Source organism: Carassius auratus, chromosome 4 (genome assembly GCF_003368295.1).
Source record: "Carassius auratus strain Wakin chromosome 4, ASM336829v1, whole genome shotgun sequence".
Classification (NCBI taxonomy): domain Eukaryota; kingdom Metazoa; phylum Chordata; class Actinopteri; order Cypriniformes; family Cyprinidae; genus Carassius; species Carassius auratus.
This window is the reverse complement of record NC_039246.1, coordinates 20,546,843-20,754,555: the sequence shown is the minus strand read 5'-3', so window position 1 is coordinate 20,754,555 and position 207,713 is coordinate 20,546,843. Positions and strand designations below refer to the sequence as shown.

General features: G+C 38.0%; 1 protein-coding gene across 6 annotated transcripts; it reads left to right on the top strand.

Annotated features, from left to right (window-relative positions):
- Nucleotides 1-2,630: 2,630 nt before the first annotated feature.
- On the top strand, nucleotides 2,631-193,041 carry LOC113062133 (synaptotagmin-1). 6 transcript variants are annotated; one of them, XM_026231785.1, is made up of 11 exons: nucleotides 2,631-2,918; nucleotides 65,637-65,688; nucleotides 98,777-98,859; nucleotides 153,983-154,171; nucleotides 170,780-170,952; nucleotides 174,635-174,760; nucleotides 179,425-179,592; nucleotides 180,439-180,606; nucleotides 182,373-182,490; nucleotides 188,371-188,504; nucleotides 190,559-193,041. In XM_026231785.1, exons 4-11 carry the CDS (start codon nucleotides 154,009-154,011, stop codon nucleotides 190,766-190,768), a joined length of 1,260 nt encoding a protein of 419 aa, XP_026087570.1. In that variant the 5' UTR covers nucleotides 2,631-2,918; nucleotides 65,637-65,688; nucleotides 98,777-98,859; nucleotides 153,983-154,008; the 3' UTR covers nucleotides 190,769-193,041. The 6 variants fall into 6 exon arrangements, with proteins under 6 accessions (XP_026087570.1, XP_026087562.1, XP_026087555.1 ...); XM_026231777.1 differs by having other exon boundaries at nucleotides 65,637-65,692; XM_026231770.1 differs by having other exon boundaries at nucleotides 2,632-2,918; nucleotides 98,777-98,853.
- The last annotated feature ends 14,672 nt before the right edge of the window (nucleotides 193,042-207,713 follow it).

Below are 207,713 nucleotides of genomic sequence, written 5' to 3'. Positions count from 1 at the left end.
ATTGAAAGAGGGTTAAATTCAAGAAGGTTTCCATGGTGATTCACCAGGACACATAGGAGACCAACATGTGTTATGTCACTTTGCAGCCATTCATTTTCTAGCTTCGATTTCCAGAAGGAAAGAAATGAGGCAGGGAATTGCATTGGTGTGAAATGGCAGGAAAAAAATCATGACTTGGTGCTATTTTTTGTTTTATAGATAGTAAGAGAAAGAGAATGATCATTAGGAAAAAAAAAAAAAAACATCATGGCAATGGTGAATGTCAGCATTAAGTTAGACTGATATAATAACAGCAGATCTGGGAATTGCACTGAACATTGTTTAGAAGCACTGTCCATGAGGCTGTTATGAGTCGACATTGAATCGATGGCACTTAACCACAGATTTGTGCACATTAATGTATGCTTTAAAAATATCAAATGCACCCATATAAAATCAGTGCAGTACTTTAATTGTTTATTGTAGTAGTTAAGTCTGTAATTTTTTTAAAGAGTGTCTTCTAAAATAGAATGTCGTGCACTGTTTGCCTTTTTTTATAATTAAGGTATCATTAATTACGTTAAACACCTCATCAAATCAAACAGTAATTTAATTTTCAAACACAGATGCCATACATTCTAGCCTTACATTCACTTTTTTTCTTTCTTTCTTTCTTTCTAGTCATGGACCGATTACATATTTCAATGTATACCGCGATACAGAAAAATTTCAAGGTTTCCAAACCACTAATATTTTCCATTATACCATTCCTGCGGTATACGTTGTTTTCCATGTCTCCTCAATGACTGAAAGAGTAGGAATCACTCAGGCTGAGTGCAGTGCAGAGAGTAACACTGACCTCTCCTCCTCCTGTTGGTGCAAGCGAGCCGTCAGTCACATGTCACGTTGTAGGATGACTGAACTTAACACACGTGTACACTTCACGTTCAGCGTTTCGTTCCGTCTCATGCACAGCTGCATCCGCACAGCTTTCAAAAGTATGCTTAATTACAGATGACCGCAGACAGATGAGCTCGACACATGTGCAGTACCATAGGGTGCACGGCTGTCTGCAAGCACTCTTGATGACGAAAATAATATAATGCTGACGGTGCACGGATGGCAGAAATTTACTTTGGTCTTTACGCGATCAGCAACTGGACGTTTTTGCCTTATTGCAACGCTCTGTTCTAGACTGCGTTGCAATGTAATCATTTTCCAAAATGTCATTTCAGTGAAAATATAAAGTCTGTTAAAGCCCGTTGACACAGGCCAGGGACGTTGAAGATGCACACACAGAGAAAAGTACTGTAGCAGGCAGATCACTCACTGTTCATGATGCACAAACTATTGGAAGAAAATCCTCAGTATTGATTTTGGGTTTTAATGAATTTGTTTCTGAGGGGAGCTGACTGTCTTCTGGAAAGTTTATGTGGTATAATTTCACAAAGCCTATCAAAACATTCTGTTTTTGCTTCAAATTGGGTTATTATTACTACATCAAATGATGTGTATGGTTATTATTATATAACTAAAATATATGAAATTAAATAAATTATATGTATATGAATTATATAACTAAAATTGAATAACTGTAATTACAGATTTCGGTTAAATAAAGATGTCAGTCTTTATTTTTTTATTTTTAGGAAACAAATCAAAGTAAAAAAGCCGTTACAACAATACTGTGACACTGTGAAATTTTTGCTTAAGGTTATCATACCTTCAAAATTTCATACCGACCCATGCCTTTTTCTTTCTTTCTTTCTTTCTTTCTTTCTTTCTTTCTTTCTTTCTTTCTGTTTAAAACCTCTTTAATAGTTTGTCAGTCTTTATTACAGTTATATTTTAATTGCAGAATTTTACGATTTAGGATTTCACAACCATTACTTGCATGCATAAACAGTCTGACATTTAATTTTCAACAAAAGAGATGAGTCATTTACCCTTCTTTTTATATCTTTGTTCTTATACAACAAGCTGGCCTTCTGAAGTGGAGGCATTTCACTGTGAAATTGTCAAGCTTTTAGCACAGCAACTGTGGGGTCCACATAAGGCACATCAAGCGACCTGTGGGGAACCGGTATTAGCTATATCTGCAGTCCAGATCCAGGCCATTTCGAAATTAATGAACATCAGAACGAATAATAGCCACTCTACATGCATCCTCCTTTAAGATGGGAGGTCACAAAACCCAGAATTCATCCCATTAATTAGCACCTGCCCTTCCCTGACAGTGAGCTACCCTTGCTATTGATGGAGCCCTCTCTGGGGAAATCACAACCTCTACACCTAGACGTTCTTCTGAGACTTCTTTGTCTCAATGCATCCACAAACGTCTACAAGGCACCATGCCGGGACTTGCCACACACACCATCCAGCTTCCTACTGGAGTGTGCATGAACACGCTCTCAGGAGGGTTTCGGAAATGTCCTTGCTCGTCCTTGCCCTGCCTCCACCCTTTGCTTAGGATGTTTGAGGATGCTAATACTAGCTGAGAGGGTCATCTTAGTTGACTGCTGCCAGAAACATCGCCAGCTGACTGCATCATCATCCACAGTAGCCAATCGCAGTCAAGGACTTAGTGATGCTGTGCCACTCTCACTGGAGGGATTCCGTAGGAAGTACCTCGTGACAGTGCATGGTTAAACAATCAAGAGTCCCTTTCTCTCTCCCTCTCTCTCTCTAATTTAGGACTGGATGCATGCACGATCTGGTTTTTAACAGGGATAGTACATTACCATGCACACTACTCCCTGCAGGCTCACCAGAGAATAGCGACAACAGCAGCTCTCTCGCTCTCTCTCCCGCTCTCTCCAACTCTACCAGACAAGACTCCTCCTCTCCATCTCTCTGTGACTCCCTCTCTCTCTCTTGCATATGATATGTACTTCACTTCCTCCCAGCCGAAGCAGGCGATAACAGCACGCCACACAGAGGTAGGCACTCATATTTCCCTCTCTGAAGTTGCAGGTGTTCAGCCTTTCCTGGTTTGTTTCGTATTGGTTGTGATTCTGAAAGAGACCTATACTGGGTCAGAGTAGAGTGTGCCATCATAAATGCCCGCCCCTGCAGCGTGGTGTTTGTTTTCTCACCGACACTGCTTTTAGCACATTTCATTCCTCTTTCTGGCCAGCTGGGGAAGGTGGTAGTTTACCGGTTGGATGGTTCCTGTGAGAAACCCATCATCTACTGCCACGCTTAGCTTAGATCTGCTTATCCAAGTAGGGGAAAATTATTCACATGTCTGTAGCTGGAGATTGGAGATGTGTTTTCTTACGTGTTTGTGTGTGGGAGTGTGTGTGCGGGTGGACGGCTGATGGTTGGACAGGAGGAGAGATGATGCTGTATTCATCCTAGAGAAACTAATCCCACCACAGTTCTCTGTATCTGATAAACACTCTCTTCGTCTTTTCTTCCTCTACGTTTCATGTGTGATGGGTTTATCTGTGGTGCTGGATAGTGGAGAATTATTCTAGTGGAGGAAATTATTTCAGAATGGAAGATAATTCCCACGGTAAAGAGCTTCTTTCTTACCTAGAAACCATTATTTGTTCTGCTTTGGGAATCAGGACCACCAGTATATATTTGGAGACAGATGCTGTCTCCATCATCCTAGAGTGGCAGCCAAAGAGAAAGTAGGTTTGCCTTGCGTCGTCCCTCAAGATTATCAAACCACACTTGACTTTCCTTCTCAACTCAATCTCTTCTTTTGTTTGCACTTGTTGGATTGAGTATGGATTGCATAACAAGCTGAAATCTCTTATAGTCTTTATGTTATTATGAAGAACTTGGTCAGTTGTTGCTAGCTCCTGCCCACATCAACAAATGCGCCTGTCATTACCTCATATCTCTGTTGGGCAGATCAGCCGTTGCTATTCACGCCTAGTGAGAGCGAGGAGCAGGGATTGCTTGACTATAGCCTCGGGCTTATCCAATTCAGTTGTGAAGATCCTCCTCTGGAATACATTAGTGCTTGAGGAGCTGCGGTAAAAGTGTTGCTAAGTGATACCATAGAAATAGATTCAAAACCTCATCAGAATAGACCAACATTTCAGATGGAGTTAGTGCATATGCTGTAGTAAACTGTGGTTCTTATGAACTTAACACTGTCTTATTTACATTTTACTATCAAAATGTTCTGTAGCAGAATTATTCAGCATTTATCAATGCTGCATTGATTTAAAACAATCAAGTCATTTAATGAATCGGTACACAAAATCTAAAAACACAAACAAGTAAACAGCACAAAAAAAAACAACCTTTGTACACTTGTTGATTTTGTCACCAATTTTTATTTTAATTTATTTATTTTTAATAAAAAATTATAACCATGAATGACAGTTATTATATTATTTTATTATAACAATTATAATTTTTTATGAAAATAGCATTTAATATATTTATGTATTATTATAATAGCGTATATTTATACTAGTTCTCACTACTAATTAGTTGATTATTAGTATGTCTATTATTAACATGTTGGCTGTATATTAGTACTAATGAAGCACATTTGTTAGGATAAGGCAATATTTGGCCAAAATACAAATATTTGAAATTCTGGAATCTGAGGGTGCAAAAAAATCTAAATATTGAGAAAATTGTCTTTAAAGTTGTCCAAATGAAGTGCTTAGCAATGCATATTACTAATCAAAAATGAAATTTTCATTTATTTACTGGAGGAAACTTCAAAATATCTTCATGGAACTTGATTTTTATTTAATATCCTAATGATTTTTGGCATTAAATAAAAATCTATAATTTTGACCCATACAATGTATTTGTGGCCATTGCTACAAATATTCCCCAGCGACAAATATGAAAATGAAATTTCAAAAATGAAAATTCATCCATCTTCTACTCACCCTTGAAACATCCTAGGTGTTTGTGACTTTCTTCTTTCAGAATAATCCAATCGAAGTTATATTAAAAATTGTCCTTGGTCTTCGAAATAAGCCAAGAGGAGACTGGTTTTGCTTTACTAAACTTTACAAAACTTTGTTTCCTTTGCTCCTACATTTCCCAGAAGCATGTGCGCGACGCATATGTCTTACATCTTCTGCCTGAACGTCTTCCGGTTCAATAATTCATCAATGTGAAGTAAAATTGCTCTTCAAAAAAAGTCAGTTGTTCAGGGCTCCAAACTGCGACTAAAATGGTTGCATTTGCGACCAAATATATTAAATTACGAGTGAGGTTTTTGCTGAGATCGCCACTGGTGGTTAAGCCTATGTATTTACATGTTATAACTTTTTCCTGATTGTTTTGCAACAGGTTAAGCTGCAGCTGTGTGGATATTGGCAATATCATTAACAATTCTAGTTTATAATCATTAATAATATGGCTTTCATTTTTTATTTAACCTGTTGTCTATGATTCAACTCCTTTAAAATCGCATTTTACTTATAAAAAAAAAACTGACGGAAAGTGTGAAAGAAATACACTCTTAAAAAAAGGTGCTAAAAAGGTTCTTCACAGAACCATTCAGTCAAAGGTTCTTTAAAGAACCTCTCAGCTATTTATGTTCTGAAGAAACTTCTTTTGCTACAAAGAACCTTTTGTGAAATGTAACGTTTCTTCAGATGTTAAAGGTTCTTTATGAAACCGATTAAACAAAAAAGGTTGTTCTATGGCATTGTGAAGTACCTTTATTTTTAAATGACATCATTTCCAGGATTCATTGAGGAGGTGCCCAAACTACACTCAGAGGCCAAGTGATTCTTGTGGTCCATCCATCCATATATACATACATAATACACACGCACACACACACACATATATATATTTATAAATTATAATAAAAATTAATACAACACATTTATTCTGTGGCACCTAATAAAATATTTGGCGCCTTAGTCTTTTCTTCCAGGAGCCAATGGCTCCTTAATTTATTTATTTTTTGTTTGGAGCCCTGTTGTTTCTTTAAGTCTCATCCCATCTCATAATATTCTTCACCTGAAAGAAACTGTCGGCTTGAGAAGTTCCATTTTGCCAACGGTCTAAAATGTAATATTGCCCCATGAGAGGTTTCCTAAAAAACCACAGCAACACTGTACATGATTTTTACCTTTCAGGGCAATATGGGATGGCAGGTGGTGGCCCAAATATGTCACGCCTCCTGCAGTTGCCAAGGGCAACATCGTGCATTACCAGCCTTGTTAAATATCCATTAATGAGGTGAAATACAAGTCTGGTACTGCCGAAAAGGTGGAGTTAACCATCCCTTCTACTTTCGCTTACGCTCAGCGGGCTATCTCTGGAAGTCTTTAATGTCAGCCTGTGAGATTAGGATCAGTCACCTGGATGATTTTATTTATTTATTTATTTATTTTGTCATTTGCTACGCAGTTCCCTTGTGGTTGAAAAGGTGGTGAAATAAATGGGAGCGTGTGTGTACATATATGTGCGTGTCTGCAGAGGCCAACACGCTGTTGTTAGGAGTAATAGCAGACAGAAGATAAAAATAGCGGCTCTATTATGATTTGACCTTGGACAGCTGGCTGGTTGGCTGCAGATACCTGGGCGAGGGAAGTGTACGGATCACTGACAAGCTCTGTGAAGAGTCTGGGGCAGCCATGATAAATGTGTGCAATAATGGAGCGGTATGTTCTCGTTGCATTACACCACAGCAGGTACAGGCACCATCTAAACGACACTCACTGTGGGCTTGAGTAAATGGGACAGATTCAAAACCAATAATATATTACAAACATGGAAAATTGAAGGTGATCTCATCTTTTTTCATGCAATCGAACTTCCAATGACAAGATGAGAAAGTCTAAGCCATAAGCGGATGTTAACATTTGTATCCATTAGATGGTATTCATTTATATCCATTGGATTGAGTATTAAAACCTAGCAGTGTCTTTTTGGGACCCACACCAACTGTAAGGAAGTAATTCTTCACCCAGTGACTGAGATGGATAACCGAAAAACAAGCCTCTGTTTGTACAGGCTAGCAGCAGGGGTCATACATATCACAAGCAGCAAGGACTTGTGGGAAATATGGGTGAATAAATATTGTTTGATCTATCAGAGAACAGGAACACTCTCAAGGTCAGTAGGAGAGACATCAAACATTATGTTTGACAAAGTGCTTTGACCTAATACAATAGAGACCCATCTATCTATCCATCCATCTATCTATCTATCTATCTATCTATCTATCTATCTATCTATCTATCTATCTATCTATCTATCTATCTATCTATCTATCTATCTATCTATCTATCTATCTATCTATCTATCTATCTATCTATCTATCTATCTAACTGAATTGTATGCCAAGTACAATTAATGGATTATTGCATATGAATATGTGGTGCTTATTCTTAAATGTGGCATGGCTAGTCTACCACTAGAGTAAATTAACTTGCTAAAATTAGCCTAAAATATTTTTTTATATATATTACAAAATATAGAAAACATACTATATATTAATCATGTGAATGCTAAATTGCTCAATTCTGTTTTATCTCTACATATCTGCTAGGAAATACAGTAGATGCAGTTGCCTTATTGGGGCTCCTCACTGTTCCACATATTGCTAAGCAACGGAGGAGAGGTCCTTAGAGAATGCAGCCAGCCTTCTGACTCCATAGCACAGCCTCGGCACATGCACACATACACACACAGATGGTGGGGAGCAGATCTCGTTCCATGGCGTTTGCTACGCCTGTGTTACCATGGAGGATACATATGCACATAGTTAGCGGAAGTGATGTAATGGTCTTCTTTTTAATCAGTGCACAAGGGGGCGATCAAGTGGTGATGCCTCAACTTGACAATGCACAGACAATTATTGGAATTAACCATGGTACCTTCCTAGTCCTCGTTAAAGTTCAGTACTTCTATATATTTTTATTAGGGCTGTGAATTGATTAAAAAGTGACAACAAATTGATTACATTGAACTGTATGCTTATTAATTAATCAAATTAATCACATAAAGAAAAGCCCCAAATGGCAATAATGAGAGTTGTTAGAGAGTTTGACTCCTAACCCTAGGGTTGTGGGTTCGAGTCTCGGGCCGGCAATACCACGACTTATGTGCCCTTGAGCAAGGCACCAAACCCCAAACTGCCCTGGGTGCCACAGCATTAATGACTCCGGGTGTGTGTTCACTGCTGTGTGTGTGCACTTTGGATGGGTTAAATGCAGAGGACGAATTCTGAGTATGGGTCACCATACTGGGCTATATGTTACGTCACTTTTTTTTCACACATCTTAATGAAACTGCTGCACCATCTCTTACAGTTTTTGTAGTGTCACCATCTTTTTAAGACACCATGTCATGTCTGTTTCATTTGGATGTCAATTAAACAAAAGAACACATCTTGTGAGAACAACTCTGCTGATTGTATGCTGTCTGTAGCTATGTCATGAATTAATTACATAATTATTTAATATATTTGCTATCTACTTTTTAAAATAGTTATAAATAATTTATCTAAACCAGCACATTAAATTCACAGTCCAATTTTGTTTACTTTTATGCCTTTATTCAAGCAACACCTTGTCTTTGCCTGATTTTAGAGGGCTGTGGCCTTCTTGATCGCAGTGGACATACACTAATAATTTTAGGATTATGAGATCAATACAGACTTGATTAAAACAGAGAGGAAAAGCATTTTGGTTTACAGAAATCCTACTTAAGGTATAGAGTGTAGCTCAGCCACTAATATGGAAGTAATCCAAATACTTATTGTATTCAGTATTGTATTCAAACAAGGTTTTTTTAATTTTTTTTTTTTGTCTATAATATGTATTTACTATAAAATGGTGAGTTTATATAAAAGCTAGTTAGTTACTTAAATGCTATTTAATAAAAATACGAAGTACTGTAACAGAAATAATAATACTCCTACATTTAAAAACACTAAGCTTGGTTTACTCTAATGCATTGCAAACATTTGATGCAACCAACCAAAAAGCAGAGCAGTCGCACTGCATGTAAAATTAGGTCACCTCCATTACCAAAATTGAACAAGATGAATTCATGAAGATTGTTATTGAAGAATGTTAAAACCAATGACAGACAGCAATTTAAGAAGGGCTTAGTAAATTCTCTTTCTGCATGACTTGTCTCACTTAAATTTTAGCCACAACAATTCAGCATGAATATGCTCTAGTGACAATTAAGAATAATTGAATGCTTTCACAGAAGTCACAGCTAATAAGCATCAGCATTTCATTTGGGTGAAAACAGGGCTATGAGGCATCAATTTGTCTTTCAGGTGTCACCACCCACAAACGGAGGGAAAATCCCCAAATCCCTTGAAATTCCACGTCACCACACCTTCATTTATTAAATATACAATATTGTTCACAGTCTGCTTTCTCATCCCAAGATCTAAGAAGTGTTTGGGAAATTTGGGGGGTGTGATTGTTGAAAGGAGAATTGTTTTATTTTTCCTTGTGAGAAGGTTAAGAAGGAGATTGCCTCCAGCATTTTAAGGTCTTGGTATCCCTGCTACAAAATGACATCATTCACACAGTAACTGATTTTAGCACTCTACATGTCACATGTCAAAGATTACTACAGATAAACCCATGCCCATATAGACGCCCAGCTGTGTGCTCTAGCACCCCACTGACGCCCCCTACTCCCACACCACTGCTTGAAGGTGAGTGTGTCAGATTCAGGGGGGATTAATTATTACTAAAGGGCAGACTCTGCCACAAAGGTGGACTGGAGGACATTTTAAATGTTTTATGAATCTAATAAGGGAGGAAAGAAGAGTGCAAGATAAAATTCTGCTGTGCTACAGTTTACTCGCCGCTCATGTGCCATTACAGGAAAATTACAGTGTCGCAGGATGCATCAATGCATTTCACAATGAGCATGTTACAATAGCTAAGGGTCTTATAGCACTGTTTAATTTAATGATCTTTAGAGAACGGTCATTATGTTTTATGGGTTCTTTTAAGTGTGACAGTCCCTTACCACAACTGGAAAGCAGAAATACATACATAATACAGAAATAAATAGAAGCAGGTGTAAATATGAAGAGTATAGATGTCTTAGTCAAGATTGAACGTAAATAAATAGTTTTTAAAAATGTTGAATTCAAAATTCAATACACTAAAAAACATATGTTTTGTGACTGTTTTGACTGAATTGTTAAAAGAAATGGCTCATTTATTTGTGAAATGGGCTGTACTGGTAGCACTGCATGATCATTTTTGAGTTCAGCCAGTGAAGACAATGCAATAGAAAGACGTGTTGTCTTGACATTATTTCACAGTATGCAGTCTTTTTATCTCATCAGATTTGATTCAGAAGAGCACAACTCTGGTAAAATATAATTTATTTTGCTGTGGCATTGGAGATTTAGAAAAGTAGTGCAGGAAACACTATGTGCAAACTCTCTTCTGTAATCAGAAACACAAGTCAAACAAAAACGTGTGTGTGTGGGTGCATGTGATTGAAGGAGCCGTAGTTTCCCTCTAGTGTGGACTAGTTATTGCTTTTGCCCTTATATTGAACAGATCCCACTCTCTTTTATTGCAGCGGTGAATCCCCCCTACTAGGCTCCACTGAGTCCACATGGGCACACAGATTGAGTTTGAACACCTTGTGATGGGGAGAGTGAAATATATCTGATCTCTATTTTTAATTTGTCTGTCAATAACAGAAATATCTTTTTTGTGCTCTTTGACAATTTTTTGTCCTTTTTTATTTTAAAGTGGATTATTGATTCTTAAAAATGCTGCTATATTATATATGCAGTATAGTCTTATTTTTATTAAAGGAGACCTATTATGCCCCCTTTTTACAATATGTAATATAAGTCTCAGGTATCCCCAGAATGTGTCTGTAAAGGTTCTGCTCAAAATACCTTACAGAAAATGTATGAAATCATTTTGAAATTGCCCATTTTGAGTGGAAGCAGAAACACGATGTTTTTGTGCATGTCTCTTTAAATGCAAATGAGCGGCGGCTCCCCTCCTCCTTTTCCAGAATAGTTTTCTGTTGCTAGAGGCACCGGGAACCCAATTATAACACTTAAGCATGAAAAAAGCCAGATTTTCATGATATGTCACCTTTAATAGTATTAGCATTTCACTAATGTTCTGAAATAGTTTGCATCATAACAGGAGCAAGGTGCACACACTTGACCGCCTCTTTCTAAAAGCCTGCCATGATCTTTCTCTCATGCAAACAGACTTGCTGTCGCTATGGCGACCAAGTCTCCAGCCCGCCATAGCTCGTCTCCATGAAGATTTACCATGCTCGTTCCCTCTGAGTGCTGTTGGGCTTCTAGTGTAAAATACTGCAAATGACTATCCACATTTAACTCAAGCAAACATTAAAAAGGGTTTGTATTCTGCATCCCTTGCAGTGCCGCACGCCACTGTCCCCCTTTTAATCTTCCATCTGGTTTTGCTTCATGTGGTCAGTTGTGAAGTCAAGTCAGTGCTTTTTTGACACAAAACTAAATAGTTTGTGAGCTCAGTGCAACCCAGTTGCTGGAATAATAATACGGTACAAGACCCACGGCACAGCTCTCACTGTGAAAATGTCACATCAGCCGGCCTAATGCTCCGCTTCTCTCCTTTCCGTCTCCTCTTTGTTTGTCTCTTGTTCATTTTAGCTCCTGACAAATGTGGGGCTCCCCTGAAGACGTAACGTTTGAAGAACTCGCGGTACTGTCTGCGCATGCTGTGCCACGCCGAGACTAAAATGAGGCTTCCCCTGAAACATGTCCACCCAGCCCCATGTAAAAACACTCATTATCCACTCGCCTAACGGGCTGCTCTCTCCAGCGGGGAGCCAGGCCAGTCCTATTATTGGCTAATGTAATGATTTATAAAAGAGAGGCAGGCACAAAGATTATCTAATGAAGAAAATACAAGACTGCAAGAGATTAATGCCATGCTGAACTCCACGCTACCCTTCCGTGATTGAATCACACTCAACAATCTTAATTGAGTCTTCTCTATTTTCTGAATTGCAATGACAATTTTGTAAATGAACTGTCATGATGGAGAGAGCTAAGCTTGTTTTGGAACTGTGAAACAAGGTTTTGTGTTATTTTCTTGCAAGTAGGCATCTTGAGGGACTTTTTTTTTTGGGGGGGGGGGGATTAAATGCAACCTTAGATCTATCAATAACATCTTTGTCTTGTTGGTGATTGCCTTAAAATAATTTTGAATCATCACCCTGTTTGTGTAAATGGATGAATACTTGTTTCCAACACTTAATCAGGCAAGTATCTTTCAAACATTAAAGTTTTAGATGAAGATATGCAATGCTTCAGTAAAAAAATGCTTAATGTTTGTCCTCGAAAGTAGTCTTTTGTCACTGTCCATTATTGTAAAAAATCTGGTGAAGTTTATCCCATATAATAGGTGCTTTACTTTTGTGTCCCTTTCTAGAATCCCGAGCTAAAAAGCATCTTGGATTACTTTTCTTACATGGTTATGACTTGAGTTAAAAGATTGTGTTGATGCAATCCCTCAAACCCTTTCTGTGCAAAGTAAAAGCCAGTTTTACGTGGTACACATGCACATGTAAGTGTTAATTGTTGAACGGCTGAAACCAGGGTTATTGCTGCTTTTTTAAATGTTTATTTGTGGGTGCACATTTGCCTGCTGGGATTTCATTTGTTAGTACATTACTGTGAAGCATTTTTATTTTTTAATGACACGAGGAATGGTTCAAAAATTGTTCTTGAAAGCATACTGCTTATCAATAGTGTTAAGGGCTGGTGAGGTAACAAAGCACAAGGCGGAAGGAGATCAACAAAAAATGTTTTTTAATTAAAATATCCAGGAGACAGGTCAATAAGTCCACATGAGCTCAACGAATAAACATCAATGAGAATAGACAAAATATCAAACAGTTAGAAGACTTTAAATAAGGCAGCTGGCGAAGTGAAAACAGGTGCAGGGCGTTAACTAATAATGATTAATGAGCAAATTAATCAAAAACCATAATAAAACAAGGCAAAAGAAAGGAAATTACAGAAGACTAAACCAAAATAGATCATGACCATAATAGATGGAGCTAAAATCATATTTAACTGAGGTATTGTCTTTAAAGCTGATGTTCAAGTCAGCATGAAAAAATGTTATTGATCTAATTGTGAACAATTCATCTATGGACGTTTTTTGACCTCTTAATTTATTAACAATTATAATTTGATCTTCTCCCCTAGATTTTTCCCGATAATCCATTTCATAGATGTACATCACAATACAGAATAAATGAACTGTTGCTACTCCGGTTACAATGAGACTTTAAATAGCACCAGGGTGAAATAGGGGTGTAGGTGTTTTTCTCATATTACGGTGCATAAAAAACTAAAAAGATAAATTATTTATCACAGCAAAGTCAATGAATGTTTGTAGGTTGTCAGACATTCTTGAGTTGGAACAAATGTGTGACCTTCAATACAGATGGTGTAAACGGAACACTCTTGAGACCTGTCAGCCAATGCCTTTCTGGAGACATGTGAATCCTCCCTGAAGTTTCTGTATCAGTGAGTAAATCACTTCTGTGTTGACAAAGCAAAAAAAAAAAAATCAGAGGAAGTCAAAGTAGACATGCCAGGTAGATATGGGTTTGTTCCAAAGACTTGTGTGCGTTTGTTGGATAGATGCATCATGAGATGCCAAAATGAGAGTAGATGGTCCTGCAATTTTTCTCACTTTACTCGAGTTCACTGAGGCATATGGCAAGAAAATTGAGAGTGGAAGAGAAAGGTTGATGGAGACAGCGAGAATGAGAGGTCAGGTTGTGATCTCAGCAGGACCAACTGCTTTCTGTTCCTTGCTCTCTTGTGTCCCAGCATGGGGTACATAGTCACACATAAACACAAAATCACACACAGTGTCTAGTTTCTCAGTGAATTGAGCACAACAGTCCCTCGTACACTTTTCTTTAATGGCATCCACACGATAAATCACTTTTGGAAACCTTAATTAGTGCAGATTAGACCGTGATATACTTGCCAACTGAGTTACTGTTGTGCTGAACTTAATGAAAAAAACATGTTAATTACAAATGCATGCATCCTAAACCTGAGATCATTAATGACAATTATGCTCGTCATATATTCAAATGAATACAAGCCCAGCAGCCAGAGACGATGAACATGGATCTAACAGATGTTTCATGTAATCCATGTGAGGGGTGATAAATGGCATGATGAATTTGCGTTTGTCTGTAATGAAGGAACTTGCGTACGAGACGTGACGATGTGAAGATAAATTGGGAGGATGCTGGGAGATTTGTCAAGAAGAACGGGGTAAGTGGTTGCTTATTTAACCTTAGTGTTGTAAATGGCATCCCAACAACAAAACACTCGTGAACTTTCTTGAAGAACTTCATTAACACAAGTTGTGCATTCATCAGGACAGTCACTAACTTGATGCTCATGGGAAATATCGTCTGTCATTGCAGTGCTTGTTCATTTAAATTCATATTGATGTGGTTTAATTTGTGGCAGTACAGTACTTGCCTAATGCTGATCTAGTCCTGCCATCAACCTCTGAGAATATATAAAACCAAGATCAGTCTTCTGCAGCATAAACCAAGGATAGACAATCCAACAAATATGATTATACTATATCAGTTTGTATTTGCCAAAACTAGATCAATAACTCCAACTCATTCCTGAGAACAGGTTATTGGCATAAGGAGGAGTAATAGGTATGTGAACGTGAGAAAAGGTAGAGGGAGAGAAACTGCATGTGTGATAAATGTAGGGTGAGCTGTAAACATCAGGGCATGGTGTCCCTTGGTCTCTGGCGATAAGCAGCGTGTTAAAGGGCCCACTCGTGTGTGGAGAAGGGATTTCAATATGTTTCCATTTAGCAGACTCGTCAAGGACAGCTTCAATGTCATGAGATACCCAACAAACTGAGTCCCGCTCAAAGATTACCAGGCTCTTCAATCAATAACCTTGTGTCTCCTGTCTGTCGTTGTACACACACATCCCCACATGTAAACACATAGCATAAAGCTTTCAAAAATACAGCTGATCTCAGTTTAACAGAATCTTTTACTATTATCAAACCGATAAGAAATATGTAAGACTAAACATTTAGAAGCAGTCACCTTGAGCTGTCCATGCTGAGGTTATTATATTCACTATCAGAAAATATATGCAAAAATAATACCTTTAGGGGTGTTATAGCTTTTTACTGGGACAGTACCCTTAATGGAAAAACTTTGTACCTTATCTAAAAGGTACATATTATTACCTTGAAGTAGTACTGCTAGTGTAAATAACCATTTTTGTGTATAGTATAGTATACGGAATGCTCCTTTTTCAGTTAATCAATTACTGGAAAGACTCGATGTAGGCAGGATGCTGCAGTGAAGGACTACTGCCACTAGATACTGCTCCTACCTGACAACTGAAACCTTCCTCTCTCATGACACACCGGTTGCCACCCAACAGTCAAGCGACTCGGCACACATGCACTGTGTTTTGAGGGGCTTAGTAGGTGGTACTTTAAATGGGTTTTCTGGGCAAATTAATAAATCTGCAAAAATGCCAACAATTTTGTGTTTTTTCTGTCAATATGGGGTGCTGTGTGTACATTAATGAGGAAAAAAAATTAACTTAAATTATTTTAGCAAATGGCTGCAATATAACAAAGAGTGAAAAATGTAAGGGGGTCTGAATACTTTCCGTACCCACTGTATATGACACTAACAGAACATCAATGTATTTCTAATCAAATCTAAGAGAACAATAATAATAAAAAAAGATCATGTATGTTTATAACACATCTGTGAGTTTCAGCACTTTCTCAAAATCGCACTGTAAATTCTCTCTTAAGACAGAAAATGCATCTTTTAGGCCATTGACAAGGTGAATACAGTCCGAAACACACAAAGTCTGGCTTTGCAGTCCTTTTGTGGCAAAGTCACAGCACTCAAACAGTTTCCCAAATGTGACTAGCAAAAAAAGAAATTTTGGATCTGTTGTAGAAGACCCTGTGCTTCGATTTTGGTATGGCTGTGGCTACTTCCAGTACATTCAGCAAGTACTTCTAAAATACAATCAGGAAAAATAATCACCTTGCTTATGGATCCTGATTTAGAGCTCCATTGAATGTCAATGGATCATTCAAGCTCAAGACACTGTCGACTTGGAAGTTGTTTCTGTATTTCCATAAACCTGGCATGTTGGATGCTTCCCATCATGAGTGCATGTAAAGAGTTCAGTGTATCAAAAAATGTGCTTACTTGAATGTAAAACTTTTGATGCTGATGCCAGAACCATATTAAGGTGATGAGAAATACAGTGCATGTAAACTGCGCGGGGGAAAGTCTGTTTCAAAAGAACATGTACTCCTCCCTCATTTCCTGACATAACGGAGGCTCCATCAAAGCTGAATCCTACACACAGAGACGGGTCAAGCTGTAGTGGCTCAATGACTTCGATGAAATCTTTTTTGAGATGCCAGCTGCAGTTATGTCTGCGGTGGCCACAAAACCAACAGCTCTTTCCATTATCATTCCCCGGTGAATATACCGGATTCACACTGCAATCAGTTATTGTTTTGATTCATCTTTGTACCCGTCAGCAATCAGTGCAAAATAAGTGCCTGGCGTTTCATTTAATTCTTCTTTAATTTTACGCAGTAGTAAAGCAGTGGCCGCCTCCAGCAAATCATTCTGCGTATCAGAGCTAATTAAAGTGGCGTTTTTAGGCATCTCCTCAAGACGTGTGGGGATCATATTTGGAAATGAACTTGAACAGTTCTAAAAAGTTGCCCTGGTTCAAGGCATCTTCACTCTCTTTGTGACCACGAAGTGGTATGTTTTGTTTGGTGCAAAACAACACAGTTTCCAAAATTACCTTTAAATGTTCCCGATTTCATTGTACGAATGACAGTTTCATTGCATTGTGACTCAACAGGTTCACTACTGTGCCACGGCCAGATTTCTGACAGGCTTTATAGGCGTTATACTATTCGAGAGCGATCAGATGTTGCTTACTCATTTGGTACCGCTCAAAAGCCTGCGTGATGTGTTTCAATTCACGGTACCCATCTTTAAACACTCCCTCAAACATAGTCTCATTAAAATGACGACACATCTTGCAGAACATGGCATCGTCTTTTATGCTGTACTCTAGAAATGGGAACTTTGTGTACCACTTAGCAGCAAAATTTCTAGACTTGCCGTTTATTGTTGTGCGCGGAAACTCGCGTAAATGGGGCTGAGCAGGTGGTTCATGAAGTGTGGATAAATCTGGCGCTGGTGGATGGAAGAGATGATGTGGTGGACTGCTGGTCAGTTGAGGTGACTGTTCTGTCATCGTCATCAAATGTTTTCGGTTCTGTTTTTGTCTTTAAATATATTTAATTAAAGATGTCTGTTTCGACATGCTCGTCTCATGTCAGTTTATTTCACTAGCAGACGTAAACTCATCATCCCATCCCACAACAATACACGATTGGCTAAACAGTACTACTAAGCTTATTGATTGGCTTTTTACAGTAGTTTTGTATGAAACTTGTTGTACGTGTTTGAGTGATTAGTATTGTCAGATATGCATGATTCCCACATTTTCTGTTCTGATTGAGTGGGCCAGCCGTCAATCTGAGTGGGCCAGTGCCACCCTGGCCTTTATATAGCCTTGCCCCTGGTGCATTTGATACTAGGATAGGGTAGAGTGCGAATTGTCCTCTGTAGTATCAAGTCGATGATTTTGATGGAAATTATTGTATTGTTGATCAAAGCCTTGGTGAACACAAAAGCTTTAAAAAAAATAGTGTAACTCGGAAAACAAAAACTTAATCTATTTTCCATCAGCCAGTCAGATTAAAGCTTGCAAGGGGGAGGAATTACTTTTAAATTTGTGATTAATATGCATCGTGCGGACTGTGAGCAGCAGTTCTCACAGCAAGAGCTCTGAGTATGAGCAGTCTCTCTTCAGTTTGTGCTTCATCTCCTCAGTATGACAGTGGGGCTCAGGTTTGACCTCACTCTCACTGAGTTGTCTGTCTATCGCATCTGTCTCACTCTCCTTCCTTTCTCCATTTCTCTGTATCTCACTGTCTTCAGTTGCCGTATAATCAGTTTTACTTCAAAATGCCTCACTCTGATCTTTATGTAGGCCCTGCTTGCACATAACCATCAGCATGTTATGCAGCCTTTGTCTTTCATCTAATTTACAGGGACATCCACAAAACAAATGGATGAGCCAAGGGAAGGGGATGTTGTCAGAACGGAGACATTGTTCCACTCATTTATCGTCTCTCTTTTTTGCTGTTGGTTGCAATAGTATCGTGGGTAATGCCAGACTGCTTCGGCAAACATCCTTTGACGTTTATTTGATAAAGTGTGTTTGTTCCAGCTGCTGTTAGATCGGAGCCCGGGGACAGAGTGGAGACAAACGTTTGGTAACTGCCATCCATGCAGCGAATGTCTCTAAGCCTCGAGCTGTGGCTTGAGACAGGTGGAGTCATCTGGAGGAAAAACATTTTCAGAATTATAATTTGATGTTGCCTTTAAAAAATATTACATTTGTATTGTTCTAAAATTGATTATTATTTCTAATCTAACGAGCCACCAAGTTGCTTAGCATGTTGCATGCTTGAATGTTTATTATTGATTATTATATAATAATAACAAACAATTTCATAATACAGTATTTATGTTAAATTAAAATTTTCTGCAACAAATTAATGGAGTACAAAATATCAATATTTTTTCCCTGTGAAATGGCAATGATCGGAGAACAGCATAAAGCCAAAAAAAAAAAAAAAACATCTATTGCTGCAGAATCCTTCCCAGACATATGATAAAGCCTCAACTATGAAATGGTTGAAAGTTAAGACCTATAACAAGTCACTTTTTTTTCCACTTTTAGTTTCAGCATTACAGTACATGTGGTTGTGCTATGTGTCATTTTGACAGTTTCAAAATGTGCTGTGTAAATGGTGTCAGGGATGGAGGTGGCACTAGGAGGTGTCTGTTCTTAATCATGGAGGTTTGACGTCAGTCTGGGGGTAATGAACACTTAGATAGTGCTAGTTACACCATCATCTTATTCATACCCTCTGAAATACCCTGACTCATAGTAGATCTGTGTGGGTAAGGCTGTGAATGAAAGGGTGGCTGTTTGTGGCCACAGGGGCTGATGTGCAACAGCACATTTTTTTTTTTTTGATAAGATTTTTTCTGATTAATTCAACTTAATAAGTCTGGATCTAATTAATTTGTGTGCACAATCAAACAACATTTTAATATTTAACTGAAATATAATTATCTGGTTACTAATTAGACATAAATTTTGCATTTAGAGAGTTCCCTTTTTAAATTTGTTTTCGTAATTCCATTTCATACAGTTATAAAGCTACTCATAAATTTTGGTCTGTGGTTTAGTGGTTTGTTTTTAAAGAGTGCTCATTTGGGAAAAAATAATTTAAAGTCTTTCTTTTTGTAATTTCCCAATCCTCTCTTAAAGAAAAAGAAAAGAAGAAGAAGATATTATCCGCTCAATATAAAGTTGACTTTAGTTGCTTTCAATTATTTGGGTTTTTAGTGGGTTGCAGGATGACTAGACCTGCTGATAGGGCTGAATATGGAGTTGTACTTTCTTTGTGGTTATATTTACCATAGTGAGGTGAAGAATTTAAGAATGCAGAAATAATGTGTTTGAAAAAAAATAAATAAAATGTCTGCATACTTGACCATAAAGACATATAGAGGGCTTAAAATCACTCCCAATGCTGAGCTCTACTGCTACTTAAGAAGCTCCGACAGCTGTCTGTAGATCTACAGTATTATTGTCATAGAGGTCAAACTCAAGCTGTGAAATTCAGCACCTGCCTTGTGGACAGCTCCCTTTGAAACATACAGCCAGATTATGTTACAAACCAGTGAGCGGGAACATATTCAAGTCTGGTTATTCATTCAACTAATAAAATAAAATAAATGACTAAAAATAAAAATTAAAATTTTCAGTAGCAAGAGTATTATAGTGTAATTTTCTAATCAGATGATCTGATAGCATGAGCATATGTTTATTTTTGTGTGCTTGTGTCTGTGCCGTTTTTTTCTGTGTGAATCATCACAACGCTTGTTGTGGTCACGTCAAAGCAGTCATGCAAACGGCCCACACGCCAGCATATGTATAGATCAAACACAGACACACCTGTTCCAACAAGCTGTCGGTTTACACTTCTTCTTTATGCTTTGTGATACAAACCTGGGAAACCATGTTGTGACATCAGCAGTGTTGAATATCATGGGGCAATTGTTGACTTTAGGTCATAAGGTCACTGCATGCTAACAGGTCAGTGCAGTACTGGATCAGTAACACTCAATTAGATTTACCACTGAGTTTTTGTTGTGTTCAAACTTGCGCATTCCTTCTTGACTGTGCTAAAGCAAGTGCCCGAGGGTAGACAGTTCCATTAGAGCAGATGGCAAATCACTTGCCTGCTCTTGTATTGCCGGCTATCTGTCTCTTATGTCACTGACACAAAGAAAGAGGCAGTTAACTGTGGTGCAACTTGATGACTGTTCAGTCAATAATGGCTCTTTCAGCTTTTCATCCACTAAGCAAGGAAAAGCTCTCTGTTTCACACCATCATCCTTTTTTAATGCCGGCAACCATTCAAAGCATCTCTAGCTCGGACTTTACTTGACTTAATGGGATTTGACCGTGGATGGGGGTGTTTTGTGGTGTTGCCTGTTCTGTTCTTCCATTTAAATGAAGTGCCTGATGGATATAAAATCTGGTTTTATTTTAACAACTTCTGAGATTTTTGCATGTCTTTGATCCTTGCCCTATTGTGATTGCCGTATTCTAATAAGCAGTCACACAGAAGCTAAAATCGAGAGAGGCGAATTTAAATGTGATAAGGTTCAAAAGGAATGGAAACCACTCATACCCATTATTAACCATAGCATTGTGATTGCACTTTGACTGAGCTATATTTCTCCACTTTTTTTGACCTCAGTAAAAGGCAGTGCCATCACTCACAGAATACAGAGCTGCCAAAAATGTCAGAATTTACATCAAAGAGACATGGAGTCAACAAATGTGACTGTGTGTGTGTGTGTGTATAGAGTGATACCTCAGGGACCTTCCCCCCCCCTTCCTCCACTTCCTCATGTGTAAAGGCAGGATGTGCATATTTATGCCACCAATGTCATGGCTGATGGGTTAATGGATGTTTTTGTAATTTATATTAAACTGTTCCAAATCTCGTGAGCTGCCCTACTGCACATAGCCAGCTACCTTCAAATTATGTCTTCCAACTGAAATTAAACCATAAAGTTTGAAATGCTCAAGGCATGAATCAAAGTAGCATGGAAATTGGGAACTTGTTGCAGAGTGTTCTGGGATTGCATTATTTGCAAAGGATTAATGTTATGCTGCTATAGAATTTGCTATATTGGAACGTACTGCTATAGAATTTGCTGTAAAAGACAGAATTATTTGGTGGTGTTTCAGAACTTTTTGTACATTTGAAGTTGTTTCTTAAGATACCAGCTGCACATTGATTGTACGCAGCTCATAAAGTTTTGGAATTAAACTGTGTGCTAGAATTAACAGTACCCAAATATCCTTTTTATGTAATGCTAAAACAGATATTTTTTTGCACTTAATCATTCTGCATAACTTCACAGACGCCATTGGGCAAACCATTGAATTCTATTGAATAGGTGTCCATATTTTTGTATTGTCTAAGTGTGTTTGTGCATATCCGTTGTGTCAAGCTTATCAATTTGGAGTGAGCTTTGTCTGTTGAGCTGGAGGGAATGACCTTTCACAAAGTGCTACATGCAGATTAGCATGCTTTGCTCTGCCACTGAGAATCATTTGCACATTGTAATAAACCTCAGGCTTGCCTTTGAAAATTAATTAAACCTACAAATATGAAAGCCCTAAAGTGAACAGAGACCAAAGATGAAACTGTCCACCCAAAATCTCTTTGTTCTCCCAAATAAAACACAGAGGTAAATTTGCATAACAGTTGTTGTTGGTGAGCTGCCAGAGAGCAGTCACATTGGCCTGAACATGCTCGTTCAAAACGGCGAACAGTGGCGTTAGCAGAGAAACAAAAGGCGATATGGCGTGAAATGCGGACAGGGCTTTGGTTTTGGACAGCATATGAGGTGAGGCGATTGTGTACCTTTAACATGCCGTAAAATGATGTCTTCGCCTTGAGTCAGCAGCTAGTCTTCAGGTGAGAGAAGAAGTCTGCAATATATTAATTAAACCCTAAAATATGAAATCACAGCCGTTTAATGGCACTCTGCACCTTTAGCCCTCCTGATTTGAATGTGTGCTGCATAAATCATTCATAATTTCTCTGTAATGGCAATGCGCCAGAGTTGTATTAACCCCTGATAGTGTAATAGACTGAGGTTTCTTTTAATACTGTGGCTTTACAGCCAGTCACCTTAATGACTTACCCCAGTCTTCACTGAACATCCTGGAGTTCCTATTTTCAAGGCAGGATGGCATTTAAGTCCCAGTAATGAGTCTCCTCTGAACATGAAAGAAAACCAGCCTTTGCATTCACTTGCTTAAGTGTCTGGAATATGTGGAGAACGCTATCTGCTAACCTTGCTATTTATCTCAATGGTTCCTGCTCAGCTGACACAGGACTCCTCTGAAGTATGGAGTTTGAAAACTGTCATCTTTGCTCATGCGTGCTCAATTCTGCAGCCAGGTATTTATTTGTTTATGAGGCAATCACAGTAGATGCCATTTGATTAATGAAACATTATGGAAACGCTGATTGTTTGATGGCACCACATTATTGTGGACAATCCGTCAAGTTCTATAGTAATATATATGTTGCTTGATTTGAATGGCTATCAATAGAGAAAGATGCTTTGTGCATCCAGATGGTGGACCGTGCTAACAAGCCAAACCTTGACCCCTTTTGACCACCCAGATGTTGTTGTCAAATTGTCCCTCTTTGGGCCTCTATTTAGCCTGTGTAGCACAGAGGAACAGAGATACACTGTAAAAATGGAATACGTCCTGAAAATTACTTTCCAGTGATTGTAGAATAATTGACAAAGACAAGTGCTGCCAAATTGGAAAAGATGATCGAAAGTGCATTAGCAGCGGACAATCAAATTTAATTTAATCTAATCCTCTATTTTGTGACGATCCATAGTTAAAAGCATGTTTTTGTTTCCATTTGCTATTGATGAGACAATGTCGGAGAAGCCACTGAGTGTCCCATATTGTCCTTTCATCTTTTTTTCAGACACGTCTGAGTGCACTAACAGTGCTCACTGATCACAGGCCCTATCATGGTCTCCCCCCAAAAACAGTGTAAAATATCCTGTTAATATCAAATTCCAGTGGGCTCTCTGTTAAACTTCAAAAGGTTTCCCTTTGATATACAAAAATCACGTAGACCCAAGCTGCCTACTCAAAGAAACCAAATTTAGCAAACATACTTTTAATAATATATATATATATTTTTTTTTTCATTACAATCATCATGTTACATTCAGTATTGCATTTAAGTGCCCATTTTAATTGGAAACACTGGATAACTCAAATATTATTTCAGCGCATAATTAAATGTGGCACGCCACAAACCAATTCTATTGTGATCCAATTGTACAATTATCGTTCACTTAAGCTGTAAAAATAAATGCATTACATTGTTGGAATGCTTTATTCATTTTGTTATGGGAGCCTCAACAGATTGTGTGTTTTTCCTTCTCAAATTGTCAATAAAATATTGATAACTGGCTACATTGATTCAACTGACCAAAACTGGCCTAGACTATACTTATTGTTCATCCCTTGGCAATTAGTGTTGATGCAGAAAGTGAATTAATGGAATTTTGTTACGATAAATTGTCCAGCAGATGGTTTGATGAACAGTTTTATGTGCTCTGAATGGCTCCAGGAAGGCTTCTAATTGATGATATGTTTAAAGACTGGTGTGTTGTTTATGGGGACGATGTGCTCCAGTGTGTGATGGGTTCACAGACAGGAAAGATTTAAGCTCTTCATGATTTGCCGGACTGTCTCCTTGATCCTAAACAAACCAATCCTTTGTACTTTGAAGATACCCTGCACTATATCAGGTAGCAAGAGAAAAGAACCAATGTAAATGTTCCAGTTTGGCACATTCTGTTCTCTATTTCCCTTTTGTTCTCTTTTTTTATGTCTTTGCTGGTGTAAGGTGTTATAAGTGTTTCAAAGTATATCAACTACAAATCCCTCTTCAAGGAGGTTAAGACATTATTGATTTTGGTGCAAAACAGCCACCTTCAGATCTTGTGAATTATATGCCCTCTGAAAGGTCCCAGCCACTGTTTATACTATGAAGTGCCATAGGACTTTATATCTGCTTCTGAATGGTCTTGAGGACATTAAGATCCATTTCAGATGGATTTCATAACTGATCGGAACCAACACCAACTTCTATTTCCTGCACATTTATTAAAACATTAGATGTATTTAGGATTAATGTCAAATGCCTCCCACAAACTAATCCACTGGCATATGATGAAAGGAAATTAAAGGATTAACTAAGTTGTTTAAATGACACATGATATTGGCGTACAACCTTTGCGCTTATAAGAGGATGACATCTTTCTTAACAAAAAAAAATTATAGGTTGCACTAAAATTGTGCTTTCCAAGCTTGATCATGGTCAAATGTAGTGAAGTAATAATAATGAATGACATTGGATTTCTACATTAAAATTTCAGTGGTGACATTCTCCTTCAAATATCTCTCTGGTTTGTAAATAAATAAACTTAATTCAGTTACTGGCAATCACAGTGCAAATCAGCTCAAGCCAAATAAATAGTAAATAGCTACAAAGATGAAATGGAAAGAAACCAGGCATTTAATGTTGTTGTGCGAGATTAAGATATTTGTGTGTATTTATGGTTTTATATTATTTCGCCAAAACCCATTACCATCACTTTATTCTAAGGCACAGTCTTAGTCAACAATACTACACATACAGTACTACTAAATGCAGAACATTACAACATTAGGGTGGCTAATATCTCCTAGTGTTTCCAATGAAGCCACTATGGAATCTCCCGACCTTTGGCTAAATAGGTTGATGCACAGTTTTTATGCAAGGGAGGCAAATATTGACTAATAAAACCAGGTCCAATGTGGGGATATCTGATGGGGAAGTATTAATGTCTGACTGCTTCCATAGGAGGCTATTTGTGGCATAGGAATCTATTTGTAGAATGTGGAAAGAAATCAATCCAAGAGGCTTGGAATTGGCGCTGGTGCCTCATGTTAGTTTCTGTGATTCCTTGAACCTGGGTGGACTTGCTTTAAAATCATACCTCCATTAGCTTCATCTGCTCAAGAAAACCACAAATCTTGCTTCAGATCATATGAGAGAATCTGGCTTCTATGTTGTTTTTACAGTGGGTTTTACTGCAAGGTTGCATTTGAATAGGAAAAATACTCATGTCAGGATTAGCTTGTGATGACTGCGGCCCAGTGAAACCAAAACTGGAGTCGGCACATTTACTTTCAGCCAGTTTTACAAAGAAGACAATTTATTGTGGTTTTAGCAAGATTTATAGCTGTTAAGTTCCAAAAGTACTTTGAATGTTCAGATATAACTTTACCAAAGGTTTAACACAAAGACGAAACATTGTCATTTATAAATAAGAACACATGGGTATTTGAATCGAGATCCTTTAACAATTAATCGTGCTGCTCTAGATGTGGGTGTTATACTCAAAAAGAAATGCAAGCATGCATGTTGAAGTGGGTTAAATGATTGAAGAAATGTGGCATAAATCACCAGAGAGAAGTCGTTTTCACCAGATCACATTGTGACATTTCGATTAAACAATAAATGACAAAGATACAAACAAAACATAGATGATGAATTGTGCATGAATGTATGTGAATTTTCCTTTCATGCTGACTTTAAATTCTTTCATCCAGCTCTATGTAGCTTTTAGCAGTTGTTGTTCTGAGAAATGCTTTCTTTTTGTTGATTTAATTGAAGACTGAAGACCATTGTTTAATGCAGTTAGTAGTCATAGTAACTGTTTTGAGGCACAAGATGGGGCCAATTAGCTTGATTCAAACTTGAGAGGATGCAAAATGAAATGAAAGAGATTTAAGTAGCCACAGGTATGTTGTTCAACAGTAAAATATCCAGATTAGCATTCTTTAGACATTATACTGTATATACTTGATGTGCATATGCTCATCAATGCTAACACATCTTTTCTGACTGCTTCGTCATGCCTTCTGTTCACTCTCAGAGGACAAAATGGCTGGAAACACCATCTGACCGACTGCAGGTGTTCAGGACTGTCCATTTGCATCTTAGCAAGGTGAGGTGGCGTCCCCACCTGCCCTGAACAATTGCACTGTGATACCCAAATAAGCATAGGCTGAGTAAATGAACAATGTTGTCTGGACCCTAACAACATCTCCACTGATGGTAACTGATTCAGTGTATTGCAGTTGTGCAATGCTATAATGGCCCATTACAGCAAGGTGACTGGTTTGCGTCTGAAAGAAGGCCTTGTTTTTGGCAGGCACAAAGCAGGGTACCTTTCATGTATCTCAGGGACAGTGGTTTTTAATTTTAAGATGCTTTAAAGAGTGCAGGTGTCGCACTTGACGTTTTACAGGTAAATCATGTGGCTGTGGCTCTGAAAAGTGCTTGTAACAATAAATGTGCTCCGGGTCATGTTAGGATCTGCCCTTTTCTGTCGTCTGTGTTGGCTCAAACTGCTCTGGGAAGGTGAGGGATAAAGTAGCCAGTGTACAGGCGCACACTTCAACACAAACACAAGCCCATATGCTCATCCTTTGTGAAACCACTATAAACACACTGCTCCGTTTGATTTGCCCTGTGAAATACAACACTTTTGAAGCAAACTCTAGGTAACTTAATTAAAAGAATTGTCATTAATAAGCTGCTAAAAACACACCTAACACATTTTTGAACAAATAAAGCACAGGTGCAAGTAAAGCATTTCTTAAATATCTACTTGCGTTAGCATCATCCATGTTATTCAAACAACATAAGAGAGAAAATCTATCACTACTCTGGACTAAATCACATTCGTAACTTTAATATATATTAATTTTACACAGAAAAGAGTATGCAGTGTTTTTAAAAATTGTATTACTTTTACAGTGTATGTAGCATGTCTTTTTTTGTGCTATTTCTTGTCATTAGTTTCTTATTCTTTTTCCAATCACTGACTGTTTACTTGTCTTCAGTGAGCTTAAGATTTTATTGTTGTTATTAATATTATTACATTGTCAACAGTCAGGTAACAGACAATTATCAACATTATTGGGAAGAAATGACAAATGATAAACCTAATAAATAGTCATCATACAGATCTTTTTGCACGCAAGAATTAAATAATTTAGTGGGAGGGATGGGAGTTGAAAAGCTATTCCAATTTTGGAAATCATATCAGATGCGTAAGGTCAGGAATCTAATTTATGGTTATAAAAATACATTTTGATTGTGCTTCTTGATTCCTGTAAGTGCATTTATTGTGATTTTCAAAAGACACATACACAAAAAGCACAAAAGCCACCTCTTTATAGCCTATTTGGTGAACACTGGAATAAGATCTCGCTCTCGTATTCTTGCATTTTCTAATTGACAAATACACACAGAATTATATCAAAATATCCCATAAAAACAATTGGTTTTATCTTACTGTAAGTGAGCATAAAAAGTTGAGAAAGAAAACAAGGGTGTATTGGATCTATGCATTGATAGCAGCCGCTGCCGCCAGGCATTAATGTCAATCAAAGAACAAAAGAAAAGAAAATACCTCAATGATCTTGAGTGAATCACTTTTGTGACCTTGTGAGCTTATTTTATTCGCCTGATGTTCGGCGCTGACTGCTGTTATGGCAACGTGCATCTGTGTATGCGATTATTTTGGAGATGCGTTCCAATATAATTTATCCTTATTTAGGATATAGGCCTATTCTATTCTGATCTGCAGTTTAATAAAAGTTAAAACAAGACAATTAGTAGCACTGCATAGGTTTATGAATATTTATTTATAGGACTGTAAATTATATTTAATTTATTAGCAATACCAAAATAACAGCAAAGCTATTTTATTTTTGTTAGTTTAAGCACAAAACGAGAAGAGTAAAACCAAACTTTAATGTGGCAATAGTTAAGACCAGTCGTGTGTGTTTATGTTCTCGATGGGGGCAGGGCGTGGTGGAGGTTGGGTAGATGATATTATTGGATATCGTAATATATTTTATGTTATCAATACAATATTTTTGACATCGCCCATCCCTATACTGCACATGCTCAAAGGATGGCTGATCCATCCTGTCATCCTGTATAAATGTCCTACTATTCTAGCGTGGGCTGACCACCCATGAGTCCAGCACTTTTGACTCTAAACTATCAAGTCTTTCTCTCTGTGAATCTGGTGCTGGCTGTGCTGTGAGTAGGGAAAGGTCATAGCATCCTCCTTTCAGACCTCCCCCAAGTACGGTTCTGTAATCTCTGTCCTTGTGCCAAACCTCCCACTGCCCTCCAGTCTGTCCCCACAACACACACACACACACCTCTCATCCTCTGTTAGGCCTCTACTTTGTCCCTTCCCTTCTGTTTCAGCTCAATTCTTCCCACCTTTCTATCACATCCAGTTTGCCCTTTATTAATTTCACACTTTAAACTAATCCTAACAGCCCTTCAAATTACAATGGAGCATGACTGGCCGCATTGGACCAAATCAAGTTGATTATTTATTCCCTGGGTGGTGCATGAGAAATGACCCTCTAGGTTTTTTTCTTTTTTTCACTTTTGTTCTTTAATTATTTTTCTCTGTCTAAAATTTGTGAAGAACAGAAGCTTTATTATCATTTTAACAAGCAAATTATTTGTGCCAAAATCCAGCTAAAACCAGCTTCTGATGTTTGCTGGTTTACTGGTGTTCTAGCAGGTTTAAGATAGGTCCAATCTAGTTAATTAGCAGTATTGCAGGCTAGAAGAAATGGTTCATCATTCTATGACCGTCTGATGCTTATTGCTTGCAGAAATGGAAAGCACCTGCCAAAATCACAAGCTACATTCAGATTTGCATATGAAGTGGGCAGTTCATGTCTGGAATAAGATGCAAAGCGGATCAGATGCTATCCATGGTCAAAAGTTCAAGAATAAAAGTGAATCAGCTTGTTTCAAAAGTGTTTCAAAGCCTACTTGACTACTGTAGGCTGTGGATTCTGAAGTTTTACAAAAATTGTTAGTTATCTTAATATATATCAATTGTTTTTTGATGGTTTTATATAATAAAATACCAACCCCTGGGATTGTAACTCTGAAAATTCACTGCAGGCATTCCAAACCGACTCTAAACTCTAACGTTTTCAGGCTTCGACCCGTCATTAGACATGTAAGTAGCACAAAGTTATTTATATTTAGGTGTGTCTGCACTCCTGCATTTCTCCGTCGTGCCGGGGCTGTTTTTCTGGGTCAGAGAGAGACGGAGTGAAAGTGAGAGACGCAGGCAGGCGGATCTTACAGGATGCATCTCTTGCACAGAGGGGAAGCTGGCTTATTCAGTTGGCACCTCTTCCTCCTCCTCTTCCTCTCTGGCTAAATATAAATGTGACTGGCTGTCAGCAGGGGCTGTGGCTGTCGCTGTTGGTGGAGATGTTGGTCGACCTTGGGGAGTTACCAGTTCAAATAGCTCACTACAGGAACAGTAGGGCATGAGTAGTGCTGGTAATGAGAGAGCATGTGTGATAGAGACAGGACAGAAGACAATGTGCAATCTTACTTTCTCCTGTCACTCACAGGCATATAATTGCAGGGTGCTTTGAATAATGCAGACAGAAACTTGCAGGTAACATTGCAACTTTAGAAAGGGTTATTATATTCTATTGTTCAAGATTGCATCTGCATTGTCTTTTCCACATTTACGGTTTCTGTATGGATAAAGCTTCAGTTCTATATTTTCATGGTTATTATTTTCCTAAATCTTAACATTTATTTATTACATTTTTATATATATATATATATATATATATATATATATATATATATACATATATATATATATATATATATATATATATATATATATATTTCCTTTTTTTTTTTTTTTTTACTTTTCATATTTTAAGCATTTTATTTATTATTAATATATTCTCTTTGCTTTTTTTTTACATTTTATATATTCTTTTCCCTACATTAACCTTTTCTGATTGTGTAAGGCTGAAATCATTGAAAATGGTTTAAAAAAAATGTGTTGTTATGTTACTGTTTATTAAATGTGATACGTTTATACTTTTAATATTTTATACGTTTAATATGTTCATCTAATAAGGGATAGTTCACCCCTTAAAAGTTTTTCATAATTTAATCACCCTCATATCATTCCAAACCTGTATGAGTTTCTTTCTTATGATGAACATAAAAGAATATATTTAGAAGAATGCTGATAATCAAACAAATGGTGGCCCCCATTGCCTTTTATAGTATTTATCTCCTTACTATGGAAGTCAATAGGTACTAACAACTGTTTGGTTCTTTAAAACTATTCAGAATATCTTCTTTTGTGCTAAACATTAGAAAGCAACTTCTACAGGTTTGGAAAGACAAGAGGGTGAGTAAATAATGGGTAAACTATTCATTTAAATATTTTATTTATTGTATATTTTATTTGCCTGTGATTTTTTTTTTTTTTTTTATCTGTTTATTTATTCATGCATTTATCAGTTTGCTTAATTTTTCCTACATGTACAGCTTCAGAGTTGATAAGACTAAGCATTTCTACGTTTTCGGGATTCGTATTAAGTGGTATAATTTATGAAATGCTATACTTATATGTGTATATATGTATATATGTGTTCATGTTTTGTTTTGTTTCTTCTTTAAAACCCTGGCACAGTAAAGCTAAGGCTAAAGGCAACTTTCTATAAAAACCCACAACAATACAGCTGTATCTAATGAACAGTAGAACTGACAACACGAGAGACCGCTCCTCACCCCTCATTTTCACCAGTCTTGCAAAGCTGTAAGAGGTCCAGTGCTGAGTTCCTGTCTTTCCCCAGGTGAGCAGAAGTAGTAGACACAGAATACTGAAGTCCCATCTGGGCTGCAGCCCTGGGTCTTCACTTTGTCACCCATATCAATCATTTCAACTCCTCTGCCGATGCCTCATTGGTCATTGTTTTAACCTTGAGCATTTTTTCCCACATTGTCTTCATCGCTGCGATCAATCAACCACTGCACTTTCTCACTTTTTGACACGTTCAGAAAAACAAAAGAGGAAATTCCTTTTTTTTCTTCCTCATACCCTCTAGTTGTCATTTCATTACATAGTCACTTTAAATAATTTCTGTTTTTGAGCATTTGGCCACCGCTGCTCAAATTGTGCTCCAGTTGAGAGGATGGTGGTGTACTAAACACACTGTGTTTAAAGTACTGTGTTCTTATTGTTCCAAATTTGAGGCAATGACTTTCAAGAGCTCGGTGAAGAGAGCTGCGGGTGGCAGAGGTGGGCGGCTGCAAACATCATGGTGCAACTTTTCTTTGTTTTGTTCCTGCCCTCTGCTGTGCCTGGGTTACATCCTGTCCCAGGGAAAAAGACAGATCCCCAAAGGGGACATAAAGGTCAGGGGGAGATGAACCCAGCAGCGGCGACCCTCTGTCACTCCCTATTTTCCTGAGAAGTGCAGCAGCGGGCAGCATTAGCAGAAACCCTCAGGACAGCACTTCAATGAGGTATTGATCTCAAGCCTTGATGAAAACAAAAACTTTTCTTTAGCCTGAAAAATTACAAAGGGGACTTGAGCCACAATATTAGGGTTTTTTTAGATTAAAAAACAGTGAATCAACATGAACTATGACAACCTGCTGACCTTGATATTTAAAGGTCTTTTTCATCTCCTACTGGGGCAATCAGTTCGAGTATCTTCTGTAATTGACGGTTTATTTGTCTTCAGCTGCAAAGCCTTGACCTGGATTAGATGAGAGCATCAAGCAGTGGCCAATTGGGTAGCGATGATCGTAATGATGCTAGATGACAAACTCGAAGGTTTTATCCACGAATGCTGCAAACCCTTCACCATTTAGGCTTGATGAGGCAATCATGGCTCCTTATTGGCCTTGCTATCGAGTGCCCGTCTCAAGGGGGAAACTGTCAGAGAGTTGTCTCCAGACCTTTTTAAGCTGAATGCGCCTCAAAAGGACACTCCCATTGGCCATCCAAGTTAAGACTAAGCTAATCAAACTGAAGCTCAATGAAAAACATTTTAAAATGAATGGGAGTGAGACTGAGCAAATGCTCATGAAATACTGATGTTTCTCATGAATAATTAATAAAGAGGTTTAGCTGGGATGCAGACATGAGCGTTTACTTAACGCCTTGATGAGCAGTCGAGCTTGAGGTACAGGAACTGAATACGCTTTTCAGATGCTTTGTTTTCTAAGCTCTGCAGACTTCAAATCCAATTGCTGTGCTGTGTCAATCAAATGACTGAAAAAGCAACATGTTCTGACAAAATGCTTCGTAACATGTCTGTGGGTAAATATACATTGCATTGCAGAAAAGCAGGGTTTTTAATAACCATCTGCTTTTTATAGCAGTGTTTATGTTATGTGAAGTTGTTTGATTATAGCGTAGAACGTAATTTTTTTAAATGGTGAAACAAAACTGAATTAAATATGGTGCAATTATCTTCTAATTTCACGTGTTATTAAAATACTTAAGTGTAAAAAGTTAAGTTAGGAGACATCAGAATTGGAATTGGAATTAGCGGCAGTTCGGCATCAAATGCTTGAATGCAACAACAAATTACAATGTCAAACTCCTTTAGCCTACATGTAAAACAAATAACTTTTATTAACAAAACAAATAAAAATACACCATGCTACAGGGCAGGCTATGCCTGATATAAATTAACAAATAACTTACATAAAGTTTAAATTATTTCCAGTTTTGTATACCTAAGTAAACGTATACTATATAACCAAATAAATAATGTAATGTGAAATGTAGAATGTTTAATAGCAAAACGAGTAAGAAAGCTTGGAGGCACGGCATACACCTTAATGTCAAGTAAAATAAATAAATTACAAAGTTTAAAATAAAGTAAAAATCTGCAAACAAATGTTTTAAAAAACTTCCAAAATCACCTTAGATAAACGGCAAAAGTTAACAGGCTTTTCAAAATCCTAAATATTGACAAACTGGTGCTTTTGCATTTCGTTTTGAAATTAAATCATCCTCCATCGTCTTGTCTGTCTCACCTCACTCTTCTTGTCAATGATCTCGACTCACTCTCCTCACTGATAAATGAAATCTGATCTGTGATGCATCTATCTTTCGGCACGCTGCATTGAGCAGTTTTTAATTGCTGTGTCTGTTCTTTTACTGAGCTAAATTATTTTTATTACTGTAAAAAATCTAAAGCAAGTGACGTAAATCGGTGTTGCGGTATCACCATCTATTTCGGCAAGCCTAATTTGAATAATATGTTATTGTCATGTTCCATTACATTATTATTTGTATGGGCTTGAAAATGTTGTAGCAAATATTTGGGACCATTACGCCTTTGCAATATATGTATAGAATAGTTACTTAAATTCATTATAATACTTTGTCTGGTTCTGCCTAATATCCATATTGAAGAGAGTGCCTGATGTGGCGGCTTGTTTCATACACATCTCTTTCTGCGGATAGACAAACACACACTTCAACACCCACATATTCCCAGCACAGGAGTGAGCCGTACTGACATGGAAGGCCCAGACTAGTTTACACAACATAAAAAGAAAGCTTACATAACCAACATCCCTGTTGCGACTAGAGCACCGATCCATGCGATGAGAAATTGAGAGAGCCTTAATGCGTTGTGGTCGAGATACCGACTGTGCAACATTCACACAATCTAAATGTCATAATGAAATCAGTCTTCTAGACATCCACAGATGGTACTGCCTATGGAGTGTGAAATTCTCTAGCAGCTTAGGAAAGCGATCGAATCACACAAACATATTTGATACCTTCTGATCAAAAGATTAGACAAAACTTTACAGTAGAAACCCCACGTCGGCTCACGGACAGTGATAAAAATATCGAAATGCTTTTCATTTATGGCTGATTATATTTTCATTAGGCTGTAATGAGCAATCAGTATGTGATTTTCCTGAAGAGGGCTCCATCGCACAACACTAATTACAACATCCAAACTCCAGACGTGCAAATAGGATACGACTGGTTCAGACTTGCTTAGCTTTGCCTGAGCTCAGTAGAAACCCAGGATCCTTTGTTTACCAAGCATTTATAATGAATGTAATGTGGCATTCGGAAATTACAGTGTTCATTTTGCTTTTGCCAATAGACATTAAATCCAAATTACAGCTGGAAATTGAGCGTTGTCAAATGAAAGGATTGTCGAAAATACATGATTGTGCACTGCATAATATGTTAAATAATAGAGCAAATATGGAAAGAAATAGCTGTAGTTGTACTTATACAGAAATGAAGAAGAAACATCAAATGATCTGTCAGTGCTTTGTCACTTTTGATCAGCTTAATGCATCCTTTTTATTTTTTTTACTCTTATATTACTGCGTGCCTGTGTGAATTTTGATTAAATAAACTGTAAGCATAGACAAGTACAGTATAACAAAGTAAAAAATATAATAAGGTCTAACATCTAAGAACAGAAATGTAATAATTATGCCTACAAACAACTCTATAAATTTAATATGGCTGGGTAAAAATATAGATTTTTCAATTTTAACTGATTCGCGTTCCCTATAATTAAGTAGTCTAGCCTGTTTTCAGGTAATGAACGGAACATTGTGGCGCCTCACATCCATTAAATCACAATAAGCTTTTTGCTTTGTTACTTCTGATATGAAACAGTCTCAGATTTCAAATTCTGTCAGTTTTATTACAGTTATATACAAATCTATACAAATCAGTTAATTTTAACCTTCAATATTATAATAATGTAGTACCAACTGGCAACTTTTTTTGTACTGTACCTGATCGATTTCCAAAATAATCCTATCGACTCTAATTGAATTGCAAGCTCATGCATAATCATAATCACATCAAACTGAAATTTGTGTCAAAAGCCCTAGTGTCCACTGTATAAAGCGAATACAGATTCATCTTTGCTAATGCCGTGTTTTGTTTTTGGATAACATACTGTAAATGACATTGACAGCATCAGGTATTTATAGGCTGCTGTCACTTTAAGACTTGATGCACGGATCCAATATAATCATACACATTCCTTTTCTTTCTCAACTCTTTACTTTACTTAAGATGACTTAAGTATTGCAGAGACAAGTATTTTGATGTGTGTGTGTGTCTGTTCAAGAACAAAGACATGTGGAAGAGAAATTAACCCTTGTTTTAGTGTGGACTTATTTAGTGCAGTTGTCTTCAATAGCAGTCTGCTAATTTTTGTTTGATCTCAAACTTTTTATTAGTTTATATATTTATCTGAACATCAGCAATAGTTATTTTCTAATTATTTTAAAAAAATGTATTGGCAGTGTGTAATCGTGTATGTAATTGTGTTCCTGCTCTGGCTCTTTCCACCAAGGGGTCCCTGGTTTCAGAAGAACTGTATGAACATCCCAGTAATCGGAGGTCTGAAATAAACAGCCTACTTGTGTTCCTGTGATTCACTGAAACATGATCCCTTTTGAATCGTTAAACAAAAGCTTATTTACAACAGATGTGAGGAAGCCAATCAAATGCTGCCTCTTTTCCTTATTAAGTCCAAATGAGGTCTGACCAGGAGCACTCCATTACCTGAGGTATCTTTGTAACACACTGCCAACCCCCAGCTGGGAGGCAGCAAGCACTTCCATTAAAACCACTATCTCATGAAAGCAGCGATGGCTGGGGACCTGGGGACGAGGAATGGAGATCTACTTCCTCTTCTCTCAAACACCACTTGTTTTTGGGGAATTAAAGGCACATCCGCCCCTCCTCATGCTCGTTTACGTTACTCTCTGGAGAAATCCTGTCTGAACGTCCAAGGATGACGATAACAAATGCTCTTGCTGAGGCAAAACAATATAATGTGTTCTGGGTATTTATCTCATTAGTCAACTCACACAAGAGTGACAGCGCACCCAAATGAAATGGCCAAACGGCAGGCGACACTGTGATATTGAGTTAGCATGCTAATGCTAATTCCTTCACAATGTTTGCGCTGGTGAGTACTGTAGTGTGAGCTGCGTAAGTGCTGGAGGGTACTGCAGTACAGACCCTGCTGAGGACCGTCTGCGTAATGAAAAGCATCCATGTGCTAAGGTCAATCTGGTGTAATGAGTGTATACATGGCCTTTAAGTTGTCCATGTTTCAATGAGCTAATACTCACTAAAATGAAAAAATAAAAATAAAAAAAATAATCAGCACTTAAGAGTATTACCTGACATTTACACATGCTGCAAGCGCATGCAGCAACGATATAGCAAATACATTCATTGACCTCAAAAGCAGGCTACATAAACCTGTCATTATATGCAACAATGTTTAGTTTCAGTAATGTAAACTCAAGCATAGATGCTCATTCTTCTAGGCCACTGAAGTGCATCATGTGAAATTCAGGTGTTAACTGAGACTGGGCCTAGTTGTCACATCAGGAATATGTCACAAGGGCTGTATCTAAGTAGCCAAATCGTAACATTTTTAAATAGAAATCCAAATTTGAAAATGCTTGTTTTCTGAAGCAGAGATATTGTATTTGTATCATTAAAATGGAATAATTTAACTTTAAATTTTATTGAAACAATTAATGATTATTACAGTTAATCAACATTATGTTGCCCAAATACAAATTCAATATTTTTGAATATTCAATTAGCTATTTTTGGTTGTTAAAATTGGTTGTTAAATGGATGTTTTAGCAAAGACTTAAAGGTGTATGCTAGGAGTGGGCAATGTGACCAATATCTTATATTACAATATGAGTAATTTTATTTCACAGTAATTTTATATATACAAAATTATGATATAAAAACCATTGAAATGTCATAATTCTCGTCACCACTGTCAATATCACAAAAAATAAATCAATAAAACTAGCCTTTTTATTCAGCCATTATTAGCCTTTATTCTGGCATTACAAGGTTTACCGATCCACATCGCTTTGATCCCAGTAGACATTTACCCGCCAATTATCTAAAGTCTTAAAGAATTCAAATACAACAAAACATTATATTGTGACCTTATGTGAATTATTATGAAAGAATACATTATGAAGTAGGACTGTAGCTGTCCTTTTTTTTAAGGCCTCTAAATTGGCAAAAATAAAAGTTCAATACTCCTGTGCTCTGTGAGCAACGTTTCCATGTACACGTACCTGTGTGACAGCTGTGACAGCTCCCAGACAGTGTGCATATAGCAAAATGAGTTTTCTTTCACTGCTGATTGCATTTCAACAGCTGAAAATTTATTTTAAAACACAGGACAATGTTCTTGCACAGCACTACCAGTTGACATATTTCTACTTAATCGTGTCTACTAGTAAACCCTCAGAAACATCCACTATAGTAAAAAGAAAAACGTATTTTCGTCTGCTCTACAGTTGGACTAATTTCATATCGTTTGATGACACATTGGGGGGGACAAGATGTCTGCAAATAATAAAAATGTATCCAATTGTAATGACAAAATTTCACATTCTGAACATAGGTACCTTATTATTTGGGAATAAAAGTAAAAGATACGTTTTTGAAGCTATTAACTTTCCCCAAGGTTAGCAAGGCTTCAGATTGTCCTACCTCACGTTTGCACCACATGATATTGCAGATTTGATTACAGGCAAATAGGGGTTGGAGGGGAAATCATTATTTCTTTTTTCACCATCCAAAAGTTGGCTTTTTTGTCAGCTACCCGAGTGGTCTCAAAAACTCTAGCCGCTGCTGTACTTCTGAATAGACGCTTGATTAAAATGTCAGAAGTAATAACCAGGAATGAGAGACAACACTTGTTTAAGTGGTTGATCATTAGACCACCTTTAAGGGCTTGATTGCCTTTATTATTGTAAGGAAATAGGAAATTAAGCTGTGAGCCCGGATACATGCAGAGTTCAGTGTTACTGTAGATACCCTAATCAGCCAGAAACTCAATTTTGAGGTGTATTTTACTGAAAATGATCACAGATTTTTTCATGTAATGAAATTGGCTTTGCATTTCTAAACCTTTAATTAGAAACCAGGTTTTGTTGAAGAAAACCGAGCAAAAAGCTTTGCAATATTTTTTTTTTTTTTGGTGGACTGCAGAGTAGCTTGCACAAAATAGACCACGAGAGGAAGGTGAAAGATCTTTCCCTCAGAAGCTTTCACTCATCTTCTGAAGAAGAGTGCTGAGATCAGATGATGACACTGTGATAGCTAAATATAAATAAATATCATATTTATATGATATTTACATTGTAACTCAGTACTATGTCCATGTGTCAGACCTGAATTGTCTTTTTTGCTTCGCAATATGTAAATGTTTTCTAAATGCGTTCTTTTCACCATCGTCCACTTGTCTGAACAATTTGTTGGGATGACAAATGCAGTTATCTGCGTGTCATATCTTTGCACCATGCAGTATTCAACTTCATAATTATACTCCAGCATTTTTGATTAAAAAAAAATGAGCAGGATAATAACCCTTTTAGATACTGCTCTGGAAAGACATTGTTATCCTACCCAGTATTTTGAAGGAAATTGAAAATAATCTCAACCCTAATTTCACCTGCAAACAAATATCCTCCCTGAAATGAAATTGTAATGGCTATGATTACATCATTTTGCAGTAAGCCTTTGGTGAGCGTGTCTTCTATTGTACTTTCACCTTCAGATGTTGACTCTGTGTGGAGTGAGTTGGGATAGATAAATGTAGATGTTTGTCTTGACCCTTTGTGGGCTCTTGTTTGACTGATGTGTTCCTGTGCTTGACCTCATTCTTCATCGTATGTCTTGTATGATCGGTTACTCTATCACCAGAAATGGTGTGTCCTTCAAACTATCTCATCGTCAACAAAACAGTTTTTGTACTTGTACCAGTAATGGCTGTTATGCAGAATGCCATTATTATGCAGTACGTAACAGTTTAATCAACCTACAATAAGATGACCTTACCCAAAGCATTGAGTTGAAACTGATTTTTGAGAGACATTAATATTTTATTAGACATGACTCATAGGTGGCAAGTCATTAGTTTGCATCGTTTTGTAATAATAGAGCTAATGACGTACATTGGCGGCCAATTCTTGGCAACTTCTTACAAATGAACACATGCAGATTCATATACAGGTAAAACACCTGTATAAAATCATTTTATACAGTAAATTCCTTTGTATAAATGTAGTACACACACTAACACATTTTTCTTAGAGTGCTGAACAGATGACCCAGCAAATGATAACACAGCCAAAAGTTTGGACACAATTTAATAAGTTTCTCGTTATCTTAAACCTCAATATAAGAGGGCTTATAATTACGCTTCATATAAAAAATAACAACTTTTATAGGGTTTTATATTTGTCTACAAAATGTGTGGGAAGTATTTAATTATAAACCTGTCAATCAGAATGTTCGAGATGAATAGAAAGTCTAGTCTAGATTGTCAAGATGAAGGAAAAGCTGCCAACATGTGACTAACTCCTTTAAAAAGCATCTTAGCATGCACTTCAGAATATTGAGACAGTGTGCATGGTGTCTTGCCTTGGAGGCAGATTTTGACTTTTTGACCACTCATTGATTCCCAAACTTCCACTTATATAGTTTCATAGTTTTGATAAACAATAAAGAAGGAATGAAGAAGGAAGTCCAGATGGAAAAATAGCACTGATAAACACATCTCCACCCAGTTCCTCTGCTGCCTGCTGGCTCTAATTTAATCCCCCAGACCTCTGGTGCCAGCTGCAGTCCTGAGTCTAGCCAGACCACTGTCACCCAAACCAGATTAACGGCTCTAATCTACAAGGCTTTCAGATGCTTCCTTACTAAACCCACGTACGCATTAAACATCCAGCTAATCATTCGGCCCAGGCCAAAGATAGACTTAGAAATTAATAAGATTGAGCGCCTAATCCAGTGATGGATGTTTAGATCTGGCTGGTGTAAGTCAAATCACATTTGATGGAAAATCTTGCGTAAGTGGAAAGCATTTTCGGATTTTGAAGCTAGATGTAGGCCTGCGGTTTACGACTCAACATAAAATTGTTGAAATGACAGTGACTTATTCATTATGTGCTATTAAGATTAAGTAACTTGCTTTGTCTGTGAAACAACTTTTATTTTCATGTTGTTTATTTCATCGTTACCCTCTGAGTGAATATTAGAGAACTTCCTTTTGGCGTGTCGTTAGACTCATTTTCCAAAGAGAGATGGTATGTGTATGTGACAGGGTTTAAGTCAGCAGGAGACACATACACACACAAAACGAGTCAGAGAAACAGATGGACAAACATTTTGAAGAGCACAAACAAAGAATCCGACTAGAAATCTCAAATGGCGCAAGAGTGAATTTTCAGGGGATCTCATTAAAGGGATAGTTCACCCAGAAATGAACATCCTCAATATGTAACCTCATGTCATTTTAAACCTGTATGGCTTTCTGCAGTTCTACTCAAAGGCCAAGTATTAACAGGTCATAGCACACTGGAGGAGAATTTTGTCTGCTCTTCGCACAATGCTGTTTATGCCTTCTATAAAGTAATATAGATCAAATTCTTAAAATGTTCTATTTTTGTGTTAAAGTTAGGTCACGTTTCAGTAGGAATTAATATGGTCATAATAACATACTATAATCAAACTGCAACACAAAGCTGCTTGGTTTGAAAGATACATTGCTACACTATTGGACTTTTTTTGCGTGTGAAGTTGTGGCAAAGTTTTGCTAATTTGATATTCGTAACAACAGGGTGAGTAAATAATGGCAGCAATTTGATTTTTGAGTGAATTATTCCTTAGACCTACAAGCCTCTTGCGTGTTCCAGACTGGTTTCTGTTGTACACTTGTAGACTTATATTGAAGATCAGGTCTGTTCTGAATACTTTATGCTTGTTCACAACATTCTCAATGTCTAATTCTGCTACTTACAAAGCTCATTGCACTCCTCTAGACTACTTGTTCTGCACTTTTCCTCTGATATCTCTCTGTATTCATGAGCGCACACAGGGTAAACCACATGCTAAATAGCAGGGTTGGGTGCGTATTACAGAAATTTCATGCGCTTCAGCGGGGGGCAGCCTTTGCATTGAAAGTGATGTGCTTCTCCATTTCAAACACATTGTAGTTCTTTCACAATTACTTCTGCGAAGCATACCTCTCATTCCCGTTGCATCTATCAGGCCATCTCTTATATATCCCACCCTCTTGATTTAGAGAGAGGCAATCTGGGCTAGATCAACTGTAAAAATGCATTTCTTTCCATGCTGAAATGGCAGGAACTGTGCGGATTACCAAACAGTAGTGGATGGAATCACAATACAGAAGTGTTTCATGTATTTCAATGCAAAATCTAGCAATCACTCATAGTTGTTGTTAAGGGAATACATTTTTTTCAATCATGAGGTTCCTCGTGGTGTTCTGCCAGGTGCACTTAAACCAAGACAGCCATGCACATCTCATGATGAAAGTAGAAATATGCTTATCCTCTAATATCCAATTCAGATTCTGTTGAGCAGTTGTATAACAGTGTGGATATTGTATAGCAGGCTTCCTCAAATCATACCTTGAAGGGCCAATTCACTGCCTGTGATTTTCTAATGATCCTGAAGACATTGATTAACAAACTCAGGTGTGTTTGATTAGGGTTAGAGCCAGGGCTGGACTGGGACAAGAAAGGCCTCTGGCATTCAGACCGGCCCACCACAATCGGTCCGACATAACCAACCAGTACACCATCCTTGTTGTCCCTGTATGTATTCATATCTACCGTTCCATTCCCAAAATATCCTACAAAGCTGAGAACTAAGTGCCATGGACCAGTGTCCCAGAGCAAGTGGACCAGTGTACTCATTCTCTCTTGACTGACTCCCTGGTGATCAAAGGTGCCCTTCTCCACTGCTAACTCAACCTGGCTTGACTATACATAAGGACAAAGAGAGAGATGATTACAATTATTTGGAAAAGTTATTAAAAGTAGACTTAGTAAGGATCCATTTTGGTTATATAGTCTTTGGTTATATTCTTGAAGAGCAGGATTTCTAGATGGACAATGTGCTCCATGTTATAAAAGCTAGTTAATCCTTTAGAACACAATAGAATGTGGATGTAGAATACTGCTAATTCTAAAAATATATTTTTTTTTCAATGAACCAGACAGCAGAAAAACTAGTTTACAATTGCAAGTATAGGCTACTTTGTTTTAAAGAGCACAAACCCCTCTTTAATATGACACCAAACAACATTTACCTCTCATTATTGAGATACTTCCCATAAAAAAAGAAAAACAAACTATACTACCAAATTACTCACACAAAACATCCTAATAATATATATGATATTCAAATTACTCACTCACCATTAATATTGCATATAAATGATATTGGAAATTCATTAGAAACATGAGAAAATATATACTTTGTTGAATATACAGCTTTCAAAATGCAAGGCGGGTTTTAATCCCCAAATATCATGCGTTAGCTACTTCTCTCCCGACGTGTAACTCGTCGTGGGCGCTTTGACGCAGCCATTTTGAGTAATAATTAAAAATAATCAAATGGCATCATTTAAGTTTTTAGAGAAGGGCCGTATGTCCATTATGGGTTTTAAAGGGTTAACATTAAAATAGTCAGTCGAAGTTGCAATTGAATAAGTTAACTCTGCTAACCTAGCTACAAAAACAATGCAAAATAGCTTATGCTGTGTTATTTGACTTTAGCTGACTGAGTAGCTAGTGTAATAGTAGGTAAAAATCTGACAGACTTTATAATAGCGACAACGATTATGTTATCTTATTATAATATTCATTAATTTATGTAACGTTAAATCATCACACTATCCTCCTGCACCCGCCCTGATTAACACTCCCTTCCTGTTAATCATGTAACTACAGTACCATGCTTACCATTTCTATTCTACATTTCTATTCATTTCCATTCTACACTCTCCTGCTCAGTCTGTCCCTCCTTGACATCACTATCAGACACCTGCACCTCTGTATGGGTGCCGCCAGCACTGCCGTGGCTTGTCACCTCCATGTGCTATGTTAACCTGTTCTTGCAAAATGTTTTCAGGTACTGTAGACTTGGAAACTGAAGCTACAGCACTAAACATGTTGGTTATTTTTGCCAATGTTGAGGCAAACATTTTTTTTTGGCCCGCAACTTCTCCGCACCCCCCATTGCGCTTTTGGGCCAGTCCAGTGTCAGTATGGAAAATTAACCAATGGGCCGCTGTCCCTGCTTTATGGGCCAGTCGTTGTCCAATAAAAACAAAAAAACAACAACAAAAATATTATATCGACCGGCCCCCAAGTGCGTCGGCCCACCGGGTATTTGCCCGGTATGCCAGATTACCAGTCCAGCCCTGGTTAGAGCTAAACTCTGCAGGAAAGTGGATCTCGTGGGCCAGATTTGAGGACCCCTGCTCTAAAGTAACAATGGATAAGAAAAAAGTAGGATAAAACCTACAAAAGCGTCATTAAATTACATTTAGGTGCCACATTTGACGGATCTAGGAAGGTATGTTTGGTTGAAAGGTTGTATGCATCTGATTCATCAAATACCACACTGAATTAGACACTTTAATGAGGGTTGCCAAGCAACCGCTGAAGCATCTCTCACACAAAGTTAGCTGCTCAAGGCTTTTCAGAAACGAGTCGTGCCCGGTATATTTTTTCTCCTTCTCTCTTACCTTTTCATGTGCCATCTGTCACCATTCAGAAATAATCCTCTCCAAAAGGCAGCGATCACTCTGTAAACACGAGTGTATTGCATTTTTAATCATGATTTGCATGCTAACTGTAATCATACATCACATTCAACTCTAGGAATCTGTCCAGTTTATATATATGGAGGTCCAAATCTGCAGAAATTATAGAAAGATGGTTAGATGGATGGATGGATGGATGGATGGACGGACGGATGGATAAGACAAATATAGTTCCTTTGTAATACAATTTTATCCTGAATTTATTTTTTAAATGATACTTTTATAATGCTTTTTTCCCCTATATGTATGATTTTCTGTAGTTGTTTTATTTATTTATTTTTATTTGAACTTCTATAAATATAAAAATAAATGAAAGAATAAGTAAATTAAATGTAAATAAAAAAAGTATCAAGCTAAACATAAAATAAATATGAAACATAATACATAAAGGAAAAAAAGTAATACAAAATTCAATATTAAATTTTATTATATATTAACTATATTTGCTTCTATCAAGTCATTTATTTCTTTATTTATTTTCCTTTAATTTTCACAGTTTTGGTCCTTCGTAGCTGAAACCCCAAACATATACAATGTCACATTTTTTATGAAGGACATTTAAAAAACTTCCAATTTATTTCATAATCAGGCCTCATGTCTTTAGGAAACAACTTGATACTTCAATGTGTAACGTTTTTATCTATCAGAGAGGCATTGGGATATTTAAAAAAAAAAAATCATATTCAGTTTTAACCTACTCATCATGGTTACACTCAGAATAAACTAATTATACAGGTTAGAATGAGCAACCACAGATTTAGTATCTGAGGTTAGCAGTTAAACAAAACGCATTTTCATGGCTGTAATTATGCATATTCCTGCTTTATCCCTTCATTCTGCTTCTCTTATGATAATGTCCATCTGAATGATGATTTCCACAGAGACACACAAGGACAGAATGAGCTCAATTGGTTTCAATTGAGTACAGTGTGAGAGGGGGCCGTACTCATTGCCGTGCACCTGAAGAAGCCAAATAATGCATTTTGATTGTGTGATTATAGCTATGGCAGATTCTGAGTGCTGTTATTCTGTCTTAATAGGCTTGCCATGAGGACTGTGCTCAAATTCATATCTATAACGGGCATAGTGCTCATCAGGGGGATGGCAGCGTTAGTGTTAATGGTACTCTAGGAGAAAGAGAGGCTGTGGTGTAGATATCTGGGGCTTGCTGACGAACAGCAGAAGAACTGGCAACCACTTTGTGTATGTGGCTCAAGCGAAGATCTTACTAGAGCTTGAAAGCAGATTACGCAACAAAGATTAGCGAGTGCCACTAGATAGGGATAAGGTGCACCAGTTTAACCAGATTAGGAGAAGTATGGATGTATGTTGAAGAGTGTAACTAGAGCCGATGTGGTGCATTTCAGCAAGCAGATGAAAGTAGGTTAGGAGGTAATAAATAATGTGCAAAATGCAAATTAGTTTGCTTACTAAACCAGGACACCAGAAGGAAAAACTCTATCACGCTCTGCACATTTATTCAAAAGGATTGCCAATGTGTGGCCTTTTTCCAGTCACTCTAATACCACATTTCTTAATGTTCAACAGTTTTATGTGTTACTCCCCAAAGCTTTTACAATACGATCTTCCCCTCCTAGCCAGGTAGCTAACATATTTCCACACAGATGTTTTCCCTCCTTAATTATAGTGATCTATATTTATTTTCAGCCATTGGATGACAGCAGTCTGGGCTATAAATTAATGCATGGTTTGTAATTGCAGGTGGGCACAGTGATTTTTCTGTGCGGTGGACTGTGTGCCATCTTCTATGATTGCTACCTGCAGGAAGAACAGCTGTGCTTCTGCTGTTTCGCTGCTAGATTGTCACCCAGGTTTAGGATGAGCTGATCAATCCGACCAAACCCCACACGCCCTATTCCTCAGGTTTTACAGTCTCAAAAGCAACATGATCCATTGAGACATTTAAGATGAAGGTGGAATTAAGTAGGCAGTTTAGAGTTAACAGTTTTTATATTGTGGACAGGGGGCCGACTGTTATTTTTGCCTTGACATATTTCTTCTTGGTTATGGGATATAATGGCTTTTTTTAATAATAAATATTTATATTTATATTTATTTATATATAGATCCACGTCACATTCAGCAGAGGCAGCTCTTTAAAGTAATAGCAACCAAATAACTTAATAACCTGACTGCTGTGATGTCTGTTTTTTATTTTATCAGTATGGTGTGGGGGTTTTCTGCTTGAGAAACCAGCAGTAAACCAGCATATACTGTAGATTAACCTTGAAGCTAACAAACAAATGGGCTAAAAAAGACTACATGACATAGAATTTGACCCCTTTTTATTTTCTTAAAAATGAAGAATGTAATTTCTGCTTTTATTTTTTATTTTTTGCATTTCTGTTTGCTGTTTTTTGTGCAGAAATCGCACCCGTCACCTTTAATAAATGTTGGTAGTCTTACTGAGGACAATCAACCAGCATTCCCCCATTATTCTTAACAAGAAAAAAGAGTCCCATTATCTATAATCTACTTGGAGTAGCTTTGTCCACCTCTTTCACTCTGCTGACAAAAACAACACTGCATTGGTTTGGAAAATAGTAACCAATATTTCATAGCCTAATATGTTTCACCACCTTCCATTCAAGTCAAATCAAATCCCCATGAATAAAGGCATGCTCTATTATTTTCATCTGAATGTTATTTTTCATTTGGAGCTGTCACATTACAATTTTGGAAAAGTTGAATGTGTGGTCCATGCCATTTCATATTGTTTTTTTTAGGATAGCTCACCCAAAAATAAAAATTCCATCATCATTTACTCAACAACAGTTTTAGTGACAATTGACTCCCATTGTATAGACAACAACCCCCCACCCCCTCCTTAGACATGACGCCCACGGGCAGTTGACTAAATGTCTGATGCATATGGGACACAAAAGTGGAAATACTTCAGAAGTATCTAAGTCGACATCGGATTGATTGAATTCTACATGATTTCTGTGTGTGTCGCGTTCTTTAACGTTCCGCCTCGAAACAAAAATCGCTATTTACATGGTGGAATTTGTTGGCAGAAAAGCTGAATGCTTCTCATGTGAAGAAAATTATCTGCTCATGCACAAAGTTAAAGCACACGAACAGATCATCTAAAGGACAAGCAGGCATCCACCAAAGCTCTGTGCGATGAGTGAGTTAATATATATCTGAGTGTGTTTTGGCATAATTGTTCAATTAATTTGCCAATTTCATTTATCATTATAAGTAGTAATAGGCTGAATTGCAAATAGGTAGCCTAATTCTAATACATGCAATGACTATCCATCATTACATTTTTATATTTATGTAGCCTACACAATAATATTCTTTTACACTGTAATCCTTTTGTTTTTAACATTTGGCATGTTTGTGTGATGTGCATCCCTGTGTGTAATAAGCAAAGTCAACGCGCGCTGTGGACCTGCCCAGAGGCGCATTTTCTACCAACGTGTTTTTTAAATAACAAAAAAGTATCATGCTATTGACTTTAGACTTTAGACCAGGTTTCAGTTTGTCTATGGCGCAGTCTATTTTCAGCTCCTTAAAATAGCAATGTGCCTGAACACACTTCTTTTTTAGACCAGCACGCCCATGGGTGCACAAATGCATTTGCTAATTAAACGACGTGGTGCTGGACGGGAAAATGCGAATGGCGCCGGACTGAAGCTAGCAAACACACTTGCGCTGTGCCTTGCGTCGCATTGCGCCGGGTGTATGATAAGGCCCATAGATTGTGTGTGTGAGAACAGTGTTATTCAGCTGAAAGTATTTTCTCCTACCTTTGCCTGTATATCAATGTGAGAGAAAGGGATTTAATACTGTCGCTCAAATGAGCTGAATTTTATTTTTTGTTCTTTGTATGCTGACCTAAACATAGCTGATAAGCTGATTGTCTTTAATCATTATTATTTTCTCTTCTATGCTGTGTATAACACGGTCAGGTTCAGATGTGTGTCAGAACATTGCTGTATCGCCTTCTTTGCTGGTTTAGGTTTATTGATTTGATTGATGAAAAAACAGAGAAACTCACATCTACACACAATTGTTAGCTGAATTTTCTTTCCTGATATTACACCTTAATGTAAGTTGTGCATTCACTTTGTTTTAGAGTATACGGTGTGTTTAACACAGTCAGGTTCAAATGTGGGTGCAAAAAATCCAGTAAAACTCTGGCAGAGGTTTTTCAGAGCGTTGCTATTGTGCTATTGCCTTGTGGGCAAGTGAGAAATGTTAAATAAAGCAACATGGTAAAAAGATGAGAAAGACTTGATTTTACTTTCAATTCCTTTTAAATTCTCCGAGGTATTAACATTTTTCATAACTAAAAATGTCCGAGAGTTTTACACACCGGTCTGTTATTGTGGCGACATTTCCACACCTCGAAACGGGAAGATGAACAAAATGAACTGTTGACTGTTTTTTTTTTTACATGTTGGTCAAACGGACTCATGGGCTGGTCTCGGCCAATGAAAGCTGCGATGAATTCCAGAGCTTCAGTCTTAAGGTCTGGCTACACGAGACCCCCCCCCACCCCCTACACACACAGCCCTGACAAATTTGCAAAAATATATTATTTTGTGTTTTGCGTGATAAATTATGACAGAATTACATTTTTTGGGTAAACCATCCCTAGTGAATCTAGTATAAAATCTAGTTCGAGATTTTAGATCTAAAACAAGGTAGTGTGTTGATCTACCAAAATTCAATCTGCTTTAAAACAATCATGAACGTTCCTGCTGGGAAATGGCAGACACTTTTTCAGTGTGATTTGCATGTATTCACTGATGCTAGAATCTGCAGGTAGGCGTCTGAGCCAGGCGGTTTTTGCTGTGAAATGTCACGCAATTGATATGTATGACAAAGCGAGCGTTCCAGACGGCGTGCCTTGCCATCAGAGCAGACCACTGGCTTGTTTTTCTCCTTCATCTGTAGCTGCATGATTATCACTGCATTTTGATAACGTGCGAGCGTGATACTGAGTGACGGCTCTGGCTCCTCATCCACAACCAGATCAAAACCGACAGCTAGCTTAGCTTCTGTGGGACGGTCCCTTCCTCTTTCATGTATCTGAGGACACACAGCCTGGGAAAAATGAAGGAAGGGTGACACAGAAAAAAGAGTGCATTTAATTATGCCACCGGCTTCAATAGACTGTAAACTATAATTGATGTGTTGAATTTAATCTTCCCCAAAGTGTTCGTGGCTTATTGTGATGTTTAATAAATGTGACTTTTCATGTTAGCACCTTTCAGGTTTTTTCCAAAAATGACATTTGCAAGAGCTAAATTAATTATGGTGTTTATGAACTGACCAGTAATCTCAGAGGGAATAAAAAACAAAATTTTGTGCAGAAATGTCATGTTCAAGTGAAGCGAAAATTATTATATATTACTTTTTAGGCTGTTCATTTGCATGTTTAGTCATAGGCCGTCTTACATGTTCCTAAGACTCAAAGTACAATTTGCTACCTTTCGATTTAAAATCTCTCTCACTTTTGATTCATAATGCCAGATTTTTCCTGTTGTTCTCTTTTGGTCAGTCGATCAAACAAAACGAAAATTTTACTTTTTCCATTCTTGGCAATGGTTTTATTTGTACCTTATAAAATCATGTAATTTGATGTTGTAATCTAATCAAACTTGGCATCTTCAGATCCACCAGTATCTGTTCCCACCTTTAAACTCAGTTTGAATAGTCCCAAGCTCCAGGCATCATAATTGGATGTTAACTTTCAGGCTGGTGGTGTGAACAAACTGCGATCGTGAGATGAAATTCAAAAGATGAGGCCTGAGATTTTCACATTAATAAAAGCCACACAGGCTGTTTTCTAGGTTATCATCAGAACGCCGGATATTATGCCGGTGTTCCTGGTTCCAAGCGCTCCAGCAATCCATTGTCCAGCCCATTACTCCTATTTACCACTTTTATTGAAAAGATTGTGATCACATCTTATTTAGAAATGCATTTACGGTTTGCTCATTTACATTGTTTGTGTTGCATAACATGCACAGCAAAGTAGCTTTTAATGGAAATGAGGCTGGCTATCTCCACAAAATGGGTTGCTTGAGAGATGTAAGATACGGAAGTCTCCATTTTGTTTTTAGGTAGACTTTCCTGGGCAATATACTATTCACGATGTGGGCACTAAGTACCTGCATAATTAACTAATTCAGCTAATATATTTCAATGGATAATTCATTTGGCATCCTCTGTTCCACAGAGTAGAGCTTTCTTTGTAAGATTCATGTTAATATAGGCAATTTTACCCAAAAAGCTGCAAGCTTTGAACATCTCAATGCCCTCTCAACTGCAAGGCCCCTTGTTGTGCTTTCTTTAACCAAATGAAGTCAAACCAGTCAGGTCTCCCACTGTGGCTCCGTCTCCTCCCAGCCTGTGCCACTTTGAAGTCTGGAGTAATTAGCCGCTGCCTGTGAAGTAGCATCGCTAACTATGATGTGCAGACTCCATTTTCACTGATAATGGTCTAGGAAATGTTCCAGCACATTTGTTATCAAATGCATTGAAACTCATGACTTGAGTCTTTGCAAAAAAGGCATCCTGAATGACACCAGAAGGTCACTGCAGTGGATTCCACTTTGACAGTTTACACTGGCAATTACTGTATTTACACTACCATTCAAAAGTACTTAATACTTATTTAGCAAGTAAAGACATTGAAAATGTTACAAAAGATTTCTATTTCAGAAAAATGCTGTTCTTTTGCACTTTCTATTCATCAAAGAATCCTAAAAGAAATTTAGCATGGCTTTCTCAAAATATTAGGCAGCACAACTGTTTTCAACATTTATCAAATTAATAGGTTTCTTGAGCAGCAAACCATCATATTAGAATGATTTCTGAAGGAACATGCGACACTGGAATAATGATGCTGAAAATTCAGCTTTGACATCACAGGAATACATTTTATTTTAAAACATATTACTGTAGAAGATAGTTATTTTACATTTAAATAATATTTTAAATAAAAATGAGGATATACTTTTTTTCTATAGTTTGTGTTTGCATGTTCCTTATTTATTTTAAGCAAATAATAAATTTTATTAGCTCAAATATATGAATGCAATATTATTGTCATTTTATTTTGTTTCTTTGTAATAAACATTAACCTAATTAGAACTTGACTTTGCTTACGTCTAGGATTTACGTTGTCAAGCAACTTGATATATGAAACCATGATTGGCACTCGAAAAAAAAAAAAAAAAAAAAAAAAAATTATATATATATATATATATATATATATATATATATATATATATATATATATATATATATATATATATATATATATATATAATACATTTATCACCCATAAAAAAAGGTAAAAATCAAGCGTCTGTCATGGAAGTAGTTATGTTAATAGAGTTAATGGACAGAATCAGGGGTGTGGCCTACATTTTCTTAGCCAATCAAAAAAGCAAATGATCAAGCAATGTGTTTGATGACATAAGGCTGGCTGACATGTTGTTGAAGTCTACCAGAAATCGCTTACAATTCCTTGACCTCTAAATTGGCACTAAACACTCACCTCTACATTTCTTCTTTGCTCACTGCCAGTGAGTCATTCATGAAGGTCATATTCTGATTGATTTCAAGGTCAATGTATCTTTATTTCATACCCGCAGGTAAATGTGTTTTGCAGATAAAAGAAGAAGAAGAATTTCTGAGAGGTGTGTGGCAACATGCCAGAAAAACAGTACATTTCCATTCCCACCCTTTTTTTGGCTGTATTATATATATATATATATATATATATATATATATATATATATATATATATATATATATATATATATATATATATATATATATATATATATGTGTGTGTATTTTGTATATATTTTTTTGGACTGCTGGAGATTTCTGCAGGCCTGTGTCCTAAATTACTTTAACTTGAACATCAACTGGTGACCGTCGTTTGAATCGGTAGTTGTCCAATATTTCAAAAAATGTTCCTTAGGAGGATTCAAGACAATCACAATCTTCCATCACTGTTTGAAACAATGAACTTGTTGATATCCACTGATCATTAGGCTTTTGATGTCTAATAAAGAAAGGCCATGTTTACTCTCTCAAGAAACACTGGATCATTAATCAGGGTCCTTAATTGAGCCTTTTTCAACCATCTTGAAAAGAGGCCTTGATTATTACAGCACACAAGCAAGGACATCTCAGTTGATCTATCTATCTATCTATTTCTCTATCTCTCCATCTATCTATCTATCTATCTGTTTGTCTGTTTGTTTGAACTGTGTGTGCATAAAAAAATATTTCTAACTTAATTGTTAGATACATATATCCTTTGAGATACATACAGTACATATATTTTCCACTATTCTCAATGGAAAATCTTACTAGACACGTATAGTTATATTAACCATTTGCAATAACCGATTACTAATTACTATTACTAATACTCTGAAAACGTTTGTACACATATTGAAGTGAAATTGAAGTGAAAGTGAGTGAAAGTGACATACATCCAAGTACGGTGACCCATACTCAGAATTCGTGCTCTGCATTTAACCCATCCAAAGTGCACGCACACAGCAGTGAACACACACACACCGTGAACACACACCCGGAGCAGTGGGCAGCCATTTATGCTGCAGCGCATACACAGTAATAATAACTGTTTGCTTAAATGCCAAAATATTATGACCTGGAAATGGTTGTTGACTGTTAACCCCCCTCAAATGAAAGTGCACAGATGAAATCTGTTTCTTCAACAATACCATTTGTCAGAGTATTGCTAAAAGTGCGTTTTTAGTATGATTTATGAAGAGTAGACAGCCCCTGCTGTCTTTCTAAAGGTACGTGTTATTGTCTCAAAGCCACAAATGAATCCCACCACTCTTAACAGACAGCACCTGATTGTGTTGGCCCATCTAACCGTCCGACCAGCTCCCCTGATACTTATTTCAAAATCATGTTGAAGCCAGACTCATTTTAGCTATTTTCCAGAGAGACTCGAGCATGTGAGCTCAAATTGCAGCTTGTTACGTTTAGGCAGTGTTGACTCTTCTAATTGCTGTCTGTCTGGCTCTCCTCTCTCTGTTGGCCTGTACCAGAAAGTTCTCTTCAGCCGAAGCTGCCCCTCTGAGTCATGTGCATTATCCGAGATGCAATGGCTCCCGTGTTTAACATTAACTCGTCTTGGAGGCGGTCACGATCAGTGGTTCTGCTGCATCGCTACAATGATGTACATCACACCTCTGCCTAGATTATGTTGTAGTTTTTGGCCTCGGCAGTCAGCTGGGAGGTACCGGCCAGTGGGACCACAATTATATTGCTGTATCTGGTGTTCACTCTTTCCCTGTGGCTCCACAGCTCTTTGCGTGACAACTCAGAGCTTTTGGGAATTTAATTAGGCTTTGTGCAAAAGCTGTGCAGTTGCTCACTGTGCCCTGAAGAGTTGTTTCATAATGAACAGTTTGCTTTGAATGTTCAAAACTGCATTATTTGCATTGTATCAGGGGTCATATTTGATTTTGGAGAAGTGCATGTAGCTGTTCCAGGGTTTTCGCTCCTCCGGGATTTATATTACTGTAGTAAATAACTGTAGTAGATTTTTGTGGAGTGATTTTAAGTTTTTTTATTTTTTTTATTTTTTTACAAACTGACACAAAATCATTTGGAATTGGTAAAGTTTTCTGCATGTGGATATTTTATTCATTTATTTTTTGTCTTGTACTGTATCTTCTGTTCTGCCTTTCATGTTCCCACGAGAGTATTTCTTACCTTTTTTAAAAGTGGCCAATTACACGGCCACAGTAGCTGGCCTGTGCTGTCAGTGCTGCAGGAAGCAGAGGTATATGGCCTATCAAAACCTGCAATTAGCTCTGTGGCCTTTTACTGAAGACCACTCTTACTGGAGGAAAAGAAATGATAGAAAAAAAATCCCAAAGCCAATAACTGCATTAACCTTCATTTTCAACCTTTGTACCAGTCAAAATGATGCCCTTATAAGTTCACTCATGTCATTTTATATCATGTACACTTACTGAAGTTTCTAGTATTTTTTATGACAGTAAAATAAAACTTTTAGTAACTTTTAGTAAGTTTTTCAAACTTTTAGGCCTGTACATATATTGGGTCGCCCTGTGTCTCTTTCACAGAGAGCTTTCAGGGAATGCTGTGTTTTTTTCTTCCAGTCTCTGAAAAATTAAACTGAAGATGATAGAAAGAAAAAAATCTAAAATACACAAGCCTTCTAATTATCCATGTGCATCATTATTCTCTCATAAATTTCCCACAGCCATCCAGTCCCAAACCAGCTTGTCTGCATAGCTATGAACAGACATGGCTGCTGGGTTATTATGTGGTTTTAAGGCAAAGATGAGAAGTGTTTATGGATTATGCATGGAGCACAGTCTGTGTGTAAGCGAAAGCAATTGGCAGCGAGAATCACATAGAGCTTTGGTTAGTTCTTAAAACCATTTTAATTGCAGCAGTGTTTTTTTCTTCTTTTTCTTTTTTCTTTTGTTTATTTATTAATTAATTTTAATCTGGGCCTGTCTATGAGTCAGTTATGTGTTGCACATATAGCCTATTTTTTTCCTATTTTTTCCCTGTCTGTTCATTTATAAATGTTTCTCTTTGTTAACAAACCTGATTCAGATAATTAGCTCATTAGAAGTGAGCACCATGCATTAACTGTTTACCCGGTGATGTCCACTTCGCAGGGCACTTACATTCAAATAGAACAAATGTCTGAAGCGATAAGAGAAACATACAAAATGTGCAAGGCATGAGGATGTGATTAATATATATATATATATATATATATATATATATATATATATATATATATATATATATATATATACACACACACACACACTAACTGGCCACTTTATTAGGGACACCTTGCTAGTACCGGGTTGGACCCTCCTTTGCCTTCAGAACTGCCTTAATTGTTCAAGGCATAGATACATCAAGGTGTTGGAAACATTCCTCAGAGATTTTGGTCCATATTGACATGATAGCATCAGGCAGTTGCTGCAGATTTGTCGGCTGCACATCCATGATGTGAATCTTCCTTTTCACCACATCCCATAGTTGCTCTATTGGATTGAGATCTGGAGGCTGAGGAGGCCATTTGAGTAAAGTGAACACATTGTCATGTTCAAGAAACCAGTCTGAGATGATTTGAGCTTTGTGACATGTTGCCTCATCCTGCTGGAAGTAGCCATCAGAAGATGGATACACTCTAGTCATAAAGGGATGGACATAGTCAGCAACAATACTATGCTCAATTGGACTAAAAGGCCCAAAGTGTGTCAAGTAAATATCCCCCACACCATTACACCACCACCAGCCTGAACCTTTGAGATGGAGCAGGATGGATCCAGGCTTTCATGCTCTTTACTCCAAATTCTGACCCTACCATCTGAATGTCGCAGCATAAATCAAGACTCATCAGACCAGACAACATTTTTCCAACCTTCTATTGTCCAATCTTGGTGAGCCTGTGAAAATTGTAGCCTCCGTTTCCTGTTCTTAGCTGACAGGAGTGACACCCTGTGTGGTCTTCTGCAGCTGTAGCCCGTCTGCTTCAGGGTTCGACGTTCAGTGCATTCAGAGATGGTATTCTGCATACCTTGGTTGTAACAAGTGGTTATTTGAGTTACTGTTGCCTTTCTATCATCTCTAACCAGTCTGCCCATTCTCCTCTGACCTCCTACATCAACAAGGCATTTTTGTCCACACAGCTGCCGCTCACTGGAAATTTTCTCTTTTTCTGACTGTTCTCTGTAAACCCTAGTGATGGTTGTGCGTGAAAATCCCAGTAGATAAGCAATTTTTTAAATAATCAGACCAGCCCATCTGGCACCAACAACCATTCCACATTCAAAGCAAATAAATCATAAATCAATCCCCTTTCTTCCCCATTCTGATGCTCAGTTTGAACTTCAGCAAGTCATCTTTACCACATCTAGATGGCTAAATGCATTGAGTTGTGATTAGCTGATTAGTAATTTATGCTGCAAGAAGCAACTGAACTGAACAGGTGTACCTAATAAAGTGGCTGGTGAGTGTGTGTGTGTGTGTATATATATATATATATATATATATATATATATATATATATATATATATATATATATATATCTTGTTGTCGGGCGGTATCCTCGTATTTCCAAAATCATTATTTTTCAGGAAATTATAAAAACAGCATATTTTTTTAGTTATTCAACATTGTATTGTTAAAGTTGGTATTATACCTTATATTGCTATAATATAATATAATATAATGTGAACCAACATTAACACAACATTTCCCCAAAATCATGTTTTATCAGAGATACAAGTTTTATGACTTGGGAGCATGGAGATAAGAGTTTACGGCGTCATTGGGGTGTTTTACATGCACAGTGTCAACAGTGCCAAGTTGAACTTAAAGTCAGTAAAATAAAATTAAAAACAATAATTTAATGTTGGTATCCAAAACATCCAATTTAATTCAAGTATTATATTGGATACACTTTAAAACTTCAATGCACATGCATAATAAACCTACTGTAGTATTAAGTAGATATTTGAAATACATCAATAACTGATATCATAGTGTAACACAGATAACATTGCCATCATATTGACTGTGTTAACACTGCGTCATATATGCTAGCGAAGCAAACTGTCGTAAAATATTTTGGGATGAATTCCTTCAGGTCTCGGAGTTGTTTGAATTTTATCTCTTTTTATCTTCAGGTGGTCTGAATAGAGGCCACATCTGACACAGACAAGGTTGCTGCAAAAAAATTAAAATTAAATCCCTAAATTATACGGCATGTTTACATATGATAGCAAGGCAAGAAGCCAGTCAAGTGTCAAGATTTTTTTTAAGCCCTACGAAAATGACGTTAACTATCTCACCAAACATGACGACAAAACCAATGAAAAGTGGCTAACGAAGTCAACAGCATGCTATTTTTCTACATTAAATTCATTATCCTCGTCAGAAACAAAACCATGGAAGTTTTCAGTCACCAAGATAGTTATCGTCCAATGCTAGATCTAGCAGAAAGAAAAATCTAGCCTCCTCAGAAACGGCACATGACAGCACTACCATTACTTCGAGATAAAACTGTTATATATAACATATATAAACTGTTATATATATATAATTAATATAACTGAATCATAAATAACGTCTCAGGTTACAAATGTAACCTTGGTTCCCTGAAAACATGGGAACGAGACAATACGTCAACGACGCTATGGGGAACGCCTCAGGTGTGACAGGTTTCTGAAATCAAATATCAACTCACAGCAATCATGCTGACCGGCAACAGCCGTGAATCATCAGCTTGAATGATGAGCGTGCGACCTGGATATAAAAAGGGCGCCTTGAAACCATGACAATATCCTTTAGTTTGAAGGGACTGTTTGGCAGGCAGACCCTGAGGCATGGCTGGGAGACGTATTGTCTCGTTCCCTGTTCTCAGGGAACCAAGGTTACATTTGTAACCAGAGACGTTCCCTTTCAAAGGGAACTTCGACAATACGTCAACGACGCTATGGGGAACGAAATACCCACGCCGCCATGCTAAAGGGAGTGCATGCCCAATGGCAGTGACAACTGTCAGAACCAGCAATTCAATTAATGCTAGAACCACTCACCCTCAGGTCACACAGGGCTGTCAGTGACAGCACTCCCTACGGTCATAGCCCAAGCTATATGATACCACAGAAAACCTCCATAAACATAGTTTAGTGAAAGGTCTACCTGGGCCTGCTCAAGGGCCTAGGACCACAACTTCAACTTCTTAGGATCTAACCAGTGTTTGTGTTTCAAAAAACACTGAGGAGGCCTGTGAGGGCCTAAGGACTGATCTAACTGGGAGGCCTCATGAGAGGCCTACGACCGACTGACCAGACTCAGGAGACCACATACTCACATTGACTCTCAGTGAGGGGAGCATAAGATCTACCTGGTAGGCAACCAGGCTGTAGCAGGATAAAAAGGTTCCAGGAGGGAACCCGTAGCAGAGAATAAAAACTTGAGCCGAGCCAGGGCGCAAACTCACCTCCAGTAGCTGACTGATAAGTATTGCTAAACTGAAAGTAAGTGGCCACTAGCTTACAAAACCCAGCATCACCGTGAAACTACTCCCAGGGAGACCTGGAGAGGCCTACTACCTGACAACCACAGTATGTGGGAGCTCACAGTATGTGGGAGCTCACCTTCAGAGAGGCCTGGTGAAGCCTACTATCTGATAACCACAATATGTGGGAGTTCACCTACAGAGAGGCCTAGAGAGGCCTACTACCTGTTACCAGATAACCACATTAAGTGGAAACTGAAAGTCATTTGGAACTCAACTCCAGGGAGGCCTGGTGAGGCCTACTACCTGACAACCACAGTATGTGGGAGCTCAACTTCAGGGAGGCCTAGTGAGGCCTACTACCTGATAAACACAGTGCAGGAAAGCTTACTTTAAGGAAAGCCTGGAGAGGCCTACTACCTGAAAACCATAGCTGATAGTGAGCCAGACTGGCAGTCCAGTTGACTGTCTTTGGGGCTTTGCCTTCAGGGAGGCCTTATGAGGCCTACTACCTGACAGTTCAAAGAAGCGGGAATTCAACTCCAGGGAGGCCTGTGGGGCCTGCCACCTAGTAACCACAGTATGTGGGATTCAACCCTCAGGGAGGCCTAGTAAAGCCTACTACCTGACCACCACAAAATGTGGGAGCCCACCTTCAGGGAGGCCTGAAGAGGCCTACTACCTGAAACAGTCTAATCAGCTGGATGTAACTGCTGCTGGGAACTTGCCTAACAGGGAGGCCTGGTCGAGCCTGCTAGCTGATAGCGAGTCTATTCTGCTACTTTAACGAACACTGCTGGAACCATACTATTAAAAACTTTTCCTATAGTTTTGTCCAAGTGTATGTTCCACTATGTTGCGACCCACCTCAGAGGAGGCCTGTTAAGGCCTACTAATCAGCAGTGAGCCTTCTGCCCGAACTACCAGGGCCAACCACCGAAGGTGAGCTGGCTTAGGAGCCCTATTGGGGGCTATTCCGTCAAGGAGGCCTGCTGGGGCCTACTACCCAATTGTGCAGCCTTCGCGGCAGAAATCTGTTGCTACAGCATCCTGGTACCTAATCACATTGCCAGAGGCAGTGTGCTCAGCAAATAGCAATACCCTTATAGCAGGGGAGTACAACATACGCCATTCTGCCTAGTGGAGAAAACACTCAACCTACTGAAACCCAACAGAGCTCAGGGGAGCGAGTACTCAGGATACCAATGTCACAAACCGATAGGCAGGACATCTATCTGAAGATCTATCTGCCGATCATAGCTATCACTATCAGCTATCTATCGGCCGATCGATGGCGGCGATGGTGGCCACAGAGAGGCATCTGTGGCCACCATCGCCGCCATCGATCGGCCGATCGCGGCAGCCGTCTGTTTAGTGGCCCGGAGGGACAAATCTGTGGTCCGGCGCAACTCAGCGACTGCCTCAGGGGACAGCCCTGCCCCCTGGTCAAGATCCTGCAGCAGGTCAGCTTGGTAGGCTTGGAGCACTGCCATGGTATGAAGGGCAGCACCAGCCTGACCTGCTGCCGTGTACGCTCTGCCATTCAAGCGAGCCGTGGCTTTAAGGGGCTTGGATGGCAGAGTCAGAGCTTTCAGTGTCGACACCCGCCCAGAAACGAGATACATAACCGTACTCACCGATCCCCTCAACATCAGCGAAGTTGCCCCGCTGATGTCGATGAATACGGGCAGAGTACGGTTTCTTCCATGCCCTCTCGATCTCTGAATGGAGATCAGGAAGGAATGGAAGGCTCTGCTGAGCTGGTGGTCTATGTTCAGGGAGAAACCGATCATCCAAACGACCGCGAATGATCTCTCCCTGTTCGCGCCGCCATGGCAACTGAAGTTTGTCAGTGGCGCGCTCCATAACTTCCACCAGCTCTGCGTACACGGGGCAGGATGGCTGACGAGGTTGAGGATCTAAATCATCCTCCTCAGCCATCTCTTGCCCGGCCTGAAGAGCACTCGCTGCAGTATTAGTAGGAGAAAAGTCTCCGTCATCCACCTGCAGCTCACTCTCGTCAGCCGATGACGCGTCCGAGAGGTTAACGCCCCTCTCGAGACTGTCAGCGAGCTCCATCTGGGAGCCCCATGAAGCGCGTCGCCGCTCTGCCTCGGCACGAGCGGGACCCGATCCGCGAGGACCAGACGCTGAACTCTCTTCCCTCGAGAAGAGAGCCCGACGAGACCGGAGCGTTCTCATAGGAAAACGCTCAAAATTTGCACAGGATGCTCCCTCAAGAGCATCCTGTGCGTGCTCTTCACCCAAACAGTATACACACATCTCGTGAGTGTCACCCGGCGACAAATATCTTGGGCACGGGTCAGCACATTTCACAAAACTTTTAGGACTTGCCTTAGATGTGCGTTTCAGTCCCTGAAGACGAAAAGGATATTGTCATGGTTTCAAGGCGCCCTTTTTATATCCAGGTCGCACGCTCATCATTCAAGCTGATGATTCACGGCTGTCGCCGGTCAGCATGATTGCTGTGAGTTGATATTTGATTTCAGACACCTGTCACACCTGAGGCGTTCCCCATAATAGCGTCGTTGACATATTGTCGAAGTTCCCTTCGAAAGGGAATCATTGTTTTGAGGATATTTACCTCAGAGGATGTTTTGCTTGACGAGGATTCATTGCCACTCTGTCTTGATTATGCTGCGAAGCTCCCTGGGTGTGAAGAAGAGGTGGAGTTACGAGAATTCTCAGAAAGCTGAAGTGTCCAGTGGTGTTAGGATATTTGCTCTCAAGCTATTTTTAAGACTTTAGATTGGTTAATAATTTGTAAAATTAACATAACCACGTGGGGACTGACCAATAGCATGGATTTGTGAAAAAGGCGTTCTGTGAAAAAGGCGTTTTGTGAAAAAGGCGTTTTTTAAAGGCGTTTATGGCATTTATGGCAACCAAACTCTTCATATATATATGCCCTCCTATGTCCAAATTTTGTACATTTCATATTTTTGAAACATATATATATATATATATATATATGAAGAGTTTGGTTCCCATAAATGCCATAAACGCCTTTAAAAAACAGAATAATAGTTTGTTTCCACCAAAATCAGTATTGTATGTCCATAAGTCCATCTCAAGTTTTACGGAAAATGTGATATTCACTGATTTATTAGTTCATGTTTTCTCCTTTTTTTTCCAAACCGCTACAAACACTAGTCACCTTTTTTGCAGAATGCGATATATCCTCTCAACTAATCACAGCGCACCATTCCACGCACTCTAGACAGTAATTTGAATACACCCGCATCCTAGTTTTCCTCATCTACTTTTGTGCTTTGTGATCAACAACCAAGGGCTGCACGATAAATCGCACATGATTGTCATGCACATCTTGTCAGTAAAGCCGGTTATGTGATTAATAGTACCGGTAAATCTCCATCACGTGCTTTCAGATGGAAATTATTTAGATGCATTTAATACACAGAGCTGTAGATCACTGACGAGCTACGCTATATTGCATTCATTCGATGAATCGCATTTGATTATGAATGTGATATTGCGTAGCTTGTCAGTGTTACTGTTTTTATTAATCTCATTTATGTTTTTGTTTATACAGCACATAGCACTAGTCAACTAAATGAATGTAACATGGCAAAGATGAATGTAATTTTGGAAGTTGAATGTAAGGGAAATTTCATTTTGGAATTTTTTGTGGTGTAATGTGATATTGTTGTTCATGTTCTTGTTTTATTGTATTGCTGTAATTTATAGCATTAACAAGAGGAATCATTGAATTCATTTTAGGAGAATGACTGATTAATGTATTTAAGATTAGTATTGACCAAGTTTCAATATGAAAATATGAAAATTTTTATAATAAATATTTGAAAATCAAAACCTGTATTTTTTTTTTAAAGTTATTATAACCTAAAGATGCTTTGTGAAAGTTTGAAACAGAAGATAGTGGTTTTTATTTTGCCACTTTCTCGGTAAAGAAAACACATTTATTTTCACTCAATTTAATCAAAATGAATTTATTGCGGTTTTGAACAAAACTCTTCATATATATATATATATATATATATATATATATATATATATATATATATATATATATATATATATATATATATAAATGAGTGTGCAAAGCAGTAATCAAAGCAAAAGGTTGCTACTTTGAAGAACCTAGAATATGACATATTTTCAGTTATTTCACACTTTTTTGTTATGTATATAATTCCATATATAATTCCACATGTGTTAATTCATAGTTTTGATGCCTTCAGTGTGAATCTACAATTTTCATAGTCATGAAAATAAAGAAAACTCTTTGAATGAGAAGGTGTGTCCAAACTTTTGGTCTGTACTATATATATATATATATATATATATATATATATATATATATATATATATATATTATTTCATTTTATTTTATTGAGTGACACTAACATGTATACAAAAAGTACTTTCATAAGACACGTTTTAAACTAGTTTTTATCTTTATATGATCTTTATCCATTGTCTCTATATATGAAGGCCATCTGCATCTGAAACCATGTTCCATCCAAACCCATGCCATATATCTGCTGTGATGATAGAGGCTTCATTGTGTAATGGTCATTAGATTTAAAAAAGTGGGCCTCTTATGCTGAAGGACCATTTGGAAAAGCCTGAACTTTTAGAGAGTGATCCTGTATCATGCATTTAAATGATGTGGTGGGCTGACAGTAATGCAGAATAAAATTGTGGTCATTTGAAACTGCTTTTTAACAGGTGGCCTCCCATCTGTCCAATGTGCTTTTAACCACTCTCTCTAATGAGCACTAGGTCACCTTGGCGTACTGATCCTCCATAAATTAGAAACTTTTTCTCCAGCAATAGGTGGAATATGTTACTCCAGTCTGAGCCTCCACAATTTGGCCTGGTGTTCTTGTTCTTCAGTTTATGCACTACGGTTTGAGAAAAACCAACAGTGGCTGTAATGCGTGGTGAATGGCGTGATGGCGTGGTGAAGTCATTAGTCTTTACTTACTGTAGCTGCCTTCACCATGCAGGATGAGCTTTAAAAGCAATGGCTTTTGGCCTTTGTGAGGCAATTTGATGTTGAGTCATGAGAGCGGATCATGCAGTGTATCAGCGAGGGGCACTGAATGCAAAATGTCAAAGAAAGAATGGATCCCAGAAAGTCCTTGACACAAAAAGTGTGGTATTGTCACCATTCTCTCTAGCAAATTAGACACTTCATCACAATGAGGTTTTTTTCTTTCGGAAGGAATCTTCAGCCCAAATAATAACTTGATATCCACAGATGTTAGAAGAATGTGTTATTAAAACTCATTTGTTTCACAGTTGCACAGTGCAGGAAATATGTCTGTGATTATTTTTGCACATCTGAGTCACAAGTTTGAGACATTTTGCTGAAAAGTGCCATTGCCCTTTTTTCTCTAATGAAAGACCTATGTCTAGGTTTAGATACGTTTTACTTTAATTTAAATTCAGTATTAGCCTCTGGTAATGTATTTAATTTGTACTTTAGAGACATCCGGTTTTACTGGATTATATAGATTATAATCTTATAAATAGTCTTAAAACAATTTTTTTTAGTTGAAATACATGCATGCAGGTCATAAACAATAGGTGTTTCTCAATGTCAAGGAAGGATCCTCAGAAGCCAGTATTTCGAGGATGCTACGTAATCGACATCCGTCGAAATCTTTTGCAATGTCGAGGATCCTCTGAATTTCAACCAAGGACTGAGTCCTTTGTTCGAAGAATATCCCATACACAGGAAAGGATGCATATGTGTATCCTTCGCGCGTTTTGCGCTCTCAAATCACCCACAATCCTATGCGCGCAGCTTTGCTATCTAAAGTTAGTTCAAAAATTCAAAAATGTCGAACGTTAACGTAGTCGGAGAGTTAACGGTTTTTATTTACGTTACCAAACATTTGTTATAACTGTAGTAAATATAAGTAAAGTTTGAAGTTTAAATGCCAGTACAAATTACTACCATATTGATATTGTAAATTATAAAAATACAAATGGTTAACTGAACCGGACCTGTCATTTAACAATTGGTTGCTTCATCTGCATTTCTTTTATAAATAACTAGTTAAGTTGTCCGAAGTAATTTAATGATACCATTCACAGCGTTATTCAAACGGACCTTTTCACTGACGTAATGATGCAATTACGTGCACTTGCTAGCTTGTTCCATTTATGTGTTCTCCGTATGCTAAAGAGGAGTCTCACCTAGCCTCTGAAGGAAGTGTCTTGGAAGGATCAGTCCTACCAAGGAAGTATCCTTGACATTGAGAAACGCCTAATGCCTTGAACTTCCTTATATAGTGTTCAGAGTGGTTAATTAAGGTGAGGTGAAAGGTTAAGGTGAAAATTGTCTATTCGAGATGGCATTGACAGACTTTCCAAGTGTGCAACTCAGCTTTATTAATTAAATAGCCCGGTATGTGGTCAGCGGTGTATAATTAATCATACTAAACACGGGTAAATTGTCTAGAATTAGTGTCTGCTATTTATCACTCAAGTCTCAAAATGCTTTCTGGAAGTTAGATAATGAAGACCGGCATCCGCTGCAACTTGGGGCATCGGGGCAAATAAAAAGTAATCATATTAGAGAAAGAGGGAGAAGGGAAAAGACAGAAAATGAATGTTGAGTGTATGAGAGAGAGATTGAGTACGGGAATTATTTAATACAGTGCAAGCACTGCAGCCATGTAAATTCTGCAATTATTGTAAAATATTATGTGGTGAATGTCCTATTCTTCCACATTTATATCAATATTTTTTGTGCATATCTGCTCCTGTACAAGCAAGAAGGATAATTTTATACAAACAGATTGTACAAATTATATAAATACACAAATGCCTGTGTTATCATTATTTGTAAACAGATTTAGATAAAACTGCTTTGTTTGTGCATTTATTTAATAATACATTTATAATCTTATACACTTGTAAATATAAATAATATATTATACATAAAATGAATAATGAAATCTGTGTATGTGACCTGATTTGGTTGGCTTTAATAAAGCTTTACTTTTGCCTTTTCCTTGAATAATTTCGATTTTGGAACACCAGGCTGTGCACTTTATAATTAACAGAATATTAAACTGCCATTAATTCTCCAGAGCTCAAACCTACTTCTCCTTTATATTTAATTTAGAGTGACTTCCTCAGCACAGGTCTTCATATGGACATTCAGACATTGTAAGTCAATTCTACAATGAGCAGTCTGTTTTATTTAGAGCTGTGCTAATTAATGAACATCAGACTGGCACACTGTACAGCTCTGCCTTCAGGCTACTTTAAAGCTGTTATTCAAAACATCTTTAATTGAATATTCAGAGTAAAGTATGTGAACCTCAGTTCTATTGGGAATTATATGTCACTGAATAGGAAACGTCTTATATACTAATGCTAATATTCATGTACTTACTTCAACTGACTTGAGAGCCAACAACTAGCCCATTTTACCTGAATTCCCCATGTATAGTTTGATAAATCTCTGGGTTCATAGTTGTGCCTTGGCCTGCTTTGCAACCTGGTCATTTCCTGTTTTTATATACACTTTAAAACAGATGGCATCATCCTTTGAGTCCATAGCTGGACAACCTCAAGACGTTATGCTCTGCCCTGAGGCTGAGATGGTAATGTGTGGTGGAGATGGCAATCTCTGAGCTAGTGTTGTGCTAATGTGATCTTTTCTCCTCTCCTTCCAGTGAGCACATAAGAAGAACCGGAGAAGAAAAGGAAGAGACGGCTGTGCTTTCTGTAGGTACTTTGCTTTTTGTTCTTGTGAATCTTATCAGTATAGTATAGTGTTGTTCATGTCACACTACAACCCTGAAGATAAACAGTGCAATTGTATTGTATATCTTTTAAGAGACTGCATAGAGAAACCACTTTTCTAAAAATTTAAGATAAAGCTGTACCTTGAACTAACTCTATATAATATTTCAACTGATATCATCAGTTCATCAATCACAGGGCAGGGTTTGTTCTCATTGAATGATATCACTCTCACTTTCTTTCATCTATATACACTGTAAATAGTTTAATTTAAAGCATATTACCAGCTATGAATTACAATAAAAGAGAAGGTTTTTTAACAGTAGTATTAGCTTTTTTAACAGACAGTACCGGTGACGCGACCAGCTTACTTTTTAAGATAAGTGCAAACAAAACAAAAAAAAATCTCTGTCTCCACGAACTGCTTTTAGAAATGTGTCACTAAAATGAAATGAAACTCTGCAAATACATGACACACAGACATGAGAAATATGGTAAGGTGTCTACTTTTAAATTAAGTAAGTTATGTTGAAAAAAATATTCTTAGATAAAGTAACCCGTATGGAACAAATGCTATGCATATATGGAGGAAGTTCTACACCAGAATTGAGGTGTTCTTTTGAGTCACTATCATGCTGAAAAAAAAAAAAAAAAAAAAAACCCAAACCATATTTTGTTGCAGATTGCCTGAGGTTGTATTTCAAAATCTTCTCGTAGTATTACATTTTCATTATTCCTTTGACCCTGATGAGATTCCTTGTTCCGAACACACTGAAACATCCCCACAGCATTATACTTTCACCTCTGTGTTTCACTCTGGAGGCAATGTTCTTTGGGTTGAGCACCTGTCCCTTCTTACTCCAAACATCTCTGTGGCCAAAGAGCTCTACTTTTGTTTCATCTGACCAAATAACACATTTCTAGAATTCATAGTTTTTCTCCTTCAAACTTTAGACTAGCTTTGAGGTGTCTCTTCTTCAGAAGAGGAGTTTTTCTTGGTCGGCAACCTCGCAGTCCATTCCTGTCTGGGCCTCTAGTTTCCGTTTTGAGTTATCAATCCCAGACTGGACTAAATCATTAACTAGTATCTTGGCAGTTGTTCTTTGGTCTTTAGAAATCTCTTTCAGTAGTTTTCTTTACAAAGTTTTTGATAGGGATGCATCAATCCGATACTCAGGATCGGTATTGGCTCCGATACTGACAATTTCTGTGGATCGGGTATCGGTCAGACAAGTCCGATCCAAATTTTAGATTGTGCGTATACTATTCTGTGTTATTGTTGAGCTCCACGAAAGGCACAAACACATTTTAAAGCACCAAAATGTTGTCATGGACATATTTCAAGTGTTCTGAAGCTGTTCCATAGTTCCATGTGGCGTACATATTATTATTGAAGTCATTAAATTCAAGTTTACATAAACTCTTCTCTCAGCTGCGGCTGTTTGTCATCCTCCATTCAGCAATCAAACATGGTGTCACGTTCAGTTACAGTCAAAATGATGAAACTCTCTTCAAGAGCGTGCAGTAACTGAGGTTTCAAACTGTTCAAAAGAAAAGGCTCATAAAAACTAACACAGAGGTTTAATACACTACGTATCAATATCTCTTCCCTTTGTACTACTGAGGTCTGCTTCGCGAACGAATCATTCGATTTAACTGGTTCTTTTTAGTGAACCGGTTGAACCAGTTCACCAAATCTGACTGAATAGTTAAAACCGGTTCACGTCTCCAGTAAGCATTAATCCACAAATTACTTAAGTAATTTACTTTTTTAACATGACTAACACTCCCTCAATTTTACTATATTTTACTGTTAAAGTTACAATACATTTTTACAGTGCATGCCAGTATTAGTATTTGCTATGGTATTAAAATTGGTATTGAGAATTCTGAAATGTAAAACTGTGGTATTAATTTTGGGGGAATTTTAATGACATTATTTAACTAAAATAAATAAATAAATTCATGAATGCAAATAATTAAAATAGTACACAGAATACAGGAAATGGATTTATAGAACAATAAATTTCTTCTCATATGAGTTTTTCTAGTTTAATGACTGACATTTATGACAGTAAAGTACCCAGAATGCATTTATGTACAGTAAAAGTCTGACTTCAGCATTTTATTATGAGAAGTTCCTCTTAAACCCTGGCAGTCTCTCTAATGCCATTATCTTGATTCCCGGCTGATTCATCCAAGTTGGACCCAACTCAGTTTACAACAGTTTACAATTTGATGTGTCAGGGATGTTTGAAGCAACTAGTAATTAATGCTTCCTCTGCTACTTTTCTGAGCTGTGTGTATCCCCCTCTCTCTGATGATAAATGGAGCTCCTGGACCCTGTCCCAGCTGTCATCTGTGATTGATGCACTGTGCTTGTCTTCGTCCGGGTTTCTTGCGTTCGGTACCTCCCTTCCCCCATCCGATCTTCAGCCTCATCTTATTAGCCACAGTATTAATCATCACCAGTGCTGCTAATTGCTTTATAATCCCACCCCTGAGCCGTACAATGTGTTGAAAGAAGTCACCTCTGAATCCCATCACTTTCTCTGTTGTCTCCGTATCTCTGGCTCTGCCATGCTTGTTTTTGATAGCAGTGTATTACCCATGATTCCTTTCCTACCCTAATCCACTTCTGATTTCCTAAACAGATAATTTAACCAAGTCAATCACCATAAAAACTGCAATGCTGATGTAAGAAACAAAGGGCCTGGTCGGATTTGTCAGGAAGGCCATCCAGAGGATAGGATGCAAGTGGAGGTCGACCACTAAGCCTAAGCCCTTTTGCTCATTGTGAGAGTGAAATCTCAATCGGATTTCACTCCTGATTAGTCTAGGTCAGGATTTCTCAGTACATTCCTACCAAATATTTTAGAGATCTGACTAATTGAACACACCCAGTTTAGTTCTTAGACTCAAGAGGGTCTTCATAGAGTGACCGATGAACTGAATCAGGTGGGCTAAAATTTGGGAGATATCCGAAATGCATCTGTTGGGGCTTAAGAAACCCTGGTGTAGGTCATTCAAGCATTTTCACAGAACCTAAGGGGGTAGTTGACGTTCACGCTTCATTCCAGATGTGGCTGTACCGTCATAAGAGAAGACACAGTGCATTGAGCATGGAAATTGAGGATTATGGGGAATAAACTCAAGCTTGAGTGAATGGCTCAACCAGGCAACCCTGCAGTCACGCTTTGATATTTTTATTTATTGCCTCCCTCACCGATAGATGACATCTTTTCTCTTTCTGGGAGTCAGTGAGCATAAATTCTCCAGAAAGCGAAGGCACCTTGTTGGGCGCTCCTCTTCGACGGGATAGATTGACAAGCCACTCAACCGGCCCTCGCTAAGCAGAGCTCCCATGTGGAGAGCAAAGCCCTGGGAAACTCATTTAAATTTGCTGGACATATTGTTATGCAAAGCACATCAACGTCAATAGAGAACAATCAGGAGAAATATGAGAAAAATCCATCCATCTGTGAAAATAATCAACACGCCGGCCTTCTTGGCTTGTCTTTCATCTGTCTATATCCAGGCATCCGATTATGGATCGAAATAATTTAGAGATGTGAGGTCCAGTAATGGAGGTGAAGATGTTCTGGAGATGTTTGGATATTTGGAGCTTTTACAGTGCTGTGAGTACGCTACGTCTCGCCCCCGGTGCTATAACAAGGCTTACATCATCTCTCTCTGGAGTGCATTAGGGGCACTTTGTCCAGGCTTTTAGTACCCCCATTCCGCAAGCAACTCTCTTTCCTCTCTTTACTTGCGCTCCCTCTATTTTGCCACACTTTAAACAGCGTATTACCATCGCTAGCCCGTCTCCCTCATTTTCTCGACAGATAAGTCTGCTTTTTTTCCAGGCCTGTGCCTAACAGCACAGGCTATGCCAAATGTTCCTCTTTTAATCCATCACATTATACTATTTCATTTCTTCTCTAATTCGTTAATCAGCAAAGCGCCCAAGCTGATATGACCACAGTCATACCAGAAGCAATTTCACATCTCCGGTTCGTCTCTCGATTTCTGCCTGGCGAATTCTCAGATTGTTCCTTTAATAACCTTGTCATGGATGTATCACAGCTTTTGGCACATGACTCACATTAATGCGTCGGTCCATTAAGAGGAAATTAAGGGACAGACTTTTGCATAGGACTGTCTTATCAACAGCTGACAGATGGACATGTCAGCGAGACATGCCATGGGGGTATTTGAATGCAGCGTCGCATGCTACAGAGTTAATCCTGTTGTGTGACCTCTAATAAGAAATTAGACATGAAATGCTGTAACAATAAGTGGGATTATTAACAAGAAAAAGTGTTATGTTTTCGGAAACATTGCATATGATGTCTCAACTAGCAGAAACATGAACTTTGAGGATGAATTAGCATATCTTGCTCTGAGCAATGTTTTGTGCAGGACTAGTAATCGTGTACTATGAAGCATGGTTTATACCCATTGAGTTTAAAGGGGACTTTGGTAGGTCTTCCACAAATGGCAGATTGCCTGATTGTTTTACACACCATCTGTGGTTTCTTGCATGTCACATTCTATATCAAAGATGACATCACTTACTAAAAGTGCTCAGACTATTGACAGAATGCTTTTTAGGGAATCCATTAGACATTTGCAGACATATCCTCACTATATAATTAATATAATATTAATTTATAATAATATAGATAATACAATATATAATAATATAATACAATATAATACTACACTAAATGGGGTTAAGTGAGGTTAACTAAAGTTCGGGAGCAGGGCCACGCCTCAAACAATCACCTGACTTCCAAACCTCCATATATACCGGGCCACCTCACACTGCTCTGCTAGTCTCGTTCTCTCGAACCCACCCTTCCCTCCCTTTCTCCTCCATTAAGCCAACCTTATCCCACATTATATTTCTATCAGGTTGTATCAGGGGGTCCTCATTGTCTGGCCTAAATATACGCTAGAGACGGTACCCCCACCCTGAGTCTCCCTGAGCCATCAATTCAAGATGCCCTTATCAACCAGACCATCATCCCTTTCCCTCGACCCCTTCATCCTCTTTCTACTCTTCCCCAGTTGCATACCTGGTTTGTGGCGTGGTCCTAGCTAGTGAATACTAATATTATGCTACATTACTGTTCAATTTTTTTTTTATTGCACACCAAGGTTGTATTTATTTTATATATTTGATTTCCCTGTTCTATTTTAAATTCTTCTGTGATCTGTTTTAATTTATTGTATATATATATATATATATATATATATATATATATATATATATATATATATATATATATATATATATATATTTATATATATATATATATATTCCTGTGATTCCGTTGCTCCAGTCTTTAATATCAGTTGAATGAATGGAGTTGATCAGTCTGGCACTGCTCAGGTGTTATGAGAGCCCAGGTTGCTCTGATAGTGCCCTTCAGCTCTTCTGCATTGTTGGGTCTGGCATATCACATCTTCCTCTTCACAATACCTCATAGATTTTCTATGGGATTAAGGTCAGGCAAGTTTGCTGGCCAATTGAGAACAGGGATACCATGTTCCTTAAACCAGGTACTGAAAACTTTGGCACTGTGTGCAGGTGCCAAGTCTTGTAGGAAAATTAAATCTGCATCTCCATAAAGTTTGTCAGCAGCAGGAAGCATGAAGTGCTCTAAAACTTCCTGGTATACAGCTGTGATGACCTTGGACCTCAGAAAACACAGTGGACCAACACCAGCAGAGCACATGACATCGCAAACCATCACTGATTGTGGAAGCTTTACACTGTACCTCAAGCAACGTGGATTGTGTGCCTCTCCTCTCTTCCTCCAGACTCTGGGACCCTGACATCCAAAGGAAATGCAAAATTTACTTTCATCAGAGAACATAACTCTGGACCACTCAGCAGCAGTCCAGTCCTTTTTGTCTTAAGACACTTCTGACACTGTCTGTTGTTCAAGAGTGGATTGACAAGGAATGCGACAGCTGAAACCCATGTCTTGCATACGTCTGTGTGTAGTGGTTCTTGAAGCACTGACTCCAGCTGCAGTCCACTCTTTGTGAATCTCCCCCACATTTTTGAATGGGTTTTGTTTCACAATCCTCTCCAGGGTTCGGTTATCACTATTGCTGTTATACACTTTTTTTCTACCACATCTTTTCCTTCCCTTCACCTCTCTATTAATGTGCTTGGACACAGAGCTCTGTGAATGGGCTAGGTGCACAAGATGGCGCCGGTGAGCTTCATCGACGCGAGTGTGTGCATACTTATTTCCGGTCTTGCGACGCTCGCATTGACAGTAAGGGAAACTTACATACGAAACTTGGCTAGATGTATATAATTAATGATTTTCAAATTTAACAGCCGATAGTGGTATATTAAAAACATGGGGAAACATCCTCCCTATATTTTGCGTGCTTCTGGTGGAAATTCATCAAGATACAACGCGGAGATTGCTTTATTCTTCTGTTGATTATGCGGATCAGCGTCAGGTCAGGTCCACAGGGATTTCTTTTTTCAAACACAGACCTCTCAAATATGCAATACTTTTCATTTTCGAAGAGCTGTTTTTTTTCTGTTATGTAAGATAAATGTCTCTGACTGTCAAACAAGACGCACAGAGATTTCTGAAAAAGCATGTTTTATTAACTTTATTTGATAACATAATTTATAACTAACTGTACAATTAAACGTAATATAATTATGGTAGGTTTGCCTTAAATAAAAGATCGCTATTTGCATTCATGTGTGTTTTTATCTGTTTATTTGTTTTGTGAAAGATCTGCAGCATAAATCATTATCTGAGCAGCCATGTATATTGTTATTGTTTTGCATTAATTATCAGATTAAACAGATAAAATTAGTCTGGCATAGCCAGCCTCTTTTGCAATGACCTTTTGTGTCTTGTCCTCCTTGTGCAAGGTGTCAATTGTCGTCTTTTGGACAACTGTCAATTCAGCAGTCTTCCCCATGATTGTGTAGTTTACAGAACTAGACTGAGAGACCTTTTAAAGGCCTTTGCAGGTGTTTTGCGTTAATTAGCTGATTAGAGTGTGGCACCAGGTGTCTTCAATATTGAACTTTTTCACAATATTCAAATTTTCTGAGATACTGAATTTGGGATTTTCCCTAGTTGTCAGTTATAATCATCAAAATTAAAAGAAATAATGAATATAATATACAAGTTTCACTTTTTGAATGGAATTAGTGAAATACACTTTTTGATGATATTCTAATTATATGACCAGCACCTGTATTATATTATACTATAAGAATTAAAAGTAACATTTCATGTACAGTAACCAACATTTATGACAAGTAAATGTTCTCAGTTCTCCCACTATTGTTCTGTCTGGCACACAGTTACTTGTAGAACCTGCTTGCACAGAGATTGAGAGGTCTACTTCCGTGGTTTAATTATTCTCATCCTATTTTCTGATCTCATGTTATTGTACAATGGAGTAGTGATGGTGTTAGTGTCAGGGACACATTTTACATCCATTTATAATTAGAACAGAAACCTAACATGCGCTGTTCAGACAGATGCTAACAGTATCACTTTCATGCCAATTTCTCCATGGTAACAGAGCCATGTGACACAATTATTCCGCCGGCTGTCAGTGAAGCGGAGCCAGCGGGTGGGCTTAGAGAATGTCCAAAGGTCCTATGTTCAATCAGTCATGACACTGACTTCAGGTCAGGTGATCTCCTGCCTTTACATGGTCTTTTTTCCCCAGTTCTATTGGGTTAAAGATTAAAGCCAATGGCGTAGTGGACTTTTTTAGATCCAGCCTATGAAATGCTAGGCTGGTTCATCTCTTCTGTATTATGATATTTATCCCAAGAGAGACCGACTGAGGCTTTGGAGAAACTTTGCATTAGATGACACACACATACACACCCATCACTCTTAGACAATACCTGATTCAGAGGCTGGGATTTCCCATGATTCTCTGTCAGTGCTGTTTAAAGGATGCAAAGGAAAGCAATGGTCACACAATTGCCAGACCTCTGCAAAGAGAAAAACAAACACTGCAAATTACCCATGGGAAAGCAAAAGTCCACTACAATCTGCTAGACATTGAAGACAATATACTCTGCTGAATGCCCGCAAATAAGTATTCTCATGCCAAATAAAGTTGAGTGACACATTGACTATCGGCATATGAAAGCTTCTCTGTTCAGAAACAAGACAGGATGAAATTTATCCTGAGACACACACGCAATGGCATTTTGCCACTTAAACCGAATGAAGACTAATAGAGCAGGCTATTCGCATCCCTTCAGCAATTATAGAATGCTTGCTAGTGCTGATTATTTAGACAGGGTGGATAAATCAAAAAAGCACATATACTTTGATTCCAATTAGGTTTGGCGAGCTTGAGTTGGCAGTATTGGTAATTTAAGGAGCTTAAAGACCGACCTAACTCTGCCTCTAAGCTTCATGTGACTTGCAAAGTTGTTTTCATCCCCTCGGTGTTTGCTTTGCTGTGAGTTGGTCACGATGAATGCCAACTAGCCCCCAGGGGCTTTGAAGTCAGATGCTTGCATTGATTTCCAGAGCTGCCCATCATCTCAGAGGCGTTGTGGAGTGCTGTCCATCACAAGCATACCTGAATCTCCTCAGGTTCAATTTGTTTTGTTGATGAAATTGAAGCCTTATAGAAAGGACAATGCATACTAACACAGGACATATTTATGCAAGCTGTCTCTGTCAATGATTGTCTCTGCTGTGTGTCAACACAGCTTGCATTTTGATGCATATAGAAATATTTTGCTCTGAATATGTTTTGCATGGAGCTCATCACAAGTAAATGTGCTTGGGTAGCAGCTAGTGTCAATGAACTGGCAAATTACAGATGGCTTATTCATTTATTACCAAGAGTATACAGCTTTTTGAGAAATGGCCATCAGTTGTACAGAATTTCGTTCCTAAATTTTTAGCGCGATTTCTCTACAATCTAACCCTGGAACAATGCTGCAAAAATGTCAAATAAAAATTAGAAATTTTGTCTTGTGGTATTAACCAATTTGCCCAAAACATAAAATAGTTGATTTGCCATTTTAAATGTTGGATATGAAGTTTCTTAAAGGGGGGGTGAAATGCTATTTCATGCATACTGAGTTTTTTATACTGTTAAAGAGTTGGATTCCCATGCTAAACATGGTCAAAGTTTCAAAAATTAAGTTGTACGTTTGACGGAGTATTTTTGTTCCAAAAATACTCCTTCCGGTTTGTCACAAGTTTCGGAAAGTTTTTTTTGAGTATGGGTCTGTGTGACGTTAGATGGAGCGGAATTTCCTTATATGGATCCTAAGGGCACGTCTGCCGGAAGAGCGCACGCTCCAGTATAGCAGAGCAGAGACGGGACATACACTGACCAGAGCGATAGTGAAATGTCACGAAAGAAGTGTGTTTTTGGTTGCGAGGGCAAGACAACCCTGCACAGATTACCAAAAAAAAAAAAAAAAAAAACATTAAGGGACCAGTGGACGGAGTTTATTTTTAAAGAGCATCGACGGAGTTGTGCAAGTGTTTTTAGTTTGTTCCCTGCATTTCGAAGATGCTTGTTTTACAAACAAGGCCCAGTTTGACGACGGATTTGCGTATCGTTTATTTCTTAAGGATGATGCAATCCCAACGAAAAAGGGTCATGACTGTGTGTTGGAACCGCAGGCGGTGAGTAAAACTGCTTCAAATATCTCTGCCTCCTTGTTAGTGCGTCCGCCTCCCATGCCGGAGACCCGGGTTCGAGCCCCGCTCGGAGTGAGTCGTTGCTGCTGCTGCTCTCATTCAGTTTCAGCCTCTGGATCTGATTCTGGATCATAAATAAACGGCTGAATCTGACTGTTAGCCATGGTTTGTTTTGGATGATGTTTTTTTTTTTTTTTCTCACGGTAATGTCACAGCTCCCAGACGCGCTCAACGCAAAAGCCTACTGGCGCTCGTGATTCTTTAGCCCCGCCCACACGTCACACCTCCAGCGGCTCGTATTTTTCCGAAAAATATCGGCACAGACTATTTTTCTCTTATAAATATAATAAAACTAAAGACTTTTTGGAGATATGAAGGATGCAGTACTACTCTATAGGTACTCAAGATTAACAGGATATTGAGTGAAAATTAGCATTTCACCCCCATTTCACCCCCCCCCCCCCTTTAAGTTAATACAGACATTTCCAAACATTTTGCATACAATTTCAGTTTTAGAATATAAAATCACAATTACACAAAGTATTTTATTTATTTACAGTAGCTGGAAATGGGTTTAAATAAATTGCACTCATTCTAGACTTATATTGAAAACACTGTCTTTATTATGTTAGTTAATTTACTTCCTAAAATAAATTTATGTTGTTTTAAGGATGTTTAGATATTTTACTGATAAACAGGATAAAGATACTAATTATTTTTTGCATCTAAAATAGTCTGTCATGACTTAGATTGGTCTATGTACTGGTTCTCTCTCTTACGTAACTAACATGATCTCTCTGACCTTTACAGTTTCAAAGAGGCTTATCATTTTTCTTTACTTCTGTCACACCTGCAAAGTCAAAGCTCTCATCTGCTTTAAGGCAAAAGTCGAATAAAAAAGATAAAAAGAAGGGAGGAGTAGGGAAAAGAACCAACCCACGCAGTGAGCTGACCTATGCCCATCGCAACCTAATCATGTTATCCACGGTAGCACAGCAGAAATGTTTCAGGATGTTGCATTAGAGGGATCAAAGCGAGAGCATCTTAAGCTGTTCTTGAACTGTATGTAATATCTAGGGCAGATTTTTTTTTTCTTCTTCAAATTGTACTGCCGTCCATGAGTCATAAACATCATCGCAGGCTCTAGGCGATTCCAAAGCTGTGCCACATTAATGCATTAAAGTAACATTTGGTTAGTGTAAAATATTCTAAATCACATAAGAGAGACACAAAAATAAGTGGGTTTGTGCAGATGGAAGCATTGCTGTATGCATTGCTGAGAGTATGTGTGAAAAAGCAGCACATGAGCATTTTAGGTAGTAACCGTCATCTAAATCCTTTTCCCGCCATTTAACATGCAGTGTAGGTGGTGTGCTCTGGGATTAGGTCTTGCCTTTAATATGTATTCTGCAAGTGCACAAGCTATAGACTTCCAATTGTGTACTGTATTGAGATTGAACCAATTAAACCAGTGCAGCTGTAGAAACCTTCTAAAAGAATCAAACTTTACCTGCTGTAAACATGTTTTATTTTTTTTAACTGCCATATGGCATTTAGAAATGAACAGTCCTATTGTGATATGCAGGAAACAACTCTTGACATTATTTTAACAACTCACTCATAACATTATAAGTGGACCTCAGAGAACAGTACAAAATGATAGAAAAGGCAGTTCATGACCCCTTTAAGCAAAACAAGCTAATGCTCTTTATATATAATTTTTAAGCATTAGACAAGGTTGAAAGGAGATATCAGGTAGAAATATTCCAGATATTCCACATACAAAATCAAATGCTGTATGAGATAACATCTGTTCAGTTCAGGGGTTAGCAAACTTTTTTGTAGCTTTTTTTAAATGTTTTCAGCAAACTTAAATATTGGATGGGGGGAACTCAATCACACGGTAATAACTCTTAAACCCACTCTTTGCAATCAGAGCTGGGCAATTCCAGGAGAAAAAAACATGGATTCTGTATTGATGTTGAAGGAATGCTGCTATTAACAGCTTCTCAACATGGTTCTTTAAATGTTATACAATACAATAATTAATTTCTTGTGCTACATGTGCATGTACACATTTATCCAATACTAATTCACAGTTTAGCATAATAATGACCATAGCTGTAATTTAGAGTAAGCATTAAATCACAATTGCCCCTATTTAGTTTCTGAATGTGTGTACTTTGTCCTATTGTTTGTGATTCATTAGTGCATGCTATTCTAGAAGAAGAAGAAAAATGCCTTGTGTAACTTGCTCAGCATCTGAATTAACTGTTTTTTTTTTTTTGTTGTTTTTTTAGATCATCTAGTCCTTGTGGCCTATTGGTATGCTAATTAATAATCAAGAAGTGATTATTTGAAGCTACTATTATTAGTGCCAATGTTTTAATTCTGTTATTGATTATTTCTTGGATGCAAAATGATTGTGTGTTCTATGAACACTTTGTAAACATGAAACATTTATGAAATGTGGTTATAGCAGCAAATAGGGTCTCAATGGAAAGGGAGAAGGGATTCTTCTCAGGTTGGTCTACAGGAGCCTCAGCCAAAATGCCCAGATGCTTATTAAATGCTGCTTTGGCTGACAGGCGGCTGTAAATTGAACATGTGACTGTAATTCTGAAAGTCTGTTTGTTGTGTTCAAACACAGACAGTCCTTCTGCCACCCTTCCTTATCTGTACACATTCCTTAGATCAGCCCTTTATAGCCGCCCACCTGTCCCATTCAGTTATGACTATCCCTTTGGTGAAGAGTTCAGAATATTTCTGTTGAAGTGTCAGGTAAAATAAAGTTTTAGAACAGAAGTAGACCATGTTCTATTTTCTGTTAGTGTATCAGCAAGTGAAATTAACTACAACTACCATGTCTTCTACTTCTTGCCTGTAAGGGGAGAGTAAACTTTAAAGTAATATTCTGGGTTTCAATGCAAGTGATGTTCAGTTGACAGTACTTACAATGGAAACACTGTAAATGGGACCAATTTTTGTCCTTTACTGATTTGCCCCATTCACTTCTATTGTAAGTACTTTTATTGTAACCAGGATTTCACTTTTTTATTTTTTTAAATAGTCAAGTAGAAATTAAGTGCCGTCAATTGAGGTTAACTTGTATTGAACCTGCAATACTCCTTTAGATGGGCCTGAAGTCATTCCAAGGGCAGCCACACAAAAAGCTAACTTACAAAGAAAGATAATAATACCTACAAAGAAGCAGCAGTCAGGTCACAGTCAGTAAATTTTTTACAGTTCTGGATGTGTCTCAAAAGATTTCTCATTTGAAACAGCTGTCAATGTTATCAAAAATTGGAGGCCCCATGTGTGTTGTCTTGTCTTTTGTTCTTTGTGTTTTCACTCCTTGTACCCAATATATGCCTTGTTTCCTAAATGACCTTAAAATAACCTCACCATGTCCCTTGGGATCCTACAGCTTAAGAGTCGCAAGACTGCGTGCCTGAAGCTATGCCAATTATGTCTCCAGTGGTTGTTTGCACCATTTTTATTTTATTTTTTATCACAGTTTTTCTTCAAATCAATACCACGATTTAGCCAGCATCAAAAAAAAAGCATACACATGAAGACTACATTTCATCATTTTGGCAACAAAAATGGCTTTTAGAAGAGTATGTCAGGGTGAATCAAGATGAATCAAGTTGCAGAGGAAGAAATAACTAATGTAAGAGTTTCTCCCGGAGTTATGTAAGTACCCACAACCTGTCAAAGCCAAAGAAATCCCTTGAGAAGTATTATAGTCTGTGCAGGAGATGAGAAGGGAGGACTGAAACACCTTCAAATTGGGCAGGAAACTTCCCAAGAAAGCTGAAAATCAGTACAGATGTTCTACACGTGCTTCAGGCCTCTTAAGCCTAAGCTGTAGCTGCCTTGAAGGAAGGAAATAGACATTGATAAGTGATTAAAACAGTGAAGCAATCCAAGAATATTACGTGGACATATGGAAACCAAGATCTCTCAACATCTTTCTTGATAAGCAGACTCGCCCCTTCCGATGGCTCCATAAACCTGTGAAGAACTAATTTGGCCTTTTACATACATTGATTTGCTAAGTGTATTGGAGCATAGCTGTAGGTGACAGCCATATTGTACACTCCCTACATATTTAGAGATAAACATCATCATTAGCACATAGTTACGAGAGTGGGCCTAAAGGAGGTTGCTAAGGAACAAAAAAGCTAATTCAGAACGTGCGGTTATTTCTGATTTCCACGTCACAGCTTTTCACACCTCTGAAGAACAATGGCTGAGAATTTGGAGAGGAGACAAGAAGGACATAATGTGTGATGTTGCCATGGAGTCTTGAATGGAATCGCAGTATACTACCATCGCCAATGTGAGATGGACGCCATATAAACAAACACTCAACGCTGGGTTTTAAACGTGAGAATGGAAAGCTTTAAAAGCTGACACCGTATGATGCCCTACACAATCTCATCATCTGCTATATCTTGTGCCCTATGTTGCTTCCCTTCTATTTCTCATTCCCCTCTCTATCTCTCCAGCTTTCTCTATGTCTTATCTCCTTTGCTCTGTTCTTCTTCCTCTCCCAAAGCAAGTAGCATATTGGAAATGTCAACCCCTTTCTGCATCGGCCTTTTGCCTTGGGGCACATTACAGTGTCCAGGTCACACCATTTCCCCAGAGAGGCTGAAGAAAGCATTCTAGCATGATTTTATTCTTAGTGAAAGCCAGCTGGAAGAGAGAGGGAGGGAGAGAGGGTGATAATGTTCTAGAGATTGACATTATGTTGATGACGGCCAGAAATACAGCTGCTGTGGATAGGGTAGATACTACATTTGGCAGATATTTTTATACAAAGTGACTTTCAGTGCATTCTTATATTGCATCTGAACCCATGATATTTCTGTTGCTAGCACATTTATCTAATGGTTGAGCTAAGGGGTTACTATACAGTAATACAGTAAATACTAGTCTCAGACTCAAAGACACACTTGTCTGGCATGTAAACCTGAATTCAAGACTGTTTCAAACTTTCAAACAAGCCAGCATTCAAAAATTATTTAGAAAATTTAAAACGTACACAAACACACACACACACACACACACACACACACACACACACACACACACACACACACACACACACACACATATATATATATATATATATATATATATATATATATATATATATAATTTTTTTTTTTTGAAAGTCATATATATATATTTGAATTTGAATTCTTTGTCATCTTGTATCAAATTCAATTGAGAAAGTGGGATTTATAATTTTTTTTGGTCAGCTTGTAGAAGATTTTTTATTTTATTTATTATTTTATTTTTGTTTAATGGTTTATGTTTTTTTAAATTGCTTATATGAATTAGTTGGTAGCACAGTAATAGACAAAATAAAATAAAAGAAACAAAAGTATAGTTGTAGTTTATGTTACTCGCGTGAATAAAAAGATAGCCCTTCGTAGATTGGGCAACAGCAAATTTTCCGTTAGACATTTTTCAACTTGTGTGGAAGATGCGATTGAGGAGAATATCACGTGTTCGCAGCAAACGGGTTGCCCAATTTGTGTAATCTGCATTGCAAGGCATGAATTTGTGTTATTTTGCATCTTTGTATTGACTTGGTATAGAATCTACTCACGCAAATAATTTAATTAACTTTTAGTGTAAAACATATTCACCTTGGATACAGTAACATTACAGATAATGTGTTAATAATACAGATATCTACAGTTGCTTGTTTAGTATTTAGCAAAAAAGGCGTTCCAGGCATCTCACATCATAAGAGCTTGCCTCAGTCTATAAGCAATGTGTGGTTGGGCTGAATGCTCCTCCCCATAGGGCATGCTACCAGCAGGAAATAAAAAAGCCAACGTAAACCTTTTCACAGGCTTTCTCTGGATATATATGGTCATACCGTTCGGAGGGGGACAAGAGACTTGACCACTTCCCCCCAGTAACTGGGTTTTACTACACTCTGCACTGTGCACAGTGTTTTATGTTCACCTTAGCTGCCTCACAGTGTGTGATGGGCCCCTGTGTCTTTTCTACTCAAAGCACACCATGCAATCAACACAAACTGCCATCCCCAAGCACCAATTGCTAAGACAGCATGCAGGCCCACCTGTAAAGGCCTGCATTTAGAGATGAAAAGGGGACAGGTATCTGCAGGGCATCCACTCTCTATAATGACCACCAGCATAAGGGTGTACATGAAAGTCTGAGTCACTCGCCCAGGCCCCTGAGTGAAGCTTTTACTGGGCCTAGGCTTGCTTTGATCCCTCCCTTGGAGAACCCAGGGGGAAAATCGCATTAAATAGGCGAGGGTGGAAATCTGATTGGCTTTGTGTAAAAATCTGTAATGCCAAGCTTCCATTTTGTTGCTGTCATGCATTGTGTAGGCTTAATGAAGCCCAATGCTGCTGGTGGTAAGAGAGTGCCAGCACACAATGCCCATATAGTGGAGTGCAGAATATTCAAAAGCCAGCTTGACCTTGTTACAAATGGATTTCATGTCATTTGTGTCAAGGTGCTCATTGACTAAAAAATAAAATAAAATAAAAATCACTTCTAAAAGAAAATTGTGTCACTTCTGTTTTAAAAGAAAATGAAGGACAGATTTGTTTTCTCTGTAAATGAGAAGAAAATGAGCATATTCACCACTTTGTGATTGAATTTAAAGGCCTATTTTATGTGGCACGTTGAATCTGTGGCCTAAACACGCACATTGATCTATGGTAAGATCAAATAAATTATATGGGTTTGAGAGACATTGTGTTGTTTATACTGCAAATCTTACAAATTGACTACTGTATGACTACTGTATTATGGGGATAGTTCACCCAAAACACTTACATAACACTTACTTTGCGAACTAGTCCTAGGTTTTTCGCTCAAACTCAAGCGAAGGAAGGAAACGCTGCAGAAGGAAACACGATGCATTAAGAGCCGGGTAGTGAAAACTTTTTGAATTGAAGACCAAGGTAAATTGTACATATTTTGTTTTGCACAGTCATGGATCATCTAGGTAACCACACACAGAATTAAGATCCAAGGGTTCCCAAACTTTTGAATGGGGTTGTTCAAAATGGGGTTATTTCAGCTATTTTTTTTTTTTTTACTAAATATAAACATCTTTTTTGTAAAATATCTTACTCAGGACAGTACTAAATAAAAAAGAACATTTTCACAGAAACTGCAAGCGGTTCCCAAACTTTCGCATGCCACTGTATAAGTAATACTGTAAATACTTGTTCATACTTGTGCACTGTAAGTCATACAGTAGCCAAAATGTATCATTAGTTGCTGGTAATTTTTTTTTTCTTTCCAGTAAACGGTTAATCATTGAGCCAGTGAGATTTGGCTCACTTTGATTTGTAACCAGAATATTCAGAATGGCTTCTTTTTAAATCCTCAAATAGCCAGGATATTTAATATACCTTCACCTTTTGTGTTTGACAAAAGAAAGTCATGTATTTTAGAATAAAGTGATAGTGAATAAATAATGACATAATTGTATTTTTTATTGGGTAAACAATTCCTTTAATAATGTAGAGAGGCACTGTCCACCCTATGATGTTGCCATTTCTTGGGAATTACCATGGGTTTAACCGGATCAGTAAGATTTGTTAGTATAGTCATGGCTATTGTTCTGATCTTGCAGGTCAAAGGCGCTAATGAACAGGTGATAAAGATCAAAGTGGCGTGATCAGCTCTTGTCTTCCTTGTATAGCATTTGATGGTGCGTTTGCTGACACTCCTTGTACTTCCTCACAAGGTTATAAGAGGAGGAACAGATGCATGTATGAATAACACACTAAATCAATGTATTATTTCCTTCTTCCGGTGAGTCATATTCAAGACCTCCCCACTGCTGTTCTCCTCCAATCAGGCAGCGAGGTGGAAAAATGGCACTGCTAGCTCCCAGCTAAGACATGCCACTCATGCTATACTTGGGGAGTATTTGTCCATCCTCATCGTCGCCATGGATACCTCGTTACTGCCCCAGTTGGAAAAGCTTGCCTACACACATGCACAAATGAAATATAGTAGAAACACTTTTTGCTGACGAGTTTGCATGCATAACCAGTCATTATGCGCACTCACACACATGTGTTTGGTGTATGTGCTGAACCAAGAAGACCCATTATTATCAGTGGACCACTTTACAGTTGTCTCTGAGACCTTTTCAGATTAAAACCTAACCAATCCTCTAACTTTTTCTACTTCTACACTCTATGAAAACCACTTTATTACTCATTTGCATATGCAATTCTACACATTTCAGGGCATTTTCTTGTTAATTTATTATAGATTTTAGATGAACCCCCATAATCACTGCAGAGAGATATACAGATAACAATATAGAACTGGTGCAGCAGGAGCTGAAATTCAGATCTGTCTGGGATTAACCATGCACTCCGTTCTTTCCATAATTATGTTCAGACAACTGTACCATATAGGTACATGGATATACAAATCTACATACTTGAAAATATTGAAATAAAACTAATCTTAGGGTGTTTTCACACATTGTTTGAAGCATTTGTTTTGGAAACTTATATTTTAACCATATCGATGTTATGTATTAATATATTTTCCCATATTTACTTATGCATGCTCATTTCCTTTAAAATGTATACAGATTATGTATTTTTATTTAGGGTTCTTTTAAAGATTCTTAGGATCTTACTCATTAGTTAATATCATTTAAATCTTTTGATTTAAATTTTTTGTGTTATCCTTTTAATTTATTTAGGTAAAACATTATATAATTTTAATATTAGCCATTCATCTGGAAGTAAAAATTGAAGTACGTTAACTAGAAAAGAAAAGTTTGTAGACAAACCTTAAATAAGCTTGAAATAGATTAAAAAAGGCTAATAACCAGCCAAAGCTAGTTGAAAGTTGCTGATATAGCAATAAATAAATCTAATCTAATAAATCAAATATGAATACCATACCTCAGCTAATTATATGTAAGCGTGAACTCATGAAAGTACTGTAATTACTGATATTGGACAGAATTTTAATATTGGTGCTTCGATAGTAGTCATATGTGGACAGTAGTACACTTTCACTCAAATCCTCACCAACACAATTGGACAGGGACCACAATGATATGTGACGTTCAACTGCAGATTCTGGTCCATTTTGAAACATTATTTGAAACAAGTAGAAAATAAAACATAACATATATAGACACTATTTTGAAACAATCTTTGCAGGTACACTTTGTGAGGATCTGTCTTGCAGTATGGTTAACATTCAGCATGAGAATAAGAATGCTACTTTGTCCTTTCCAGACATAAAATCTAAATGCAGACTCCAAAAAGATTCAAAAATGCACTGGAAAAAATACAAGGTTGTGACTTCTTTGCTAATCTGAAGTGATCTGTAGTGCTCTGAACCTGACTGAATTTCAAATTTCAAAGGTTGGTTGTGTTTTTTTTTGTGTGTGTGTGTTTTTTTGATGGTGCTCCATTTGGTGCCAAATTGATCTCAGTTCGCTATTTATGCTCCAAGACTCAGTGATGCCATCAGATTTCATAAAACGTTAATATGGCGTACCGCTCCTCATTTTTGTAAACGAGGGGAGCTTGTGAATTGGCTGTGAAATTGGCCATGCAGCTGAGCCCTTTTCTCCCCAAACCCATGGATAATGATCGCTTAAGATGAAACGAGCGAGAAAAACATTGTTGGCTGCCGACTCCTACTGCACTTCATTTACATATCTTTTATAAAAGGACACAACTGTAGATGAGTTGGTAATCTTGAACTTAAAAACTCTGCAATTCAGAAGCTGCATTTCAGTGCTGCTCTCTGATGGCCATTCTCTCATTTTCTGACTCATTTTTCCTTTGTTTATCTAGTCTGTCTCCGAAAATGGAGTTCGGAGACCACAGTTCTGTCACAGTTGATCAGCATTCAAGCTTTATTTTCCAGCTATCGACATCAATATTCATACTCATCAGCCGTTGGACGAGTGCTGTCGGAAAGTTAATGTATATAGTTGAATAACAATCATTTTACTTCACATCACCACTACAATGGGGTAAGTAGGCAATGAAAATCTTCCAAAGTCCAAAGTCTGAACCTACTGAAGCATAAAGCTTGTCTCCTGAAACAACAACACCCCTCGTATTCCTTGCCATGTCTGCTGACGCCCTTTGCCAGGCACCCAATCCACCAGAGATTATTCGACACATCCTGTTTAATCGCCTTTGTACTGCCTGGCATGTCCCAGGATGAATGTGATTTAGGTACAATGGCACCGTTCCACTGACAAAATGGTGACCTGGTGGAGCCAGGCTGAGCATGGGAGGTAGATATGGTGATTCCAGGCATTCGAACAGGGAATGCAGGCACCCAACTCGAATGGATTTGTTCCTGCGCATCTTTTGGCAATAACAATGGGAGTCGTGCAGAGGGTTGGAGCAAATAGCTCCCTGATGCGCTTCATGCCAGGTTGTTTGGAGATGGCTGTTACCCAGTCCTCCTCCAACGTGCCTTCCTTCCCACCCAGGCTGGTTTCTCAATTATGAGACCCCATCTACACTAAGTCTTTGTATTTAAAGTGAAGTATCTCACCGCAAAACCACTAGTGGCACCAAATGGGATTGCAAAAATAATGACAGGCTCCTTAATGCTTTTAGCCATATTAAAGTTAGATCTTATATTGTTGTTGTTGTTGTGTAACTTCATGATACATGTAGGTCTTGTCACCCCAATTTGTCTTTAAGTAAATAATCAAATTGGATTTTTTACATTTGCTCCAAGGATCCAATCATATTTTATTGTCACTAGATAATGGTATTTTGCTGTCTTGATCAACTCCCCGGTTGAAGTTGAAATCTCTTTGCCCTTTACAATTTGTCAATTGTTGTTCTTTTTCACTTCTGCCCTTCAATTCATGTTTAATCTTCTTTCGAAAGTCTTGATTTAAAATAGATTTTCAGATTTTTTTTTTCCATGAAGGATTGTATCAAAACTTACATTAGTTTGTTTACTCCCAAAAACCCTTTTCTTAATGTATTTATGGATTTTCCAGTTAAAATCCATGAAGCGAAATACATTTCTATGAAAAGCAACACCGCACAACACATTGAGATTTGTTTTCAGAGATGTATCTTTAATACAATGTGTTTTGTTTTACTTCACTGGCATATTTTCCCCTTCTTTTAGTACAAACATGTTCAAGTAAAAACCATTTTAAAAAGCAGTAAGAACAAATGCACTTATTTTCCAAACATAATCTATGAAAATAAGTCTTAATGTGTTGTTCATTGTTGTTTCTCAAGTAAATGTATCTTATTTTAAGGATTTTTAGATGTTTTATTGGAAAACAAATAAAAAAAAGACCCATTCAAAGCTCATTAAGAAAAATTCGTTTTCTTGTGATGTTTCTCTGAATTCACATCATCGCTTTGATATATTTGTTTTTATTTTTCAGTTTTGCCTTAGGTTTTGGGTGTTTTACCCAGTTTCCAGTTTGTTTGCACTCTTGTTCCTTATTAAGTAATATTGAACTTTGTTGAGGGCAAATGACAAAGATTAGAACCAAACTGTGATTAATGCAAGGTATTTCTCGCTTATGTTATGCCTTTCTAGTCTTGTATTTTTGTGAGAGTTTCCTAAAAATCAGTCATTCGTTTGGATGTTATTTATTTATTAGCCTTTACCAGTGCTCTCTTTCATAATTCATTTGTCCTTAATGGATGTGGCTGAGTACTAAATTAGTGACACGTTTCAGCTGGTCATGTGACCCTTGGAGAAATGTACCCAGCACTCCATTTTCTATGCACATTTTTCTCTCCAAAATGTCTCTTTCCTCCCACATATATACGAGTAGCCTGTCCTCTCAGACCCATTATTTAGAGAGAGAGAACTGTTTACCACTTTCTCCATGATCAGGCTGTTGGTTGAATCGCTGTTGATATCCACTGAACGTATTGTCTGAGGTTTTATAAATCCCATACATTTAAGAAGGAGTCATCACTAAAGAACCTTGAATAAGGAGAAAACATCGTTTGTCTTTATCAAGGTAAATCCTGTTTACTCAGGTGGCATTAACAGTAGAGGACAGACCCCTTCTCGAGAATAAAAGGCTGCCTCTGAGCCACTGCATTGCCAGAGGTATTGCTTTAAAATAGAGAGCTTGAATGGATGGCCTCAGGTCCACTATCATGGAGCTGTTGAAGCGCATGGCACAAGTCCACTTGAAAAGTATTTATATAGTTCAGCTTCTGGGAAAGGTTTTGATGCACAAGGACAAAGCTATTGAAGGGACGGATGGATGAGAATAACATCGACAGGAATAATGAGTCACTTTCAATTTATTAATATTTTTGTGATGTTTTTCAAAAGGTTTTTCATGAAGTTTTAACAATACCAGTTATATGAACTTAAAGCACTGGTTTGTTTTTCATTCATAAAAACGCAAATCAGAAATCAATCAATCAATAAAATATTTGACAATTATTTAAAATGTATATACTCCATGTAAATGTTACAATTTTTTTTTTTTTTTGAATAGACATAAAGTATCACCCATGCTTAAGTAACTGTATTTAATAAAATATAGACATTTAAATACAGTTATTAAAATAAACAATACAGTTGCTTACACACACACGTGCTAATTGTTTTTGTCCGTTTTTTTTTCAAAACTTTGCTAATTTGTATCAGGGCACTACAATACATACTACATATGCTGTTTATTCCTCCTTAGCAGGCACACTTACTGAGTATGTAAGTAAATATTTGAGAATATTTGTCTTCTTACGAGGCAGGGCATATTTTAGTTGATTACCAAAGACAATCCTGTCTTATTAGTCGTAAACATGGAACGGATTCTGGAGCCGTGCCACAAGGTCGCGATTTAACACAAACGTTTGAGTTTATAATTACTCACTCCAGGAGCTGCCATTACAGTAGAGAGGCAGAGGATGGCAAATGTGTCATGTTGGGATAAGTAATCCAGGCACGCCGCAGAAATCACTTCTTAACTGGGTGCGGCGTGTCTTTCCTTCAGACTTATGATTCTAGCGCAGCGGCACATCAAAGAAGGAAGGGTGGGGGGTGGCCTTGAGGAGAAAACAGATTTAAAAAGTCATAGAAAGAGAAGAGAAATGGATAGACTCAACTGGCGACAATAAAAGGCATCTCACTGTTCTTATTTGTCATCCATTCCACCATCAAACCACTCACTAGGTTTCCCCTCAGTCGATTTATATTGCGCTGTGGCCCTGATGTTCACACACACACACACACACACACACATTCCATTTGAAATGAAAGGCCACAGTGAGCACAGTGTATGACTTGTGAATGGCAGAAGGGGAAAGATGGGAAGGGTTGGGAAGAGTTGTTGTTGTTTGGTTTAATTAAGTCTGGCGATCCCTGCTTATAAATAAAACAATTATTAAAACGAACAATACAGTTTATTAAATATATCTAGTATTAAAAGCCAACTTTTTGGAGTAATGCTAGAACTAAAAAAAAAAAGTCTAACTGATTTTGTTTCAAAAGTATGCTAATTTGTATCAGGGCTGGGAAGGATTGTTGTTGGCTGACAGTGCCTGAAGAGTAACTTAAATCGGTGACTGAAAGCGGCTCAGTGGAAATCAGCAGGGTGGAGTGACAGATCTCTCAAATGAGCTGCTTTTGTCTTCCAATATCAGACTATCAAATAGCTGGAGATGAATGTTGGGGATAAAGTAAGAAAAAAGAAAAAAGAAGATAAGTCACCAAATCATTTATAGCTGTCGGTCATGCTGTGCTCTGCCCAAATTACCCACAGCAATGCATCCCTGACGGTGCATTTTTACATATGGTGACATCACTGTGGAGGTCACCTCAGTATAATGAGTCAGCCGAACGAAGTCGAGGCAGATGGCCGAATCTGGTCTCCTTCCAGCTGAGGAGGTCTTGTGCTTTGGACACAGGCTTTGGAGATCTAGAGGGAGGGATGGTTCCCAATCATTTCGGAGGCTGTTAGCCAGCTATTCTGCAGTGATTGTGGTAGGACGTGCCAGAGCTAGTGCACCCTGCTCATCTGACAGTCACACCCTCATCATTGCTCTGACAACCTGCTCTGCTTCACTCCAGGGTGAAAGCTGCCCCAGTCATTTCTAAACATAATGATCTGTTTCTTTTAGCAGATATCGCCAGCTGTATTTCAGCATTTTATTATGAGATTTCACATAATGACTACAAACTCTGAGGCAAATTATCCCTGTAGGTTTTGAATACCATTATTAACAGAGAAATTGGTCAGAGTTATTTGTTGGTTGGGATGTCAGAAATTGAGAAGGCTTGAACATTAGTCCACTCTAAGAGATCAGGGCCCGTGGAAATCTGCCTCGGAACATAAACATTTTAGAAATATTTAACAATAATGAGCTTTTATAAAGGTATCACCTTTGGTTTTGAAGGTAATCCCAATTCCAAATTTTCCTTTGATTTATGTCTTTGTTTTCATTGACCAGTTGGGCAAGAAGTAACAGCTGTGCTTGTGTCAGGTCGGTTTTCTTTTACGTTTCCATGCCTTCCTATCAGCCATGATTATTCTGTTTATTAAAAGGCTGTTTCTATTCATATTCACTATTTATGAGAAGCATAGATGTAAGAGGCTGAAAATTAGCTGAACACATACTTGTTTAAATAGTGACACTTAGCCTGCATTTTAAAATCTTTATTTGTATGTGGCAACATTTTTTATTTTTAAACCTTTATCTTTGCTCTAAAATAATTCTATGAATAAATCTCTGACAGAGACTATCACCCAATCACTGTGAGCATAGTTAGTAAGCACGCTGACATCATCCATGGCAAAGAGGTCAACTCCGCCCTTACTCTAAGCTTACTCTTTAGCCTTTATTTGATAAAGTTTTTATTTGGATAAATGTGTGGGTAAGCAGTCCAAATGAAGTTGGGTCTTGTGTTGGGGTAGTGCTAATGATTTCCTTTAGAGTACGAGGGATTTGTGGGTTTTAATGTGGCATAAAATAACTTATTATTTGTGTCAATGGATCTACAGTATATAAGCATCAGAAACATATTTGTTTGCATTTTATCTAGTGGTTTCACTAGAATGGTAAGGCAGCCGTGGAAAATCGATAGACTGCAGTGTGAGGAGAGAACATTGCTACTGTCACTTTCCACCACTGATGGCAACATTAAAAATAAATTCAGATCTCCTCTCGTTATAACAAGGATGCAGTGAAACTTCTGCTAGCTACTTGTATGTGCTGCTTCTTTTTTAGTCACATCTCAGTGAGCCATTTCACAGGGTGGTGGGGACAAAATTGGCCATGGCTAAAAGTGGTGGGGCCAATCTAAATGACACCTATGACTGTAACATTATAACCCCTTCAAAAACAAAATCTGAATTCCATGTCTCATTTTGGGGTGTCTGTCTTGGAAAATAGTTAAGGATGTGTCTTTGTACTACATAGGCCTACATGCACCCCAGTAGACATAACTGGGTCTCGGGTGTCCTCCTGGATAATCATCAAATGGATGCCTGTCACAATTGGCAGTGGCAAGTCACATGGGTCAGCAGGCTCTACAGCTCAATGCTCAAACTGCATTACAATCGCAATATCTCTGCTGTCATACACACTACTGCTCCTACACAGCTTTTAATCAAAGGCCACCGAGTTGTTGTCTCCATGTCCTGTGCTTGTTGTTACATATCGGGCCGTAAAAGCAATTAATAGACATGGATTGAATTTAATCCCCTTTCCGCTGTTCTGAAACACATGGATATGAAATATGTCACAGTGCCATCTGCAGCGGTTGCGCTGGGTGGCCTCATGATAGCAAGTAAACGCATTCTGGCTGCTTGTAGGTTAACATCATTCAACGCAGGCTGTGGTTCTATTACAATCATTGACCTTTTAAGGGGTGCTGTGCACAGGCATGTAATGAGAAATGCTAAACTGGGGTAAGCATAGATGACTGAACAAAAACGGCATGGAAATCACGCTGTTACTTTCCAAATTCTACAATAATTAAAAAAAAAAAAAAAGGAAGAAGAAAAAGAAAAGAACATGTGATGTGATGCTATGTGTTTTCTGGGTGGTTGCTAAGTGGTTACTTATAAGCCAATTATACAAAGTACAAAGGGCTCAACCATATGGGTTTCAGGTTATTTTTCAAGATCACAAAAGGCACAGTATTTGAGGCTTTTGAATTAAATGAAGAACCTATTTTTTTCTTATCCATTCTCATCTATAACTAGGGTACCGATACCTTGACTTCAATACCGGTTCCTTAACGATACTTTTCTCAATACCAATTTTATGAAACCCATTTTAACAAGATTACATTGCACATCAAGAGCACGAAGGAACAGAATATAACCAACATAATAAATCAGTACAAATAGTTTTAATATGTTCGAATAGTTTTCAGTTTCCACTTCTTTAGGCTATGTTTACACTGGTGCATTTTCCATTTTAAACGCATAGCGTTCAGAATCATCATTTCTTTAATTTTCCAATAGTTTGCTGATTCCAGTGCTGTCTGCCTGAGTTGCCTCATTTTGTTTAAAGGAGAAATGCTAATCGGGTGTAGTGATTAGCTTGAAATAAAAGTGTACAAATAGTATATTTCAGCAACATTATATGGCCAAAACACACATAAGATCGCAATCAGAAGTAATTACAAACACACAGTGGTGGTTTAAAGTCAGTCTTGTGTAAAAGTTTAATATAAATCTTATTAATTGCTTTATGTAGCTTGATTGTACAGTGTGCATGAATGGTCACATTTTCTGAATGCAGTGGAAACGCAAGTATGCACTAAGATGTTTTCAGTTTGAAATGCCGTTTTAATATGAAAGTGCATTATAGTATAAGCGTGATGAAAAAATTAAATTAAAATTAAATGGAGTTATCACTCTGTATTACTTGCGGGGTGTGCTTTGTGTCACTCACAAACATTGTGTAATGCTCTCCTCCGTTTGTTGATACAGCTGGACTGTCAGACCTGATGTGTCAATAAGTTCTTCATTGATTGGCTTGCATGAAAATGTGTCATGTGAGTTTTTCAACTTGCAAAGAAGACACAAATGAGGCATATATCGCTTGTTCAAATGAGGCAATTCATATCGAACTCGATACCCAGTGAGACATTAAATTATTTGATGATAAAACTGCTGAATAATTTAAACTTTGAAGATCAATGTGATTGTTTTTTAAATGGGATCTTGAAAATACCTAACTGTGAGTAGAAGTAAACAAAAGGCTGACTAAGACCACTTGGCAATATGATGTCAAAGTTAACATTGGTAATTCATTCTCATTTTAATGCGACCCCATTTTCGTCAAGAACTGCAAAGAACGTAAACAAGGACATGGCAGCTTCCCAAACAGAAACAATGATGTAGAGCAGAATTGAAGGAGTGAAAGGAATGAGGGATGAAGAGTGAAGCCAGTCATGAAAGGAAACTGTAAGAGACAGGGATGTTGAATGACAAGTCATTCTTTCACAGCCACAAATATAAAAAAAAAACATCTGAAACTAATTAACTGGTGAGGTAGACGGCAGACAAACGGGCATCAGGGACCATCATTGTGCCACTCGTGTCGTTTGTTTCGAGAGCTTGTCGGTAGGAACTGTCAGATTGCTGGCGCTTTATTGATTGGTGGGTAGGGATGCTGGGCATTCTCATGCTTACAGCCTCTGCATTATACAGGATGATTTACACGCTGAAGCAGCTGTTCATTCTGGCAACAGTTCAGACCTCACATAAGTAGTTTCAAAGCAACTCTAATGGACTCAAAGCTGGAACACGACCACAGCAAGGCAACATGGAGCTGATGTTGACCCACACTTTGCAGCGTGCTTTCGGTAAAACATACCGCAAAGTGTGGGACAACATCAGCGACATTCAGAAACACATCTTCTACTTATTATATATTAGATTTTTTTTTAAAGCAGTTTATATCTATTTTTTATATTATTGTAAGAGCATTTACATAAAGGATGTGTAACCTATTGGCAAATTTCCAAAATGCAAATTTCTAAGTGTTTGCTTTAACAGTTTATGAGCTTTCCCGAAATAAAACACTCTTTAAGGCATTTACATGACCTTTCTGGGTTATTAAGCAGAGATTATGTAAGACTGACACTCATTGTCAGTCTTTTCATGGCAAACAAGCTGCCTTTCTGTGCAAATTATATTTTAATTGTGTTATTTATTGAAAACAGTGTATTTAATTTTAAATATTAATTCTAGCATCCACACGTTTGTGATAAGTGCTTTGTTTTTTTGTTTGTTGTTGTTTTTTAAATCTCAACAATTTAGCAAGGATGTATCACAATTAATGAAAACTGACATTAAATAAATTTCTAATGTTACAAAAGAATTATATTTCAAATAAATGCTCTTTTGAACATTCTATTCATAATGGGTTTGCACAAAAATATTAAGCAATCATAAGAAATGTCACTGAAGACTGGAATTTTAGCTGAATAAATAACGTATTTATAAATAATGATATTATATATGTGTGTGTGTGTGTGTGTGTGTGTGTGTGTGTGTGTGTACAGTATGTATATATGTATACATATGCATATGTATATATGTGTGTATATATTTATATATATAGCCATAGATGTTCTATAAATGTAAAAATGTAAAAGAAAAAAAAAAGTTGTTTTAAAGGATAATATTTCATAGTATTTCAGTTTTTTTTTCTGTTGATCAATTAAAATGCAACGTGAGCATAAAATACTATGAAAAAAAACATTTGAATGGTAGTTTATGCCTTTTATTTTCTATTTAAAATATATGTTTGCGTATATTTCCTCTTGATCATGTTCATGTTGAGTGATAGAGTGTCAATGGTCCATTTGAGTCCGAAACTTGTGACAAACCGGAAGGAGTATTTTTGTTCCAAAAATACTCCTTCAAACGTACAACTTAATTTTTGAAACTTTGTCCATGTTTAGCATGGGAATCCAACTCTTTAACAGTGTAAAAAACTCAGTATGCATGAAATAGCATTTCACCCCCCTTTAAATGCCTTTAAAGTCTGTAAAGAGATGGACCAATGAAACAGAGCGGGCATTACAAGCCTGTTTCGACTGCACTTATTGGAGTGTTTTTGAAGTTGCAACCAATGATCTGGATGAGCTCACGGAATCTGTAACATCATATATCAGTTTCTGTGAAGACATGTGCATCCCTACTAGGACTCATTTAACATTCAACAATGAAAAGCCATGGTTTACAGCAAAAACTCGTCATCTTCATCAGGCCAAAGAGGACGTCTACAAAAGGGAGGACAGAGTCTTGTACAATAAGGCCAGAAACACTGAATAAGGATATTGGAATGGTCAACAGAGAAACTATGCTAAAAATCTAGAACGCCAATTTTCTGCCAACCCTGCATCTGTGTGGAAAGGCCTGAAAGACATCACCACCTACAAGACACCATCCTCCAGCATTGAGGCCAATCAACAACTTGCTGAAGACCTGAATGAGTTGTGATCCCCTGCCTGCCCTCCAAGAACTGTATACATCCAGAGTGAGGAAAAGGGCTCAGAAAAACACTCTGGATCCCTCACATCCATGCCATCTCCTTTTTGAACATTTCCTATCTGATCGGCGTTACAGAGCACCAAATACCAGGACAGCCAGGCACAAGAACAGTTTCTTCCCCATGCAATCTCCCTCATGAACAATTAATGTTCTCCCATTGTGCAATTAAAGTATGTACAAAAACCTTATACTTATTAATCACTCTAAATCCAAGTACATCCCTACAACTTATTTTTTATTTTATTCTATTCCTATTCTATCTATAGCATCTATATAAATATATTTTTTGTGGTTTATTTATATTTATGCATGATTATTTTATTCACATCTTATTTTTTATATATCTGTGTTGCTGTTGGCTCTGTGTACTGGAAGCTTGTGACACTAAAACTAATTCCTTGTATGTGCAAACATACTTGACAATAAAGCTCTTTCCGACTTTTGACTTCTGACTTCTGACTTCTTCATGAATTCCCTCATTTATGTTAATACAAAATAAATAATTCAGTAGATCTTGGCATTCTTGTCCAGGTGCCAACAAAGGTGTTATTTATTCAACTGATAAAAGGTTGGGATTTTGTTTTCTTTTTTCCATATGAGATTGTCTATCCATGCATTGCATTTCCACACCTGCCAGTCTGAAGTAATAGCTTTTAATCTGTGCATCAAAGCCTGGATAAAGAGCCTCTGAGGAGAGAGAGGATATGGATGAGAAGCTCTGTTTGTTCTCCCTTCCTCCATGGCTTTCTCTTTCTCATAGCTGTTGCTGCTGTGTGTACGCTGTGTTATCAATAACTTGGGCTTCACCGCTGACAAAGACAAATCACTTTTTTCATTTTCACATTAAAAACACAAAAACAATCTATTCTCTGTGAGCTTGTCCATATGATTACTTTAAATAGTCACCTCAACAATCTGCTCTGCTTGGCAGACACATGCTGCCCATTGAATAGCACAATCCGTCCTAGTATTCAATTAGCCAAATGTGTGCGCTCTGAAAAGAGTTTTCTGTTTGCTTTCAGGAGAATTCTGTGCGTCATTTTTAAAGGAATAGTTCATCCAAAAATGAAAAGACTGTTGTTGTTAAAATTCTCATGTTGTTCCATTTTTTATTTATTTTTCCTGTGGAGCACAAAGGGACAATTTTAAAGGAATTAATACATCAAGATCAGAAGGTTCATAAGTCATGTGACACCAAATGACAATAGTTTTCACAAATATATAAGAAAACAGGTTGTACAAGCTGTAATACACGATTCACATTGATTTTGGAGAACTACAGGGAAGAGGAAGATTTACAGTCATTGCATCCTAATATTCTGACTATATGTAGTATTAAAAAAAACAGGTTTTTAAAAGAGTAGTTCATCTGAATTCATTGTATTCAAAAAAGAGGTGAAAAATGTCATACCATTATAACTTCTTTTCATACTGTATGTTTCACTTCAGAAAACAAAAAAAATATATAATAATAATAATAATATATATTTCTATATATATATATATATATATATATATATATATATATATATATATATATATATATATATATATATATATATATATATATATATATATTGTGACGAGTCAGCTGCCTCCTCCCTGATTGTCACCGGCACCCCGTCCTAAATCGCCGCCCTTCACCAGGCTCCCGACTGGAGTGGGTGTGTGAGGAGGGGCGCTGAACGAGTCAGGGCTGGCGGCGTGTGATGGGGCACACCTGATGTGAATGGAGCCTCATCCCTGCCGCTGTTTTAAAGCGCGTGCGGCAGCCGGACTCCGCCCCTTGCCTGGACCCTTCCTCGATGAACACTGCCCGACCTACACAAACCCCGCTGCACGACGAGGACACCAGATTCCCTGTTATTTTGGACACTTTCCCCCTTTGGCCACTTTTATTCCCTGTTATTTTATGATTTCTGTTAATAAAAGCCTCTCCGAGGCCTGACGCCACGCCCACTGTGTCTGTCTTGTGCCCCTCCCGTGACACTGGTGGAGAATGCGGGCAAGACGGAGTCTAGACAGCGCAGTTGGGAAACATCTTGTGACGTCACTCCCTCTCGCTTGCAAATGTTCGTGAGAACCCGGACTGGGACGGAGGAAAACCGGGGACAGCCTCCCAACCACAAAAGGGTAAGTGACTTCTGTTATCGTCATTTTGCCCTGTGGTTGGTTGAGGCTGTGACTAAAACCCGGTTTCTCTGTCCCTGTTCCGGCGCGCTGCGAGAGGGAGGACCGCCCAGAGAGGAATCCCCGCCCACTCCGACCGTTTGGAGTCTGGTTGAGGATGGTAGCACTCCCGTGTGGGTGGCGCCCTGGGGACGGGGATGTCGCTTGGGAGGGGGAATGTGACGAGTCAGCTGCCTCCTCCCTGATTGTCACCGGCACCCCGTCCTAAATCGCCGCCCTTCACCAGGCTCCCGACTGGAGTGGGTGTGTGAGGAGGGGCGCTGGACGAGTCAGGGCTGGCGGCGTGTGATGGGGCACACCTGATGTGAATGGAGCCTCATCCCCGCCGCTGTTTAAAAGCCCAACGCGCCTCTCCTCGGGAGACCGGTCTCTTCCCCATGCATGCACACTGGTGTCCTCTTGGGTCCAGGAAGGGTGCGTTGAGGGAATCCCGCGCCACCAAGACGTGAGCTGCCGGACCCGCGATCCGGATGGGAACCGCACCCGTATACACTGCCGACGGGCCAGGATGCCGGGCCATCCATCCCCTACCAGCGCCGCGGCCAACGAGAGAGACGCGGCCGCTAGGAGAAGCCGCCGCCCCTCGCGCCCCGGACCAAGGAGGGGAGCGCGTGCGGCTGCCGGACTCCACCCCTTGCCTGGACCCTTCCTCGATGAACACTGCCCGACCTACACAAACCCCGCAGCACGACGAGGACACCAGATTCCCTGTTATTTTGGACACTTTCCTCCTTTGGCCACTTTTATTCCCTGTGTTATTTTATGAATTCTGTTAATAAAAGCCTCTCCGAGGCCTGACGCCACGCCCACTGTGTCTGTCTTGTGCACGTGCGGTGACAATATACTTTCTTTATGATCAACTTATAGTGCTTTTTTGTCTTGTCTTGTTTGGAACAACATGAGGGTTAGTAAATAATGATATACTCGGATTTTATTTATTTTATTTTATTGATTTAATTTTTTTGGGGTGTGTACTATCCAGCGCTCTTGTCAAGCCCTTGCTCTACGGGCAGCATTTTTAGCCCATGCCCGAGACAGGGAGCACCTGTGGTGTGAAGATGTCTGACTGCTCTGTATCCCAGTTCCACAGCACATTATGCAATTTAAGTAGCCTGCAAATGAACACGTAGGACGTCAGCTGTGAAACCAACCTGTCAATACCAAACTCGTCTTCCCCACTGAGAGAATGAGATTACCCAGCTGATCGTAAAATCAACCGGAGGAAATGACACTGGCTTTATGGGTTATTTCTTAATGCTTGCTGTTGAATCTATTGATTGTGCCATAAGAACATCTATGGTTTCCTCTCAGCTGTTTCTGCACATTATATTTATCAGGTTAAGCAGGCCATATCGTGTGACTTTTTTCACAAATTATTATTATTTATTAATGTTTTTACATTTTATTCTCAAAACAAAAAAAATATTTTAGCATTTGCCTTTAACAGTAATTTTTATTTATTGGATATTTGACACATTATACTAAAACTTCAGCTTTTCTGGGTATGTTACCAAGATGGCGACTGAGTGAATCGACTTTCTTTTCAATATATATATTTTTATTGTTGTTTAGTTTTTTTTAAGTCCAGGAATGTGTAGATAAAAAATTATATATTCGTTTTTGTTGACCTCTGCTCTTTCATTTTCAGGTCTGAAGAACGCTGCTCCCTGTGACTTCAGTAAGAGAGAGAGTCTGAGGCCAGCTTCAGCAGCAAGCTACCTTGAGGTAAAGGTTAGTCTTTGTCCTGTGGCTTCAAAGACCAGACGTGAACACACACACAGACACGCATGCATCCGTTTGGTTTCATTAGAAATGCCAGGGGGCTGGAGAGGTTCCCTGTCCATTCACAGCCAAACACCTGCACGGCTTTCATCCCCTATCTGTCCACTCGGCCTTTATCAACTGCCACCCAGCCAACCACAGCACACACACACACGGCATCTAAACAAACCATAGACACCAGAGATGCCTCATGCACTGCTAATTCACACAACCGCAGGACACACAAGTCAAAATACCACACAAAACTTCTGTGCACACCAAGTGCTCACTCTCACACATCTTGCTGAAAAGACCATATTAAGCCCTATTCGGAAGGTAATTGCTTCTCATGGGGATGTAAGTGATTTTCACCATTTACAGGGGGTAGTCTGTGATTTAGATGCAGTCTGAATCAAGAATGCCGGTGTTTATCTCTCACCACCTCTGTAAAAACCCCCGGCTGATTTACTTACTTGTTTTTGTCAAACACCAAGGTCATGTGGTAATTTAACTGCCATCTAAATCCACATCTTTGAGTTTATGAGAAGAAATTGATTCAAAATGCAGTGTTTAAACCCTTTTTGAGTACTCCCGAACACCGAAAGGCAACTGTTGTACTTCAGTGTTCATACAGTACTTCATTTGCATACATATTTATTTCTGAAACATTGGAAAGTATTTAACAGAACAATACTTCGTAACTGCTCCACCACAGCGACTGGGAGCAGAAAAAGAAGAAACGCACGTAAACATTCAAAACGGATATTTATTATGGCAGCAGCAGGTATTTAGTACAATTTTAAACTGTGTATTATAAACGGATATATACATAACTATATCGCACATAATTATACAACCATAGCACATCTATTTTCTTATTTCTAAACAGGAGATTTAAATAATCCAATAATAATTAGGATTCTATATATTATTAAATGTGCTTGTAATAATAATAATAATACATTTTACATAATAATAAGTATTGAAAAAATTTACACAATAAGAAAATAAAATACATTTTATTTACAGCAGATAATCATGTGACTGACCATGTGAGCAACGTGCTCCCGGTTCATAGGATGACAGAAATCACCCCTCCACTGTGTATAAATGGCTATCCGTGTCCATGAGTTTTATCACTGAGGTGATGTGAAATTAATTTGACCATTTTACCATTATTTTAATCCATATGATTACCGTCTGAATCTGGCTTTAGACCAGAATTAACTTTAACAGGGCCCTAACCAAGCATGATCTGACGTGGCTGCAAACAAAATTTATTTTATATTTACCTACACCAAAAAATTCTGAACATGTTGAGATAAAACACTACAAATGCTATTTTTGTAACTTTTCAATTGTTATTTTGACAAATGTAACTGAAAAGTAAGCTTGACAAGCAGTTTTTGGAGCCTTTCCTGGGAATTTTATGAAAATGGTGACAGAATTGACAAGGTTTTTTTTTTTTTTAGTTTAGTTTATGTGAAGAATCTATCAGTTTATAAAATGATATTTTCTAACAAATACTGTATCACTATTAGTCTTCATATATTTTCCATGTTAAAGGGGTCATATGATGTTACTGAAAGAACAGTATTTTGTGTATTTGGTGTAATGAATGTGTTTTTGTGGTTTAAGGTAAAAAACAAAACAAAACAAAAAACATAATTTTTCAAATACTGTACATTATTGTTTCTCCTCCATGCCCTGCCTTTATGAAATGCTTTGATTTTTTCAAAGCTTATCGATCTAAAAATGTGAGGTGTGCTCTGGCCAGTTTTCCAGTGCATTGTGATTGGCCGAATGCCTTAAGCGTGTGATGGAAATGTAATGCCCTTCACCATACTGTTGTGCCGTATCCCGGTCAGAACACCGATGCGTCAAGACAAAAACAATAAAAACTATTACAAATGAGACATTTATTGCATCCAGTGGGGACATAATTACTGATTATAATGAATTATACAAGTTGCATTGCATATTGCTCAGTGTAAACATAAAATCATGTCCAGCGATCCACAGTGCGAAGTAGATTTATTTCCTCAGCAACCAGCACGGATCAGCTCTAGGCATGACAAAGAGGATATTGTCCTCTTTTTTTTCTTTTTTTTTTTTGCATCATATGACCCCTTTAAACGTTCTTCTAAATGTTCTTGAAGTATCACCTAAGTCATTAAAGCATACTATCATGACACATAACCATGCTCTTGACCAGCAGAACTCAACTGACCAAGTTATTCTTGGTGGTTAAGATAGTCAACCTGTGTCCCCTAAACATATTCTGTTGACTGGTGTTTTCAACAGTGCACACATCAAGAGATCCACCTGGTTCAAATACCTCATTTTGAGTCACTGAGGAAATCAATACATGCTCCAAATAGTATAAAAACAGTGCTCTGCCTCTGTCAATCTGTCATTCACAATCAATATGTCAAATGCTAAGGCTGCAACCCAATTTCTAAGCAGCCTATTTCACTCATGTGGGAGGTGTCGGAGTGATAAGGTTTGTGTGACTTAGCTATCCATTTCCCCTTCATGGGTTAAAGAGTTTGACTAATGCATTATTGATTTCGCTCTCTGGATGGAGAAGACACAAACACACCTTATTGAAATATGGATAGTCAAGCCGTCAAGAAAATATTAAAGTCCTCAGGGGGAGGGGGAAGTCAACATTAAGCTGGATTTGACCCTACTGCATCAACAAATGAAAAAAAAACACTTTGTATTGATAAAGGAAGGGATTTCAGCAGTTTTTAAAGCCGTTTAATGTCAACATTTGTGCGGTTTTCTGTTCTTTTCATTTCTGTACACAGCGTGTTGTCCTTCAAAGTTTCAAATTGAGTAGGTAGAAAAGCCCACACAGTCTGCAAGGACACTGTGAGGTCAAACTATATAGATGTTCAAAAAAGGTCAGAAGAGCTGCAAAAACACACACAGATTTTAACTGTGCATATATTTAGTTAACACTGTCATACTTATGTACACCAGTAGGGTTTGGTTGTGATTAGTCACACTGTACGCCGTGTACAGCTGGCCTGGTTAAGGAAGCTGGGTAGCCATTTGAGGGAGGCATTGTGTTTGATTCAGTCCTTGTTAAAATGCTATTTTGTTTTGAGCGCAAGGGGCTCTGCACCTCCAGGCAAGTGCGGAAGGACTCGGAGCGTGGTCTCAGAGCCGGATTGGCGCGAACAGTCCAATTTTTCATCATTAATGGTCATGACATATCTAAAGTGGCAGAGCGTGGGCTTGAAGGAGAACAGTGGATGCTTCAACTGGGCAGGGAACTCTCATGCCGCCACATTTGTCCCTGCAGGGTCTTCTGCACAGCCGTGATGACAACATAATTCTCTGCTGGCTATTACAGCTGATGAGAAGTGCTCATGGTTGATCTTACACATATCTCTTACTTTCCTTTAACATTCTAGATCTAAATAAATATTGGTAGCAGTATAGCATTAAACTAGCTGCCAGGGTATTGCAAGATTCAACCAAATGCCTTTTATCCCTTGTGGAAAAAGATGTACACTTCTTTAGTATACAAATCTCTTACAAAGCTTAATAATGGCATTGAATGGTGGTCGAGATTATGAAGCTCAATAAAGTGCATGCATCGATCCTAAAAAGGCTCTGGAGGTTAATAAAGGCTTTCTGAATTGAATCAATGCGTTTGTGTAAAATAAAAATAAAAAACAATCTATATTTAAACCTATAAACCATAATTTATAGCTTCCCCTAGATGTTGATGTGTGTTGTTAGTACTGCCGAAGAACTAATTGAAACCATGAAAAGTTTCACCTTGAGTCAAGGTTTTTGCCACTGCCATTAGATAGATGCATCTACATACGCACTCAGCTCTGCTGTATCTGCTTAGTGAACTCACATCTCATTGTTTGTCTGTGGTTATAGTAAATCTAGGGCAGGCAGAACACCTCCCAGACTCTCAGCACATGATGTTAGCACAATTCATCTGTCATCCCCCAACCCTAAAAACCATCTGCCTTAGAGGCAGCAACAGCCTCACAAACACCTCTCAACCTTCCTGCCTCCATACATGTGAATATCACACTCTATAAAAAACAGCTGTCGCTTGCAGTATAGGGGAACAATCACTTAATTTAAATGTTGGGTGCTTTGTGTACTATAGGGCCTCTACTTTATCAAATATCTTGGGCACCTATTTTGCAGAGTATGCAGTAGGTAATAGCTTAACTGTAAGATGGTTACGTCAACAAAAATTTACATGAAGCATTTGCAACCCATTTTGCTTCGGTAATGTGAAAAAAAAAAAACTGTTCACGCCAAGATTGTATTTGGTTTGAATACTCAGTGTAATAATCATTTCAATTTATAATAAATGGGGTCAATTTTGATTTCATGTGGACTTCAGCAAAAATCTAGTGTTATTGATCCTTTCAGCAATAACCTACTTACATGTTTAAGCACGTTTTTCCATTATGAAGGTTTCCGCACACGACTGTTGTGTTTTACAAGGAATCTATCGATGTCCCGTTGCTGTGGGAAAAGGCAATTTGTTTAGGCATTGTGATGTATTACCAAGGCCTGACTGTGTTGTTGGGTCATTAGTTTACTTAATACTGGATCCCGGGGAGTGCTAAAATACTGTAGTCTCTCACACATGCATCACCTACTGCATGCATGTGTGTGCTACCGGCCACTATTTTGCCCTTTCTTGTACAAAAGCCTTTGGGAAAGCGGAAAACCAATATATGCTTTGTAGACTTACAAAGCATATATTGGACTTTAACCTGGTAGCTTTAATCATCTCGGACTGACAGGCAATTAAAGACATGGCATGCATTTTATTATTACTGTCAGGTAAAGAGAACAGAGGTTATTCCATTCCAACACCTAGTTCACTGCTGTGGAAAGGCAATTTTTTTAGCAATTTTGTAAGTTCATATGAAGATGAATGAATATTGGTAGTGTTAAAAGTCCAAACTTAAATTTTCAAAGTTTCAGCACTTATTTATAATAATAACTATTATTGTTTTGTTTGAAGCTTCTTTATTCACTCATTCAAAAATGAACATTCTTTTTGCATTTACTAAACATTTGCACTTGTTATTTCAAATTTTTACCTCTTTTTACTCAAACTATCATAATTTCTAGTTGGCTAGAAGAAAATTTGTAGACTATTTTGATGGTACATCTACGATCCTTTGTACATTTGATCATTTTTGGTCATTGAATATTGGTCCGGTCATTCTTCAGAACGTCTCCTTTTGTTTTCCATGGAAGAAAAAAAAGTCATAAATAATATATGACAGTCAGCTGCATAAATTGTTCTCTTTGTGGGAAAGAATCAATAGTGATTACTGATTCAAGTAAACTTCTGACAGATCTAGTTAAAGTTAGATTATATTACACTATCAATGAAAAGTTTGGGGTTCATCTTTTCCCCCCAATCTTCCTATGTTACATTAATGGATGCATTATTGTGTGGGTTGCTCTCTCTCTCGTCCATTGCTCCAGGTTCCATCAGTTTTCTGTCTTTTTCAGGCCCTCTCTTTCTTCTCATAACTCTCTCTTTGTGTTTCATCACAGTGCAGCACTTTGAATTTAAAAATGTTTTTTTTTTTGCTTTGACGCAACTATATGCGCATTTCATTCCTAGAGGCCTTCAGTCCTCCAACACTCAAATGGACGTCACTCTTGAGGAATGTTTTCAGATCAATCGACTTCAAGGCTACAGTTGAAGTATCTCCAGAATTCAGAGGGCTGATTCTTATCCACCGCTTCATTACTTTGACCAGATTTAACCGGATGATGCAGCAGTTTTATACATGATAATTCAATTATCAGAGTCTTAACAAACACATTTAATGAGTGCTCTCCAAAGCTGACCTGATCCTCGGCCCAATCCACAGTGCTGATCCTGCTGTACAGACCCACACACAAATATAGCCTCATCTGTCCAGACTGAGTATTTTATGCCAGTTTGTGCTTAATAATTGAATCAGTGACATGACACCTTTTTTTTAATTCCCAGATCTTTTTACTTATTCAAAAGTACATAAAAATGCAATTCAGAGCTACAATGAGTTGTGTAACCCCTCGTCTAGAATTAGCTTTTCTTATTTCTGATTTATGTTCACTTTGTTCTTTTTGGGGAGAACGTAAGTACTGCGGTTCAACGAACATGAAATGACCCCTGCAGTCTCTCATAAAAGTGTGTGATTTTGTTAAGTTTCTTAAAATTTGTTTTTATGACAGGGCTAGGTCAAATGTCATCTGGTGTGACTCCCTAATAAAGAATAATAATTCATGATATGTAAGAGAAATTAACTTAAACATGAAGTTGTATCATTAAATGTAAACATTTCAAAACCATTTGAGACCAACATGAATAAAATGTGTTTTATCTATTTATTTATTTAGTTTATTGTGATGGTTTATTTGTCATTAAGCTATATATAATTTAAAATGTGTAGAACATATACGAAGGGCCACTATGTATGATTGGATATAAACAAGAGCCATTGTTTGCAGTACGATTGTGGAGTTCCCCTTTGAGGTCGTCGGGGTCAATCTGGGGCTATGAAAAAGTCTTAATTGCTCACCCTGAGTGGAATGGTCGATGAGGTGGCTCTTGTAGATGATAAATCACAGCAGCTCACATCAACTCTCTGATGCCTTCATTAAATTACTCCCAGTGGGACATCTCCATCAGACATCCTCGCCAACGTGGGGAGCACAGGTGCTTACTAGATGCAAAATGCAAAACCAGGATGGACAACTGCAAAATGGCAGCATCTGGGTTTACACATCTCCAGCCTACCCAGACTAGATCGACATTAATTAAGTAAGAGAGCCAAGGACTGGAAGTGCGAAGTATGATTACAATGGACGTCCAGGACGTCTCCTCTCTCACACTTCATTACCATCCCAGCATCTGCAGCGTGTCCTCCTCTTCTGTCAGAAACAATGGCCTCCACAGGTGTCAGGAGGAGAAGAGAGGGGGTGTGCGCACATGTTTGTGTGTTTGCATCTAGTTTGCTAGTGTTCATCAGCGACGACTCTGAAATGAACACCTGTGTTCACCGAAGAAAACATGGAGGATGCCCAGGCATCCACAGAAAGATAGAAAGAGACAGTGAGGAGATGATGAAAATAAAGCTGTTTCGCTTGAGTCTGTCAGGTTGATGCTCCTGGCAAACTGGAAGCATAATTAAACTATCAGAGGTAATTAAGAGAGGTTTCTCTGCCTAAAATGCGTTTAAAATCTCCTGCATTTTATCTGCTCCAGATCCGCACGCAAACACACTCAGCTCAGCTCAGCTATCAATTCAGCTCATTTAAAACTTATTATAATTGTGTTCGATTTGCCAGTTTTAAAATAATGTCTACAAAATCATGTAAAGCCGCCTTGGAACAAACTTATGAATGTATTTCGTGTGACACCCAACTGTTTTAAGAAACAAACGAAGGGGTGAGGATCAATTTTATTCTCGTAATTAAACCTACACTTGCGACAAAATGTAAAAGCACATCTCTCAGAGGCTTCCATTCATTAGCAGTGGCCTAATGGGTGTATTGTTCAACCAAGAGTGGGTATACTGTATGGAAGTTGAGAACAGGCAAGCACTCACATTAATTGATGCTCAGTGGGTGCATCCAGTTCTCACAGCTTAAAGTACCCTTGACCTTTTGTTGGGCTGAGAGTCCTTGCTCAGGAGACATGCTTTGATCAAGGCCTTCCCTCCATTTGCACTCCATTTTTCTGTGCAGTCTTCGTCTTGGTCTTTCTCCAGTTGTAGACATACTATTATTTTATTTTTCAAGGAGAGATTAATTTTGTTGTTGTATATTCAAGGAGGGGTAAAATCCTTTCAGCATCTGGGGTCTCATTTATAAAACTTTCCATAGATTTCATACTAAAAGTGTATGTAGGCACAAAAGCTACATTTTGCGTACGCACAAAAGTGTTCAGATTTATAAATTCCGACGCCAGAACCTGCGCAAAAATCCCTTATAAATCCAAGTCAGGGGAAGATTGTGCATACATATATCTCCACCCCAACTCTTCCCCGAGACCACCATATGGATTTTACAATGTCTAGTTTTACTATGCATAACCTCATCTGCATATCATTTCTATGCATTTTCCAATCCACGTCAAAGGTGTAAGACATTAAAGGTGCCATATGTAAAAATTGAGGTAAAAATGTCCATAACATGACCTATACGCATCAAAAGAATGAGAAGAAATAAGGGTGATGATGTCATTAAAAAAATTTCAATTTATAGTGCTGCAGAGATATCAACTTTAATTACCATAAGCATTACTAGCCCCGGCCCGACAGGTGTCGTAATACCAGTTTCGGCCATGGGAGGCGGTATGCGGCAACATAACCACCAGCCAACCTGCAATACACGAATAACTCGCACGGCTTGTGGAATCATGTGGAAAGTACAGCCCAGTACTACTTCATTTCAGTTCAGGGAAGAGAGAGAAAGGATGGCTCAAGCCCTTGGCAAGAGACCACCACCCGCTACAGGGAAACAACCGCTCTCGGAATCACAAATCAAATCCGATAAGAAAAGGAGCCGAACCAGAGTAAACATCGGCACTGCTTTTAATTGCTGGTGACAACTGATGGACCTGAAAGAATGAGGTTCGACTCCGAACTTGCAACATTTCTTTTGGATTGGTAAGTTAGATGCTGTTAGTATTTTGCTAGAAGTTTGTTTTATATGTTTGTGTATTTGTTTTCGGGAAGTTATAACATAGAAATGTATCGAAGGCTGTTAGATAAACGTGCTAATGTTAGCGATGGCTAACCGTAGCTGCGTTTGTTGGTCTCCGTGTCCTCTTTGCTTCGTGGTTTTTCTGTGCGTGAAAAAATTGATGTGTGGCGTGAAAGCATGTGAAAAGAGTCAATTGCGTGTGTCTCACGGTGAATGCTTGAGAGTTGGCAGCTCTGGTTACGTTGGTTGGCCCTAGCTTGGTCAACATCAGCTGTCTGATGTTGACCAATGATGTTGACAGAATGCTGTCTGTCAAATTAATTTAATTCAAATAATGTGTATATACAACTCAAAATGTAATATGAACAAAACGAATAGGAACATATTGACTGGTAAAGGTGAAGGGGAGTAGCTTGAAGATGTCATGTTTCAAAATCACTTGATATCACCCAACGTTCCTCTGGAGGCTTCGGCTATGGCTGTAGTGTTGTTGTGAAGGTAGGGGCGGAGCAAAGAAACTATGCCGTTTCTCGTTTGTTACTCTAGAGTAGACCAATTCACTTTATACCATCTGGTATGGAATGTGGAGTATGACTTGATTTTTTTTGCCAAACATTACAGATGGCACCTTTAAGGAAATATAAGATACGGACAGTAAAGGCTTTTTTTTTGCCATACACATAAATTTTTATTCGCAAAAATCATCCAGTATCCTTGTTATGTTTTAGAATAAATATATAAAAATAGTTCTAAGAAAAATAATTTAGAATAGAGTCTCATTCATTTCCACTGGCCAAATAATATTCCAGTTGTTTAAAAAAAAATGTAAATTAAATTAAATTAATGCAGTTTTGATGATAAGGTGATCATATTTTAGCTTAGTTTTAGTGGAAAAATATAGACCTATATTTATTGCATTGTAAATACAATTATCTGACTTTGTGCATCATTGACAAAAAGCTTTTTTTTTTCAAGTTGTATCCTTAAAATAACATCCACATCAACACCTCCTTGCAGGTGTGGATGTACAGTAAACTATTTTCATTGGTCCTGTTCAAACCAGACAGTAGATCGTTCCACCAAATCCAGCAGTGTCAACCACACTATTGAAGTAAGTGTGCATCATTGATCATTGTTCTCACTAAAAATATTTTCTGGTTTTCTCTAGATGTGCAATTTAGTTTATAGATAATTATTGCACCCCATAGTACTCCTCGCTGTCATTAAAGCTTAACATTCCACAGGAAAAGTAATCAAGTGCATCCCCTACAAATAGGCTGTCTAAATTCATATAATTTTGGTGACTTCTTTGTAATGACTTTATGTAATTTCAGTGCTTATCTCCATTAATGAGAGCTGAATATTTAATGTAAATGTTATGATGAAATAAAAACTGTTTAAAATTGTTTACTTCATTACTTTTCTCTCTCCATGGAAAAAAAAGGCTGTACGCATAGGTCAGAGTTTGCTTGAAGGCGCGCAAATTTTCCATTAAATTTGTAAAAAAAAAAAAATCATTTTTTATTTATTTTTTATTATAAATCCCACCTTTTGCGTAGTAAGTGGAAGATTTCAGGGCAGCACATATGTTTTGTGCATACATAACGGTTATAAATGAGGCCCCTGGAGGATATTGTAGGGGCTTGGGTTGAGGAAATGAGTGGCATTTCAATGTTAATGGCACTCTGGAAGTGAGCTGTGACCTTCATAATGTTGAGAAACTTGAAAGTCAGTGTGGAACCCACTTTTTAGGACGTAATAATTTTGCTTGGCCAATGTGCAAACAAAAATGTTCTAGCCTGATGCATATGATGTCAAGACCAAACTGAAGCTTCTTTCTTGTTGCAGTGGCAGTATATTTAATGTATAAAAAAAGAATATTTAGCGAATCAGTTAGGAGTACTTCTTTACTTTAATGTTTTTTTTAATTATATACATTATATATATATGTGTGTGTGTGTGTATATATTTGTTTTCATTTATATATATATATATATATATATATATATATATATATATATATATATATATATATATATATAATTTATAGTTTTTTTTTATTTAAATGCATTTTATTGATTATCTGTTCTTTTTAGCCTATGTAAAACATTTCAAAGTTGGTACTATAAAATTTTATAAATTATATAAATGTACTATATAAATACCTAATTTACATATTTACTGGACTTGTATATGACCTAATTAATATTCATTAGCTAAACTGATAAGATTTAGAATATGCCCTGCCATTCTTGGATTATGAAAATGATTTTTTGCTGACAAAAACTTTTGTAGGAAATGAGATTGGTTGGAATGGAACACTGACTGAAAGCCTTTGTACTTGTTTGCAATGAGCATGCAGACTCAATAATGTCTTGTTTAAAAATAAGCAGTGTTTGTTTTCCCTGGCACATTCTCATTTTTTCTTCCTTCTTACTTTCTTTTTCTCACTTTCTAATATAAGAAGAGTCAGTGAGTTGGCACTCAATTGTGGTTAGCAGGTGTAAGTGAGCTCTGTGTTCCTGGTTTACCTCATTAATGTGGCAGCTGAGAGCTCCATTCTTAATTTATTTTTCTGTGCTAAAGCAGACCTTCCTCTATCACCAGCACATCTGAGATTAATGTATTAAGCACTCTTCTCTAGACCTTTTATTTATTTTTTTTAATCTTTCTGCCTTGTTGAATCCTAGCAACTGACTTCGGGAATGAGCTGATGCCCTAGTAGCTCTCCATATTACTGTAAGAAATTAGATTAATGGCACACTTTTGAACAAACAACCTTTATAAATGGTATCTGTATGGTTGGGCGATATGGCCAACCATATGGCCATTTTTTTTTTTTTTTTTTTTTGCTGAATGGAGATATACTGTATATTTCTCAGCATTTTAAATTCTTTATATGTGTGTGTGTGTGTGCGTGTGCGTGTGTGTGTATTTCACAATGCTGTCCAACAAACACTGTACATATAAAGAGGTTTGAAAACAAATAAAGTAAACATAACCATGTATTACAAGCTATATGCTATACTATATATTATGTATATAGCTATATAAAGCTATATGCTATACAGGTGCTGGTCATATGATTAGAATATCATCAAAATGTTGATTTATTTCACTAATTCCATTCAAAAAGTGAAACTTGTATATTATATTTATTCATTATACACAGCCTGATATATTTCAAATGTTTATTTCTATTAATTTTGATGTTTATAACTGACAATTAAGGAAAATCCCAAATTCAGTATCTCAGAAAATTTGAATATTGTGAAAAGGTTCAATATTGAAGACACCTGGTGCCACACTCTAATCAGCTAATTAACTCAAAACACCTACAAAGTCCTTTAAATGGTTTCTCAGTCTAGTTCTGACTACACAATCATGAGGAAGACTGCTGACTTGACAGTTGTCCAAAAGATGACAATTGACACCTTGCACAAGGAGGGCAAGACACAAGGTCATTGCAAAAGAGGCTGGCTGTTCACAGAGTTCTGTGTCCAAGCACATTAATAGAGAGGCAAAGGGAAGGAAAAGATGTGGGAAAAAAAAAGTGTACAAGCAATAGAAATAACCACACCCTGGAGAGAATTGTGAAACAAAACCCATTCAAAAATGTGGGGGAGATTAACAAAGAGTGGACTGCAGCTGGAGTCAGTGCTTCAAGAACCACTATGCACAGACGTGCGCAAGACATGGGTTTCAGCTGAACACATTCCTTGTCAATCCACTCTTGAACAACAGACAGCGTCAGAAGCGTCTCGCTTCAAAAAGGACTGGAGTGCTCCAAAGTTATGTTCTCTGTTGAAAGTCAATTTTGCATTTCCTTTGGAAATCAGGGTCTGGAGGAAGAGAGGAGAGGCACACAATCCACGTTGCTTGAGGTCCAGTGTAAAGTTTCCAAAGGTTTGGTTTGGGGTGCCATGTCATCTGCTGGTGTTGGTCCACTGTGTTTTCTGAGGACCAAGGTCAACGCAGCCGTATACCAGGAAGTTTTAGAGCACTTCATGCTTCCTTCTGCTGACCAACTTTATGGAGTTTAAGTTTCAAGTTTCACTTTTTGAATGGAATTAATGAAATAAATGATATTCTAATTATATTACCAGCACCTATATATTATGTATATACCAGTATATATTATGCCACATAAAGAGTCAAAATAACATTACATTATAGCATTGTAAATATTTATTTTTAAATCGCAGATTAATTGTTTGATTACCCCCATTAAAGTCACTTCATAGTTGGTTAGTAAAAAAAAAAAAAAAAAAAAAAACATGTACTTGTAGGTTTAAACTTCTACAAATGCCACGTTTGTCCAGACTTTAAATCATCTTGGCGACACTCATTTTAAAGGTATAGTTCACACAAAAAATGACAATTCTGTCATTAATTACTCGCCCCCATTTCGTTCCACACCCGTAAGATCTTCCTTCATCTTTAGTACACAAATTAAGATATTTTTGATGAAATCTGAGAGCTTTCTGAAAACAAAAAAAAAAAATATTAATGTATAAGCTAGGATGTAGATAGATTGTGGAAATGAAAATGTTATTGAAGGATAACTAAGAAAACCTCATTTGTCCTTTCCATGTAGCCTCAGTTAAGCTATTATTTAATTGTATTTATTCAGTTCAAATTATGACTACTCACTGTGCATATAGGACCTTCACCACAGATGAAGTCTTTGCTTTGTAAAATAAATAGACTATACAAAAATATCTGGTCCAGTTTAAAAGCTCCATTGTGCTTGCATAACCTAATAGCAATGGCTGGTGTATATTGTGTATACAGACATTACCATGGTAACAGATGTGTCCATGGGATTTGAACTATTATGGTTTAAAAGAGAAGAGAGGAATTAGTCGCCCAAGAACCATCTGACCGGAGATCAAACAGATTAGGATACTGTTGGACACTGGTGGTGTTTTAAGTCTGGATCAAAGGTCATATACAACAGTCTGTTCATTTTGAGCGAGCGTCCCCAAGAGGGCAGTATTATGCTCTATGTAAACTGCATAGTGATCAGCTGTCACTGATTACACAATGGGATCCATCCTGATTCTTAGCAGCAACTGATATGTGAGATTTGATAATGTTGCTCTATTGTTTTACTCCTTGAGCAATCCATCATCTTCAGTGGCAGATCTCTGTGGATGCTGCGAGAGAAGCCTGTGCGCTTGCCGTGCACATTCAAGCAACACGGGGAGTACACATGCATGTAGTATGCTGTGAGCTAGAGAGATATGGCATATAACCCAATGTGGCATGAGATAATAACAGCTTTAGCAAAACACAGAGGTGAAAATGTGGAAAAATCCCCCACTCCCCCCACCTTGGATCAATAAGCTTACATTTATGTGGTGAGCATACGCACAGGTCGCTGTCATTCTCACCTCTCCTCTAGCGCCAGTTGGCTGACTCTCAATTTTCTCTGTCAAGGAGCTGAATATAAACCATCTACCTGCATTGCACTGTGAGATCCAATACACATCTGTTTAAATAAAAAAAGACAGCAAGAGACACGTCCCCTTCTAAAGGTTTGCTGTTTGGAGCAGACGGCTTAACAAGGGTAATCATTAAGCTTTGAGTCTGTTTGCGCTGGGCTTGATTTCCTGCCTGGCTGCCTGTGTAAGCACACATGCTTTCTGTTCCATCAGTGCCATCTCAAACACTGCATCTTGCACATTTAGGGAGATGTTTGGAGATGGCTGTCCCAAAAGGATGCCGCATTAGCATCTTATTGTGTGATGTTGAAATGTCGTTCTACGCTACTGAATCTTGGATTATCATTGTTTTCTTTAAACTGAAGTGTGTAATTGCAGATTATATGTAAGCGCCAAGCGGAGTTGTAAAAATAATGTTTAAACAGGTATGGTTTACTTAGCAACACAGTGCAAATAAGTGGTTTACAGTATATTTATATGGTTTGTGGTTTTATATTTTTAATCAAAATCAAAACAAAATGCAAATTCTTGCACTTTCTGGACATGACTTTCCTTTTTCTGTTGACATAATTTATGCCACTAGCCATTAGATAATGTTAACTAGTAGCTAAATAGCATAATTTAGGCACTATTTTATCAAAATGTCAAGTTCTATCATTAAACTCTAAATGGTGCAGGCTGTTGGGTCCTTAACACAAACATTAAACTACTTGGCACAAGCTGATTGGTTCATGATACATACGCAGCCAATTAGCTTGAAGCTTTAGATTTAAATGGCTTGCTAGCATTCACTACTTATTTGCAGTACTGCCCTCCACCTTCCCCAGATCCACCTGTGTAGATCTGCTACAAGGTTATTATACATTTTAATTTTTGCAGCAATAGTATGTCTTAAAGTTCCCGTACTTGCTTTGCAGTGGCAATTATCTACAGCAACAGAAATAACCAACTGCAAATGCAATTCAGCAGTGTAGCAGAACTAGTCCGATAACATTGTACATTAATACATTATCATTGTAATATGCATAACCAAGCTAAAATCTTCAGAGTTGTAATGGCAGAATTTACAGTACTTTCTGTCTGGCATTGTGCTGGTATGTAACAACCACTTATTACATTCCAATCCTAATGGACAAAATAAGTCCCACCGATTACATTTCTCATTGACTTCAACATAGAAAAAAGAGGTTAAAGAATGGTGTTTAAGGTGTTAAGAATGTACACGAAAAGCAAAACCTGAACTGTATCTGTGTGCGTTCAGAAAGCTGAGTGGATGTCATTAATGGCCAACAGCTTATTCTATTGCTGAGAGGCTTTGCTAATGTAAACTGTCAGAAAGAACATATTGCTGCCTGAAGCGCACGCGTACAACGGAAAAATGAACCATCACAGCATGAGAGCGGGATTAGACGGAGTGTGAAAAAGAGAAGGGAAGAGAATGAGGTCAATAGGGAGAGAGAAACAGAGAGAGAGAGACTAATATAGCACAAAGGGAGTGATCCTGGTATTCCATGCATCAGACCTGAGTGCTCTGAAGTGTGTAGCGGAAGTGTGTTAAACTCCACCCCCCTTTACCTTTTCGCTGTTTTGCAGACTCAGGCAGTGATGAGTGTTTCTCACTGAAGGGCATGACCTTGATGACATTTCAAACCATTCTCATTCCAACCCCTCCATTTGGTAATGCCAAAAATCACAATGCCCAGACTCGACACAACAAATATACAAATCAGCTGATTTAGAAAATGCCTGTTTTGAAACTCGTCATTAGCATTAATGTTGTTCTAAATTGGTTTGTCGGCAAGCTGAGCTCAAGCTGTGTTTATTGCAGTGGCTTTTTGTAGCCCCTTTAGGCCACCGCTCCGCCCCCCACTCCCCTCCCAGACCGAGCATCTGGACCAGGGGAGGGGCCTGGCAGCTGCTCCGGGCTCACTGAGCATTTGCATACAGTTTCTTTGGGAATGCCCTTGACTGACTCCTTAAGGGGAAATGTGCTGCATCTACACTACAATAGAGAGAGTGGGGTAGGAGCAGGAAGAAATGGCAGCCTTAAGAGGGGATGTGTGCTTCTGTTCTGATTGGTCAGTTGCATTTAATCTGACATTTTATGTATCTGATGCACTGCATGTTAAACAGCAAATTGTTCTATTCACTGCATCTTTATGAATAAAAAGTAGTGGGATGTGTCTTATGACCCAAGACGTTCATCCAGTGTATGTTTATGTATATTAACAATTATATTATTAGACTATTTGTAGTCTCATTGCTATCAGCTATCATCTGTGAACTGGTGAGTCAACCCCTGTAGTGTAGAGCAGCGGTAGCATGTGTATGTGTGTAAAAACATACACACAAAACGTATATATAGTTCTAGATTTTATAGATACAATGGTTCAGGAGGTAGATTTTAGCATTTTACGTCACGTTGCTTTCTGCGATCGTATTGCAACTGACCTGTGATGCATTTTAGGTCGCATCCCATTGGTCGAGAACCTTTTAGTATGCGCACAGTTAATAACAAACTGGTATTCCTTTACAAATATAGCCTTAGTTATGTAAAAAAAAAAAAAGGGAGAGATGTTCATCCCTGTTCGTGAGAGACAAAAGCAGAGGAAGAGATTGTTTGTCGAGTAAAGAAACCGAATGTATTTACAAAAGAGTGCTTGTGTCACAGCAAATGAGTGAGTGTCTGGAGAGAGACAGAGAGAGAGAGAGAGTGCGCATGTGTGACGAGAGAGAATGACAGTGTGTGTGAAAGAAAGAGATAGGGAAAGGGAGGGTGTCGGGGGTAGGTGGGCGGGAAGACGAGTAGGAAGGTTGCGAGAGAGAGAAATTCAGTGCTGCGTGACAGAGCTGTGTGTAAGAGAGAGAGAGAGAACGTGTGTGCACAGGGCATCCATATTTCTACAGGACAAACGGAGGTGTTTTCACTCAATTCTATTTCAGCCTCCACCTCCTGCTCTTCCTGCCTTCCGGCTCTGAACAAAAACCCAGGAGTGACTACTGACCGCCAGGTAGGGACACTTGACTTTACTGAGAACAGTGTTTCCCTCTCTTTGTGTGTGTTTGTGTTAGTTATGTATAACTTTTGTACTGAACTGTTTTAGAAGATCCTTCTTCAAATTAGACGCTGCTTTGGGATTTAAAGTCTTGAAATGGCTTAGATAGCAATATCTGACTTCGCTCATATGATGAGAATAATACACTACAGCACGTAAACTATGTGCATGGATATGTGTTGTGATTACATGCTCAGCCATGTGAAAGGCTTTTGCATTTTATTACTGAGTGAAAAACAGTCCCTAATAGCACTCACTAGAGCGTGAGACACACGGCTTCCAGTGCCTCGTGACGGCTGATTCCAGGAGGAATAACTTCACGAGCTTCCTGCCGTCTACTGCCGCTGTCGCTTACTCTGACACTGGTGATGAGGAGGTCCTCTCCATGTGTCCCTCGCCCTGCCTGGACGTTTTCTTTGAAAACTGTCAGTTTGAGGGCAATGAGAGGGTTTATTGTTTACACAGCACATTTAAGTGTATAAGATATAAGTGGAGGCAGGCAGAGAAATAAGGATTGTCTGTCATTGCAGTGGTGAAATTGTTATTTATGTGCTTTGTGATTGTAGCCTACATACCCCTTCCCCCACAAGCCCACACTTAGCTCTCATCTCATACCCCTTTTTCCCAGTGGAGTTTGCAGCCCCTGACGTATGGAGTGATCAGACCGCAAGGCGCTATCACCTTCCGTACAATCATTTTTCCCCACCTTTCACACTCTCAGTGATGTCAAACCACACCTAATTGACGGATCTCTTCCGGTTTCACCATTTTTCAGCCCCTTCCTTCATTAGCTTGTGATCTAAAGAAGGAACAAAGGGGCTGCTGGATTGTGGTTAACGCACAGTTGTTCCCTCATTTCAAAACATGAAAGAGAGTAAGAGTGGCTTATTGCGGAGCTTCAAACAACTTCACTCCATTTGGTTCCATTCTCCTGCCTGGCATAATCCTCAAAAGCCACTGCATGCCATCCGTCTCTTTAATTTTTTATTTTTTATGTAATGGCTCTTTTCTTAATCAAAGCAAACTGCACTCTGATTCCTTTTCTTTTTCCCTGAAAGGCTGTTTTTACATCAATTTATTTTATAGTCCTTGATTTTTTATATTAATTTGTACTTTTAAGGTGGTAAAGAAGGCATCACAGAAGTCCATTTTTGTATGGCTGAAAGCACAACAGTACAATTGACCACCTTGGTGTTGTTAGAGTTTAAACTGCCACCCCTCTTGTTTGGTTCAGTACCATGGAGACTGTTTTGAATTGAGTCCATTGTCAATGAGTGCAGAAATAAACAATCTGTGAGTGTGCGTGTGTGTGTGTGTGTGTGTGTGTGTGTGTGTGTGTGTGTGTGTATCCAGCTGTGGCGCCAGATCTCACACAGCATCAATAGTTAATGAGTGATGCTGGCAGGAGCTCTATTGATATGTCTGTTTTTGTTTTCCTAACGGCTGTGTAATTTATATGAGCTTTATATTTGACAGAAGGTAGAACAAAACATGACCATAACAGAGCTGTAAAACCACCATAGACATGGATGTGGACAGGGGTTGACTTGTAGGAGTCAGTGAAGGGTTATACATATGCCGTTACATCCTTGATTGAACAAATCAATGACATGCGGTGAGAAAACCCACATGCTTTTTTGAGAAAGAAACACCAAAGTGAAACAAAACTAGGTGTAAACGGCATGATAGAGGTTGCTTGTTTGTGTGCATATGCATTGCAGTGACAAATGTGAGTCTGTATGAGTGCTTCCCCCTTTTTGGACTGTAGCTGAGCTTCACTTGCGGTTAGCGGGATGTTGTTGTTTTTTTTCTCCGACTCCTCACGAGCTCATGAACTGTGCCTCGTGATTGGTCATCTCTCTCATACTCCGCGGGAAGAAATGACAGAGTGGAATTAAGGTCACATGATCAGCGATGTGGGATTCGGCACTCACAATCTCCTCTTTTTAATCTCCCTTATAGACTCTCTCTCTTTCTGTATCTCTCTCTTGCTGTGGATTTGGATTATCTGCCGGATTTATCCTGCTGTCAAAAATTAGCTTTATGATTGTCTGCTTAGTGTATACGTTTACCAAGCATCTGGTTCAAGCCATAAATCCTAATAAAAATAAATAAATAGAAAGAAAAAAATACATAATCTGCAGATGGCTATATTGGAGCACAGCACTGTGTGTATGTAGTCTTAACCATGTGTATACTGCACAGCTATGAGGTTGCTCTTGCATTCAAAGAAGCAAGCGTGCATAGAATCCTAGTCAAAAATAAATGAGTAAATAAATAAATGAGTATAATTATAGTATTCCAACATTATTGGAATGTTTGTTAATATGAAACCGATCCAAACGGATGCTGCTAACAAGAATTGTGTTTAAATTAAATAAGATCTAGTAGCTGAAAACTAAACTCTGAAGATTTAAAGGGTTTGTTGTTTTTGACTTGTCTTAGCAGTGCTCATGGTAAAAAGACAATAGACACAGACATCAGTCTGAAGCTTACCAAAATTTAAAAAATGCAGCAGATGAAATGCAAGAAACTACCTCTTAGGTGCTGAGGAGACTGTTGACAGCTCTGAACAAACAAGCCTCATAGCCGCCCACAGAGTGTGCGCTCTAAAACACGACATGCAGCTTTCAGCACCTCTTGCTTTTGGACAGCGCCACCTGCCTCAACGCTTTCAGCACCGGACAGCGACATGCTACCAGGCTTTAAGTGAGTGGGCTGCTTTCAAAACCACTGTTCAGAGGACAGCAACAATGTCAGCATCTGTTCTATCACTATACAAGTTCCTCTACATTTACCTATTGCTCTTTCCATACCAAAAAGGTCCAAAAATGGCATCCCAAATTTTAAATGTGGTTGCAAAATAATTTTCAGATGTTTGAAGCTATAATTTACTTTTCATTCTTATTACTTTGCTGTTGTAAATGATTGGCCCTTCGAGCATTACATAACCCAGTGACGACTGATGTTGACTCATTCTGCTATTCTATAGACTCTAAGCAGGATGAAAATCACTGTGGCAACTATGTAGTGCATATGTGTTTAGCATGTTAGCTATATCATGTTGGTCACGCATATGTTTGGGACATGCTAAATAATAAAAAGCTCTCATGTAAGTTCAAATTGCTGCACACAGAGCTGAAGCTGTTAGTTTTAAGCCAGCATGGTGTATTTCAGGGTCAGAATCGATGTAATTAATCTGGCCTTGGTCATACTGAATATGATGTATTACTCACCAAGCTTCTGACAATTCAGCCTATTGATTTTAATACCTAATTTATTTTATTTTTTTATGGTACATTGTGAATACGTGCTAGACATGAAAGCCAAGCAATAATGTAGACCAGTGATTTAGATTTATTGTGCAGTTAAAAGTTCCCACTGATTCAGAAATGACGACTGGAGTAATTTAATGCATGTTGAGCTTCAATCATTTGATAATTTAATGTTGTGGCGCTTGACTCATGTTTTCCAGAATTGTTCAATTTGATCTGTATAATAAGAAAAATAAAAGCTTGTGACATAAGCTGACCTTAAATATCTCTAACTCTTCAAAAGCTGGACTAAAAACGCCAGTGCCGAAGTAAACCAGTAAATATAACATGTGAAGACGCACGTCCACAATCTCCCACATGTGCAGGCACACGCAAACAGAATGTCTCCTCTCAGTCTGCGAGTCAACCCACCCTGCTGATGTCTCATGATGATAATCACAGGGCAAAAGCTGTTTGCTTGTAGACAGATAGCAGGACAGTAATCCGGTCGCTCTCTCTAAAGCCAACCCTTGTAAGCCTGTCACCTAATTGAGACAGCATGGTGTGGACTGTGGTCATTTGCATGTGTACATTAGCATAATTGAATAGGCATAAGTTAAGTGCATTTCAGCATACTGTTAATAACATGGCCTCCAAACCGCCAGATAAATTAATTCGTTTTTTTCTCCTCCATAATGCCATGAAGAGACGTTTTCAGTCTCCCTCGACTGTCTTTTCCTTCCTTTTCTCCTTCTCTCGGTGTCCTTCACTGTCAGTGAGCAGACTAAAGCTGAGGTTGGTTTCATCTACCCCTGAGGGTGTCGAATGCCGTATATGCTGTCCACAATCTACCAGATCATTCTGACCACTCTTACTCAAGGAGCTCTGCAGGTCTTGACCAGTGCAGTCGACTGTGAAGATTCAATGCCAAAAAAAGACAATGGATTATATCTGAAATAATCGGCTTACTGATTTTTCAGCAGCTGCACTTGAGAACATCTCTCAAAAGGTCCAGGTGCATGTTCCCTGGGTTTGTTGCACAGGTGGAGCAACCAATGCATCTAACAGATGAGACCGATAAAAAAAGAACAGCAAAATGTTGGATGGAGATTCTTTATATAAATATTTCAGTTTTTTCTTTTGCTCCAGCTGTTGTTTTTTTGCAGCGGAGCGTGTAAACAGCGTACTGACGGATTCTGAGCATCAACAAAAAATGATTCTTTTTTAAATTTCCTGTTCAATGCCAATTAACTGACCTCTGTTCCTGTAACAGCCAGTAACATGTATTCTTTGTGTCTTCAGCCAGTTATATGTGATTTCACTACTGCTTGTCCTCTTGCAGTCACCTAGAATGTTACATAATATTTTTGGAGTGGGGTACAACATGCTATTACACATTACACATTTTACTCTTTTTTTGGTGAAATAGTTCCATAAAGAACCTTTAACATCATTATTCATTTTTAACATACACTTGTGTAAACAAATATCTGTACTTTTGGAAGTCCAAGTCAAAAAAGGAAGTGGAAATTGCGTTGCATTGTGGGATTCATAATCTCGATCAATGTGCTCTGTTTACATCACCCAGTCATCCATGCATGAAAATCACAGTCTCTGAACATTAAATATATGTACTACATACTGTGGCAGTAATGGTAGTCTGTTATCAATCTATTACAAACATAACCATGTTCCACTTAATTAGTTTGATTAAAAATATGCAATGAATGCAATCCATGTTGTCATATGTCTCCAGAGTAATTTTTTGCTATACATTCTTATTGAACTCCTGCACACATTAATTAGATTTAAAAAGCAGTGGCTTATGCATGCAAGACATATTGTCATGTCTCAGGAGTAATTATTTTTATAAGGAATCTTATTTATACATATAGTATATAAATATATGATGCCTATACATAAGCCACATGCTTAAAAGATGTTAACTTTGAAGAAGGGAACCTTGCGTGTGATTAATTCAATGTTTAACATAGGTGTGCATCAACCTCTGAGATGAATCATATGTTGACTACCTTGTGGATCATTGAGCTAAATCACTTTATTCTACACGGTTGACATGTACTTCCTGACCTCCAAATAACACTAATGACCTTGCAGTTGTAAGATCTCTGATCTCCGACACCCTCCAGTCTCCAGTAGCTTTTATAGCTGTGCATTTACAATGGTTCAGAGCTGCATGTCAAATAAGTCAAGATCCTTCAGTCACTGTGCCCTAATTAAAGGCAAGGGAGTGCTTTCTTAAGAGCCCAGTGATGGATTGAAATCTTAAGGGTCATGACTGTATCGATGAGAGGAAAGGAGCCCTTCTTATCTCTGAATGTTCTACCTTTTCTTCCTCTCTTTGCGAGCACACTTCTGCTTGCCAGCATTGACATGTTCGCTGGGGAGAAAGATTATGCGGGAGTGGAGAGTAATTACGGCTCTAAGCCAGCCATTTGTGAAGCCTTATCAGTCAAATGATCACGGTGTGGATCACATTAAAACACAATGTCCAAGTTATGTCCTAAATGCAGTTTTCCATGACGCATTACTCCATCTTATCTTCTGATGGCAGAATGTTTTCTTCAGTATCTCCCTTGACCAATTTCCAAATTAATATTTTGAGTATGGGTAAGTTTATATGAAAATATAGCTATTTTTGACCCAGAAATATTGTCTATATGCATACTTGTGGATCATTAACTGAATTTTCTGGCGTAGGCATGTTTTTTGGTGTAGTCATATCCTTGTACTTAAATGCCCTAAAGTCATCTGAAGAAGCTTGTGTTCTGATGTATGTGTAGAAGTTGTAATCTTGTCAGATCTGCAGGAGCTGGGTGATAGTTCAAGTTCAACCAAAGATGGAAATTATGACATCATTTCCTCACCCTCGTGTTGCTACAGATGACGTAATGACACGCGGTGAGTAAATGATGGAAATGTCTTCTTTTTTTTTTTTTTGCCTGCACTGTGCCTTTAAATTGAATAGCAATGGAAGCTTTGTACCTCTCTAAAGACATTGACTCTGGATCCAGTGACTTGAGCTGAGCAGAGAAATGAGTAAATGAGAAAAAAAAAACACATCCTGAGGCCACATCACATCTCGCTCTCTCTCTTTCTCTCACCATCTCATCATGATTAACGGTAGCAGATAAATTTCATGCATAATTCATCCACTCTGCCACCTTCACCTGCAGAGTGGAGGCTGATTTTCAGGTGCTGCTTTGTTCCTAAAAAACTTTAGCCACAATGACAGTTTGATAAAATCAGCTCCCTCGGGGCCAGTGTTCTCACTCATTTAGCTCTTACTGGCAGGCCAAGTCACTCCTAAAGCTTGTGGATCTGACAGCGAGCTCTTTTCCATCTGGAGAGATAACCAAAAAAGATCAAAATCAAAACCATGCATTCATCAGCTTCAACACAGAATGCTACAGTCCATGTTGTTTTCAGATTATACCAACATCAATCCAGATTCACAAATAAATTGATGTCACATTAGTGGCACACATCATTTGTCATTTTACTTAGCTTCTTTTTGTGTGTGTGTAAAATAAAAGATATAATTTTTCATAACATACTAGTTTGAAATCAGCTTGTGTATTACATTACATCATGTAATGTAGCTCTTGAGTTGAAGGTTAAATGTGTCATGTCTGTGTCAATCGTGCCACCAAAAGGAATTGCGACATTTTAAGAGTTTTATTAATGTTTATTTTTGCCTTTGGTCAGACAAAATATACAGCTACATATAGTCCTGGAAAGTGTATAATAAGCCATGCTGCCCAGATGTCTTTCTTTCTTGTTTTTGACCCAATTTATTATGCACAAATCTATTAATCAGTTGTGGTAGATTTAATTAGATTAACTTTTTCTCTTGTTAATCTAACACTCACTCAACAGTTCATGCTCAGAACAGTTTTGTTTAAACTAGAGCCATGGCTCATAGCACTGGGTTTTGCGTGGTTTGGCTGTCAGTGTAAATCATTCACTAGCCCACTGTGACGATAAAGCCCTGGGAGAAATGAATTACCCAGGATGCACAGGGTGTGCCAGGCACAGACATGATGAGATAGTGGCTAGTGTTGCCCACCTACCCGTTCCACCATCTCTGAATTCGGCCAGAGCGAAAGGATCCAATCACTGTTAGTTGTGCGGTCAATAAGGAAATGAAAATGCGAGGGGTGTGTATGGCATGACTATAATAAATGCAATGAAAAACCTTGAGCTGAAGCGACACAGATGAGGGCCCAGCCTTACCTTTTAATGGAGCCCTTGACAGAAATTTGCATTAGTGCTGCAGGCGACCCATTCTGTGTACTATGCATAATGCAGTCTATTGGGGACTTGCACACACACATACACACGCATGGCTGCACTCATAACAGTCACGGAATTCAGACATTTAGCTAAGCATACTGCAGATGCATTATTGATATGGTCAAGCTTTTTGTTTGCCAAAATGCACTATAATATAGAGATAAAATAGTCAGTTTCTGAAGTACAACTACTATACATTTGTTCACATGCCTTGCATGCCTGATTGCCGTGTCACCTTGCCCAAACTTTGTTTTAAATAGGACCTTTTTTTTAGGGCCAGTCCATTCATCTGACACCGTCATGTTAAGTCTAAGGATGTGAAAGACATTCCTATTGGGCTTAGTGAGAGAATAACCAGACTGAGGGTACAAGCAGGGTGAGACGTAGCCTGCGCCACATGGCCATTTCTGCTGTCATTCCACCATTGCCATTGGCTGCAGTGCCATGCCAGGATACTGAACACAGTAGCAAATCAGAGGTAATCTGGAGGTTGAGGACAATGGCCGCCCAGGCATATAGTGTGTGCTGGAGCTTTTATCAAATTCCTGGCAGGATTTTTTATTTTTATGTTATGTTTTATTTTTTGGATACAAAACACCAGTCAGCATGAACAAGCAAAAAATCTGACATGGATAATTCCTTTTTGAAAGAAAAATACATTATAAAATACTTGTAATAATAAATCTGAATAATTAAAATAAATAATTTCTTTATAAAAAATAAAAGGGTTGTGTCGGTTGTGTTCAATGAATATCAACTGTTCATTGAATGCTTATCTTAAACTTATTGGTATACAATATATTGGTAACAATTTGCAGTATTGCAGTAAGATTATCGAATGTTGATTTGTATAATCTGAAATGTAAAAAATGTATTAATGAATGTAGAAATGCTTTCTAGCTCATGAAACCTAATGAACAGTAACAAATTCAACCTTATTGTAAAGTGTTACATTTATAAATTCCCCCCTTAGCTTGTAGGTTGTACAGAAACACAAAACAAAAACGCTGAAAATAAAATCCCTCTGAGCTTGTATTTACTTCTGTAGCAGAATCTCTGTTTGGCCACATGTGTGTTTATGACCACTGAAGCATGCTGGGAGACATGAGGCTGCAGGCAGCACAGTTGAGTTGGCAGCCGGGGATGGAAGGGGGAAGTGACCCGGCATCACGTTTCACTGCACACGACGCAGGGTGGACTGGGAGTATTGGAACACCCAATCAGCAGAGAGGAACTAATAAACATGAGTCACTCCCAGGGTCTTGTGTGCGCTCCAGCAGTCCAGACCGAACAAACCCAGGGTTATTTTGTGGAAAAACACATTAAGGTCATTTTATTTATTTGGTTATGGTTGTCATTGGATATAGATCTATTCAACAAATATAATTTCTGTTTACTAATGTAAATGGTACTTTCTGACCTGACAAGCCCTGCATCACGGCTTGTATGTGGGTGTAGGTAAAAGGCCTCTGCTAGCTGCAAACCCCTAGAAATTGATAAAAGCATCTATCAAAGAGGAAATTGACAGAAAATGGTAGGCAAAGCAATTTTTCTCAAATAATATTACTACAAAACATCTGAATGTCTGGCATTGGTTTTAGCCTCACTACAACATTCATGCCAAATTATCAGACAGACAGAAAGATAGATAGATAGATAGATAGATAGACAGATAGACAGATAGACAGACAGATAGAAACTAAAATATAAGTGTTTATATTTTAAGTGTTTATGCTTCCTATGCCGTTCTTCTCCTCTCTGTTTGGGGTGGGTAGGACTGTCAGACAGCTCTGCCACTGGCTTATCTCCTCTCGCAATGTTTACAGATCTTGTTTTTCTGTGTGAACGATTCGTCACTTTAGAAGCACAACTTTGAGTTTCTCTTTAGCAAAGTGTCACTCTTTTATCTGCTTCTATCTGAGCCATGCCTGGGGAGCCCATAAAAAAAATGTGTTTACTTGAATACGTCACAAACAGAATTATGGCTGTGCATACATTTTCTTATGGTCTTTACACCAAGATATGTTGTTGCCATGGAAACAACAATCTTTCGTACAAGGTTGTGGTAATTAGTTACTAGTTCTTGGAATTATGTATCGATTCACCTAAAGAAATTTCAATTTGTACACACGAGAGAAAAAAATATGCACTTTGTAGTTCAGCTGACCTATAAAGGCAGAGCTGCTTCAGGTCTATTTATAGAATCAGAATCAGAATCAGCTTTATTGCCAGGTATGTTTACACATACGAGGAATTTGTTTTCGTGACAGAAGCTCCGCAGTACAACAGAATGACAGCGACAGAACATAAAACACATAATAAAAGAATAAAAATACAAATATGTAGACAGTGAATGACAATATACAAATGACAATTGTAGGCAGGTATATTACAAAGTGAAGTTATGTATGTACATATATATTGTGTGCAAAATTAAGTGTATACTAAGTATGTGTGTTAGATAAATAAAGTGTGTGTGCATATAAATATAAAGTGTAGTGTGTTCGCCATTATTATCAGCTGTTCAGAAGATGGATTGCCTGAGGGAAGAAACTGGTCCTGTGTCTGGTCGTTCTAGTGCTCAGTGCTCTGTAGCGTCGACCAGATGGCAACAGTTCAAAGAGGGAGTGTGCTGGATGTGAGGGGTAGTGGGAGGGGTGGATGTGTGTGTGGGTTGAGGGGGGTGTCATTCAGATATACGCGACTGCAGTGATGTAAAAAAAAAAATCTATAAAAAGAGTCAGATTCATCTTCCAATTCTCCACTTAGATTGTTAAAAAGATTATTTCAAAGACAAGCTCAATTTCCAGCATGTACATCTTGAAGGAAGAAGGATGTACTCTCAGAACGAATTAGATCATGTCTTGTTTGAGGAAACGCATGAGCTACATAATCTAATCTAATGTTGCTGCAGTTTCCTCCACAGAATGATTTGATGGCAGCAAACATGCCCTCTAAAATACAACTTCATTGAAGTGTTTGGCTTGAAATGTGCCATTACACAGCAGGGGGGCAGTGTCCTTGCCATATTGTGAGCACTGAAACAATCATTTTTCCAGCAACATTCTGTGTTTTCTTTGTAGAATTATGCCAACCATGCTGGAGTTGCACCCTTCTGGCTATAATCAGAGAATTTTCTCCTGATTCATTCTGTCCACCTGACTTGAAATATGACATTCTTGGTATTTAGAAGCTCTTTAGGCTACAAATCCAAGCTGATTTGGTGCAGAGAGGGGAAAGGCACTCAATGCCTGGCAAGACGTTTTCAGCAAAGTGTAGCCTGTATCTGTCACATCCATCTTATGACAACTAACGATCCCCACATTCAGCATAAGTCAGATGGTCTTATCATTGGAAGGAGTCATTCAAAATATGATCATGTCAAGCATAGCAAATACCTGCTCAAAAGAATACAAACCTGTGGCTTGAAGTACAAAGAGTACACAATATATTACACACACCTGAGAAATTGTCAAGTGACACTGGGCACATAGAAGTAAACATTTGTGGATTCAGGATTAAAACTGCTCCATCTCATGCGAAAGGTTGAAATATCCCATATTATTGAAAATCTACGTTTAAATGTATAGTGGGAATATTAATGATTTGTCAGTGTTCCAAATCCTAATGTCCTGCAGTTCAGAAGGTATCATGCTGCTTAATTTATTTGCAGCCTTCAAATTGGAAGTATACCTATATTGCCTAAAATGCCCCCTGCATTGGTCTTAGAGATCCATATTTATTCCCTGATGTATCACAGCTTATAGAAGTGCTGTGGCACTCCCTCAAATATTTTCTGCACTGCTATAGCTAGTACACATGTAAAACAAGCTTGAGGCTATATCATCTAGTTTGTTTGCTTAACATTCAGTGTGATTGTTCTAGTGTAGTAAATAAACAGTAAGAGAACAGAAAGGGAAAGAGAGAGATGAGCCAGGCACACAGTGTTCTCCCTGCTGGGAAATTAGTGTCCATGTGCATAATTATGGGATTAACTAGATGAGGAGTGATTACTTTCTATTTTGTGTATGAGAGTCAAACAGCATTGTGTGCACTAGAAAACATCCCTTCCCTCACTGACCATCTGCAACAACCTCCATTTCAAATTCGATTACACCAATAAACACACTGGTTTGTCTCCCAAGAGCAAATAGAGGATGTAACTGATGAAAATTCACAGAGGTCACACCTCAGGCTGACCTAAATGGCAGAAGGTTAGGGATATCAATATGCTTTTTGTTTAAATGGTGTATTCCTTTGAGTCATTTCAAGAGATTCACGATATATATACTTGTAAGACTGTTTTAAAGGAAGTAGTAACCCCAAACAAAATTTGTGTCACTGTAAATCCATTAAACTTTCTTTGAACTGTGGAAAACAAACTAAAAGTTATACTTTATTAATAATATATCAATAATATGAATATATTCCAAGTATTCTGAAAATATATATGATTGCTATGTCAAAAAAAATGCTTACGTGGGTTTGTACAAATTGTCCATATTAGTGTTGTCAAAAGACCCGGTACTGCGGTACCAAGTCGGTACAAAAAAAAATGAAAGTGTCACGGTGTCAGGTTTCTTTAAGTACCGGTGGTACCGAGTACCAGGTCAACCCGGTTCAGAAAACGCAGACGGAATCTCAAAATCCAGTCAGGAAAATGAAACTTACATTTTAATATGGACAGTCAAGGAATTTGTCAAAGTTAGCATACATTAATCAAATCAAATCTCCATATGGACCAGTATCTGTAAATGTTAAGCCACAAAAGTTATTTTATAAAAGTTATGTATTAAAAGTTATTATTTAGTAGAATGTATACGGCTACTACTGTTGAAAAATTTAATAAAACTTTTTAAAGAACTAAATCACACAATATTTATGTGGATTTTCACTGGTATCGCTACCGAATACTGAAAATTTGCTACCTTGACAACACTAGTTCATAACATTCAATATTGATCATTATGAAAAATTCAAGCAGGTCACACACAGCTATTGTTTAGCTTTGAAATTGTGTTTTTTTTTTTTTTTGGTCATGATATGCTTTCATTTTATTGAATACAAAAATGTTCCTTTTGTGTTCCACAGAAGAAAAACTTGTACAGGTTTGAAATAACATGAGGGTTAGTAAATGATTACTTTTTTGTTTATTTTTTTGGATGAACTACTCCTCCATATGTGCAGTATGTGGTATGGATTGGGGCATTTTGTAATACAATGTTTTCTCTTTGATGGTTATTTAGTGAGCCAGATGCCATTTAAGTCACTTTAAGAAACTCAAATGTACAGTTTCCCTTTGACCTCCCAAAGTGTCTCTCTCATTTAGGTGCTGCTGCATGCTGGCACATACTGTAGGTTGCCTGCCCTTGGTAACAGTTGTGAAATATACAGCTCATATTCGCTATGCTGTTGTTTCCATTTTCTTTTTCGCTGAGCTTGTCTGTGGCCTTCAGGGCAGGCAGCTTTTCGCAGTGTGTTTATGCAGCCTGTCAGCACCTGAGATCCGCTGAGCTGGCTGCTCCGGGCTCTTGCTCCACACAACCCAGCAACAGTCAATCTCAGCCAGCTGGACTAGAAAGCTGCCACAAGGTCATGAAGGTCCAGAAGTTCCCAGCATGGGCTTCTGAAATTAGATTTCTATTTACATAGACTACAGATTAGCAATGGTGACATATACAGCAGGATTGACAGAACAGCGCATGGAATCTGAATGACATGGCCAAGCCACGGGTTGCCAGATCGGCATGGCTGGTGGACTTTACAGTGGCATGAGAGAAAGATGCAACGTGTCACAGTGTGACACAGATGCACGATGATGGAAGTGAGACTGACAAGCTTGCAGGCGCACACGGACTTGAAATGGCAGATTGCTCCTTGTTGAGAAAGGTCTATTTTTGGGGCTACGCCGACACCCACTCTGTGGGTGACGAATGCAGCTGACTACATTCACACCTTATGGAATTCATTTTATTATACAAAGCTTTGAACGTCATTAAATCATAGAGAATATACACTGATCTCAAGTGCTCAAGAAAAATATAAAATCTGTCCACCCATTTTATTTTTCTTGAACATTTATGTGCCAATCAACAAGGCTATTGTCTGCACAGTCAAAGTCTATTCAAAGCAGGCAGCACCGTTCTAGCCTTCTGCACCCTGTTCCTCAGAAACGACTCTGAAAAAGCTTCTTCCGCTCAGTGGTCTTCAAAGAGCCCCAGACAGCACAGGGCTTAAAAATACCCCTGCACCAAGTGTGTTTTGAGAGATACTTATTTCTGGTCCCATGTTTTCTACTCTCGTGGCGATCCACTGGAAATGATACCCTCCTGGCAATACTTGCTTATTAGCATGCAGATTTAGGCCAGCATCTCCTGATAACACTTCTGAAGCTATTGAGTTGATTTTTCTAATTTGCACTGCTTTTCCCTTTTTCCCCGGCCCTAACCCATAATGAAAATTTCCATCTTGACTATCACCAAGAGTGTGTGTGAGCTGTGTCACTAATAACTACCTTTCTCTGAGCTACACCCTCTCTGACAAAGGTATGCAATCACTTCTTGTTCTTGTCTAGCATTGATTGCGAGACATCGCTCGAGCTCTATCATACCGTGTATTTACTGTCATAAAGTAAATTGTACCTTCAGTAAAGTGAAAGCAGGTTTCTTGAGCAGCAAATCTCCTCTCTAAACATGTTTTAAAAGACCACATAGACTTGTTTGAGGTTTGTCTAGGTTTAAAAAAATTTGTTCATAAAGGCAAATGTTCTTTAAAAGGCTTCTCAGTCCTTTTTAAGTTTTGTTAAAGGAACAGTTCACCCAAAAATGAAAAGTTTGTAATTGATTACTTTTGTCGTTCCAAACCTGTAAGACCATTGTTCCTCTTTTTTTAAGATATTATTGATATTAAGATACAAGATATAAATTACTAACGGCAGTAAGGACAGTGTTAAAGTAGTCCATGTGACATCAGTGGTTCAACCATATTTTTATATATAGCAACAGGAATACATTTTGTGTGCGAAGAAAATAAAGAAAAAAATGACTTCATTCAACCAACTTTTTTATCTCTATTTGTATTTCGAAGATGAATGAAGGCCTTACAGGTTTTGAAAGACATGAGGGTGAGTATTTAAGGACATAATTTGAAGTGAACTATCCCTTTTTAAAGGGTTAGTTCACCCAAAAATAAACATTCTTAAACATTAGTCATTAATACTCAACCTCATGTTGTTCCATACCCCTAAGACCTTTGTTCATCTTCAGAACACAAATTAGTATATTTTTGATCAAATCCGATGGCTCAGAGAGACCTCCATTGACAGCAACGCCACTCAAACTCTCAAGATCCTTAAAGGTACTAAAGACATCAGTAACGTTTATATTATAAAGTGAAGAGAATACTTTTGTGCGCAAAAACAAAACAAAAATAAAGACTTTATTCAACAACCTCTTTTCTTTTGTGTTATTCTCATCTGTTGTTTATTTCCAGTGATTTCAGGTTGTACATCAGAATGCCAGCTCTTTATTGGATGGCTCCTGCATCAGCATCACACCCATGCGTCGCACTGCTCACATGTGCAGCTTTGCTCAGTAATGAGACGGCATTCTGATGTAGAACACAGAAGCCTTCACTGTGCTTACTGCGATAAACGCGTAAGGATAATGACAGGGAAGAGAAGAGATTACTGAATAAAGTTATTATTTTTGTTTAACGTTAAATGTGTGCACAGAAGGTATTCTCGTCGCTTCAGAAAGTTATTGTAGAACCACTGAAGTCAAGTTGACTGTTTTAATGATGTCTTTAGTACCTTTATGGATCTTGAAAGTTTGAGTGGCATTGCTGTCTAAATCTGTTGTTCTGAAGATGAAGGAAGGTCTTAGGGATGTGGAACGACATAAGGGTGAGTAATTAATGACAGAATTTTATTTTTGGGTGAACTAACCCTTTAAGAAAATGTTCTTCAGGTCTTTTTCTTATAGGATGGTCCCCAGTTCTAGATAATGGTGTTTCCATCAAGACTTTCTTAGTAAACCAGCTTCTCAAAAAAAACACTTGCTGGTCAACTAGTGTAACCATTAGAAAACTAGCTTAAACAAGCTAGGCTCAAGCTGGTCCAATCAGAACTTTACAGAAAGAATATGCAGTGTATGGATACTTTTTTTGTTGTTGTTTATCAATTTCATTGGGCATGAAGAAAAAGAGCAAAATAATATGATGTTATAACATGAGGCTGTGCATTTATTTATTTATTTTAAATGTAATTTTTTTTAAAGCAGTCATTTGCAATTAGTGTGATCTGTGGAGGAAGCATATACTGACTGAAGGAGCCATTTTATAGCATGGCTGATTTCTCTCTCAACTCCCTCTCGGGCTGACTAACAGCTTGTTCAGTCAAGGGTTATCAGCTGCAGATGGTTTCAGACAATAAACATGATCAAATATGGGGGCGGTTTCACCGAGGCACCCTGGCTGAAACATGGTTTTGACGATCTCTGGTCTCTATACATCCCTTTTCATTCAGTTTATTCAATCTTTCTGTCCTTCTCCTTAATCAACCCATTTTCTGTCTGCTTTTTCTATCCTCTGGATTACCATTATATAATTTGTTCAGGACATCAAGATCTTGGACAGATAAAACACATCAGAACTTAAATAATGAACTCTGAATCTGCAGTGTTTCAGTCTATTACCTGCTTTTCCACTCAATGTATCTTCTAAAGCAAAGACCTTTCAGTGCAAATCACAATGTTCCAATGTCACAATGCAGTAAAGAAGCAATGAAGAGACCTTCAATGTAAGGGAACGGATTCTGTTTCTCATTATTCATCATCTTTGAAAATAACTGATAAAAACCGTATGTGTGTCTGGGTACTGTACTGAGTCTACTAATTATGGACAGATACAAGGACTACTTTAACCAAATCTAATACATCGGTTGCATCTTGGTATAGTTAAACAATTTAGGTGTCATGCTGTTTGATGTCAGGGATTCCAACTTGCATTGGTTCTCAAATGTTTTTGAGTAAATAACAACTTTTAACTTCCTTTCCTTTCTTCAGAAGATTTGCACTATGGCATAAAATGATTCTTTTATGATAAATCTTTATGATACATTTGTGGTTGATTCATTTTGGGAGATCCACAGTGTCATTTACCATTCAATTTCTTTTTATGGAAAAGTGTACCTTAGACATTTTCTTACTTCTTACTTCACCATCTTACTTCTTTGCTGAATAAAGTCTTAAATCCAAAGTTCTGTCATAAAAAATCTAGATGGCACAGTCAGATTTCAGGTTCTTACACAGTCTTACATAATGACATCATTATTCATTCAGTGCAGCTGTTCTTTTTGTATCAGCAGCCAGTGAGCAGCAACTCAAATACTCGGCTAGCTGTAGTATAGTCTCAGCCTCAGACGTCACGCCCACTGACTGTTTGCTGAACGTCTGATGTATATGGTACACAAAACTAAAAACACTTCAGGAGTTTCAAAGTCGTCACTGGATTGATTAAATTATACAGGATTTCCAGTAGATGTGTGTTACCATTCCACATTAAAACATAGATGCAAGGATTGCCAAACCCACTAATGGAAGAAGAAAGTAATCGTGTTTACAACTATAATGAAGATCGCTTATTAAGCTGGAGTTTTATAAACTGGTCTGTTATTGTGGGGACATTTCCACGCCTCCAAAACGGCACAAACCAAAATGTGATTGGTTGCTTTTCCTGTCTGTCATATGGTTGATTGGGCAGGTCTTGACCATTCAATACGGTCAGGGTGCCCAGACCTTTTGCCGTCAGTCTGAAAGTCTGGCTACAAGAGATTACATGTAGCAGTGCTTGCTGTAGCAGTTGCAGAACACTTCAGAAACCCTTCACCTTCTACAGCTCCACCTGTATAAGATCAGCTACATGGTGGTTTCATGTATGTTATATAGGTGTTTATTAATAAATTAGAATGTCGAGGAAAAGTTCATTTATTTCAGTAATTCAACTCAAATTGTGAAACTCATGTATTAAATAAATTAAATGCACACATACTGAAGTAGTCTTTGTTACTTTTTATTCTGATGATTTTTGGCTCACATTTAACAAAAACCCACCAGTTCACCAATTCTCAACAAATATGAATATTTCATAAAACCAATAAAAAAAACATTTAGTGAATTGTTGGAAAGTATGTTCAATTACTGTACATGTACTCAATACTTGGTAGGGGCTCTTTTTGCTTTAATTACTGCCTCATTTCGGCGTGGCATATAGGTGATCAGTTTGTGGCACTGCTGAGGCAGTAAGGAAGCCCAGGTTTCTTTAACAGTGGCCTTCAGCTCATCTGCATTGTTTGGTCTCTTGTTTCTCATCTTCCTTTTGACAATTGCCCATACATTCCCTATGGGGTTCAGGTCTGTTGAGTTTGCTGGCCATTCAAGCACACCAAATTTCTTGGTAAATGGGTGCAGTGACTTTGGTTTTCAATGGCAACAGTCCATTTCTTCTTCTCCTTAGCCGAGGTAAGTGATGTTGTGTGTAGTACAGGAGCGGCTTAACAAGAGGAATATGACAACTGTAGCCAAATTCCTTGACACTTCTGTGTGTGGTGTCTCTTGATGCCTTGACCCCAGCCTCAGTGTATTCTTTGTGAAGTTCTCTAATGGCACTTTTCCATTACACAATACAAGCTCACCTCGACTCGACTCACCTTTGTTTGGTTTTCCACTGTGTAAAAGCGAGCATAGGCAATACTAAAAATGTTATGTAAAAACATGGTAGACTGCTGACTGGCCCTCAGCCTCTCCAGAAACAACGTTTGCCTTCTTGCTGTGAGAACCAGCCACATCCCAAATTTCCTCCATTGTCCTGTGTGTGTGGGTAGCGGGTGTGTGTTGCGTAGAAGATTAGGTCACGGCAGTTTCCTGCAGTGTTGCTATGACGACCAGGTACTATTGTGTAGGTAAATGGAAAACAGAGCAAAAAGTGAGCCGAGCCGAGACAAGGCGAGTCGAGGCGAGTCAAGTTGAGCTGGTAATGGAAAAGCACCATAAAATTCTTGAATCCAGTTTGCTTGAATCTCTCAGTTGTTTGTGCATCTTTTTCTCTGTGAACAGAGCGAATCTTAATACCCCAACTATATTCCATAATCAGCATATGTTGAATTAGATTAGTCTCTGCGAGAGAATGCAGCATCAGATGCCAAAAGCTCCATCATTACTCCGTCAGTCCACTTTTACTTTCACTTTCTGCATATAATGAATTTACTGAGATTGGGATGTTCGCCGGCATAACTCTTGAGCAAAGTTTGCACGTTGCCCGTGTGATACGGATTGGCTCGCCTTCATAAAACAGAAATATTTTGTTTCTATTTCATTGCGGCATAACCAATTAGCCCCGTACTGAACATACCAAACTGAACCCTGACACCACTATGTCATATCGATCTGAACCGTTACAATACTACTATTTATTCATCTACTAAAAATACCGCCATTTAATTCAGCCATTTAACATTGGATTAATCAGTTATTCCAGGAGTTTGTGGATCAAACCCTAGCAAGTGATTCAAGTGGGTATCCACTAATTTCCTCATCTTTTACCCATTGTACACATTTACAGTGATTAATTGTGTTTACCCCAACCAATCAGCACAGAGAATGGCTTGACTAATTGTGGTGGACTTTGGCTTGATTCTCTCAAAGGCTGCAGTTCTCCAAACCTCAGTGGCCTCTTGACTGATTAAGCCGTTTTGGCTCTACTGAGAGAGTTTGCTGATTCTTTACAAATACAAATACACATCACCCAGTTAGTCAGTGCTAATCATGGTATTCAATATGCATGAATTCATGTAATTCAGTATAAAACATGCTTTGTCAGCTCACCACAAAGCAGAGTGGGGCAATCCATCATTGTTTGAATATTGTCTACCAAATTGTGTTCAGTTTTTTTTTTTGTGAAATTGGTTCTTGATTATCCAGCTTTGTAAAAGAATGTGTTGATTCATGTTATGCATCAGCACTAGAATACTTTAACGCTGGTTGCAGATGCATTGTAAAGCAAGAGAAGCGTCTCATTTCATCCCATTTGGCTAATGATCATACAGAATCAGTGGTCTACTTCAACAACGATACTTTCTGATTGAAAACCACTCGGGAATGAAAAGGCATCTGATGAGGTCAATTGCAAACCTTTTCATGCAGCAATTTTTGCAACACAAGGTTGAAACATGAACCCATTCAACCCCCTTGACTGACTTCCATTCCACCTACTTCATCTTCATTTTTCTCTTTGTTTCATTTCGAACTACCCTCAGGATTTATTTCAGACAGGAACAAAACTCATTCACCCTACCTAAGCAAGACTGATGCGCAGCATTTACAGTTGTTGGCCAAATTTACCAGTTCTTTATCCATTAGTCAAAACAGGCCATGTTTATTTGACATGTATTGCTCCATATAGATTGTGTAAAGAACGTTTGGCATGAAATTACAGGCATCCTCAGTCAGAGGCTGCAACCATGCATGGCTGTAGTCTTGAGATCTTATTACCAGTTTTATAATCTGAACATGAAAATAAAATGCAGCGCCACAAGATTCAACTTTTCAAGTAAGAAAATGAATAGAATTTAGTTCACCTTTGACTGCCGAAGAGAGAGAGTACATTTTGTGATAGCTTGTCCAAACAAGGTGGATCTCTTTCCTCTGAAGATGACAAGATTATTACTTCATGAAAAAAAATGATTCTGCTGCTTCAAAAGTCTCACGCTCAATGCTGACCCATTTTCAAGGAGTACATCTTCAGTTTAATAAAATCACATTGTGCCTTTCTACTACTGCAGTAATTATGCTATGGGATGAATAACCGGGATTTCAACTGATATCTTAATAAATCCATTGAACTTTTTTGGCTTCTTTTTGCATTTATAATGACTTTCATTGAAATGGAATCATACAGGAATTGGAAAGGACTGAGCGAGATGCTACTTATAACTCAGTCCTTCTGAAAGGAAGTATAAAGAAGCCTTGATGAGTTCACCATCCAAACTGCTCTCTTGTAATAAATGTTAGCGACTAGGTCACTTAATTTTTCATGCTTCTTGCATTTCAAAACAAGATCCAAAATGGTCAAGCCGCATCAGAGGAAGTCACGATGCAGGAGCAATGTCAGTTATGATGTCCTAAAAAAAACCATCAGAGAAATCTTTTGGGATAAAGATACAGAGGCTGTGGCATAAGCCTATATATCTATCATCCCCCTGTTGCATTCATCCAGCTCAAAGAGAGTTTCCTAATGGAGCAATTTCAGCTGTGCCTCTGGCAAACCCTCTTTTTCGTTCTCATCACCCTTTCCTCCCTCCCTTTCATACTCTCTCTATGCAGTCCTTGGACAGGGCAGAAAGGAGGCCCCCTTGTGAGCATGGTCCAGTGGCTTGATGGGAAGCGCCGGCCTCATGGTGCTACTGATGCTAATGGCCTGTTTAGAATAGCTGGCACGAAGGAAAAGAACAAGTAAAAGAGAAACTGAAAATAATTCTGCAGAAACTTCCAAGACACATTGTAATTTTACAGGTAAACTTTTCTGTTTGTTAGAAGAGATTAACATAAGATGACGAGTGTTAAGCCTGAACATGGCTTGTAAGCTAGAACCTGTGACATTATCCAATCCATCCAGACTTTTTTCACTTCCACAGATGAGTAAAAACAAAACGTTTGATTGTATTTTATTGTACATTTATTATTTATTATTTTTGTATAATTTAGAACACATAGTATAATTCACTACATTTCAAAAGTATGGAGTTTGTAAGATATTATGTCTCTTGTGCTACAAAAATTTACATTTTATTCATGTGATCCCATAGCTGATGAATTTGGATCCAATTTTATTGGGTCTCACTGGGCTTAGTCCTGGTAGCAGACCTCTTTTCTGCATATATCACTAGAAGGAAAGATATCTCAGTGTTCTGGGAAAAGCACTAATAGCCACTTCTGGAAATGGCTTACTTTGAACAAAGCGAAAGTACATTAACGTTTTCAATGGCTAGTTTAATACCAGACTTGCACACAATGCTGGTGTTTACTCAAATGGATGTGTCCAAAGGTAAAATTAGGTCAGATTGAATGTGTAGGACATAATGACATGATGGCTTAGTAAATATTTTCTTCGTGCTGCAGCACAAAGACTCTAGGATTTGGTAACAGCGATATCTTTCCTCTAAAGCAAACACACCCTAACAGAGGTCAGAACATACTCATCTTGGCTTAGTCACTCTTATTCAGTTACTCCCATTTCCAAAATACCACTCAGCCATGCTTAATTAATTAACAGGCTCGCTTAAATTTCCCCTGTTTAGAGAAATCAGTGCAGAAGAGAGGCCTTGCCGACGGAGCTTATAAAGGAACGGCTAAGCCTGCCGCCTTGTGATTCATTTGTTGGGAATTAGCAGATGGCTTTATTTGACGGACCAGCCATCTGAAACGTTTAGCACTGGTTTTGTTCAGTGACAACGCTGCTGTGGGGAACTGTTTGGAGTTTTCACACCTGAGTGTGGTGCTGGATTTAACTATTTTGCACTGTTAAAGGTAACACTGTGACTGTGCATGTGATCCTATGGCGGTAACTGTCAGATTCACCCGTGTCGACACTCAGGTCTGATTGCAGGTGGCGCTCTCGCGTCCTCATTCTCTCTTTACTTGTGCCTCCTCTTCACTGGGGCAATGTCCCAGTCATTGAGCTGTTAGATGGGGATCGATAGGAATTACATTTCTCTTGCCATTTTTGGCACTGTAATTGGAGACGAGCCAGACGAGGTTATTTTTGTGGAGTCGATTGACAGGATCTTTTAGACACTAAAACATCAAGACACCCTCCGCTTTTGACAATCCAGTTGCCACTATTACCAGTACCATCTCAACAAACCTGTTAAGAAAGAGAGTAAGATAAAAAGAGAGGAAGGGAGTAGGAGATCTTTCTAATGTTTTGCACAAACAAAAATCCTTTACAAAAACGCTTCAACAAGATCAATATCCCCACCCCCAGCATTAGTCAAACAGCATCTAAAATAGCATTTGAACGGAGGCTAGATATGAGCACACACAAACTCTTTTAGTGCAGATCAATGTTTTAAAATCCAATGCAATGCAAATCTTTTAGTATGCTGTTGGTACATCTTTGAATATTTATGTGTGACTCAGTAGTTTTGGAGTGTTTGTATGGATTATTTTTGTATTGGCCATGTAAGTGTGAGGTGTGAATATGCACTTTATTTTACCTACTATTTGTTTGTTAACTAACATGGAAATTGGTCACCAAGTCTTGTTGCTCACCAAAGTATTAATTTCCCTTCTTAAATGAATTCAATCATTTGTCACCTGTGCATAAGTGCAGTTATATTATTGAAAACACTTCCAAATTATTAATTGTAGGTTTTCCCAATTTCCAGGAAAAAAATGGTGTATCTAGGAAAAACCAAATATATCTAGGAAATAACAAAGAGGAAATTTACATTGAGACTTCTCTGACAGGTTTGTTAGTGTCAGTCGTGGCTTTGCCTGCGCAGTTGTAAATGATTGTAATGATTCTTGACTTGAGCAATGAAAACAGTCTCACTTGATGAGCTTGACAGCTCTTGCTCTCTCTCTCTCTCTGTCTCTCTCTATTTCCTCAATCTACTTATAATCGTAATACTAATTAGCTTTGATGAGTAAAACGTCAAAGAAGGAGAGATTCTGCTGCCTCAAGATCTACACAACCCTCAAGTCCTCTGCCTTCAGCTTTGAGCATCTTACAGTTGTGATCACAAGTTTACATACTGCTTCTGGAATTTTTACAATAACATTAAACATTAAAAATCCACTTCATTTTATCAAAGTACAGTTTTATTCTTTTTATTTGTATGAATTTATTTTTGAAATACAGGTTCTGAAGAAGTGTGAAAACCTAAGTACAACTGTACAGTACACTGGCTTCAGCATTGTTTATTTCATCTTCTTTTTCCCACTCTCCACTAGCACAGTTTGTCCTTCATGGAAAATGAGATGTTACAGCTTGTTGAGACATGCAGGGAGTGAGAAGTGGAAACATCAGTCAGACTGTCCTGTGACTGTCAGTTCACATCAGAGAGGAGAATGCTGAACACTAGAACCCCTGCACTTTAGATTACCTGTCAGAATCCAACCATCACACACGCATACACACCATCACCGGAACCCTTTCCATCACACTTCCTCTTCTTTCATCCTCACCTATCTCTATCTTCGTCTATCACTTTTTCGTTCTGCCAGCGTGTGAAGAAACATGGCAGAATTTACTTTATTTGTAAATTTTTAGAAAGCCACACTAATGTGCTTGTGCCTACAGGATCAATTTAGGCTGATCGCTACTGGTTTGGTGTTGATCCATGCTGTTCATAATCAAACCATTTTACTTTATTATTATTATTATATTTATATATGTGTGTCTGTGTGTGTGTTTGTGTGTGTGTGTATGTATGTATGTATATATATATATATATATATATATATATATATATATATATATATATATATATATATATATATATATATATGAATTGGGAATTATTTAATTATTATTTATTTTAATTAATAATAATTAAATATCAAATATAATATTCAATTATTATATTATTAATTTTGAATTTAATAAAGAAGTAAGGACGGAACAAGTTATTACCATTTGAAAGATCAGAAACTTGCATGCAGTGTTGAAATATGCACAATAAGATTTATAATTTGTATTGAGAATGCAGAGAGTATAAATTGTTGCTTAAGAGTTTGATTTTAACATGCAACTTGCATGCATGGTTCACTGTCTGCTGCTGTTTTTTTTTCCTCACTCTGTGATTGAAAATGATTATTTCATAATTTTATTATTTGAGAAATTTTGGAGCCTTTTTCTTCCCCAATTATATATAATTTCTTAATATAAGTACCTAAAAATCAAGTACAAAACCAAATTGTCGCATATGTGCTGTAAATGTAATACTGAATGAAAAGGGACAGGTTAGCAGTCTGGATTGAACCTTTCTGCTATTCTTCTAAATTAATCAAGGAAAAAACCCTAAGAGCTTTGGATTGGGCTGAAGCCTTCTGAGATTAGAAGAGACTTTCAGACTGCCTGTGGAAGTATGTAAATCACAAAACCTGTGTATTCAGTTTGTAGCCAACAGCGGTGGATTCATCTCTTTCATAAAGCCACTCCGTAGGATAAAATCCTAAAATGTAGAGTGTTATGCAATGCTGAAATATATTCAAATTCACACTCTCAGGACAAACAGCCCTTGCAAGTACATACTGACTGCTTGCGTGAGTGTGTGTGTGAAGTGCCAGCTGCAAAATGCCCTCTTTATCTACAAAAAATGAAAGACTCGCCGACGTGGGAGTCGTGGAGAGAGCAGAATGAGGTGTTAGGAGTTACATCTGTGGAGAAGCTCAGAGCAAATTAATAGATAGAGTACCAAAACTCTTGGAGTGCCCCAATGCATCATGAGTCAGGCCCCGCCCACAAGTAATGATGTCATTTATGAGTGTTTGTATCAATTTTGAGCCGCTCATTTTATGGTCAAATTTGACAATTTAATGTGTTTCTTTCTTAAACCGTTGTCTTGTATGTCAGTGTAGAGGGAGCGTCAAGTGTCCTGTGCACTGACAGTTTAGCCTTTCCCATTCTTTCCTTTTCAATTAGAGAGGTGTACAGGGCTCTTACAGGCACTGTAAATCACAGGTGAGAAGGGCAGAGAGAGAGAGAGAAAGAGAAAGGCCGAGCCCTTGGTCCAAAAGCAATCTACTAGCACACACTGCATCACACCTGACATCCTCCTATAAAGAATAAAAAGAGAAGTAATAGGGCATACCAATCAATTCTTTTCTCTCTCTCTTTCACTCACAAACACAACCGTAACCTGGCTACACTGGCTAAACGTATTCAGATTGCTGCTAATGTTTAATCACCCTTCTGCCCTTGTATGACATTATGAGCTGTTTAGCACTTTCTCGAACATGCATTAAAGCTTTATACAGGCGTATTTATCAAACTGTTGTGTACGTCAGGGCTGTGCACAGTGGAATTGAAAACATATATTAAAAACACTCACTCGCTTTATAGATTAATTCATTGTAAAAGAATGCTCCTAAGTAAAGGACTGTTTTGACAGTTGAACTATGAAAAATCATAATTATAGTTCACTTGTATTTAAAGGCATTTTTAGTAGGAAGGTTTTTTCTGAAAACTAGTGTTGTAACACCGGATATCCTGTGTTGAATGTATTTAATTCAGTAAGTTCAGATTCCAGTTAAACACTGTTTGTTTTGTAGTCAGTTCAGGTCAAATTGCAATGAATTAAAAGGGTTCAATGGGAGATTTTGAAATAGAAGTAGAATAAAAATAGACTGAATATCAGTACAGCACTGCCTTTACAATCTTTGGAATTTTCCTGTGAAGTACCAAGCTCATTCAGTGCAAAATAAGATAAAACATGGTCTTTTTTATTTATATTTAATTTTTTTACAAAGTAAATTCAAATTCTAAATATTTTGCCTTTGTTATTAGGAAATGTACCTTTACGGTTGTTGCTTTACTTTGCCTTTAATGTAGATTTATATGTATCTGTTTGCTGTATTCATAACTCTTATATACTCATACTTATATAAGCCTCTTCTCAAAAATACCAAACAGGCAGAGTGGAATCCCATCATGCTCTGCTTCACCTTGTCACTTCTGATCTTTCTGAGCGAGCTTTTTTCCCTCTAGCCCCAAGGGTTCTGCCCTCTCCAGTCCCTTTTCCCCCCTTCACTGTCTGCTGTCGTTTTTTTCCCTCACTCTGTCTCTTTATCTGTCCTCCCTCCTGTTTTTTTGAAAGATATCCTTTTTTAACCCACATATGTGTCTGTTCACCTCAGTGTCGTAAAATGGCAGCAGGCATAATACAAAATGGAGAGTTGTGTGAAACGAGTTTCACATGGCGGATAGACAAGGCAATGATTATTGTTATTTTTGGAAGTTTGTAGAATATTCTCTTGCTTTTTGGTCATTAATTCATGGTATTGTATGTGGGGGGGTTTTGTCATTACTGACCTGTTAATTACTGAACATTCTGAAACATTTGAAGGATAAATTGAAGTTGATCCATTAGAGCTTTCTCACATGATATAACAAATGTGATCTCTTAAATATCTCAATTGTTTCACCTACAGTGGTGAAATTAAATAGAATGGAGACTCTCTGGCTTCTCTCATAAGTCTCATATAGAATTTCAGATAACATCTTAATATCACACACTCAGATTTGACAGCTTATACTTACATACTGAGGGTGCTGATCAATTTGAAATAGCCTTGCCCTACAGATTTTATTTTTTATTTTATTTTTTAAGGGAAAATTTATTTAGTGGTTGTGTATGCTTTCAAACCTGACCGTGTCTTCATTGTGAATGTTTGTTTATTCAGTTGTTGCCTGTACAAATCTATTCTTTGACCTGCTGACTCACCTGCCCTCCTATATAGTACATATATACTGTATGTGCATACACCCAGCTTGATGCCAGTGCCCATGACACCGAGCTCCCAAAGGATCTCCATTTGAGACGTCACTCTCTGTCACTTTGTACCACTAAATGTGTGTGTGGGTGTACATGAGAAAGGCTCAGGGCTCCTACAAGCCCAATTACTCCAAAACAAGAAAAAAACATGATGAAATAAACAACAGACATCCTGGCCTGGGGCCATTGCCTACACTGGATGACTAATAGCATTTAATGACGAAGTGTTTGACTGGTGTCATGCTAATGAACAAATGATTGGTGCTTTTTGTTCACAAACAAGTCGGGGTGTTAAAAAAAACACAGTTGGCTTTAACTTAAGCCTCCATGCAGATGAAAGTTGTGTGAGGAAGCAACAACTGGCTTCCTACTCTTAAGAATACACTCATTTGCCAAAAAAACCTATCTGTATTACTCCCATCGCTTCTTGCTTCCCAAACGTACCCTCTTTCCCCAGCAGATCTGCCCTGCCTCAGCCAAACGTCCATTATTTACACTTGTTCAGGATGTAAATGAGAGCAGCTGTGAGCCGATGAGTGAGCGATGCCCTGAGGGTTCGGGTTTTACGCCCAAGCTGATGCGATACTGCTTTCACTGTCTCAAGTCCTTTTTTCAAGGTAGTTTATAAACAACAAAGAGTAGTTTAGGAGTTTTTCATCATCCTCCGCGGTAGGTAATTGAAAAGGGGGGGATTTTGTGCATGGGCTAAATAGAGAGGCAGTGGCCCTGCAGCAAAGCGAGGTTAATAACTTTTCCTCTTTCATTAGCCTAGAGATGGACTGCAGGGGACTTAAGCACAGCCCCTGGACACTGGAGGACTCTACTGCTCTTATCTTTCTTCAATTCTCTCTATTTCACTCTCTTGTTTACATATAAATGCCGACACACACAGCTTATTATCAATGATCAGTCTCATTTCTTTCTTCGCTGGCCTGATGGAGTGATTGTACAACAGGGATGCCCAGAAATTTTTTGCAAGAATGTAATTTTATTGTCTGAAATGTAGAGGGGTGATTTTGCCTTGATATTTGTTAAAGTATCATATTGTACATTTTGCCCTTGACATTCCAGTTTGTTCCTTATGGCCTAATTAGTCAGCTGACCACTAGTTCCTGAAAACATACTGATTATAGTATAGAAACAATCCCTTTATAGTGTTCCCACAAGTAACTGAAAATGGCTTAAACCAAACACATAAGGCTGGAACACAGTACACAGTATTTGCCCAATGATAGTTACCGAAAAACAAGCCAGGCTGCAAATAGTATATAGATTTAATAGAAGTTACCTTGTATTATCAGAACTTTCTTAGATAAATACACTGCAAGTATACTATAAGTACATGTAAGTACACGTACTGTAAAATAAAGTGCAACCAAAAATTTTATATTCAAATTGCATATAACACGTTTGTTTCTGTGTGAGTTTGTTGTGTTCAGAACAACTTTGAAGTCATGGTAGTGTATGCTCCCTAATTTTTCTTCTGTATTTACAAAGTCAAGAAATTTATAATGCCTAGTGTTTTAAAATCTGTTCAGATTTTAAAAGGTTCTGTACTGCATTCCAGCCTTTAAAGTGTAGTAGAAAAGTACTGAAATGTTCTAATGCTAACCATCTATCAAACTGCAGCATGTACTGAAATACATTAGTATGCACTTTGCATACTCATATAGTTCCTGTACTGTTCCTTTATAGAAAGCACTTGTTTTGATCATAAAATGAAATGGCATTTACTTTAGAGGCTTTAATTACTATTTTTCTGATAAGCGTCACGTAATTCAATAAAGTGCTCTTAATTGTTTGACGCAACACCAGTGAACTATTTATTTGCTTTCATGCAGCCTTTAATTGTGTTTGGTTTTCTTTTTTTTATTATTATTTCATTTTAATATAATTGCATTGTTGGTTCTCCTTCAGATCAAAAGATTTCCATTGCTATGATTATTGCTTTATCCCCACGGGAAAGCAATTTGAACGTCTTGGTGAACATTATCTTTAAATGAAACACAACATTATGAATGCCAGCGTTAAAACTAGATTAAAACTAACCTTACAAGTTAGACATTAAAATACTCATGTATCCCTCATTTGAAGATAAACAATAAACCTGTTTGAAAGCATCATTTTTTTTTAATTATATTTGTTGATGCTGGTGGTGCTGAAATTACACACTTTATCTATAAAGCTACAGACAGTTATTTTGTTTTGTTGGTCCTTTTCTTCCTGGGGAAATCTTTTGTAAGGAAAAGGTGCTGCAAAGGAAAAGTTTGAGTATGAGTTATGTTTGATTGAATGCAAAACGAAATCTATCGGAGAGCTGAATAAGCTAAATGTCAATATGTATTTACAATGGGTCATTATATAATCAAATATAACTACTAAAAACATGATTGTTGTTGCCGATGAGAGGTTGAAGTGTTCACGCTAGTTCATTGTCTGTAGCATCCAGTTTATTTTACCAGTGTTTTTCATCTCTCCTCCTCTTTCTCTCTCTTTCTCATCGCATTGATTGTATTATTGATCCAAACCATAGCATTCATCCAGACGTTTTGTGTGTGTGTGTGTGTGTGTGTGTGTTTATTCAACTAAATGTGTCCTTTTTTTGTTGTTTTCTACTTCCTGTGCTTCTGAACCGTTTTTTGACAAAACGATTACAAACCATTAGCCCCTTCCCACTCCAGCTTTTTCCAGAGAGTCATTACAGCTGAGATATGCACCTTACTGCTAGCTCAAATAATGATTTGGTTTGAACGTTTCTTTTGTAGTTCACTCCCTTTGTACAGTCAACTATTTACAACCACATATATTATTCATGCAAACACAACTTTATAAAGAGACATGATCATGTTAAGTTGCAGATTTAAGCATATTTATAAACGTGGGGGAAATATAGTTGCATGTTAAACTGTTGAAAAAGTACTTTTGGACATGTCTCATGGTAATATTATGATATTATTTGAGAAACCATGCTATATTATTATGGTTTCAATGTACTGTGCTATTATCTACATTTAGCCAGTTTCAGTTCAATTCAGTTTACAATACATATTTTTCAATCACTGTACTATGGACCTCTGAGAAAAATAGCTTCATACTGTCACATCAAAGCCAAAGCCATTAAATGGAGATCAGACTGTTTTCACCTCACTTGCTTCCTTTTCTATACACATACACATTCACACAAACATACAGAACAGAAAGCAGTCACCCTCCACTTAGAATTTTTTCTTATTTTGTTTGTTATATTTAACACTTAGGTTTTTTTTTCTCCTTTCAATAGCACAATAAATTGAACACATTTATAAATAAAACAATATGTGTTCAAGAACATTCATTCCCCCACAATACCAATTTACTTTTTCCCAACACCCTCATTGAGATTAAATTTTCACCTGTTTTCCAATGCAAATTTGCTCTGCCAAATTAAATAGAGTGACACTACAGTTTTAAGCGTTTTTTTCCACTTTCTTGCTAACAAGTTTGTCTCACATAGTTTGTTACTTCTTTATCTTCAAAACTTGCCATTTAAAAAAGGAAAACAAAATAATTTGATGGTGTATTACACTGATTTTAGTATTGGTAAATCATGTTCCTAAGGTTTAATAAGGCAATGTTGCTATTATCAAATGGTAAATGAGGTATATCCATTTAATATTAATAATTTTATATAATTTTCAGAACCTAATACAGCCTATTGTAGAGTTGCCAAGCAATAAAGCAATATTTCACAATAATACATTTAACTCAAATTACTGTATATGCAGTCCCGGGTGTGTCTATATTGACGATTTACAGCTTTGAATGTAGCTCATCCAATTAGAGTCATAATTATCCATTTTAAAAGGCTTTTGAACTTTAATTGGGCTTTGCATGACAGCAGAACAATACGTAATCAAGCAGATGAATACTTTTACTGTGTATATACACATGCAAAAGCACCTAAATATAATTGTAGACCTTTTCATGACAAACCCATGAAATGAAGTCACTACCACACTATTTCATACCCAGTGCTGAGAGATTAGTACATCTGCAAGTATTTCACAGAAATTACTCAAACATATAATCGAACTTGTGAAGACGCGTTATGCACATGTTGATTCGTCATTGAGATTCAGTGCATCAGTGAATATGAAATGTCTTCTCTCGGTTGCAAATACACACTACCATTCCTTGATTGCATTATGCATGTACTTTTTTTTATATGCAATAAACATGTTGCAAGACTATCGCTGGTAACAAATGGAAGTCAACTCCAGTTAAGTGGAAGTAATTGATGATTACATGCTTGATTAGGCCCTGAATTTCAACCAGAACATATAGACGACTAAGATCAAAGTCTGAAGCAAAAGGAATTAATTGTGATTCAAGGCATGTGCTTGTGCCACTATTTGAATTTCTGCATGATTAAAGAAAGTGCAATGGCATGGGCCCAAGCATCCTCACCTGCCCTGCCCTACTGCATGATAACATGACTAACGTTTATCGCTGGGGTGGTTATGGGCCGAGACATCAATCTGACGCAGTTTTAAGTGCCACAGTTCAGAATACACTCTGGGGCCTTCAAAAGTCCAACCAAAGTAGAAGCAACTCAAGGAACAAATGACAATGTCTTACTGCATGGCACAGAGCCGTAGTTTTGCTCTGGCAGCAGTGGAAGTTTCGGTGGAGTAGCGTAACCCAGTTGGCAAAATGGGGGGATGAAGCAGGAAGCCAGGAGAGGAGGGAGAGAAGCGCGGTTTGATGCGCAGAGCACCGGAGCGAGTGCAATGAAAGCCACGCTGTGCCATCTGGCAGAGTGGTAATTGGGTAAGGATTTTTCACCTGCTCAGTGCCATGGCCCACACTGGGCTGGGTAAAGAGAGTATGGTGCATCCTGGAAGCACATTATGCAGTCAGTGTGGGTTTTATAGTTTACTTGCAATTAAATGGTTTTAGTTTAGGGACCAATTCAAACTATTAACTTGTTGCTTATTAGTTTGCATATTACTAGCATATTGGCAGTTTATAAGTACTTACAAAGCATATTTTAGAGCCTTATTCGGCATGAGTATATTTAGATCCCTTAATACTACCCCAAGTCTGAACTAAACTACTACCTTACTAAATATTTATTAGCAGCAAATTAGGAGTTAATAGGGGGGAGTCATAGTTAGGTAGTTATTTAATAATGAGAACTGGTCCCCAAATTCAAATGTGACATGTAACTCAATCAGTAACTCAGTATCACGTTATGCTACTGTGTGGAGCACAGAGATGAAGAAGCGAGGAGATGAGGTGTTGAATTCAAACAAACAAGCTTTAATGCCATCTGAGGAACAAGGAAATCACACGTAAAATGGGAAGACATGTACAATACCAGACAAAGGAACTCAAAACAGAGAACACTATTTAAACACATGACAGGATGTGGGGATGACAAGACACACCTGGGATCAATAGATATACACGGAAACACCTGGAGTCAAACCGAACGAGGACAGGAACAGGAAGGACAAAATTTTGGCATGAAAACACATGGGGACCAAAACACATACTAAAACAGGGAACCGAGTCTGACATTACTCCCCGCCTCCTAGAAAGTGCTCTGGAGGTTCCCCAGGACAGACATGGCACAGTGGATCAGGAGACTCTGGAGGCCCTCCCTGTGCTTAACGGGGGATCAGGCAGCCATCCATGGGCCTAACAGGGGATCAGGAGCCCTCCCTGGGCTAAATGGGGAATCGGGAGCCCTTCCTGTGCTAAACTTGGGATCTAGGAAGTGCTTAGGAGGTGTTGGCACTGGAGGACTCTCTGGACAAGCAGTCACAGCAAGGCGCTTTCGAGGTGCTTCGAGGTTCCTTGACTGAGGAACTGCCGGCAGGCTTGCCACAGGAGCGACTGGTGAACTTGACTCTGGAATGGCCAGTGGGCTTGCCACAGGAACCGGCGCCGGGCTTGCCACATGAACGGTCAGAGGGCTTACCACATGACCGATGGGTGGGCCTGCCATAGGAGCGGCCGGCAGCAAGAGTGCTGAACAGCCAGCGGGCTTGTGGGAGCCACATCCAGTGGGCTTGGGACTCGGGAACGGCTGGCGGACTTGCCACATGAACGACTGGCTGACTGGAGGATGCCGCGGCTGGTGGGCCAGTACTTGCTCGGGGCCAGACACTCTCCACCGGAGGATTTCTTCCCTCCAGCTTTGTCCCATGAGAAATACTCAGTGAAGGGGAAATCCAGGCAAGCTAAGATGGTGAACTGTGGAGGTAACTTTCATGCCGCAGGGTGGAACGAAGAGAAACAAAAATACTTTAAAAAAATGGAAAACAAACACGGGGAAAGTACCACTTATGGTTCTGTGATATCTGGGAGGTCCACGGGGCGATGGAAATTGACCCTGTGCCAGAAAAACAAGTTTAAGGTGGAGTCATCCAGGGCCATTGCCGAGGTGAGCCTGCAGAACTCCCAGGAATACTCAATGAAGGGGAAATCCAGGAAAGCTAAGGTGGTGAATCGTGCAGAAACTTCCATGCCATTGGGGGGGGGGGGGGGGGGGGTCAAAAGAGAAACAAAAAGACTCTCAAAAAATTTAAAACAAACACGGGTGAGTACTGCTTACAGTTCTGTTTTTCGGTGTGGTATTCTGTCACGTTATGCTACTGTGAGGAGATGAGGAGTCAAATTCAAACAAACAAGCTTTAATAGCTTCCAGGGAACAAGGAAATCAGACGTAAGATGGGTAGATATGTACAATACCAGGTAAATGACCTCAAAACAGGAAAAAATATTTAAACACATGACAGGACGATGGGATGACGAGACATTACAAATTGTGTAATGTTTTACAGTGAAAAGTCTGGCAATGCGAGGCTATGGTTAGTTGTATCAGCCCTTCAAAGGTCTGAATTGTTCACTGAATGGCATCTGGAAATGTACATGCACCCATTGTGTTCTCAAAGACAGACTAGAGAAAATCTCCAAATTCAAGAACTGCTCCTGCTATTAGAGCTCTTTTTATGTTATATTATATTAAATTTTATAAAGACCTGCAGAGACATTGTTACCATTTCAAGGAGATTGTATTTTTAAAGTCTGGATGATTAGCGCCTTTTGCAGTTTTGCTTTAAATGTCTGCTCTGCTGTTTGGATGGAGGGGGCAGCAGTCCTTGTGAAGTCTGTTCACTGGGCAAGTGCCTCCTACAAGCATGTCTCTCACATCCTGCTGTTTTAGCTCTTAAATGTGCAACTTGGTTTTGTCTGTGTGATACAAATAGTAATGGCCTAATGGACATTCTTGCACAGCCTCAACCCATTTGAGAGTAATTATGGCTTTTTGTGTAGGTCTATAATGGACTTTTATGACTCACCATGTGAAGCAGTTTAGCTTCGTAGGTGTGCGGCAGTGCCATTCACATGTGCGGCATACACACACACACACAACCAATCCCCCCCCAAAAAAAAAATGGATCATCCACCTTCCCAAAGTTCAGCTTGGCTACCAGCTCAACTGCCACCTACTTCATATCATGAGAGTGACATGCTGCTCCAAAAAACACACAACACCTTTTGACTGTCAGCAGAAGCTCCTGTCTAGCTTTGTGACCCAGAAACCTTGCTCTGCAAGTAATTGATCCACCCAACCAACCTTCTCAAAAAAAATTTCTCTTTTATGCTACAAGGACAAATTTTGCAATGTGAACCTGAGAAATGCTAGTTATTGTAGCATACCTTCAGACCAGCCCAGACTTGACATGTATTTTTTATAGACCTGTGCCTGATCAGTTGTCTGTCTTAGACCAATGGCAACTAGATACCAACTACAAAAATCCTATAAAAACTGATTTTGAACTGAATTGAGATGTGTAACCAAAACTAGTCATGCCTAGTGAGTGCCACAGCTGTTGAATCCTGTGCCCTTCACACCCTATTGTGTCAGCAGACCACACAGCTGCTTCTGCTGTGTACATATGTAAACACTTCCCCATAGAGTCTGCAGCCTGGTTAGGGTGTGGATAAGTCATTAGCGTCAGTTTGCAGCCAGCAGCACACAGGCTTGACCAGCTGTTGGTCAATATCTTTATTCCTTAGAAGAAGAAAAAATTACTGGGGATATAAAACTCTACACTGATGGTGCCTACTATTAGTGCTGTCGTACTTTTTTTTAAACTGAAGTGGAGGATATCCTTGTGATTGTGTGTGTGTGTGTGTGTGTGTGAGAGATAGAGAGAGATTTTTTTTTTTTTTACCTACACTACCTTCATTATAGTACATAGATTTTTTTTAATGTTTTTAACAGAAGTCTCTTCTGCTCATCAATACTGCATTCATTTTATCCAAAATATAGCAAAACAGTAATGTTGTGAAAGATTTTTACACTTTAATTCATGTTACAAAAGTATTCTATTTGAGCTAAAAGCTGATTTTACCTGTTTAATTTATCAAAGAGTCCTGAAAAAAAGATGTGTATACAACTGTTTTATAACTGTTTTATTCCACACCAGCTTTGGTTACACATCCCAGTTGTTCAAAATCCATAGGACTTTTGTAGTTGGTTATATAGTTCTAATTTCTAAGATCAGGCACTTCCAGCAAGAGAATAAGCATTTCTTAAAGCATCTTTGAACCAGCTAAACTTTTAATTTACACCTAATTTGTCAGACGAAACACCAAGCACCCCATTTTCTGAAATATTCTCTAGTTTGCCCTTCAGAGTCTCTCAAACTACTCTCTCAATCTACAGGAAACCTGCCACACACTCCATATAACCTGTAGGCCATCAGTCCTGCTGTCACCATATTGACATGAGCACAGCAATGACAACCTGTCCAACAAAACAACTCCAACAGTTCCATAGTCTTTCCACCCAGTCACCTGCAGAGAAAGGAGGAGAGCCATCCCACCCAATAGAAAGTCTAATTAAACTTACTGCAAGTTTATTCTGACTTCTCTAAACTTTGAGGTTTCATAGCTGCTGCATTCATTCCATCTATTAGTATTCCATCTGAATGATTGACAATGGCAGTAATTACAGAGTAGGTACAATGGCAGTGAAACAGACTGTGCAGGAGTAGGCGGATCTTACTTGTCCTCTGGATAGAAGAGAACAAGACTCACAGTCTGCTTGCTGTTCATCAGCACATACTATGACCTACTGTGGTCCTTCAGGTCCTCCTGGGGTCATGCCGGTGCTGGTGAGAGAGATATGACACTGACTGCACATTAACTGGGGAAGCATAGACTGTCTGCAGGCAAGCGAGTGAGTAAATGAACAGAGGACTGAGTAAACGCGAGCGAGAGATTAGGAAGGATGGATGGGAGGATGTTTAAACAGCTAAACACACCTCACAGTGTGTTCATTCAGTGCATGCTGCAGTCGAGGCTTCCCGTTGAAATCACACCTCATTCTCCACCTTCCTCTCACACACTGGAGTTTTCATCTTTCTCATTCTCACTCCATCTCTCACTTCCTGACCTGTTATCTGCTTCTATCTATATCCCCCATTAATAATGCTGTGAACATCTCTTTTAAGTGAACGACTTAAACTTTCATGCACTGATTTACCTTTGTAAAGTGTATGACTGCTTTGGTGACTTCAGAGGACTTTTGAAACTTTGAAGAAATGTCCTGTGTGGCCCATAAAACGTATTTTATTATTTGAACAAGCTAATTGAATGAATATGCCTCTTCATTGAAAAAGGTCATCATCTGAACTAGACTTTTGTTCATTAACGAACAGAATGAGCTGGAACATGTTGTTTGTGAACAAGAATCTTCCGACCAATAATGACTAAACAAAATAGTTCATGATGTCCATTCAGTTCCACATATGAGTCTCTGTATCAAGGATTGGCTTCAGTAGTGAAATGTGAAATTAGTTGAGTGAATAATTCAGTGACTGACTAACAACACTCATCGGTGCCACCAACATGTGTATTGATGTAACCTACAAAAACTTTTCGCATGAATCTGAATTAGCTGTTGTTTAACAGAATCAAAAGATGGAATGAATCAAAATTTCCCAAAATTTTTCTGTAGTTGTGCAACATAAATTAAGCCATATTTGTAAGCAACTACAAATTCTTGTTATATACATTAAAGGGGTGATATGACGGGTTTTTAAAGAGCATTATTTTGTGTATTTGGTGTAACAGAACATGTTGACGTTAATAATAATGTTCAAAAAACACATTATTTAAAAAATATTGTACAGTTGGTCCTCTATTCCCTGCCTCTCTCGAACACGTCATTTTCTACAAATTCCCTCCTTCCAAAAAGCGCAGTCTGCTCTGATTGGCCAACTGGCTCAGTCAATTGTGATTGGCCAAACACCGCAAGCAATCGTGTGCAGGCACAAACGCACAAACACACACACGACACATAAAACTCTGGATTTAAACATTCAATAGCAAATACTTAATCTAATAACAAAACATACTTACAGTAGCTGATTCATTTGGGTGGCATTATGCAAATATTTCCACATAGTGACATAGACGTGTTTGAATGAGACATTTTTAGGAGGGCGTTGCAGAATCTTAACTTCGATAAAGAATATTTCTTTGTATTTGAGACTTTAGTCTTTGCAAATTTACAGATCTTCATTATGCACAAAGAGCTTGTAACACTCCAAAAAGAAAGGAAAAATTTTAATCGCATCATATGACTCCTTTAACAAACCGACAAAGATATTGGAAGAATTGTGAATTTGCACCTGACATTTCCTTAATAATATTCCAGATAATAAGACTAACCCTCTTTTGTCTTTCCTTTGTTAGCTTCTGCCTGGCTGACACTTCCAGCGATGAGTCGAAGGGAGGCTCTGGTGGGGAACCCTGCACCTAGTGCAGCACCTGGGGTATCGGGTAACAGCACAGAGGCAGCAGGACCCGGTCCCCGTGACACCAAAGATGAGATGTTCTCCAAAGTCAAAGACAAGTTCATGAATGAACTGCACAAAATCCCACGTGAGTGAATTTTTTTAACAGGACACTTAATGGTCTTCACATTATTACATTTGCAGTTTGCATAATTTTGAAACCCTGAATGGCATTGATTGAGCTCCAGCATTGGCAGTTTATGCCAAGGTCTGTCAGATCCATTTTTGATTATTTTATTTCCATTTTTTTACTTCCATTGTTCACTCAGTGCTGAAAAATAATGACCTTGAGAAACAGGTGACAACCAAACATGCTCCTTCTCATTCTAATTGTAAATAAGCGAGTAAATGAGTTTTGTTATTTGCGTGCTTTCGTTTGTCTAAGTGCCCTGTGCTTCGGTCCGCAACAAACTGCAACTCACTGTGAAGCATGGAGCTAAATGCATGCATCTAACCACTATCCAATTCACTGTACACTCATTCATATTTTCAAGTTAAAACTGAAACATCTGCAGCTGTTTGTGTGTGGGTGTTAAGTGCTTTTATGTCCAAGGAATTGTTTTTTATTAGTAGTAGCAGTAGTAGTAGTATTAGATACTGGTGCAACAGTCTCTTTTAAACTCTGCATTTAAAAGAAACTCCATGAAGTCTGGCAATCTAATTAACAAATTTTGTTAATATCCAGCTTACTTCTAATGCAGCATTATAACCAAAATGAAGCCTCATAAATAGCTGATTTCAGATGTTCTTTTCTAAGCTGTAACGAATGAGAAGCACTCAATGAGCTCAAGAAGTTCAACATTGAAATCTTACTAAACTAATTTCTCAATACCTTTATAAGCATGTTTTTTTCCACAACTGATTTCAGTATTGAGCTAAAGTTTACTCATGTATGTACCAGAGGTGAAGGCCGGATTACATTTAGGATGCCATGCCTGACGTGACACCATTGGCAAAACCTGAGAAAGATCTGAGTCCTCTTCTATACCTACGGTATCTTACTATAGGTGTCTGGTCATTTTGCCTATCTCTCTATCTCTCATACTCAATTTCACACATGCAACTTCGCTCTCACACTCTCTCACACACATACACTTTCACTTCCAACCTTGCTTTCACACTTGGAGACACATTCACCACATTAATTATCACTTTGCTTTCCTGCAGACAACTGTAAAATAAAGGGTTGCCGAATTTGACTCAGACAGATATGCCCCTTTCTGAGATCCAGCCAGAAAAAGACACTCCATTACAGTGGCTTAAATTACTGTTTTAGCAGCCTCCCTCCATCACACAGACGTCTCTGTGCCAACCGGTGCCTTGGCTGATGAATGCCTGGGGAGAAGGGTAGTGTATTGACCGGGGCATCCAGGAACCCTGACGGACCTGCATTAGTGATGAATGGGCGAGTCCAGATGCAGAATACTTGAGCTTTTTTCCGCCAAATATAATCCAGTGCGTTGAATGTGTGCAGGTGCCGCCTGTAAAAGTAAGACGCATGGACCTGTCATGATCTGCCGTCTAGTGCGACAAAAACAGAGGAACACAGACAGATGCTGCGTAGTGATGATAAAGATTTACTTCACTCTAGCCCTTCTGCCTTTCTGTCAGAGCGCTATGTAGGCAAAATATGAAGATGAAACTGTTTGACATCTATTTCCTTGCCAGAACTGAGTGCTTCTCTAACACTTTTGACTCTTTAAAAAGACTTTCTGAAAACATACTTTTTTACTCTGTAGTTTAATTTGTTTACTAACAGTTTACTTTGCTGGACATGCATGCATCGTAAAAATAATTTTTGTAACTTTTTTTCCGCAGTGAATGAACATGTCCACCACTGTGTCATTTCTACCATGTCAAATAATGAATTGAGTGTATATATATATATCATTTGTGAGACAAATTTTTTTGATAAAAATCAGTTTCATCTTCAGACTTTATGGAGAGATAAAGTCAGAATTAATTTATTTAATTCATTCATTCATTATAGTTAGGACTGCAGACTGGTTTACTCTGTTCAGATAAGTAGAATAAAAATGCATATAAATTCAATAAAAAATGTAAATGAACAGGAAATTTGTGTTCATAGCAATTTGCACAGTCTCAGATGGTGACACGTATTCAAAAGGGTTTATTAATAACCTGTGATTATTAACATTCCCTCAACTCTTATGGTCACACAACATCACATCCGTTCTACGGTGCCTGTCACAAACGGTCCTGCGTGTAGAATCACTCCGACAGGTAGCTCTCAGGACACCACACTTGCTTTGTCACGGCTCTCTTCGAAAGCCTTACCCTCAACCCTTGAGGCCAGTTGACAGGTTCAGCAGTTTGAACCCGACCAATTTGGCTCAGAAAGGTTTTTGCACTGCTGTGGTTACATATCTTGGTTGACTCGGAGCAACAAAAGAAAATGACTGTTACACAACAGCTCTGGTTATTCTCCCAATGCTCTGCTGCTCAAGCTCAAGGCATCTGTTTTCGATGATAATTAACCTCACCACTCAGAGACATTTTGAGACATTATTCAGCTTTGCCACAATTACTATGAATAATGAACACACTCTGTCCAGCTTCTGAAACCCTCTTGTACACTTGGTATCCTGATCCCCGGCACAATGCCCCTTGATCTCTGCAAATTTCTGATGTTCTATCAAACACCACAATCAATGTTCATTTCATTTTTGTTAAAATGCAAACTTAACTGGGACTATGCTTTGAACGTTAACTACAAATTAATGGGGTCAGATTTAATAAATTGCCAATATGGCAAGACATCTACATTCATTTGCATTTTAATTGGATGACAACTATGAAAAAATTGAGATTTGTCACATTGTTGTACACTCATTGGCTCGGTTTCAAACCCTAGTGAGCTGCCTGGATGTCTACCATCTGCATAGGTAGCTATATTGTTAATCTTATTAGTGTCTGAATTAAAATACTCTTTTAGACAGCAGCTCATGAGGGACTCATGAAAAAAATGTCTGACATGAACATGTTGCTAAGCTGCAACTTGCACGTGTATATTTTCCACAAATATTGGGCAAAAGTTCATTTGAATTAAATTAAACTGATTTCTGCAGTTACTTTTCTGTCTTTAAAAATAACTAGTAAATAGTTTCAATAATGCACATCAAATATTTGTATTTATATACATAATGTATATATTTTGTAAGCTTCTTTTGTCTTTATTTTTGATAAGAAAATAGAAATTGTGAAAGGACTCAAAGTCAGGTCTCATGGTGTAGCATGGAGTCAGAGACGTTCGGATCCAAATGCAGTAGTTTATTAGGAATGGTCAGACAGGCAGAATTCAGGTAACAGCGTCAAGTATGCAGGGGATATACCTGGGTATATATACACCCCCCCCCCTCACCCACCCCCAAGGAGCGGCAGTGGAGCGTAGGTGGAAGAGGTGGAGGGACGGAGGGACAGGTCCTTGTGGAAGTAGAGCCAGCAGAGCAGGAAGCCAGGGTGGATCAGGCGGAACTGGAGCCCTTATTGGGCTTAACTGGGGAACAGGAGCCTTTCCTGGGCTTAACATGGGGAACAGGCGCCCTTCCTGGGCCTAACATGGGGAACAGGAGCCCTTCCTGGTCTTAACATGAGGAGAGCTGAAGCCCACCAGGGCAGAGCAGGTGGAGCTGGAACCCACCAGGGCAGAACAGGTGGAGCTGGAGCCCACCAGGGCAGAGCAGGTGGAGCTGGAGCCTACCAGGGTGGAGCAAGGGGAGCTGGATCCCACCAGGGTGAGGCAAGGGGAGCTGGAGCAAACCAGGGTAGAGTAAAGGGAGTTATAGCCCACCAGGGCGGAGCAGGTGGCGTTGGAGCCCCCACAGCTGACCAGATGGGATAGAAGCCCACCAGGGTGGAGCAGGCAGAGCTGGAGCCCTCCAGGGCGGATCAGAAGACCACCACAGACGAGCAGATAAGAGAGAAGCCCACCATGACGGAGCAGAGGACCACCACAGACGAGCAGACGAGACAGAAGCCCACCATGACGGAGCAGAGGACCACCACAGCAGAGTCGATGGCACAGGAGAGCAAGTCTGGTTAGGTGGGATTGGGACAGATAACAAACAGATTAATGGTGGCCTCTGGGGCCATGATATGGCAGATAGAAAGTTCACACATGGCATCCATAGCAATGACAGGAATGAACGAGAGTTCATAGACAGCCTCCATAGCCGTGACAGGACAGGCGGGGATTTCATGGATGGCCTCCGTGGCCATGACAGGACAGGCAATGAGTTCATAGATGGATACTACTGAAATCTCAAAAGGGTTTTCCAGCAGTTGCCACCACCTCTGGAGGCTCCACAGAAGTAACAGTCTCCTTGACAGCAACACAACAGGCTGAGAGAACATTGCTGGGTTCAACAGACAGGATGTGACAAGGCTCTGGAAGTTCAGCTGAGTTGTGACAAGGCTCTGGATGATCTGTTGTGGAATGATGAAGCTCTGGAAGATCTTTTAAGACGTAAAGAAGTTCTGGAAGATCAGTAGTGGTTTGACTGGGCTCATAAAGATCAACTGTGGCTTGACCTTGTTCACGAATATCAACTGTGTCTTGACTTCGTTCACGGAGATCAGTGGTGACTTTACTTTGTTCACGAAGATTAAGGGTGACTTGACTTGACTCCTGAAGTTTAATTGTGGTTTTACTTGACTCATGGGTGTTAATGGTGACTTGACCTGACTCTGGACGGTCAGCGGTGACTTGAATGGACCTTGATTCTGGAAGATCGACAGGGACCTGACATGACTCTGGAAGATCAATGGGGGCTTGACATGACCCTGGAAGGTCAACGGGGGCCTGACTTGACCCTGGAAGATCAACGGGTACCTGACTTGACCCTGGAAGACCAACGGGGAACTGACTTTACCCTTGAAGATCAAAGGGGACCTGACTTGACTGAAAATCAACTGTGGCTGCCATCTTGTACAGTGGCTCTGGGTTGGCGGCCATCTTGTGCAGTGGCGCTGGGCTGGCGGCTATCTTGTGCAGTGGCTCCGGTGGATCAAGCTCAGCTGCCATCTGTGCTTTACAATGTTGACATGTGAGTTATTGATTTTATCTGTGAGACATATCGGCATAATTGTTTTTATATTTGGCAGATATTGATATTTACATTTAAAGCTATTAATGGCCAATTCCATTATGAGCCCAATTATGTGGTGCATCCCTAGATGGGTTTTGGTACTAAATGAAAATTTAATTTTTTTAATAAACATTTGCCTCAATTCACTATGAATCCATGAAACTGATTGTACAGAACGTCAAGAGTTAAATCTCTACATCAAGACATTTACATTGCATGAATTCATTTTGCTATTACTTTAAATGTAGAAATTTTATCATTGTATTTCCGGGGAACGTATGACCTTGGCTGCTCTGTTGTCATGTTTTACTAGTCCAGTTACAGAAATGCCAAGACATGACAAGTTGTGAGTCCTCTATGTATGTTTGTGAAGTGTGATGTGTATGAGATGTTTAGCAGGTTTGTGTTGTTTGCCAGTGTATAGAAAGCCTCTGTCATAGTCAGCAACAGAAGGCGATCTGGAGCAGAGTGCCAAACACATCATCAGCCAAAAGCTTGACAGATGGAATAGCTAGCCCCCTTCCATTCTGATGACCTTTGACCTAATCCTATCTCCCTCTCTTCCCCTTCCCCTGCTGCCCCAAGACTGCCCCAGAGGACGTCTGAAGGTTACCAGGCCTGTCAACCCTTTTCCCTTGAAATTAAATTATGCAAACAAACAAAAATAAAACCCCAGCCTCTCCGTCTGCCTGCTTCGCATTATAAAGCCGTTTGGAGAAAGAGATAATCTAATTTAAAAGGAGTTAAAACTGCATTACAGTAGTAAACAAACATATGAGAAAAGACACATTTTTTCCTGCAGTATAGAAGCTGCTTCTTTAAAAAAAACATTCAAATAAAAAAGCTACAAGGCATTAACAACATTCATAATATTACAAAAGATTTATATTTCAAATAAACGAGTTCTTTTTAACTTTATATTCAAAGAATCCTGACATTAATAATCCAACATTAATAATAAGAAATGTTTCTTGAGCAGAAAATCAAAATATTAGAATGATGTCTGAAGGACTATGACAAATATAAAAATGTAAACTAATTATTTATATTTGTGTGTGTGTGTGTGTGTGTATATATGTGTGTATGTATATATATATATATATATATATATATATATATATATATATATATATATATATATATAGTATCTTACAGAAGTGAGTACACCCCTCACATTTTTATCAATATTTTATTGTGTATTTTCATGTCACAACACTGAAGAAATGTCACTTTGCTACAATGTAATGTAGTGAGTGTACAGCTTGTATAACAGTGTAAATTTGCTGTCCCCTCAAAATAATTAAACACACAGCCATTAATGTCTAAACCGGTGGCCACAAAAGTGAGTACACCCCAAAGTGAAAATGTCCAAATTGGGCCCAAAGTGTCAATATTTTGTGTGGCCACCATTATTTCCAGCCCTGCCTTAACCCTCTTGGAAATGGAGTTCACTCAATGAACTGTAGCTCCCCAGTGCCAGCAGCACTCATGCAGCCCCAGACCATCACACTCCCAAGACAAAGTTGTCTTTGTACTCCTCACCTGTTTGCCGCCACACACGCTTGACACCATCTGAATCAAATAAGTTTATCTTTGTCTTATCAGACCACAGGACATGGTTCCAGTAATCCATGTCCTTAGTCTGCTTGTTTTCAGCAAACTGTTTTTGATCTGGCTTTCTTGTGCATCATCTTTAGAAGAGGCTTTCTTCTGGGATGACAGCCATGCATACTAATTTGATGCAGTCTGAGCACTGACAGGCTGACCCACCCCTTCAACCTCTGCAGCAATGCTGGCATCACTCATACGTCTATTTCCCAAACACAACCTCTGGATATGACGCTGAGCACGTGCACTCAACTTGGTCTATCTTTGGTCGACCATGGCGAGGCCTGTTCTGAGTCGAACCTGTCCTGTTAAACCGCTGTATGGTCTTGGCAACCATGCCGTAGCTCAGTTTCAGGGTCTTGGCAATCTTCTTATATTCTACGCCATCTTTATGTAGAGCAACAATTCTTTTTTTCAGATCGTCAGAGAGTTCTTTGCCATGAGGTGCCATGTTGAACTTCCAGTGACCAGTATGAGAGAATGAGAGCGACAACACCAAATTTAACACACCTGCTCCCCATTCACACCTGAGACCTTGTAACACTAATAAGTCACATGACAACAGGGGAGAGAAAATGGCTTATAGGGCCCAATTTGGACATTTTCACTTAGGGGTGTACTCACTTTTGTTGCCAACGGTTTAGACATTAATGGCTGTGTGTTGAATTATTTTGAGGGGACAGCAAATTTACACTGTTATACAAGCTGTACACTCACGATTTTACATTGTAGCAATGTGTTATGGCTTCAGTGTTGCCACATGAAAATATATAATAAAATATTGACAAAAATGTGAGGGGTATACTCACTTCTGTGTGTGTGTGTGCTCTTGTTTTTGTGACGTATCAGGACACAACTTTGTATAATGACATGGGTATGACACAGGTATTACAAGGATAGGGTGACTTATGAGGACATAACCCATGTCCCCATTTTTCAGAACACTTAAAAATCATACAGAATGAGTTTTTTTGAGAAAGTAAAAAGTTTCCTGTGAGGGTTAGGGTTAGGTGAAGGGTTGGTGAAGGGTGATAGAATATACAGTTTGTACAGTATAAAAACCATTACGCCTATGGGATGTCCCCATTTTTCACATAAACAAACGTGTGTGTTTGTGTGTATATATATATATATATATATATATATATATATATATATATATATTAGGGGTGTAACGATACGCGTATTCGTATTGAACCGTTCGGTACGAGGCTTTCGGTTCGGTACGCGGTACGCATTATGTACCGAACGGTTCGTTGGACTAATTAATTATATTTGGAAAATAAATTAAAAATTGTGAAATATAATGATATGTGTTCAACAAGGTAGCCCAATAACCCAAACGACGTAACAGGCAACGCCCCTGACACCCCCGAACAAGAAAAAAAAAAACACCAGCTTATATGTTTATGTTAGGCTACTCAGTCAGGCGCTCGCTCACTCAGTACGCGCTGAAGGCTCATTGCAAAATGGCCAATGCGTTTAACAGACAACAAATAGAAGATCCTCCAATAACCAACAGGTCTGGTGTTTGGGTGCACTTTACCAATCGATCGGGGCATCCAAACAAGTACGGTAATCAAAATGGACTAGTACTGTACTGTGTCGGAATTTCCTGAGCAGTACGATTCAATTAACAGGCCTGCACGTTATTAGATAGAAGAACTGTTATAAATAGAACGTATGCACGGGCAGTTTTAAAAACTCCACCTACTTTGCTCTTGGCATAGTGCAGCGCAAATCGCGTGGTATCTGAAGGGCAACGCTGAGCCCAGGGTCCAGCGCCGTGCATATCGCGTCCTGTGTGAAAGACCCTTTAGCCATTTTGCAACGAGCCTTCAGCGCGTACTGAGTGAGCGAGCGCCTTACTCTGTAGTGGAAAACGCAGGTTTTAAGAACATTCTTAATGTAATTTAGCCCCGTTACAATATTCCTTCACGAGCCCATTTCAGCCAGACCGTAATTCCTGCTTTGTTCTAAAAAACATAAGCCCTATAGAGAACCAATTGAGTAAAAACACACTCAATATAAAGAGTTATAGAGTTCCATATAAAAAGTTACATCTTTGTATTTGTTCATAACTACTACAATAATATAACATTTTCATTTTTTTTTTATAAGGAGCTGTTTTTGTTTTATACAGTATGCTGCTAAGAAAACACCATAGAAGATGGGTAAAGAATAGCTCCATCATTGTTCAATGTAAAAAAAACAAAAAACATACTTTGTAGCCAATTTTTTTCTTTTTGCTGTATCTAAAACGTACCGAACCGTACCGAACCGAACCGTGACATCAGTGAATCGTATCGAACCGAACCGTGAATTTTGTGAACCATTACACCCCTAATATATATATATATATATATATATATATATATATATATATATATATATATATATACTGTAATAATATTTCACTATTATACTATATTTTTATCAAATAATTGAAGCTTCATAAACTTTTGAATGGTAGTGTGCAATTGTGACATAATCTCTGCACCGTGTAGTTTGTTCTTTTCCAAGAGTTGAACTGCTATTGCTACTGAAATATGCATTGAAGTTTGTTTCTTTCATTTAATTGTTCCGCGTCTCACAAAACACATTATCTTGACAAATGGGATGACAGACGCCCAATTAGCAGTCAACAGAATAGATCGGACAAATGAGGGTTTTGGTTGGTTTGTTGTGCCTCATAGCTGTCGTCCCTGATATTTTCAGAGCCATAATCAATGATATTATCAGTTTTCAGTCAAGAGTCTCATCATTGGTGTCACTCACCATCCAAGCGCTTCGTACATCACAGACCAAACAACAGCACCGTCTGTAATAACAAAAGATATGATCTGATCTAGATGCTGTTGACAGAGGATATGAGAGGGTGGATATTAATCTGCTTGCAATATCACGTGAGCTGTTATCACACGTCTTTCTTTTCCACTTCTAATATTTTCTTATACGAGTCTTGTGGTTTGTTTGGGAAGGACAATAAGCGATATGTTATTACTGGGTTCAATGATACAAAAGCTTTAGTTTCTCTTTAATGCAACATTCAGGTTTTCAAACATTTTCTCCTACTTTTAAGAAAAAATTTGCTCTGTCTCCACCACTTTTTTGGACTTTGTTTTGGAAAGACAAAAAGCCTCTGCCAACTCTGCCAGTAAACAAAATAATAATAATAGTACATTGCAGTCTGTTATCCTAATATGGTTAGCAGCCACTGGTTTTTAGAATCAGAATCTCATACTCTCGAATACTAGGTGAATATTACATCACAGTTAATATTCATGAGCCAGGCTCTGTTGTTCCTTTGCCCCTGAAACTTTACTAAATTGATATTGAAATTACCACCCATCTGCTGGACTGTAACATAACCACATGGCAAGATAAATCACTTCCAAGTAATTTTCCTTAACGCAGAGAGTATCTTTGGAAGTGCAAAAGGGTTGTCTTTCTCTCGTGCTGTATAACATGCTCTAGTACCAGGGTTAATTGACCAACAGTGTGCTGTCAAAACACATTAGTTTGGGTTGCCAGTGTGTGGTGTATTACACCGATGGATCATTTTCCCCAGTTTGGCTCGTGCGCTCACTAGTGCTCACAATCACGACACACTCTCAATCAAATCATGCCTGTTAAGACATTGAGTTTCTGATCCCGTTTTGGCGTGTTAACAAGTGTGAGAGTGGGTAACTCGGTCCTGCGACATGCCGCCCGGGGATAGATCATGTTACTGTTAGCTTCGCGTTAGCAGGCAACACACCCTCGCTGGTCAGAGACACTCACATTACATTCTGATCAGACAAACAGTTGGATAATAAGCTGAAGAGAAGAGAATCCCAGCACAGTGCCACTAACGTGTGTAGGTTACACCAATTTCACCTTACAGTCAGAAATGGAAAAAAAACAATAATGTAAAAAATTGAATAATATATGTACAGTAGAAATTATATTTTACATAGAGAAAATTAAGCTTTTTGTGGACCTGTTGTTTTTTTTATCATTAATTGTTTCAAATTTGAAATGTCTTTCAAATATGTCACTGATATTTTTTGTTTTAATATTAATTCTGATTAAATTAAAGGCTTTGCAAAAACATGGTGTAAAAATACTTCAGCATTTAAATAATATAGTGATAATGAAAATTGTGTGATAATTTAGTAAACATTTTTTGCATTGCAATGAGAAATGTGAATTGGGTTTGAGGGAAAGGTGCTTAAGTTTCATAAAAATTGTGGCACAGTGCAGAAAAAATACATTTAATTAAATAGGCTTCCATTTTTTGTCCATTTTAATTTTTTTCTTTCAGTCGAAATATGAGGTGGAATTGTTCTTGACAGGTTTCGTGAGATTCACCCTGTTGCTTTGCAAAAGTGTTTTTTTTTTCTTATGTGGGTGTTTTGAAAATTAATTTGCATATTTAAAAATCTTAATATCCTTCATTACAGATTAGATACTTAAAATGTGAAATAATTGTGTTCATTAAAAGTTTTGAATGAGTCAAACTCATTGTGAGAATTCTGTCACATAATGATTAAAGTACAATCATGCACATCCAAAGCCAATGTCATTTCTTTTAATGTGGTGCGCTGTCGTCCTTTCTACATAAAAATCTGTCAAATCATGTAATGTGAATGTCATACAGTGTCATACAAAAAAAAATAATAGTTGAAAGTGTACCGAGACGCAGAAGAGACACTTTTCTCAAGCGCTTTCCGTGAATGCGATTCGAGACGGACAAAGGCATTTCATTCATTCATAACTCGTCACCCTCCTGTTGCCGACACTGTTTGCCATAAGACCCCAGAAGTCCAGGATCGGCACTGTGCATATTTATGCTGTTTTCATGAGTCATAGTTATAAAAATGTGGTACCCAAACTATTGCAGTCCTGCACTGCAAGCAAATGATAAGATTCTTTTGTAAATGTAAGATGCCAATCTCAGAGTCATTATTGTCTTGATTCCCTGGCATAGCTTCCTAAAGCAGCTTGGTGAGATTTTTGTGTGAGCCCAGTCTGACAAGTCTGATGCTGTATTCTTTTGTCAAGGAAAAGGTGGAGAGCGAATGAGTGCGCTCAAGATCTTATTCACACACTCGATTGGAGGGGGTCGAGCCAGAAGGACTCTCACGTCCTTGAAAGCAGTTGCAAGATGACAGACTTTCTTTGGCATCCACCTCCAGTTGTGGCATTCTTCTAAGCTGTGTTTGGCTTTGAATTGTGCACCACAGCAGTGCTTGATTTAAATAATGTTCCTCTCTGATTGGTTGTGCAGTCACACGGTCCAGCTACAAAACCTCATTTTGTGCTCCCTGTTGAGAATTTGTGTGTGCATGTGCATGGTGGAACGAGAGATAGCTGCTTGAAGTTGAAGAGCACATGCTTGCTCCACAATCCCAAAGGACAATAGACACTTACACAATTGAGTTAATTAGAAAATGTTTCTATTGCTTTCTGGGTCTCGGGTTCTTTTAATTAAGAAACACAAAAGTGTCTTTCAGAATAAGACGTTTGCTCGATGAAGAAGATAAGCACTCTGCTTTATTGCATTGGACGGTGTAACACATTAGACTTATTTGCATCTATTAGTGCACAATGCAGTTTCACTTCTAAACAACAAAGCTTGATATAAGGAGTATTGTTTTCTCTCTACCATGATAAAAGTAATCTAATTGCTACCACTGACTGTGTGATTAAAATATAGTTAATGTACTCATACTAGTCAATTTACTCAGACTCAAGCTGTGCTTGTTGTATTAAGCATCATTTTTTCATTAGCTTTCATTATAAAAGTGTCAGAATTGCTCAGTGTCCACAGTAGCACTAAATGGTTCTCATCATCGACCTTTACAGAACTTTAATATGAGCTCGCCCTTGTCATGCGAGATTGTGGCTCATCACAGAATCCCGTACCTCTTGGACCCAAGAGGTTTTTAATCTGCGTCTCGTTATGACAGTATTCTAGAGAATCACAATATCCAGTTACATGTTAGACATGTTTAATTTGATGGTTAATAGCTTCAGTTAAAGTATATAATGCTTTAATATTGTCGTATTTACAGAGCTAAGAGGACATTCATCTTAAAATTTCGGTAGCACTTTAGTACCGGGACCAATTCCAACAATTAATTAGTTGCTTATTAGCATTCCTATTATTAACATTTTAGCTTTGGTTAGCACTTATAAAGCACATATTTAGCATTACCATATCCTACATCCTTAATCCAGCCCAATACCTAAACTTAACAACTACCTTACTATTAATAGGCAGCAAATTAGGAGTTTAATGGTTCAGAAGTCATTGTTAATGGTTAAGACCTTAAAGTGTAACTAGAATTTCTTAAAACATTAAATTTCAACTTTAAATGGAGAACTGCATTACTGTGCCCATTCCCTTACTGTTTTAAAGTCAGATTCAGTTAATTTATTTTATGAATTTGATGATTTTTAATCATCTTAAAAGAGATAGTTTATCATTAATTCACTATATCACAATGTCACCATGGTCGTGCAACATTATACTCACTCATTTCATCAATAAATCTGACTTGTGGACTGACAAATTTCCCAAGCTTGAGGTCTGAATTCACATGGCATTCAATTGCACAATTCAGAGTACAACGTTGAATGAATCCTAGCAGCATAATCTTGCATGACACAGCTGTCAAGGCACGTCTAAAAATGATAGTAGAAAACTGATGGAGCACTTGCTGGCCTAAGCTCAGGACGGCTCAATGCTTTGTGCAGTTTGAGTCCCATGTGGCAGGGTTTGCTTTAGTGGAGGCATAGAGATGAAAGGGGCTCTTTATTCGTCCAGCAAGCTGATATTCAGGCCAGTTGTGGAGAAAAAAGTGTTGTCCAGAGAGCAGGTTTTACCGGTATGAATCGAGGTCTGATGCTAGACAAGCTTCAGGAGCAATTATGGTCTAAGCTACAAGCTTTCAAAGAAGACGCAGGGCAACTGACCAATAAGAGTGGACTTTAAGATGGCTGACAGATTCTCCTCTTTTTGAAAAGAGTTGAAATGACAGGGTTTTGGAAAAAGCTTTTTGAAAGCCTGGTGAGAGGTTTTTGTTTTTTGTTTTCATATCCATTTTTCCTTTTTTCCACATCTAATACCATGCTAAAATGTTATGCTAAATGAGCAAAACACATTTAGTCAGCTATTCAAGATATTCAACCAATCAAATTTTAATGTCAACAGGAAACGATAATCACAAACCATTTTCTTGGATAATCTGGTGTAAACAGGATTTGAAAATTATAAATGTTTTGTATTTGTAATAGTTTTTTTTTTAAAGCATTTAAGAGAAACACACTGGGGATCCCTGTTAATTGCTCTTAATTTTGAATGAACCATCTGGGAACATACTGTAGGTCTAAATAAGCTAAAACTATTTGATTATTGTATTTAATTATTATTATTATTTTATAAATGGTTGTAGTCCAGTGAAGGGTGTGCTAAAGAAGGAAAAAACAAGGGGAAAAAGTGAAGGATTGTCACCTCCATTACCACACAGCCAAGTCGAGGCCGTGGGCTGATGATCCCAAAGTTACTTTAGACTATCACTCACTGTTTTTCCTCAGAGGAGAGTGCTTATCGATTTTGTCAACAGCCAATTGATTTTTCTTTCTCTCTTTTTCTCTCGCTCTCTATCTTCCCCTTTTGCTCTCCCTTTGGATCTTGCTGTGGGTAACGTGTCCTGTGGTAGCGAGTCTAACCCTCCTGAGAGACAAAGATGCTAGCATTTATTTTAATTTTTCTCCACTGCCAATTCAAATATAAAGGCCTCACACCATGAGAAGAGAAACAAAATATGTTTCAAATTGAGGATGTTTAGGGGAAAATAGGCTGTGAGGATATATTGGATATGGTCTACATTTCTTTTTAAATATATAATGGATATATCTCACAGAAAATGTGACCAGATCATTTTTTACTGGAATTTCAAAGAAAAACGCAGAGTACAAGATGTCTTTCGTGCACTGGAACCTGAAATTATTTATAGAGTCATTGACTCTGCATTGTCCCAGAGCAAATCAAGCACATTCAAATCTGGAGTGGAAAAATCGTCGTCTTTTGTGGAGAAATCTGCTTCCCTGAAAGTTGCCATTCGGTTGCCAGGTGTTTGTTGTGTTGTGTGCAAAAGCCGTAATTACTGTATGAGTGTCTGAATGCAGAATTCTTCCACCACATCTGTCTACCAATTATTCCCAGCAAATGTTGGTTCGGGGAGGAAGCTTCTCTCGCGTCTCGGAAACTGACATTTTCGTATCTGGTGCTTGTGCTCTGTTGACGCATGCAGTTTTAGTCCTGCTGTATAAAGGCGTTGCTCTTTCTCTTGGCAGGAGGCTGTTAATCTTGTCGAAAAGCTGAGGAGCTCGATTGTCCTCCCCTGACAGCGCTCGCTGGAGTTTGGAGCTGTATTTATAAAGTCATGACCAGAAGAGGAAATACTATTTTCAGTTATTCTGGCACAAAGTCCATCACTATGCTGCATGGATGTAAATTGCTTACAATATTTTGAAAACAAGTTTATGGAGGCCAAGCAATTTAGTGTGCATAAAATCTTGTTTGTTAAGTTCAAACCTCATTAATTAACATACTTTATGGAGTATTTTTGTTCCGTTTATTTAGTTCCACGCTGTCCTTGACAATCAAACAAATCCAGCACTGAACGTGATAGCTTTAACAATGTCAAGCTCAAAATGTCTCCCAAGAGTGATCAAATGGCAAGTTGTGGATGCCAACAGCTCCGGTTTTCAACTAAATTGGCTGATTACTCTCACTAGAGCATTGCAACATCTCTCTGAGCAAAGATCGTTAATCCTGTGCGACCGGCAGACATGAAGGTCTCCGGCAATTGATCAAAGTGTGTCAACCAACAGACTGAAACTTTTCGTCATTTTCACTTCTCGCCTGTTGCGTTTCCTCATTGCTCTGGGAGTATATAGAACATGGACCATAAAGAACATGGCTAGTTGAAATCATGAAAGCTTGTTTGGTGGCCATCTTGAAAACAGCTATTTGAATACCAATTTTGCTTGCTTAAATGGAGAAAGTTTAATAAATTAATAGTAATCTCAAGATTAAAATTCTCTTTAAGAATTTTTTTATATATCTAGACTACTTTTCTTGGTTCTGTGAAACTAAAAAGTAAAAACTTAACAGAATGTTCAGACTACTCTTTTCCAGTGAAAGTACTGTTTTAAAGGCAGATTTTATCACATAGCCTCAAAAAATGTGAAATGTAATATGCAAAATGACAATGCAATATGTAAAATGGCAATTTAAATTCACATTTTCCCATAACATATGTTCAACATTTAGTGCAAAATTAAATCATATAATTTACATTTGACATTTTCTACACTAGTTTTAATATGTAAAAATATATATTTATAAATGCTTTATAAGTTGCTAAATTAAACGGAAATTGTATTACCCAAATTGATTAGATATGTTTAACATGTCCGGGCAAAAAAAAAAATTTGAATTATCATATAAATGGCATTTTTCCTAAATGTATTTAGTCTTACGGGTAGGACACTTGAGATTGCATTCTCATCACCATATAGCGTGATCATTTAAGCAAAATGCAGTGTGAACTTCGAAATGCATTCTTAGCCAAATGTGCAGAAAAATGGTTGCAAAAATGTTGATTTAAATGTCTTTTATTTTTCTTAAATGCACTGACACTTACACTTAAGATGTTTCAATTGCATTTTCATTAAATACCCTGCATCAGTGTAGACTAGTTAATGTGGATTTAAATAATAATAATAATAATATAAAAGCAATCATTCAAACACATCAGCCAAACAGGAAAAACTTATCGGCCGATGCCAATATTTAAAAAATGTAAAATATCGGCCAATATATCGGCCCTGGAAATGTATTGGTCTACCACGAATGTAGTGCATGATTTACAAATGTAGCATATAAGTGCATCGAGTTTTCTTGTTTGTTTTTGTCTGCACAGTGCCATCATGGGCCATCGTCGCCATTGCGTTTGTTGCTATTGTACTAGTTGTTTCCTGCTGCTTCTGCATTTGCAAAAAGTGGATATTCAAGAAGAAGAACAAGAAAAAGGGCAAAGACAAGGGCAAGAATGCCATCAACATGAAGGACGTAACTGACGGTATCAAAACCGAGGTAAAAACTTTTTTTTTTTACTGCTGTTAGATTGGCCTTGTTCTTTAGTCTTCAGAAGTTGCATGAAATATTTATTTACTCAAGTATTATTGTATTAATGCACGATGCCAATTAAGTATGTCCATAAGACAACCCTAGATGAAGTCATCTGTTGATGATGTTGTTTCACGGCTGACTTTAATTGCAGGACTGCAAGCCTGGGCATGTTAACGGTTCATTAAAGTATTGAGTTTTTCAGTTTTTCTTGCATTTAGCTTAATTCACTTTGTAGTGCTGCATATGGTTAACTGTGCTATGAAGTGGTATCAACCCAGAGAAATGACAGTAGATAATGAAAACAATAGGAGAAAGAACATTAATGCGGCTCGCTTTTTCCCCACACACCCACAAATTATATGGAACACTGGCACTTTAACCCTAGTTAGCATGCTAATTGTGTTAACATGCTCGCAATAGTACACTTCTAACAGAATAATTGACAAAGTCAGCTTAATTCACGGTGTAAGGACACTGGCTTTGAGACCATGCCAAGACCACTCAGATCCCAAATTAGAGACATTGATTTTCGAGCACAAAGCACAGTAGAGAGGAACAGACACAGACAATTAGCATCATTCTTAAAAAAAAAAAAAAAAACTGTGTGCATTTCTAGAATGTCACAGTTTATCACCATCAAACCAAATCCGAACGCATAGACAATAGCTGCTATATAATGTTTACCCACCAGCATTGTGAATTAGTCATTTTAAAATAAAAATAAGAAATGTCTACAGCCATTGAAATCCATATAATCAATATTTTGCAACACAACTCTTCTGAATAAAACAAACCAGACTGAGTTGTTTAACTGCTCTCCCAACTGGACGAATCTGGTTAGTCTGGCCTTATTTAAAGTTTTAAAGACCATCTTGGCCAGGTTAGGAGACCAGCAAAACCACCTAAAGCTAACATAACAACTTAGGCTAATTTAACCTGATGTTAAAGCAGGGAAACACCCATATATAGATCGTAATACCTGTGCTAATTGGCTAAATATGAGAGATTAATGAATCATCACTCTTATTTAGCAAATTAACACAGACATTAATAACGATACACAACAATCAGAGCCATATGCCATAGTAAAATGTCCTGCACAACATACATCTTTGTTTTATTGTCAGCAGAAGGAGCTTTGAGCTACTCAGCAGTCATTTCTCCTGGTGTGCCCAAACTCATGTGGTCGCCTTTGTGTGTGGTTGTTTTAATTTGTGTCTCTTCCTTCCATGTCCTCCTTATCTATGTTTTGTCTGATGACTTTGCGGGATTGCCACTGGCGGTAGGTTCCCAATTGCTGTTGGATCTTCTATAGCCTGCTGAAATGACTTTTAATAGCCTCTTGACAACAGGTTTACTTTAGTAGAGTAAAATATATGTAACTATGCATACAGTACATGTATATCTACAATATATATGTGTGTAAGTCTATATATACACATATATATATGAAGAGAGAAAATGCATTTGGGTACGCTTTAGCAAGGTTGAACCACATTGATTTCTCCGTGTCATTTGAAGTAGAAAACAGACAATGATAATTTCTCCAGTAAACAGGAGACTGCCAAAGTATGCACTGCTTAACTACTAGTGATACGTTCGGCTTGTTTGACTGCCCTTGGCCAAATTATCCGTACTAATCTGGTCCACTAGAACTTAAAATTGAAAAATGTCCTGGAGGAGAACAGCACCCACCTCATTAGCAGGACAAATTTGTTCAAGAAGCAATTTTCAGACACGATGACCAGACTGATCTTTAATTGGCCGACATGTTTTTGAAACTTCATCTTTTCCAGTCAGATGGAAAGGGTATCAATAAAGGACACTCACAGCTGCATATGGGAGTTATCAACTACCTTTAATCAATTTACACTTCCAAATTCCTCATTTATAGAAATAGCTCAGCCAAAACAGAAAATCCTGTCTTCATTTAATCAACCCCATGTTGTTCAAAAGCTGTGTGACTCTTCTATAAAAGGAGAAGTTTAGCAGAATGTCCACGCTGCTCTTTCCCACACATTTCAAGTTAATGTTGAATACATCTGTTAAGCAATATTTAAAAGCATGATTTTTAGTGATCAATGACTTAATATTTTATCACAATGCTATCATATGACTCGAACTATAGTGCCCGAGTTATATTGACAACTATTATGGTGTTCAGTTTTTGGGCTTATACAAGACTTAAATTCCTACACATTTTCATTATGTGGAAAAGAGCAGCTCACATATCGAGCTAAACATTTTATTTTGCATTCTGCTGGACAAATAAAGTAATACGGGTTTGGAACAATGACAACATGAGGGTGAATAAATTATCTCTGGGTGAACAATGGCTTTTTAAATGCACCACAGGACTTAACAAGCACCCCAAAGAGATTGTTGAATTAAAGCGCACAAGTGTTTCTGAAAATAGTCTGGTCCTCATAAGAGGACAAGACAGCCAAGAAATCAGTTTTGTTCAGCCTTTTATTTTCACACTAGTAACCCAACTACTAATAAAAGAGGCCCTGTACACGTTACGATCCCTCCCACCACCACCTTCTGCTGGCATGATGCTTACAGCTTCCATGAGTGTGGTGGTTATCACCAATAACTAAGGGTCATGACAATGCCACTGTGTGTGGAAGATCACGTCACAGAGAATGAGGGTCACTATACGAGCACTCTTCTTGAGAACGTGAATGCCCTGCATGTTTAACCGATGAGCAAGACTGCCTTTTCAGAAGGCAACTATTTCACAGTGAATGAACTGAGAGCTGAGTTTGCCTCGACAATCGCATGCTTTCAAGCGACACCAAACCTCCCTCGACATCCCCTTAAAACTAGTCTAAAAACTAAGGCTAGCTAGGGAGCTAATGCCACACCATTCACATTTCCCCACTGATTTGTTGATGCCAGAGATTGTTCTGCCTGAAATAACATAGGACAATGTATTGTACGATGTATTTCTCAAGAACATCTGTCTGCTCATCTTGCTTAGGGTTGGGTGGTATGACCAATATGTGTACAAGTAACTTTATATCATGGTACCGGTACACATCACACATTTGTTATTGCTGTTTCATGTATGTATTTATCTATTCATGGCTGGTTTTGATAGTGTCATACGATAATAATTAGCTTAGATAATAATTAGAAGATTTTCATAGCAAATAATTAATTTTTGACAACTATGCAAAAACAGCTTTTCATAATCTAACAAGGGTTTGGCTTAAATATGTAATATAATATAATATAATATAATATACCACTAATTGAATGAGCCAAGTTCTAGGCATTTGTAAAGTAGCTAGATACAGTATATGTGCAGTCGATACGTTATCATACCACCCAGCCCTAGCTTTGCCCCTTCCCACCAACCTAGATTGCTTGCACTCATTCAGTTCATCTTCTTGCAACTCTTTTCACAATTTTTCACAATAGCAGACTGTAGGAGAGAAGGGGGTTCACGGCCCAAGTCTAGTGCATCACTGAGCATGTCATGGTCTTAATCGCTGTGGTGTTTTAGTGCTTGCTCCCCCCCTAATAGAGGTGCAGTTGAAGAGCAGGCTGGTCCAGGGCTGGCCCGGCGCTCTGGCGAGGGCAATCGGGCAGCGCCAGCGTTGGGCCGTCAGGACTGACTGTTAGTGGGTGTCTCCTTCAGGCCTTGAAGGATGAGGATGATGCGGAAACAGGGCTGACGGATACAGAGAAAGAGGTGGAGCCTAAGGAAGAAGAGAAACTTGGCAAATTACAGTACTCCTTGGATTACAATTTCACAGAGAATACGGTAAGGAGCTGTCTCCGAATCACCGTCACTGTGTGTGGTGTTTAGTGAGGTCTTCTTCGTAAGTACAGCATATTTGTCTATCAAATTGTAACCAGCTCCACAAATAATGCCCATTTCTTCAAGTTATTCAACGTGCCACTCTTATATAATTAAATGCTCACTGTGAACTGTGTAAATAAACATACTGAAAATGTGAAGATAGAGTACACGTTGACAGCATGAATTGCTTTTCAGAGTAATTTCTATAGTCATGTGCTCTGTTATTAAGTGCTATCTATGAAAGCCAGAAGAATTCAGACTTAGCACTTAGAAAATAATGGCCATCACCCTGTAAACTCACCAAATGCCGTGAATGTCAAGGGCACATCACAGTAGTTAGATTCGAGTTTGAACTGGCTTTCGTCCAGGCTGACTGAATGAGGGTGCTGGCTTGTCTTCAGCTCTGAGGCTAAGCCGAAATTCATTGGCCGCCTCTTACAAGCGGTTGAGGTTGAAAGCCGAGAGACTTCCAGAATGGATGCACTTCCTTTTATCAGATACTGGGTGACAGATAATTGAAGCTGTGCATAGTCTCATGCCGAGATCTTGCAAAAAAAAAGATACAAACCTGAAAAAAAAACAGATTATCCACCATCACATGCACACAAATTACTGCTTTTGTAAGCACAGCCACCACAGGAGCCTTTTCATTGTATGCCGGCACTGAATGTGTAGTGAGATGACAAAATGACTGTAAATGACTGGTAATGCTTTCAGTTTATGGCATAACAGAGTTTTAAGAACAAGAATGAGATTTTCAAGATACTGCATTTGTTCTATTCTTTTGCCATGCAAGTTAAATTAACTGAAATCTTCATTGGAGGTATAAGAATGTGATGTGAGGATAAAATATAGCATTAACCCAAAAGAGCAAATTCACTATACAGTGCAGTGTATTTTTGCATATAAACCTATGTCATATTCACTACTGTATTCGGCCAATCAGTATAAATTAAATTAAATTTTACTGCTTTGGTTCTAAATTAGCACTGGAACACATTTTAACATAGCATTAAGAATCAGTGGAAAGCTACAGATTTGTTTAAGGAAACATTGCAGATAGCAAATAAATAAAGGCAGTAGATGTAAAAAGCAGGAGATGCAAAGAAATCCACATCAGCCTGACCCAAATTCAACCCATAGAGCCACTCACTCTCATAGACACACATGTATCTCCTTCCTCCGTGCCGGCAGGAAATCTACATGCTTCTTTCCCGTCTGACTTTAAATCAAACTGAGTATCGCTTCAGGGTGACTCGGAGGTCTGGGAGATTTTTCTGCAACTCTTGCCCTTTCCAAAGGGGAAAGGTTCCAGGGAGCTCAACTAAACTCTGGGTTTCTTTAAAGGTAATCTGGACCTTTCCAACCCTGCTGAGCAAGCCAGAGGGTAAAAATAGAAAAGTACAAAACATGGCAGTCACAAAGCCACAAGACACAATATCTCAGAATCCAGGGCGGCTCCTCGGGGAGACAGAGAGGCAGGGTGCAGATAAGGGCGATATTATTAATGAGAATAGAAAGAGAGATTGAACTGCGAATCCATACACGTTCACTGAGGTGAATCATTGCAATCGTGGCCTGTTTTCTTACGCATCCCAGGTATTTTAAGGACAGAAACCCTTCGCTGTTTATGCCAAATAACAAACCCCTCTAAGAAAACAGTTTTCTCTGAAAACCATTTCAGCAGTAATTTAAGATGACAGCTCAAAGCCTTTAGATGAGAGATTGTGAGCACTGCACCCACTGAGGTGAAGTCATACGGCTCAATCTTCCTCCAGCATGTCCTGCATCAGTCTGATTCTTTAAACTGTGTAGCCTGCAGAGCGAATGGTTATTATGGCCAAAGTCTCATCAGGATCAGACAGTCTTTCGCCCCCCATCTATGTACAAAACAACCAGAGACAGATCCACCCTGACTCATACTGCTACTGTCATCCACAACTATTCAATCTAACTCGCAGCTAGGAGCTACTTACAAAAGACTTCTCATTTAAACTTAAAGTTGGCATCGGCTTGTGTATCGCAAACTTCCAGTGAGACTGACAGCGATGCCACTGACAGATACGTTGCGTAATTTGGGCTAAATGTGCAGTCACATTTGCAAAATTTTGCCAGCACAAATGGTGCATTGTCTGCTGTCAGTAGTATGGCGATGTGTGAAGAACAGCTCACACAGAATTCACTTTCAAACCAAACAGCTTTCTTATGCTCAACGCTGCAAATTTAAGTAAACAACTTGAACCTGTTACAAAATGAACTTGATTTCACCCGCCAAAATTCAGCAAACAATGACAACTGCAACTTAAGGTCAACATGATATCAACAATACTCTATTAACTAAGTCTGATAACACGTGTCGTTGTTTTCAGATTACGAAAACAAATACAAAATAGTGTTAATATACATTTAGTGCAATTGAGACGTGTCATAGCATTTGCGTATCATTGCTCTTTTGTTGATTTTGATTGCTTCCATTGTCCTCATTTCTAAGTCGCTTTGGATAAAATCTCAGGTTGCCAGACAATGATTCATCTTTTCTGAATCAATAAATTATTAGTGTTTGGAACACAGTGAGTCTAGAGACTGTAGTGTACACCGAGAGTTTTATTAGCTTAGCTTTAATCTGTGCTATAAATAAATGAAGTAGTAGTGATAGTATTCTCAATTGTGATAGAGTGGAGGCTCTGAACTGGAAACATTATTAGATACATCACAACTTAAGTATATTTATTCAAAGCAACTTAGAGTGCATTCAGGGTATTTTAGCAATTTGTGTGTTCCCTTCGAACCAAATCTATGACCATCCTGATGCAAGTGCCATACACTTGTGTTAAGTTAAAGGAGCTCCTCAAAGCAATACTATCTTGAAAGAAGTGTTACAATTGGGTTACGTTAAGGGTGTCCTGTTCTCAAGGATGAACTTTACCTTTACATTTAATTGTAAATTCCACTTTATTATTATCTAGATCTTGAATTTCTCATTGCTAACATGTCAAGATTTGAATCTGGAGTCAAAATCTAGCTGACATCTAAGTATTCTCCTGTCAGGTAGTATGAAATGTTAAAGACTGGAATCAGTATATATTAAAATGTAATTATCCAGTTCTTACATAGGTAATGGTCATATAACTCCATGACTGACAAAAGAAAACTATTGGTGAAAATAAAGACTCTTATTTTGTCAACCATTTTCACTTATGCTTTATGGAAGCAGTGATTATAGGAGCAATGGGCATCATTTGTGGAGTATTTTCTTCCTTTCAAACAATTCTTCAAAAATACAAATGTTTTTTTCTGTTTGATTGTGTCTGTGTTAGAACAGTGTTTGTTGGGGTGTTTCTTTCTTCAAGTCAGAACATACGCTTTTTTTTAAAATCCAAGATTACAGTGTGAAGCAATAAAACTGTCCAGACCTGAAACCCAGCACCATTTAATGAAAAAAAAGAAAAAAAAAAATCAAACATTACTACAGCCTGACAGGATATTAAAATCTTTATAGTTCCTTTGTCATGAAACAATCACAGTGTTCTCTGATGGCCCCCATCTAAACCAGAAACACTGGCAAAGCTTGTCATAGACTACAGTCCTTCCCATGGCAGCACAACTGTGACAGCTGGTCAGAGTGAGAGAGAAGGTGAGAGGAGAGAGAGTTCTACGCCCGAGTGCATGTATAGACACAGAGACAGGGCGTTTTATGGGAAGCTGATGGGAGCTTGATTGACTGACTGTAGGACCCATGAGGCCATGCAGGGGATATGGTGACTGGCAGGTCAATCAGGACCTCAGCCCAGCCAGCCGGCCAATCAATTATCAGAGCCGATGAGGAGATAGGATCAGGAGCACCATGCTTGACATGGCCTGACCCCATTGCCTCCTTAATGCTGGGACTTTTTAAAGAAAAATGCAGGCCGGGTCTGAAGGATGCATCTCAGCATGACAACTTTTTATGAAATTGTCAATATTATGAAGATAATAATATTGAATGTAGTATCATTTTAGTATTACTTATATACAGTTGTTGTATTTTTATTATTATTATTATTATTTTTAATATACGTTCAGTTTACTTTTCAATTTTATTTGAACTTATAGAAATGTGTTCTTGTTCTTTCTATGAGGGTTTTCTCAATTTATATATATTTTTTTAAATTTATATATTTCAACTTATTTCAATTTGTTGAATTTGTTCAAAGGCAACATTTCTAATGTGTTCAATTTATTTATTTTTTTTTAGATATATATGATATTTAGATAATATGTCAGTTTTATTACAATTTCTTGAAATAATAATTAATAATTTAATAGTTGAAGTCCTATAGGTAACAATAACAACACTGTTTGAAAGCCTGAAAGTCACCAGACAAGCTGAAAAAAAAAAAAAAAAACAGTTTTATGGAAAGACCCTGATAGGTCCCTTTAGGTCTACATGAATGTGTAGAACTTATGTTAGACAGCAGATCTTGGTGCTTTAGAAAAAGAAGACCAACAGTCTCCACATAAATCTGCTCCAGCATTACAGTGAACTCCTACAGAATGGTGGTGGGGTGATGGCTTAGACAAAGACTACACTTCTCTTCAAGGTCTTACTCATGATATCTTTAACCTTGACTTTTGACCCTTCATAGCTCATAGTGGGGATCATCCAAGCAGCAGAACTGCCCGCTATGGATATGGGTGGTACCTCTGATCCCTATGTGAAGGTCTACCTTCTTCCAGACAAGAAGAAGAAATTTGAGACCAAGGTCCACCGGAAGACACTGAATCCCGTTTTCAATGAGCAATTCACCTTTAAGGTAGGTCACAAACCTAACATTGAATTATAACAAGTGATTTCTCATTGGATCAGTGCGTTGTATCAAGTTATTTCTGACTACTACTTCTGGTATATTAACAAGACAGTAAGTGACACTATGTGTTGGAGTGATTACATGTAAACATGCAGATGGACTCCTGCTGGTGTCTGTCATCCGGAAAGTAGAATAATATATATTTAGAATGTTCAGTAGAGCTTTCTGATTCAGTTTTATTGGATGTCATGTGGCTAGAAATACCTTTTTGTGTAATTACCGCTGTCAGCCCTCTAGACTTCTATTAAATTGCTAAGTGAAGTGCTGAATTTCTGAAAGAATTGGAAAAATATAACTGTTCCAACCTGGGGGGGGGGGGTAAAGGACTGTTTATGTGTTTGGTTCTTGTTTAGTCTAGCGCAATTTCAACTATGACAAGAGGTACCTTGAGACCGAGAAATGAGCCGCACGCCAACATAGAGAGAGATAACCACAGAGCTCTGACATGTAATCACAAGTGCCTTCATTATTGAAATGAAGAGACTGGAGAGCTGGTGTGTGTGATAGCGTCAAGGACAAAATAGCAACCCTTGGGTCTTATCTCTTTCCCGGCCAATCAAGCAGTTTGTCGCCATGTTGGAACAAGTCCTTCGGGATAATGAGTTTTGTCTGAAAAACAGCTCAATTGGAGGGAATCAAGAATCAAATCTCCGTCTCTTTCTCTCGCGCACATGCAAATGTCCTATAGCTTCATCCCAGCATCTCAGCGTTAGATAAATCCCGTAACTGGAATTGAGAGAGATTAGACTGGTAGGTATGCATGCAATTAATTTCACCCCTCATATCCTACAGGTTCCCTACATTGAGCTTGGAGGGAAAACTCTGGTGATGACGGTGTATGACTTTGACCGCTTCTCCAAACACGATGCTATTGGAGATGTAAAGGTGCCCATGAATAAGGTCGACTTTAGTCATGTGACTGAGGAGTGGAGGGACCTCCAGAGCGCTGAGAAAGAAGAGGTAAAAAGCTAACATGCATGGGTGGCAATAACCTGTTCCCTGGTAATGAGCTTAAATATTAGCTTTTGAGTAAATAGTCCATCTCTATTGCCCGAACTTCTGGAGCACAAGTGGGATTTTTCCCAATTCAGTTGTTCACTAGTAGTGACTCTTCCCAGTGACTTGAATCCTTTCAATCCATTCGTACAGAAAATTTACATCATGTTCAATCCTTTCGTACAGACAACTTACTTCATATTCATTCACATTCTGATATTTTTTGCTAATCTGGATAAGTTAGCATCATTTAACCAGTTGGTAGCAAGTTCTTAGTGAATGAGTCAAAACGTTATTTGTTTTTCTAGACATGTGATCTCAACATGGAGACCCATTTTGTGTCAAAATTAAAGAGTTTTAATTATTTTGTTTGATTGAACATATTGAATCGTGTTTGTCGGGTCTTGTCTGAGAAATGACATGTAATCTGGTGAGTGTCGCCATTGGTCTGTCTGTGCAACGTGAAATGACCTTTATGCTCCCCGTGTTTTTCTTTAATCCACCAAATAAGTTGTTCCCAAATGTTAACTCGTATATTGAAAAGGTTGTACACAACAAGAGTAAATATAATTTAACAGGAGCTGCATTGAAATTTACTAACTGTACAAGTGCAAGACTTGAGGGCTATCCATCTTCAATGGAAATGTCAGTTAATCAGCTGGGCCGTGCCACATTTTTATTAATAAAATGTGTGACTTTCCAAGCAGTGGTTGGGGAGATTCAATTTTCATGGTAAATGTCATGGAATATAGCATTTAAGCCATGGTTTCTATGGGAACCTTGTTATTGTGCCACGTTTCCTTGGTGTAAAGGTTAATTATGACGCTGTCAGAAGCCTGCTGAGGGAAGAGAGTTGACGGCTATCTACATACGCTGAAGGTTGCTCTTTGAGTTTGTGCTTCTGTTACACTCCATGTCCGATGAACTAACGGAGCACTTCTTCAAGCACTGCTTGAGAAAGCTGGAGCGTATTGACTTTTATCAAAGAATCTCTGGAGTGGTGTCCTGAGGGTGGCACTTTAAGTGCCTGTATAAAACGAAATGAAAATCAACTACAAAATGCCGTAGATTGTTGTAGTTCAATCCAGTTCAATCCTCTTTGCTCTTTTTTTCCCCTACAAAATTTCAAAAAGAGAAGGGAAAAAAATCTTGGCAGTCAATTCAATTTATTAACCTGTAGGACTCGTTTAATTAAACTATGAAATGTTATTTTTCCATTCTGATGACCTTTTAATTGACAGAAAATTGATTGTGTGGAAATGGCATCAGCCAGTTGAAAGTAGAGTGATGTAACCTTTCCCCCCTTCTTGTTGTTTTCTATATGTCACGTGTGTTTGTGTCCATGTTTATGAGAATGGCTCCTGAAATATTAATGCGGTGTGTGTACGTGTAAATGTATTTTCAGTGTGTCTACCAGTGCAGCTACATTTGTGGAAAATTAATCAGATTCAAAGAATACAACGCCATTCTCCTCAATACAGTTTCTCTTATAAATCCTGTTGATTGGACGAAAGTCAAAGAATGTTTGTGTAAAGGGGAATATTTTAGTCTTTTGTGCTAAGAAAAATTATATTAGCTGGAAATGTGTCAGTTTGGCTTTAAAAGAAACGTCTCTAATTTTTGTTAGAGAATTCATTCAGTGAATACATTTGACCAGGTTTTTAGGTTCAGTTTTTTCTATTCACCTTGACAATGATGTCCCTGATTGAACTTTTCTCTGCCACTCACAGCAAGAGAAGCTGGGTGACATCTGTTTCTCTCTGCGGTATGTGCCCACTGCTGGCAAACTGACCGTGGTCGTTCTGGAGGCCAAGAACCTGAAGAAGATGGATGTTGGTGGCCTGTCAGGTGAGTCCAGTTACTGAGTCACACTGTCAGCTGGACCCTGGCACAAAGGTTGTGCCATTATGTGACGGTTTAGGACAGTCTCTTGTTGCAAGCTGTCATGACAATTCATTTTATTTGATTTATTTGATTTATTTTTCATTTTATTTTAAGACTTTGTGTGTCTTTTAAATACAAAGTGAAATCTAAATGTCTTCTATTTGCCATTCTTAACCCTGTAAAACCTGATGTATGATTTTGTTTTACAACCTTTAGAAGAAATCTTAAAAAAAAAAAAAAATGCATGCCTATATGTTTTTTGTTATCTGTTTGATAAATCAGTCTTATATAACTCATATTTTATGATATAGGAGAAAACTGAACTAAGTTTGAGGAAAAAAGCATCCTAAAATGATCAAACATATATGAAAAGAGTATAGCAGACTACTTCATCAGTTGTTGCTTTTATCTCCCCATAATGTTTTAGTAAGATGATATTAAACTATATAACTCTTATTTTATCGTAATATATAAAAAAATGTAATTCAAAGCTGAATTTTTTGCATCGTTAAGCCAGTCACATGATCCATCAGAAATCATTCTAATGTTTTGATTTGCTGCTCAAAAAAACATTTTTTTATTATTATATTATTATTGTTAAAAACAGCTGAGATTATAATTTTTTTATCATCATATTTGATCAATTCAAAGCATCCTTGCTATATATATATATATATATATATATAGAGAGAGAGAGAGAGAGAGAGAGTATTAAATTATATAATTTCTTTCCCAATATAGGTTTTAATGACTATAACTTGTAATATAACAAAAGCTTTTCATTACAGATTAATGCTGACCTTTGGATCTTTCTATTTATCAAATAATCCTGAAAAAAAGTGATTTTAAATATTGAAAATATTTCACAATATTACTGCTTTTGCTGTATTTTGAATCAAATAAATGCAGGCTTGGAGCGCAGAAGAGAATAAAAAAAAAAATTCCTACTGTTCAAAAACTTTTGACTGGTAGTGTGTGCAGCTGGGGAAACAAATCATAAAATATTACAATAATATCATAGCTTAACATGAATACACTATGTGAATACAGTAAGACAGATGCATTATGTTTTCCTGTTGTCTTAAACCCGGTTTCAAAACCCTTAGATTTTCTCATAGCTGCACAATGTTGTCTGTATGTAAATGCAAAGTCATTTTTAGTATATCTTTCGCTTTTAAAATCATGTAATGCATATACAGTCATTCACAGCCGCAAATCCCGAGGCGTCGAAATGTGGCTTAAAATGATCCGACACTTTCCAAACCTACGGCTGTGCGGAGAACATCGCTTAATCAGCCAAAGTAATATTCAGCTCTGGTGAATACATGAATACATTGTCGCTGAGTAAATTTACAGCTCGGCGTTCGCAAATCAGTCCTCATCTGTGCCGTAACCACTTATGAAAAACGGCTCGGTCTCGTCCATCTATACTTCCCCACCTCCCTTGCACCTGGTCCGTCTGGATCCTGCTGTCAGAGACACGGACAGGCCATCAGTACCAGACCCACCTGCCGGGAGCCGAGAGGCCTGACGTTTATTCTCATCACTCAGAGAGAGAAGAACAGCTATTAGCAAAACTTTCTCGCTCTCTCCAGTCCATTAGTGATCCAGGTTAAAGCGGGCTATAAACTGTCAGTCACGTTTCATAAGATACTCCAACACGCCGCTGAAATTAACACCGTTAACAGTTCTATTAGGGGATCGTGTTTAGAGGACTATAGTTTTCACGATGTGATAACTACGCCCTCAAACCTCCTATTGCATTTCACCGTGGGGCTTGTTGAATTGGTCGTTTGCCAGATCGATCAAATCCTGTGTGAAAATTGTGCAGTTAAGGGTGCTTTCACCATCAATTACTGGGTTTTTGCCAGACTCTGACGGTTTGTATTGTGAAATGAACCTTTTTGACAAAGCACTCAATGTTCCCACTGATTTTACTAGAAAAACATTTCTGTCCCTGCATTCTCTCTCTGCTTGTCTTCCCGTTCCAAGTTTGCGAAAATGCCTCAGATTTAATTGTTGTTATAGGGGGGAGTTGATGTTCTCCCGAAGGAATCACTTCAGAGCTGTCACATGATTGGAAACAATAGGCGCGCATGGATCATGCCAATAATTAGTGACTGTTTCCATTGTGATTCAGCTATAGGGAGGACGACTCATCAGAACACTATAATTTATCCTTTTCTCTATTCAAACCCTGTTTACTCTCTGTAATCACACGAGACATGGTTGTTGCAGCTAAAATAAATGTAATTTGAAATAATTCACCAGAGCAGTATTTTTCCTCATTATGTTTTTAGTGGTTTAGATTATTAATTAAATATGCATGCATATGTAATAAATTGCAGTTGTATATATACATTTAATGCATTGGCATTTAGGTTATGCAGTTCATTGGTTCTTGTGTGTTCTGTGAATAGAACTCATCGACTATTGCATTGCTCGTGCTATATTTATATAGCTATTGCTTCAGCTACTGCACTTTTCAAAGCCTCAAAATGCATTTGGACTCTTAATTCACACTTAAAGAGAAAGTACACCCAAAAATGAAAATTCTGTCATTAATCACTCATCCTCATGCCGTTCCAAACCCATAAGATCTTCTTTAATCTTTGGAACAATCCGAGCGCTTTCTGACCCTGCATAGACAGCAACTGACACATTCAAGACCCAGAAAGGTAGTTAGGACATCGTTAAAATAGTCGCATTAAACACACATTGAAGTCTGACACGGAACAGAAGAAATTGTTGAATAAAGTTATTCTTTGTGCACAAAAAGTATTATTGCTTCTTCATAACATAACGATGTCGCATGGACAATTTAATGATGTCCTTACTACTTTTCTGGGCCATGAAAGTGTTTTCTGGGTGAACTATCCCTTTAAATTTGTAAGAATTAACATTGACTAATTGATCGATTGATTAATTGTTTTTTATATACATAATAAATATACACAGTGTACACACATATGTTAACAAAAACGTTTATTTTGGATCTGATTAATCGCGATTTATTGTTTGACAGCACTAATTTAAATAAAATAGGTGTTGAAATTGGCACTTTTTTAAGTTAGCATTTATAAAGCTGTGGGTGAATGCATCACATGCAGTCCACCACTAGGAGACACCTATGAGTCTGTAGACCATATGTGACTGAATGCCTATGTTCCAGAGCCAATGAAAACATGCCACATCAGAGACAAGGGCCAGTTTTATTTTCACTGATTTTCAGTATGCCTTCTAGATGAGCTTCTCAAGTGACTATATGAACCATAAACACAAGTCATTACAGGCACTGCCAACTAGAACCACAAACTTCTGGCTTGGCTTCTGTGTGAGTGTAGATTACCACAGATTTCCCCAACAACCTCAAACCTCAGGCACTCTGTTGTCAAGCATCCAGGCAAAAGCACCACCGTTAATAGTGTTAGACCCGGAAAAGTTCTGTTTAAGTTCAACATCATAAATAGCCATATACTGCAAGTTTTCACCTTATTAAACGTGGATGGAGCAAGCGGCTAGAGCTCTGAAGACCATGCAATGTTTGTGTAAGTTCAACAGGAGGTGCTGTCTAATCTATCTTTGTATCTCGTATAGACTAAATAAAATGTGTTAGCATGCATTCCATATGTGATCCCCTGTCAGACTGTGAAGCTTCATGAATGCAAAAGGGAAATAAGAAAGCATGCTTTTTGTTGTATGAGAAATAACTTTTTCATGTATAATACCTTAAAAAATTATTTTGTGCCACTTTGAGCAAACCAATGTTCTTGATTTAAGGACATGTCACTGTGAGACTCTGTCAAGTTGCCAGATCCTGCTATTATAAGCTTCCTTGGACTGATTTTTTTCCCTTCTAAATTGACACTTTAGAAAGTTGGTAAAGTTGGAAGTTGAAATTTAGGGTTAGCAATAGCTTTATTGTATCTATTTACAAAAGTCTAGAACAAATTCTGGTTTATTGTTATTTTTTCTTAGCAGTATTTGGCAACACTGCAGCGTTGAAACAAAACATGTTACAGAATTAAATGAAATATGCAAACACTGGCCATGAAGAAGTCTATGCTGTTTCATTCAGTATAGAAGGTAAACTTTCACAGTCACGTCAGAAACATTCATAAGAGCACTAGACAAAGCCATCGTTTATATAGCAATGCTTATTAATGAAATCTATAACAGTAATGTTGCATGAAAAAAAAACTAAATAATCCACCCCTAACCTATAGTACAATATTAACAAATATTTGATACAATACATTTGATCTAATTTAACATTCCCCCCAAAAAAACACACAAACAAACCTGAGAAAACATCTTTCACAAAAATCTACATGTCTGTCCCTTTTAAAGTTTTTAGTTTTAGTGTACAAGTTGTATTTGTGGGTGTTATAATAGCAGAATTCTTCATTTTCAAACCCTGGTTGTGGCTATGTTCTTACACACCCTCAGATAATGATCAGTGAGATCTACACTTTCAGAAACTGCATGCCTCAGATTTTCTGCTGCCCGACTCCTAATATGGTATGGGTGCAGAGTTCAGCATACCTTCTAGGTCTCTCTCTCTCTCTCTCTCTCTCTCTCTCTCTCTCTCTGTGTTTGTTTGGAATGTGCTACTCTAGCTTTTTTTTTTTTAGAGATAAAGACTATTTAGATCAGTTGCAAAATGAAGAGGGAATTGAAAGTACCAGAGATTTTTTGAAATCTCTTCTGGAGCAGGGCAGAGATGGATCATGGTGACAGAAAGACATACCAGGGAGAGAAAAAGTGAAATGAAATGACATATTGGACAAAAGGTAATTCTGAAACATGGTTACATCTGTCAAATTCAACCTTTACTCACCTCAATAACCGGTGGTATATCCATTTTTTATTCTAAGTCCCAGAAAGGCATAAGACATCTCCCCTCTTTAAGTCTCAGTATAACATACAAAACATACCTTAACTCCCTTTTTCAAAAAGGAAGACGTATAGATGGAGAATCAGATATTGTTTTGACATTTTATCCTTTATTTGTATTCTGAGGTTTCAATCAAAAAGTGATTCTTCGAGAAGCGAGTCTGAATCAGTAGTGGGTGAGGTAAACAGATGAGAGATGCATGATGGAAGCAGAATATAGATGCTGGAAAATGATAGATAAGATGGATAGTATTTTGAGGCCCTGGCAGAAATTGATGTGCCTGAATGGCAGTAATGTAACAGGGAAGATATTGTCTGGGATTCTGGAGGGCACACACCTGCCATGTGTAAGTAAAAGCTTGTACTATCCTAACACGAACCACAAGAGATTTTCTATTGGAGCCTCAGTAGAAGCTGCAGGTGCTGCACACAGTGTTATTTTGTGAAATCTGGATTCATTTAAGAATAAAATAAAGAATAAAAGATTGCAATATATTTTGTTGTTGAAAATATAAAATGGCTAATTTCATCCTTTTGTATTCGCAGAAATTGGGAGTGGTAGTACAATAAAAATATTAAATAAAGTAATTATAAATAATTCAAATAAAATAGTTAAAAACTGTAATTCCAGACATTTTATACATATACATTTTATATATATATAAAAGTAATGTTCTTCAGGGTTCACACTCTTTATGGTGAATAAATTAACTTGACTTTTTGACAGTTTGTGATAATAAAATAAAATAAATCCATAATAAATAGAAATGTACCTTCTGTCTCTATCTGCTAAATAATTTAGAACAGAAAAAAAAAATTGAAACCATCTTGTGAAGTGCACTGTGTTCCCTGTTGGGTCCCAGTCATCTGGCCGAAAACCACTGCTGTAATATGTCATAAGAACTGGAGTATTTTCTCATGGTATGTCCTGTCTCTTTGTGTTTTTAGATCCCTACGTCAAGATTCACCTGATGCAGAACGGCAAGCGGCTGAAGAAGAAGAAGACGACAATCAAAAAGAACACCCTCAACCCTTACTACAACGAGTCTTTCAGTTTCGAAGTGCCATTCGAACAAATCCAGGTAAATCAGGGTTTTTTTTTTTTTTTACTTGTACTGAAAGCTCTAAAAAGGCAACAGCAAATTCAGCGCAAATTCCCTTTTTCATTATTGTCATTAAAGACTAATTAAACAAATCCTGTGTTGAAATTCCTAGAGACTAATTGGCAAGCAACAGACAATAAGTAACTTGTGATATGGGATATGGCTCGGCATGAGGCTTTTAAAAGAATTATTGATAATTAGTTAGAGAATAAAATGGATGCAATGCTTGCTAGTGCACTAAGAATAAAATTGCTTCAAATTGATTTAGCATTTCACAGTTCAGGGGAAACATTTTATGCTTTGAGTGAGCTGCTTTGCATTTAAAGTGTGTCTGGGGGTCTGTTAACCAGAGAGGCCTTTCTCCCTTGCCGTTCACACCAAGCAGCAGACGTTTCTAAAAGCAGCTATCCCCAACTAACAGTTCCCCGCTCATTGTACATCCCTCAATATTTCATTACATGGCAAATTAGTTCTGGCTCCCGAGAACAATGGCCCCAGGCCTGTTCTCACTGGTCAGTGAAATCCAAGCGGAGAGGTGGATCGAAGGATAATCAGGGCTCTGAAGACGTTAATTCATATTGTCTGCTCGCATGTCGTGCGTGGGTTGGATCAGGCTCAAAGTAAGCAAGCTAAGAGTGAGCCATTGACCCAGAGCTCACACTGATCAGTTGTGTGCTCACAGTCAATTTACAGAGTTGTTCGGGACCTCTTTGAGGGCACCCGCTGGCCTTTCTTTGGTAACTGCCTCCATGCTCTTCAAAAACCCAAACTGCTACAGAGTTTTTTCTTGAAAAGACCCTCACACTGAGATAATTGTAGTGGTATTTGGGAAAATGGTCAATGGTGTGCACCACTATGTGTATTTTCAGTCATTGTTAAACAATGTTTCCCAGCAACCCATTGTAAGATATTCATAATGTTAAAGGCCTCTTCATTAAGTTATAAAATGTAGTTTTTAAATGTGTCAGAATTTATAAAACCTTTTTATATATACTATACTTAATATATGTCTATATACATGGCTGTTCAAAAGTTTGGGATTCAGTAGTTTTTTTGTTTTTTTTTTAGCAATTAACACTTTTCAGAAAGGATATATTAAACTGATCAAAAGAGAAAATACAAACATTTATAATGTTACAAAATATTTCACTATATATTATAATCGCGATTAATCATATCCAAAATAGAGTTTATATAATATATGTGTGTATAAAGTTTTGTTTTTATAATATTTGAGTGTTTACTGCATATATTTATCATGTATATAAAGACACACACATAAAGTTTATATTTAGAAAACATTTACATCTTCTTACGTTTATGTTTGTCTTCATCTAATTTGTATTATATCTAAATACATTTAATATATAAACATAACGGTACATTTTTTGAAATTGAGATTTATACGTCATCTGAAAGCTGAATAAATAAGCTTTCCATTGATGTGTGGTTTGTTAGGATAAATATCTAGAATTATCTGGAATCTGAGGGTGCAAAAAATGTAAATATACAGAAAATCACCTTTAAAAGTCCTTAGCGATGCATATTACTTCAGGCTGGGCAATGATTAATCGTTATTAATCATAAACAAAATAAATGTTTTTGTGTACATAATATATGTCTGTGTACTGTATATATATATATATATATATATATATATATATATATATATATATATATATATATATATATACACACACATTTCACAGGAATATTTTACAATTTAATAGATAAAAAATTTAAACTATATTAAAATGTTATTTTAACAATTATATTCAATTGTAATATTTCCCAGTATTTCTGATTTGACAGTATTTTTGATTACATAAAAAACACAGCCTTGGTATACATACAAGATTTCTTTCAGAAAACGTAAAAAAATCTTACCGACCCCGAACTTTTGAACGACACTGATCATCATCATCATCATCATCATCGTCATCATCATCATTGTTATCACCCAGCACATGTTCAAACAAACTGAAAGGCACAAATGTTACATTGAAAATGTGTCTCTCTACTTTCTATTACAGAAAGTTCAAGTTGTTATAACTGTTCTAGACTATGACAAGATTGGAAAGAACGATGCCATCGGCAAAGTGTTTGTGGGCTTGAACAGCTCAGGCACCGAGCTTCGTCACTGGTCAGATATGCTGGCCAACCCGAGGAGACCCATCGCTCAGTGGCACGTGCTCAAGCCGGAGGAGGAAGTGGATGCCCAGCTGGCAGCTCAGAAAAAGTAGAGCAGTCCTAGCCCAGTTCCCCACCCCACATCCCACAAACCTGCCCGTGTAGTGCTCTTTACCCAGTGCGTGTAAATACCTCAGTGATAAAAGGATTCATGCACCCTCACTCCTAATTTCATGTCTAAGAGAACCGCCTTCTCTGACCACCCCCTTGAGATGTTGTGTTGTTACGTCAGTTTCAACCCCTCGCCCCCTTCCTTCCCTCCTTCCGTCGATAAACTTTCTCTGTCCTTTGTTGTTTCATCCCCATCCATGACCTTAAAAGTCCCGACCAAATGCCCCCTTCTTTTAAGCAATATGATCTGTATAGATAGCGCATGACTGGAGGAATTTATTCTACCACAGGTGTATATATCAGTATGCAGACGAAAATGATTTCTAGTTTATGTGTTTGTATGTTGTTACCCGTTTCCTAATCTGTGTATATCTTGATGTTTTTAATAAGATGTTCTATTTTAAATTATGTAAATGCTGACATAGAAGAGCCAATATTATATATAACAGGATTTAAGAATTTTACCTTATTGCATTCCACTAAAATATACGATATATCTCTATATAAATATTTAAAGAATTCCAACCTGCAAGACGCTAGTGGAGGTACACTCACTTCGTAAAGGACGGTTTGCGCTTCATTTTTATTAAAAAAAATAAAAAGCATACAGATGTACCGTACACGATAGACACAAATACACACTGAACACGAAGGCCATTAACTAATATGGTTTCATGGTATAAATGTAATATGCTGCTGACAATTATACAAGCACATGATTTCGTAAGAACTTTTTGTACTAATTTATCAAACTGAGGACCTGTACGCTTCGCTTAAACCACTTTAATCGAAGGAATTCTTCTTACTTGATGAAAACTAATCAGCCTTTTATTTTTTCTCCTACGGTGATGCTGTTAACTTTTAGTAAAATGGGTCCCCGGTTTGCTTCTTTCTTGTTTTCTGTCCTTCGATTCCCGAATTTTCCCGAATCCGATCTGGCGCCTTTGCGAAACCATAAATTGACAAGCTGTAGCCATCGTGTCCTTGATGCTTGAATTTGTGAAACGCTTCCTTTTCTCGTCGTTGGACTCGTTTCGTTGAGGAATTTATGGTTCAGCCTCCAAAAAAAATGAAACCAGGAGTTTTAACTCTAGCTTTAAGACAACTATTTTTTAGATTAAGTCAACGTCTGAATATTTTTGGTAACTGCATGATTTTTTTTACGATCTTTGCTAAAGGCTGGGTAACGGGGGGATTTATTTACACCGGGGCGTCTTTCAAGAGACTCCCTTGCCTTCAATCAAAAGTAATCAAACGTTGCGGGACGGAAACTTTTAAAGCGCTCGGTCCCGACGAGTCGATGGTGATGAGGAGGAAGAGGAGGAGGAGAGGCAAGCTTTTAAACACTGCCATTGTTTTCAGGGAGGTACAAGGAGTACGTGACTCCTCCCTCCACGCACACTTCACTCAGATAGTGGTTGTAGCTTAGGTTCATCGGGGAACAATGTATTTTGTCCGCGACGGTGCCCTAAACAGCAGTTTTTGCTTTCTGTTGCCTTTTCACAGTGACAATAGAGTTAGCCATGCTTAACTGCCAATCCCTTCCCCTGTGGCTACTGTTTTGCACTGTACAGTCTAGGAACGGACAGTTGCTTGTCGAAAAAAGTCAGTTCGTTCAATAGCGCAAGAAAGCGAACTGGCCCCCGACCGGTTTGAACGCCACGAGCATTAGCGAATCTTTAACAATAACCGTAAAAGTTAATGGTCTGTACAGGTAATAACATTCTAATGTCCTTTACTACGGGTCTAACAAGAGGGCGAGCAGACGTTTAGTCCATTAAAACCATGAGTTATCTTGGAGGAACCTCTCGCGTACACTAGATGCTAGCTTCAGGAGGAGTTTCTAAATGTTTTCAATGTTACTGTGTAGGTGATAGCACTGTTACTTAAAAATAAAAGGAGAAAAAAAAGCTATTCGTCATTCCATAGGAGTCTCTTGGGACTGAGTTGTGTATCACTGTGACTGCGGTGTGTGCTTAGCGTTGTAGTTTTCAGTAGGTAGCGGCCATCTTGTACTATAGTGACGTTGTGCTGCCATCCCCCTATCATACCACACGAGAGTACGAAAGAGAGAGCGACGGTTTCTGAAAAGCGTCACTGAGCGCGCGCACTCGCGAGTCAATTCACACAGCTTTTGTTGAGCACTGTGCAATACTTGTACGTTCATTCCTTAGTGTTTAAACGGGCGGCATCTCTCAATAGGAGCAAAAAAAAAGAGAGCGAGAGAAAAAACGCAACCCTATACAGCGAGACGATGTATCCATCGACCGTAGTCTGGTTAGGTCACAGCACACGTGTAGTTTGGAGCTCAATATCTGTAAACTTGTTAAAGATTCCTCCGTTTTTCCCATTGCGTTCTCCTGCACAAAGATTTAACCATCTAAAAATTTGGGTAAATATATATATATATATATATATATATATATATATATATATATATATATATATATATATATATATATATATATATATATATATATATGAAAACCCTTCCTTTTCAGAATAGGTGTATATATATTTTTATATCTGTCCTGATATAATTTCCTCATTATTAAGATCATCTGGATATAAGAGAATTGTATCAGTCTTGTTATGGAAACTATCTGTTGTACTACTAATATGATTGGCTGTACCATTTTGTTATCGCTGTTATGATCACACTCATGACTATGACCTGGTTATCGTTTCTTTAGTGCCCTATTGAAGACCATTTTATATTTATTATGGAACTCAGAATGTACAGTGAGGACTGTGTGTTTTGTTTCTATCTTTTTATTGTGGGACCAAGTATAGTTGGCACTTTCATTTCTATGTTGCAATAAATATTGATTCATGTGTTGTATCCATAGCCGAATATGATTCCTTATCCTGTCGAAGAAAACGAACCTAGAGAAAAACGCCAAATTGTGTAATAGCAACTATAGGTACAATTATTACTCCTACTTTACCTGACTTATGTACTCTCATTTATGTAAGTATTTATGATATCTTAATACAAGAGGCTTGTTTATAAAACAAGGATAAAAATGCAGTTTTAGAGTCACAAACTGACACAATTGTTTCGTACGGCAAAACTATCAGGTGTCTGCACATTAGGTGTAGATCTGGAAGTACGGTAGAAGACAGCATTGCTCGTTGCACCTCAGAGGTTTGTAAAGTAGTCTGAAAAGCCATTTCTAGGCCTGCAAAGCAACGCTATCTTTTACTGAAGCCTATCAAAGCATGCAAACAGCTCCGACAACCACACCCGACAACTTGAAAAAGAAAAAACAACAAGCCCGATCGCTCAGCACAGTATACGCATACAACCTTCCGATACTCTACGACGACGAAAAGCCACCATTCAAGAAAAAGCTGTGTAAAGAATTAGAATCTGATGCTGTAGGGAGATCCTAGTTGCCTTTGTGTATATCAACTGCCTGCTTGAGTATTTTTGTGTGTGGAAATTTTCTCTGTAATCTTGTAGAACTGTTCGGGGTGTTTTTCCTGCCATACTGCTCGCCCCAGCGGCGAGCCGACAGTTATATTGCTGTGTATACCTTCATTTTTGATGAGGTGTTTTACAATTTGGTTTCACTTTGTGTAGTGATTCACTCTGTGGAGTTTCTGACTGTTGTTATATAACTTCATATACACAAATGGTCAATAAAAATGTTTTATTTCCTGTTCATACAGAACCCTCTCAAGAGCCTGTTTTTTTTCTGTTGTTGTTGTTTTTGTCTTGACTCTATTTCAACCGTATGAAATGAGTAACAATGTTCCATAGTTTCTATCAGAATACGTTAATAACATTTTATTGTCCATAGTACAGTGAAATGCGGCATGAACTAACAAATTAATGTAAAAAAACAAAATGATTCTTGAAGTTAGTTCCAAGAAGAGCCTATATTTAAAAATGAATAAAATTATGGGAATTTTATGTTGGCCTTTTCATGAACATTGAATTTTTAGCTCTTAAATAATGACTTAATCAGCTAGAAGTTGATAATTTTTTTAATCCTTATCATGCGGTCATGTAATTCATTGAAATTCACTTATAGAAACTGTGTTTGCCATTGTAATTTTATTGTAATTTTTTTTTGGTAAAGAAATACCCCAGTCGTGTCTGCAGCTGAGAAATAATAAATGTTGTTAAACATAAGAGATGACAGCAGAGGTATATATATATATATATATATATATATATATCCTGCAGAAATAGTAAGGCAAGACTAGTAGCATATTCTATGTTCTTTCCATTTGATGAGGGGTCATAAATAGGTCAAAAAAGTGATTTCTATACGGATTATAACTGAACTATGAAAATGTCTGAATCTTGAGGGTCAAGTGTGAAATATCAAGGGCGGAACAACATTTCTGTGTCTTTAGTTCAGTATCTTCCATTTCAGGCTTACTGAGGGTGAAGCCCACAGAGATATCCTCTGAGCAGATTGGCACTCGAGAGTGTGCACACGGAAGCGCTGATAATGAAATATGGGCTTCTTCAAGAACAAGATAAGAGCAGGGCTGCGCGGGGGTCTCGGGGCTATCAGCTCCACAGGATCAAATGCATTTCGGTATACATGACTTTGACCATCTCACACCATTATGTACATATTGCTCAACAGTCGGCTGCTTCATCTCTGAATAGATCTTCAAGGTCTGCTTAAGAGCAATGACTACGAGATTAGGCTGGTGTCTGTGCGCCTTCTCACTATCACACTCAAGCATGAGCACTAAATTTGGTCAGGATCTAAGGTTATAAATCCTTCCAGTGAAAACCCTCATGATACTTTTCTGTCTCTAAGCAGAGAGACAAACCTGATGTGGTTACTAAAATATACATTTTATAAGTAAGTTTCATCTGTTCAGTTCAATGCAATTTCTGCAATAACAGATATGTCATGTTTGTTATGCAGTCCATTTAACATTATTAATGTGGCATGACAATGACATCTCTTGGGATCCTGATTTAAGGAAGATGGTCTATAAAAATAAAATAAAAAACACTAAATATGCAACCAAGTGGCCGGGGCTTACTAAATCAAGTCAAGTTTTATAAGGTAAAAATTGTTAGTAAATCACGAATAATTGAAAAATCAATGACCAATAGAGGGCGCTACTCGTTATTGCCGCTTCATGTCGCATTATTATGCGTCTTCCTCTACTTTATGCTTGCTGCTCTAGTTTCGTCAGCGAGAACGACAAGACCACAAGAATGTCATCATCGTGTCATCTGCTTCAAAGTAAGACACAAAATAACACCAAGTCCTAATGCATCTAAAATTATACAAACTTCGACAGGCTGATTGGCGTCGCTTTCCATACAGGTGAACAATGCGCGCGGGATTAGAAGTCACGTGTATCCAATACAGACGTATTTTTATTTTATTTACAAGGTCAGATTTGCTGTGATAACCCAAGAATGTGCTTGTCAATGTTCAAACCCCTTCTTTTTATTTCCTTGCCGTTTTTTACCAAATATGACAGCCTTTTTAGTGTGAAATTAAGCCATAGTGCGCTGTTTGAATGGTCATGCAGCCTTGGTTACCTTCCTTGTGTTAGGTAAAGTCTCCTAATATATGCTTCATTAATTAATATTTATGAAAGGATAAACATGATAGTAGAACGTCTTTAATCACCAAGCTGCTTCAACATATTTCTATTAATCTTTAAACCTAACTGTTACTCCGTGAAAGTCACTAAACAATTAATATTAATGAGAAAAGCCTTTACCACACCCAAGACCATAGATTGCATAAATTACAGCACATAGTCCCAAGTCATAAGTATGAGGTAAAACATGTTGTTTTGGGGGCTGTTAATAATTAGTTGGAATGGACGTGTTATGAATTAGTTTAACGTAAATAAGTTGGGGGTTGTTGTTGTTAATAATTACAGATAATAACACTGGATATTCCAATGACGCACTATTAGTTGCCATTACAGTGATACATTTATGACAAAATATATAGACGATTTGGATTGAAGGGTTTACATGTACAATAAATTGAATGTCTGAGGGTCGACTAAACCAACTGCCAGCTAGTTTGTGTATGAAATGTTGTTACTAAAGTAGCAAGTGTGTGTGTGTGTGTGTGTGTGTGTGTAGCTGGGGAAATGGTGGTCATGGGCATGATGTGAGTAAACATGGGCAGATGATAGCAATCTGGTTGTTAAATCTTACGTCACGCGTCTCTGGGTCCAAATGCTCCTTTAAATCCCAAAAGCAAACAACAAAGTCACGCTGTTCTGTAAGTACTGCCTAAAAACCATGGTCCTAGCTTTTATCTACATGCCACCATTTCAGTTGGCCAGACTGATTCATCTTTTCTAAAACTTCAAACATTGTTATCTTGGACACTGTGTGTGCCCAAATACTGTGGTGTACACTCTGAGCTTTTAAAAGCTTAGCTTTGAAGTGTGCTAGACATTAATAGTGCTCATAAACAGCTGTTTATGATAGTATTGCGATAGTTTTCTAAACTGAGTGGAGGCTTGGACCCGAAACAGTATTTATACATCAGGATTTAACAGGAGGAACGGGGATTGTAATCACTGCTCCATTGGTCATCCCTCATCAAATCAGTAGCGGTAGAAAACTTCTTATACTGATTGATACCTGCATGCGCAGAGAAAATGTCTTCATTAAAGTAGTGCAATTAGTGAATTAAAATTTAGCAGAGAACTGTGGGTAAGCTGTGCCACCACCTTAATGCTTGGGTTCTGTAACTTTCAACATATATGTTGTCCACAAAACCAGTCACAGGAATCTTTTTTTTTTTTTTTTTTTTAACTTTATACATTTATACATCATCTGACAGTTGAATAAATAAGCTTTCCATTGATGTATGGTTTGTTAGGATAGGACAAGATTTGACAGAGAAACACTATTTGAAAATTTGGAATCTGAAGGTGCAAAAAAAATTAAAATATATAAAAAAAAAAAATTAAAAAAAGCTTTTAAAGTTGTCCAAATAAAGTTCTTAGTAATACATATTACTAAGCAAAAATTAAGCTTTAAAGTAGGAATATTTACAGTAGGAAATTTACAAAATAACTTCATGGAACATGATCTTTGCTTAATATCATAATGATTTTTGCCATAAAAGAAAAATCGATTGATCGTACTGTATCTGTAGGGTAAAGTGTTTCAGTGGTGCAGAATTGACAGGAAATGCTACTATAAATATGAAACTTTCTTTAGAATTAAACCATTAATTAATTTAAATTAGATTTATTCATTTGGCAGAAGCTTTTAACCAAAGTCAATTTCTTACAAATGAGGAACACAATAAGTAATTAATCTTAAGGAAAATAAGAATAGTATAACAGAGAATAGTATAACAGGAAGGGACATAAGAAATAGTCAAAGCATAGCAAAAGTGTTTTGTTGTTGTGGTGGTGGTGCTTTTCCAGCAGGATACAGTTATATGAGATTAGTTTAGCAAAAAAAGAACAGTGGATGAAAACATTCTACAAAGGGAACACATTTCCAGGCTAAATTAATGAAAATGAAAAGGGAAATTAGGAATGGGATTATGGGTTCTGGTGCTGTTACTTACATTATATAACAGTAGGGATGTGCAAGCAATTAAATAATTAACATGGGAACAATTAAAATGTCACCATGATCAGTCTTTAAAAAGGTTTGTTTTACAACCCTCTACATTGTGAGTAAATCACTCGCATATGTGACTAAATCTTCACTCTGGGTGACTAAATGATGTCTAATATTAGCCAATGGATAATAAATTCTCAGACTTTATTCGCCAGTGTGTTAGTTGGAGGCGGAGCATAAGTTTAGCACAGATATATTTACACTTGCCGAACACTGTGAGTGCTTCAGAGTTTCACTGTTTTCAGTTCATCTGAATGGATGCGCAGTGCACCTGTATTTGACATACTGTAAACTTTACTGTGAAGGTGCACGACTCGCCGTCGCTATGTCTTACACATACGCAGAGAGAGAGAGAGCAAGTGAATTGACACACTACATTTAAACGATAATCTTTGTTGTATTTTCATGTCAAAATATGGCGTTCCTTTGGAATTCTTCAGCTTTTAAGAACTGTTGGGTTTTCTGGTAGTGGGCGGGGCTAATACACAAACTGCAGTCTCATTGGCTGGCGCTTACCTATTATCATCCCTGTTTTGATTTCAGCAAATCAGTTCGAGCTAACTCACAAAACCTGATTAATATTCATAAATCCAACAGCTCATTAATCCTTAGTGTTATAGTTCTTATTAGTAAATTCTGATGTTAAGAGTGTACGTCAGATATTGACTGCCATTTTACAAACATTTATTTTATATATAATATATATATTAGTGTTGTCACGATACCAAAATTCTTGTTTCGATACGATAGGCTACCTAGTCAAGAATTGTGATTTCAATACTTTTTCTATACTTTTCCTCAAAAAAGGTAAAATACACTCTCAAAAATCATTGATGTGCTTTATTTTAAAACCGGGACAACATTCTAATCATATAACACACTAATAAATGAACATATGAACATCAGATATATTAAACACTTGAACAAAATATGAAATATAAAAATATAAAAAATAAAATAGAGCAATGACAATTCAAGGTAAAGAAAGAATAAATTTAGCAGCATTATCTCAGTTATCATAAGAAACATAAGAGTAATACATTTATCTTGATTCTGAAATTTGAATAAAAATATGAACAGCGATTATATTAAACAATGTTTCTGAACTCAGAAGATTAAATGTTCAAAGAAAAATATCAATTTAAGCAATGGCATTCAAGTAAAAAAAAAAAAAGCAAATAAAATTTAGCAGCAATATCTCAGATATTGTAACTTCTTCTGTCAGCTGTGCAACCTTTTCTTTCAGAGGAGAAAACTCAGCCAGTGAGCTTTAATGAGCATCATCTTTTTCTACTAGTCGTGGACCAGCGGCCCCAGTATCACTTGTGCTCGCACATGCAGCCTAGTGATGCGCGGGTCCGGTTTTTTTCCATCCCACAGTCCCGCTTTTGTGAAATTATTTGGCCCGCCCCAGCCCGCAAATAAAGTAACATTTCTTTACCCACCCCGACCAGCGCATCGGGGACATCACGGAAGATACGTTACTACTAGACTCCACAGTTCCTCCCTCCACAGCAGCGCGCAAGCTCGGCGCAGCTCGTGAACAGCTCTGTGAACTGTTTCATCCTGTCAAAGAGTTACTCAAGATGTGACAGAGCATGTGATTTGTTGAATGTAGTGAACCCATACGCCCTTCATTGAACGAGATCGAGAGATCTTCTCATTCGTGAATGAGTTGAATGAACTGTTACATCTCGTTTATGAATGAATAAGTATACAGGGTCAGTGAGCCTATCATGTAAATCTCGATCAGCAATCAGCAGATACAAAGCGCAGTTATAGATGCTGTGCAGATACGCTTGTTTTCATATATAGCATACAGAACATAACTCCAAGTTTAATCCCTGATTAATGTTAATATTATATATGAACTGTCTGACCAAACAATTAAAATGTTAATTATGCAAGAAAACCTTGTGCTTTGTTCATCTGAACAACTTATTTAAACTATTTAATGCGATTATGCACACATTTTAGTAAAGCCCAAGTCAGTTTAGTAAAGCCACTAATGCAGCCATCTCGCTGTAGTGCTTTTTTGCTGCTTGCGTGAGGAGAAAAAACACAGACGTCCATAGGGAGGCACTGGAAGCGTGCGTTGCACACACCAACATGAAATACATCTCTTACAAATATTAAAACGCAGTCATTCTTTGAAGTATCGATAATAAAAAATTTAGGAATCGTGACGTTTTTAATTTCCGAGAATCGCGACACTTTTGAAGTATCGGTGCACCGTGCAACACTAATATATATAAATATATATCCGTTTGGCGAGTAAACAAAAAAATGTACTAGCTAATGGCGATTCAATTGCCAAGGTGTCCGTAAGAGGTTGTTTTAATAACAAAAATACTATAAGAGGAAAAAGTCGTATGACCCATCCTTCTTTAGCTGAAATGGTCTGTCGTGGGAAGTCGTGGCCTAATGGTTAGAGGGTTGGACTCCCAATCGAAGGGTTGTGAGTTCTAGTCTCGGGCCGGACGGAATTGTGGGTGGGGGGAGTGCATGAACAGCTCTCTCTCCAACTTCAATACCACGACTTAGGTGCCCTTGAGCAAGGCATCGAACCCCCAACTGCTCCCCGGGCGCCGCAGCATAAATGGCTGCCCACCGCTCCGGGTGTGTGCTCACAGTGTGTGTTCACTGCACTGTGTGTGTGCACTTCGGATGGGTTAAATGCAGAGCACAAATTCTGAGTATGGGTCACCATACTTGGCTGAATGTCACGTCACTTTCACTTGTTTTTTCATGCTTACAATGTTTTGTTACCTTTTAGGTAGAGCTGCATAATTAATCTTGAAAAGATCACAATCTCGATTCAGACACCCATGCAATCTAATTTCTATAATGACAACGATTTGCCTGTCTATTAAATCTTTGAAAAAAATGATTTGACTGCCGCTAACAGAGAGAGCATATAGGTTTAGGTAAACAGCTTCACAAACAGTCTTTCAACTAACTTATACAGTATTATGTCTTAAAGTTATGATCACAGAAATACTGTAATAAAAGTTTATACTACAGATGTAAACATTGGTAGCGATTCAAATAGAGCAAATTATTACCTTCTGAAACAGGGTCCTTAAAAAAGTCTTAATGTCTTAAATTCAGATCCGATGGGTCATAAATATTTTCGGCCCCATTACTGCAAAAACAGTTCTGCAGTCTGATGGACCCAGTGACTGTTTACAATCATTGGACAGACAGATTTTTGTAGTTTCTGCATGCTACTCTCCTAGCTAGTTTAAATGCAAGTTTACCGAAAATTGGCTTGAGAATTTTACTTGCCCGACTGGACAAATTGCCTGATTAAAAAGTAAATGATAAAACATAACCAGTGAAGCATCGAAACAAGAGAATGACTCTTCTGAATTTATTACATTCAACATAAACAGAGATTGATAATGAATAGGGTATTTCTGACATCAATATCATGCTGTTTAGGCTCGCGCTGCTCTGTCTTTTTGTTAGAGACTTTTATGGAGAAATCAAATGAGCGTATGAAAATAGCAAAATACCTTAATAGGACACATAAAGAAGCTTTTTTTTTTTTTTTTACAGTTTTATTATTTATAACATGATGTAGTTAAGCATCATACCATGTCAAGGGACCTAATTGCCAAATATTCTCACGAACGCAAATGTTACATTGATTTAAGTTAAAACAAGTAGTCATGCAATTAAGATACATTAGAAATTTTAGACAGTATTGACTGTTTTGTTCCCTAGAATAGTTCCAACTTCCAAACAAAGATCACAGCAGAAGTATTGTGCAATCGCCAAGCACGCATTGGTGTTTTGAACGACTCACTCATTAAATGACTTACCGTCACCTACTGGCACGTCTTGTATGTTTAAAAAAATATCCCCCCACCTTGTGTCAAACTTGAAGCATCTGAAATGTCCTCAGAATGAGGAGATGTTGTCAGGTTTGTTCAATTAGCCAGCGTAGCTTTAATGAGTCAGTTTGTGTTTTTTGTCTCTGTATATCTTGTGCAATCGCTCCATGACTCTTCTTTCTTGCTGGTGAGGATCGTACTTTTGTGTGAGCCAAAAGGAATTGCTGATAGCTAGTCGGACAATACTAGGTTCCTATGATTTCCATGATGCACAAGGAATTGCAGAATCCAGTCATAAAAACGGAATTTACAGTTTAACGTGGAATGTCACAGAATTTGTCAAATTTAGAATTAAGTTAAACTATGCAGCCCATTGGCCCTTCAGGAAAAGATTTGAATAACCCTGCTGTATGTTATGCGTGTTTGTGTTAATGAATGGTGCAGAAGAGCGACTTTTGTTTATTATACACACTGAAGCGTAGGTTTCACCGTCTGTCGTATCACTAAATGAGGACATAAACGGATGAACAACATCTCCAGAACTGCACTGAGAGACACCTCATGAGCATTTGACCGTTTGATTTGAGTAAAACTAACGTCACATCACACAGAACTGTAAAGGTATTCATGGTAACCCGTCAAAATAAAATTCCGGTTTAATTTAAAGACAAGTATTTGCCGGAATGCACATGGCCTACTACTACTAAAAAGAATCAAACATTTTTTTAAGGAATAATCACACAACTTTCTTCCATGTTTTATTTTTAATAGTAAATGCCCTTTGTTTACAAAAAAAAATTAGTTTTTGCTTAAATTTCAATAATTAAACGATCAATTGAATTAATGTTTTATGCCTTCATTTGATAAACAGAAAAATTTAAATACACAACAGAATTTAAGAGAAAAAAAAATGTAATAAGGGTATTTTAAGAAAAAAGTAAATAAATTAAGTTGTTTTATGCATTTAAATAATTAGAGATGCTAAAACACATAATTAGGTAACAAAACATATGGTGAAGAAAAAAAAATTCATAGGGCCAGTTTCATGATTTTAATTAATTAGACATGCTTTTTGATTAATACAATTTAATTTAACCATTAAAAAGGAGTTGAGAAAAATTAAAACAGAAAAAAATGGAATACAGAAAAATAAAAACGGAAAAATCGGAATTTGGAAAAAAAGAAAACGGAATTTGGGAAAAAGTAAAACTGATTTCATAGGGCCCTTACAATACTTACTCTCGATACTAATAATCCTGGGTTCAAATACATAGGAATTTTCCTTTTATAACAGGCAGTTCTTTGGATCTATTTCAGTGACTTGTTTGTTGAGCTAAAGACAAAAATTAATAACATTTTGAAAATCACTTTTTGTCTAGCTTAAAGGGATAGTTCACCCAAAAATCTAACTTGTTTATAATTAATAAGTAACTCACCCTCATGTCGTTCCAAACCCGTAAAACCTCTGTTCATCTTTGGAACACAGTTTAAGACATTTTTATACTGTCCATGTCCAGAAAGGTTAGAAAAACATCATCGAAGTAGTCCATGTGACATCAGAGGGTCAATTAGAATTTGTTGAAGCATCGAAAATAAATTTTTGTCCAAAAATAGCAAAAACAATGACTTTATTCATCATTGACTTCTCTTCCGTGTCTGTTGTGAGGGAGTTCAAAACAAAGCAGTTTGTGATATCCGGTTCGCGAATGAATCACTCGCTGTAACCGGATCTTTATGAACCAGTTCACCAAATCGAACTGAATCGTTTTAAACAGTTCGCATCTCCAATACGCATTAATCCACAAATGACTTAAGCTTTTAACTTTTTTAATGTGGCTGACACTCCCTCTGAGTTAAAACAAACCAATATCCCGGAGTAATTCATGTACTCAGAGTACACTGACTGAACTGCTGTGAAGAGAGAACTGAAGATGAACACAAGTCGAGCCAGATAACGAACAAATGACTGACTCGTTCTCGAGTCAAGAACCGTTTCTGTCAGACGTGTCCAATTCAATAACCGAGGAGCTAATGATACTGCAAATGTGTGATTCAGTGTGAAGCAGACTGACACACAGAGCGTCTGAAACGAACTGATTCTTTTGGTGATTGATTCTGAACTGATTCTGTGCTAGTGTTATGAGCGCGGGTAAACCAAAGGCTTGAATCAAGGGCAATCATCGCAAATGAAGTCATTAGGTCGAGCGCGAAAGAACCGGTGAACCGTTTTCTTCAACCGGTTAATTTAATTGAACTGTCCGAAAGAACTACTGGTGATCTGAAAACAGATGCAACCGGTTCTTGATTCGTGAACGATTTATCTGGCTCGGCGTTCATCTTCAGTTCTCTCTTCAAAGCAGTTCAGTCAGTGTACGAGTTAAGTAAATGAATTACTCCGGGATATTGGTTTGTTTTAACTCAGAGGGAGTGTGAGCCACAAAATAAATAAGTTAACCGCTTAAGTCATTTGTGGATTAATGCATATTGGAGATGCAATCCGTTTAAAACGATTCAGTTTGATTTGGTGAACTGGTTGAAAAAGATCCGGTTACATCGAATGATTCGTCCCCGAACCGGATATGACAAACTGCTTTGTTTTGAACGGACACGGAAGAGAAGACAATGCTGAATAAAGTGAAAATTCTAACGGACCCTCTGATGTCACATGGACTACTTTGATGATGTTTTTCTTACCTTTCTGGACATGGACAGTATAACGTACACACAGCTTCAATGGAGGGACTGAGAGCTCTCGGACTAAATCTAAAATATCTTAAACTGTGTTCCAAAGTCTTAAGGGTTTGGAACGACATGAGGGCGAGTCATTTATGACATAATTGAGATTTAAATATCCCTTTAAATATAATGATTACACTGTAATCAATCAATTAAATAATTTATCCTTTTAATTTACTTAATTTAAATTTGAAGTCCTCTTAAGGAGTCCCGGAGTCTCTCCAGTTAGTTTGAATGATGCTTTTTTGAAAAAAAATTTGTAACGGGGTCATGACGCAGCGATTATCGTCAGAGCTTCTATCATCTTTGCACAGAAAGATAAATGCGAGCAGGGTCAGTACAGTCAGGGAACGTCAGCATCCAGCACGTTTACTTGAGCAACAAATATTTTCAAAGGAACAGAAATGTTAAAGTTCACTAATGGACACATTCGCGTCTCCAGTCTTTCCAGAAGAGTCCGCATGGCTCTTTCTACATAAAAATGCTAATCCAGACACACGTCTGTCCTGGAGCGGCAGGGAGGGGGAGACGAAGCAATTACTAAAGCATTAGGACGATAGCAGGCGTTCCTCTCTCGGGGTGAGGGCTCTAATGACCACAGAGGCGTTGCTTTATTAATATGCAGGCGAGCCATAGCGGAGTCCCTGCATCCTCTAGATAGCAAAGCCTTCTGTCTGCCTCTGATTGGTTTTATGAACAACTCACAGTTTCCTGCTGTGGCAATCTTGGGCCCGTTCTATTCACAGAGGACTGAAATCACACAGCGGGAAACACTGGATGAATGCTGTAAAAGAATGCTGTAAAGAAGATGCCAGGATCAAAGCCCCCCCCCCTTATTTTGCATAAAGTAGGTAAACAAACAAGCCAATCAACAATCTTGTGCCTCAGATTGTGGTCATATTTCATGTCAGTTAAAGGGACAGTCCACCCAACAATGAAAATTGTCCTAATTTACTGTCCCTCAAGTCATTCCAGTTATGACTTTTGACACAGACGTACTTCCCTGGGACATAAAAGAAAGGCATTTGGATTATAAATTGGATTCTTTTTCATTCAATTTATCATTTTTTTTTTATTTTTTATTTTTTTTTTTCCATACGTGTTACCAACGTTATTTAAAAATATATACTTAAGCATTCTGCAGAAGAAAGTAATTTCAGAACCACATGAGAGTAATGACAGAATTCCTTTCCTAATTTTGTAGGTGTTAAAATCTAAATAGGGATGGATGATACCAAAAAAAACAACAATCGTTGTATAAGCCATTATTTCAGTATTTTACTACTAATAATAATAACTCTTTCCCCGCCAGCGTTTTTGAAAAATGTTGCCAGCCACCTCCAGCGTTTTTGTTGATTTTCACTAAAATTGCATGGCCCCCAGAATATTTTGTATGATTGTATGATTATCTGAACATGCAATACATCAAAATAAAGATCAGACCCTCTATTTATATATCAGTTTTATTCTAGCATCAATTATTGTTTCAATAGCTTCTAGCTTCAATTATTTTATTTGAACACTTTAATTTAGTTAGGTTTCATAAAAAGAGCAACATTTTTAGCAAAAAGCTGAGAAAATGGCATTGAATGACGTGCACATTTTGTAAGTAAAGCCAGTTCAGTAATCAGCATTAAATCATCATCACATGCTTTCAGATGGAGCAGCATTTACTACACTGAGTCATAGTTCATTGACAAGTCCCCACTACGGCTCTGTGTAGTAAATACTGCTTCACCTGAAAGCATGTGAAAATACCACATTTAATTACATGTTTTTACTTCAAACTCACTTCATAACTTCAGTCGAGTGTTTGAAAAATAATCTTTCTGTGAAATAAATCCTTCCGTGAGATGTTGTGGCTTCTAACACAGAATAAAGCACGCAATATATTTCATAGAATTCGAAGCAGTGATACAGGCATTGCATTATAAATGTACTTTATTTTAGGGATGCACCGATCATGATTTTTCATGGCCGATTCAGATACCGATTTTTTACAAACAAACTGGCCGATACCGATTTCCGATATATATTTTTTTTTTAGTCTTTAAGCAACAAACGAGAAAGAAGGAAAGTGTGCATAAACAAGATGTTTATTTGGTATTTAATAGGCCAGAGTGGCTTTTGGCTATTGAAAACAATAACTGCAACCATCTGAAATTAACAGCAGTAACTGCATAGTAAGTAGCCTACATTCAATACAAACATAGATGGTACAGACATCAGCTTTTAGCTTTTGTTTTTGAATTGGGTTGAACAACAGAGAACTGGCCTTAAATTTTAAGATTAACTGTAACCATGTGAAATTAAATGCAATAACTGCATAGTTCTACAGTCCAAACAACACATTCAACACACTTTCAATAAGATGTTTCTTGATCAGCATTCAGTATTTTAGTTTTTAAATTTGGTTTAAAAAAAAAAAAAAGGGTCTTTACCAGTGTCTTTATTTACAGACTAAATAAAAGTATGCTATATAAATAGATTATTCCAAAATTTTAAAATCAAATAATGCTGATGCGAATAAAACAATGATGCAAAGTGTTTTCATTCATCCAATAAAAAAAAAAAAAATTTGGGTAATGATTCACATCCATAATTTTTTCATTTGAGCCAATGAAAAATAAATAAGTATTCTCTCAAGTAAAAAAAAAAATATATAGATGCGAATCATTACTCCAACATTTTTTAATTGGATGAATGAAACAC

Bases quoted from the DNA above. Each gene is read 5' to 3' on its own strand.
- LOC113062133 (XM_026231785.1), top strand. From the start codon at position 154,009: ATGAGTCGAAGGGAGGCTCTGGTGGGGAACCCTGCACCTAGTGCAGCA. The intron at 170,953-174,634 runs GTAAAAACTTTT...TGTCTCCTTCAG, and splicing joins CTGACGGTATCAAAACCGAG to GCCTTGAAGGATGAGGATGA. The intron at 174,761-179,424 runs GTAAGGAGCTGT...GACCCTTCATAG, and splicing joins ACAATTTCACAGAGAATACG to CTCATAGTGGGGATCATCCA.